At 34.7% G+C, this 255,711-nt stretch overlaps 2 protein-coding genes and 1 pseudogene across 2 annotated transcripts; 1 reads left to right on the top strand and 2 right to left on the bottom strand.

The window, feature by feature from the left end:
- Window positions 1-12,625: 12,625 nt before the first annotated feature.
- On the bottom strand, window positions 12,626-25,363 carry LRRC14B (leucine rich repeat containing 14B). The gene is made up of 2 exons (XM_051969771.1): window positions 23,278-25,363; window positions 12,626-17,401 (listed from the first exon to the last, which is right to left on the bottom strand). The coding sequence occupies exons 1-2, from the start codon at window positions 24,180-24,182 to the stop codon at window positions 16,756-16,758; spliced, it is 1,551 nt and encodes a 516-aa protein (XP_051825731.1). The 5' UTR covers window positions 24,183-25,363; the 3' UTR covers window positions 12,626-16,755.
- Window positions 21,919-22,146, top strand: LOC127545951 (short transmembrane mitochondrial protein 1-like; annotated as a pseudogene).
- A 6,770-nt stretch (window positions 25,364-32,133) lies between the features above and the next one.
- Window positions 32,134-239,366, bottom strand: PLEKHG4B (pleckstrin homology and RhoGEF domain containing G4B). Its single transcript, XM_051969770.1, has 23 exons — window positions 239,080-239,366; window positions 171,216-171,413; window positions 137,169-138,540; window positions 113,284-113,490; window positions 112,890-113,013; window positions 109,626-109,719; window positions 90,653-90,739; window positions 86,888-87,007; window positions 84,935-85,033; window positions 80,666-80,808; window positions 79,776-79,914; window positions 78,050-78,166; window positions 76,944-77,108; window positions 74,623-75,506; window positions 67,646-67,898; window positions 54,781-54,870; window positions 54,433-54,657; window positions 51,325-51,495; window positions 49,238-49,418; window positions 48,181-48,297; window positions 46,926-47,195; window positions 46,100-46,317; window positions 32,134-33,686 (listed from the first exon to the last, which is right to left on the bottom strand). The coding sequence occupies exons 1-23, from the start codon at window positions 239,134-239,136 to the stop codon at window positions 33,681-33,683; spliced, it is 5,337 nt and encodes a 1,778-aa protein (XP_051825730.1). The 5' UTR covers window positions 239,137-239,366; the 3' UTR covers window positions 32,134-33,680.
- Window positions 239,367-255,711: the final 16,345 nt, after the last annotated feature.

The following is a 255,711-nucleotide window of genomic DNA, read 5'->3' as shown; positions in this document are numbered from 1 at the left end:
TTTCAATAAATTCCGATTTCTCTAAAACCATTTTTATAATTTCAGCAAAATAGTATTTCCCATTAATTCATATACTATAAATTGTTCAGCCATTCCTTATTTAAGAGACCTTCTTAGTTTCCTGTTCTTGATCTGTATATTAAGCTGCTACAAATATTTTTATACATAGGTGTTCTTTTTGGTCTTGGAGGCACAGGTCAATAGAAGTATTGCTGTATCAGAGGATAGACATAGTTTGATAACTTTTTGTATAGTTTTTTTTTTTTTTTTTTTTGGTCCAGCATGGTTGGATCAATTCATAGCTCCACTATCAGTGTACTAGTGTACAATTCTACTAACATTTGTCATTCTATTTTTTGTCAGTTTTGCCAATCTGAGGAGCATGGGGTAGAAACTCGGAATTATTTTAATTTTAATTTAAAGAATTAATCTTTTTCTTAGGGTTTTGAAAGATTTTTTTTTCGTAATGCTAGTGATAGTTTAGATTTCTACCTTGAAAACTGCTTTTTCATGTTTTGACAATTTATTTTTTGGGAAATGGCTCTTATTTTTATAAACTTGAATAAGTTCCATATATTTCTATATCTGTATCTGTATATCTATATCTCTTGGAAATGAGACTTTATCAGAGAAACTTATTGCAAAGATGTTTTCCTAATTGACTTTTCCTTAAACTCCATTCAAACTATACCCTCTTTTTAAAACCTTATTTTCATTTTTTCAATAAACTCATTCCTCCTCCTTTAGGTCTCAATTTATAGTCTATGTCAATCATCTCTGTTGGCAGGTAGATAGCATATTTAATCATGAGACCTTTGAAATTGGGATTGGTCATTGTGTTGCTCTTTTTTTTTCCCCTACCCCCTTTTAATTAAGAAGAAGGATGTGAGAAAGGTGTGGCTTAGCTCCAGTGCTCTGAGTTTGTTGCTGCCTCTGTTTATCTCAACTAGAGCTCAATCACTGTTTCTTCCTCATCCTTTTTTTTTTTTTCTGACTCTTTGAAATCCTCCAGAATTTATTTTGCTTAAGAATGGTCCTTCCTTTAATCTATTCTTCCTCTTGTTCCTATTTTGCCCTCTCTTTTCATGTTTCCAATCTAGTGAACTGTTTTGCTTCACCCAAATGTATGTGTATGAGTGTGTGTGTGTGTGTGTATGTGTGTTACAGAAGTTCTTCAAAGAAAGAACAAATATTGTAGATAGGATTAAAGCAACCAAGTGGTAGTGGTACAGTGGATTGTAAAACTTATTTCATATTCAGTCTCAGAATACTTGCTAGCTTTGTAACCCTGATTAATTGATTTAACCCTGTTTGCCTCAGTTTCTTCATCTGGAAAATGAACTAGAGAAGGAAATGACAAACCACTCCAATCTCTTAGCCAAGAAAACCCCAAATAGGGACATGAAGAGTTGGATTTTAAAAAAAAATAAAAGTTTTATTTGATGGTTATTACTCCTCAGCCTTTGCTGAAAGGGCAAAGGCTGTAAATCTATTTTCAGTTTTTCCTACCATCCAATACTCTTAGTACACTAGGCATGTAGCCTTTTCTCCTTGTTTATATTCAATAGAAATCTTAGGCACAAGTTTGTTGTCAGAAGTACTTGTTTAAAATCTTTGTTTCTAATGTAGAAAAAAATAAACTGTTGTAGAATAAGATTTCTTTGCAGCATTAGCTCTTATAGATGATTTTTTTTAACCTCCATGGGAATTTGAAAATTTCAGGGTTATTCCAATTTGATATTTTTAAATTTTGTTTTATTTTAATTTGATATAAATTAAGCCAGCAGAAATTATAAAACATTGGGTTGTTTTTTTTTTTTTTTTGCAATTTTTTCATTGCTATAAGAGAAATAGGCATTGCTCATCTTGATAGCATTTTACTATGAACTTATATCATGTTCCTAGTATAACTTTGTTTCCTGCCTATGGCAAGAAAAGGAAAGTGGAGATTTTAGACTAAAGCTAGTGAGTTTGACTTCAATTTCTGCCCAAAATCTTGAAAGTGTTAATATAAGAGATTGAGAGCATTAGGAGAAAGTTCTCCCCTCTCACTGTAACCTCAAACCAAAAACTCCACTATCCTGCCAGTGCCCGCAACCAGCTGCATTCTTGGCTTTCTGCCTCTGCACCCATTGGGTGGGTGCTTCCTTCTTGCCTAAGACCCCCGTCTCCATACAGCCAGGCCTGGCATTCCTAATCAGTCTTTCCAGACTCAGACACCCAATTCCATATGAACAAGAAGTGAAAGCTCCTGTGGTTCCTGGGGATCCAGCCAAACCCAGCTATCTCCAGGGGTCGCCACTTGGTGTTTGTGTGGAGTTAGTCTAGGAATATTTGCACTTCCCACTGGAAGTCTTTCTTCAGATCTTGGGTTGTCCCAGGAAGACTCCTGTTCTGCCCCAAGTCTTTCTTGTGTTTCACCAGTCTATGTTTGCCCTGCAGTACAAACTTGTTCTATTTGTGGGGGAAATCTGGAGAGCTTGAAATTTATTGACCTATTCCACCATCATCCCAAAATCATCCTGTTTGCTTGTCATTTCTTATAGCCCAATACTATCATATACCACAACTTATCCCGTCATTCCCAAATTGATGGGTATTTTCCCAATTTCTAGTTCTTTGTCAGTACAAAAAAAGCTGCTACAAATATTTCTCTACATGTATGGCTTAAAAAAAATCTTTGTGATACATGCCTAGTAAGTGGTATTGCTGGGTCAAAGGATATGCATGGTTTTATAGCTTCTTGGGTATAATTCCAGTTTGCTCTCCAGAGATGGACAGAGTTGGAAAATTCCATCAACAATGCTTTAGTGTCTCAATTTTCTCACATTTCCTCCAACATTTGTCATTTTTCTTTTCTGCCCAATCCGATAGATGTAAGGTGATAGATACCTCAGAGTTGTTTTAGTTTACATTTCTTCAATCAGTAGTAATTTAGAACATTTTTTCATATGGTTATCAGTAGCTTTGATTACTTCATCTGAAAACTGCCTGTTCATTTCTTTGATCATTTATCAATTGGGGAATGACTTGTATTATAAATTTGACTCATTTGTCTATTTCAGAAATGAGGCTTTTATCAAAGAAATTTATAATTTTTTTCACAGTTATAATTAGTGTATATTTTCCTTCTGTTTATCCTACTCTCTTTTCATCCTGTCCATCCTAAAAAATGTTTGTATCAGACTACTGTCTCCTCTAATCTTCCCTCTATTCTGGCAGCATCTCCTCCCTTCTTTTATCCATTTCCCTTCCTAATTTTCTATGGGATAAAATGGATTTCTATATTCCAGTTTGAGTGTGATTGTTATTCCCTCTTTGAGCCAATTCCAATGAGAGTAAGGTTCAAGCACACTTCCTCAGCTTCCCCATCTCTCCCTCCACTATATAAGCTCTTATGTCAGAAAAGTGCCCCCATTCTACCTCTCTCCCTTTCCCTTCTCCCAGTATATTCCTCTTTTTTACCTCTTAATTTCAGTTTTTTTTTTTTTTTAGATATCCCATCATATTTAACTTACATCCATGCTCTCTGTTTATGTATATGCTTTCTTTGTGCCCTAACAGTGAGAAAGTTATTAGGAATTTATAGCTATCCTCTTCCTATGTAGAAATGTAAACAATTTGGCCTTATTGAATGCCTTCTGATTTCTCTTTCCTGCTTACTTTTTAATACTTCTCTTATGTCTTGTATTTAAAAGTCAGATTTTCTATTCAACTCTAATCTTTTTATCAGCAATGCTTAAAAATCTTCTATTTCATCAAATATCTTTTTTTCCCCTTGAAGGATTATAATCACTTTTGCTGAGAAAGTAATTCTTGCTCTGTTGCCTTGTGGAATATCATATTCTCTTGCTCTGGACATCATGATTTTCTCTGTAAAACCTAAGATTATATTAGCTTTTTTGGCTGCCTGTGTCACATTGTTGAATTATGTTCAATTTTGCAACACATTAAAACCTTCCATAATGCTTTTTTATCTCCAGAGAGAGAACTGATCAACTCCAAATACAGTTTGAAGCATATAAAGTTCACTTTATTTTTTTCTTTTCCCCCCCTGCAACATGGCAAATATGGAAATATGTTTTGCATTACTTCATAAGTTATGTATCAAATTGCTTTTTTTCTCAATGGCTAGAGGAGAGTCTGGAAGGAAGGAGAGAATTTGTAGATGATTTTTTTTTTTTTTAAGAACAAAAAAGAAGCAAACAAAAAATCCTCCATGGTCTCAACATTGTGTTGCTTCCAGCATGAATTTCATCTGCTCTGGGTCTAGTCCACTTTCACCAATAATGACGATAAGTAATAAGGCTGTAGATTTAGAGCTGGAAGGGATTTGACCTCTAAAACATTAGAGGTTTCAATTCCTTCATTTTTCAAATGAGAAAATTAGGGGCCTAACCTTTCAAGTAACTTATCTAAGGTCACATAAGTAGCAAGTAGGAGAACTTGGATTTGAACATAGGTCTTTTTTTTTTTTTTTTTAAGTCCAGTGCTCTTTCCACACACAGTACTGCACCATGTTTCTATATGTTAGAAATATCAGAACTTTTTTAAAATATATATATGTATATGTATATATATATATATATATACACATATATATATATATATTTAAATCTATTGTATTCCAGTTTCATCTATAAATGCTATCATGATAATATGGCTTTTTTATGTCCCCCGGTTTTTTACAGGCTTACTTTCCCCTCTTTTTGTGTATGTTTATATGAAGCAATATTGCTCATAATATTCCATTCTCTTCTATAATATTATGAGTTTAGATTGACTCTGGAATTGCTCTTGGCTACTATGCTGCTTCATTTGGCACAGAAATCAAATATTTGTTGATTGTGCAAATTTGGGGGTTCCTTTGACCTCCAAAAATTTAAGAAGCATTTGTTAAGTATCCACTATGTATCTGCATACTTTGAACTAGCAATATAAAGATAAAAAAAACAGCTCCACTCTAAACTCAGTCAGTAAACATTAAGTGTCTTAAGTGACTCAATGGAGGGAATGGGAGGCTTGGAGTCAGGAAGATTCCTATACTAGCTGTGTGTCTCTGGGCAAGTCATTTAATTCTGTTTGCCTTGGTTTCGCATCTATAAAATGAGCTGGAACAGGAAGTGTCAGACAATTCCAATATCTTTGTCAAGAAAACCCCAAACAGGGTCATAGAGTTAGACATGACCAAACAAATGCCTATTATGTGCCAGGCTCTGTGCTAAACTCTAAGTTTATGAAAAATAAAAAGCAAAAGACAGTCCCTTCAAAGAGCTTCTAAGGAAAACTTCGAATTCTGAGAGACTTTAATGCTAGAGTTGGTTCAGACTACTATTCATAGCAGGGAGTGCTTGGGAGGAATGGTGTTGGAAACAGCAATTTTTTGCTACCGAAGTCATTTACTACCAAAGACTTGGCCATCTCACGATCTTCTTCTCACCAGCACTGAGTTCCATTTACCTCAACACAATAAAACTTCATGAATGAGCTCTCACAGCAAATATGGGCATTTAATAAGACTGTGATTGTAAGGAGAGGAGATAGGAAGTGAAAGTGAAAAAGTCAATGACGCTGTGGTGAATTGTGCTGAAAGGATCCTAGACATTCTCTCCAAGTTAAATATTTGCATTCAACAGAAGTGAGAGCCCCAAGGTAAAAAGTACCAGAAGAATTAATGTCAACAGTGCTTCTCTGGGTGGGAACAGTTTGATGCTAACTTGTAGGGAAAGTTAAGCCAACATAAGAGAAGCAGAAAAGGAGTGGGCAGCTTTCAGAGATTTAGTGTCTAGTGCTACATGTGCTCATCTGGGTCAGAACCCTCACATTGATGAAAATGATTGGGAAGTTCAGAAACTGCTAAATGAAAAATGAGAACATCTTAGTGTGTACCAGAAAGATAGTCCATCTATCTCTAAGAAGGCAGCATCAATTCCATCATAAAAGTACAAGCAAAGCTTAAAGAGATGCAGCATTCTTGGCTCTAAAAGAAGGCAGATGAAATCCAATTTTGTGATGATAGTAATGATCCAAAGTGCTTTTATGATGCCCTGAAAGTTTTTTATGGGCCAAAGACCTATGGTGCATCTAAACTACTCAGTGCTGATGGAATTACATTGATTAGGGATAAGGATGTGATCCTAGAGAGGTAATGTTCTCAAATAGGTCATTAGTCATTGTTAAAGTTATTGACTGTTTGGCTTAGATTGAAGTCAGTCCCTCTAGATGAAGTTCCAACTGAAGAAGAGGTTTTAAATGCCTTTAGGCTGTTTTTGTGTAACAACATACCTGATGTTGATTTTATTCCAGCTAAAATGTACAAGATGGGGTATGGGGATTACTCATACTAAAGCTGACTGAAAATCCCAGCAATTCAAGGACATCTCGGTAAATGTAAAGAAAATATTGTCCTATGACAATCATAGGGAAGTCTCCCAGTTATTATGGCAAGATTCTTGCCAGAGTCTTCATTAATATGATCTTTCACCTGAAAGATGGTCATCTACCTACTTCAGAAGGGGCCAAGGAACAGTCAATATGGTATTTGCTATCCTATCCAACAACTCCATGAGAAATGCCAGGAACAGAACAGAGTCCGTACACAACCTTTGTAAATCTGACCAAGGCCTTTGATACTGTCAATCACAAGGGCTATAGAAAATTATGTCAAAATTTGCTTGCCTGAAAAAGTTCAATGTTGTATGTCAATTTTTGTAACAGGATGCTTGCCTGTGTTCTGGGTAATGGACTCTTGCCTGTTGCACTTTCCCAGTCACTAAGGGAGTAAAACAAGTCTGTGTGCTTGCTCCCCTACTTTTTAGCATGATGTTTTCAACCATTTTGTCAAATGCCTTCAAGGAAGATGAACATGGCATCAAGGTCAACTACTGAATCGATGGCAAATTCTTCAACTTGAAAAGGCTGCCAGCCAAGACTAAAGTGCTTTAGAAATATCAATTTGGTTATTGTAAGAAGAATAGATTTGAGACCAGAGGGACAGATTCTTTACTGTTGTCTTTGCTTTATAATCATTAAAATACTGTGAGAAATGGCGATACTTATTGCTTTTTTTTTTTTTTCCCTATATCCACTTTCAGTTTTTCATCTGATAGCTTATTCTATTAGGTCAGGTCAAAGTTAAAATTTCATGCAGTCTTTTCTTTTACTTTATAACTGATTTTGACCTTTGTTCAACTAGTTAATGATCTAACTGTTCACAGAGTATTGATTCAGAAATTATTCTACATTCAGTAACCAATTATTTCCTATCTATAAGATACAGTCAACAGCACCTTGTTATAGTGATCCTGTTTGGATATCATTATGTACTTATGTTCTGACTTTCAGGAGGGAATTTTACAGGGTAGATATGTGCCTTTTGAATAGAATACCCTCTTTTGCCAGCTTTTGTTTCTTTAGCCTGAACCATGGTTTCCAAAGTATTTCTTGAAGTCCTACCTTGTGTTCACCATTACACTAAAGTAATTCAACATAGATATATATGATAATGTATTATTCCAATTTTTCCACATTTTCTACATTTAATCATTTTCCTTTTTTGTCATATTAGCCAATATGATAGGTGTGAGATGGTACCTCAGAATTGTTTTAATTTTCATTTCTCTAATCAATAGTGCCCTGGAACATTTTTTCATGAGACTATAATTTTAATTGAAATATAATTTTAATAATATAAATTTAATTTCTTTATTTGAAAACTTGTTCATGTCCTTTGACCATTTATCAATTGGGCAATTACTTATATTCTTATAAATTTCATTCAGTTCTCTATATATTGGGGAAATGACCTTTATCAGAAATACTGGCTGTAAAAATTGTTTCTCAGCTTTCTGTTTTCCCTTCTAATCTTGGTTGCATTGGTTTTGTTTGTGCAAATATTTATTTAATGTAAGCAAAATTATCCATTTTGCATTTCATAATGTTCTCTATCTTATGTTTAGTTATAAATTCTTTCCTTGCCATAGATTTGGCAGGTAATCTATTCCTTTCTCTTCTAATTTGCTTATGATAGCATTCTTTATGTTTAAATCATGTACCCATTTTGACCTTATCTTGCTGTTCAGGGTGAGATGTTGAACTATCCCCAATTTCTGCCACACTATTTTCCAGTTTTCCTTGCAGTTTTTGTCAAATAGTAAATTCTTATCCCAGAATCTGGAGTCTTTGGGTTTATCACATAGAGGATTACTAGAATAATGTATTGTGCCCTTTGTACTATTTCATTGATCCACCACTTTTTTCCTTAGCCGGTATCAAATAGTTTTGATTATTGCTGTTTTATAATATAGTTTTGGATCTGGTATGGCTAAGCCACCTTCCTTTGCTTATTTCTTTTCTCATTAATTCCCTTCATATTCTTTAACTTTTCTTCTTCCAAAGGAATTTTGTTATGTTTTCTAGCTCTATAAAATAATTTCTGGTGGCTTGATTGGTATAACATCGAATAAGAAAATTAATTTAGATCGAATTATCATTTCTATTTTATTAGCTCAGCCTACCTATGAGCAATTGATATTTTTCTAATTGTTTAGATCTGATTTTATTAGTGTGAAAAGTATTGTGTTATAGTATTCCTATAGTTCCTGGGTTTGTCTTGGCAGGTGACAGTTTTAAATAGCATTTCTCTTTCTATCTCTTGTTTCTGGACTTGGTTGGTAATAAATGCTGGTGATTTTATTTTATGATGATTTTACTTTATATCCTCCAATTTTGCTAAAGTTGTTAGTTATTTCAACTATTTTTAAAGCTAATTTTTAGGATTCTCTATGTCATCATATACAAAGTAATAATTTTGTTTTTCATTACTTATTCTAATTATTTTAATTTCTTTTTCTTCTCTTATTGCTATTATTAACATTTCTAGTATAATATTGAATATAATGGTGAGAATGAGCATCTTTTATATGTCTCTGATCTTATTGGAAGGCTTCTGGATTCTCCCCATTATAGATAATAATTTAGATAGATAAAACTTTTCATTTTAAGGAAAGCACCATTTATTCTTATGCTTTATAGTGTTTTCAATAGGAAGGGGTATTGTATTTTCCCAAAAGCTCATTCTGCATTTATTGAGATAATTATATGATTTTTGTTGTTATTGTCATTGAAATGCTCAGATATGTTGATAATTTTCTTAATATTGAACTAGTCCTACGTTTTTGGTATAAATTCTACCCAGTTATACAGTATGATCTTTGTGATATATTGTTGTACTCTCCTCAATCATATTTTATATTAAATATAAAATATTTTAAATTAAATTCTCATTAGAGAAATTGCTATATAGTTTTTTTCCCCTCTGCTTTTACTCTTCCTGGGATAGGTATCAGCAACATAAAAAGGATATTGTAGGGCTCCTTCTTCCCCTATTTTTCCAAATAGTTTATATAGTATTAGAATTAGTTATTTAAATATTTGATGGAATTCACTTGTGAATCTATCTGGTCATGGGGATTTTTTTCTTAGGGAGCACATTGATGACTTATTCTATTTATTTTTCTAAGATGGGTTTATTTAAGTATTCAATTTCCTGTTCTGTTAATCTGGGAAAATTATATTTTTGTAAATATTTATCCATTTCATTTAGATTGTCACATTTATTGGTATACAGTTGGGCAAAATAGCTCCTTTATTTGCTTTAATTTCCTTTTCATTGGTGGTGAATTCACTCTCTCCATTTTTGATGCTGGTAATTTGGCTTTCTTTTTTCTTTTTAATCAAATTAACCAATAATTTATTTTATTGAGTATTTGTTTTTCATAAAAACTCACTTCTGGATTTATTTATTAGTTCAATGGTTTTCTTTTAATCCCTTGATTTTAGGGGTTTCCAATTTGGTATTTAATTGGGTTTTTAAAATTTGTTCTTTTTATAGTTGTTTTTTAGAATTGGGCATGCAACTAAAAAACAACTAAAGAAAAATAAAAATAAATAAAAGGGTAAAGTCAGTGTCCTTCTAAGACATCTTGAGTGCATATATGAACAGAAGTGAGTGCAAAGGATAATGTTGTAAAAAATTACCCTGGCATGTGTTCTATCAATAAAAAGTTAATATAAAATAAATAAAACCAAATCAGAAAGAAAAAAGAAATTTCACCTCAAGAACTTTTACTTGACAAACTTTAATCTGAAGAACAGTGGATGCTGAATGAGGGAAGACAAAAGGATCTCCTGCTGTTTTAGGAAGTCAGGTCTAGCTGTGCTGGCCAGAAGTGATATCCCACTTTTACTGTGGGTGAGGAGAAGTGAGCCAAGCTCTGTCAGTGCAGTACCACAGGGAGCAAGAAATACTCAAGACAGCATGGCTGGGGCTAAGGGGAAGAAGAAAGGAGCAGAAAACAATAAGAAGGATGTGAGGTCTAGGGTAATATTACCCACAATTCAGGATTAAAACTAGATAATAATAATTCTAAACTACTAAATATAAAATAAAACAAATTAAAAATAAAAATGAATAAACAAAGAAAAAAGAACATGACCATTTATAGGTATTTAGGTGTAAAAGAAGATCTGAGTTAGAGGAGTTAGAGGAAAATAGGTTAAAAAAAAAAAAAGATTACTCTTATCCCAAACAGAAACATAAAATGGTTGCAAGCCCAAAAAGAAATCTTGGAAGAACTTAAAAAATAATTTAAAAACCAAATAAGAAAAAAATGAGGAAAAATTAGGGAAAAAAAGTAATCTAAGAAAATTATGAAAAGAAAGTTAATCAATTAGAAAAGAGATACAAAATCATAAGGAAAAAATAACTCCTTCAGGACTAGAATTTGGCAAAAGGAATTGGATGATATTATAAGACATCAAGATATAATAAAATAGAAGAAATATAAGAGAATATGTGATATTTCATTAGAAAATATACTGATCTGGAGAACAGATGAAGGGGAGACAATATAAGAATTGCCAGAATACCTGAAAATTATGATCAGAAAAAGAATCTGGATATAGTATTTCAAGAAAATTTTAAAGAAAATTGCTGTAAAATTCTAGAACAAAAAGGTAAAGTAGAAATAGAAAGATTCCATTGATCACCACCTGAAAGAGATCATAAAGAAAACTTACAGGAGCATCATAGCCAAGTTTCAAAATTCCCAGATTAAAGAGAAATGTTGAAAGCAAGAAGAAAAAAAATAATAATTTAAATATTGTGGAGAAACTACCAGAATTTCATAAGACCTAGCAACTTCTATATTAAAAGACCATAAGCCTTATAGAACATTATATTTTGAAGAGCAAAAAAGCTGGGGTTGTATCTAAGAATAATTTATCTAGCAAAATTGAGTATAATTATGAATGAGGAAGGGAAGAGAAATGGATAGTTGATTAATTGATTCAGATATTTGTAACTCAATGGGAAATTTGATATAAAAGATTAAGGAGAAATATAAAGAAATCATTAAAGACTAATAAGGTACTGATAAAAGTTAAATTAAAAAATTATGATAAATGAAACTTATCATTGCTGAAGTATCTTGAAAGAAAGGTTGTGTGTGAGTCAGAAACCATTTAATAGAAAAAGACTGGAGAGATATTTAGAAGCAAAGCAAAGTTTATTATAAGTTCTGGCCAGAATCGGGTGTCCCACCCATTGAGCAGACAATGGATAGACATGTGTTCCAGTAAACTCCTGAGATCCAGAGTCATTAAATGACTTCTTCCATGTCCCATATTAGGTCAGAAAGTTTGGTTTAAATTTAGGTTTTCTGATCAGAAATTTTTTGATCAATTCTTTTCCTACCTATACCACATTAACTAAAGAAGTTGGTTTTTTCTAGTCCTAATAATTCCTAATAATCTAGTCCTATAATCTATTTCAAGAAAAACTAAGACCAGACCAAAAGAAAAAAGATATTCTAAGTTAGTGCTAAACAATTCCTCCATTTTCATATCTCTGTTACCTTGATAGAATGTGGTATAATGGAAAAAGCACTGACTCTGGAGTTCTAGGACTTGGGTTCAAATCCTGTTCAATAAGTATGAAAGAGCTGGATTAGATATGGTTCTTATAGTTACTTCCAATGTAAGGAATTTATGTTTGGGAACTAATTATTTGGGTTTGATCGCCACCCAGTGGTCAAATAATTATTTTTTTTCTTGTCTGTAGAGGTTTTTGTAGGAAAATTCCTGGGCAGGCCACTTAACCCCAATTGCTTTGCAAAAAAAGGAAAAAAAATTCTAAGAGTTGTATTTTCTCAACTTTTCTGGTTCAACATTACTAATAGTTTAAATTTGGAAAAGCCCTTGAAATCCATAATGAAATATCATTATTGTACAACCATTTTGGATAGTCATTTTAGATTATGCAAACAAAGTAACACTCACTTTTTGACCCAGAGATTCTATTGTTTGGAATATATCCCATCTGGTCATTGATAAAAAGAAAGACATCAAATACATCAAAACATTTATAATCAGCCTTTTTAGTCTTAACCAAGAACTGGTAGCAGTATTGAAGCCCATCAGCTGGGAAATTGTAGCATGTAAATGTAATGTAATGTTATTATGCTGTAAGAAACAATTTATATAATGATTATAGAGAAGTATGGAAATGGACATTATTTGATGCAGAGTGAAATAATCAGAGCCAAGAAAACCACACACACAAAAATATGATTAAAACAATGTAAATTTTTTAAAAATCACAAAAGTGAATGTTGCAAAATTACAATGAATAAGTATGCCTCCCCCCTAAAAAAGATATAAAAAAAGACATCTTTTCCTCACTCTTATGGTGGGAAGTCCATGGATGTAGAATATTGTCTATATCTTCAGGCTTTTTAAAAATGTGTTGTCTGGTTTTGCTAATTTTTTTTCTCTTCCTCTTTTTCATTTCTTGACTTTTAAAAATATTTGTTATATGGAATAGCTCCTTTACTAACATCCTCCTGTGACATATCATGCCACAGAGGTAATCTTGAATTCTCATGTGACTGCTAATGCAGTAAAAGGGTTAAAAGGCAGCTTAGTATAGGGCTGTAATCAGTGGAAGGCTGATTATGAAATCATATGTCTTTTGAAGCATTGAGACAAGACATAATTAAGAAAATAATTTTGCTCACTTTTTCTTTCTCTATATATATCTACTTACCCACATCCTTAAGTCCAAAGCTAAGTATGAATGCCTTTTAGGTTGTTATGTCTGTTCTTCTGGATTGGTCATGGTATGACAAGTATGATACTCATTAGCAATCTAGAAAATCAAGAGTTTACTGTTACTGTTTACTGTATGTGTTCATGTACATACATAACTTGAGTATTCATACATTTACTTGTTTTACTGCTTTAAGTAATAATCAGCTTATTTCAGTGTCTGGCACATAGAAGGTGCTTACTAAATGTTTATTGATTGATATATTAATCATTGAGATTGAAAGGTCTGTTGCTCCTTTCTTCCCACTCTGATCTTTAAAATTTTCTAATAATGGACTGCTCTGCTATGGTCTTTTGCTTTCTATTCCAAGATTGCTGAAACAGCTGGAAGTTGATAATAACTTTTAAAAGGATTATATTTTCATATTATATGGTTAGGTAGACCCCACCTTAACAAAAGCTGATCAGTGAGATAGAGATTTGGGATCAGAATGAAACACTGGAATAGTCAGAAATTTTTCTCCTGATGAAAAAAAATTCCCTATTTCAAGGATGCCCAGGAGTGAACTTCATTTCAACGCAGGTCTTCTTGACTACAATTCTGGTTTTCTTTCCACTGCATCATTTGTCTGTTTTTATATTCTGATTAAACTCTCCTAGATATTCTTCAGCTTATCAATATCCTTCCTAAAATGTGGCATGCAGAACTGAATGCAATATTTCACACATGTGGTTTTACTAGAGTGAAGTACAGTGGAAGTACATTTCCCAATTCCTGTATACTGTTCCTTTCTTGGACACAGTGGCACAGTGAATAGAGTGTCTGGCCTGAAGTCAGGAATGTTAATCTTCTGGTCTTACTTATTAGCTGTGTGACTCTGGGCAAGTCTCTTAACTCTGTTTGCCTCAGTTTCCTAATCTGCAAAAGGAACTGGAGAAGGAAATGGCAAACTATTATTTGCCAAGAAAACCCCAAATGAGGTCAAAACAAGTTGGAAACAACTAGACAACAATGCCATCTAAGATCATTTTGACTTTTTTGGTTGTAATAGTAAACTGTTTACTTTCATTGAGCTTGTGAGTTACTCAATTTCCAAAAATTTTTCCTAGTGACTTACTGTCTACTCACTACTAAAGTGAATTTTAATGAATTAGAGTAATTCCAGTAGAGGTAGCCACTGGGAAGAAGAATACATTTGCAAGAGATATTTTTGAGGTAAAGTTAGAGGTTTTTAAAACTGATTAAGTGTGGGGATTGAGGGAAAGGGAGAAAAATTCCATAACCTTCTTCAATTGTCTGCTCCATTCTTCAACAGCTTTCATGAGTAAGACTTTCTACAGCTTTAAGCAGAAAAAATAATAGTATCAACATATTTGGAAAACAAACATTATATTGGAGATAAAGTATTTGAAAAAAACAAAACACCAAAATAATGTGAATATAGAAAGTTAGAATAAAGATACATACTATTAAGTGAGATGAGGGTTCTGCTTCAAAATACTAACATGTATGTTTAGTAAAAATAGGAAACCACTATTATTAATAACACCCATTTGTGACACACTGATAGTAGCAGTCAACTGAATCTTCCTTTAATTCTTGTTCTAGTCCCATATCATGAATTACAAAGTTGATGTGAGCATCCATTTTGAATTGCTTGTCTCCAAAATAATACTTATGATTCTGGGAATTAATCACTGAAATGATTGGCAATTGCAACATCAAATAATAGGATCCTAAAATCTCAGAGTAGATTAAGATCTCACAGATGATCTTTCTTAACCCTTACCTAAAATATGAATGCCTTTCTGGTCAAACAAAAATAAATAAACAAATTTCCAGAACCTCAGATATCTTTCATTCTAAATTATACTAAAATAAAGAAAAAGCACATGATATCAGAGCACACTTATTGTTTATTTCCAGGCAAGTTATTTTTGTCACTCAGATCTTGATCCAAACTGAATCCTTGTGATATGAATTTGTGAATCCTTGGGATGTGAATTCATGGGTATAGTTGGTGAAGATAATATATCCTACCTTGTTAAGATCACATGATTTAAATATACCATGGATACACTATACTTGGCCTCAACAGACTTTTTTTCATATGCCCAAAATACTGAAAAATCTAAGCACTTGTAACAAATAATTGAATGAGAAAGTTGAGTTTACTGATTATAATCTTCCTGATTGGGACCAAACTGATAAAGAGTTTAGGGCTTTTTAAGTGAATTCTAGAAATGTTCATATGAAAGGGATTTTCTGAAGCTCTAAAACTCACAGAAGGTCTCAATCTTTAAGGTTTTGCTCTCAACCATCAGTTTTAGATCCCTTGAGTATTTTTAAGTCTTGCGACAAAAGAAGTATCTCTCAGAGTTTCAGAATCTCAGGGGAGAAAGGGATCACAGAGGCCATCTAGTCTAATCTCTTTTTGACCATGAATCCTCTCTATAATATCCCTGAGAAATGGTCATCTATGTTTGAAGACTTTCTCTGAGAGGAACCTACTATCACTCCCTTTCCCCAAACAAGGTAGTCTATTTTCAGGATTAGATGATTCTAATTGTAGAGCAGTTTTTCCTTAAGTTGAATCAAATTCTTCCTTATTATGGCTTCTCTTTGAACTACTGATTTCATTAGTGTTTCTAATCACTGCAAAACCAAAACAAATAAACAAACAAAATAACAAAACCCTGCCACTGGGTTTTAAGAGAACAATGAGTGACAGCATTAATAGATTATTAATTCAGATCAGAAATAAAAATAGAAACACTGTCAAATCATACTGCAAAAGTACTGCATGAATTCTGCAAAAAAAAAAAAAATACTTGTGAACCATTTGGAGGGCTTGCAAACCTTTTATAGATCATATCTTGAAAACCAGTACCATAGAGAATTTGTTGATAAGAATGAAAGTCTGGTTTGCTTTTTTCATCTTTCTTCTTTCTATTTCTTAGTTAAGTTCATTAACTTAGTGACCAACTCACTTACTCTTTGTATTTTCTTGTAACTCTGTCTCCGTAATTTTTTATCATTCATTTCCTTCTTACCCTATCTTTATTACATCACTGTTGGCTTGCTATACTTTGTGTAGCTACAATTGGCTACAATTGTCTGCTACAATTGGCATCCTCTTCCAATCATCCAGTGCCTTTCCCTACTGCTATGGTATGGTCTTGTCCACACCCAGGACCAGGGAGATTTGCTTGGTCTGTAGCAGTCCTCCAAAGCAGGTTGCCTGACCATAACATCTTTTCTTCAGAACGTGCTGGACGGCTGATGCAACTTCTGTGAAGATCTCAGGGATTTTCCCTTCTTCCTGTTAACTTCTACCCAGACTCTCAGAACCGACTATGAAGAATAAAAGAATAGCATTCAAGTGTATTTCAAGTGTGAACTCCAAGAGGGCAGGAACAGGACTAGGTATTCTGTTTTGAATTGTGCCCATCCCAATGCCCTGTATAAACAGGCATCTAATGAATGCTTGATGATGGTGGTGGTAGTGGTGATGGTAGTCATGAGAATGATAATTATGCTTCATCTTGGTTCCATCCCCAACCCAGGACAGATCTCCAGAGGGAAAAGGAAAATTGATGCAAGAGCATCTCATTGTGATGTAGTTTCATGGACTTCTTTTAAGGCACTTAATTCATTTTTTTTAGTGCTGTGGTAAAGTTTTCTAAAGCATCTCTGAAAGATTGAAGCAAAAAGGCTCCAAGCTCATTGCTTGTTTCTTGAATGTCTGGGTCATAGCTTCCAAAGAGAGGTGTAGAAGCCTTGATGTCTTCTCGATTAGCTTGAAGAAGGATTGTATGAAGTTCTTCTCTAGTCTTCTCATATTTCTGGTGATCATATTTGGAGAGGGTAGCATCATCTAATGGATAATTTACACCATCTGGATAGCAATCCCTTGGCACTGGGAACTCAATGTATTTCATCTTGGGGAGCTGACAAAAAACATTGAACAGACATTTCAGTGCTTGTGAGGAAAGTGGGTTCCCAAGAAATTTGAAGACTTGGAGTTTTCGGCAGGGAGTCAAGCCTACGATCATCATGTTAAGGTTTCGATCCTCAATGTTGCATTCTTCCAAGATCAGGATCCTCAGAGTACAGGAAGCTTGGCTGAGCAGTTTGAAGAATGTTGATGGGTAGAGATTGACCACATTATGTCCACTGAGGTCAAGTACCTCCAGATGGGGAGCATGGAGGCAATTTGCTAAGTAGGCCATATCTGCGTAGTTCAGGGAGCAGTTAGACAAGTCCAGAGTTTTCAGGGGAGTTCTCAAAGGACTGCAATGAAAAATACAAAGGAAAATGGTTGAGAGAAATAAAAAATAGGAATCTTCTAAAATCTTCAAGGTGAAATTTGATTAACTGATAACTTCTACTTGGAATAGTTCATATCAGTGGAAATCCTTTCTCCTCTTTGAGGAACCTGAAAAACTTTGTAGTTATGATAAAAACATGCAACTTAGTTTGCCCAAGATTTCAGCAGTCCTGAATATGGCCACCCAAACTGGGGTAGTCAGTTTGAAAAGAGGAAGCTAAAGAACAGCACTATGGTAAAATGCATGATACCATTATAAAACTGGATACTATTGTAGTTTTTGGGTAGAAAAGCTAGAGGGTTCCTCAAAACAACAATAACCATTTATGAAGCACCATCTGCTATGAACCAAATCACTACACTAGCTGATGAGGATGCTAACACAAAGAATGAAATGATCTCAAAATGAACTTATATTTTAATTAAAGATTGAGGAACAGTGCCCTGGGAGGAAGGAATACAAATTTATTTATGATAATTTAAATTGTTTATGTGACTAAGAGTTCTCAGAGCCTTCAGTGGACATGAATAAACAAGTTACACTTGGCCTGGGATGACATTCATCCCTTGTACTCTTTATCTGTAAGCCGAATTTAGATGTAACTGTATCCTAGCTACATTTAATTCCAAAACTAAGTTGCAGTTGTTGTTTTAAAAGTTTGTTTTGTTTTCATTACTTTGATTTGGATTTGATCAGTGTGCGAGCTTCTTGCAGCAGCCCTTCTATGTCTCAGAAGACAGTTTTATGAATTGTGGCCAAATATTCATCACCCAGTGGCCAATTTTCTGGTCAGGAGCTTTTATTTCTTGTGAGTTCAGCTAATGTGTGCACAATAGATACACATTCTGTCCCAAGATCCACATGTGAAGCCTTTTAAGCAGGGTAGGACCTGTGATAGCCTTTGAGAGCCCCGAATTATCACAATACTCCAATTGGTACTAGTCTATGATTTGAGCATAGAAATTAAAAAATATATATATCTAATAATGTTAACTAGAAGGGGCTAGTTAGAAATGAACATAGAGGTCAAGAATGTACAAAATGCTCAATACATTTCTTTGTTGGTTAATTTTAGACCTTTGGCAATTAGGATTTATCTATATGCATAGGGATGTTGGGTGAGAAGGACAGCTTTTGGAGTAATTCTGGGATGGAACATTTGAGCTGTTAGCCTTTGGCCCATGTGTCAGAATAACACATCATTAAAATCCAACACATGTTAAATGAAAGAGAGAAATCCAAGACATTGGCAGAGGGGTCAGAAAAGTGTCTGTTTTCTCATGCAGAGGCATCTCCCTATGTGAGTTACATATCCTAGTGATCCCAAATTTTGCCCCAAAAAGGAAAGGGAGGAAAAAAGAATTCATAATGCCAAAAGTTAGAGAGGTATACTTTCTTTCATTATCAATCCACCAGAAATGTGCTAAAATGACATGACATCTCATGTTCTTTCCCTGTATTATCCTTTTCAAATAATTCCCCTCACACTATCCAGCCTTCCTTTATGTGCCTGACTCTGTAGTGAGGATAGAGTCAGAAGGAGATGGGATTATTGAGGCAGAATGTGTATATACCTATATAGAAGTCATAGGCATTGGATATTGTTTTCCTTACCTGAAAAATTAAAAGGTTCAAACCAGGCAATCTCCAAGATCTCTATGAGACTATGTGGTACTTTAAAGATCCTCTTTTGCCTAATACCAGTGTTTTACTTACCAAGGTAAGTGCATTGCTGGAGGCAGGTATGTGGTGTCTAAAATATATAGGAGAAATATATATATATATATATATTCATTGAAAAGGTGTCAGGTTTAGAGAATAACGACACATGATAAAGGGTAGTCTAATAAAAACTGGGATTTGTGAAGGAAAAGAAATAGGGAAGATAATTGGCTGATAGACTGATTTCATCAGAAATATTATTTTAATGGTGTTTGTGAACATTGCTAACATTGTAAAGTCTCCCAGAATTCTGTAAGGAGAATGATAAAATTTGTGATAAATCCTATCTTAACTACTAATGAATTACTCAGGTTGAATACATCTTTGAGAATATATCTCTTCACCTGGGAAGATTTACATAGAGTGATACAAAGTGAAATAAGTAAAACCCAGAGAACATTATATAAAATGCTGCTATTTATCTCCAAAGAAAATTAATGAAATCTGAATGCATCTTGAAGCATACTTTTAAAAAAAATTACTCTTTTTTGGGACTGTTTTTTTTTTCTTCAACATAGCTAATATGGAAATGTTTCACAGGATTTCTTGTGTATAGTTGATATAAAATTGCTTGCCTTCTCAATGAGGGGGAGGGGATGAGAAGGTGGAAGAGAACTTAGAATTCAAAATTTAAAAAAAAAATGAATGTTAAAATTTGTTTGCATGCAATTGGAAAATATTTTACAAAATAAATAAAATATTATTTAAAAAAAGAAAACATATCTTCCAGCTCATTAGCTTTAGAGATTGGAAATAGAATTTCAAACACAGCATGTTGGAGCTGGAAGGAATCTTGGAGGGGGTGGTATGTGGGTTGTCTAGTCAGACTGTCATTTTATTTATAAAGAAATTTAGAAAGAAGAAATGATTTTTCAAGTGTCTAATGGGTACTAAGTAGAAGAGATAGGTATCAAACCCACGTCTTCTCATTCCATCTTCAGTGTTCTTTCTGTTTATTGATCTTTTTGTAAATTTGCTCTATGTGCCAAATCTTGCTGCCTTTTGTAATTTTAAAAATCATCTTGTAGTCATATATTTAGAGGCAGCTAGGTGGCTCAGTGAATTGAGCACTGGGTCTGGAGTCAGAAAGTCTTGAATTCAAATCTAGCCTCAGACATTTACTATGTGACTGGACACATCATTTAATCTCTGTTTTCCTTAATCCACTGGAAAAGGAAATGACAAACCACTCCATTATCTTTGCCAAGAAAACTCAATAGATGGTATTAGAGTACTCTGTTTCACAGGGTCACGAAGAGTTAGCTATAACTGAGTGATTGAACAGCAATAATTCATATTTTTATTAACTATCTCATATTAACATCTAAACATTCAGTGTACATAACCCTCGGGTTGTAGACTGTTCAACCATTGCTATTGAATATCTGACACTGTTTTTCAACTGATAGTAGAAATCTGAAGGTATGCTGGAGACTTCTCAACTTGAATATGTCCAAAATTGCTTATTATCTTTCTCGCCATACTTTTCTCTCTTCCAAACTTTTGATTTCTATTGAAGGTGTTGCTTGTCATTCTCCCAGGTTGCTCGGTATAGCTAATCAGTTGCTAAACTTTGCTGTTTATTGCTGTTTATTTCTGTTTATATGGCTGCAAATTTAGTTCAGCAGCTCATTACCCTTTTCTTAAATTATTATAAAAGTCTCTGAATTAGTTTACCTGATTCAAGAATCTCATTTCTCCCGTCCCTCCTACATATTCTTTTTGTTGTTTCATATTTTCAGTTGTGTCTGACTCTTTGTGACCCCATTTGGGGTTTTCTTAGCAGAGATGCTGGAGTGGTTTGCCATTTCTTTTTCCAGCTGTGTGAAAGTGATTTTCCTAAAGTGCACAAATTCCATTGACTCCCTACTGCCTCTAGAATAAAAGACAAGCTTCTTTTATATTTTTAAGCCCCAATCTTATTAGTTTAATTGGACAGTATTCATTCTCTCTGTTACTCACATGTAACTCTATCCCTGTGTCGATGCATTAGGATGCCTTAGGACTGGTCCTTCCCCATGTCCTTATGCCTTTTGCCTGTATCTTAGAGAATCCCTCTCTGGCTTTAGGATGGAGTTCAAGCATCATTTATTGTATGCTAGTTTTGAGATTTTAGGACAAATAAAATAACTATACAAGAAATGCACAAAGAGCTCTTTGTAAAGGTAGAGAGAACAAGACTAGTGAAGTGTCTATTAAGATAGCAATCACTCCACAAATTTGCATCTATTGACCTCTCAATTTTTATTCTACTGCACACAGCCATGTATATGTATGGGTTTCCAAAAGTGAAAACAATTAACAAAATTAATTATTAATAAAATCATATACAAATGCTGGTGTGGGGATTGATTAAACTTAATGGATTGATTGAGGCAAAATTCTTAGCAAGGATTTGTGATTCCTAGCAAAAAATGCACCTCAAACACTATCATATAGTGAATTAGAGCAGCAGGTCACAACTAGATATCACAGTCTCCCTTTTCTAGTTTTCCTATCTAGAGAGTCAAAGTAGTTCAGAATTATTCATTTACAAGCTCACTCTAGATTTACCTACCACAATGCTTTCCTTAGTCTGTTTTCCCCTAGTCTGGAAAATGGAACAACTTTTAGTTCCTTAGGGTCTGAGAGGCTATGAGTGTAACTGCTTGAATAGCAGACTATTGAATATGATGTGATGTAACTTGGTCAAAGATTCCAAAGAAAATCATTGCATCTCCATCCTAGTCTCTATTGGCTCTGAGTGACTTCCCTGACCATTTCTGCCATCTCTTCTATTCCAGGGAGAGAGCTTATTGCTCTGATTTCAATTCATTTTTGTCACCTCTGTCTCCCTCACTATGATCCGGTTTTTACTTAGATTTGTACTTAATAGTGTAGTTGGGATGTATCTGACTTAGAACTATGAAATTTTAAACTTGGCCCCAAAACTTGAAGATATTAAAAAAAGAGAGAGATGCTAAGAAGAAACCTCCTAGGCTTTAATGCCAACATGTAGTAATATTGTCTGGACAGTTTCCTAATAGAAAGAAAAGCTCTTATTCTTTAGGTCTAGATATCTTCATACTGGATACACTGAACTGCCTTTGAGCTAAAATATATATCTACAATATGTAACACATAAAAATAAATATATAATATATTAACATATAAAATACAATATTGTCTGGGTGGCTTCCTAATAGAAACAAAAGTTCTTATTCTTTAAGACTAGATAAATTCATGCTGGATACACTGAACTGCCTTTGAGCTAAAATTTATATATATCTACAATATATAAAATAAAAAAAAAATATAATATATAAAATAAAATATTGTCTGCATGGCTTCATAATAGAAACAAATGCTCTTACTCTTTAGGCCTAGATGACTTTCTTTATGCTGGATACACTGACCTGTCTTTGAGCTAAAATATATATTTATAATATATAAAATAAAATATATAAATATATAAAATTCAATATTATCTGGATGGTTTCCTAATAGAAACAAAAGCTCTTATTTTTTAGGACTAGATGACTTCCTTCATGCCGGAACACTGACCTGTCTTTGAGCTAAATTACATATTTATAATATATAAAATAAAAAAATATTAATTTATAAAATACAATATTATCTGGATGGTTTCCTAATAGAAACAAAATCTTTTAATAGATGACTTTCTTCATGCTGTATACACTGACCTGTCTTTGAGTTAAATTATATATCTATAATATATAAAATAAGCTATATAAATATATAATCTATTAATTTATAAAATACAAAATTATCTGGATGTTTTCCTAATAGAAACAAAAGTTCTTATTCCTTAGGATTAGATATTTTTCTTCATACTGGATACACTGACCTGTCTTTGAGCTAAAATACATATCTACAATCTATAAAATAAAATATATAATACCAAATTTATTATTTATTACTTGATATAATACCAAAACTACTCTGTATCATTTCTCCTTTCCCTGATCTTCGTGGAAGACGCTGAAACTTGAATCCCACTGCTTGCCTGGGAAATGCTCATTTTGATTAGATTACCTTTTAAACGGTGGATTTCTAGCCATTGTTGGGTAACCTGACTACCCCAGGTGATCGAGCCTGCCAGAATCAGGATCTCACCTGAGCAGCTTCCGAGTTCTCCCCGTCAGGATGGAAAAGGCCAGGCTCAGCTCGGTGAGCTGGGACATGCGGCTCAGCTTCTCCCCGATGGTGGTGAGGATGGACTCATCTTCTCCCTGGAGCCGGCGCACGTTGAAGGCTCTGGCAGGCAGTGTGAGTGAGACCAGCCGGGGAAAGTCCAAGTGGTTGAGTAACACCTGTAGGTGCTCCATCTCCATGTGCACGTTGTGGACGATCTCCAGCTTCTCCAGGGAGTCGGGCTCCACCAGGCGCAGCATGTAGAAGAGCTTCTTCAGGCCCAGGCTGTCGGCGCGGAAGGCCACACAGCGCACCTTCAGCGGGGAATGGCACCTCACCATCAGGGCTTGCAGAGCACACTCATAGTTACCCTCCGTGACAAAGAAGTTGATGAAGACGTCGATCCCCATATCCAAGACGCTAGGGTTGAATGGTCGCCTCTGCAGTTCCACCAGCAGATCGAAGCAGAGTCTGGCTAGGAGGCCCGTCCGGCCCCATCGCCCCAGGGAGGTCTGGCACTTGCACAGCTGAACTTCCACATCCTGGATGCCCGTGAGATTGGCTGTTCTCAGCCTTTTGGTGTAAGTTGGGGAATCATTCAGCACGTAGTCTTTGAGCCCCATCAGACAGGCTTCCAGGCAGATCTTGCAGGCCCGAGTGCTGAGATCTTCTGGGCAGTCTGCCGTCGGTCCCAACAGGTTTCCAAGGTTGAATTCTGCTAGTGGCCAGTTTTCCAACAGGTCGTGAATCACTTCTCCTTGCTCCAGCAAATAGCTGGCTTTAAACAGGAGGGGATAGAGGTTGTACGCCACATTTGGCAGGTTCTCCCTGGTCACCTGGGCATTGGACACCAAGGCTTCTGCACTCGCAAACCTCAGAGACTTCATGACACCTCAGGGCACTCACCAGTATGGGAGGGATCGCTCCGTGGTGTTGTTCAGACTGGGATTGCTTCTCCTTCCCATCTATTTTTGGTAGCAGCTGCTACCGGGTCCTGACAGTGCTGGATCTTTGGGACAGGAGTGAGTGAGCAATCACATGCTGCCATCTGAGTTCTATTTTGGGCCCAGCTTCAGATTCTGCCCAGGCTAAGTACTTGGATTTGTTTGTCTGAAGTATCTCTTTACTTTTGGTTTACTGTTGTTATATTCAGGCAGAATTTTGCAGCATGAAAGGAAGGAGACTTTACTTTTTGGGGTTAAAGGACTTCAAGCAGGGGCTGCTTGGTAATCATTTATGGCCCAGTGGTATCAAGAGGTACCTTGGAACCTTACAGAGAGAAGGCCTCAAGGAAGATAAGAGATTCCACAAGGAAAACATCAGGAAAAATTCATTCCTGTGAAAGGACACAAGACCATTAGATTTAGATCTGAAAAAACTGGGCTTAAACGAACTGATGCAAAGTGAAATGGAGTAGAACCAGAGAACATTCTACATAGTAATAGCAATATTATATGATGATTAATTGTAAATGGCTTAAATTATTAGTAGTAATGAAATGATCTAAGACAATTCTGAAGAATTTGTGGTTAAAAAATGCTATCCACCTTCAGAGAAAGAACTAATGGAATTTGAATGTAGATTGAAACATGCTTTTAAAAAAAAAAACTTTTTCTTTTTTCAGTTTGTTTTCCTTCACAAAATGACTAATATAAAAATGTTTTACATAACTACTTGTGTACAATCTATACGAAATTGATTGCCTTCTCAAAAAGAGGGGGAAGAAGGAAAAGGGAAGGAGAAAGTTTAGAGCTGAAATTTAAAAAAAAAAAGTTAAAATTATTTTTACATATAATTGGGAAAATAAAAATGCTAAATAAATATTTTTTAAAAGTCTATATCTGAAAGGGATTTCTACACCACCAACAAAATCCAAGAGCAAGAGATACAAAGAGAAATTCCATTCAAAATAACTGTTGATAGCATAAAATATTTGGGAATCTACCTACCAAAGGAAAGTCAGGAATTATATGAGCAAAATTACAAAAAAGTTTTCACACAAATAAAGTCAGACTTAAATAATTGGAAAAATATTAAGTGCTCTTGGATAGGCCGAGCAAATATAATAAAGATGACAATACTCCCTAAACTAATCTATTTATTTAGTGCTATACCAATCAGACTTCCAAGAAAATATTTTAATGATTTAGAAAAAATAACAACAAAATTCATATGGAACAATAAAAAGTCGAGAATCTCAAGGGAATTAATGAAAAAAAAATCAAATGAAGGTGGTCTAGCTGTACCTGATCTAAAATTATATTATAAAGCAGCAGTCACCAAAACCATCTGGTATTGGCTTAGAAATAGATTAGTTGATCAGTGGAAAAGGTTAGGTTCACAAGACAGAATAGTCAACTATAGCAATCTAGTGTTTGACAAACCCAAAGATTCTAAATTTTGGGATAAGATTTCATTATTTGATAAAAACTGCTGGGATAACTGGAAATTAGTATGGCAGAAATTAGGCAAGGACCCACACTTAACACCACATACCAAGATAAGATCAAAATGGGTCCATGACCTAGGCATAAAGAACGAGATTATAAATAAATTAGAAGAACATAGGATAGTTTATCTCTCAGACTTGTGGAGGAGAAAGAAATTTGTGACCAAAGATGAACTAGAGACCATTACCAATCACAAAATAGAAAATTTTGATTATATCAAATTAAAAAGCCTTTGTACAAACAGAACGAATGCAAACAAGATTAGTAGGGAAGTAACTAACTGGGAAAACATCTTTACAATTAAAGGTTCTGATAAAGGCCTCATTTCAAAATATATAGAGAACTGACTCAAATTTATAAAAAATCAAGCCATTCTCCAATTGATAAATGGTCAAAGGATATGAACAGACAATTTTCAGATGAAGAAATTGAAACTATTACCACTCACATGAAAGAGTGTTCCAAATCACTATTGATCAGAGAAATGCAAATTAAGACAACTCTGAGATATCACTACACTCCTGTCAGATTGGCTAAGATGACAGGAAAAAACAATGATGAATGTTGGAGGGGATGCGGGAAAACGGGGACATTGATGCATTGTTGGTGGAGTTGTGAACGAATCCAGCCATTCTGGAGAGCGATCTGGAATTATGCCCAAAAAGTTATCAAACTGTGCATACCCTTTGATCCAACAGTGTTTCTATTGGGCTTATACCCCAAAGAGATACTAAAAAAGGGAAGGGGACCTGTATGTGCCAAAATGTTTGTAGCAGCCCTGTTTGTAGTGGCTAGAAACTGGAAAATGAATGGATGCCCATCAATTGGAGAATGGCTGGGTAAATTGTGGTATATGAATGTTATGGAATATTATTGCTCTGTAAGGAATGACCAGCAGGATGAATACAGAGAGGCTTGGAGAGACCTACATGGACTGATGCTAAGTGAGATGAGCAGAACCAGGAGATCATTATACACTTCGACAACGATATTGTATGAGGATGTATTCTGATGGAAGTGGATTTCTCTGACAAAGAGACTTAACTGAGTTTCATTGGAGAAATGATGGACAGAAACAGCTACACCCAAAGAAGGAATACTGGAAAATGAATGTGAACTATTTGCAATTTTGATTTTCTTCCCGAGTTATTTTTACCTTCTGAATCCAATTCTCCCTGTGCAACAAGAGAACTGTTTGGTTCTGCAAATATGTATTGTATCTAGGATATACTGCAACATGTTTAGCATATATAGGACTGCTTGCCATCCTGGGGGGGGGGGAGGAGGGAGGGAGGGGAAAAAACGAAACATAAGTGATTGCAAGGGATAATGTCGTGTAGAAATTATCCTGGCATGGATTCTGTCAATGCGAAGTTCTTATTAAATAAAATAAAATTTATTATAAAAAAAAAAAAATGAAAGGGATTTCATCTTAACAATAAGGACATGTTTATCAGTATTTAGGAATCTGTAGAATACTACCAGCCAACGACCATCTGTATAAGGAAAGAACCTGAGAGGAATATGAATGGAAGGAGGTCATGTCAGGTAAAAGGGTCAAGTGCCTCCTCTTAGTTAAAACTCACTTGGAAGAGGCAGCAACTGGTTGAGTAGGAAAAATCTCCTTACATACTGACATATGTGTCTATCTAATACTTCCAGGCTGGTGTTTGTGTGGAATCGAGTCTAAAGTCTACCATTCATAAGTACAATTTTAGCATTTGGAATAGAAAGCAGATGATCTCAGTACCTACCACACGAGGGAGCCAGTGTCAAACTTTGCACAATGGCAAACAAAACTCTTCACACAGACTGCTGGAAAAACCAAGAAACTACGATAGGTTTTGCAGGAATGGGATTGAGTAGTCTTCAAATAAACTGTGGGACCAGTCTGATGGGTCCAAGTGTGGGCTGGGAGGATTGACTGATGTTGATACTGGTCTAAGGCTGGATACAGGGGTTAGAATTGATGAGTTAATGCAAGATTTGGGTCAGTGGTCAGGTGAACTGGCGTTAGATAACAGGGAGATTTGATCCAAGGGATCCAAAACCAAGTGAGAGGTCTGGACAAGGGAAGATAGGGGCTATGACTCTTAATTGAAGTGGGGGGAGTGCAAATAAAATGGGAAGAAGTGAATGCATTGCTGGGATATGAGGCTGAAACCTGGTCCGTGAACTACCTAAGCTGGAAAAGTTAAGAAATCACCTAGGGACAAGGAGCCAGGGAAATATCCAAAGCAAAATTTGGACTTTTCCTCAGGAGGGCAATGTTGTCCTTCCATATAGCACTAATTTTTTTAAAAATAGAATTTTATTTTCAAAATACATGCAAGGAAAGTTTTCAACTTTCACCCTTGCAAAACATTGTTTTCTATATTTTTCTCCCTCCCTTCCCTCTACTTTCCTCCCCTAGACAACAAGTACTCCAATATAGATTAAACATGATAGCATTAATTTTGAATGAGTGAATGAAAAAAGCACTTATTAAACACAATATGTAGGCAGCACTGTGCTAAGATGTAGTGATACAGATAGAAATGCATGGCAGTACCTGTTCTCAGTGAATTCTTCCTCACATTCTAATGAGAGAGACAACACCTCTAGAAAGTTTTTGCCTCAGATGGAAATTTCCAGTTCAGGGTGCAATGGCATAGGGGATGTAATTTATCTTTATGTGTATGTGTGTCATTTCTTTTAAGAGAACCTTATCTGTTTCTAATGTTGAAACACTTGAGAGTGCCAAGGATTGGGGTGTTGAGAAATTCCTTTTCTGGATCTTTAGAATCTGTGGGTGCTTAAGAGATTGGGGTTGCCACAGCCGGGGAGGAAGTAACCTGGGGATGTTTTCACAAGGATTGACTGTACCTGTGTCAGTGAGTGCTGCTGTTCCCAAAATTAAGCTGGTACTGGGGAAGGGGACAGAAGGTCCTCCTTTCTCTATAAGCATTGCTCACCTTGATGATGGCTGCAGGGTCCAGGCTGGATGCAGGGGTGGTAGTCTGGGGGTGTCTGTTGTTCCTGGGCTCTCTCCCATGAGGGCTTGTGAGAGGTGGTGGTTTGATCCACTTGGGCATATGTTGCCTTATGTCTCTCTCTCAGAGTGCCTAGGCTACTGCCAGGTTGGCTTGCCTTCCCTATAAGTGGTGGTCTGTTAGCAATTGGTGTTAGGGTGGCGTGCCTGTTTCCACAAGGATTTCTCCCTTTATGATGGCTGCAGGGACCAGGCTGGAAGCAGAACAGCTAGTCTGGAGAGTGCTATTATTCTCAGTAGTCTTGGGCTTATTTGCCCCTTAGAAGTAAGAGCAAACATAGGGTTTTTTAAGTAACCTTTCTTCAGGTCTGATCACTTGAGAGGACTGAGCTTGAAGAACACAGCATCTTCATCTTCCTTATCCTAGGAGCTGCTCATGACAGGATCAGGAGACAATATGATATCCTTAGGTAAGGATAGACAAGGACTCTTGGGGCCAATTCAATTAAATAAACATCTATAATAATAACAGTACTGCCAAAAATGTCTATTCTCTTCCATTTTCCTGTGGCTGTTTCTTAAACCCTAACAAACTAGAAAGGTTTTGAGAAAGGGCCTATGCCTGTGTGTATGTGTGTGTGCGTGTGTGTGTATACACACATGTATCTATGTAAGTATCCAAAGCAGGAAAGAAGAATGTAAATAGGAACTGGAAAGTCATGTACAAACTATCTCAAAGATCGAAGGAGCATAATTTTGCAATTATATAATATATTAATTAAATTCATATCCTGGTAGTATGTAATAATCCGGAGAAACCATCTAGGAGCTGCTGGTCAAAGTTCTGATCCTCAGATATGCAAATTCTGGACAAAATTCAGATCAGTAGAATATCAAAAAAGGGCTTATCATTTTGGGATGAGGACTTTGAAGTTTTATTGAGAACTTAGGGATGACATAGATATGTTAATGAACTAATCCCAAAGTGGTACAGATCAGAAGTGGTCTAATTTCCCCCCAAAACTCCTGTTCCTTCTTCTCTCTTTTTGGTGTCAGTGCTTCCAACAATATTCCAGTCAATCCTGCCACTATATCCTTCTCCATTTTTTGCTGCTTTTCTTTGAACCCTCTGTATTGAAGTAAGATAGTCCCCCTGTTTCCTGCTGCCAATCATGGTTTTTCCCAGTGAGTACTCAAAGAACTGGGCATGTCTGCTTGCATTTAATAATTGCACAAATTATCAATCTATGTACTTATACATATGTTTATAATATATATGCACACATATGTTGTGCATGCATGTGTGTATATATAATAGGTATATGTGTAGATATATGTGTGCATTCTACTTTGGAATTTCTATGGGTTATGGAGTTTAGTATAAATTTAAGGGGAAACTAGGTGGTGCAGGGAATAGAACACTGGGTCTGAAGTCAGGAAGGTGGGAGTTTAAATCTAGCCTCAGACACTTACTAGCTATATGACCCTGGGTCGGTCACTTAATCCTGATTGTCTTGCCAAAAAATATATTTAATCTAAGATTTAACTTCCCATTATATGCCTACTCTAATGACAGACCAGGCAAGAACAATTAATCAAGTAGCCATGTATTAAATTGGGATGAAATAACTAAGAAATATTAAGCAAAAGGAAATTCTCAGTCCCCATTGCATAAGTGGGTAAAATCTTTTATTCTACCTTGCTGGTAGGAAAAGCTTTAAGACCCCTTCTCTACAAAATCATCAACTGGCCCTGGGAAATTCTCAGTCCCCAATACATAAGTAGGTAAGATGTTTCATTTCACCTTGGTGGTGGGGAAAGCTTTAAGACTTCTCTCCTACAACTGGCCCTGGAGCCTAAATTCTCCATTACCCCAGTATATGAGTTTTTTGAGGATTTTTTTCCTAACCTCCTTCCTTCCCATCTCAACCTCCCTATTTTAATCCAGGATCATGCACATTATGATAAATCTTTAAAAGCTAAAGAAGACACTAGAATCATTGGAAAGAGAGGGGGAAATATTAGTATTTTCTACAGTAAGATTCTGGAGTCATTTATATAGATGTGATAATTGAAGTCATAAAAGGGGATAAAATCATCAAGGGAGAAAGTGTAGAAAAAGGAAGTAAGAACACAGTGACATATTTTGAAAGGATGGGGATGTTAATGGGAATAATAACTGGTTGCTAGAATTTGTTCTATTTTATGTGAAATTGTTTGATTTATTAGACGAAATCAGTAGATTTAGCTTTCAGCTTGGTTTTCCATACCTCTATGACTGCTCAGTACTATTTATCTGCTCTTCACTTACCAGTGAAGAAAGAAGCTAATATTACTTAGGACCCCACAGATTTCAAGATCAATTGGTCAGGCTTCAACACTAGTAATTCATCTTGGGTATTTGGAATAGACATTTTTCTGTTCTTTTTAAACTGCTTTTGCTTCTGTTTTCATTTTTTAAAAAATGTTTATCCAACTGTTTTATTGATTGATGCCTTTTGTTGCAAAATCACAATTTCTGTATTTTTCCTCCCTTCTCCTCTCAACATGCTTTCCTTTGTATCAAAGATTAAAAAAGAAAGAGGGGGAAAAGGAGCTCAGTAGAGCCACCAACAGATGTTAATGAATCTTCTTTAATAGTTTTCCTTGAAATTTATTTTAACTTTGTAGGATAGAGGATAAGGAAAAGGCTTCTGCAGAGAAAATGAGGAAGAAAAAAGAAAACAAGTAGAATGGAAAGAGAAAGAAAACAGAGAGAGCAAAAGACCAAGATGCCCATGACAGGGAGTGAAAGAAAACCATCAGCAATGCTCTTAGACATGGCTAACTATAGGCAAGACTGTAAAATTTAATGGAAGCATACTCTCCACTTTCTACGCCCACACACTTTTTGAGTCCTTTCTCCCTCCTCTGTGGAATTCTTGCACCAACCATCTCAACCACTAACCAGATAACCTCATGTTCTATTCCACATTCCCACTTTAAAAAATCCATTCTCAGTCTGATAAACTTCACATTAAGGTATAAATGGCTTATAAGGCTTAATGTACTGTTTCCCTGAGGGACATTTGTATCATAACAAGGGATAAGAAGCCACAGTCTAAAGGAAAGAACTCTTAAGTTGTAGTATCATCAAGCTGGCAAACAGGATTTTTTTTTTCAAAGAGGGATGCTTTTTCCCCCTTTAAATCCTACCATGTGAAGCTGGCCCACATTGTGGCCCTCAGGTCATATACAAATGATATAAACCAGAGCCAGAGAATGTGAAGAGGAGATAGGTCAGTGGAAGTCAGCCTTTAGTCATCTTAAGGCTTGGGCTTCATGCCTTGATTTTTTTCACAGATTCATTTTGCTAAACTTCTTTCTGTGGGAAAAAATACATATTAAGTGCAATAAATTCATGAGTAGAAGTGAAACTAGAAAGCATGCTAGCTCTTTAATACATCTAGTTTTGCAATGAAAATCATTTTCATTTGTATCAGTGAAGAAATGTGATATGGTAGAAAAATGTTCCATTTATTTTTTTAAGTAGTAAACAAGTCTGTATTGAAACAAAGTAAAAAAGTAAAATGTTATCAACAGCTGACAGATAGTGAAATGTTTTCATATTTGATCTCCAAAAAAGTGGTTGAAAATACTTTTAAAAAACCATTACTAAAATCATTATCATTTTCTAACATGGCCCATACATTTCTATCTATACACAGTGTTTCTGTGGACCTTTGCAGAAGATGCTACTACTTTAAAAGACAAGAAGACCTTGTCCCAGTTATAGGAATTTTAAAAGTGAGGCCCCCCCCAAAGTACTATTTACAAAAGCTTCCAGCCGTTTGCACCTTTTTTTGCTTTTGTTCAGAGGTTAGCTCACTCCTTAGGGTTGCCTACTTTGACAGGATTGCACAATACCAAGTACAGTCAACTTGAGATTCTCCAAGCCATGCGTTGGTAGAAGCTTGGCACTATTAGTTTGGCTTAGCAGGAAAACAGACCAAGGGAAGTGAAATTATAACTTTGGCCTGGTTTTGTGGAATTTCTGGTACCACTTGGCTTCCCTTCCATGGTGTGGATAATCAGAAGTTGACTGTAAGTTCTAATATACTCCTAAGCTATTTACATAGAACTTGTTAGAAAAGAAAGAAAAGATTTAAAGTTCTTAATACCCATAGAGACATGTGTACAAACATACACATTTAGAGTCAATCTCTGCTCCCTTAACTCAATGGCTAGTACATCTCAGGTACCTATTCCAGTCAGAAGTTAGATCAATATTTTAACTTTGCAGGTTAAATGTACTACTAAACAAATATTTTTTTAAAATGAAATGAAAAAAGTCTGTTATCAAAACCCAAGTCCATCATTATTTGAGAGATGCAGAAGGGCAAATAAATGAGTCATACAGGGACAAAAGCATCATTAGCTGGGAGCAAGTTGTGATTTTTTGTATTGATAGTACCTCTGGCCCATGCAATCCTGAAGGCTGAATTTATGTATGGGGGACAAAGCTGGGCCTTTTCAAGAAAGAAATGTTTATGCTCCCTGGTGACTTATCAGCACTACTCATGTCCCTCTGCTTCCATCCTAAAGGATTAGTTGCCTTTCTTTGGGTGGCAGATCCGTATTTGGTCATTTTGAGGTGGGATTGAGTCTAAAGGCTTTTCAGCGCTTCCCCTGACATATAAAAGCAAAGTCCAAGTTGGAGTGAAGTGAGTATTGAACTGGTGTACAGGTGTAAGTTGGAGTGATCATCAAAGAAAAGGCGATTTCCAAGGCATAAGCAGCTCTACTGATCCCTGTAACTTGGGGACTGTGGGCTCATCCACAAGCCTTGATCCTTTTCTTCCTGACATCATGTTGTAGCAAATATGCAGTCTTAAGTTTTCTCTTTGAGACGAACATTCCCGTGTCTGGATCAGAAGGGTGTTGAGATGTTTGTTGCGTAGAAAATGTCAACAAGTTCAAATCAATCACAGCTGTCAAAACAGTGACTGGTATTAATATAATGTTACTTGCTCTTTTGGAGATTTCAACATTGCAGAAAAACACTGGTGACCAATTGCATTCTCCACCCTCTCTCCTCCCTTCCCTGTTCCCTCTAGATTTAAAAAAAAAAAAAATAGAACACCAAATCATTTTGACAAAAGAATCCAAAGCTGCTCAGAGAGAAAGCCCCAAGAAAAAAGCAGTGTCTTTATATCACATTATGATGCTGCCAAAGAAAAATGGCCATTCAACCATGCAATGCAAACATGCCTTACCCAAGGCCTCCAAGCCTGCAGCAGTCCCTTCCTGGAAGTCAGAGTGCATTTTTCCCAATATCACTATTTTCAGGTTCATATACCCCTCCCCTTCTTTCTCTCCCCCCAACCATGATCATAGAATAGGATGGACCAGAGAAAAAGATAGGAATGAGAATGGAGACCCAAAGTAAAAAGCAGAGGAAACTCAACAGGGACAGAGTTGAAAAGAGTAGGAAAATGTGGGGAAGCTTGTCAGATGGCTCAAGTAAAAAGTTCTGTATATTTAATGAACAGGTGGTTTTTCTTAATGTCAGCTGATGAGTGAGAGAAGTGCATGAATGACAACATGGCATTTGTTATAAATAAGCGTTTCTATTTCTGTTCTTTGTCCTGAAATATGGCAAAGAGATGTGGTCCCTTCCAATGATCCTTTGATCTTATAAACAGAGAAAATATTCAATGATTGTACTCCATCTACTGTTCTGGGTACCTAATCATTCCACATGAAGCAAAGGGGAACCTTCTTGCTGGGTCAACTATCATAGCGGATAGAGTGCTAGTTCATTAGAAAGATCTGAATTCACATTTGATCTCAGATGCTTAATGGCTGTGTGACTCAGTTCAAGTCTCTCAATCTCTGCCTCAGTTTCCTCACTGATAAAATGGGGGTCATAATAGTACTTAATTCCTGGGGTTATGATATGGATCAAATGAGATTATATGTATAAAGAGCTTTGCAACCCTATAAATGTTAACTATTATTGTGATACCTTTATATGCACAAAGAGATATAGTTACAAATATGTAGAGATAGATATATGTGTATTTGTCTATATAGTATCTATAGTCAAATGTACACAAATGAATTTGCTACCAAATATCTTTAATTAGAATCCTCCCATATTGCCTCACTGTGGCAAGGAGGTGACAATGGATTCTCAAAGAGTATTCTAATGCAGCACAAGCTCGAGCGGGTTATACTAAGGTGGAAAGACCTGAGTACAGGCTGGTGACAGATCAAGAAATAATTTAAAAAAATTTTTTTATTGTATTTTTCTAAATACATGCAAAGATAGTTTCCAACATTTACCTTTGCAAAACCTTGTGTTCCACATTTTTCTCCCTTTCTCACTCCTTCCTTCTTCCCCAAGACAGCAAGCAAACTGATATAGGTTAAACAAATGCAAAGGAAAAGACCTTTCTTCTTCCCTCTCCCTCCCACTTTTAGCAACCTATGAAGACATTTAAATTGGAGTTGGGTGGGTTGTAATCTGCATTAATGGAAGGAATATTCACACAAATGAAGTTCCATATCTTCTAAAGTTTTGTAGTTAGCCAATGAAGTAGAAAAAGTAATAGGAGTGAATGGTTTTCATTAACTCTTCTTTTCTCATTGGAAGGTCCTTAAATCAGTCAAGGAGCTTAATTGCTTCATACCACTACTGCTATCCTCTTGCCTTGTTAACAAAAGAAACAATGATGGCAAATGTTATTCTGGACCTGACTCTAAACGATAAGCAAAGAATGGATGCCCCAACAGAAACAATTATAATATTTGGAAGGCAATGATGGTGCCATTTTGAATTCATGGTAGATAAAGAAGCTAGGAAGACTTATGTGAAAATTCTTTCTCAGACATTTTTCATGTTATGTGGCTCCAATCAAATTGCTTAACCTCTGTCAGCCTCAGATTTTCCATTATAAAATGGGGATAGAAATAGAACCTCCCTCACAGGGTTACTGAAAGTATCAACTGAGTCAATACATGTATAAAACACTTAGCAAACCAAAAAGTATTACAGAAATATTAGCTAAGGGATCAAGGAGTGTGACTCAGGAAGACCCGAGGCTGTTAGAAAGCAAATGGGAATCTCAAGACCAACCACTCCATAAACTCTGGAACCAACTCTATCCCAGGTAACTTGGAAAAAGCTGCTGTGCCATTGTCATTAATGAAATCTAGAAAGAGTATGAAAACAAAATGAAAATTGGAGAAGAGCAAAATGTTGTACTAAATTTTCAAAAGGAGAAAAAGATGGATTCTTCAAAATGATAGGCTAATAACTTGACTTTTTAATATGTCTTGACTTGATAATATGATCATGGTAGAAGCCACAATACCATGGCTAAAGAGTTAACTAACTCATTTAATCATACCATTGGGATACAAAAAATTTTAGTAATCATAATAATGGTCAAAGCTTATGTGATGAAATTCAATAAGGACAAACTCCTGCTTTTGTAGAAAGTCAAAATGTAAATTAGTATTTACTTTGTATATGTATATTTTACAATTACTTATTTTCTATGCTAATTCTTTTCAGGAGAATGTAAACTTCTTTAAAGTGGGTATTTTTTAGTGTCCCTATACCACTAGCATCCAATGCAATGTCTGGTCCATAGTAGGAGCTCAAAATACATAGTGAATTGAATTCCTGGAAAAAATTTTAGAACTCATTATTAAAGAGAAGCTTTGTGAGTAACTTAAAAGGGAATCTGAGCCCCATAAATCAGAAGAAATCTATTAAGAACAAATCCTGGCAGACTCTGTTTATTGGCAAGCACTCTAGATTGGTAGTTAGATCAGGAGAATGCTAGGATATGCTGGTAAATATTTAACTACTGGCTTTCTGGGAAAAAAGCACACGTTATCCTTTTAGATTTAATCTGCATTATGAAAATTTATATCACTTTCTTGTGTCTAAACAATCAACAAAACAATAAATCAATGCCAGATTACAACATTTGCAATTTTGAGGGATAAATGCTCATGTGGAAATTTAACAATCAGCTCTCATGAGTAGGTTTGAGCTGGTTACAGTATAGCTCTGGAGGAGTACCATATGGAATATGTAAATTTCAGTGAGATGTCTCTCATGATATCCTTGTGAACAAGACAAGAGAAATGACAGCTCAGTTATTGGTAAATTTTTAACTAATTATACATATAGACTCAAAAATAGTGATTAATAAATTGAGATTAATGAGTAAAGTTTGTAGTGGAACATCATAGGGCCCTATTTAGGGACCTGTTCTTTTCAACAGGTTAATCAATGCTTTCAGGGAAGACAGTATCCTTATCAGCTTTATAGATAACATGCAGGTTGATAGAAGACTCAGCTAACTTACTGAATAATAAAACTGAGATGCAAAGAGATTTCAACAAACCATAATTATGGGTTCAAAGCTAATATGATAAAGTTGAATATAATTTTTTACATCTGCAGCCAACAGGCATTAAGATTTGGGAAATATGGCTACACAAAGGTTTAGAAGAAAAGAACCTAAAGATCTGAGTTGACTGGAAATTCAATAATGTGACAAGGCAGATAAAAAAGCAACCATGAGCTTAGAATAATAGGAGATGAGTCTAGAATAATGGAGATCATTATCCTACAAGAGCAGCTAAGTTGTACAGTAGATAGAGTGCCAGAACTGGAATGAGGAAGATTCATTTTTTTGAATTCAAATCAGATACTTATTAGCTGAGTGATTCTGAACAAGTCATTTAACCCTGTTTGCCTGTATAAAATGAGTTGGAGAAGAAAAAAGAAAACCCTTCCAATATTTTCATCAAGAAAACTCCAAATGGGGACATGACTGAAAAAGACTGAACTACAACAAATTATCCTATAATCTAGTCAATGACACATTTAGAATGGAGTTTTAACTTTAAGGGGCCACATCCTGGAAAAGATACTGACCAGATGGAGGATATCTGGAAGAGGTCAAACAGGATGTGGAAGGACAATTCTATGTCACACAAGAAAATGCTTTGAGAAGAGAAAATTCATGGAGAACACAATCACGGTATCAAAGCTCTAGAGCTGGAAAAGACTTTAGAAATCATTTTACAAATGAGGAAGTGGGGGCTCAGTGAAGTCACTTTCCAAGGTTACACAAGTAAAAAGTGACAGAGATAAGATTTAGAGAGATAGTGTTTATTTCCACTTCATTCCACTGCTTAATTATTTGGAAGTTTAGATGTGGAAGATGAATCTATGATGTTCAGCTTGACCCTAACATGTACAATTAGGACTAATGGAAACTATGGGGAGGATGACTAGGGCCAATGTAAGAAAATCCCTTCAGAGAGCTGCTCAGAATTGCAATGGATATCCTCTGGAGAAAGTGATTTCCCCATCACTGAAGCTCCTAAAATAACTGGTTGAATGACCTCTCATAGAAGAGAGGATTCTTTCTTCTGATCCTGTCTAAGTTAATTGACTTTGGGAGTCCCTTGAACACTTGAGTTTTTATGTCTTTTCTTTCTTTCTTTTTAATAATAGCATTTTATTTTCAAAATATGTGCAAAAAATAGTTTTCAACATTCACCTTTGCAAAACCTTGTGTTCCAAATTTTTCTTCCTTCCCTTTCCCAGCCCCCTCTCCTAGACAGCAAGTAATCCAATAAATGTTAAACATGTGTGATTCTTCTATACATATTTCCACAATTATCATGTTGCACAAGAAAAATCAGATCAAAAAGGAAAAAAAAATGAGAAAGAAAGCAAAATGCAAGCAATCAATTATGTTGTTTCCCACTCCCCTTTCACTAGGTATAACTTCCCCCCTAACATCCTCAGGCATAAAGTGACACACCAACATCAAAGGGGATTTTCTGTGGGCAAAATAGTCATTGCATAAGATGTGGTTCTACATTTGTGATGCTGACCCCTAGATGACAGGATAATTCTATTAATAAGCCTGTTTGCAGGAAATGTTTCCCTAAGGGACATTGTCACAGATTAGCCTGGAGTAACCCCAAGGTTGGCGGAGGTAGCACCAGTGGTAGCAATGACATTCTCATCTGGCTTCATCTGACATAAGGTTAGATCACAATACCCTTAGAATTCTAGATTCAGAGTGGGGAGGGGATTAGGGACTAACTAATCCAAATCCCACATTTTACATATAAAGAAAATGAGGTACAAGGAAATTAAGTTGTTGACCTAAGATCAAACACACAATAAGTGTCAGAAGTGGGATAAAGAAAGCAGTAATATGGATGAACCCATTTGCTTTTGTAGTGTTTCAATTCACTGGGATTTTTCCTCTGAACATATAATGAATAAATTCCTTAGTTAATTCTGGGAAAGCAGCTATGATAAAGGTTTGCTCATTTAACAGTATGATTAGTGGAAAATGAATCTTATTTTAATATAAAATGTTGTTTGAATGGATGTTGTTCCAACCTGATTTTTTTTTTTTACACAATAAATTTATTGTCTCTGATTGGTCCAAATCAGAACTATTCAAGCATTTCAACTTTTCTTGAATTTTATCTTGTTATATACCATAACATTGATAAAGATCATGAATAAGCCATGTAAACCACATTGATTGCCAATTCCTGCAGATGTACCCAGGTTCCAATTAATAAGAACAATGAATAATGAATATGGTGAAATTGTAGCATTATTTGAATTTATATTATTTAAAGTTTGATGTAAAATATAATAAATAATATTTAATATCCTAAATAACCAATGTAAACATATATGTATTATATACATATAACAAATATAAAAATATAAATAAAATAATTTTTAAAACCTAGAATAGATGGAAATAAGCAACCCAAATTTGAATAATGAAACCATTCATGAAATCCATTATTTGTACTAATTGGGAATTAACTGTACTCTTATCTGGAGGGCAACAGCTCCTTTACCTCCTAAGCAGAGAAAAAAGCATGGGACTGAGAATCATGAATGAGAATCTGCTACTTACAACCTGGGTGACTTTGGGAACATCACATCAGCTTTTGGGCCTCAGTCTCCTCATCTACAAAATGAGACATTTGGAGATAGTCTCCAATTGTGTATTCTAGCTCTAAATCTTACAAATTTCCCTTTCTTTCTAGGGGCCTAATTTCTTAGTAATGTTATTTTCTCCTTCAGATAAAACAGATATATTACATTCAACTTCCACTTCTTACCTGTGTTTCTCAGGTATTATGTAGTCCCATAGTTTATCTATGTGTTATCTTCTACAGCCAGAATGTAAGCGCCATAAAATCATCTAGATTTTGTATATTCCCAGCATCTAGCCAGGTGGGCACCAGCAGGTTAAGCTAGACCTTTCATATTGTTGGATAAATAAATATAGAAAGTTTTTTTTTAATGTTGGAAGAAATTGATTTCAAGTGATACTCTGATGATTCCAATATGTGCCAGGTATCAGGTAGACTGGGATGAGGTTTTGCAGTTTTTATGTCACAAGAGCATAAAGAAAAGCAGTTGTGTGAAACTATGGACATGAGATTCAATTGTCAGAGACTTGTAAAAGCAGAGAGTCTTCCTTTTTTTAAGTGGAAGCATACCCCAGACTAAGAGTAAGGTTGGCCATCAGTTCATTATACCACAAAAATTTTGGGGGGAGAGGCCATATCTGTAATTTCATTGATATAAAGAATTAGCTGTAGGAAATTCTCTTTCCCAATGCATATCTATTTTGCAACTTACAGCCTTGAAAGGTTGCTGTGGAGGCTCTTGGAGAATTGACTTGTCCCTTAACAGCTGAGTTGGGATTAAGTTTCCAATTAGGGCTAAGAATTCTGTTTGGATGTTCTTTTGTTTTGTTTCTTTTCAAAACTCCCAAGTTTATTATTTGTGGGGTATTGCCTTTGATTCATTTGTTGAACAGCACTATCCATAAATCTTCCTACGTGGAACTCTTCCCATTTCCTGGGATTGAGTGGATGGATACCCATCAGTTGGGGAATGGCTGAATAAGTTAATGTATATGAATGTAATAGAATATTATTGTTCTACTAGAAATGATGAGTGGGCTGATTTCAGAAAAAATTGGACTTATATGAACTGATGCTGAGTGAAGTGAGTAGAACAAAGAGAATATTGTACATGGCGACAGCAACATTATGTGATAATCAACCATGATAGACTTAGTTCCTCTCAGAGCTCAGTGATCTAAGACAATTCCAATAGACTTGGGATGGAAAATGTTATTTGCACCCAGAGAACTATAGATATTGAATGTGGATCAAACCATCCTATTTTCACCTTTTTTGTTTTCTTTTTTTTCTGGTTTTCCCCTTTTGTTCTGATTTTTCTTTCTTAACATGATAGTATGGGAATATATTAAAATGATTGTACATGTATAATCTATATTAGATTGCTTGCTATCTTGGGGAAGGGAGAGGTAAAGGAAGGAGGAAGAAAAAAATTTGAAACTCAAAAATCTTACAAAAATGAGTGTTGAAAACTATCTTTACATGTAATTAGAAAAATAAAATGCTATTAAAATGGGAAAAAAGAAAAGGCTGGATGGTCTAGATAGGTGGATATGAGAAGGGAAGAGAGAGTACAGGAAGAAATGGGTAAAATGGAAAGGGGGAAAGAAAGGAGAAGGTAGGTGAATAGAACAGAGAGGATTGACCCATTCTCTAATTCCTAGTAATAGGTTAATCCCAGGCAAGTTATTTAATAGTCATTTCTTTCCTCCTTATGTACCCACTATGAAACAAGTTTTGGCAGACAGAAGTAAAAGGAAGACTATCTAGGTATGAGCTTATTCTCAAAATAAGTGTTTTTGTTTTTATTTTTAAATAAAATTCTGGTGTTGGATTAATTTATGCCAGGGTCTCTGGTCATCCATCCTGTTCTTCAGCAGCTTGTAAAGCTGATGATAAATGTGTTGAGATTAGAACTGCCATATTTTATTGCATTTACTAAGTGAAAATACTGTCCACACTCCTAGTGGGTAGAGTTTTGCTACTATAAAAGTCACCTTTCTGTTACAGTGCAATCCATCCCCCAAGACAAGAACTGGCTGGACACATGATATACGGAAAGGAAAATTCAGTGAAGGAGAAGCAGCAGAGAGCAGGGTTACATTACCTTTCTGGCAGAACCCCCCTTAGGAAGGAAGTATTGTTAATATCAGGCAATGCAATTAAGCTTCCAGTGCTCTTTTAATATGGTTAGACATGCAAATCAGCCTGGAGAAACGTGTGCATGCTCCAATTTAATTGAATGTTAACTTTGACACAGATGTGGCAACTCAGAGCATCCCTCTCCTCCCTCCCCTTAAACAATTTAACTTGATTATTTCAGTGTTGAGCTGAAAAAACCAGTTACTTACTGAATGTTTGCATGCCAGTCAAACCATTGTTGAGAAGCCTAATACATGAGAAGTTTTGTTCTGACAAAAAAGGGAGGGAAATCAACTAATTAAAACCAATGTCATTGCTTGTCCTAGATAATTTTGGGAATATGATTTCTGCTGAACTAACTGATTGTTCCAAGACCTATTACCCATCTTCTTGACTCAAAGAACTATTAAAATGGTTCTGCATGCTTGGTACATAGTGAGTACTTAATAAATGCTTGCTGGCTGACTGGCTGACTGTGACCTGGAGATCAGTTCATTCCTCCTGCTACCTTCTGACTAGATCTTAGGAGGGACAGGACTATGGGAAAAAAGTTATGCATTATGAGTTAGAGAAGATGGGGACTGAGCCAGCATCCTTGATTAACATTCTTAGAAAAGGATCTAAATCTGAATCATCTTTCAAAAGTCACTAAAAGTTTTCTTCTTCCTAATTCACCATATCTAGTCATCTTCTTCTCTCTATACTTCTCACTATAGCTTCATGTCTCCAGCCAGACTTTCTTTGCTGCCATCTTTGTGTTTTTATTCAGCTCTACTTCCATTTTTGCTTTTTCTTTCTTGTAAGATGTCTTCTTTCTTTTCAATGTCTATCAAGCTGTTTTTCACTTGCCCCAAATGCTGGGATTTTTTCTTTTAAACTACTTTGTTCTTATTTGTACTCAGTTTATATTTATATATTTAATATCTATAAAATATAAATATAATATACAAACATAAAACATAAATAAAATATGAAATATAAATAATGTATTAAATATAAAGAAATGTATAAATAAAATATATATTGATATATATATTTGTATTTGCTTTATATTTATTGTCTCTATATTTGCATATTGTCTCTCCCATAGAAAGTAACTAACAAAGATTGTTTTCATTGTTACTCATTCATTCATTTATTTTTGTATTTGCATCCCCAGTGCATCCCAGTGATTGGACCACAGTTGGCCATATGAAATGATTGATTGATTGACAGATACTCTGATCAATTTTTTACTTTACATTTCTAAAATCTTGTACATTGTTTGTCCTACATTATCTTAAAGTCTTTATGTCTATTGTGATTGTTAATGCTTTTCTTTTTAGCCTAATTACAACATAAGTTCCACTTGAAGGGCCAAATCTGTTATTTATTTTATATTCCTCACAGCAACTATTACCTAGAAAGGGTAATTAACAAAATCTGGATGAATGAATGGATTGTTTATTTGCTAATTATCTTTTCTATGAGCACCCATAGTCATCTAAGCTGTTAACTTAGTTTTAATAGCCCAATTCTTCACTGCTTAACTATTTAACTATGTTAGTGGTTCTCAATACATTGGGGAGATAGCTACAAGGGAATTTAGGGAAAAACAAATATTAAATGAGAAGTGGAAAGGTTCTGACCTGTACCAATGAAAGGAATATCATCCTGAAGAGATCACAGGTTCGTTGTAGTATGAAGTATGTAGTTGGCTAAAGAACTTACAATGTTAGTTCAAGTACGCTATCTCTTGATCTCTCATTTGTCAGAATTATTGAAGCTACTTTTGCCTCATTCTAAATGGGTCAAAAAGATTTTTTAAATCTTCATTTTTAAATTAACATCAGGGAAGGTTGATATTATTTTTGAACTTTGTGTTTAAAGGCAGAACAAATTTTTGTACCATGAGTATAAGATTAGCTTTTCTTTGAAGAAAAAAAAAGATGATGAATTACATTTGTCTTTGTTCATTGCCTTCACTTTTCAGTTTTATATTCTTGTCCGCCTTTTTCCATGATCAGTTTTAATTATAAATTCTTGGCATTAAGACATTGTTTCATTTAAGTCTGGTTGCCCCATTTAGTTCAAAAGTCATCTTATCTTTTTAAAATGCTTCAAGATGAAATGAAGTTAATTCTCCTTTCCCAAACCAGTGTTATTACCCTCAACAGAGGGAATAGGTGGTATATGCAAATAGTCACAAATTGGGACCTAAAAGATCCAGATTCCAGTCCCTGCTCTCCCTTTTTTAACTAGTTGATCTTTGACAAGTAATTTAACTTTCCTGGGATTCACTTTCCTCATTTTTAAAGTAAAGGGACCAAATGATATCTGGAGTATCCTTAAGCTCCAACAATCTAAGTCTTGAGAACACAGGAAGGAAAGGTCTTATTATTTCTCTTGTATTCCTCTTAATGCTCAACTGACAGGTTGTGAATAGACAATTGACAGGCTGAATTATTGACTTGGAAGACCCTTTGTGAAATTTCTTTTGGAATTATTTTGTATGGACTTAGTTATGTTTTCCCCTGGGACACTTCTAGAGAAGAAAAAAATTTTTTTTTAATATTTGTGTATTCTCAGGCCCTAGAAGAGTACCTAATACATAGTATATAATAAGTGCTCAAAATGCTTATTGATTTAATTTGAAATGATGTTTTCACTGTTTGTGTATTTGTATTAATTATTTAATGATTACAAATACTAATGACTAGGATTTTCTTTAGTTTGACTAAATGGACAATATAGACTTAGGAGCATTACAGTGAAATTCAGTTGTTGAAAAGACTCTGGCTAAGCTGAATTCTTAGCTAATTAATGTCTTCTTTTACTTAAGGTAATGACAGGGCCTTCTTATTCACCTTGACTATCTGAACTGCAAAGGACAATTAAAAAAAAGGAACTAAAATATGGGATATAAACAGCATGGGATCCCATGGGATCCTCTAATGGATCTGGTTTGCAAGCTGCCTCACTAAAACCACAATTTCATCATTGTCTTTAAGGCACAGATCCAAGTTTAGTATTGGTTTTATGTACAGTTTGAAATTGTACTTTGTTGAAAGCTTTCCTCTCAGGGCCAATAGGTGTTACTTTGTGCTCTCTACCATGGCAGTTCTCACAAAAATGAATGTTACACTGAATGGACAGGTACTTCAGTTTCTGTTGATTGATAATCAGGGGTCTGGCCAATCATATCATGACCACCATTAATTCCCATTGCTCTCTTGCTGGTGCAAACCTTATAAGACAAGCAAAAAGACTTGTACATCACAGGGTTCAATGAACTATACTACTCTGCTAGCCAGTTTCCTCTTTAGTAGAACTGTCCAAAAGTGGAATGGGAATTCTTCTAAAACTTCCCACAGAAACCAGTAAGATTATACTGCTTACTAACTTCATAAGTATGGGAGTCTAAGTCCTATTTATCTTCATAACTCTCCCAGAGTCTAGCATTTTCAACATAATAAGTATTTAATAATTGTTAATTAAGTGAATGAATGTTCAATGGAAAGTTTTATGATAGTAGGCCATTTAGAGTTGGTATGGGAGAATTAAAACTATCCCATAAAATTGCATTTCCTATTTATCTCCCTGGTGCTCTACATGGATATTATTAGGAATAGGACCTGCTTTGCTAAAAAGACAACACAAATATCTAAAAACTCTGTCTCACCCAATTTCAGTGCTATAAATATATTACACCAATGGGATATGAGCTGTTAGAGTAGCTCTGATGTTGAAAGAAGCTACATGAATTAGGCTGGTTCTGAACTCTTTGTGTACTTTACATTCTATCAACTTTTATCCTTAATTGCCTCTTTGCTTTTACAGAAGCTGTCCCTTGTAACTGTACTTTAGCCCTTCCTCATCTTCACTTTTTAGCATTTCTAGGTACTACCAAGATTCAGTCCACTTGCTACCTTCTACAGGAAGTCTTTTCTGATTTTTCATTTCTCTCTGTTTCTGTCTGTCCATCTGTTTCTTTTCTTTCTCTCTCTCTCTCTGTTTCCGTCTCTGTCTCTCTCCTCAAATTATTTTAAATTTACATCTTGCATACCTCAATAGAATGAAAGTTTCCTGAGGGAAGGGAGATTGGAAGTTCTCTTTTTTACTTTGGTCTTTAAATCCTCAGAACCCATCACAGTGGCTCACACATAGTACGTCTTTATTAAATATTTGCTGAATTTAACTGAGTTGAATTCAACATTAATAGATAAGATGGATATAATGTGAATTTATTTTTTAAAACCCAAATACTTACTGTTGTAATATACTGATTACTATCATGTTTCGACCTGGAATTCTTTCCAGGGAGAGCTGGAGATGTGCACTGGGAGGGAGGTTTGGAGCCAGGATTTGAAGCACTTTCATCTGAAAATGTGTCTGGAAGAAGCTGAGACAATCCAGGAGGGGCTGAGCTGCTAAATCCACTTATGCTCTCACCAGAGGTACACTGTGATGACTCTGAACTCTCAGTGACTGCAAACAAAGAGGAATAATAAGATAGTCTAATCAAGCATTAATCAGTTTGTTTATTTATTTACAGAAATAAGTGCCTTAACTTCTCATATTTCAAGTCCATTTTCTTTTGATATCAGAAGGCCTAAGTTATAATATTCTCTACAAATTAATTCCCTTTCATCATGATCAATTCACATAGTTGGTGACTAGGAAATACTGTAATAATTACTAACTTTTACCCAGAATTTTTGTAATAACTGCCAACTTTTTAATTTTCCTTGGATCTTTATTTTTGATAAATATTTTGAAAATAATTTACAAAGAAAAGAGTTGGACTATCTTTTCACTGACTTTTCAACATAGCCCTTTCTGCTCTTATAATACTCTAGAAAATATATTTATACTTTTAAAGTGAATTAACTTTGAAAATTTCATAGCAGCCCTTGAAGCAATCAGAAATACCTCAAGATATATTCACATTCATTGGTCAAGTCAGTCAGGATATCTTCCTGTTCAGAGTATTTGAATTGGCCTTATTTGTAAACTCCTTCTATCCCCCTCATCATTGCATATCCCTTTCTACCATTATTTTAACCTTCTTTAGTACTATGTACAGATCCACTTACTCATTGATGGTTGGCTTCCTGTTTCTTGTTCTAGTTCATCTTCCTCAATGCAAGTTTTTATGTCATAAGTCCAGTGATAAAAGGGAGGGCTTAATAGCCCTGAATAAGATGGACTAGAATAAACATGCAGGTTTAGTGACCCCAAAATTGAAGATGAGGACTGGCTGCTTGAGGAAGAAGTGCTGCTGTTGGAGATGGTAGAGTGAGGCCTTTTGAAAGGTGTTGAGTGATCAAATGAAGATACAGCTATAGAGGCCCTGGATCTTGATTCTAGAAACAAACAAATAAAAAATAAAAGGTCCATTTTACTCCTTTTTCATGTTATCATCCAAGCCACAGATTGATGATTAATTTTATCTCATCTCTTCCCTACCTTTACCATTCATTACCTTCTTTTCCCTTCCTTTCCACTGCCCTTTGTTCCCCTTTTCAGACAAAATCATCTATCTTGCCTTAAACTAAACAGGCAAGTGTCATAATCATTATTGATTGACAAAGCAGCTTTGACCTACTTTGTTTCCAATCTGAGCCAGTTCACCCTGCTTTGGTGACCTGATGGCCTCCCCCTTCTAGGGACTCATCATATTGGTTCTGGTCTTAGGGTGGACATCTAATTGAATACTATATTTTAGAAAATCCAAGCTCCCTGGCAGCATGGATTGTGTCCATGCACTATCAGCCTTAGGTTAGCTTCACAAGGCACAGTACTTCTCATATTATCACTTGCTCAAAATCTAGAGTCTCAAAGTTGGAAGAAGCTCAGGGATCAAAGTACAATTTGATATTGATTAGAAAATTTCTCTATGATATAATACAAAAGTAGTTATCAACTTGGATATGAACACTCTGAGAGGAAGCCTGTTCCCACTGAAGGCAGCCTACTCATCACTTTGAGATCGCTGCAGTAATTAGGAAGTTTTTGTTTTCCTATTCCATGTCAAAATCCTTCAGTAAATTTTAAAAACTCCCTATTGTCTCCCAAATAAATGAGTGCTCAAGTGGGATGCAAACTTTTTATTCTATTAATCTGGAAATACAATGACCACATTTTAGAAAAATTCATTATTTTGCTTCCTCTAAATTTTCAATGAGGGGATCATTCATTGGTCATGGACATGAGGTTATGATTGTTATACACAGAATCCTTGACCCTAAGCCATACCCCCAAGATGATATTCTCAAGTCTGGCGTTTTATTTTTAAAATCGAATTTCTCCAGTGGAAGAGAGAATGAAGAGCAAAGTAACAGGTGGTACCTGTTCCCTTCATGATATAATCTATTGCCCGGTCACTTATGGCTGCATCGCTGGGTTTGATATCCATGAATGGTTTGTTGCCTATTCCCATAGATACCATTTCTTGCATCCTGAGTTCTAAAATAGAAAAACGTGCATCATTTGAGAGAAAAATTTCATTGAATTTTAGATTTTAAACTGGAAGAAATGTTAGCAATCATTTTGTACATTCCCTCTTTACTCTAAGGACACTATGCCTAGAAAAGTCATGTAACTTGGCCAATGATGTCCAGATTGCAAACAGCACAGCCAAGATTTGATGCCAGGACCTTTGACTCCAAATCCAACACTCTGTAAGAGGAGCTAAATTGACAATTTGCTAGGGAATATCTATTGTTTCAGTCCATCTGTTAATAAATAGATTAAGCAGACAAACAGGAGAGAGGAACATAAATGTATAAAGCTGAATAAAGTAGGCTGTCAAAAACAAACAAAGAAAAAAAACTATTGTCATGACCTGAGAGATCTGCAGAATCCAAGAAGAAAAGAAACAAAAAAACAGCCTCATAGCAACAAGAAGGATGTTAATAACCGAGGTAGCTCTATGTCTTTGGCTCAGTTTTTGTAGCTGTAATTCCATTGTGGCTATCTGGGGTCCTGGCAGCGGGGGAGCATGTTCATGAAGTCACCTAGCTGATGGGAATTGCATGGGGATAGAGAAGGCAGCAGCTTCTGGTCTGGCAGATCTCCAAAATCAAAGGGAAATGAATTCTGAGAAAAGGCCATTTGAACAGGCAAGAGTAGAGAACAGCTAGGGAGAAGACAGTTTCATTAAAATTGACTTTCTCCCAACCACCTATTAAAAAAAAACCACTTTATGTATAAAGTATTTATAGCTTTCAAGTAGGTTATTCTCCATAGCTCCAGAGTATAGTTACTCTGACTCACATGGCTGAATTCTTTATGCTCAAGATTTAATATGACCTGGCTTGCATCTCTATCATGTTAAACTATCTCATAAAATGAAATTTGAATTATCCTTTTCCAGAATGAGTTACTGCTTCCTCATATTCCATACCTCTGTTCCTCAGGGCTTGTCTCCATAAGATTTTCCCTATGATATTTGTCCAAGCAATTTTCACTTCTGTTGAACTTGCTTGAAGAATGTATGTATCCTGGGATTTCCGCCTCCTTCGGAACCAAATCTCAAACCTCAGACCACTGTCTCCAACATTCTCAGTCATTCCAATTTCAGCGGTCTGAAATTATATCCAATATCCAGAAAAATCAGTGTGTTCAATTTTATCTTAGCATTTTCCACAGCAATGTAAAATTGTTTTTACTGCTAAGAATGTGATGGTTCAAATAATTCAACATGGGAATTAATTTACTGTACAAAGTAAATTCTGGTTTTCTATAGGAGCTCCGAAGAGCTGCAACCATTTCACATATTTATGAAATGTTATTTTTCTCAAATGACTTGTATTTATCAATGTCATTTCCCTAGTCAACCTCATTCATTTTCGTGAATGCATGGTTAAAGGGGGAGCAGAGATTATTTTAACAACCCTTTTTATATAGGACAATTAAAATTATAATTACGTGATTTTCCTAAAGTTTAGTTCTGAGCTTTGGGACACACACACACACACACACACACACACACACACACACACACACCTGTAATGATTCCCTTTTTCTTCAGAAGCAAATTTAAAATTCTATGTTACTGGGGGAGCTGCCGGTGATACAATGGGTGGAGCACTGGCCAAGTCAGGAGGACCTGAGTTCAAATCCAGCCTCAGACATTTGACACATACTAGTTGTGTGACCCTAAGCAAGTTATTTAATTCCAATTGCCTCACCAAAAAAAAAGTCCTTTGTGACTTTTATAATTTCACTATTTTCCAGTGGACTATTGAGGGGCAGGAGTAGAGTTTCACTAGCTGTGTGACCCTGAAAAGTCATATAACTCTGTCTTCATTTCCTCAACTGTGAAATAAGCAGGAGAAGGAAATGGCAAGCCCTTCAGTAGCTTTTCAAGAAAACCCCCAAATGGGATCATGGAGAGTTATTCATGACGGAAATGGCTGAACAACAACAACAAATCCCTAGTTATTGCTGCGTTTTGAAATAATTAAGCTTCTGTGAAGCACTTACCCAAAGTCATGCACATGAAGGGATATTGAGATCCTAGGAGCACTGGCTCCATTACAGTGCTATACTCCCTGGACTATTCAGGCTTCTGAAGGAAAAACCTTGGAACCCAATGTTTTTTGCAAACCAAAAGCATTAGTTTTGCTCTGGTATTCTCCGAAGCATTAAATTGTTATAAATGCACCCAAAGTGGTGGATTTTCTTTGGAGAGTGGATGTTCTTTATGTGAATATCCTGTTTTATTTTTTAAAGTCTAGACAGCGGTCTGCACTTTCTCTACAATTTTATAACTTATCTAGAGTGCTTAGAGGTTAAGGGACTTGTGTAAATCACACAACCAGTATGTATTGAGTTGAACCAAGGTCTTCAAGATTCTAAGCCTAGCTCTCTATCTAGCGCACCATGTGGCTTCCTGTGTCCTCACTGGTGTTCTTCATTGAAGGCAGGCAGTCAGAAGCTCCCAATTAAAGGGGTCTGGAAGTTCATAGTGAGTTTGGCCCAACTTGCAAGAGCTTCTGGACCGCCAAGTGTACCAAGAGGCGTGGTTCAGACAGCTGTTGACTGCCAGATGAGCATAATAGAAATGCAAAATAGAATTATTTGCTCAGGAAACATCTGGCTTCCACTGAGTCCCATTCAGCAAGACATCTCAATGCACTCTATAAATAAATACAAGTGGTACAGGGATGAGTAACACCTCTGGGGAATAAAACTGAGTTCATAGTGATCTGAAGTTTTTGGAAAAATCAGGTAATGGTAATGAAGGAATTATAAATACAGTGAGGTACAAAAATACTACTGTGTTGCTCTCCATTTCACTTAATGAAATTAAGTTTTTGTGCTTTTTTCCTTTCCTTACTTATATATATTTCATATATATATATATTGAAAAGCAAGAAAACTGTGAACTCCTTTAAATCCAGAAATAATTACCAACCAATCCTATTTTTAAAAACTGTACAATCTATGCAATAATCCTATGTATGCCTCAGGTTTATTTGTTTTTACCTTGAATGACTGTTTGTACATGTAAATATCATATCCCCCATCAATCTTCTTGGTCTTACTAAACAAGATAAGATCCTCAAAAAGGAAGACATGTCTCAGATATTTTTTCCTTCCACAACAAACAATAAATTCATCCTGACATCTCAGCTGCCCTTGTTCTTTTAAATTCACCTAAAGGGAGAGAGAAACATTTTAAACAGATAATGAAAATCTTGTTTGAAGCAGGTTGAGAGTATTTTTAAGCTGGTACTATTTTTCACCTTTAAACATCTCTTTAGCCATGCAAAATTCAAGGATAGTGGAACAGATACAAGCTTCTAGCTTTAAATAACCAATGTCAAAAATTTGCCTTTAACAATATATAAGTACGTATAATACTCTATTAGAACATATGAAAAAAGAAGAAAACATTTAGACAATATTTTTGAAACTCTTCCTCTATCTATTTTTTCTTTTTTAATAGTATTTTTCCAATTACATGTAAAGATAGCTTTCAATATTCACTTTTGTAAGATTTTAGTTCCAAATGTTCTTTTCTCTCTCCCTCTTCCCCAAGACAACAAGCAACTTGATATAGCTTATACATTTACAATCATTTACAACTTTTTTTCATATTTGTCATTCAACAACATACTTTTAAGTGCCGAATAAGCACCAAGAATGATGCTAGTTGCTGAGAGTACAAAAATAAAAAACGGTAATCCATGCCCTCAATTGTAAAATGGGGGATAATAACAGCACTTCTCAGTCTTCTTGTGAGGATTAAATGAGATCATATTTGTAAAATGCTTAGCACTCTTAACAGAGTGCCTGACATATAATAGGCACTATAAAAAAGCGAACCATTATTAATATTAGCTTTTAATCTAAAAGGGAGAATAGGATGTGTATATAAATTTGTATGACAGATTAAATGAGAAGTTTCAAAGAATTTTAAAAGATCGAGGAAGTTCTGTTTTGTTTCTTCTTATACAATATTAACTTGAAAATATGTTCTACCTGATTGCACATATATATAACCTATATCAAAGTGCTTACCATCTTAAGGATGAGGGAAGGGAAAAAGGAAGGGAAGGAGGGAGAAAGAAAATTTAGTACTCAAAATTTTATTTTAAAATGAATGTTAAAAATTGTCTTTACATGTAATTGGAAAAAAAACAAAATACTATTTAAAAGAAAAAAAAGAAATTTGAGGAAGATATCAAATCACATTCTTTCTCAAAGAGGAAGGAAAGGAAAGAATATAGAATTCAAAAATTTTTAAGTATGTTTTTTTATTACGTGTAACAAAAAATAAAAATAAAATTTAAAAAAGACATCTGAGTAAGGAATGATACAGAGCTGAGGACTGGGGAGAAGTGATCAAGGAAAGCTTCTTGGAAGAAAGTTCACCTTAGTTAGGCCTTGATGAAAAAGAAATTAATATGAATAGTCATCTAGGGATGCTGGGCTTTCCAGGGAGGAGGATGGCCTACATGAATATACAGAATCAGATAAAAGGTGAGACAAGTTCCAGGAATAGCTACTAGTCCAATTTGGCTGAAACACAGGATATGAAAAAGGGGGAAATGTAAGGTTTATTGGAGCCAGATTAATAAGACCCTTAAATGTCAGGCAAATAGCAAATAGTAATAGCTAGAATTTATTAAACTTACTAAGTGCTAGACATTACTTATACTTAGTGCTTTACAAATATTCTCATTTTGATCTCACAACAATCCTTCAAAGTAGACTTGACCCAAATCACACAGCTATTAAATATCTGAAGTCAGATTTGAATTCAGGTTTTCCGACTCCAGGCTTGACTGCCTTATCTATTTACCACCTTGCTGCCCAAGGTAAACCAGTGAGTGACATGCCCACACAGTCTGAAGCCAGGTGGGGCCAAGTCCATTTTGCTTTTCCCTGAATCTTGCTGCCTCCTTTTTGCATTAGTTATGTATGTCACAGAATGGGCTAATGACGCTAATTTTAGGAGATACCTTAGAGAGTCTCAGAGGTTTTGCTTTTTGGTTCAGCTTCAGACAAGGTGGAATAGGAAAGTTTCTAAAATATATTCCCAAACTTCAAAAGCCCTATCCAGTATTTATCTTTCACTTTTGTCTCCAGGACTTGATACAGTGTCTGATACACAGAAAATGTTTAAGGAATGCTGATGGATGGATTGATTGATGCATGATTTCTACCCCTGGTCATAAAATTTTAGTGAGCCTCACTTTTTTCCTCTGTGAAATGGCTATATCTTTACTTCTTACCTTGTAGGCTGTAGTGAGGAACATTTGACACACTTTATAGCACTGTGGAATTAAGTCATAGTATTATAATTGTTCTTATTCCTTGTGTGGCTGCAACTGTGAGATACATTTTAAAATACTCAAGTGAATTGAATTTAGCTAGTTCATTCAGCTTTTTTTCAGGGTAACAAGTTTCAATGTGGCTGGATTTTGCACCTTGAATTACCAAATGACACAATACTCATGCACAACACCCATCCCTACATCAGTTAAGTGTTCATTGCACACATCTGCAAGACACTTGAAGATTTATGGAAGGACAGGTACAATAATCTTACGAAAGGATAAGCTATGGATGGTTTTAAATCTTCACCAATGGAAGAGAGTACCACATCAATGACATGACAGGTCCTTTGTAGGACTGATCATTACACAGCAGAGAGGCTGGCTTCCAGAGATGAGCAATGAATAATAGTGTTCTCCACTTTTGGTTTGCTTTAATTCTTAGAAAGAAGCTATCAACAGCAGCCAAGATCACAGAATCTGAGTGTTGGAAGGAGTCTCAATAATTCAATTGATACTCAAAAGAAATCATCAATTATAGAGCATAGAATTCTACTCTCCCTATCCTTCTTTCCCTTCAAAGCTCAAAGTGGCAGATTGGAGCAGATGATTAAGGTGAGAGATATGTGGATGTAATTTCCTTCCTCACTTTCCCACACCCCTGCAAGGCCTGGAGAGGGACAAATACTTATCCAGATGGTACTTCCTTGGTCACTCCCTTTATCAAGGGCAGCAAAGGGAGACTTCCCACTGACTTACCACATGGTACACAAAGGTCGCCAGTAGGAAGCAAAGAGAGGAAAATGCTTACATCACAGCCCCGGATGGCATCCATGGCCAGTAAGTCATTCCCATGGCGAAGCTGGAATTTGACCATCTCCTCAGCAGCTTGGAGGTCACTGAGTTCCTGCTCCTGAGTCTTCGTGCATTCTTTGATCATGTCCTTAAGCAGCAGAGCATATTTGCTCATCCTCTGGATTGGTTTAAGTAGATAGGAAGCCAGATCCATCTTATCACCCAGGTCTTGCTGCTTGTTCTAAGAGAATGTCAAAAGGCAGACATTAGTTTCATGGCTGATGATTCAGAGCCATCAAAATATTGATCACTCACTGACATTAGGTATAGACTTCACTGGATGGAATAATGGATATATAATTACTTTAAAGAAGGCATTTCCGTGGCTGCTAAGCAAAGCATCAGATTGTGGTTTGTTTTTGCTGTATAGTGCATACATTCCAAACTGTTCTTCCTAAAAAAGAAGAAGAAATGCAATTTTTACTTTTTCTTAGATGAAGTCAATAAACATTTACATTTATACAAACATATCTGCTTTTAAACTGGAAATGGACCAGATTTTTTTCTGTGAATAGAGGGAACAACTGTCATTGCTATCCCATGAAATAAATGGACTAGGCTTTTTCAGTGAATAAAGGGAAAAACTGTTATCATTATCCCACGAAATCCTCTAGGTGGTACTCTTGGTTTAGATGTATTTGAAAGTGGAATTTTAAACCTCTTGCAAAGTTTTTGTTCTCAGTGGCTCACTTAATGTTTCATTTAAAAATGCCCTAGGCATCCCAAATCTAACAGGAGAACTTTGGAAATCATCCACTTAAAACTGTATACACAATTCCAAGAACTCTAGCATTGTTCTTAAACAACAAGACATGGGAAAAACAGAGAAAATGCAGGACGTGGGACTTGGTGGAGAAGTCAGGGAACAGAAACTAGTAGTTAGTTTATGGTGAAAATCCTATGATTGGTGGTTTGGATACAACTTCCTCTAAAAACAAAAAAAAAAATCACATTGTCCTTTGTGATTATTATGCAATACAGAAATTGCAATTTATGGACAATAATAGTATTTTTGGTGAGCTGAAGGGATTTTGCAAAGGGGTTCTTATTGATCTCTTGTATACTTATTATTAATGGATTTAAGTCTATTTATTAATACAGAATAATCCAAGAGTTTATCTAGTTAAATCATTATCAGCATAGATTCTCCCATGAGATTGGATGGGAGCATCCCATCCAAGAATGCTTTCTTTTTTTGGGGGGGAAGGGGTATCTTTCTATAGAACCTAATAGAGCAGCTAGGTGGCATAGTAGATTGAATGATGGATCTGAAATCAGGTATACTCATCTTTCGGAGTTCAAATATGGTTTCAGAAACTTACTAGCTTGTGACCACGGGCAAGTCATTTAATCCTATTTGCCTCAATTTCCTCATCTGCAAAATGAGCTGAAGAAGGAAATAGCAAATCACTCTAGTAACTTTGCCAAGAAAAACTCAAAACCTTAGGACTGAAAAATGGCTGAATAACAAATAGCACCTGCTACAGATGTATGTTGAAAAGCTTTATAAATTAGCCTGGTAAAAAACATGATGTTGGACAAAATGGCATTATGCAGGCCATAATGCATCCACACCCACAGTGCTATAAATGGGCTTGCTGTTGAATAACATTACAGGAAGTTTTGTGACTTTGCAGTAAGTTTTGCCAAAATGCATTAACACTATTATTACAAAATGATGTTGGAGCAATCTCAGATTGTGGCTCTGCATAGAAGAGGGACTCAATGGACACCAGCTAGATAACTGAGTAACTTTCCTAATTCTGAGAAGAGAGAAAGGAGATTCACAGCAAGTTATACAACATAGTTTAATGTCAGGAATAAGATGAGTCCCTTTAGAAAACAGGGTATATTCCTTTTTTGTCCTCAGAGAAAAATGATACTGCTTTTCAAAGGGTTAAAATAAATAAGGCTTATCTGAATCCAGAAAGAGGAATGTGGGGACTGAATATGGATCACAACACAGTATTTTCACCTTTTTTGTTGTTTGCTTGCTTTTTTTTTCTTTTTTTTTCTGATTTTTCTTCTACAGCATGATAATTGTGGAAATATGTATAGAAGAATTGCACATGTTTAACCTATATTGGGTTTTTTGTTGTTTAGGGGAAAGGAGTCGGGGGAAGGAAGGGAGAACAATTTGGAATACAAGATTCTTCAAGGGTGAATACTGAAAATGTATTTGCATATATTTTGAAAATAAAAAAATTATTAAAATTAAAAAAAATAAAACAAATGAAGCTTAGGCCCATCCAAGAAGACATGAGCTCCAGCTCCTTATTGTTTCTCTCTCAGTGGGAGAATAAGATTTTGTGTGTGTGTGTGTGTGTGTGTGTGTGTGTGTGTGTGTGACTCTGGGCCCTTCCTAGATTTGGAAAAACCCTCTTCTTAGACATAGTACTATATTGGATTTGGAGCAGCTAGGTAGCACCATAGTGCACCGAGGGCTGAACCTGAATCAGGAAGACTCATGATCTGAGTTCAACTATGTTCCCAGACACTTACTAGCTCTGGGAAAACTGACCCTGGGCAACTAATTTAATTCTGTTTGCCTCAGTTTCCCCATCTTTAAACTAATTTGCAGAAGAAGATGGCAATTACTCCAGTATCTTTTCCAAGAAAAGCCCAAATGAGGTCATAAAGAGTTGAAACAGCTGAAATGATTGAACAACAACAAAATAATCTGATTCAGAGCAATAGCTGCAGATGAGGAGAAATGGAGGAACTGGGAGTTCTTTGGGGAAAATAATTGCTCTATTCAATACAAACTTTTATAATTTGGAAAATGGACTCAAGAAATCATATTGTAAAATCTTATCATCCCCTTACATCAATCTTATGATTTGGTCAATAGTATGAGTATGGTATATGTAGTGTGTGCGGTATGACTGTGAGGTAAACTACCTTGTTTCAAAGGGAGATATTTGTAAAGTGCTTGCTATAGTGTCTGGCACATGGTAGGTTCTATATAAATGTCTTATTTACTTTCCTTTTTAAACAAATATATTAAAATTCATACATCCAAATGAAAGTTCTTTTTTAAAGGCAATCATTGTCTTTGAGAAACTTTCTATCTTTTCATCTGATTCTTCTTCTATTGCTCAAAATATCTCTGAGACTTAGTCTTTTTCGTTTGCCTTCAGAGCCTGTACCACTTTCTTTGCAATATGGTGGTAAAGATACAATATGTATGAAAGGATTTGATTTTTGGAAATGGCCCTAAATTATATGAAATCAAATCAGCCTAGTCCAGTGCAGAACTCACTGGTTCTGGATGTAGAGGACATGTATTCATATCCAGCCACTGATGTCTAATACTTGTGTGTGAGCTTGAGCATAAAATAATATAACAACAATATTTTAATATAAAATGTGACATATGTATAATATAAAATAATAGGGTAGGATTATATCTCTATATATCTATATCCATAAATAGAGCCTTCTAACACCAGATTTATGGTCCTATAAGCTGATGTTTAAGGTGGATGATTAAACTAGTTAGTGCTGATTTTGGTTGAAAAATGAAACCCAAATACATCATGGATATAAAATAAAGAGGTTGATTTTCTTGTGGGCCTTCAAAACGAGTTTTAAAGACCATTCTTATTTTCCCCTAAGTTTTTCGGGAGAGTATACTATCTCAGCAGCTTGTATCTATTTGTTGAGGCTAAACACATATTTGTAAAGGCAGAATAATCAACAAATATTCCTTATTAAATTCCTGAACCATTGCTGTTTATATTTATTCTGCAAGTTGATCATTTTAAAGAGCTTATGTAGGTCAGCTACTCAAAAGTAGCTGAGTTTGGAGTTCTGTGGCAAAATTAAAAATGTTGGGGAATTTGAATATATTTTCATTTACTCAAAAGCAGCAATAATTTGTAAGTGGATTATTTTGTTAAAAAACAGCTAGAAATCCTGCTTATATTTGTGATCCCTCCACTAAATAATGGTGTGACTTTAGACAAATCATTTAACTTTTCTTGGTCTGGGAAATAAGAAAGCCTTACAGAAGTTTCCCCCTGCTCTGTGACTTGGTGAAAGAAGTCATTCAATCTGATCATTAAAATGATTAACTTTGATAATTATAAGCAAAATCTAAATGAACAAGCATGCTTATTGTTTTTCCCTGTGGAATGTGAATCTTTCATCTTTGGCTAAAACCCATTTTGAAATTCACTAGAGCTCCCTAAGTGTGAATCTAAATCCTATTCTCATCACATATCATAGAATCACAAACAGAAATGAGTCATTTCTAAGGATAGCTTTTGCACAGATTAAAAAATGGTTCATTATCTAGAGAAGTATAAATTTCATTGTGGGTAAAGAGACTGTCTTTTACTCATTTAATTTGTTTAAACTCATTCAACTTGTTTTTTTTGGGAAGTCAAATTCTAAATAAGAATATAACTCATAAGCATTGGATTATGAAGTTAGAGCTTGAATCTAGAGGTTGTCCAACCATATCATTTTATAGATAAGGAAACCAAGGCACAGAAGGATTGTGTGATTATATAAAGTCACACAGTAAGTGTTTGAAGTAAGCTACAACTCCGAGTTCTTCTTGCTCCAATTTCAATGTTTTGTCACTTTTATCACACTTCAGAGGCCACCAATTTCTTTTCTTTATTTTATAGCTAGGCAGTGGAAAGAGCATTGGGCCTGGAGTCAAGAGAACCAGAGTTCAAATTTAGCCTCAGACACTTTTTGACTGCGTAACTCCGTTTGGTTTTATTTTCCTCCTGTATAAAATGAGTTGAGGAAGGAAATGGAAAATCACTCTAGTATTTTTGCCAAGAAAACCCCAAATGGAGTCATGGAGAGATGGATGTGACTGAACTTAATATTTTATAGGTGAGGAAACCAAGGTTTAAAGAAGTGCAATAATTTGCACACAGAGCAGTAGACATAAATGACCTCACACCTAGACTTTTGCAATAGGCGGGTAGAAGGTCTTCCTAACACGTGTCTCTTCTCAGTGCAGTTCTTCCTCTGCTCAACTGTCAATGTGATCTTAAAGCCCAGACCTGACTGTGACCTCCCAGCTTAATAAACTCAATGGCTCCCTATCACCTCCAGGATCAAATGCAAAATTCTGTGCCATTCAAAACCTGACTTCTCCACATTTCCAGGCTTCTTACCACCCTTACCTCCCACATACTCTATTCTCACTGTTCCTTAAACAAGACATTTTTCCTGACTGAGCATTTTCATTTGCTTGAAATACTCTCCCTTCTGGTTTCCCCAGCTTCCTTCAAACTCAGATAAAACCCCACCTTCCTCAGGAAGCCCTTTTCAACCTCCTTAAAGCCAGTGCTTTCTCTCTATTGACTATTTCCAATTTATCTTGCAGGAAGCTTGTTTTCACAAAACTATTTGCATGTTTTCTCCCCCATTAGAGTGTCAGCTCTTTGACAGCAGCAAATACATTTGCCTTTTCTTTATATACCCAGTGCTTAGCAAAGTGTTTGACATAAAATAGGTGCTTAATAAATGGTGATTGATTGGCTGAAATAAGCAATATGTAGCATAGCTTCTCTAATTCCAAATGCAGTGCATTTTTGTGATTCTCACTCTCCTTGCACTTAGAAACAAACATAGCTCGGTTAATGCTAACAGTGGCTCTCAATCATACTTTATATAGAGATGGTTCTCAATAGACAATTATTGATTTGATTTGATTTCCAGTAAATGCCAAGACTATTTAGGATCTGCCTCTAAAATCACTTACACCTAGTGATGGGGAAATGAATTCTAAATTCCATATTAAATAGCCTTAATTCTGCCCTTGGGAGGATGCCTATATTCAACTAGGAAACAAAGAAAAATACTTTTGCAATACTATATCTATTTTTATAACCAAGTGTTTTATTTATTAACCCTCAAGGTAGGGGTTTGAGTTGTTTTGGTCACATCTAATTCTCATTTTATTTGAGTTTTTGGTTGGGTTTACAGAGCATAATGAAGTTAAGAACTGAGCATATCTTTTCACAATTCTTACTTCAACATTATGCTTTTTCTTAATTATTTGGATAATTCAGGAAATGTGAAATATATCTAGGTGATTGAGGTTAAGTAGAGGGCATGTATTTCTGAGGTTTGGTTCATAATGTATTTATTTCTCAGAGAAAGAGTAATGAAACATAGAAATTATCACTGCCATCACTCTGATAAATTTTCATATTAATGATTCTCAGGCACAAGGTGGAATTTGCCCCTAGTTATATGGCTAAGTTAACCAACAACTCTCTTCTTGGTTCTTGATGAGCTCTGTTGCCAATTAGGTACAAATCCTACTTAACTTGTGTTGGTTATCACATATGCCGATAGAGTAATTTATTACCATTTGTGGGGGGAAAAAACCCCACTTGATTAACAACCACCAATATCAAAAATCATTAAAAGTACTGAAGAGGGTGGATGGGAAGGGAATTGAGCTGGCTGAAAGTCAGTGTGATATCCTGAGGATAATGGTTGCTTTGAAGGCTCATGTGGAGAAGTCTTAAGAAATCTATAGCTACTAGATATAGGGTTACCCATGCTCAATTTAATTGCCACTTTCTTCATGATGTCTTTTTTTTTTTTAAGTTTACATTCTACCCCACATCCTCCACCTAGACTTAGCCCCATCTTCCAACCAGTATTTCAATCCTGTCTTACCTCTGAGATTGTTTTGATTATTTAAACTGCATATGTACTTTAAAAAGTGTTTAAAAGTTATGTAAGTATTTATGTACAACTTTTTTTTTCATATTTTCTTCATTAGATTGTAAATTCTTTGAGGGCAGAGACTGTTTTAGTCTTTGTTTGTATCCCAGTGATTTAACACAATACCTGGGATACAGTGAGAGTTAAATAAATGTTTGTCAACTGTCTAAGGGGTCCTCAAACTTTTTAAATAGGGGGCCAGTTCACTCTCCCTCAGACTGTTGGAGGGCCGGACTACAGTAAAAACAAACTTTGTTTTGTGGGCCTTTAAATAAAGAAACTTCATAGCCCTGGGTGAGGGAGATAATTGCCCTCATCTGCCGCATCTGGTCCGCAGGCCATAGTTTGAGGACCCCTGGAGTGGATCCCTGAGGGAGGATAGCTATAGAGGACCCTGGACTTCTGTGCTCATTTCACACAAAGTCCATGGAAGAAATATGAGTTATGAACAGATGCAGATGAAAAAACCTTTTAGGGAAAAATATCTCTTTTTTTTTTAACTGACATTTATTAAGCACCTGTAGTATATAAAACATTGTGCTAAGTACTGGAATAAACATGAAATCTTGGTAAAATAATCTTTGACATCATGGAATTTATGATTTAGGAGGAGATGAGGACCCATAAAAATTACCATATTCTTAAAGGCAGGGTTTTTTTCTTTTCCTTTGGCTTTTACCACAGTTTCTGGTGCACAGTTAATATTTAATAAATGATTTTTCATTTATTCATACATTGATATACTTACATATGTACATATTATCTCTCCTAAAGGAATGTAAACTCATTGAAGTTAGGGAATGGTTTTGTTTTTGTCTTTTTGTCTAGTAACTACGATGTGTCTGTCACAGAATCATTGCTTAATAGATGTTTCATTGATTGTGAGTCCTGAATATTAAACACTTTTCAACTCTAATGGTGTTATACAACAAAATTTGTGGGAAAGGAAGGGGATTGGGTCCTTAAATTTACTAAACTGCCCAGGAACACAGCTGTGCCATCAAAGATTTTGCTACCAAAGGGATCTGGGATAGGATAAAGAATATTGACAAATGTAATGACAATTTGCAGAAGAAAGATTCAGAGAACCAAGGAAGAAGAACAGAATGACCCTTAAAAGATTATGCTATTTTCCAATAATCCCCTGCTAAACTTCTTTAGGAATTTAGCCAGTCAGTCAATGGCATAATTTCAATTTAACCAGTCTTATGGAGAAGAGGTTCTTTAGGAACTTGCTATATTTTAATGGAATTTTCTGCCTAATGATGTCTTCCCCCTTGTTAATGGCTAAAACCCCTTTTTCTTGTTAAAAACTCTTATGGATTTAACCTGCTGTTAGCTGAGTAATAGAGTCTTTGCCTCTTGGGGATAAAAAAAGATTATGCTATTTTACCTAAAATGAAGTATGAGGTGGAAAAGAAGGCTTAGATTGGTCTAGCAGTGGGGATGGGTTGGAGATATTGGAAAGCAAGGTAAAACAGCTTAAATATTTTTTAGTGGACCATAGAAGAGCATCAGAAGGAAAAGTGTCACATATGACTATCCTATTAATCCACACTGATAACAATTAACAATAATAATAGCTAGCATTTATTTAGTTCTTTGGGGTATTAGATGGTGCCATAGTGTATAGAGTACTAAGTCTGTATAGTATATAGAGTACTGGAATCTTGAAGACTCATCTTTCTGAGTTCAAATCTGGCCTCAGACAAGTCACTTAATTCTGTTTGCCTCAGATTCCCCATCTGTAAAATGAATTTGGAGAAGAAAAGGGCAAACCACTCCAGTATCTTTATCAAGAAAATCCCAAATGGGATCATGACTAAAAAAAATACTGAACAACAATAATAACAACAGACATTTAATTCTTTAAGGTTTGCAAAGCATTTTTCATAGATGCTTTTCATTTAATTTTCACAACAATATTCTGAAGTAGATGCTTTTATTATTCTCATTTTACTGATTAGGAAACTGGGACAAATGGAGATTAACTTGTTCAGGATCACACAATAAGTATCTGAAGCTGCATTCAAAGTCAGGTTTCCGGATACCAAGTCCAGCAGTCAATCCAATGTTTCAATAGAGATCCCTTAGGAATGGAAGATTTGGGAAATGGAAACTATTTTGCCAAAACACATAAACTACATTTTTTTACAAATGGGAGAGGGAAGTACTAGCTGATAATCACAGAGCTGGGTGATATTATTTTTGAGGCTTTGGGGAAATCTTGTTGAAGCTGAACAATAAAACTAATGGGTGGGCTTCTCCTAAACCACATAAACACAGTCCTAAAATAAGAACTAAAACCTCTGTCCTGAAACACCCTCATTCAAATATCCTCCTATCCACATTTAAGTGTAGATGCTTAATCCCAATTGTGTTTACTACATGGCAAGGGCCTGATAGAAACATTAGAAAAGACAACTATTTTAGGAAAGACTCTCCATCCATTTATTTCCCTCTAACCTTCAGGGAGACCTGGGAGATTACCCTGAGGTCTCCAACTTCAGCTACTTTAGACACAGTGTGAAGGTAGTATAGCTTTTGGCTTCAGGAATGACCTTACTTCCAATGACACTTAAAAATTTTTCTATAGACAAGTTATCTAACCATTAGGAGCCTTGGTTTCCTCATCTGTAAAATAGATGAATAACAGCACCTACATCATATGGTTATTGTGAGGTTCAAAAGGGAATGTACCTAATGGACTTCACAAATCTTAAAATGTGATATAAGAATAAGCTATAATTATTATGTGAGCCAAAGATAAACACAGGCAATCTCTGAGGGTTAATCTCCAGAGTCCAGAAACCATGTTTAATCATGATCAACCTTAAAAGATTTCCTTGTAATAATGTGATATCTCCAACAGAAATAGGTATTGAATAGGTGCTTGGAGCTCCTTCTCCTCCACCCTTGGGAAAGAGATAATTCAAAGAAAAAAGATTTGAGGTTTAAAGAAAAGAGAAGTGTTAAAATGGAAAAAGAAAAAAAGAAAAAGGAAGGAAAAATAGAAAATAAGATTGCAAATAAGTAAAATTGGATTTTCTTTTTTTTAAGGATAGGCATTTGATCTTTAATTTCACTGTGAAAGGGCCCACCTTGGCAAGAAAAATTTGTACCAAAAATGTACACTGGAACTTTCTCTTCAACTTAAATGCTTTGAGAGTCACCTGGAGTCATACAATTTGTAAGTATCTGAAGCTAGATTTGAATGCAGATCTTGACTCTAGGCTCACTGTTGTATCCACTAGACCACTTAACTATCCCTCTATTAATAATCAAGAAAATGTTTTCAGAGGTCATGACTTAGTACTGTTGTGGCCTAGAATTTTTATTTTTTAAAATAGCAAGATATTAACAACTGAAGCTTCTGTTGTTTATAGGGCTTATGATTACCAACCAGGGTAGGGAAGGAAGAAGAGGACATATTAGATTTTGATTCCCTTCTGAAAGCTTCCGTTCTGACATCGTATGTATTTGGTACCTGATGATCCAGAAGCTTTTTTTATATTGGTAATATTATTCAGGTTTTTTGTAGTACTTTATTTATTGATGACATTTGTGTTGTTTTCATTTTGCTTGAGAGACCCTAGTCTCGAACATACTGCTAAAGAGCTGACAAAAAGACATCTAGTAATTTTCCCTTTCTCTTTCTTTGGCATTCTCGTTAAGCTTTTGCCATAGGGCGGAGGGCAGTCAGGGGATGGCCATCTTTCAAAATCTGTTTTGACATTCTCAAACCCAGCATGATTTTGGCATTACTTCTCACGCATTTTATGTTTCTGCTGTTCAAAGAACAAAGAAACAATAGTTCCAAGGAACACATGTCATTATTGTCCTACATCTAAATAGATTGAGTCCCCAAATCCCAAAGCAGGTTTCTAGCCATCACTCATAGTGACCTTACTTTCTGACCTCTGTAAACATCAAAAATGACTGCAATTTTCACTGGCAATCAATGGAGGGGAATTGAAGAGAGCTATGGAGTTCTTGACACATTCTGTAGCCTATCTACCATTACTCAAGATATTAAGAGGGGCATTAATAACTGAAGTCTCATTAATCTTATTATCATTATCTTTTATGGGACAGGACAACTGATATATCCTCTTATCTCTACTCCTTCTTACCCACATACCACAGTGAGAGCAGGAAATTGCTTTAGAATGTAGGAATGAAGGGAGTGAGTGGTGTGTTTTGGAGGGGGGAAGGTAGGTATAAGAAAGAGGACTTTGAGATGTCATGAAATGGATGGAATCTAAGAATCAGAGGCTCTTAGAATGTAAATTAACATCAGAAATTATGTAGCACAACTTTTACCTGAATGAATCCAATCTGCAACATCCCTGAAAAAGGATCATACAATGTCTGCTTGAAGACCTTTGGAAACAGAAAGCTCATTACCTCCAGAAGTGGCCCATTCTACTTTTGAATAGGCTCCAATTGTTAGGAATGTTTCCTTTTATTTAGCAAAGTTCTGTCTCTCTTTAATGTCAATCCAGCTGTTTTACTTCAGCCTTTGGGACTAAGTAAATTAAGTCTAATGCTCTTTCATTATAGTTCCTTTTTGAGTATAAGCTTGTTATTGTATGTGGTGGGATTTAGTAATCTTTTATTTTTATATCCTTAGTACTATTTTGTATTGAATTAGACACTGGAAGATAAATCCTTCATCTCCATGTAAATATTCTTCTCTGCTAGATAATATCTATAGTTCTTTCCATCTCTATCTGTATGTCAGTTTTGAGTATCTCCTAAAATGTGGTATCAAGAGCTTGGGCACAATACTTCAGATGTGCTCTATCACACTAGTAATTTTTTTAAAAATTTGTTCTCTTTTGGTATATCATCAATTGCTTGAGTGGTATGAAGCTTGCAGATCTGTAACACCCTTAGCTCATTTTCATATGAGCTGCTGTCTAAATACTTCCCCCCTATCCTGTATTTAAATAGTTCGTTTCTTTTGGAAATCTGATAAAAGAGGATAGAATTTTATGAAGAGATGGAGTAGGACCCTTGGCCACATGTGTTGGTATAGACAGGGGCAGGACCATACATTTATTGCTGTGAAATGTTATCCTATTAGATATGACTCATTATTTCAGCTTTTTGGAACTCCCTTCTGGCTTTGGAGTTTTTGAGACCCAAGACCCTTTACCTTGATTTGCCTCAACAAAAGATAATAGAGTGAATTAATGGAAGAGAAATATTGGGATTATTTTAGATAAAAAATGATCCATAAATATTGGAAATTACTACTATTACAGCTTTCAAAACAACATTCATCTTCATGCAAAATCAAATATTACTCCTTGAAAAATTTCATGAAAATTAACTTGTTCTGTTTGTGTCTATTATTGGGCTTTAGAAAAATAAGCTCTGAACTTGCACATTCTGATGAAAGGACAAAAGAGAACAAAAAATCCCCAATAGGATAGAAACTGAAGCCATTTTCCAATTTGAAGGATCATAGATTGAATTCTGGAAAGTTTCTCAAAGGCCAAGAGGCCATCTAGTCCAATCTACTGTTAAATGATAAAAAAACAGATTAAAGTGACTTATCCAGAAGGTCAACTGAATTGAAAGCAACCATTCTATTGTCATAACCTGAGCTCTTCATAGTCATACAAAGAGATCATAGAGTACAATTCTGGATCAGGAATAGGAGGTATGTCAGTAAGTAGGCTAATCCACAAATAAGATATCTTCAAAAGTATTTTGAAAACCACAAAATTCTATACAACTCTATAACATTCTTCTTATTTTTATTGAGAGGCACCAGGAGGCCAACAGCAAGAGAATCCAAGAGACTGCATGCCTACTTCATCCCCTTAGGATGACTAGTCTAAATAACATTTCAGCAGAATTGCATGTGTTTAACTTATATTGGATTACTTGCTGTCTAGGATAGGGAGTAGGGGGAAGGAGGGAGAAAAATTTACAACATGCGATTTTGCAAGGATGAATATTGAAAACTATCTTTGCATGTATTTTGAAAATAAGAAGTTATTATTAAAAATAAACAATTAAAATATGCCTAAAAAAGAAAAGAGGAATAAAGGGGAAAAAATTAACACTCCAGCTTTTCCCAGAGAGAATGAAACCAGGTCATAAATAAGCCTATTGGAAAAACAAAAAATTAGTTTTGGTGTATACTTTTTGTTTTGCAAATAGCCTTGGATCTCCTATATACATTTCCTGACTCTGTAGTGTTTCCATCCCAAGCATCTGAAAAATTCAACTTTACTGTTGTGGGCAAACAAGAGTATTCACTATCCAGGAGGAATTTTTAAAACTGGGAAGGACTCACAAGGTTTTCATTAACTAGACATAATTTCTTCAGTGAAACCCAGAACAGGTAAGGAATACAGTAATTCTCTTGGTAATCCTACCACCTGACTAGCTGTAGACACCTGAAATCTTGGGAGGACCAAGCCTTCCTAGGAAGGGGAACTTACATGTCTCAGAAAACAGTGGCTGACAGGCAAGGGACAGTCTCTGCAGTGCTCCAGCTCTTTTAGAAAATACTGACAGTGGAAATCATAGAGCTTCTCCAAGTTCCCAAAGATTATGTTGCGCTTCCCTCGCAAGTCCTGGGGCAGGTCCATTCTTTCCATTTCTGGAAAATAGTTGTCGATGATATATCCTAAGGATCTAACATATTCCCTTTCAGTGGTGATCATTTCATCCATTATATGCTGCACTTTATTGCTGGAAGACACAGAACAGCTGTTTTGAACATGGACAAGTCATGACAATGTCTACTCAGCAGTCAAACATGGTGAGGGATCCTTGGGTGCAGTCATAGTGGCTTTGCTTGGGTTTTATAAAAGAAATTTTATTTAATGTTATACATGTCATACATAGGAACAAAAACAGGCTTAAAGAACTCTGTGTTTAAAAAAAGGAAAGCAATTACTTAACAGAAGCAAAGAAGTAAGCTAGATTATAAATAGATTAGTCACATGGTCAAAAAGATAATCATTTCATTCAGTTCTTCTAGTTTTCAAAGAATGAATAATTTTAAGCAGTAAAATGTTCATAGTTTTAGTAAATGACCTAATACCATGGTTTCCCTCCCTTCCTCCAAGATAACCTCAGAACTGACCAAGACAAGGTTTGTGGGTACTATAAGGAAGGATGAAATTAGCATGACATCTCTGTCTACTTCTTCCCTCCACTTGAAAAATTAAATTCCTCTATGCAACTCGATATAAATCATTACAGCATAAATCTCCACATTCCACAGATAATGGAGTTTTCTAGCATTAAAAATTATGTGCAGTTACAAAAAAGAATTTTTTTTGCTGCTGCACCCTTGAGGGCTATCTTACCTTCTCTAATCCTTAGAATTGCCTTTTCTGAGATAGGAAAACAAGGAAGGGTAGAAAGTGAAAAACTTTATTTGATATTAGAAAGATCTTTCTGTGGTAGGAAAGTTTTCCATATTACTTATAAAAGGCAGTATTGGCCTTTTCCTACCCAAAATAAAGAAATAAAAAAGACAATGTATAAAATGGCTGACTTCTTCAGGGACTCCATGCATCAAACCCCTAAATTTTAGATTTGGAAGAGATTAAAGAAGTCATCTAAACTAAACTATTCTGAAACAGGATTTATTTCTAAATGATATATCTGACAAAATGTCACTCAGTTTTTGCATAAAGAATTCAATGAAGGGAAACTTACTACCTGGTAAGGTAGGCCAATTATACCTTTGGATGACTAATTATCTTGAAGCTTTTCAAGCCTAAACTTGCCTCTTTATAATTTCCATTCACTTAACCTAGTTCTGCTATTTGAGATTAAAAAAAAGAAAAAGTTTAATCTCTGCAATATGTCAGCCCTTCCAATATGTTGACAGCTCTCATGTCTCCCTTTAAGTCTTTTCTTTTCTATGTTAAGCATTCCAAGTTCCTCAGATAAGTCCTCTTAAGGACGAAACTTGAGATTTCTCTATTTAGGTCACTCTCCTCTACTCACTCCTCAGTTGCAAAATGCAAAACATAGCATTGAAAACTTCACCCCAAAATGTCAAATGTAGTCTGATAAAAGCAGATAATGGGACTATCACCTCATTTTTCCTGGATCTTATTATGTTCTTCAAAGTAACCCAAGATTGCATTAGTTGTTCTGGTTTCCAAGTCACATTGTTGACTTTTATTGACCTATAATGCATTAAAACTCCCAGATATTTTTCAAATGATCAGCTGTCTAGTCATGCTTTCTTCACTTTGTACTTATTATTTGAATTTTTAAATCCAAATGTGAGTTTATTTTGTTTCTATTATATTTCATCTTATTAGATTTAACTCAATCTTCCAACCTATCAAAATCTATTTGAATCCTAATGCTGTCTTCCAGCATGTTAATTATCCCAACTTTACATTGGATTTGCATGATATCTATGCCATTATCCAAGCTATTAATAAAAATGTTGCATATATTTTGAGTCAAAGTGACTTTCAGTTCAGAAATATATCCAGTTCTTGGAGTCTTAAACACATGAGTAATTCTATAATTAAAGAAAAATTAAAAACATTCAACAAGACAAAAAATTAGATGAAGCTAATGAAATAAATGGGAGAAAACAAAGTTTTGATTCAAAAACCAATTATTCAAACTCAAAATGCTTTGAAAAATCCATTTTGTCTTGTAGTCACAAATTCAACCAAATAAAAAATTAAGAAGATAAACTGTGGATGGAAGGCAATAGGCTTCAAAATAAAATGGATTCCAAAGATACAGGAAAAAAATGTTTCAGATGAAAGGTCAGGAAGTAGTCAAGAAAGGAGGAGGAATGATGGAACTAGCAAGAATATACTTATCATATAAATGTCCACAGGAAACTGTCCCTGAAATAATCCATTTTACAATAGGATTGGGAGATAATTTACTACAAAGATAAGTGTATTTCCTATCAGGAAGCAACTGCTTTAAAATGTAATCAATGTGAAATGCACTGTGTCATTAGAAATTAAAATATATCTTGAAAGGTTGCTAAAATGAAGAAATGGGATATTCTAATTCTAAACATATAAAAAGGCTCATGGTCATTATGGAGCATTTAAAAAGGAGAAAGTGAGAATGTGTCATGGTGTCTCCAGAGTGACTAAATGGGGGCCTGAGCAGCTTAAATATTCTTTGTGATTCAAGGTGTGACACCCATAGCTTGATTAACAGTACCTAAATCCATTTAAGTGTGTTGTAATAAAATTTGGATTTGGTTTTGGAGTCAGATTGTCTGCCCTTTGCTACCCAATGAAACTGGAGGAAATCACTAAGCTTTTTTATATACTGGATGTAATACTATGGCTTCTATTTTAGCTCTGAATCTATGAATCTATAACTTGTAAGAGATGTTACAATTTTGAACCCATGAATCTGCTAACCTTTTTGCTGTGCCTCTGTATTCAGGAAATCCTCTCCTAATTTTTATTTCATTCCACAAGTAGGTATCTTTTCTTGCGAGAGACTATATTATCCATTTATAGTTCTCAAAACTGAACAAAGTGGCCTTCTGGTTTATAAATCAATTTTATATGAGTTTGGCTAGTATAACTCCTTTCATCAGATTCCTGCATGAATTGATAAAGTGGGTGTTCCAACTATAAACTCAGCATGAAATCTTGGAAGACAAATGAAAGGCACAGTAACTAAGAAGCCAAGTCTATGGCCTATGAGATTCATTGTTGTTTGTGAGGAGAAATCAGTATGTGATTACTTTAATATTATGTCCCTAATAGATTTAGCTTTTGTACCCTTTGGCTTAGATTAGCATTCAACCATACTTTCAAAAGGAGACAAATGAAGATAACTATCATATACAAAAAGAATGACAGCTTGTCCAATCCTTTAAAAAACAAAAACAAAAACCAAACAGCTAAGTACTTATCTTGACTCTTTACTAGGATATTGTTAAATTAAAAGCCTTTTGAAACCCTCGGTAGTACCTGCAATAATTCAATAGGGCACTGGGTTGGTAAGAAAGGATAAGGATAGATGCTGACTTGTCATCATTTATACAATTTGACAAAGTAATTATCAACCTACCTAATATCAAAGATGATATTCACAATGAGAAAGTCTGATGATATTTGATTCATACCATAGCTGGACAACTGGTTTGATTTGCTCACTTAACTGGATAACGTTTTGTTTTGTTTTCAAAAATAATGTGAATTGTTTATTAAACAGATTCAGATATAACAGATTAGCACCACTGGGTTATGAAGAGCTGGCCAGGATGGCTAAAACACATTTCTGGCAGGTGTCTGTGCTACCAAATTAAACTTTATCTAGCAGGCCAACAAAAAAGGAAACTGCTGTGTTAGCAGTGAGAATTTCCTCTGATGAATAAGACAGGTTTTATGGTCAGTTTTAGAAGTACTGAGCTACTACTACCTCTTTTAGGAGGGAAGGAAAGACTTGCAAAGAATTATTGATTTTTGTGCTTAAATTAAAATGGGTTGCTATAGAAGCAGTAAGGGAAGAGAGGAAGTAGAGTACAACATTGAGAATAAGTTCCTTTTTCTGTCATTAGTTTGTTAAAAAATCAATACCAATTTTATCTAGACTGCTAAAATAGTAATTTTTTTTATGAGGAGGCAGAGGTTTGGTGATTTATTTTAATGTTTTGTTGATGCCTTTTGTTTTTCTATTAGTCTAGTGATTAAACTCAAAACAATAATTTAGATTAGGGAATAAAAGCCAAGAATGAAGAAGAGTATATAATGATGGCATTCCTTGGCATTCCTGAGTTTGTCTCTGCTGAGTTTTATTGTAAATAATTCCTAATGTTAGAAATTTTGAATTACCATAAATATATTAATGAAGCAATAAAATGAAAAAAAAATGCCCTGTTTAAACAATCCTATCATCATCATCCAAATGCTTGGCTTGTTAGAATAAGTTGTAAGGGAGACTTGAGCAAAATGTCTTCTTTTAAAAAAATACAGGGCTTTTGGATAAAAACATTTTTAGTTTAGACAATAGTCTGCATCCCAGTATCTGAAAGTAATATTTCTAATTTTTTAGCACTATTTCTATTTTTTTCTTTAGTTTTTGATTCTTGATATGAACCAGTATTCCCTTAACTCTAATTTTAGGAAAGACTGCATTTTCCCTAAGTACAGGTATTTCCCCACAAATGTGACTTCCACAATTCCCATTATAGCCCATATATTTCTACCAATGCAAAATTCTTGAGCCTATTCCCACAAATTTGTGCTTTGAAAAAAGACAATGCTCTTTGAAATAGCTTATTTATTCTCTATAGGGCAAATTCATGTCAGGAATAATGTCTTCCTCAAAGAGTGCAGGCTACTTCAGAGATGGGTAAAGGGATGGTAACCAAATATGCTCAGTCTTCACATACAGAGCTCATATCCATAGCACCCAAACTCAAACTCTTCCTTCCTGCTTCCGCCCCTAAAGACTTAAGTGTAGTTAATTTCTTGATTCAGGGGCTCATTATCAAGTTCACTAACAAACCAGATTTGGATTCTCTTATTTTTCCTCCTTATATTGTTCTCTCTCTTGGCAATTGCATTATTCTTTAGGACCTCTTGTAAAGAATAAGGGAGGAGAAATGAGATAAAAAGCCAGTAAGTGTGGCCATTATCTCAGATAGAATTTTGGGGCTATGTGCACTCCAAGGGGTAGGGATGTGTGTGTGTGTGTGTGTGTGTGTGTGTGTGTGTGTGTGTGTTTTTCTTTGGCAGGTGAAAAGAAGACAACAAATATTGATTAGAATGGATTTTTGGGATTATCTATGGATTTTGAAGATCTGAGTTAGTCTAGATTACAAGTTACCAGGACTGTAAAACAACTTGGAAAAAATTATATTTATATTAAAAACCTCACAGAGAAAGACATATTGAATCTTATTGTATTTGTAAAGACAGTTATTTAATATGGCAGGATAAATAAAAAAGGATGAGAAATGAGGAAAGTCCATTTAGATAGGACCATTAAGAGACCATTGAAAACCTTCAAGAGGATGATATTGGTAGAATAACGAAGTCAGAAGCTAGAATGCAGAAAGGGCCTAGGACAGTGATAGGACGTAGAGGCACTGAATGTACACAGCTTTTTCAATGAGTTTAGCTGAGCAGGGGAGGATGGATGAATGATGATAGCTGGAATGCAGCCAAGCTTTTTTATTTTTTTAAAGAGGAAGTAGTCTTGGGCATGTTTGTAAGCAGCACAGACAAAATTAGCAGTTAGGGAGAAATTGAAGATTAGAGAGAATGAGGATGATGATGGAATAGTATTTATAATATCTTCATTATAATGTTGTTAGAGGAAAAGCACAGTGCCTGGCAAATGGTAGATGTTCAATAAAGTCTTGATGTATTGAATGTAAAGTACTTTGCATACTTTAACTCACAATAATGTCTTTTCATAAATCACCCTGGATTAATTTTGTTTATTCTTCTAAATTTAAATTTCTTCCCCCCCCCCCCCCCCCCCCCCGTAGAATATAAGCTCCCTGAGGGTAGGGATACATTTTGTTTGCATCCCAAGTGCCTAGTATAGAGCTTGATGCATAGTAAGTACTTAATAAATACTTGTGACTGATTTATTATTGTAAAAAATTACCTACACATTTAGTGATCTTAGGTGTACATATGTATGTGGTTTTGTGTTTTGCCATTCAGATGTCCTAAAATCTTAGCCTTCTCCTATAATTATTGTTCTGACTTCCTCTCCTCCTTGGATTAAGATGCCATTTTAAGCACTAATGAAAAATACCTTCCTTTGGAACCTAAAGACAATCAAACTCAAAACCACATTGAAAAAGCTGATAAAGAGGTTTAAACAAGAAAATACTATGATATGAATTCAATTTTTTAACCATTGATGACTTATCTTTATCCTTATTTTCAGTAAGTCAGTTTCTTTACAAACATTTTAAAGTTTGACAAATCACAATTCCCTCCTTTAAGAGACATGCTGCAACAGAGAAATTGTATTAAAATTCTTACCTCTTGGCACTAAGAAGTAAAGAAAAAAAGTTGTTTTTTTTTTTTAAAATGTAATTCATTTTTAAATCATGATGTTAATTTGATTACTATATTTTCTCCATATGGACCAGAAAAACAAGTCTGGTCCAATGTTGGTACAATTACCAGCTTGACAATCAATCAGTGCCTGTATTTATGAGTCTCTACACCACAAGGGAAAGAAGAAACAAAAAGGAAATATTTTCACTGATTCCCATCTTAAAAAATCAGGAAAATATTTCTGAACATTTTCAGTTGATTTAAAACAAACTCATGTCCTTTTCAGGCTGACCAGAATGCTTTTAGATGTTGGAGTTAAGAATTACAGTTTCTACTTTGCAGAAAAGCATAGATACATTTACAGTTTGTGTATTTCTAAAATCCTCTCCTCCCTAGTTTCAGAAGATTGAGTGGTGGTCATTTCTCACCTTCCTACTCTCTTTCTTTCCTCCTCAGTATGATGAATCCTGGAAGGGGATGACAAGCTTCGGTTCCTACTGACCAGAGGGCTCTTAACATTTGGCCTTTGCCCATGTTTTTTCTCAGGAGCCACACTGCTGGCCACCTCCAGTCCTTTTATATAAACACCAGAGTATCCATGCCGATGCAGCTCACTGGGGCTGTTATCAAGCTGAGGAAGCTCAAAGCTTTGGGTCTTCTTCATGATCTTTTTGAAAGGGTGTTTCCGGTGGCGGGTTGTTGGGGACTGAATAGGTTCAGAGTAGCAAGCAGAGATGTTGTCCATATCCTCCAAGGGAGGACCAGTCCTGGGGAGCCCCCCCAATAGTGGAGTAAGGCTTGGTGAGGGTGATGTGCTAAGAGGAGTAAACACACTAGAACTCGACCCCTCTGGCTCTGAAAGAGCCTGCATTTCAGAGAAACTGGCTCTCTGAGGGAGCAGCAGTCTATTGTTTTCCCAAAGGCTACTATCAAGGTTAGTAAGAGAAAGTCCAGGAGACTGACCATGTTTCCGCAGACCTTCAATGACAAACTCATGTTCCACTTTTGGACTTGCCTCCAGTGGACCCTGGCTGAAAGACTGTCTGCCAGAACCACGAATGGCTTCAGAAAGCACCTCTTCCAAACGATGTTTGGTTTGCTGACACTTTAGCCATAAAATATTCCACTGTTTCTGTTCCTTCTTGCTACCAAGGCCCAGGACCATCTCATTCACTTTGTGGAAGTTTTCAGCAGATACTTTAGTAGCTTCTTGGTGGTAGCTTTTTAAATATTCTATCACTGATGGAGAATAATTAGTCTCCAGAGAGAGATGTTCAAGGTACTCATTGCAATGGAGCATCCATCCGTTTGCCTGTATCACCAGAAAAGAAGGTATGGATTAATCAGAGTTTCTATATAATTACCATGTAACTTCGAAGTATCCTTATTTTCTGAGATACTTCAAAGTAAAGTGGCCCAGCAGGACAATACTATTTCTAGTATTGAGATTGCAAAGCAGGCAAATGAGGAACTTATATAATGTAAAAAGTAGAAACAGACTCACCACCTAATTCTCAGCAGTAACTTCCACATAAGCCATTTGAGAAAAGTCTTTGCTATTGCATAGTCCACAGAGAAGTTACTATCTCGTCCTCTATTAGCCAAAGGTCCCAGTAATGGAGAGCACTGCTCAGTTAGCATGGTTAAGGGTATGGTTTCAGAATTGTAGAAATTTGTAGCTAAAAGAGACTTTAAAGATCATCTAATTCAAACTCTTTATTATATAAATGAAAAAGTCAAGACTGAGAAAGGTAAAGTTATTTGCTTATGGTTCTGGTTTGGTATCAGAGCCAGGGCTAGACCCTTACTCATAATCCAGGATTCTCTTGCTCCTTCTCATGGCTGCTGTCTCCTAAAGAAAATCTCTTCTTGAGGCAGACTTTGATGTTAGTAGGGCAGAGAGGAAAATGATGAATATTGAATTGGTTGTTGTCTACCTAAGGGATTTGGGGCAATCATGGACTTCAATTGTTAGCAGAAAAAAAAAGATTTATTTATTCAGGACAATCTTGGCATAAAGTTCAATATGCTTCCTAAAGTTAACAACATGGAACTGAAATCATCTCTGTTTATGGCTAAATTGTCATCTCTTTTAAATTAGAAGGCTGGCTATATTTTAACTTTATATCAATATTAAATATATATATATTTTTAATATTGTTGATGAGGATATCCTCTCCTTTGGCATCAGTCATTATCCATCTGTGTCATCTCATCTTGAGTGATTCTTGTTCACATCTCTCACAGAAACATCTACCCAACATACTAGATATCTTCCTCTAAGTCATTTAACATTTTGTGTTAATACTGATGATATTTAGTTCCTTCAACAAAATATAAACTTGGTCATTGGATAAAGATAGAACATTTAGATGAAACAAAATTTATTGAATGTTTATAGTTGATTTCAAACTTCTGGAAACAGAAGGAGAATGCACAGGACTGAATATGATTTTTTTTTTCTGATTGATCATTGCTGTGACCAAACAATTCATTATGCATTGATCAAGGTATTGGTGCATTACATCTCCATTGTCACCTAGGCCCTGAATGGCACAATCAGTCCAAATGGGACTGTATGTAGAACTTTTCTAACTTTATACAGCCAGACAGAGCTTGGGCATAACTTTAAAGAGTACCAGAATGAGACCTAGTGTAGAACTTTGGGAGAAGCTATTTTTTATGAAAAAAAATGCTGCCCAAAAAAATCATTTCTTCACATTTTTTTTAGAGCTACTAAACCTCTTACCGTCTCATAAAATTCATAGAGATTGGCCAATTTCTCCAGCTCCCCTCTCCTTCTTTCTGTTTGACTGATGATGTCATTCAGGTATCTTTTGAAGTTCTGGATTTTTTCTTCCATGTTTGGTGAGTTATTATCTTTTACCAATTGTAGTCCTTTCCTACAATATTGCTGTAGTACCAAGAACAAAACATCAGTAAAGTCAAATTCTAGAATTTATTATTTTTTTTGACTTAAGATGTCACATTGCATTTTTTCCAATTCTATATTGGACAGATACTACTTTCCTCTAAGATCACTACTGGCTTCTTGCTAAATCTTTCTAGTTTTTGCTATCCCCAACTTCTTGGAAACTCTTAAAACTTTTGAATCTGTTCCTTCATAGATATACTGGCTCCCATAATATACATTCTACTGATCTTCTTCTGATATCTTTAAACCTTTCTTTATCTTCTTTAATCTTTAGCTTCCTAGTTCTTTAAGGGGAGGGTACATTTTCCTAAGGTTCTTTCCTCAGACTTCTCTTCTCAGACAATTTCATTTTCTGATCCCACTTCTGTACCCCAATTTATAGGGGCTCCCCCAAATTATCTTGTATTTATTTCACTTATATTTTTCATATATTTCTTTGTGGACATGTGCTTTGAAGATAGGGACTATTTAACTGATATGTTTGTAATAAGACCTAGCACTTAGACACTTAATGTTGATTAACTGATTGATTGAATCAGAGAGATACTGTTTGTGGTGATTATACTTTTTTTAATATTGTCTATGAAAAATAGAATAGACTTTGTGCCTAAGGCATTTAGTTACTATCATAGATAATGAGTGAAATTTGATGAATATAAACTGATATCACTTAAGCATCCTTATACTATTTTATCTACAAATGTATCTAACAGATACTGTGGTATGAATAATAGAGATAACTGTATTCCTGTCTTCCAGCAATAATCAAGATCAATTTATTGCTTAGACATACAAAGCAGATTCAGATTTCTACTTAACAACATATGTGAGAATATCAGAATGCAAAAAAAAGTATGATAACGATAGAAAAGAATACTTGTGAAGACCACAATGGAAATGACTCATTCCATAACACCTACCATCACCATGTCACCAAATACCCGAAATTCTTCTTGCTTTTTCTTTACATTCTCCAGAGAAAGTAGCTCCAAAGGACCAAGATATTTTTCTCGCTCATTTTCAAACCATAGTTTGATCTAAATAGGAAAAGAAGATTAAAACAATTTTTAAAGTGCATGTAGGACCTGGCCCAAATAACATAGCAGAGTACAATAAAATGAGGCCTTTTTTTAAATACCCTGGAAGGCACCATAGTGCCTCAGAAGAATCTAATAACCTCATGTACATGAGTCAGCCCCCCTTCTGCCCCATTTTTTTTTTTTAGGAAATAGTCTTACTTGTTTCATAATGGAATTATATCATCATTTATAGGCAAATAGGTATTTTAAATTTCTGTTAATTAAGTTTTGACTAGATATGCATCAATCAAAATTGAACTGTATGAAGAATTAGACCTATTCTTTTAAAAAACCACTACTATGCAGGTAGCTAGTTAGCAAAATAGATAGAGCACCAGCCCTGGAGTCAGGAGGATCTGAATTCAAATTCTGCCTCAGCCACTTACTAGCTGTGTTACCTTGGGCAAGCTAGTTAATCCCAATTACCTTGCCAAAAAAATATCTAGAAGCAAAAAAAAAAAAAATAAATAAAATAAGAGATCAATACTATGTGTACAGAGTCAACTGAGAGACAAAAGTTTTTGAATAAACAAAAAATTCACTAATGAGCTTATGTTCTCCATTTTTATTTATACAAATGCTCAAAGCACAAGAAACTGTCTTTGGTTCAAACTTACAAGTTCCACTGTTTCGAAAAGGGACCTTGGAATAACAAATTAAGTGGATTCAAAACTTTCAGGTTTGAAATGTTTGGATGTCATGAGAGGCAGTGTAACATAATAGATAGAAACTTCATTCAAGTCCTCTGTCTCACACTTACTAAATGTATGAACTCGGGCAAGTCACATTACATCCTAGCACTCTTCAGTTATTCCCTAAGAATTTAAGTCACCAAGCAGGTGTTTTAGCTGCATTAGGGGAGGGAAGTGTCTTCATTGGAAGTTCCCTACACAAAGGAAACCATAGATCTGGTCTGAAACAGTAAGCAAGAGATGTCATACATGCCACAAGAATGTTCATTAAGCTACTCAATAATTGTAACCTTTACTATTCTCTGTGAAAGATAAAGCTGAACTCCCTTTAAAATGGATGACAACATCCAGCTTAGTCCTAGATTTAACACAGTCAGCTTTCTTGTCATCTCCTCCATCTGGTGCCTATGATACATTTACAATTAGAATCTAAAATTGTGCTTTTTTAAAATTTAATTTTAGAAGCAAACCCTTTGGACCAACATGGTCTGTTATGAAAAATAACAAGGTAATCTTTCTAGTCTTCGGAAAATAGCTGCTTTCAAAAAAGAGAGGCAATAGGTTACCAGATGCTCAGAGACAAATGATATTATAATGGAAAACAAAGCATTCAGGGAACCTTGTAGCCATATTAGATCATCAGAGATAAGAGAAAAATGATGATAATCTCAGGAGTGATTCCCTTGATCATCAGGCTAGAATTCTGGGGGCAAGAAATCAGCCAAATAAAATATTTTGAAAATGAACATTGGTACCGACTATTCTCATTTTTTTTCTTTTCAAATTATAGTTATTCATCAATGATGTAGATGGCCAGATTGAAAGCCAGAGACTTGGATGCCTCTTATTTCTTCTTTATCAAAAAGAATACTGACCTGGTTACAACCCTCTTCAAGCTTTCTTAATTCCTGCAGGCTCTCCAGCTGCTGAAGGCATTTATTAGATGACAGGACTAGTCTATGGACCTCTTCATCTACTTGGTTATACAGTCTGGTTATAGCATCCATAGCATCTCTGATGAAGAGAAAACCACAGCAATCAATACATAGTATTATTCAGACAGGCCTGTGGTAAAGAGAAACAGCTTTTTTGAATATTTCAGGGAAAGGTTTTGGAATGCGCCAGTGCAATGATGACTCAGAGTAAGACAAATTCTAAATTTTATAAACTAAGTCTTGCTTGAAAGCCAGTACATGATCCCTCCACACAAAGCCATGGTCAAACAATGACCCTTTCACTCTCATATATATGTGCGTGTGTATGAAGTCTGCAATTCAGTCTCCTTGGAAGAGAAACAATAACTCTTGAACAGCATGGAGCAAAGCTGAATTCCATGTCTAATTGAAATGGCAAGAGGAATTTAGGTAGGCGGAATGGAGTTTCCTAAGATGGAATCAAATTATAATATTGGATAACAAAGGAGAATTCATTCATGATCAAACAGGGCCTCTGACTCTATGGCAAATAGGATGAGTTTTCATTTTTCTTCCATTTGAGTATTTAAATAAAATTGGCCTGTTTTTGTTTTATATAAACAGATGCAAATGAGTACTGGTTCTGACAGTTTATGGAGACTGTGGCTTCAAGGGGAGGAGAAGTTTGGGTTGTATATTTTACAATTGCTCTTTTTGGGGCAACAGTCTCTAAGAAACTCAGCCATACGTGCCTCAGCACATGATATTAAGTACCATTCTTGTGGATTCTCATTCTTGATTAATGCGAAATTTTGGCTCCTATCTAATGCTGCTTAAAAGCATCCATTTACCTGTAATCTTCAGTCACACAAAAATCTTCTTTCCGGAGCCTGGCCACGACTGTGCCACCTTCTAAGCGAAGAGTTACCAGAAGGACATCTTCCAGAACAAGCTTCATCATTGTCTTATGTTTGTTGATTAGTTCTACCACCTCCTACAGAAGAGGGGAACAAAGACATATATCTACATATATGTATAAAAATATATGTAAAAATATATATGTATAAAAATACAATAAATATATGTATAAATATATACATAAACATATAAATATGTATATATGTGTATATGTACACAAATATATATATATGGAGAAAGAGAGAGAGAGAGAGAGAGAGAGAGGAAAGAGAGAGAGAGAGAGCAAGAGAGAGAGAAAGAGCAAGAGAGAGAGAGAGAAAGAGAGAGAGAGAGAAAGAAAAAAAGAGAGAGAGAGAGAGAGAGAGAGAGAGGTTACATAATGTATTGATGGATAGTGCTTTGCAGTAAGAAGCAATATTTAAGACTCAGGTGCTTCTTGTCTAAGAAACTAAGTGACAAACACCATACCACAGCAACAATCACCTGGGAGAAGGCTAACTCCTCTTAATTAGAATACCTTTCCTCTGTTAATTATTTCCTATTTATATCGTCTTTGGACGCATTTATTTCCATGCTGTCTCCCCTGTAGAGGGCAGGAACTCTGGACAAGTATACTTGAAATTCAGTGGAATTGATGAGATGATTGTTCTCTAGTTCACATATATATTTAGTATTTAGCATGGTGATGTAATGGTTCTCTAAGTTCACACATAATTAGGATGCTGTAATGATGTAATTGTAATAGAGTATATAAGGGCTAAGAAGAGAGACATTCTATCTTTGACCAGCCTCATGGAGGCTCTCCTGCCTCCTGCACTAAGATCAAGAATGGGCCAGAATAAAAAATCTAGATTCTATTCTTGACAATTCTCATTGTGTCTATCCTGCTGAGACCAAGGCCTGTCTGAAGGACCTCCAGAAAGTTAGCCTGGACAATTTATTCCTCCATTAGGTTGTAACATCTTCAAAGGGAAGAACCATCTTTTGTCCCTTTTTATATCCCCTGCACTTAGTACTGTGCCTGACATGTTGTAAGTACTTAATAAATGTTTATTGATAGATTGATTTTAATTTAAGTAGAATCAATCCAGGAAAAGAAATCCCAGAATCACTCCACATGAAGAATTGGCTTGGAATTGAAGCCTATGGATAATAAAGGGAGTTGATCAATGGTAGACTCACAAATAAAAATAAAAATTTTAGTAAGTCTTTGTGGATCTTGAAAAGAAAAACAAAAAATAGAATAAAAAGAATTGTCAATTGACTAATCAGGCTATTAACCATCGATACTTAATTTTTGGTCTCTAGACCTTTTGTCATCCTTGAGAGTGTCCCATGTTTGGTTTCTTGTAGCATTTTTGTTGATAATGACAATTATCTACTGTTTTATTTCTATAATTAATCTGTTACTAGTCATTGGATCATCGCTTTTAGAACTGAAATAGACCTCAAAAAAATCATCTGGTATATTCTCCTACATTTATTGTTGGAGCAACTAATGCTCATAGAATTTAAATTAACATATCGTCTCTGAAAGGATGACTTTAAAATCAGAAGACTCAGATTCTAGTCCTGCCACTGATTTATAATGTCTGTGAGACTTTGGGTAATTACTTAACCTTTCAGAATGCTACACAACTAAGATTAAAAGTGGCAAAGAAGGTCCCTACCTCATTATTTTCTATATCAATGAAATCATGAATCTAATTCCTATCAATGTGTCCACTATTATAAAAAGAAAAACTCTAATCTCTATCCCATAATAATAAAATTGAGGTGTATGTTCTTTCTTAATATGAACCTGTAGTTTCTACTATGGATAAGGAACTTGCCATGAGAACTAGCAACTTATCATCCTAGAAAATTATTTTAACATTTTTGAACTTAAAATTTCTCTTCATACAATTTTTTTTCTACAAAAAGTTTAAAATTAAGCAGATTAAAAATACTTTAATCCTTTCTGCTTCTGTTCCTGTTATTGGGCTTGATGATTAATTGTTTTATGCCTCATCTGGAAAAGGGACAAATAACCCTTTGAGGAAAACAAAATAAAATGAATGCATAGATAAAATAATAAATAAATTGGTAACATGCTATACATACCTAGAGAAAGAACTGATTATGTATGAATAAAGATTAAAGGATACCTTTTTTTAAAACTTTATTTTTCTTGAGGGTTTTTTTGGGGGGACATCTATATTTTTTGCAATATGGATTTTATAGAAATGTTTTGCATAATTTTATATGTGCCTTTTCAACAAGGATGAAAAGAATCTGGAACTCAAGGTTTTAAAAATAAATGTAAAGTAATTGTTTTACACGTAACTGTGAAGTTAGTATTAAAGTTAATATATTTGTTATTTTAGGGATAGATAACTATTACATTTATTATCTTGCTTGATCTCACCACAAGCCTAGAAGGTAAGTACTATTATGATCCTAGTTTATAAATGAGGAAACTGAGGCAGAAAGCATGCCCAGGGTCATGTAATCAGTATCTGAGGCCAGATTTGAACTCAGATCTTTCTGGATTCAAGTCCAATGTTCTTTCCATTATGCCAAAAAAGATATGAAAATGCTGTAAGAAACACAGTTTTATATAAATGAAAGTTAATAATAGGGGCAGCTAAGGTATAATTCTAAACATATTTCCATATTGGACATGTTTTGAATTGATGCTGAGTGAAATAAATAGGCCCATCAGAATGATGAACACAGCAACACCAAAATTATGTGATAATCAATTGTGATGGGCTTGGCTCTTTTCAACAATGAGGTAATTCAAGCCAATTTCAATAAACTTGTGATGGAAAGTGCTGCCTACATCCAGAAAGAGAACTATAGAGACAACGTGGATCAAAGCATAGTATTTTCACCTTTTTAGTTATTTATTTGTTTGCTTGATTTTTTCCCTTTCTTGTGTTTTTTCCCCTTTTTGATCTAATTATATATTTTTTGCACAACATGACAAATATGTTTAGAAGAATTGTACATGTTTAACCTCTATCTGATTGCTTGCTGTCTTGGGGAGCAGGGAGGAGAGGGAGAAAAATTTGGAACATGAGGTTCTGCAAAGGTGAATGTTGAAAACTATCTTTGCAAGTATTTGGAAAAATAAAACACTATTAATAATAGGGGCAGCTAGATATCAAGCAGTGAATAGAACACCAGACCTGAAATCAGCAGCTTCAAATCATTCAAATCCAGCTTCAGACATTTGACCAGTTAAGTGATCCTGGGACAATCCCTTAACCCTAATTGTTTTGCAAAGGAAAAAAAAAACTAATAATAAAACCAAAAAAATATAAAACTACTATGCACATAGATTAATATTTCATTTTCATCTTTGCATAAGTTTGACAAGGTAAATTCAATCATTGACTAAGGGCAGAGGAGTAGTCACAGGAATTCTCCTTTTGTCTCTTCACCTCTTTCTCTATTAGTAGGAGCTGAGTCCTCCTTACCCTTTTCTCATTTTGCCTAGACTCTCCCAACCCAAGTCCTGCTCTTGTCAACCTTATTCCTTATCCTTACTCATCAGAATTGCAGGGACCAATGCCAATGATAGTTTGATAGCCTATAATAGATTTCCATTGAAATACAGATGAATCTTTATTCAATTCATTGTTTGCAGGCCCATTTTCAGCCTATTATTTGTTTTTTGTTTTTTGGTGGTAAGTGTCTGAGGCCAGATTTCAACTCAGGTCCTCCTGACTTCAGGGCAGCGTTCCATCCACTGCACCATCTAAATGCCCCCAGGAGTATTTATTCTTATCAGCAAGCATCACCAAGTGTCTGGTCTCATTGCAAATGGTAGGATAAAGTAGAAGGACATTATGAGTTTTATCTCCCAAGAAATTATGCATTTCCTTGATATATCATCAAAAACAGTCCCTTCTTTTTGGGAAGGTTTACTTTCATGGGATTAGTGAGTTAGAATAGGTTTATGAAGTGGTAGAAACAGATGAAGTAAGTTTCTTGTGGAAATTATTCTACCATTTGAAATGTTCACAAACCAACAAATGTTTGAACACAATTGTCATAGGTAAGCAAGGAAACTAAAAACTAGACTTCCCAATTTTGATAAATATTGGTTTCCAAAATTAGCTGGCTACCTAAGAACCTGTTCTTTCATAAATATCTTTTTGCTTTTTAGAACCAAAACCTTATCATCTTTCTAAATCAAATAAACAACTACTTACTTGCACAGTACTTAGAGTCCTGTTTGTATTCAGGGAACAGACGGAATTCTGTAGAAAAGTAATGGCTTCTTTGCAGTTTGTAGCAAATGGTTCCAGTTTCTGCCATGTTTTGTGAGTTGAAAGAGATAGAAAGTCAGAGATGAGATTTCAAATGGTCAGTCTGGGATTTTGTTTGTTGGGTTAAAGTGTTACTATTGGTTATAAAATTCAGTTCAACTAAAATCATCTTGACAAATATTAAATACTGCCTGTCTGCAAGAACATTGTGCTAAACACTGGAAGAGATACAAAGTTTAAGTAGGACACATTCACTAGAATAGGTAGCATGGCCAATATTGTGTAGTTTACAGGATAGGTAAGAGATAGACCACTTTTTAAATCTTTTTTTTTTTTTTTAGTGGATCTGTGATTTTATCAATGTAGAATGTTCCTGATGAGGAATTTCCCCTATCCTTATAGATTAGCACACTCTCACTAACTTATTGTGCTAGAGTACCTGAGTTACTCAAAGGTTAAATAATTTGGCCAGGGTCACATAGAGGAGGACTTGAACCAAGTCTTCTTGACTCCAAGACCATTGCTACATCACAGAATTTCAGGACTTCAGAGATATTTAAGCTAAACCTGATGAAGAATTCCCTCCACATCATCTCCAAGTATTCATTCAGCTTACAGTCAGTGAATCCTATAATGGGTTACTTATTCTCTCCCAAAGTAACCCGCCCCTTCTCTGAATATTATTAGGAAGATTTTCTTTACATCAGGTTTCAACCTATTTCTTTGTAGCTTTTATTCATTGATCTTGGTCTTGTCTTCTGGGAGCAAACAGAACAATTCAAATTCCTATTTCTATATGCTGCTTGTGGCTCTTGGGTCAGAGAACATCAGGCCCTCTTCTGACCTAAGGGATTCATCTTCCAATGTCATATGTTTTAGTGTTTTAATAAGGTTCATGGGGTTTCCTTGGCAAGGATACTGGAGCAGTTTGCCATTTCCTTCTCTAGTGCATGCCTTTTGTTAGAACTCTTTACCTGTCTCTCTTGATAAGCTTGCATGGCATAGCTCATAATTTAATTAAGCTACACAAGGCTATCTGTCACAACAAAGCAGTGGTCTTTCTCTGTGACTGTCTTGTGAATGCTGAAAGATGGTGATCATTCCCCCTCTTTCTCATCCTCTTAGGGTGATAGATTTGTGACTAGAAAAGAAGGGTTCTATGGGACAGAGATTGTAAAGAAACTAGAGACTTAGTGCCTGATTCCCTCTGGGTAAAAGTTATCTCTCCCTCCTATAATTTTCTTACAGGACTTTGACTGTATATCTTTGCTTATTACATCCCACCTCATTATAATTAAGTTAGGAACAGTTCCTGTGATTTCAATGGGGTAGAGAATTCCCAGATGAAGACTTCCTTACTACCAATGAAAGTTGGTATCTCCTCTGCTATAAGACTATAAATTATATATATGTATGAATATATATAAATTATATATATAAACATATATATTTTTTAAATATAAATTAGAGAGTTATCTAGAGCACTGAGGGGGCTAAATGCCTCCTCCAGGGTCACACAATTAGTATACATCAAATTCATCTTAAATATGTCTTCCTTGCTCAGAGGTCACCTCTCCACATTGTGGCACTACTTCCATTCCACTTTGTAGTATACTTATTTGAATGCATTATTATAGAAAGAAGAATATTCTACAGAATACTCTATAAATTCACATTTACATATAAGTCTAAAGTTTGCAAAATATTTTCCTCATAATGTAAACTTCTTAATGGCTACTATGTCTACATCTCTAGTTCCTAACATATTGCTTGGCACACAGTAAGCATTTAATAAATGATTGTTGTATGAATGAATAAATTACTCTATAAAAGCAGAACTATGTGCACATTCAGAAAAGGAAAACACAAGGGAAGAGAACACCGAGCCTTATTTACCCTTCGGAAACGGATCCAGTCACCATGGTTGTAGGGGAAAGTTCCATCAAACTCTGCTGTCAGTTGTGTACTGTCAATGAGCTTGTGCAGGGCCTTCAGGGAGGTCAGAACCTCACACTGCTGAGGAAAAGGAGTTTAAAGATTGCTGTTATTGCCAGAAATCCAGCTGTTGGGGAGAAAAGAATCCTGCAAGAAATGGTTTTTTTCCTGCTTTCTCAAACACTCTAGGAAGTAAATAGGTTATACTCAAGAGGCCTGCTGGCACTTGGAGGTGTTAGGTTTGAGAAAATCCAGGTCTCAGTTCTGTATTGTTTTATTGTGTAGTATTAATCATTCCATGCTCCTGTAAGGCCCGAGACTGACCAAATGCCTGCCCTGGCTTTGCTCTCACAGCTTGAGAATTTGTGGAGAATGTCGCCCTTATATACTGCTTTCTAATATTTGAATGCTTGAGGATTGAGGTTGGGAAGCTTAGAAATAATTTTTTAAGGTTTTGTTTTCCTAGAAATAGAAGTAGAGTAAATTAGAGTAAATCTTTGAATACAACAATGAAAAGAGAAAAGTGAATTATATGGGGGAAGAATGGAAGAAAAGGAGTGAAAGATATGAGAAAGGAAAGAGTGAAAGGAAAAAAGGAAGAAAAAAGGAGCACTAAGAAACGAGAATAGAAAAGGGAGGTAAAGCAAAGGGATAGAGGAAGTGGCAAGAAAAAATAAAGGAAAAAAATGGCAATTGGAGCAGAGGAGGAAGGAAATACTCTAGAATAGGAAAAAATTAATAAGACAAAAGTGGAACAGATGAACATGAAATGTCAAGGAAAGGAAGGGAAGAATAGAGAAAAAAGAGGGGAAGGAATGAAGAGAGAATTAAAAAGAAAAGAGAAAGAGAAAATATAAAAGGGAAAGGAGAAGAATATAGAAGAGAAAAGGTCTTTCATAATCTATCTACTTTGGATGAGGCTAGGGCGGGGTGGGTACTCCTCATTACTATTGCTGAGATACCTGGGGACATTTTGGTGAAATCTTCTCCCCAGTTCAGTGGCAGAAGTTGAGAAAGGGAAGAAAAAAAAGGTGTGAAGAGAAGATATAGAGATACAGTGTGGCCCAAGAAGAGATGAGGTGAGATGGGAGCTAAGAACTCTGAAGGACAGATTTTGTGGTTTTGATCCACCCTTTAACTACTACCCTCTTAATCTATTTCCTTCTAATCCCATCACAATGTGGAGACAGCAAGGCAGGTATATATGCCTGTCCCTTTTTCCCAAACACAACAGAGGTGTCAATGTGGGAATGGTATACCCTTGATGTACCATTATGGTCCATTGTTTCTTTTGGGGTTGATGGACTGGGGCTCAAAAGTAGCTCTTTTAGCAGCAACAATCTTTCATAGCTAAGCTGGGCACTAACTCTGACTATTGCTGCTACAAACAGCTGGGTATGGAGCTACTTTTTTTTTTTAAACTTAAATATCAACATATTCCAGCACATCCTAGATGGGAAAAGCAACTGTAACAACAGGGAAGATATGCTATCATTTAACTTAGTATGAATTTTATTTTCCAGTTTTGTTTGAACCATTTATACAAATTTTGTTATATCTTAACTTTGTCATATCTGAATGATTACAAAAATAATCATTCAATTCAATTTGGTGAAAAAAAATTAGTTAAATGATTTTGCCATAATTAGGACTCGAAGTCTTTGGCTAGATTGGGGAAGAACAGTACCAGAAGTTTAGGTAGACCTTAAAAATGAGTACAACTTGAGAGTCCAGACAAGGTATAATATTCTAGAGAGGAATGAAGGGAAATAAGTCCAAAAAGTACATCAGAAAAGGGATATCAAGTCAAGAAAAGATAGGTGATTTATATATAGTTTCCCAAGGTCTAAACAGAATGTAAGATAGAAGCTGTCTATCTAAGGTAGGGAAGATGATCCATTAAAAAAAATTGTTAGAAGTCTAAGAAGGCATGTAGTTGATATAGAGAGAAACAAAAATAGATGAAGACATAGACCCTGGAGAATATGACAGGAAATCCAGCCACTAGAGAACTGGGATGCTAAGATTTAGATAATAATGAACAGCAAGATTAACACGTGGTATTCTCATTGCAATCTCATATGACTTCTCACAAATATTTCCTTATATGGTCCCTGTCTGGAACTAGAATTGGTTCTGAGTCTGGGTAGAGCTAACCTTCCAAGTGGATGTTAAATTGGTCAAGTTTGTAAGGACATGGGGACTGTGAGTTACACAGACCTGGCATGTTGTGATATAGAACAGGGCTTCTTAAACTTTTCCCACTTGTGACCCCTTTTTACCAGGAATTTTTTGCACAATTCCAGGTATATAGGGATGTAAAAAAGGTATACAAATCAAACATTTACTGATGATGAATCAAAAAGAAATTTATTTTAAAACAATTCTTTGGTATACATATGATTTTATTTATTAATTTGCATACTAATGAGGTAGATGTGCTTGTTTATTTTTACATAAAGAATCAAATCTTTGACAGAGTATTTGATACCTTTTACTGCTGCCAAAATTTTCACCCATGAGAGTTGCAACCCACAGTTTAAGAAGCTTTGGTATAGAGTAAGATAAAGTCACCTGTTGATTGACAGAAATTTCCACTTTTCAAATACTTTATTTGGTATGACATGAAAAAGCCTTAAACTAATTTCTAGTATTTGTCAAATTGTTATAATCGGCTTTATATTTTAATATTCCCAATGAATCAATTAAAAAAGGTACAATAGAACACAAGTTCCCATACTTTTTTTGCTCCAAATAAATATAAACTATTATTCAAAGATTTTGTTCCTTTCTATATTAACAATCAATAATTTGAACAAGAAACAATAGGATTCTTTTCACTAACTTACAGAATACATAAATACTTTTACGTAAGATGATTTGGATTTTAATTCAAAAAGGACAAGAAGAAATCTAGGTTTAGTCTATTAAACCAAATGGGACATATCTTTGTTTTGTTATATTTGCTTCTCCTTTACCCTGTTCAAGCTTAAACTATCTATCTGTATTTTAATACAAGATTTGTTTTTCTCTAACAAACTACATCTCAAACTGAAGATTAAATGAATATAAATTCCTGCTTTTTATCATCAAAATTGGAAAATAACTTCAAGACTATCTTAATGGAAATAGATTATATGCAAAAAAAAAGAAGATACATTTATTTTGAATAGAATTGGGTTCATTTCTCAGTTAACAAACATTTATTAAGTGACTATTATGTGCTTTCTATCTAAGGGAAGATGATCCATTTAAAGGAAATTGTTAGACGTCTAAGAAGGCATGTAGTTGATATAGAGGGAAACAAAAACAGATGAAGACACAGATCCTGGAGAATATGACAGGAAATCCAGCCACTGGAGAACTGGGATGCTAAGAAGTAGATAATGATGAATAGCAACACTAATACATTGTCTTCTCATTGCAGTCTCACTATGCTAAGTCATGGGGGATACAAAAAAGATGCAAAAGATAGTTCTGCCCTCAAGAAGCTTACATCCCAAGAGGACAAAAAGCAAATTCATACACACAAAAGAGAAAAAAATTAAGAGGGAAAGCATTAGAATTAAAAGGGGTTTCTTTTCAAGAAACAAAAAAGCTAAGTTTCCAGAATTTTTTTTTACTACATATCTTATTTTTCTCAGCTCATACAAATATTTGAATATTACATATTATTTTGAATTTAAGTATAGTGTTAAAAATATAAAACCATTTTTAAAAATTTACCTGTAGTGCTGTATCCTTGTCAGGCCTGAATGTTGATTCTTTATCCACCAGAAGCAGAATGCTATGAATAGATTGAGGTGCAGAATTCTGAAATGAAAAAAAAAGTGATGTTAATAATAATTTTAAAATTTCATTTAAAATTCTATTTTTATCATCAACAAAATAATACTCAATACAAAATTTTCAGTATATAAATAAAAAGGATTTTTATTTTTATATGTATTATAAATATATATATTTTAAAAGCACATATTGAATTTAGCATGTATAAACATTGCCTTAATTGATTGTGTCCCTTTCTGAATCTCTTTTTGGTTTCTACTATATATTTTTGTTTTATTAATCTTCTTTTATTTCTATGTCTAACACTTTCCATTAACTCTGAACTCACCCTAACTCATTAGAACCCTCTAAATGAAAACAATCCACACCTAATCAATTATAATAACATATAATAAATAACATAAAATATTATATAATAAATAATATGAAACATGAAATGAAATAATAAATATATAATAATATAATATATTAATATAATAAGTAAGTATAGTCAAACACTTCAAATCAACACATTAGCCAAGCTTGAAAATGTATGTCTCGTTCTGCAACTCTAGCCAGCACTTTTCTGGTAAAAAGTAGGAGAGACAAATCATCATCATCAATACTTCTTAAGTCATAACATTTTCTTTTTTTTTTTTACATTTTAATTTTCCCTAGTTACATGTAAAACAACTTTTTTGTTATAAATATACATTCATTTTTTAAAACATATTTCCTTATGAATCATGTTAGGAGAGAAAAATCAGAACAAAAGAGAAAAAAAAAAAAAACATGAGAGAAAAAAAGAACCAAAGGGAAAAAAAAAAGTGAATGTAGCATGTGTTGATTTACATTCAGTCTCCATAGTTCTCTCTCTGGATATGGATGGCATTTTTCAGTCAAAGTTTATTGGGATTGCTTTGGATCACTGAACTGCTGAGAAGAGCCAATTCTGTCATAGTTGATCATTGTACAATCTTGCTATTACTGTGCACAATATATTTCTGATTCTGCTTGTTTGCCTTTTCTATTTTTTTAATCTGAAAAATAAACTAAATGCAAATGCAGTTGATTGGCACTATCTATGAAAGTTAGAAATTTGCCAAGCCATACATTTCCAAATTGAAGGAGAGATAATAGGGTATAAAATGGATTAAATACTGGCCTCAGAGTTGGGAGATTACCCCCAATCAAAGAGTTGGATATTCTAAAGCTCCCTTTGCTTATAACTAATTGTATGACCTTAGTTGATCACTTGATTTTGTGAGACTATATTTTTCTTTTCTAAAAATAGGTTAGAAGATGATCTCCAAAATCCCTTCCAGTTTTTAATATCCTCTGATTCTATAATTTACAGTTTCCTCATTCAACAAACATTTATTTTGTTAATCATTAAATTTACCTTAATTAGATAAATACTTGCTCCTAGGGACACATTCATTACTGTTTGTATTTGAAGGAGACCAAAATGACATCATAATGTCAAGGTCAATGTTCAGTGTGTGCAACTGTGGCTGATTAAAACAATACTAGATTGGAAAACTCTACAAATTGGGCACAAATAGTCTGTGAACATTGGGAGAGAAATGTTTCTAGATTTGCATGTTTTACATTTCTTTTCAGCTACTGCAATTCTGCTTTGCTTATAGAGCACAGTGCTTTCTTTGATGTGGGAACACCATGCTAGATGATCCTTTCTCACAATCTATTCCAAAGTTCTTCAGAAAGATCTTGAGAACATGCTTGTATCATTTCTTCTGACTTCCAAGCAAGTGTCTGCCCTCTGTAAAATAGTCTTTTCAAATACACATTTAACATTTGAACAATGTGGCCAACCCATTGGACTTGTGCTCTTTGCAGTAGAATTTAAATACTTGGCAATTCAGCTTGAAAAAGGACCTTAGTGTCTTGCCAGCTGAATTGGTTCAATTTTCAGCCCTGATGAAGAGGGCTGATTCCATTCTAGCAGAGGACAAGGCAGAGGGTCTGCTCGCACAAAGGCTGATTGAAATATCAAAAGGCTAGACTTTATTTCTTTATTTGCTTATATTTAAAAATAGTTTTATTGGTTTTTCTTCAGCAGTTGCTTCCTTACCCTCTTTTATTAGAATATTTTGGAAGAGTTGCATGATTATATGATAGTATTTCATTCCTATAAAGTTTTTTCTATGAATTTTAATTCTGTTCAACAACATCTAGAGAATGAACCAGGCATTTTTGGCCTCTTAGCACTTTATTATATAACCCAATTCAACCAACATTTTGAGAGTTAAAAGTGCTTTATAAGTCCTTTGTGGATGAATTTTTACCACTACGACTTATTGGCAGAATGCAAGTGTTTTGAGGGGAGGGACTGTTTCATTTTTGTCTCTCCAGTATCTGACATAATTTTTGACACAAAGTGAGTGCTTAATAAATGTTTTTGATTGCTATTGTTGCATTCAAAATTCATAATAGAAGAAAGGTGAGCTACAAATAAAGCTAATCCTTTACTGTAAGTGGTATTTCACTTTGTGTGGTGAATAGGTAAAATGTAGTACATTTTTAAAAAGGATTGTATTTTAGTCTTCCAGGATCTTTAACTTTTATAAACATCACTACTCAATATGGCAATGATTTTCAAACTAATTGGTTGTTAATTTTAACTTTAACTTAAAATTAGTTATCTTTCTTGTCAGGGAAATATGTGGGGTACACACTGAATAGGAATTAGAAATCAGTCAAAAATAGAATTGAGAGTGAAAACACATCCAGATCTTCAAATTTAATCCAACTATAATACTATCATGTCTTTCTTACTCCCTTATCTCTACTTCCTTCATTGGAAACAAACATCTCATTGAATGCTTTGCCAAAATCCATCCTGCTGCTTTTATGAGTTCTTGGTATAAGATAATAGAGTTTTTTTTTCTTAAGACCATTACCTGTGAGAACCTGAAACTATGCAACAGTTAACGCAATTTGAATGCCAAATTTTTAAAAAAGGAAAAAAAGCCCAATTACATCAACATCAGCTTGATAACATTTGGATATCCTTTTATAAGTGATTACAAAATCCCTTAGAATATCAAGTTAGATAGAACACTTGAGAAATGATTGAATTCTATTACTCCCCACTCCCATCATCAGTTTAGCTTTTCTGAAAAAATGCTTGTCTCAGGGCAGCAGCTGTGCATTCAGGAAGAAAGGCTAAACAAATCCAAGGACCACATATGGCGACTGTTGCCAGCTGGAGGAAATTAGCTGTACATGACTCAGAATGAATATTAAGCAAAAGTAGTAATTTGCAGACACTTGGCTACTCAAATGAAAAACGATAAGTGATAAGGCAAATGGTATTATGTCAAGTTAGTCCTATCTGCAAACCATACAGACAAGCAATCAGGGGCTATATGCCAATTGACTAAAATCTGTCTGGGTTTGTAAGGCTAGATTAGAGAATACTATTTGAATTTTTTTCTTGTTTTCCCAGCTCTGTTCCTGACTTTATGGATGATAATTCGGCTAATAGTTTCACTCTGGTTTCTCCTTTAGTGCTTAGGGTCTCCATGTGCTGGAATAATCCTCCATCAGGATGGCACCCTTTTCCTATTTCTGAGTTATTCTTTGGACCTTCATTTTGAGCAGAGTTCCAGGATGACCAGCTTCCCTTCTCTTCTTGCTTCTGTTCCTGACTTCCCACTTCCCAGACTTCTACACCAAATCCCAGGACTAACTATCTTATTCATTCCCTGATTTTCAGTTCTTTATAATGTGTTATTTTCCACAATTAGAATATAAACATCTTGAGAGCATGCAGCTATTTTTATTTTTGCTTATATTTGCTATCTTCAGAACTTAACACAGTGTCTGGAACATAATGAATGCTTCATAAATCTGGAACATAATAAATGCTTCATAAATGTTTGCTTATTAACAAACATGAACATTTTAATAAACAAAAAACAGAAAAGAGTATTATATGCAAGAAAAGGTGAACCTTTGTTACAGTTTTTTCAAGCATATATTATTATTTAATCTGAAAGCAACAAAACTAACCTATATTTCTGTTTCCTGTGAGTTTCCTTCTTTTTTGTATATTTTAAAGTATTTCATTGAAGTACTTTGCTTTTCAAAAAAATTTTCTATTGCTATTCATGGTCCTTCCCACCAATTAAAAGACTCCATGAAACAAATAGGTATAATCAAATAAAACAAACACACTTGTTATGTCCAAAAATGTGTGCTTCATTCTGCACTTCTATCTTAACACTTCTCTGCTAAGTGGGAGACACATTTCATCATTAGTCTTCTGATGATGAAGATCATGGCAGTGATCAAAGTTTTGAAGACTTTCAAAACTGTTTTCTTTTACATTATTATTTTGGTCACTGTGTAAATTATTCTCTTGGTCTTGGTCACTTAACTCGGCATCAGATCACAAGAGTATTCTCAGGCCAGTTTCTCTGAATCAGTCGTTCATTCATTCTAAAGCAATGCTCATTAAATTTCTATACCAGATTCATTCAGGCAGTCTCTATTTGATGGGCAGTCACTTTGTTTCTAGTTCTTTGATACAAAAAAAAGGCATCAAATAAATAAAGTATCTTAATAGATCCTTTGCCTCTGTCTTTGATCACTCTATTGTAGGCAGTGGTACCACATGACCAGATAGCATGCACAATTTAGGAATTTTTTTACAGCTCCACATTGCTTTCTAGAAGCAAAAATTCTAATAATATTTAAGGGTTTATTAATGGCATTGAGGAAGGATTGTGCCATGATGAGTGGCACAATTTGAACAAGAGTCTCACTAGATGGAAAGCTGGGGATAGGTTGAGATCTACATTTTATTGAGAAACATCGCAGTTGAGGAGATAATGGGTCTACTTACATATTCAAAACAGTTTCAGCTCTATTTTAGTGTATCTTGCTTGCAGATTCAAAAAGAACATTTTTTTTTGTTTTGTTTTTGCAACCCTGGTATTTAGCAATATGTTTTGAATAAAACAGTGTGTTTAATAGATGCTAGTTGAATGAAAATAAATAAATAACTGCTAATTGAAAGATGTTTAGCAGAACCTTTCAGGGGATGTGAATGGAGGAATTGGCAGAATTGGTTTTATCATCATGTGCCCCACAGCTATCAGAAATGTCATTTTATGAAACATTTGGCTATCTAGCCTTGTAGTGCTAAGAATAAGCACATGCGATAGACCACCATGAAAACACTTGTAGCTTATTGTAATGACATCTGTTGCAGCAGATCAAGAAGCTAGGAAATTCTATGAAAAGCTTGGTCATAGAGTTACAATATTTTACAGTTGAAAGGAAACTCATAAGCCATCTAATTCAACCCATATCTGAACAGAATTTAATCTGCAATATATCTAATAAGTATTCATATAGCCTGAAGTCTTGTAATTAAGGAGAACCTGCTAGCTCTTCAGGCAGCTCATTCCAGTTCTGGATAGCTCCAATTACTAATGTGTTCCTAATAGCAAGATTAAGCTTGCTTCTTTCTAATTAATTCTACTGTCCTAGAGTTTAACAAACCAATTCTTATAAATTGGTTAAAGGCTACCAAATACTAGAAGTCTCCTATCATGTTCTTCTCTTCAGTAGGATAAATATAGCCATTTTCTTCAATATGTTTCTGTCTGACATGTATCCCAAGCCCACCATCCTGGCTGTTATTCTCTGGATGCTCTCCAGACTATCAACATTTACCTTGCTTTTCAACAGTTTCAGTATAAAGGTGAACACCAGAATGGTTAGCAAAACTATATTGGAGGTACAATTTGGAATCAAGAAATGAAAGAAAGAAGGCTTGCATACTAATTAGAAAATTTATTCCTATATATTTGGATTACTTTCTTTTCTAAAAAAATTGATTTTTTTGTATATGTTTTCTATTTGTACCACCTTGATTTCTTTATCCTTTCTCTTTCCTAGAGAATTATTCCTTATCACAAAAAATTACCTTGATTGCTTCCTTAAAGAAAAGTACTTGATATGACAAATATGGCATACCTGATATGACAAATATTCAATGAGTCCATAAAAATGAAATTAGAAATATTTTAAGGATAGGGATTAGACTTATGATTTCCTTGGCACAGGGAAGTTTCAGATGAAGAAACAGCCTCTACCAACAAAAGTTAGCACCTCTTGTACAACATGTTATAGTTGTTCCTCCTTTGTTCTTAAAGAGGACCAATGACATCATGAAAGTGATGTCTTGACTTTTGAGTGAATGGGATTCAGTCTCATTCTCTGCTCCAGGGCCATCAGAGTCCAGTGGCAAGATATAAGTCAACACAACTATGATGGCCCCTCTACAACACATAGTTCTAGAGAATTATCCAACACTCCAAAATCTTAAGTGACTAGCCCAGATTTACACAGCCAATAAAAGTCCAATTAAATCAAATCTTTGCATCAAGGTCAATTCTCTATCCACTATACCATATTTCCTCTCGTTATAACAGAGAGGAAAAAACTGCTTACAGATGTGAGAGTCACTTCAGTATTGGCTATCTACATGCAATCATATCATTAGATGATTGGAATAAAGTTATCAAAATAAACATCAAATTAAATGAGATTGAAAAGAATTAAAGAAAGTGTGGTGAGTAATCACAGCAGATTCTCTAGCTGCTGACTCCAAAAAGAGGGGAAATGGGTAAAAGGAAAGATATTAACTTAATCACTATTTCTTAGAGAAGTTTAACTAATAAAAATTAGTCATCACAATGAAGAGACTGAAAGAGCCTAGAAATCATCTCAGTTCATAAAACACTTTATGTCCCTGACAAGAAGAAGCATATGAACCTATAGTCCTATATAATCATGTGAAAAAGAGCCATGTAACATTGTTAATACTGTACATTCATGGAACCAATTGGAAAAACCAATACTCTGAAAATATAACTTAAAACACACTGTTACATTGCTTTCTAGATAGAGCTTCACCAGTCCATTAATATCCTTGTTTTTCCCACAGCCCTTCCAACAATGATAATTTTATTTATTTATTTTTTGGTCATCTTTGCCAAATTAAGGAGCATGAAACACTCAGAAAGGTATTTAACTTGGATTTCTCTAGTTATGATTGATTTAGAGCATTTTTTATATTCATTGATACTTTAAGTTCCTTTTTAAAAGACCTGCTTGTTTATACCTTTTTATCAATTGCCTATTGAGAAATGACTCTTATTTTTATTTTTGAATCAGTTCCTTAAATATCTTAGATTTAACACTTCTAGCAGAGAAATTTTCTTCAATCTCTCCACCCCAATTAACTGTTTTGCTTCTAATTCCAACTGAATTTATTTTGTTTGTGGATTCATTTAGTTCATACAATAATAGGGTGAAATACTGAAAGTCTTACTCTCCCAGATTGACTGTTTTTTGACTAGGTAAAAAAACCTTTCTTTGCCTCATTTCTTTCTTTCCCAGCCTTAATCACCAAATGGAAGGTTGCCTCAGTCTAAGTGAGATCTGTTAAAGATCTTTAGTTAAAAAGCCATGGTCTCCCACTGCTTCCAGGATTCTCCCCAGTCATCCTGATCTACATCTGGCTACTGATCCCAGATGGCTCTGGAGGGAAAAGTGAGGCAGGTGACCTTGCAGAGCCCTTCCTCCCTCACTTAAATCCAATTCATTTGCATGTCATGGAATCACCTCCTGATGTCATGGTCTTTGAGAACAAAGGTCACACAACAAGAATGACAACAATAATAACATTTTGTTAGCTGTTAAAATCTTGCCTTCTTGAGGTCACAAGGAATTGTGAATCCTTACTAATCACTATTTGACAAATAGACCTTTTGTGGGTCCATTTCTAGCTTTGTATACCTCTCATAAAGATGTAGGCAATGTTTTACATCCAAACATCTTTGCTTTTTTTTTACATATGACACAATTTATATAGAATATTATTAGCTGTCATTTGTGGCAACTTATTTATTGGATTAACAATTATGATGTCCTCTCTTTCAGATCTTTGGAATAGGCTGTCATCTGTTAACATAAATTAACATATGCAATGTTCATTGCAAAGCACTTAACACAATGCCTAACACATAATAATTGTTCTATAAATATTATTATTGTTGTTGTTGTCGTTGTTGTTATGATGTGCTAGCCAAGGGTTGGCTCTTTTATCTCATTTACCTACTTTTTTTTTTTTTAAAGTAGAGCATCGTTTTCTAGTGAGAGCCATAATATATTCATAATGTTTTCATCTTATAGTCTTTGTGTCTTCCCCATTTTCTGGGTGAAATAATTGTGGACCTTGTTGAAATATGTTGCTAGGAAATACCATTTGGAAGAGGAGCATGTTACACACAGCATATGTACTTCAGGACTGGGGTTGAATGACTTAATTTTCCATCAACAACTTGATGCCCTAGCCCCCAAATTGATCACCTGAAATTACCATGCAGAATGATTCAAGTTTTGATACTCAACATCTTTTCAATTTGCTCTCAGCTGCCTCTCCTTTCTTACTGGAGAACCGAGGGTAGATTATTACATTTTCCCCAAAGTCTTTCTTTAGAAAGCACTTACAAGTTTCCAAGTAGCCCTATTTTGTACCACCAGCTTTGCTTAGCATATATTTCACAAAACACCAGGCCCCTGTTCAGGATACTTCCTAGTGGCTTCTCCCTTTTCATCTTTCTTTTGTTTATTGTTTTCCCCTAATTCAATAATTACAGCAAATCTATGAGTTAGGTGATATTATGTTCAGATTCTGCCAAAAATATAGTTTTTTTCCTAGCCTTAATTTTCTTTTTAGACTTAAGTGGAAGACATTCCTTAGTTTCATTATGTCCCAATCTTATTGTGTCCCAAATTTGGGGCAAAAGTTTTTTTTTTTTAATTTCTAAATTTTGGAATAATTCAGGAGTCTGTATGAATGGATGAAAAGAATTCTCAATGAATTAAGTGATGAGAATTACAAATATAAAAGTAAGATAGTCCCTGCCCTAAAAAGAACATTTTAAGACTTGGATATAGCAATTATGGGGCAGTATTAGCCAGGGAAGAGTGTTTGATCCTAGAAAATCAATGGATAGTGAGTATAGCACTTAGCACTGTTTCTAGAACACAGTTTAATAATTTTTCAGTCATGTCCAATTCTTTAAGTCCCCGAGTCAGGATCAGTGAGTTATGTTAATATATGTCAAAATCCTAATCAAATTTGTTTGGATAACAGCATTTTAAGGAGTAGATGCATTTTTTTGAAAAGTTTAATGTAAAACTGAATTTTAGTATACTAAAGTGAAATCAACAACATTTATTAAGTGTTTATTATGTACCAGGCACTGCTAAGTACAGGGAATACAAAGAAAAACAAAAATAGTTCCTATCCTTAAGGAGTTTACAATTTAATAGAAGAGATAATATATATATTTTTTTCTGAGGCAATTGGGGTTAAATGACTCACCCAGAGTCACAGAGTTAGGAAGAATTAAGTATCTGAAGCCAGATTTGAACTCAGGTTTTCCTGAATTTAGGGCCAGCACCCTATCCACTACAATATCTAGCTCCCCTGAGGAGATAGGAGTGAAGCAACTATATACAAGCAATATGTAAAAAATTAAGTTGGGGATAATCATGGAGGAAAGGCACTAACATGAAAATCTCCTTATAGAAGATGGTATTTTAATTGAAATTCGAAGAAAATTAGAGAAGCTAGGAAGTGAAGATGAAGAGGGAGAGAGTTCTAAGTATGGGGAACGACCAGAAAAAATCCAGAGTCTGAAAAGGAAGTATCTTGTTGAAGGAATGGCATGGAGGCCAGTCATTGCCTTTTTTCTCCCAGATTATCTATTAATTCTGTAATTTGCATTCCCAAGCAGTTATCCTCTCTTTATTTCTTTGGTGAGACTTGGCACTTTACATTCAAGTTTTTTTAATTGTGCCAATTATTATGGCTGTATGAGTCATGAATTCTTTTTTCTCTTTTAAATCATTTAGGAACATTCATGAACTCTTGAGAATTCATAGGGGTTCTCTACCTCATCAGTGTCGATTCATTTCCTTTTGTCTTATAATTTCATTCATAAGTGTCATATTCCTTTACTTGATCTTCCTTTTGCCATTAATATTTTTTCCTGTCAATTTATCTACTTATGTTCAAAGTTTCTGAGTTTCCTTCCTCCTGAGATGTTTGATAATTTCAGTCTTTTTCCACCTCTTTATTTTCCTTTATTTCTCATTTTCTGACTCCCTCCCCATTGATAAAAGTTTTGCTTTTATAGGGTGTATATCACAGAGTCTCCGCACCCTCCTATGCTGGGCAAACTAGCTTTAGTTTCTGTCCTATGTGACTTCTGGGAAGAGTGAGGAAAGCAACAGAATTGGTCACAATTGGATGCTAGGCACTTTCCTAAGGGTTAGTAGAGCACCACACAGTCAGAGATTCCCATCCTGCTCTTGTTCCCTTTATTCTTCAGTTCATGAGTTCCTTTGTTCCTCAATTCTCTGACCTAGCAGTACAATTGCTGCCTTAGCAAATTTCTGTTGTCTGGATATCTTAGGTATTGGATTGTAGTAAAGATTTGGGGGAGATGATGTAGAGGTATAGAGTTGAGCTCTGTTGTAAGCCAGTGGGTCAACTTGTGCAGCCCTATTACTGGGAGTGTGGTGGGCTGTATATAGCATGGGAATACTGAGCAAACATGTGTTAGAAGTTTAAAGCTTAATGGTCTCTGTTGTTATCTCCAGATCATGGAGAAAAAGGAAATTGCTTTATCTATGGCTCTTAATTCTTCTCTTGGAGAAATTCAAGAAGTCATGAGAATTGGAGAAAACATCTAGTCTTTGATCTTGTTAGTTGTGGGGCTCTACCAATAAACCATACAATGATCTCTTAATTACCAAACTGATAGCCTTTTCTCAGTTCTCAAACTTCTCAACTTGCCTGCTGCTAGAACTGGAACACAGAGTATGTGGGAAGTAAGTAGGATGGAAGTAAGATGACTGGAAAGATAGAAAGAAAGCCAAGTTATGAAAAGCTTTAAAAGCCAAACAGAAGATTTTAGACTTGATAGGTATAGAGGTAATAGGGAGTTATTGAAGTTTATCGAATAGGGGAGTAACAGTCATAGCTGTATCTTCAAAGATAATTTTGGAAACTAAATAGAGGATGGACTAGAATGGAGAGATTCTTCAGGACATTTATAAGAGGGTATGACAAGAGGGGTACAGTTGGGAAGGTATGATTGAGTATGATTTGCTCAGTGGAGGGAGGAGACATTCACTGTGATGAAATCACAGATTCTCTTGAATATTTTAAATTAAATCCTTGTAGTGTTGCCAGAGACATATGAATAGAAAAGGAAATGGGCCAAGTGTGTAAAAATAGAGACAGATAATCGATGGAGAATTAGTGTGTTTTACTGGTATTATCCATACAATGCCAAGAGGTCTTGGGGAAGGGTTCCACTATGAGTGGACCCTCTGTAAAAGACTGATGAGTAGATTCTTTGTGGAAGATTGTGTGTGGGGGGATCTCAATGACTTATTAAGCACCTCCTATGTGCCAGGCACTGTATACATTAGCATCGCATTTGATCTTCACAGTAACTCCAGAAAGCAGGTCTTATTATTATCTCCATTTTAAGGATAAAGAAACTAATGTGGGAGAGGTTAATTGACAGGCCCAGATTCATACAGCTAGTAAGAGTCTGAGGCTGAATTTGAACTTAGATTTTTTTTTTAAAATTCAGGCTCAGCACTCATTACTTGTGTAGGAACTCTATACTTTGGGGTAAATAACAATAATAGATATTAACAACAACAAATACATTTATATAGCACTTTAAGGTTTGCAAAGCAATTTTCAAAAAACTCTTCCCCCCCCTCCATAACAAGTATGGGAAGTAGATGATACTATTATCCTCGTTTTATAGATGAGTAAATTGAAATTGAAAGTAGTTAAATGACTTTCTCAGGGTCTTACAGCAACTAACTGTCTGAGGCTCAATTTGAACTCATAACAAATGGAGAGTCAGTGTTCTTCCTGACTCAGATCCAACATTCTATGACTTATTTTATCTACCTGCCTCAGAGAGCTCCAAAGAAATGGAAGGAGAGCAGATGGTACAAGGAAGGAAAGAAATCTTGCAGTAGAAGAATGACTGTGTAGGGAAAATACTAACATCTCATGATTTTCTTATGTTTGACACTGGCTAGATTATAACTGTTGTCCTAAACATTATGAATCAAAATACTATTTCTCCTTCAATTTACCATCACAAAATTATAGTTTATAGCAAAGAAATAGTGCATGTTGTGTTTACACAGAAAGAGTGTTTCTATAAATGTGGTATGGTTAAGGATGAAACAGGCCACAAATTTTTGGAATAAAAATAATCATTTTGTTGTATGATGAATTTATGGCTAGCAGAGACCTAAAGGGGCATCCATTTCTCTCCCACTACTTGTCCATCTGTTAAGGGACAGGTCAATTCTCTGAAAGTCCCCATGGCTGTGGATCATAACATCTGAAGGAGTTTCAGGGCAGCCTTTGCTGACACAGGTGTTGCAGACTGGGAATGAGATAAACTGGAGGCAGAGGGAAGAGGAGAGAGGTCAGACAACGCAACAGTCTCTCAGTTGGAGAGGTCAGAGAACAGCAACTACCTCTCAGTCTCCTTGTATCAGCCTCTCATAAGATGAGATCCATTCCGGGTTGGATCTCCAGCAGCCACTGTCAGGTGGCTCCCGTGTATTCCAACATCCATCCCCATCTTTTTTCCTTTCCTCCCTCCCTCCCTTCCTCTCCCCTCTCTCTTTCTCTTTAAAAATAGATTGGAGAAATGAGGTCTAGAAAGGTTAAATGGGCTACTAGGGTTTTCTATCTTATTTTTAAAAATTACAGGGGAGGGCAGCTATATGGTACAGTTGATAGAGTATCAGCCCTGAAATCAGGAGGATCAGAGTTCAAATCCAGTCTCAGATACTTACTAGCTGTGTGACCCAAATTGGATAATCAATAATAAATGATCAAGTATCATAGAGCCAGAGGGAGAAGGAATCTCAAAAGCCATCTAATCCAACTCCCCTATTTTACAGATGGGGAAACTGAGGCCCTAAGAGCCTAAGTTAAATTACTTGCTCAAGGTCACACAGGTGGCAGGTGCTACAGGTGGGATGATGTGTTTAGATTTTCACAAGGATCCCAGACTTAGTCCCTATTTTTCTGTAAACTTTATTATCTTAAAACCACACTAAGACATCTGGGCAAAATCCCTTAGCCCTTATATTTTCATAATGTAAAGTAAGATTATATTTCATTGCCTCATAATATATTCCACTAACTTGTTCTCTCATCTTCATGAAAGGAATTGTTGCTTAGCCACACTCCCCCAACCTTAAGGAAAAGACCATTTTTATTCCTATATTCTCAAGTGTTTTTAATAGGAATGGATGTTGGATTTTATCAAATGCTTTTTCTGCATCTAGTGAGATGATCATATAGTTTCCCAACCTTATACTTAGAGAATGATTTTAAAGTTTAATAGCTTAAAACTACACAAAGATTTTAGGGAAGCTATTACTCTCTAACAGAAGTATAAATATTACTTTGATTCATAATTTTTCCATTATTATTCCCTTCTATGAATATTAGCAAATACTAATTCTTTAGCTGAAACATATATTCTCTCAAAAACACACATAAAAACAAAAGGTGAAAGGAACTTTATTTTCTCATAATTCAAGAAGGCTATTGTCCTTACAGATAAATAAAAATCACATTTTCCTCATTTTTTGAAAATGCTGTGGAAAAATATATTTCAGCAAACTAGAATTGTTTTTTATTTGTTTGTTTTATTTTTGTTTTAAGAGGCCTTGTGGGGTAGGAGAAGAAAGGGACACCATTCTAGCAGAACAAAGCAGAATCACAGATGTTTGTATCTTTTTTTAAGCCCAAGAGAAAAATACAGGACCAATGACTTCTCTCAAGGGTTGTTCTGGTTCATTTTAATGTCCTTTTTCTTTTGTTTCTTTTCTCTCTGGGATTACATATTCATAAGAAATTAATAAAATATGAATAAAAGATTCTTTAAACAATCTGTCTTTTGAGAATTGCATGAGATTTCCTGGAATAGCACATCACCTAATTACACTAGTTATCTTCATAGATGTTCTCATAAATTCAGTAAGACCAATATTTTCATTAAGATGGACACCAATTTCCTTTATTTTCTTCCATCCCAAATTCTCTATGCCTAGGGTTGAAGTTTTTCATACCCAGGACTGACTATAACAGTCTAGGACAATGGAAGGCTAAAAAAAATAGGAACTTGGATCCTGTTGAAGAATATATAAAGAGAATGTCTACCAGCAGGAGAATTTATTAATGGCAGTGAATCAGGTGATACCCTCAAATCATAGGGTTATCAAGTGAAAAGTCCAATCATACTTTATTCCTCATGCTACATATTTTAGCATAATGAAGCCAGATGGGGTGACTGACAAAAAGATCTTGTGATATAAGCAGAAATTGGTGAATAGAGAAGAAGGTGGACTAATTATCAAGAAAGACACATAATCAATAGTCAGCTGACTTCCTCCATTGGCATCTATAATAGGTCATAAGTTGGAGTTTATCCAGAGAGTTATCACCAGTAAAAGGAATAGAGATTGGGCTATACAAATAATAATAACAATAATAACAGTTAACATCTATATAATGCTTTGGGCAGCTAGATGCTACCCTGGAGTCAGGAAGATGAGTCTTCCTGAATTCAAATCTGACCTCAGCACTTACTGGCTGTGTAACTCTGAGCAAGTCACTTAACTCTACTTGTCTCAGTTTTCTCATCCATAAAATAATCTGGAGAAGGAAATGACAAACCATTCCTTGGTATCTTTGCCAAGAATACCCCAAATGGGGTCATGAATAGTTGGACATAATAATAATATATAATGATTTAAGGTTACAAAATGCTTTATATATGTTCTCTCATTTAATCCTCACAACAACTCTGTGAGATGAGGAAACTGAGACTGGGAGACATCAATTGACTAGTTCAGAGCCACACAATAAACACATGAGGCAGAATTTGAACTCAGGTATTTTTGTGATTAGTTAGTGGTCTTTATGTTTTGGGGGAGTTGTCTTGCTTGGTAAAAAGTAAAAGTTACAAAGAAACCAATTTCATTTCAATGTGAAGAAAAGCATCCCTAATATTTATAGCTGTCTAGAAACATAACAGACTGCCTCAGTAAGTAGTCATTTCCCCATTACTGGTTATTTTCGAATCAAAGTTGGATGACTATTTGTCAGAGATATAATAAAGGGAGTACTTAGGTAGGGGTTAGAATAGATTGCCTGTGAAATCCCTTCAGAATATGAAATTGTAAGATACTGTGATATAGTAGCCTCTTGGATATCTGTTTACAGAACTGGAAGTAATTTAAAAAGATAAAAATGTGATTTTTTTCCCTACTTTTCCCACTGTTTATTTCCCCCATTCTTCTCTAGCCAATTTATTGTGACTCAGAAACCAGAGTTGGAGTTTTTCTATTGAATGTGAACAATAACACTTGGCCCTTATCCCACTGGTAGCCTTGGAAACAGATCATTGAGCAGAGCAGCTACATTCATGTGCCCGAGAGGCAGAACAGTCCAGAGTAATGTTTCCTATCTCCCAAAACACTGAATATTAGTAAAATTTCTAAATTCACCATCATGGGATGTTCAGTCCTCAAGTCTTAGAATTGCAGTTCTGGGGAGACATTGATAGGAGGAATAGAAACTGCAGAGAGGGATCAACTCAATGATTCAAAGATCAGGAAAGAAAGGAAAAAGTCAGCTTTTTAAAGTCATAGGTTTCCAAACCTAAGAATGTTTTGTGGTAAGCCTTTGTTGACTGGCAAAAATTTCTTTTAGGCTAGAACTAGTTCAAGAATTGGTGATGAGTAAAATATGACTGAGAGTTTGGAGGCTAAGATTATAGTTCTATCTTATCCCATTCACTGAGCTATGTGAAATAGGAAAAGTCACTTACCCCTTTCACTTAGCCTCAATTTTTCTCCCTTGAAAATAAAGAATTAGGACTATACAACTTCTTAAGTTCCTTTCTAAAGGTCTGTGATTTTTAATATCTTCCCCACTCACCTAAATTACTGGGTGGTTGCATTGATGAAATGATAAAACAAAATGCCTGATGAAACAAGAAAGATGCATATAGAAATCATCACCATCACAACAACATGGAATCATAGAATCTCAGCAAATGAAGGGATTTCAAAAATCACATAGTCCAAACTACACCTGAAAAAGCATCCCTTTTATAATATGTAAGCCATACCTTTGCTTGAAAATTTCAAGAGAGAGTGTTCTCTATGGAGGCAGCTCTTTTGAATGACTCTAATTCTTAATAAGCTTTTCCTTACATCAAACCCAAAATTATTTCTTTGTTACTTCCAACCTTTGAGCATAGTTCTGCTCTTTGGAGCAAAGCAAAACTTGAATTCTTTGTCCACATGGTAGCTTTTCAAAGACCTGAAGACAGCAGTCCTATATTATTTAAGGCTCTTATCGGGACTAATGCTGATTACTTTCAAAGATTCTGACATGACATTAATTCCAAACCTTTTAAAATCCTGCTTGCTCAATACTTTCTAGTTTATTAGTGTCCTTCCTAAAATGCAAAACTCAGAATGGAGTTCAGTATTCTAGATGTGGGCCAACCAGGACTAAACTCCATAGTCCTAGTATCATTCCTGTCTTAACATAGAGTAAAATTGCATTCTGTTGTCTCAAATATATTCCACTAACCAGGATTTTTTTAATCATTGATTTTTTTTTAAATGAAAATATTTTATTTTTTCAATTACATGTTAGTCAATTTTAGCCTTCTAAATTTTTCTTTTCTTCTTTCTTTCTCCCTTCTTTCTTTCACCTTTCTCCTTCCTTCCTTCCTTCTTTCCTTCCTTTCTTCCTTTCACCTTTCTCCTTCCTTCCTTTCTTTCTCCCTTTCTTCCTTTCTTCCTTTCTCCCTTCTTCCTTCCTTTCTTTCTTTGTTTCTTTCTCTTTTCTTTCTTTCTTCCTTTCTTTTTCCTTTCTTTCTTTCCTTCCTTTCTTTCTTTCTTCCTTTCTTTCTCCTTTCTTTCTCCTTCCTTCCTTCTTTCCTTCCTTTCTTTTTCCTCTCTCCTTCCTTCCTTCTTTCTTTCTCCCTTTCTTCCTTTCTCCCTTCTTCCTTCCTTTCTTTCTCCTTTCTTTCTCCTTTCTTTCTCCTTCTTCCTTCCTTTCTTTCCTTCCTTTCTTTCTCCTTTCTTTCTCCTTCCTTCCTTTCTTTTTCCTTTCTTTCTTCCTTTCTTTTTCCTTTCTTTCTTTCCTTCCTTTCTTTCTTTCTTCCTTTCTTTCTTTCTTTCTCTTTTCTTTCTTTCTTTCTTTCTTTTCTTTCTTTCTTCTTTCTTTCTTTCTTTTTCTTTCTTTCTTTTTCTTTCTTTCTTTCTTTCTTCTTTCTTTCTTTCTTTCTTTCTTTCTTTCTTTCTTTCTTTCTTTCTAACAATTTTGAGTTCCACATTTCCTTACCCCTCTCCCTTCCTATTTCTCTCATTGAGATGATAAGAAATTTGATAAAAGTTATACATGTTCCTCGTATCTTTTAAAAATGAAATCTTGCTTAGTTATATTTCTCTTACCTGGTACCATCTATATATTTAATCAATTGATTATTAAAAATGTTAAATAGGCTAAGCACAGATCCATGGAGCCCTCTGTAGGAGATCTCCTTTCAAGTCAAGACCAATCAAAGCTACTTTTGGGGTCCAGACATTCAACCCCTTCCACATCCAAGGAAAGGCAAAAAAAAAAAAAAAACTATTTTGTGAGTTGCCTTGAAGTATCAGAATATTAAAATACATAAGAAAATAGGTTAAAAGTCCCAAATTTTTTGTGGTTTTGCATAACCTGACCCTGACAGACCTTTCAGTTCCTTAGAGCAAATAAGGATGCTTGATGCTCCAACCATGTGATTTTCCATCACCACAGAACTTTCTGAACTGCTGTTTGTTTTTCTTTCAGTTACTACCAAAAACAAAGGTTATCCTAGTAGCCACTGATGAAATCAAATGCCACAGAATCTTTGCAATAACTTCTGGATCTGCTTCCCTATTTTCAGCAACTAGTGGACAAAGTTGGCATAATACCAAGAAAAAAAATTCTTTGGCTCTAATTTGTTCTTTTTTTTTTTTTTTTAAATCTTGACTTTGGAACAGATACAATATCCTTTTGGTCTCTTATTTCAATTCTTTACATTTCATTTCAGTGAAAGTATTAGTGATAACTTCTCTACCTTCATCCTCCAGAATTCCTCTATTACTACTTCCCTTAGAGTACAACATTAACTTTACCAGATAAATAGCAGTCTAATTAATTTTGAAGGCAAAACAAAGGCTTTTTAAAGTAACAACAAACAAACTTTTATCAAGATCAAATGATTGATAGAAAAAGCCTAGTTTTAAGTATAAGAAAACTTTTTTTAAAAAACATTCTTAAGGAAATAAATTTAAAGTGTTCTGAAAAGAACCCAAGAGAGAGAAAGATGAAAAAAAAAATCTTGGCATCTTAGAAAAGATGACATCTGGAAAAATGCCCCAGAATCCTATAAAACAATCTGGCATAAAGACTAGAAGACTAAATAAAAAGTACATAAACAAAGGGGATCAAGAGATATGAAGTAATTGTGAGATAGCAATCCATCACAGAGTGTAATTACAGTAAATCAATTAATCAACAACAAGTTATTAGGCATTGAATACATGCCAGACAGTGTGCTAAGTATTGAGGATTCAAGAGTAAAACAATCTAGATGGACAGGTTTTAGAGCAACATTGAAAATAAAATTTAGAATCAAAGGGCATGGTTTTGAACCTTATCTGTAAAACAAATAACAACAAACAATAAGAGCAACAAACATACCTGTAATGCCATGACAGCTCTGAAGAGAGCAGGGACAGGTTGGCATTTTCGAGCATCCACTAAGATGACCAGTCCCAGATCCCTCACTTCCTTCCTGTAAAGAGAAAAGCAGTATGACTTTTAATTGTACATTTAAAATATCTTAGCAAGAAAGGGTATTCCTAACATTTCAATAAGACAAAGATGATCTTTAAAGTTATTTGTGGCTCTCTAACTACAGTACTATACTGACAATCAGGCCAATTTTTCATCACTATAAGGGCACACTATAAGGGCACACTTAATGAAAATGAAGATTCCTTCTAATTTAAAAAAAAATGAAATAGATGTACTTGTAGTTTAGACATTTGTAAAAAAGCTCCTAGAGATCATTTGCTAAGGCTATCTTAGAAATGGCATTCATTAAAAAAAAACCTTCTCGGTACTCTACCATGTTATACTCTTCCATGACCATGTAACAATATATTTTTTTTCATTAAGAAAACTTTCATCAAACTACAGATAAAATGCTTGACAGAAAGAGCCTGGTTTTAATCCTAAGGAAACTTTTTAAAAAACACTACCAAGAAAATAAATTTAAAATGTTTTGAAAAGGACTTAGGAGAAAGAAAGAAGGAAAAAATCCTTAATATCTTAGAAAAGATGGTATCTGGAAAAATGCCCTATGGAACAATCTGGCATAAAGACTAAAAGATTAAATGAAAAGTACATAAACAAAGGGGATCCATAGATATGAAGTAATTGTGAGATAGCAATCCATCACAGAATGTAGTTACAATATATTAATTAATCAACAAGAAAATATATTTAAAGTGTTTTGAAAAAGACCGAGGAGAGAGAGAAAAAAAAAAACAGTATCTTAGAAAAGATGGTATCTGGAAGAATGCCCTAGAATCCTATGAAGCAATTTGGCATAATGACTAGAAAACTAAACAAAAAGTACATAATAAAGGGGATTTAGAGATAGAAAGTAATTGTGAGATAGCAATCCATTGCAGACTTTGATTTTTAATGAAACAATTAATGAATAAGAATTTATTAGACATCTAATACATATCAGGCACTGTTCTATGTGTTGAGGATTCAAAGTAAAACAATCTAGATGGACAGAGTTTAGAACAACATTGATTATGGAATTTAAAATCAAAGGACCTGGCTTTGAACCTCATTCTTTGTGTCATTCTGAGAAAATCACTTAACTTCTCAAGCTTGATTTCCCTTACCTGTAAAATGAGGGAGTTGTGATTTCAAATGTTCTTTCTAGCTATAAATCTTATGATCTTAAAAACAAGAAATTGTCTACATGATCACTGACCTTGATTTGATTCATCATACTCTTGAAAGAGACAAAATGATATTTTGACTCATATCAACTATATATATTATCTTAAAAGAACAAGACAGAAAAGACTTATGACTTTTTGGTTTTTATCCAAACTAAAATGGAAAGGACCTGAAAGTCAGCCAAAAATTGCAGGGTCTATAAGTGAATTGAGAAAGTAAAAAGTATGTTAGGATTCTGCCCAGGAAAAAAAATACTAAAGAGATATGAATGGAAAGAGACCTGAGATCTAGGTAAAGACTTAGGGAAATATATATGTCTGACCCTTGTGCATTTATATGTGTATGTGTGTATATACATATACATATTTATAAATGATAATATATACACACATATATAAACATGTCAGCCATGTATATATCATATGGATAATTCTGATTTTTGGCCAAGAAGCACCAAGATTTGTTTTGAAAGTCATTGATCCAAAGTTGAGGTATTTAAAGGGTAGATCAAAGCTTGGTTTATCCTAGCTATCTACAGTGGAAAAAATATTGATAGAGTTTGGCAAAAGATGGTACCAGAGCAGGAAAACCTGGGTTCAACTCCTACTTCTGGCACTTTCTGGTGTGTCACTGAGTAAGTATCTTTGAACATTAAAGCTTTGGTTGACCTAAAATTAAGTAATAGGGTGAACTGAAGGAAGAAAGTAGATATCCTTAAAGTCTGTAATTCCCATTTTTTTTTGGAGATTTGATATAATATGCTTATTAAAAATTTTTTTTCTGAGTAGAGCTCATTATTTGACTATTTTGACTATTTGAAATTAGAGTGAATTAAACTAATTTTGCTTCTTTCTTCTTTTTTTTTTAATTTCAGGATATTTCTTGCAGAAACCAAAAAAACCTCTGGTTAAAGATGTTAATGGAACAGAGAATTAGATGAGGGAATGGAATGGTAGACCCTTTAACAACAGGATTGGGATAAGTGTTCTAGGCCTTCAAGCTATGACTCTTCCTTTAGAAATTCTGGTACAATACCATTCTTGGCACCTAAGTGTCAGGAAATATGAGTAAAGAAAGTCTCTTTTTACTCTCCTTATTCTCAGGAGATTTGACTGCATTTACAGATAAATAACCAAAGGATAATTAATTATTATAGCACACAAAATTCAGAAATGAAAACATGGTATTATTATTATCATCACAATCAAGCTTGTTATCATTATTAACATCACCTACCATTATCATCATTATCATTATTATTGTGAATGTTATAATTATTAATATTATTATTGATCACAGATGTAATCTTATCAGTGTTAGGAATTCCAGATGTAGAAGCTACTTACATCAATGTAATTTATTGAGAATTTATAGGATTAGAGCATTTCTTGGGATACTAAAGGACTAAATGACTTACTCATTGCCACAGAGTATGAGTCAGTGATAGAACTTAATATGGACTTAACAGCACTTAATAGACAACACTTCATCTTCCCCTCCTCTTTCTCTTCCTCCTTCTTGCAAAAAAGCACATTTATTTCACCTAAGTTCTTTTTATAATTTAATCTATTTTATTTCCCCCCAATTACATGTTAAACTGATTCCTGTGTTAATTTTGTCTCCCTTACTAGTCTGTGCCAGAGGATAGCAGGAAATAAGATTGGGGCTAGATCATGAAAGGCCATGAAACTTAGAAAGTTGATGCCAGTAGTGACTTCCTTTTTTCTTGTACTTGTCTAAATCTATCAAGATATATGAGTCTATGTTGCAGCATTTCTATATTTAAACTAGGGAATTATACAGGATTTATTTAGAAGACAAGACTAAAAAGTTAAATTAACCCAACTACTAAACATATTGAATGAAATTTGCATTTCATTACACCTGGAAAGGAAGAAAAACTCCATAAATAAACAAAAGGCTTTCTCAGATTGTGCCATCACAACTTAATCTGAAAGCAGAAGAGCAAGCTGGTCTGACCTGGGGATGCTGTAGAGATACATCAAAAGGCGGGTGAGCTCACTGCTTGAGAACTGCTCCTTTGACCAGAATGCACTTCTGGTGCACACCTGTATCACTGCCCTCCCATTACGGTCTCTGGTTCCTGCAAAAACAAAAAGTCATCCCTGAGAAACCTGTGTACCAGATGACAAAGAAATGGAAAGGCACAGTGTTAATCTGGCCTGGATCCCATTCTTGGCTTCACATGAAAAGTGGTGAGCAACAACAGCAGGGAATTAATCAGTCGGAATGTAAACATAAGTGTTTGTAAAATAGTTTCAATAGCATCTAATGTGTGTAGTTTGGCTTGAACTGAAGCGACTGGCAAGTTTTAGAAGGTGCTTGTGTGGACAGAGATTTGGATATAACTTACCAGGAATGGAAATGACTCCAGACTGAAGCAATTCTTGGTTGATTTCAAGTAACTGATTGGGCAGCTTATGATAAAAGTCTCCTGTGTTTGTAGACAATGGTTCACTCTCACAGGGCAGCGATTCAGGGGATACATTCGAAAATGTGTTGGACTCATGGCTTTGGAAGCTGTTATTTGCATCTCTTATGGATGTATTCTGAAGAATATCTAGACAAATGAAAGAGACTTGGTTGAAAGGAAGATTTTTTTCTTTCTGGTTAAAGATGTTTATAATAGGTACAAATTCAAAAATTATGCACAAGAAAATAAAAGGTTTATGGATGGCTTTCTAGTCAGCTTCAAACCGTGCTGCTGCATTCCACACAAAGGACAGGTCTGGATCTTATCGTTGACTGCTGAGAGTTCATGCTAACTGACCTTGGCCCACTGTAGCTATCTGTCTTGGCTCTACTTCTAGCTCTGGGAACAGTAATCAAATCAATTCTATGCTCCTGAAAAGAATGGCAGTCAGTTATTCTATGACTCAACTCATTATGTCATTTCCTAGACCAAAATACTCTTTCCTTTGCCACTTCTCTACTAAATGTGTTGCCTTCCCCATTAGAACATAAGCTTATTGAGGGAGGAGACTACTGTCTTTTGTTTTATATATTTGTATTCTCAGGGCTTAGCACAGTTTGTGGCATATAATAAATGCTTAACTAATTTATTTTCATTCATTATGACTATCTGGTCCAGAACAATTTTGCTTAATTAGATGTTCCTAAAAAGTTGGCCATAAATGAAAATTTTAAAGTGTAGCCTTAAAAAAGCATACCAGGAAATTCATTGCTTAAAAATAAAAAAAAAAAAAAAAACACAAAAAGTCCTGCATTAAACATTTTGCAAAGTGAAGACTTTTTAAAAATATGAATAATCATCCCCCTAATCAAGATATTTTTAGATTTTTATATAACTAACATTTATAAACATGTAACACTTTACAATTTACAGAATATTGTATTTGAGCTAATGTTTTCTTAAATTAAAATTTTATTTAAATTCAATAAATTATAAATTTGGAACACTCTCCTAGATGTTGGCAGAAATACAAGGATGAATTAAGACATGGTCCCTCCTTTCAAGTTACTTAGAATTTTGTAAGGGAGATAAAATTGTGAAACAAATGTATATAATACAATGAACATAAGTGCATAAGACATTCAACCAATAAACACACATATATATTTCTATAACTTTTCCTAGAATACTTTGATCTTTCTCTTTCCCCCCTCTTCATTCTCTAACTTGTGTTACACATTCATATATGTGTCAAATTTCTAAGTAGAGTATAAACCTCCTTGGGGGCAAAAATGATTTCATTTTCAACTTTTTTTTTTTTGCTTTGTAGAGTCTAAGTAAGATCTTATTGGGAAGATCATTAAATACCATATGGAAAAGATGGCCTTTGACCTGGTTAGGAAAGAATAGGTGGAATTTCAATAGATAGAGATATACATTGTGAAGATAAGGTGTTCAGGTATAGATCTATATGTTGCCCCTGGACTCAGATAGCTCTGAAGGGGAAAGTGAGGTAGGTGACCTTGCACAGTCCTTCCTCCCTTAAATCCAATTCACTTGCATGTCATGGCTTCACATCCCTGATGTCATGATCCTCTTTGAGAACAAAGGACACATAACAACAACAACATGAACAAATTCATGTATGAATGCTAAGAGTTAAGGAAATGGAGGGTATGTTTGAAGCACAATGGAGGGCAGAGTCTGAGAAGAGAGAAATTAATCAAATCCTTAACATTCAAAGGAATGAAGACTAAAACAATTTTTAGATTCCTTTCACAGCTATCAAATTAGAACAAATATTTTAAAACTACAAAATTCAATGGTGGGGTAAACAGCATGCTATTAGATTTTTGGTAGACTTGAATAAAAGGTTATGTTTGCATATATACAGGCTTGCAAAAGAGGAAGCATAGTGATATTCTGTCAAATGTATCCTGAAATCATTCCTGAAAGAAAATAATGTTTCTTTTGCCGCAGCAGAAAATGGACAGAACCCCTTAGCAAACTCTTATAAGGCCTATGATTTACTCTGTTTAAAACAAAAGTATTTAGATGACCTTACAATATCAGCAACAAAACTGTATTCTATTAAAAAAATGTTGAAATTCCACCCATTCTTCCTTAACCAGGTCAAAGGCCATCTTTTTCATATGGTATTTAATAATCTTCCCAATAAGATCTTACTTGGACTCTACAAAGCATAAAAAGTTGAAAATGAAAAAAATATATAATTTGTACTTTGATTAAGTGATTACACTAGCAAGATTATATCCTGCTATTTCTTTTAAAAGAAACCTTTTTCTACAGAACTATTATCAGTTCTTTGAATTTGTAAAAGGGAAAAAATAAAGAAAGCCATTTGTTAAATGATTAGGGAAACAGCTTAATAAACTATAACCTAAATGTAATATAATATCACAGAGCCACTTAAAATATGATGATATGAAAGATACAAAAAGCTATATTAATATAAAGTGATATAAAAGTGAAAACATAAGATCATATATAGCAATGATTACAATAGAAAAAACATAAAAATTTTATAAATACAAAGAAATCTAAAGGAAAAAAACAAACAGATGGTAAGTTTGCAATTTTTTTTTAAAAAAAGCAAATATTTCGGATAATATTGCTTTGGGGAAGATTTTACTCTACATTGGATTTGTTCATTTCTGCGTATCTAAAATTCTTATTATGTGTAACAAAAACTGTTTATAATAAAAAAGAAAATATAATAAAAATGCATTCGCAGGGGTTGGAAGGAGACATATAAAATAATGTTGGAACCAGATTGTAGATGACCTTAAATTTCAGGAAGTAAACATTCCTCAATAAGTAGTTAAAAGGTTTTGATTAGAGAAGAGATATTATCAGATCTGTGCAGAAAGATTAATCTGGTAATGTATAGTATTAACTGGGAGTTGGAAGGAGAAGAATGGTGAACCTGAAATCAAAGTTGGAAAGCTCTAGGCAACAAAGGACTATACTAAGGTGATGGTGATATGAGGAGAGAGAAGACTAACATATTGGGATGGTGATAGGAAGAAGCAGAAGAGTAATATATCAGGAAATATATTAAATATAAATATATAACCCTAAATTAAATAACATAATTTAATTAATCTAATTCATTAAGTGGAATGAATGGATTAGATTATGTGAAGTGTGTGATATTAAATATAAATGTGTAAATATATATATATATATATTTTAAAATTAGAATAAATTAACTAGACATGGAAGTATGTCCAAACAATGACAAAATATATCCTATATAATGAAGAAAGTTGTATACAGACTTTGCTGTTATAAAATCATGGACCTAGATCTAGAAGTATTTCAGAGGCTAGTTAGTCTACAATTACCTTATTACCCACTCCCATCTTACTGATGTATACAGTGAATCCCAGGAATGTTAAAAGATGTGTCCAAAGTTATACCATTAATAAGCACTCAAAGGCTGAAATTGAACTCATGTCTTCTGATTTAGCCTTGTATGCCCCAATTTCCTCATCTGTAAACTGAGCCGGAAAAAGAGATGACAAATCACTCCAATGCCAAGAAAACTGCAAATGAGATCATGAAAAATCAGACAGGACTAAAAAAACAAGTGACTTCTGATTTCAGAATCAATGCTCATTTCCCATTCTACCACAATTCCATCAAATTTTGCCATGATAAGAGAAAATAATTTTTATAGATTACTGGTTTAACTGAATTACCTCTGATCCAAGGAATCACCCCAAGAAAAATGCCACAGATTGCAATGATAGAAAGAACAATGGATTTGAAATAGAAAGGCAAACTCTGCTACTGACCACCTGCATAGTCTTGGTCAAGGTCCTTCTTCTCTCCAGACCTCCTTTCTTTCATCTATATAAATAAGGGAATTAGACTATATGATCTATAAGAGGCCCTTAGTTCTACATTCTATATTTTTTGTGACTATAAAGGCAAGGGAAGTGGAGTTTTAGTGTGGGAGCACAAATTTGTTAATAGACATTGTTCTATATACCTATCACATCACATGAGTGAGACATTTTAGAAATAGGACACTGATTTATCAAAAGGTCCCCAACCTAGGGGATGAGAAAATTCATGAAAACTTAAAATTGAGTCCTTACAACACTCCCAAGAACAAATTTATTCTTTCTTTATATATGCAATGAATGTTAAGTAGACTGCAAAATACCAAGAATTGGCATTCTGACTTCAGTGATTCATGTATATATCAGCATTATCCTCCCTGAAGTAATTAAGGTCTTTGGGTCAGAGATAAGTAAATAACAAATTCCTAGAATGGATTAGTAAGATAATGTATTGTTGTTGTGCAGTCCTTTTAGTCATGTCTGACTCTTTGTGACCCCATTGAAGTTTTCTGGCAAAGATACTTGAATGATTTGCGATTTCCTTCTCCAGCTCATTTGACAGATGAGAAAATTGAGGCAAACAGGGTTAAGTTAGTTACTTAGCATCATACTCCCAGTAAATTTTTGAGGTTGGATTTGAATTCAGATCTTCCTGACTTCAGCCTTGGCACCCTATCCACTGTACCATTTCTAAATTAGCTAGCTCTAAATTTATAGAGTAGAGAAAACCTCCAAAAGTTAATTTTTTTCTTTTGAAATACAGCATACGGATTGGTGTATGCCCCAAGAAAATCAATGACAGAGAGATCCTATATATACCAAAATATCCATAGCAGAATTTTTTGGTTGTATGAAAAAAGCTGGAAATAGAATGAGTTCTCATCTAGTGGACAATGGCTGGATGAATTATAAAATATGAATTAATAGTATGTTGTTTTGCCATAGGAAATGAATGTGAGTAATTATAGGAAATGTGAGAAGAGTAGTGGAAAGAATAATGGATCCATAATCAAAGATCTAAATTTAAATTCACTAACAAAATGACTTTGATAACCCATTTAATTTCTCTGGGTTTTAGTTTCTTCATTTGTAAAATAATGCACTTGGAATAGAAGTAATAGGAGAATCAAGATTTGCAAATACTTGGAAGATCTTCTCCAAAGAGTTGTGAGGGAAGTAAGAAAAGTGAAAAGAACAAGGAAACATTTGTTAAGTACCCACTACGTGTCAGGAATTTTGCTAAACCTTTTCAAATATGCTTTTAAAATTTCTTTTAAAATGAGTCATCACTGTTGCTGTGATAATAATAAATATTATTAATATTTAACTCCAGATGAAAAACAAATAGCAGAAAGGTGGGAGAAGCTAATTTTTTAAACTGGAAAACTGCTTTCTCTTTTTTATTTAAAACTTTTTTTATTTTGGTTTTTTTTTTTTGGAAAGCCGCTTTTTTCTGAATAGAGAGGATCTGTTTTGAGGAAATTTATATTTTTGCTTGTGTAGCTCCTTTTAGTATCTTCTGTGTCAAGAGAACTTTTTTGTTGGATCTAATAGCTAAAAGAGATGCTAGGTGTCTCAATCAATAGAGCACTAGACCTAGAGTCAAGAAGTTTTGAGTTCAAGTCCAGCCTCAGACAACTATTAGCCATATAATCTTGAGCAAGTCACATAATCTCTCTTTGCCTTAATCCATAATAGAAGGAAATGACTAATGACTACAGAAAACCCATAGACAGTAAGTTCTATGGGGTCATGAAGAGTTGAACATGACTGAACAAGAAAAAATAGTCTAAAACAGACTGATTAAATCCCCTGCAATTGTACAACTTAGACAACAGAAGGAAGCAACCAAATGAAACCCTAGGAGACTAAGAAGGCCCAGATAGGATTTATGCCTTAGATATATTTAGGATGAATTAAAAATGGAAATTCTAGTCAAAATCTGAGGATATAGCAGGTTTGCTTTTAATTATATTTTAGACTACTAAGATACAGCTTAGAATCTGTTTTTAATACTTTTAAAACTCACTTTGTCATCTTGAAATATTAGTTTTGTTATATTTTCTGTGATTGAAGAATCAGATATGGTAATATAATTAAATATGCTATTATAAAAAGGATAAATATGAAATACATCAATAGGGAAAGACCTATATAGTGATAGAAGTCTAGAGCCAGAATTGAAAGTATATATATAAAATCTCAATTGAAATTACATATATATATATATATGCCCTAAAGTCAGGAGGACCTGTGTTCAAATCTGGTCTCATACTTAAAACTTATTAGCTGTGTGATCCTGAGCAAATCACCTAATTCTAAATACCTCACCAAAAAAAAATCAGGTTAAAAAAAATATATATATATATATATACATACATATATGTTTATATATTTATATTCATCTATATATACAAATAAAGATCTATATCTATATCTATATCTATTTGCTTTATACCTGTGATTTCAACAATGTTGGGATTATCCTGAAGTAGAAACTCCTTTCAGTAAGGCAGATAGCATTCAACACATTGTGGTAGAGAGATACTTGAGGTACTGAGAAATTATGGAACTTAAAATATATGTCATAAAAAGCATTTGAATCTAATGCTTTCTAGTGGGCCTTCTAACCATTCAGCCATTTTAACCAAAAATATAATATGCTATTATGTCATCCTACCATGTTTTATTTAGTCATTTTCTAACCATTGGAAATATAACAATCCTATTTTTCTATAACAATGATAGTGAATGGTGCATAGTGAACTGAGAGAACTAATTGATTTTGGAGTCAGGAGGTTTTGAATGAGGTCAAGTTCCATTTGTGGAATATAAATGAGGAGTTAAGAACATGATCTTGACTGACATGATAAGTGACATATAATAAACCCTTTTTTGGTTTTATTTGTTGTTTCTTAATTCTGAGAATCATAAATCTAGAGCTAGAATGGACCTCATAGTGTTGGGGTCTTATTCATGCATCATTTAATGACCCCAACAGTAGGGATAGTTTTGTAGGCACAAGATCTGGGTTAAAATCCTACCTAATTTTAATAACTATGTAACTTTGGGCAAATACCATAAACCTTCCTGTCTTCCATTTCCTCATTTGTAGTCAATCAATAAATATTTATTGGTACAGGCTAAGAAACAGAGTAGTTGATGAGTGGAGTAATTTAGGTTCACAACATACAATAGTCAATGACTACAGTAATCTAGTATTTGAGAAACTCAAAGACTCCAGCTTCTGGGATAAGAACTCACTATTTATTGCTTCTCTGTCTTTAGGCTAAGATAAGTGTAGAACTCACTATTTGACAAAAATTGATGATTAAATTGGAAAATAGTATGGCAGAAACTAGACAATGACCAACACTTAACACCCTATACCAAGATAAAGTTGAAATGGATTCATGATTTAGACATAAAGAGTGATGCTATAAGCAAATTAGGAGAACAATGAATAGTCTATCTCTCAGATCTGTAGAGAAGGAATGAATTTGTGGCCAAAGAAGAACTAGAGAACATTATAAAATGCAAAATGGATAATTTTTGATTATATTAAATTAAACAGTTTCAGTACAAACAAAACCGAAGTAGCCATGATTAGAAGGAAAGCAGAAAACTAAGGAAAATTTTACTTCCAAGGGTTCTGATAAACCCTTTCTAAAATATATAAAGAATTGACTCAAATTTATAAGCATGCCAGCCATTTTCCAGTTCATAAGTTGTCAAAGGATATGAACAGACAATTTTCAGACGAAGAAACTAAAACTATTTCCAGTCATTTGAAAAAATGCTCTAAATCACTATTGATGAGAGAAATGAAAATTAAAACAACTCTGAGATAACCACCACATACCTCTCAAATTGGCTAAGATGACAGGAAAAGATAATGACAAATATTGGAGGGAATGTGGGAAAACTGGGATAGTAATTCATTGTTGGTGGAGTTGTAAACTCATCTGACCATTCTGGAAAGCAATTTGGAGCTATGTCCAAAGGGGTATCAAACTGTGCATATCCTTTGATCCAGCAATGTCTCTATTTTTTTATTTTTAAAGCTTTTTATTTTATATTTAAAGTTTGTGTTTCATATTTTTCCCCTCCTAACTCCCCTAGATACTAATCCAATATATGTTATACATGTCAAAATATATGTTAAATTCAACATGTATAAACATTTATACAATTCTCTTGCTGCACAAGAAAAATCAGATCAAAAAGGAAAGTAAATGAGTAAGAAAACAAAATGCAAGCGAATAACAACAAACTAGCAATGTCTCTACTGGGTCTGTATTCCAAAGAGATAATAAAAAAGGTAAAAGGACCCACATGTGCAAAATTGTTTGTAGAAGTCCTTTTTGTAGTGGCAAGGAACTGGAAATGGAGTGGATGCTCATCAGCTGGGCAATGGCTTAATAAGTTATGGTATATAAATGTTATGGAATATTATTGTTCTATAAGAAACAATCAACAGGATGATTTCAGAAGGCCTGGAGAGACTTATATGAACTGATGCTAAATAAAGTCAGCAGAAGCAGGAGATCTTGGTACACAGCAACAGCAAGATTATATGATGATCAATTCTGATGGATGTGGCTCTTTACAACCATGAAGTGATTTAGGCCATTTCCAATAGACAAGTGATGGAGAGAGCCATTTATGCCTAGAGAGAAGACTGTGGGTACTGAGTGTGGATTTCAACATAGTATTTTCATCTTTTTTGTTGTTTTTTGCTTGCTTTTTTTCTCATTTTTTTCCTTTTTGTGTGATTTTTCTTGTGTTGCATGATAAATGTAGAAATATATATAAAAAATCGCACAAGTTTAACATATATTGGATTACTTGCTGTCTAGGGGAGGGACAGGGAGAAGGGAAAGAAAAATTTGGAACAAAAGATTTTGCAAGGGTGAATGTTGAAAATGCATGTTATTATATTTTTTAAAAGACTTTGATGGAGTTCTCTTGCAAATCCATTTTATTGTGAGTGATTTTTGATTCATTTGTGATTTGTTCAGCTTCCTTTTCTAAGATTTTGTTTGTGTCATGTATAAAATGTCCTGTTCAGTTGTTCTGTACAATTTATTTTTTCTAACTATATATCCAATTTATGTGAATGAAAAAATTGTTTTTATTTCTTCTTCATTGGTTGGGAATTCAATTTTTGCGCTTTTATACTAATAGATTGATTTTGTTTTTTCTTTTGTTAAAGCAAATTGTGTATGTGTGTGTGTGTGTGTATATATATATATATACACATATATACACATACATACTTCTTAAGCATATACTATGTACCAGGTACTGTGCTAAACACCGAGGACACAAAAAGCTGCAAAAGGCAATCCCTGTTCTCAAGAAGTTCACAATTTAACAAACATATAAATATGTAGAAACAAATTCTATATAGGAAAAACAGGAAGTAAGTAAGAGCCAGTATAATTAAGAGGAGTTAAAACAGATAGAAAGTGGTATTTTACTTAAGTCTTAAAGGAAGCCAGGGAAGTCAATAGGCAAAGATAAGGAAGGAGAGTTTTTCAGTCATGGGGAATAGCCAGAGAAAAAGTTGGGAGTCAACACATGGAATGTCTTATCCCTGAGAGTATCACCTGATTGAAGAATATATGGAGGGGTATAAAATATAAGAAGCCTGGAAAAGTAGATGGGGCTATATTACTGAGAACTTTGAATACCAAAGAGAGCATTTTTTTCTTTTATCCTGGAGGCAATAGGGAGACAATGAAATTTATTGAATGGGGGGGGGGGAGACATGATAGAACCTGTATTTTAGGAAAATTTACTTTGGAGGCTGAATGGAAGATGTTTAGAGTGGGATGAGACTCAAAGCAGGCAGATCTACAAGCAGGCTATTGCAATAATCTAGGCATGAAGTAACAAGGTCCTGCACTAGAGTGGTGGGAGCATTAGAGGAGGAAAGGAGGAATATTTGACAGATATTTCAAAACTGAAATTGACAGGCTTTGGCAAAAATGTGTATATCTGAGATAGTAAGTGAGAGATCACAAGGAATCCAGGTTGACTCTCAACTGGTGTGCCAGTGACTAGGAGGATGGTATTGTCCTCTGCAGTAATTGGGAAGGTGGGAGAGAATGGTTAGGAGGAAATATAATGAGTTTGATTTCAGACATGTTAAATTTAAAATATCTACTGGCCATTTAGCCCAAGATATATGAAAGGAAGTTATAAATGGGAAATTAGGTGGCAGTAGAAAGGTTAGCACAGGAAAGATCTGACAACCGTTAGAATAAACATGGAAATTGCATCGATGGGACCTGATGAGATTGCCAATGATATAGTATAAAGGGAGAAGAGAAGGGGACTAAGAACAGAACTCTGAGAGACATCTGTGATAGAGAACATGGTCTGGATGAGGATCCAGTAAAAGAAACTGAGAAGGAGCAGTGATATAGGTGGGAAGAAAACCCGGTATCCTAGAAACCTACAGAGAACAGAGTAACAAGGATGAGTATGATCAACAGCATCAAAGGCTACAGAGTGATCAAAGAAAAGAAATGCTGAGAAAAAGTCATCTATAAAATGAGGAGTTGTCCTCCATAGCCTCTGAGTTCCTTTGTGGCTAAAGATCTATGGCCACATGATCAAGTCCATGATAACAAAACTCTAGCTTTTGCATGATCTCATAACTGATGACTGATACACAGCACTTAGTTTAGAAGCTAGAGTGAATTATTCTTAAGTTCCTAAACAATGTAATGATACATATTCAGATAGGCTTTGGGATATTAAATGTGATCTGTTTGGGACAATATTGAGAAGGGCAATATACCTATATGCATTCCCTCTGGGAATGACCAGTGGCACCTATTATATGTTAAACTAAAGATCAAGGATAGAATGAAAACATTTATTTAAAGGTTTTATGGTTTCATCAGAAACCGGAGTATCATTCTGGCAGCTTTGTGAAGGTTGGATCAAAGAAGGGAGAGAGTTGAAGCACAGAGATCAATTAGGAGGCTCTTCCAAAATGAGAAACTTGACCAATGTTGTAGATAGCCAGGTGAGAGCTGAGAAGATGCCAGACATGTTGTAGAGATAAGTTTGATAAGGTTTGGCAAACAATTGGCTGTGAAGTAGGAGGGTAAAGAATTGACCCCAAGATTGCAAACTGGAATTAATGGCTAGGAAATTTAGAAAACAGGGAGTTGGATGGAATAGGGGTAAAAAGAGTTTTGTTTGATTGGACATGATGACTTTAGGATGTGCTCTTCTTTTTGGTTGATATAATTTCCCTAGACCTGGGACTTGGCTCCACATCCTGGGTTTCAGTGCTCTTCCCTTTGCTAATTGATTTTCTGGCCCTGAAACCATGATTTCTACTGCCAAATTCTTTTGGCTAGACCAATGCCTAGCCCTGTCTTCTGTGCTTTGTTCAGTCCTGCTTCCTTCTAGACCCTGACAATGTTGTTATAAATGGGACAAGGGCTGGATAATTGGCTGGCATCTCAGAAAATGGGAGCTGCAATCCAGTTTTAGCTTGCTGATGCTTACCTGACCCATGACTGGGTTCTCAGGTAAGATTCTGCATTTTCATGGTCCTTTATCATGAAGAGATCCACAATGGTGGCTCTGAGATGATGCCGGGGCTGGAGCCATCAATTAATACCATATTTATACTAATAAAAAAGGAGATTCCCTGGTATAGTCTCATGACATGTTGTTTTCATGAAAGTGCCAAGAGTACAGAAAACACACAGCGTTCTTCATACCACAAAAACAAAGCAACACATTATTGGTTTAAGGATCAAAAGAGCTCAAAAGCTGTCTCTGAGTCAGACCACAAATGAACACTGACTCAACTGAAAACAAAGCTTTTCAACCCAAGAAACCAGCTGCGAGGCTCTCTCTGTGTTTGTCCAAGAAGCACTCCTGAGAACCACAGACTGTTTTTCAGTCTGGCGTTTTCTGACCTTGTCTCTTGCCTTGCAGTGAGATTCCAGGACAGATGCTTGAGATTTTGTGTTTCTATGGAATACTTGAGAGTCCATGCCCAGAACAAGAGAGTGCAGGTATTCTCAGGACTCAGTTTAGACTCTTTAACAAGGGAGGGGGACTACATAGTTGAAAATGATCAGTTCCAAAAAGACAAAAAAGGGGAGTATATCCCCTGTGGTCATAGCCTCTATGCTTTGAGCATTTTTGTTTGCTTGAGACAGCTGCTCTGACCATTTAGAGATCTGCTTCTCTAGATTCCTGGGCACACCTGCTCTTAATATTTACCCACCCATGTCTAGCTGGGTGTATAAGTATAAGACAGAAGACAACTAGCCTCTGCCCTTGGATCACTTATAACATCACTGAAGATTTCCTTATTTACATTTTGTTCTACTTGTCCTGAACCTGCCTGCTACCTAGATCAGACATGGGGTCTTTGGTTTTTTATTTTTAATAATAACTTTTTTATTTTTAAAATACATGCAAAGATAGTTTTCAATATTCACCCTTGCAAAACCTTGTATTCCAAATTTTTCTTTCTCCCTTCCTCCAGTCACCCTCTCCTAGACTGTAAATAATCTAATATATGTTAAACATGTACAATTCTTCTATACATATTTCTACATTTATCATGCTGCACAAAAAAAATAGATCAAAAAGGAGAAAAAATGAAAAAAAAAAACAAGCAAACAACAAAAGTGAAAAAAAAAGACTATGCTGTGATTCACATTCAATCTTAGAGCTCCCTGTTTGTCCACTTCTTTGGTTTGGAGTTCATGACATTGACCTTGGCTGATTCCACAGACTCTGCTTACTGTCTCTCAGCCCTTCCTGTTGCTGGTATCCTTGGACACTGGACACATCCTCTTCAAATGTATTTATTCTCAGCACTGATACACTTCTCTTCTGCTGATTGACTTCCTGGCTTTGACCCTATAGATACAAGTCTAGACTCCAGGTCTTGATCTCTCCTGTTTAGTAAAGAGTCATGACCTGGTGTTGACAATCTGAACAGATATATAATCAAACTGACAGGAATATAAATTTCATTCAGTTACTTATTTCTCTCACTGGAATGGAGAATTTACTAAGATTACTGGGAAGCAATTCATTACAAGTAAGGTGACTGGCTTGAAGAGAAAAGGATAAGGTGTGAATCTTAGAGTGTATAAATAGTACTGACACATAAATGGAGAGGATTTTTAAAAAAATGATTATTCTGCAACTTAAAAACAAACAAAAAATCTAGGATTGCAATAAAGTCTATTATAAACTTGAAAGTCCTTTAGGATTTCTCTTATATCTTCCGGTGTAGCTGGATCTGTTTAATACTCATTAATGTATTGTTACAGGTCTTCAAATGAGCTTTCACTTCAAATTATGCTAACATTCTGTTTAAAAGAGAATTTAACCAGATACACATCATTTGAAGCATACCTACATGCTAAGTAAGAATCTTTTACAATTACTTTTAAAGCCAGTTTGAGCCATACAAGAATTCTGTCTAGGCACTCCTCATTTTTTGACTACAATGGTATTATTGCCCAGTTTGATGAACAATACCTTTCACTGAGTGGCTTTATTTGTTTGTTTGTTTATTTATTTATTTGCTGAGCAAATTGGGATTAAGTGACTTGCCCAGGGTCATACAGCTAGGAAGTGTTAAGTGTCTGAGGTCATATTTGAACTTAGGTCCTCCTGACTTCAGGGCTGGTGCTCTATCCACTGCACCACCTAGCTGCCCCTCTAAAAGTGGTTTTAAAAATATTTTCGTGTGAATTATCATATTTGTTAAATAAATGGTTGCTAAACTTCTAGGTGATACAAAGCTAGAAAGGACAGCCGATACATTAGAGAATAGAGTTAAGCCCCACCAAAATCTTGATGGGCTAAAGTTATAAGCATAAGAAAATAAAAGGAAATTTAACAGGAATGAATATAAATTTCAATAGATGAATTTTAAAAGTCAGCTTTATAAGAACAAGATAGGTAGGGGGGCCAGGGGGTGGGAAAAATTCTGGTAAAAAATCTGGGGGTTTTAGTAGACTACAAAATGAACTGATTACTTGATCTGATAAGTAAAAGAACTAAAGACACGTATAGTATAACGGATAGAGTCCTATACTACATGCAGGAATGTCTGGGTTCAAATCCTGTCTCTGATACTTACTAGGTGATCATGGCAGTCACTTAAACTCCCTGAATATTAATTTCTTCACCTATAAAAGTGGAATAAGTTGTATTATTATACTCCTTCCTAAGACTGTTTTGAGATTCAAATGAGATTATGTAAAGAACTTTATTACTAATATTAATTATTATACTTAATTACATTTTAATATATAATTATGCTATTTATCTATATGATTATATAATCAATATACCGAGAAGCAAAGAGTTCAGAATGGAGGAAATAATTTTACAACACTCAACTCTGATCAAACTACTTTTGGTTTGTTGTAAGCATTGATATAGCTTATATATAAGCAAAGTATAGACAAGAAAGAATTCATCTGGAAGGCAGTAAGAAGGATACTGAGAAAATAGAAGGGCATGCCATCTGAGGACTGACTGAACAAAATGGAAAAGTTTATCAAGGAGAAGAGAAGATTTAAGGGAATCACTGCTTTCAAGTATTTCAAGGATTGTCAGGAGGAAAGATTAGACATAGCTTACTGTGCTCCAGAAAGCAGAAATAGGAACAAGGTGAAGAAACTACAGAGAAATAGATTTAGGCTAAGCACAAGGTTAAATTTCCCAATAATTAAAAGTGTCCAAAAGGATGATAAGCTACCTTGGAAAGTAGAGAGTTCCCCTTCACTAGATGCCATTGAACAGTCACTGAGGGATCAATTATTGGTTCTGTAGAAGATAATATTACACAGTTTGGGGCAGGAGTTCTTAAACAAGTCCTTTTTTTTATCCTGGACCCTAAGTCCATGAATTCTTTATCAGAATGTTTTTAAAAGTATAAAAAAACCACATAGAATTACAAATTACAAAAAAGGAAAGCAATTATTTTGAAATACAGTTATCAAAATATATATTTTAAAAACTAAGTTCAGATCACAGGTTAAGGAAATAGGGCTTCTTAAATTTTTTCCACTCATAAGCCTTTTTCACCTGAGAATTTTTAATGTGACCATGGGTTTATAGGTATATGAGAGGCATAAAAATCAAACATCATAATTTTGCAATCCCCACATTCAGTTATGAGACCCCATATGGGATCACGAACCACAATTAAAGAAGCTAGAGGTTAGAGGGTCATTAGAATTCTTTCTAACGTAAGATTCAAAAATCCTGTGCAGTACAGGTGGTATTGTACCTATAATATAAATGAGGAAACAGAGTAAGAGATCTCTTAAGGAAGTAAAAATTAAATGTTTTGCCCAGGATCACACTGCTCACTATTAAATGTTGGACTCCATGCACCAAATTACTTCTAAATAACAATATAAATTAATAAAATCCCACATTAAAAATCAAGATTTGCTACCACTGAGGACATTCAAAAGAATATGCCACAGACTGTGGAGGTGGTTGTAAAGGAGGAGTTTCAAAATATATTTTAAGCAATTTCTATATTGTTGGAACAAGCGTGAGGCTATCCAAGGTGACTCCTTTGAAGGGTACAACATTCATTTCACTGAATGAGTTCTGGTATATTTGCTAAAGAACCAGCCACCTGCTACTTTCTAGTGATACCTGAGAATATAGGATCACAGATCTACATGTAAGAAGGGACCTCAGAGGCCAGCCCCTTCATTTTAAAGATGAGGAAATGAAATGAGAAAAGTGAAATGATTTGCTAACCGTCACACAGGTATTAAGAATTAGTGAAAGAATTTGAACTGGGTTTTTTATAAATATGATTTTTAAAACTTTTTTTAGGTTTAACCACACAAACACTCTTTAATTTGATTAGTCTACAAACATTTCTTAAGTATTTCCTAGGATCCAGGCATTGTGCTAATTAATTTATGTTTTCACAGTAATGAGAAAATGGTAATTACAGAGAGAGATAGTGGCAGATTGGAACAAGATTTTTTCTCTTAAGAAAGCCCTTTTGTGAGCTTTTGAAATATACAATGTTGTCTAAGCCAAGCAACCAAGGCCAGAGTCCAATTTTGCCTTGCATGTAGAAGTCACTTTATCCTTGTTTTTTGAATGAATGAATTGGATCAGAGCATGAACTAGTAGCATTGTTAAAATCCAAATGTCCAAAGAGTCCAAATGGCATTCCTGACCTGATCATCCAGAACCACACCTATAGAATAATGTTCTACATAAAAACATAAAACATAAAAATGTTATCCTTTGGATAACAGCCTGACCACCTAAATAAAATATGGTTTGCATATTATTGTGTCATCCTGGGAAAGTCACTTAACTCTGCCTCAGTTTCCTCATCTGTAAAATAAGCTGGAGAAAAAAGGGGCAAATCGCTTCAGTATCTCTGCTAACAAAACTTCAAATGAGGTCAAAGAGTTGGACATGACTGAAATAACTGAACAACATGGAGCAATTATGGTTTACATTACCATGTTTAATTCCTATAACAACCTTTTGAGTTTTGGGGATTCAGCTATCAGCCACATTTAATAGATTATGAAAACTACAGAGATCAAATGTCTGTCCCGAGGTCATACAACTGGTGAGTAGCTGAGGTGGAGTTACGAGTCTAGGAGTAACAAGTTTTGAGTTTATTGCCATTACTCTTTCCACTCTACCCCATTGCTTCCCATAAAGAAAGTGAGAATAAGAGGCAGAATAGAATGAATCCCTATTAGGAAAATTTCCCATGGGTGCAGTGCAAAAAAAGGATCAAGTTTAAAATTGGGATTACCAAAATAGGCTTGCCAACCATAGCATGTCAACTACTGATAATAATCAGCGTTGTGTGCTCATCCAGATAAAAGTATATTACTCAGTTAATTAAGTGTTCTTGGCATAATTACATATATGAAGCAATAGACAGTGTTTCTAATAGAGCTACAGAGTATTTGAAATGTTGAGGCAACTTATAAAAGTTATTTGAGCTTGATATTTTGTCTCGTGCCAATAGTATTGTCTAATACAATCATTTCAAGCCACCATGGATCAAACTTTAAATGTGGTCAACTGATTAAACTTTCGAAATGGCTGGGACATCCAGCTATCCCACTTTACATTCTAGTGACATTAATGATTATTCAGTGATCAACTTATCTTATTCTATACAGTTAGGCTTTTGGACACCAAATCTCCTATTATAGAAGAACTTATATACTTCCATGACCGTACACTAATAATTGCTTTCCTGATCAGCTCATTAGTACTATATATTTTTTGTTTTTGTTTTGTTGTTGGGTTTTTGTTTGTTTTTGCTGAGGCAATTGGGTTTAAGTGACTTGCCCAGGGTTACACACCTTGGAAGTGTTAAGTGTCTGAGGTCAAATTTGAACTCAGATCTTTCTGACTTCAGGGCTGGTACTCTATCCACTGTGCCATCTAGCTGCCCCCTATATGTTCTTATTTTAATACTAATAACGAAAGCTAACAAGTACCATAAGATGCCCAGAAAAGGAAACAATTTGAATGATTATGACCTCTGTTATTTTAGTACTAATGGCCCTACCTTCTCTTTGCATTCTTTATACAATGGATGAATTTTATAACCCTACTTAACAGTCAAATCTATGGGTCACCAATGATACTGAAGCTATGAATATACTGATTATGAAGATCTTACATTTGACTCATACATGATCCCAACTCAAGACTTTTTATCTGATCATTTTTGACTCTTAGAAGTTGATAATTGAGTAGTTCTCCCTATACAATTTCTAATTTGAATGTTAATTTCATCAGAAAAAGTCCTCCACACGTGAGCTATTCTATCATTAGACTTAAAGGCAGACACTATCCCAGGACAATTAAATCAAGCCACTCTAACCTTAACCTGCCCAGATATCAATTATGGTCAATGCTCAGAAAGTTGCTCAGTTTTATTGCTCTTGTTTTAGAAATAACCACTTTACAATATATTTTTAAAAATGATCTTCCAGAATAGTCATTTTTGAGAAGCAAGTGCAATATTTAAAGAGCTCTAATTACTCCTCAAAATCAATACTTCTATATGATTCTTAATCATCACCCTAATGATCCTTGGACTATTCTGTGCATATCAACCAAAAATAATAAGTCAAGAACTAATTTCTATTTTCCCTCTTGATAATATCATTAAAATTCCAGAATTACCACTTCATTAAGAAAAAAAAAATCAATGAAAATCTATTTGCCCCGTTCATCATCCCTATTATCATAGGTATTTCAACCTTACCCATTATCATTTTATTTCCATGTCTAATTCTCTCAGCCTCTAAACACTGACTTCCAAAGTGAATTCAAACTCTATAAATCTAACTAATTCAACTCATTACTAAACAAATAATATCTATCCGTACAAATTAGATCAAATATGAGCTCTAATAAGAATATCACTAATTTTATTCATTGCCTCTACTAAATCTTCTAGGCCTTCTTCCCTACTCTTTTACTTTAATTACATAACTCTCAATAAATATCTAATGGATATAATATGTCAGTAGACTTACATCATCAGCAAATCTGAAGAATGATTTCATGTAGAAATAAATGAATAAGGATATGTGTATAATGTATACATTCAGAAATAAGCTTTGTCTTATAGTCATAGACTTCACATGTAGCACTGGGCAAGCAATTCACAATGTTATTAATGATTAAAATAGATAAGACAAAAAAACATGGATAGTTCAATGCAATTGGTCACCACAGATGATAACCACAATAATAATAATAATTTTCTTGATGATGTTTTTTTTTTCTTGTATTGAGCTTGTGATTGTATCATCATGGTAATTTGCTAGTAAGAGATTTCCTTTACCAATGCAGATTGTTACCTTCTTTGCAACTTATAGTCTTAGAACATTGCCTGGGGGTAATGGAAAGTTTAGTGTCTTGAACAAAATCATACTTCAAATAGGGTTTAAAGATGAGACTTGGACCCAAACCTTCTTAATTTCAAAACGTGCTCATTATTAATTACCTCTATCAGTGCCCCAGTGATGCTAGATGGTTATAAACCATGAAATAATACTAAAGGTCAACAATAAACATGACCCAAAGGACAATTGCTATCTACATGGGAGCTGTAAATAGATTGTAGATTGTTACCCAAGATGATTTGCATATAAGAACTGACACAAACGATAATATAAAGAAAATGTATGAGTAGAATAAGAAGCAGGTGGCTCAAGGGCTACCTCAGGCAATGAAAACTCAAAATCCAAAAGAAAGACTTCCAGTATACTGGGAAGTTCTATCATGGAAGATACAAAAGAGGCATGGAAATAATGTAACAAAAAGAGATGTTAGCTATAAGCTGTGATTTGTACCAGTATGGGAAGTGCTCTCATGATGACATCATGGATATAGCAAGTAAGCTGAAAAAATAGTGACATGTCTGCCTAAGCAGATCTTCCTGAGTGGAAAAATAACTAAAAAGTTGTATTCCAGTTTAGGGATACCAGACTATCTTAGCTGTTTATTTTTCCTTCTTTAATGGAATAACAAAAATAGCCATGAAGGCATCAAACATCATGGCAACACCAAGGGCTGATTCTAAATGTCAGGGTTCTAGAAGGCTGATATTCCCAAGAGAATTGTGCTGATCTTGATCAATACAACAGCATATGTTGTTTGATTGAAAGAGCTGGGGACTGGGATCCAGGAGATGTGGGTTCTAGTATTAACGCTATTAATCAATTCGATAGTTCTAGACAAGCCACTTTTTTCTCTACCAACTTCAGGGTCCATTCAGATATAATATAAGGGGTCTGGGTTAAATGAGATAGATGTTCTTTCCAGCTCTGATGTTCTATGGTTCTACTGATTTCAAGTAAATTTCCTGAAGATTAACAGAAGTCTAAGATAAAAGGATTAAATCCTAAAGTAATAGATTTATGGTCATAATCTTTTAGCTCAACCCTTACACACCCAAGGCAAGTAAATGAAATCAATAATCTCATTTCTCAAAAACTACCTCTTGACAGGTTCTTACAGGCCTGTACATGTAGTCCTCATTTATGGTGGTTATCATTTTCTACCACTGACTTAATGATAATGGCAAAGGAGAATATTGCTAGTCTAGCAGATATTAAAATCATGCAGAATTGGAAATTCCTTTCTTACAGCTCTTCTGTGATCATTTTCCTACTTAGAAGGAATTAAATTACCTTGATATGTCCATGAGAAAATGAGAGGGATTTAAAAATCTTTAATATATTGCACTTCAATAATATATTGAACTTTTTTTTCACACAGCTAGGAAGTGTTAATATGTTTGAGGCTGCATTTGAACTCAGATCCTTCTAACTTCAAGACTGTTGCATCATCTAGTAGCTCCTGAACTCGCTTAAAAAAAAAGACTTTTGAAACTATTTTTGCATGTATTCTGAAAATAAAAAACTATTATTAAAAAAGAAAGCCTACATAATAAATAAAGAAAGAAATAATGTTGGTTTATCTATCAAAATAACATTTGAATATAATATAATAAATTCCTTTAGTTCAGGAGCTTGGCTTTTGTTTCATTCATGTCTTTTGTATTTGCTTTTGTATCTTTGAATAGCTTGCACATAATAATTACTTAATAAATATTTGTTAAATTTTGGGAAAAGACTTTTGATAACTGTATAATTGCAATCTTATGCACTTTATTTTATATATATTTTAAAAAGATTATTCTTTGAAGGGGTCCATAGGATTTCCTCAAATTGCTAAAGGGATCCAAGATATAAAAAGGATAAGAATTTCTAATATAAAGCAATCAAGGTGGCCCTTTCTTTTTACTATCACAACAAATAAGAAGCAGGAAAGCATTATAAAAAGAGACTTTAGAAGTAAATTCCATTCAATATTAGAATAAAGTGACTGGCCAGACCTGGAAGCTAAAGGATTATGTTCTAGGCATCCAAGTTCCAAAACCTTAGAGGACAGGAAATGGAAACATGAACATTACAGGGGGGTACTATGGACTAAATCCACTATCTATTTCCTGAACTGAGTATCCTAGCAATAAATACACACACACACATATATCTTCTACATTTATACATATATCTATATACATATATGTGTATGTGTGTATCTCTCTCTCTCTCTTTCTCTCTCTCTCTCTCTCTCTCTCTCTATATATATATATATATATATACATATGTATACATATTTTCTACAAATATCTGAGGGGAGGAAAAGAATAGGCTGGAATTCTTTGAATTCTAACATTACCCATGAAAAGAGATTGTTTGAGAAAATTCTGTGCCTGTGACTATTAGCAAACAGTATTTATCTAGGCTCTCTCATTCCTTTGGACTCAACTAATGTATAAATCCGTATCTAGATAATGTACATGCAAGGAGTCCAATGAGCAAATTCTTTACCTAAAAAGGATCTTATTTACACTTCTTTTGGAAAAGCTAATCATTTATTTCTTTTCTCTTTACTATACCCATAGACTGTCAAAATCTGGGTGGGATCCTAGAGATCATCCAGAATAACCCTCTTGTTTTACAAAAGAAGAAACTGAGACCCAGTGATGTCTATTTTAATTTTTATAGGATCACAGAATCATAGCTTTAAAGCTAGAAAGGATTGAAAAGGTCAAATCTCATTTTACAAATAAGGAAACTGAGGCACATGGAGATTAAATGTCTCATCTAAGGGACAAGGTGAAAGGAAAGAGAAAACAGGATAAACTGTGGGAAAATACAGTTAGCAATAGTAATTACGTAAAGAATTTTGAAGTAAGCTCCTCTTTTGAAGGCCTCATATCTCAAATGTATAGGGAACTGAGTCAAATTTATAAAAAATAAGAGCTATTCCCCAATTGATAATTGACCAAAAGATGTGAACTATGCTCAAAAGGCTATATAATCATGCATATCTTTTGACCTAACAATATCACTACTAGGCAAGAATTCCAAGAGATTTTTAAAAAGATTTTAAAAAGAGATTTTTTTTTAAAAGGAAAAGACCCTATAGGTACAAAAATATTTATAGCAGCCTCTTTTCTAAGAGGAATGCCAATTAATTGGGGAATGGATGAATATATTGTAGTATATGATTATGATGTAGTACATGATGAGTATTATTGTTCTATAAGAAATATGAGTACTTTGCTCTCAGAAAAATCTGAAAAGTCCTCCATGAATTCAAGCAAAGTGAAATGTATTATATACATAGTAATAACAAAATTGGGGGATGATCAGCTGTGAATAACTTTGCTATTCCCAGGAATACAATGATTTATGACTATCCTGAAAGAGTTATGATAAAAAAAATGCTATCTGCACCCAGAGAAGGGGAGAATTGAATACAGACTGAAGCACACTTTTTCCCACTTTTTTTTTTTCTTGAAGGTTTTTTTTTTTTGGGCGGGGGCGGGGGGGGGGAGAAGAGAAGATCTAGGCTTTCGCTTGCAACATGATTTTTATGGAAATGTTTTATGTAACTTCACATGTGTCTTCTCAATGGTGAAGACAGGGAGAAAGGAAGATAATCTGGAACTCAAAGTTTAAAAAAATATATAAAAATTGTTTTACATTTAACTGAGGAAAATAAAATAGCAAACATGGGAAAAAAATTGTCTCACCCAAGGTCACACTGGTTATAAGTATCAGGGACAATAGCTCTCTTATTCCAGATGCAGTACTCTTTTCATCGTTAGTGAATGTTAACATACTTGCATTTCATTCTAGAGACATTTCACAAGGTTCACACAGCATTTTTTCATACTAGCATTTGCAATAAAGACATAAGGTGTTAAGGTGACAACTGTTTACCATTAGTAATAGAAGTGCAAACAGGATTCTAATCAATAAATATTCTAATCCTGGTCTTGGTTTTTTTGTTTGTTTTTGCTATGCAATAAGGAAAAGATACATACATTTTACCTTAAAAAGCACAAGTCAGCAACTGCAGCAACAAGCTGAAAAAATGTAATTTAAGACCATAGAAAGAGTTGCCTTGACTTCTTATTAACATGCTCTTAAGCATCACCTTTAATAAATGAAGAATTCGAGTAATGGAAAACTTTATCGGAACCACTTGCATATGTGCTATATCTAATTCTACCTTCTTAGCCTAAACATGTGTAGTAGATATTTAATGAATGTTTATTGATGTATTGGTTTTAAATGGGATCAGTTCTATGATGTAGAAGGACCATAATCACTTCAGAGTACTATAGACAATCATTTAAGCACCTGGCTAGCCAAAATTTGAAAAGACTCATCAGAAATTTGTTCATCAAGCAATAACTGATCTTTATGAAGTCTTTACTGAGGTTGTTTCCAAAGCATTACTACCCTTTTATTTAAATAGAAATGTTGGAATTTATTCACCATATTAGCACATCTTTTCTTTATTTTCTACCTTAAAATCTCTATCAAAATCACACATTATACTTTATAGAGCTGTATGGAAAAAAAGACAATTCCTAGACTTCTAGATAAGGCTAAGAAAACATTTATCCCATTAAGGTTTTTCTTCTTGGATCTCTTTTCTACACATGTTGTGCCCATGTCTGTAAGTATATATGTATGTTTGTTATGTATAAGGAATAATCAGAACAATAACTTATCTGATTGCAAAGAGTACTGTCAAACTGATCCGTGAAAAGTGATTAAATAAATAACATTTACATCTCAAAGGCCTACTTAGAAAATTGAATAAGTGAATGGGTTAAAATTTATGTGGAATTTTGACTAAAAAAAGTTATCTGTAAAATAATCTCCACTCTTCTTCCTCTCCCCCTTCCTCTCTTTCTTCTCTCTTCTCTCTCTTTCCTTCCCTCCTTCCTTTCCTCTATCTCCTTCTCTCCTTCCCTCCTTCTCCTTTCATCCCTCCCTCTCTCTCCTTTCCTCCTTCCATCTCCCTCCCTCCCCTTACCTTCATCCTCTTTGGTGCATTTGTGACTTTTAACAGTAATGAAGAAGTGGTTGTTGGGGTCCACCTTTTCAGGGCTTAAAGCTTGTCCATTTAATAGATTTTTAGGATTTACATTTGATGAATCATCTGAGGCCCGACGGGGGTCATGGCCTTTATCCTGGGAACTTTTGTGGGATCGATCCAAGGATTGAGACCTCCTAGGAATAGCCCTCTTTCCAGACACTAAAGAAGATCCACCAGGTCCAAGCCACTTTTCTGATGGTTGGGAACAAGGCTTAGGACTCATGTTTCTTCTTAATTCTTCCTTAGGGTGAAGTCTCTCAGAAAGATAACGTTCCTTCTGAGTTGGTTCAGCAGTAGCCCTGGCATCTGCTGTCTGTTCATCATTCACTTTAGGTGAATGAACAATTTGGTCTGAGATTTCCTCGGCTATTGACTCCTCTGAACTGGATCCAAGGCGCATTGGGTTTTGTAAGGCTTCCATGTATGACTTTCGAAATAGACGTCTGGTCTCAAAATAGGTAGAATCCCTTAGCTGCCGCCGTCTAGCACATGGACTGCTCAAGTCTGTGCTGAAAGTAATATTTCTTAGGCCAGTCTTCTTCTCCTCTACTGTGTCAGAGAATTCTTCAACAAGGAGTGCTCTATCTGCCTCCTTACATATTTCAGAGGATTCAGACAGGTCCCTCTCTAAACTAGAACACTCATGAGCAAACACGGCAAGGTTTACATACTCGCCTTCACAATCCCCAATAGGAGTTCTGGGACTTTCTAATTCAGTTCTACAATCAGGGGAATGGAGTGGGCTGGATAGGTCACTGCCTGAGCTTCCACGACTACAGGACAGTGAAGCTTCCATGACTGTGCAGCCAGTGTCATTGGAAGTAGAGCTACCTTGAGAATGGTTGCTCTCCATGGTTTGCGTGGGTGAATGGGAATCTAGATTGTGGAGACTCAATGAGTTTAGCACTGGGCTACCAGAATAATTAGAAAGGATGGTTTCAGATGTAGGGACAAAGATGGGGTTCATAATGTTGCTCCATGGGGTACGGTAGACCACTGTGCCTGTGGTCAGCAAGCAACTTTGCAAGGGAAAGTTGGTCCTGTCACAGTTCACATTTTCCAAAAACTCTGCCGTGAAGATACATCCATACATGGTTTCAGGTACAGTGAATTCTTCCATTCCTTGTCCATGTTGGGCGAGGCATTTCAGAACCAGTTTGGCCGACTGTTTCCCCCCTGCAACAACTTGCAGATAGAAATCTCCTGGCTTGAGCCGTACTTTGTGGAGGGATGCTAGCTGTACCACGACCTTTTCATGGATGCACAGGGGCCAGCCTTCATGGTAGAAAATGAGGCCTGTGTACCTTGCCTGAAAGCCAAAGAGAAAGAGACATACAAATCAGTGAAAACAAAGGTATCCATCCATTGGGAAAACAAGAAAACTGTCCATTGTCTTTTGAGGTTAGCATGCCTCTTATGTACTCTACTTCCCTCCAAGAGACAGGAATATTAACTAGTGAACACATACACCCAAGAATACAATGAAATAAGTTGTAAAACTAGTATGTTTAGTTTTTTATTTGGATTGATGACTTCCTGGTTATTGAAAATTTCTAGGAGGGAAATTCCTTCTGTCATTGAAAATTCACAATTGCTTTCTATTTATAGTTTCAGAGAGCTGCTTGGCTTAGCAAGAATTAAGTGACCTGCCCATGTGACAGAGTGAATAGAGTGCTGGGCTCTGAAGAAAGATGAGTTCAAATTCTATCTCAGAAACTTACTGTGTTACCTTGGGTAAATCACTTAATTTTGTTGTGCCTCAATATCCTCGTCTATTAGTAAAATGGGGGGAGGGTGAATTCAATGGCTTCTAAGTCCCTTAAGCCCTAAATCTATGATTCTAAGTATCAGAGGCAATACTTACACCCATATCTTCCTGACTCCAATTAATGCTGCATAGGAGAATTAGATTTTTAAATGAACTTACTAAATTTTTCATTTTTGTTTAATTGTCTTTGTGACTTCACTTGGAATTTTCTTAGCAAAGATACTGAAGTGATTTGTATTTCATTTTCAAGCTCATTTTATAGGTGAGGAAAATGAAGTAAATAGGGTTAATTGGCTTGCCCAGGGTCACACAGCTGAGGCCATATTTGAACGCAGGAATTTCCTGACTCCAGGTCCAACACCTAGCTGCTCATTACTAAATTTAGATTAGTTAACTCTGCACTTATTGAGTCCCTACTTCTTACTCAAGTTCTGCTTACCACAAAGTAAAGTTGAACTAATTCAACAAGACATCTTGAGTTTCTTGTTTCTTGAATTTTGAAACATTAGAATTCAAAATCAGTGAAACACAAATCCAATATGCTAATTTTAAGTTCTGGTAAAAAAAAAAAAAGGAGAGTGTAAAATAATTGATTAAAAAAAAAATTAAGAAGGCAAAATCACATGATCATCACAAGAAAATAGTGTCCCTTGCTAAAATTGTATCATTGTGTTGAGAAATCCTCTTTTGATAGCTGCAGTGTCCTAGATGTGGAACTGCCATCACTATCCATGTTAGGAACTCTTACTCTATTTCTATGGTGTCTAAGTTGCAAAAATAAATACTTAAATCAGATTGCTGAGTATAATAAAGTAGTACAGAGATAGCACCAATAACAAAAAGTTGAAATATAAATGTTCACTCTGAGATCATTTGTGAATTAGGTCACAATTTCTTTGTAAAAGTATAGTACATAAAAGTACTATATGATGATCAATTCTGATGGACATTGCTCTCTTCAACAATGAGATGAACCAAATGAGTTCCATTTGTTTAATAATGAAGAGAGCCAGCTACACCCAGTGAAAGAACTATGGGAAATGAGAGTGGACCACAACGTAGCATTTCCACTCCTTCTGTTTTTGTCTGCTTGCATTTTTGTTTTCCTTCTCAGGTTATTTTTACCTTGTTTATAAATCTGATTTTTTTTTGTGTAGCAAGATAACTGTATAAATATGTATACATATATTGCATTTAGCATATATTTTAACATATCCAACATGTATTGGTCTACCTGTCATCTGGGGAGGGAGGGAAGGAGGGGAAAAGTTGGAACATAAGGTTTTTCAAGGGTCATTGCTGAAAAATTACCCATGCATATGTCTTGTAAATAAAAAGCCATAATAACAAAGGGAAAAAAGTGTAGTTCATTTTAAATGGCATATAAAATACAGATTAATTTTTTTCTATAAATGCACTTGGAGATTTACTCATTAAACGAAATCTTTTGTAATGAGGAGAATAACTTATTCCATAATATATTTTATGAGCTTGGATTTTATCAACCTATACTCTTGGATTTATTTTTTCTATAACTTGCATTTGTTGTATGCTTTTTGTGAATTTTTCTGAAATAACTGGCTTCTAAGCCACCTATCTCCTTGATACTTAGTTCTGACTTTGAAAAGGGAAAGGAAGCTGAAAGAAAGTTTATTGCAACTGGTCATAAGTGACTTGCCCAGGATCACACAGCTAGGAAGTGTTATGTGTCTGAGATCAGATTTGAACTCAGGTCCTTTTGACTTCAGGGCTGGCATAACCATCACTATTTTTTAAAAAAACTGTAACATTTCATTGGTGAATTTCTTCTATAATGCCTTCATTTCTTAAATATAGTCCTTCTCCTCTAATCAGTGAGTCATCCTTTATAAAAATGGGGGAAAGGGAGAGGGAAACATTAACAAAACTAACCAACATTAAAGAGTAGCTGGCAGTCTATAAGGTAGTCCACATCAATAATCTCCCAGGCCTAACAAGAAGGAAAGCAGCTTAAGATTAAATATGTGCAATTCTTTTAAACATTTCCATATTTGTCATGTTGTATAAGAAAAATCAGATTAAAAGGGAAAAAACACATAAAAAAACAAACATCATTAACAGAAAGGTGAAAATACTTTGTTTCAATCCACATTCCATCTCCAAAGTTCTTTCTCTGTATGCAAATGGCATTTTACATCCTGTTTATTGGAACTTCCTTGAATCACCACATTGTTGAGAAGAGCCAAGTCCATCACAGTTGATCATCACATAAACTTGTAACTTTATACAATGTTTTCTTGGTTCTGCTCACTTCATTCAGCATCAGTTCATATAAGTCTTTCTAGGCTTTTCTGAAATCAGCCAAGCAGGTGTATTTTCTCAATTATTCTCTTAGGACAAGTTTGGTCATTAGTAATTATACAGAACCCAGTTGCAATTTATTTCTTTTCATTTACAATATTATAGTCATTGTAATACATTTATTCCTTCCACATCATAGGGGCTGAGGATGTGGTGCTCTTGTGATCCAGAAAATCCATGAAAATTTCTCAGCTTTCCCTTCATACCAGAGAAGAAGTCTGATTTTTTTCTTTTGCATTTATAGAGTATTGAATGGGGTATGATATCTTATTGTAAAATTTAAAGTAAATATCTGTTCGTAGATTCTGTCACCTATCAGACTTCGCATGACATTTGTGGCTTCCACAAAACACCCCAAAAATTCTTATATCAATCCATGATTTATCAAAACTATGATCCAAAGTCATGATGCAAAAGGGATGACTATTATTTTTTCGCTCCTGAGCTTTAATCTCAGATTACTAAATACATATTGTACATTTCAAGTTGCATGTCCCTAATATATCTTAAACTCAGCCTGTCTAAAAGTGAACTCACTATTTTTACTTCTAAACCCTTCCTTCTTTCAAACTTCCTTATTTCTGTCAAAGGCATCATTAATCCTCTCAGTGTCTTAAGTCAAGAAGATATATGTCCAAATCTTGCCCTAGATACTCAGATATCACATGATTCTGAGCAAATCACTTAAAATCATTCAGCTTCAGTTTTTTAATCTGTAAAATGGGAGCAATAATAGCACTCACCTTTCAGGAGTTATGAGGATCAAATTAAATATATATATGCATGTGTTTATTGAAATTTTATAGTGATGTATGTATTTATGTATGATGATAATAATAGTGATGTAAAATGCTAATATGAACTTAATTTCTGCCAGACTGATTTTCAATATGGTGGTGGTTGTTGGTTGTCTTTCGTTCTTGAAGAGGACCATGACATCATGCAGGTAATTCTATGACTTGCAAGTGATTTGGATTTAAGTAAGAGAAGGCTGTGTAAAATCACCTGTCTCACTTTCCCTTTCAAAACCATTGGGGTTCAATGGCCAGATATAGATCAGGATGACTGGAGATGGCTCTGAATACATGGGAAATCTTGGCCTTTTTAAGCTAAGGTTAGAAAAAGAGAGGAATAGATTGCTAGAATTTTCTAGATATAGGTGAAAATTTCCCTGGAGTTTTCGAAAGACAGAGTATTCCATTTATCTACCTATCTCAAGTAATTGTTTTGGGATTTACAAACACTGAGTTACTGAATTCAATTGTGATTCTTCTATACCTGGATAATTCTACCAATCCACTCTTCTATTTTTCTAACCTAGGACCAAATAGTTTTCATGAGCACTGCTTTACAACATAATCCGAAAACTGCAAATTCTATTACCTTTTGCAACTAGCTTTTCCCATTCTTGAGATTCAGCCTTTTTGTTCATCCAAGTGAACTTTGCTGTTATTTTATCTATTCCAGAAAGTATACTTAAGGTATAGCACTACATTTGTAGATTGTTCCTTCTAATATTTCCTATGCCTATATAAAATAGTTAATGATTTTTATGTATTTTATTTGTTATTCTGAAATTTTACTGAAACAATTTTCTCAATATGTTTCTCTGCTGATTCTGAGGTTTTCTTAACCACTGTCATTCACCAGTAGTAGATGGTGTTTTCTCCTCTTTGTCCTTAAATTTCTTTCTATTCTCTTATTGTTATCTGTAATATTTTTATAACTATGTCAAATAACTAGAAAAAGAGAAAATCATGCTTTACTCCTTTATTCAAAAAGCTCCTAGAATTTCCCATAGCAAATAATGCTGACTTTTAGGTTTAGAGATTTTTTTTATCATGTTAAAATCTTTTCTATTCATATGTTTACTAGGGTTTTATTATAAGTGATTATTATATTCTGTTAAAGACTTCTGCATTTATTAAAAGAAGATGATATTGGGGGATTTTGTTTTTTTTTAATAACATCAATTAAAGTCATTGTTTTCCTGACACTGAATCATTTTTATATTTTAACATAAATATAGCTTGGTTACATTGAATATTTTTTGAATATATTTCTGTAGCATATTTTACAATTAATTTTCTTTAAATTTTATGAATAAAAATTAATTAATGATACACGTTTATAGTTTTTCCCCCACTGTCCTTCCAAGGTTTGAATCTTAGGACTATATTTGTCTCATAAAAGATATTTGGTAGAATACTTCAATTTTCATGAAAAATTTGCATAGCCCAAGTTGGTTGTTGTCCTTCATTGTTGAAGAGGACAAAAATGACATCACTATATTAGAGTCGAGTTAAAATGTATCCGACTGTGGCTTATCAGACCAATATGAGCTTGGAATGCTCTACCACAGATAGGACACAAATAGTTCATATAAACATTTGGGGTAGCTTCTACAATTTTGCATATCTCACATTTCCTTTGGGCTAATTTAATTCTGCTTTGCTCATGAAGCACCGTGCCTTCTCTAATGAGGGCACAACATGCTGGGCAGTTTGAGCCAGTGTGTTTCATGTGATAGAATCGATTCTAAAATTCCTAAGAGAGACATAGCCTAAGTATTGGCTATTCTACAAACATTTAATAGGTTCTTTTTAGGATTTGATAGGACTTATTTTAAATATTATAAAGATTTTGAGTAACTATCACTTTTCTTTAAATTTATCTCTATAAAGTATAAATCTGTTTTCAATTTAACTACTTTAGGGATACAAAGTTCTCTTTAGAGATAAAAAGAGTACTGGTCACATAGCAGTTACTCCAATGATTTGGGGGAGAAAAGTAAGTAAAGGCATAGGGAAGAGTTATGTTAGATTTTGATGAATTCTTTAAAAAATTCTTTTTGGATTTTTTTTAGCATATATTCTGGATATAATTTTAACATTAAAAACTATGTTATCATAATATTCTTTGGGTTTACTTGAGAAATAAAAATGCAGTATCATCATCATTACCATCATCAGTTTGCTTTCTATCCAGAAAACTAAGAATGGCATGTACTTTCTTACACATGGATGGAAACTATGCCATCCTAGGCTTTTGGACAACATTTTGGATAATCACCAGGAACCACAGTAGTAACAATTCTCTTCCAATAGAAATGAAACACTGGAGGTTTGAGAAGGAATGCAGGACTTCTTAGCTCCACATTTTCTGTAATTATATAAGACTTTAAAGGTAAATGGGGCATATGGTCACATGTATAAGTACAACTAAGTTGTGGCAACAAAGAATTTGTTCTAGGTTACCAAAATTAAGAAAAGGTGCAAGCATTCAGAAGCAACCCTACTAATATTTAAAATAAATTAGAAATCCTACAAAAATATTTATAGAACAGTTAATACTTATACTATATATAATTTTCCTACAAATTTTGGTAGAATACATTCTACCAAACTCTTTATATCAAAGATAGCTCTAATACTCAAAATAGAGAAAGACAAAATAAGCAAACAAAATACCTTTATAATATGGAATTATACTCTCTTGTTCTTTCTGGCAGACACATATCAGATGATTTATTTATTAGATGTCTGGACCTCTTACTCCCTTTTCACAGTGATTCTCTCAGAAATGGACTTTTAGTATTTTCTATTCTTCTACTTAATCCAGAAGTCAGAATTGCTAGATATGGTTCTGCTCATGTAACAGAATGATTTTTTTCGTTCCCTCTTCTTAGCATAAACTTACCACCTATATGAATTTATTTTGTTCTAAAACAGGGATGGGGGGGATGGATCAAGTCAGATAATTTACTGTGAATTCCAGTAAATTAGGGAAACAACACAAATTTCACAAATTATATATTTTCATTCACTGCCATTGGAAGGTTTAGTTTTCTATGAAGATTTGCTCTAAAGTCATCTTGTAACATATTACAGCAAGGATAGGGAGCACAGGATGAAAAAGGAATGGCAGGTTGAAAAGAAACAGCAAAAAAAGAGGATCCTTTTTTCTTAAATGGAGAAGATACCATGTCTCACTTCCTCTGATATCTTTTCACATATTAGACACTTAACATGTGACTGTTTTATGTGTTCTTCATTTTGGTTACCTAGCTGCCTTTCCTTTCAGTGTCAAATTTCTTTTTGAACAGGCTCTATTTGCTTTGAATTCCCTACATTGTCAAGTGGGGTCTAAAATAAGTTACTGGATACACAGGTGAAGTGACTAGGAAGACAACGTCATTGGTAGCTTTGTCTGAAAAGATGTAGAGGAAAGAGTTCACAAAGATCTGTTTGTCTGAGATGCATTACTTTATTCTTTCTGAAAGAGTGAGGAGGAATTTGATTAGAATGCTAGGTCTACTTGCCAGGAACTAATACTTTCTGTCTCATATTCCCCATTATAATGCAAGAGTTGTCTTTACACTCAATTGTTCTAAGAAATTATCTAGGTTATAAGGAGAAAAAGCAAGTGATTCAGAATCAGAGAACTTGAGTTCAAAATCTGCCTTCATTACTTTATTCCCTATGACAGGCCAAATCTTTTTACCTCTTCTGCATTTTAGTTTCCTTATTTATAAAATAAGAGTTTTGCAAGCCATTAATGAACTTCCTAAGAAAAAATCTCCAAGAACAGATGGATTTACAAGTGAATTCTGCCAAATGTTCAAAGAACAATTAATTCCAACACTACATAAACTATTTGGAAAAACAGGGAAGGACTCCCACCAAATTCCTTTTATGACAGATGTGGTACTGATACCTAATTCAGGAAGGGCCAAAACAGAGAAAGAAAATCATAAACCAATTTCCCTAATGAATATTGATGCAGAAATCTGAAATAAAATATTAATAGAGTGCTTACAGCAACTTATCACCAAAATAATACACTATGACCAAGAAAAATTATTTCCAGAAATGCAGAGCTGGTTCACTATCAGGAAAACTATCAGTATAATTGATCACATCAATAACCAAATCATATGATTATATCAATACATGCAGAAAAAGTATTTGACAAAATACAATACTCATTCCTATTAAAAACCACTAGAGAGCACAAAAATAGAGTTTTCCTTAAAATGATAAATACCATCTATCTAAAACCATCAGCAAGCATTCTATGTATCAGGGATAAATTAGAAGCATTCCCAGTAAGAACAAAGAAGAAACAAGGTTGCCCATTATGAACACTACTATTCAATATAGTACTTGACATGTTAGCTTTACCAATAAGAAAAAGCAATTGAGGGAATTAGAATAGGCAATGAAGAAACTAAATTATCACTCTTTGCTGATGATATGATTGTATACTTAGGGAATCCTAGAAAATCATCCAAAAAGAAAAACCTGCTAAAAACAATTAACAAGTTTAGCAGAGTCACAGGATATAAAATAAACCAAAATAAATCATCAGCATTTTTATATGTGACTGACAAAGAGCAGAAGCAAGAGATAGAAAGAGAAATCCCATTAAAAATAATTGTAGATAACATAAAATATTTGGAAATCTACCTGCCAAGATAAAGCCAAGAACCATAAGAATACAATTATAGATTACTTTTCTCACAAATAAAGTTAGATCTAAACAATTGGAAGAATATCAAGTGCTCATGGGCAGACTGAACTAATATAACAAAAATGACAATTCTACCTAAATTAATCTGCTCATCTGAATATCATACCAATCAAACTGCCAAGAAAAAATAATAACAAAATTCATCTGAAAGAACAAAAGGTCAAGAATTTCAATGGAATTAATCCCCCCAAAATACAAAAGAAGGTGTCTATATCAGACTTATAACATAAAGTGGCAGCCACCAAAAGCATTTGGTACTGACTATGAAATAAAGTAGTGATCAGTGCAATAGGCTAGGTTCACAAGACACCATAGTCAATGACTACAGTAATCTAGTGTTTGATAAACCCAAAGACTCCAGGTTCTGGGATAAGAACTTGTTATATGATAAAAAAAAATTGTTGGAAAAACTAGTCACTGACTAACATCTAATGCTCTATACTAAGATAAGGTTGAAATGAGTTTGTGGTTTAAACATAAAGGGTGATACTATAAGCAAATTAGGACAACAAGGCATAGTCTATCTCTCAGACATGGGGAAAGAAGGAATTTATGGCCAAAGAAGAACTAGAGAACATTATGAAATACAAAATGAATAATTTTGATTACATTAACAACAACAACAACAATGCAACCAAAATTAGAAGGAAAGAAGAAAGTTGGAAAAAATTTATATCCAGTGTTTCTGATAAAGGCATCATTTCTAAAATATATAGAGAATTGACTCAAATTTATAAGAATATAAGTCATTCCCCAAATGATAACTGGACACGAACAGACAATCTTCAAAAGAACAAATTAATGTCATTTCTAGTTACACAAAAAAATGCTCTAAATCAGTATTGATTAGAGAAATGAAAATTAAGACAACTCTGAGGTACCACTTCACACTTCTCAAATTGGCTGATGACAAGAAAAGATAATAATATATCTTAGGGGGGATGTGGGAAAACTGGGATAATAATGCATTGCTGGTGGAGTTGAGAATTGATCCAGATATTCTGGAGAACAATTTGGAGAGCATCTAGAGCTGAAAAGGCTATAAACCTGTGCATACCCATTGATCCAGGAGTGTCATCACTGAGTTTGTATCCCAAAGACATCATAAAAAAGAGAAAAGGATTCATGTGTGCAAAAATGTTTGTGGCCGTCTTTTTTGTAGTGGTAAGGAACTGGAATTTGAGTGTATGCCCATCAGCTGGGAAATGGCTGAATAAGCTATGGTATATGAATGTAATGGAACATAATTGTTCTCTTAAGAAATGAGGAGCAGGCTGATTTCAGAAAAGCCTAGAAAGATTTACATGAACTATTGCTGAGTGAAGTGAGCAAAACTAAGAGGATATTGTACACAGCAACAAGATTATGTCATGCTCAACTGTGATGTATTTGGCTCTTTTCAACAAGGAGGTGATTCAAGGCAATTCCAACAGATTTGGAATGGAAAGTGCTATTCATAGGCAGAGACAGAATATGGAAACTGAATGTGGATTGAAAAATAGTATTTTCAGTTTTGTGGTTGTTGCTATTATTTGTTTGCTTGGATTGTTTTGGATTAGATGAGTCATTTATTTCAGTTGTAAATTCTATGATCTTAGAGATATAAAGTCTTATGTTTCAGTTTCCTCAACTGTAAAATGGGGACAATAACAGTCTAGTGCCTGTCTGTCAGGATTATTGTTGACTTGGTTAAGTTATTGAATTTTTAATGGATCAGTGTGAATTCAAGGGAGATTTCTAATGGACTGTTCTTAGGAGCCATCCTTTACCCTATTTTTATCAATGATTTGGGGAAGCTACCAAACTTTAAAGTTTCCAAAATACTAAATATTTTCTCATTTGATTCTCACAAAAACATGTGAGATCCTACTATTATTATCTCTATGTTGCAAAAGAAAAAATTGAGGCTGAGAGGTTGTGATTTGTCCAGGGATAAAAAAGTAGAATTTAAACGCAGGTCTTCTTGATTTCAAGACAGTGTTCTAACCCTAACCCAACTGCCTTTTATAAATGATATCATAGAGAGAAGGTATAATAATTACATTAATTGTAGCACCTAGAATTCAAAAAAGCAATAATTTGGAATGATGGGCTGAATCTAACATGAGGACATTCAGAGAATAAATTTAAGTGCTTTAATGTAAGTTGAAAATTTTATTGCATAGGGACAGAATGAGAAAAATGTGACTAAACAATTGTCATGTGAAAAAGACCTTCAGGGATTCTTCTGGCTCTGTATCCTATAATATGATCTTATTGGAGTTTTAATGGATTTCAGTGATTCATCAATGTAGTATAGTTGCCAAAAGAATTAAAACAAATTTAGGTTAAAAAGGGGACGGTATATCGAGTTCTGCTATATTTTGTCCTATTTGAACTATATTTGGAATGCTATGTTCAGTTTTAAGAAGATTTCAAAAAGGAAATTGACAAAGTAGAGTCCAACTAAAAGAAGGAATAAAGCTAAACAGGACACTAAAAAAACAAGCATTTTAATATTGGGTTATTAAAATTTTAATTTCTTGTGCATACCCTTTGATCCAGCAGTGTTTCTACTGGGCTTATACCCCAAAGAGATCTTAAAGGGGAGAAAGGGACCCACCTGTGCAAAAAAATGTTTGTGGCAGCCCTTTTTGTAGTGGCAACAAACTGGAAACTGACTGGATGCCCATCAGCTGGAGAATGGCTGAATAAGTTATGGTATATGAATGTTAGGCTATATTATTGTTGTACAAGAAAGGATCAGCAGGGTGATTTCAGAGAGTCCTGGAGAAACTTACACGAACTAATGCTAAATGAAATTAGCAGAACCAAGAAATCATTGTACATGGCAATAAGAAGATTATATGAAGATCAATTCTGATGGATTTGGCTCTTTTCAACAATGTGATGATTGAGGCCAGTTCCAATTGTTCAGTGATGAAGAGAGCCATTTATACCCACAGAGACAACTATGAGAACTGAGTGTGGATCACAACGTAGCATTGTCACTATTTTTGTTATTGTTTGATTGCATTTTGTTTTCTTTCTCATTTTTTCTTTTTGATTTTTCTTGGACAGCATGATAATTGTATAAATATGTATGTGTATATGTATGTGTGTATGTGTGTGTGTGTATATATATATATATATGATTTAACATATATGATTTTAACATATTTAACATATATTGGATTATTTGCCATCTAGAGGAGGGAGTGGAGGAAATGAGGGAAAAATTTCGAACTCAAGGTTTTGCAAGGATCAATGTTGAAAAATTATCCATGCATATGTTTTTTAAAATAAAAAGCTTTAATAAAAAATGGAAAAAAAATTAATTTCTTATTCTATTAGCCTGGGTATTTCATATTTTTATATATATATATTCATCCATTTTGTCAATTCTGTTAGTATATAATTGGGCAAAAATTGCTAAAATTTCTTTTATTCCTTATTAATGCGTTTTTTCATTTTTAATAACTAGCTTTTATATAGTACTGTAAGGTCTGCAAGTATACAATGTATATACATAATAACAGTAACATAAATACATTTTATTTTATTTAATTCTCATGACAACTTTGGAGATACTATTATCCTCATTTTAAATACTGACAATTTGGTTTTCTTGTGTTTCTTTTTTAATCAGACTAGCTAATGATTTATCTATTTTATTGAGAATCCAGCCATATGTAGGTCAGATTAAGGTACATGGAATGTTTACTCTGCAATAGAAGGATATGATAGCAATCTTGAAACTGATAAGGACTCTCTACTGGTTTTATGTAGCTCCTAAGGTGAATACTAGAAGTGATGGTTAAAAATAACAGAAAAGCAAATTTTGACTCCCATAAGGAAACTTTTCTCACAATTAGAATGTGTCCACAGTGGAATATGATTCTTATAAGTAGTAAATTTTGCATCACTGCAGGTCTCTAAATGGTCACTCATTAGGAAAATTACAGATGATATGCCTGATACATTGGACAATGTGACCATTCTAGGTCTCCTGCAATTGACCACTCTTGCTACCTAGAACTTTGTACTTTCTATCAACACAGATTCCATCACAGGTTTCCTTCCAAGGTTTCTGGGGAAAAAAATGTAAATAGTTCTAGCTATGCTTTCTTAAAGATCTCATTATTTGCATTTTTTCCTAACTAGAGAAGTACTCTTTTTTTAAAATTCAATTATAAAAACATTTGCCAAGGACCTACAAACAAGTTTGCTAGGATTTGGAATGCAAAAAACGATACACTTGTTGCCATCAAAAATGTGACATATATGTTGGTAAGTATAATAAAAAGGAGAGTATGAATTGGCAAAAGAAAGATGATGTCAGGTTTGGGGAGCTACCAAGAAATCATTCTGGCTATAACATATTGTCCTTGAAAGAGAGTCATGTATAAAAGAAAGCTGGAAAGGTAGGTTAGAGACAAGATGCAAGATGTAAAAAGCTTCACATGCCAAATTGAGGTAACAAAAGGACATACTATAGAGGCAGAAATGTCCAAGTATAAAAGAAAGCTGGAAAGGTAGGTTAGAGCCAAGATGCAAGATGTAAAAAGCTTCACATGCCAAATTGAGGTATCAAAAGGACATACTATAGAGGCAGAAATGTCCAATAATCAGATAGAAATGGAGTAGAATTTTGGAGATAGATCAGGGTTAAGTATAAAGATTTGAATTATCATTGTGTAAGGAATAACTGAATTCATGAGATCAGATGAGAATACTAAGGAAGAAAAAAGAAGACTCAAGACAGTCTTAGGGGATATCCCTAAGGATCATAACGGGGTGAGAGGATAAGGATAATAATGATCCAGAAGAGGAAACAGAGGGGTTGAGAAATAGGCAGGAGAAGAATCAGGAAAAAACTGCTCCAGAAATGAAGAGGGAGAGAATACCTAGAAGGAGGAAATGTTGAATGCTATAGAAGGATCAAGAAGAAGGAAAATTCAGTTTTTTTGTCATCCAGAATTATCAGGTAAGAAGACAGTAGTGGCCTTTGCTTTTTTATTTCTAAATCAGTTCCTTACATATGAAAAAAAGTTTTCCCCAAACCAAAAAGTTTCCATTTTAAATATAGTATTGCAGTTTCCTTTTCTGTATATATTTTGTTATTGAGTTTTTTCAGATATATTCAACTCTTCATGATTCCATTTGGGGTTTTCTTGGCAAAGATACTGGAGTGGTTTGCCATTTCCTTCTCCAGCTCATTTTACAGAAAAGGAAACTGATGCAGTCAATATTAAGTGACTACATAGCTAGTAAATCTCTGAGACAGGATTAGAACTCAGGAAGACTTTCTGACTCCAGTCCCAGCCACCATTTACTGTGCCACCTCCTTTTGCATACTTTACACCTGGGTTTATCTATCTTTTCTTCAACATACTAATTTATTTAAGTATTTTGGTGACTGTATCCTTTCTTAGGAATACTACCAATTTGCCCTGTGTAGAAGAGAGGTACCAAAATTTGAGTAGTCATCAAAATAAATGACTAAAAATGAGATTTCTCAAAATTTATTTTTCTCTTTGTCATCTTATCAATAGAGGTTCTCACTAAACAAAATAAAATTGGGCTAAATGGGTGGAGGGTGTGGGTAGATAGTGTTTGGCAACATTTAGGCAATCAGCATAATCATTAAGCTTGATCAGTTTTTTTTTTTTTCATGATTTCTTTTGCTTAACCCTGCTTCCATTAGTGTAAAAGCCTCTAGGAGGTTATTTATTTCCCTGGATTCTCTTCTATGACAAACTGCCATCCACTTATAGGCAACAAGGAGACTCACTCAAGGTGTTCCTCTATTGGTGGGAATTGTTGTGTCTTCCAATTGTCTCCTCTCAAAGTACAATGTTATTTCTACCACATAGTCTACTGATTATTAGTGACCTAAGGAGGAGTGGTTAGTAGTCCATTCCAAAAGGACTTCACATTCTTTCACCATGTTATTAGGCAAATTTCATACAAATTATGGGCATGCCTTTATACAAAAAACAAATGTACTCAACAATTATGTCTCTTAACATTTATGAGAAATATGATAAATCTCTTCTGCTTTTCCCACTGATTTTCTTATGAAATGCATCAGACCACAAATCTTGAAAGATAAAGCTACACAGTAAAAAGATGAAATCACTTGGTTTATGATGTATGAATTGATCTTGTTTTCTGACCCTGTGTTATTATAAGAATTGTACTGCTTGGAAGGTACAGATAGGATAAATAAATAGTATAATGAAAATAGCTCTGAATTTGGAATTGGGAGGCATGGATTAGGATCCTAGCTGGTATATACTAGCTGTGAAACTATAGGCAGTCTCAACCTTTGTGAGCCTCAGTCTCCTAATCTGTAAAAGAAATTGACCTCAAATTATCTCAAAGTTTTCTTTCACTTCCAGATACCATTTTCCCCCATAGGGAAATGGGGATGGTTAATATCTAGTCCCATAGTTTTATAGTTATAATGTACCTTTAAAAATTTTTTTCAGGGCAGCTAGGTGGTACAATGGATAGAATACCAGCCCTGAAGTTAGGATGACCTGAGTTCAAATTTGGCCTCAGACACTTAACATTTTCTAGTTGTGTGACCCTCAGCAAGTCACTTAACCCCAATTGCCTCAGAAAAAAAAATCCTTTCTCTTTACTCTCTGGTCATGAGCGGAAAATCCTCTTTCTACCACTGTAGATTGATTGATGACTGAAGTAGGGCTGATAGCCTTAGAAAACTGCTAGGGGATTCAAGAAACTTTCGGAGTCACCCAGGCAGTATATGTCAGAAGTGTGACTTGTACTGGGGTCTTCTGGACTTGAAGGCCCTAGCCTTCATTACCATACATCTGGCTTTATCCAATAATATGCTCCTGTGAAATATATTTCCAGAAAATGGTATGGTTGGTTAACTTTTACTAATGTAAACTGAAAAAGAAAATGAAACCTGTCATGGGTTTACTACAAGATACAAGTGATTCATATTTTGACAGCTGACATCACATATTGGAGAAAAACAATTTTTGCCTCGCTTCTGTACTTCTTTTTTATGGGCTATTAAGCAAGGGGCATTTTAGCTCCCAGAAAAACCACTTACTGGGCACTGGTTCCATATTTCCCCCTTTTTTAAAGGGCCTAACAATATTGAGTTACTAGGGAACCAAAGAACAAGAATAAAGAGGCTGAAGAAAACTAATCAACCAAGCTTGAGTTAAAAAGTTGTCATAAAACCAGTTTTTTTCCAAGTCACTCAAAAAGCCAAGTATATATAGAATAGGCCAGTAGGCAGACAGAGAAAGACTTGAGGACATCAGAGGAAAACAAAATTATCTGATGCTCCATGGCTTCTTTCAATAACCAAGAAATTCTGCTTCCCCAAAGTTCCATCTCATCTGAGCCCTTTAAGCATAGAAAGTAGCACCCCTATGAATTTGGAATCCAACTCTTTCTCTCCTTCTTCCCCAGTTTACATAGGTAGATGGCTAATGAGGCTATCATTAAGTTGAACATAATGGAAGAAGGTTATCATATAATTATCTTCTTCCATAGATGCTCAGTCCTAATTTTACTTTAGAATTCACAACCCTTTAGGCTTAAACATGAATGTCATACAGAACTGGAAGACTTTAATAGAATTCCTTAGACTCAAACTTAGTTGTGAACTTGTTAGATCATAGATCATAGATCTAGTGCTGGAAGGGACTTTGGAAACTGTCTATTCCAAATCCCTTATTTCACAAATGAGGAATCTCTTGCTCAGGTTATTTGCTCAAGGTCATACAGCATAAGAAGCAGTATTTGAACCCAGTGCTCTTTACCTCTTCAAGACCTTTGGGCAACCTGATTTTTAAAAAATCTTTTGGACTTTAAAAAATGGAGCAATTAGAGGAGGCAAAGGAACCCAAGGTTATGAATTAATTCATTATTTAGTACTGGGTTAGCCATAGACTATTTCAAGGCAAAAGGAATTCAGCTGGGAACATTGTAAAGCAGTTTCTGGAGCGCTCTTACCATCAAGGATGTAGGTATAAAATATATTTTAAGTGGTTTTCTTTACTATCCAATTGTTCTCCCTCATTCTTCATTCTTAGAGTAGTAATTAGAAAAGCAAAATAACTGAAAAAATGAAAAAGTAGTTTTGCCACTATAAAACATACTCATAAAAGTAAATTTTTAAAAAGCCAAATTAAATTACTTTTAATCACCGTGTGTTTAAAAAAAATTTGTGCGCTGAAATGGTTTGTCATCAGGGAGTAGGAAGGCACTTCAGAGATTCTCTCATATACACCAAGTCTTATATAAAAAACCTCTTTATAATATCCTTGACATGACAGGTGATTATTCATTAAGCCTCTTGAGGAAGAAGTGCAGAGACAAGGAACAAGAACAAAGAAGTTGAAAAAAACTAATCAACCAAGCCTGAGATAAAAAGTTGTCATAAAACCAGTTTTTTCCAAGTTACTCAAAGAGCCAAGTATATACAGTATAGACCAGTAGGCACATAAAGAAAGACTTAGGGACATCAGAGGAAAAGAAAATTATTTCTTATCTTTAACATGTCAGTTCCATGGCTTCTTTTGGTAGCCAAGAAATTCTGCTTCCCTGAAGTTTAATTACTTCCAGAGTAGTCCTCCAGAGGCAGTCCATTATTTTTTTGTCTAATGGTTTTTCCTTATATGAAATCAGCTTTCCTTTAACTTTCTCTCCTGTGGATCCTAACTCTGCCATGTGATAGCTAGATAAAACTAGATTAAAAATTTATCAAGGAATTAATATATGCCAGGTACTATATTAAGCCTTGGGAATACAAATACAAGCAAAAAGAGAATTAGTTCCTGTACTCAAGAAGTTTACATTCTAATGAATTAAGACAACATATCAAAGGGAACTAAAAAAGGAGAGGGAGATTTGGAGGCTGAGGTAGGTTGGAGGTTGGCTGGCTGGTTGGCTGGCATGAGTGATTCTTCAAATAGATGTTCTTTGAAGGAGCTCACCAATCAGAGGAAAAAGAAGTCCCAAGAGTAGAGATGTTGTCTGAGAGTCCCCTGGTAGGGAGGTGGAAAATGTTTTGGCGTTTAGGCTAAGTAGGATTAGATGTGTCACCTACTTATCCTTAAAAATAATTGATAATAATCAAGTTTCCTGTACATCTCTCTTCTCCAAGCTAATTATCTTCAACTGATCCTTGTTGGAATGTTTCCAAGTTCTTTCAAACCCTGGGCTCTCTCTTCTAAATGCCCCTAAAAATAGTCAACGTCTCTCTCTTTTTAAAAAATTATTTATTTATTATAATAATATCTCTCTTTAAAATATACATACATATATTTTTTTCAGTTACACATGAATACAATTTTAACATTCATGTAAAGAATTTTGAGTTCCAAATTCTTTACCTCTCTCCTTCCTTTTCCCCCTCCCTGACAACATCTCTTTTAAGATGCATGTCTAGTCCTAGGTTTCATTTTGCAATTAAGAAAGGTAAAATTCAGAGAGTTTATGGCTTTCTTAAAGCTACTCACTAAGTAACAGACTCCAACCCCTAGTATAATTAGAAAAAATCTTTCAAAATCACTAATGTGTTTTTAGCCTACATTATTAGAAGTACAAGGGCTCTAGATCACTCATAATAAAAAAAATGAAGTTTCATCTGACAAAGTGACAAAAAATGGCAACAATCAGTACTGAGAGAGTTTATGGGAAGATCAGCATACTAAAATACTGTTGGTGGAGCCATGAAGTAGTACAACCATTGAGAAAAACAATTTGGAATTATGCAAGTTAGTTGACTAAAATGTCCACATCCTTTGAACCAGAAGTAAAATATTACAAGGATATATTTTCTTATTATTAATTTTGTTTTTCAAAGTTCCTAATTTCCTCTTTAAATACATTTAATAGCTATTTAATGTCTAATTTATTATAAATACAAATTCATGTTTGTTTGTCTTCTGTTTTTCTGAGGGTACATATCAACTTCCTTCATAACTCTAAGTCTTTCCATATTTTTCTACTCCACCAACTCATCATTTCCTACATCACAACAATATTCCAGTCTTACAGTCTGACAATGCCATCTTTCTCATGTGTCCCTTTGAGCAGCAAATATTAAGCAGCAGAGAATTCAAACTCAGGTTCTTGGAACTCTAAACCCAGCGTCTAATTGAAGTGAAAGTAAAGGTACCAGAAGTGATAATAATATGGGAGGCATAATGGCTAGTGACATGCAACAACTAAGACACAGACATCCATCACAGAAAACAGAGATTACATCATTCTCCCAGTAGATGACCTGTCTCCAGTTCAGATGCTACCACTTCAGTGAAAGCCTGATCTCTTATGGTTTTTTGCTCCTCTTAACCATCATTACATATTGTACCTCTCTTAGGATATACAAACACACACATATACATATACATACATATATGTATATACATATACATAGACTACACACATATACAGGCACAATACATATATTTATAAATACATTATATTTATATACATACACATATATATAGGCATATACAATACACATACATACAGAGAAGGGATTCAATAAATCTTTGAGTAGAAACAGTAGGAGGGTGGTATGAAGATTAAAATCTTTGTCATTTATATTACAAAGGAATTAAGTGACATACTAGATAGAGTACTGGTTCTGGAGTCAGGAAGACCTGAGTTCAAATCTACCTTCTACTATTCAGACCCTGAATAAACTACTTAATTTTGTCTGCTTCACTTTTCTGAATTGCAAAATGAAGTTAATAATAGCAGTCAGGGCTGTTGTGAGTATAAAATGAGATAATACGTATAAATTATTTTGAAAACTTTAAAATACTATATAATTGTGATAATTAATCCACAATATAAAGCTTAAAAGTAGAATCTTTAGTAATACAAGGGAAGCAACAGGTAAGAAACAGTCCTTCTTTCCTATTCCAACAGGATTCTATATTTCAGGGGGAAACTAATCCCAAAGTTTTGAAAATAAACCCTTTGATTATACTCTCCAAGTCATTCCCTACCCCCTAGGGGGATTCTAAATTAGAAAAAGTAACCATTATAAATCTTCAAGTCATTTTCTGAATAGTTCCAGTCCTGAGAAAATTCCAGTTTGTAAAGTGCAAAAGTGGGTAAATCTTCCTCTTTCTCTTCCTGTCCTTGGCTTTGAATGTTTTCTCCAATGCTAACCCAAGCTTATTTACACAGTGGGTATCAACAAAGGATTGTGTTGGTTTTTCCCTTTTCTTTTATTAAAAAGAAAAGTTGTCTTATTCAAAAGAACATTGCTATCCAAAAGCCTTACTTAGCTGCTTTTCTAATATGTGATGTCCTGCTTTAGCAGGAGACCAACAAGGAGATGAGGAATCTAAATTTCAAAAGACAGTTAAATCTTCTCCAGAATGGTGAAACATTAGTTTAAGTGACAATAAATTAATCACAATAACTATGTCAACATTCTTTTAAAAAGCATAACTTGGGAAACCCCTAGGAAAAGACAGGGAAGGTTGCTATCTTTTCCAACTTCTTAAAGAGTACATGTTTCTGAACTTAGATTTAATCTTTAAATAGATTTCATATGGAGGGCCACAATCCAGTTTTACTGAGGAGCAATAAAAAATAGATGATGATAATAATAATATCAACCATTAGGGTGCACACAGTAAATTTTCACCTCAATAATTGGCACATTTACACAGGGGGGAAAGTTAGAAAGACAATTAAATAAAATATTCATATTATGCCTCAATTTTTGGTGTTTCATTTTTTTTCATGTATCTTCATTTTAAAACTAATGTCCAGTACAATCAAAATCTATAAATGGTCAAGTATCTCTGGACCCTTCAGAGAGTATGTCTTATTTATGTAATCATTCACCCACTTATCCAAATATCCATCCATCCATCCATCCTTCCATCCATCTAGGAAAGGTGTGGGTCAGATTAACAGCAAATACATGGCACTATAGTAAAGGCTTTCCAGAGAAACTTAAGGCAGGTGGAATTCTAGGAACTTACCATCACAAACAGTCATTCAGTCAGTACTTAAAATAGTTTAAAAAAAACCACACAAAATAGTGCAAAGAGTGAGAGTCCAAGAACTGTGATTGAAGGGTCATATCTCTAGGTAATATTAGAGAAATTTCATCTTTGAGAATCAGGAGTAAGGAGAAAAGAAGTCAGTTATTCAAATGAGTATTTTGGATGAGAAGTCAACTGTCTGCCTGTAGCTTTTTAGAATAAGAAAATTCAAGTTGAAGCCATTAATACATTCCTGAACTAGAGGAAGAGATGCCAGACATTACTCAGCAAACAATACTGTACTTTCATGTATCTTGGGCTCAGCAAAGCAGCCTCCCTTAAACTAATGATAATATTTAGCAAGGCTGAAGATAAATATTGGTTTCACCAAGCTCTTGTGAGGTCATGATAACCCCTTGTCACCTTCTTCTGTCTCATGTAGTTTTATCTGTCAGCACAGAAGGGATCAGGTGAATTAAGATTACAAAAAAGAACTATGCTAGGTTTGAATATCAATTGAACTGTAAATCTGTGCTATGGACTCATTTACATAATATAGTGCTTGAGGAACAAACATTAAAACCTCCCAAATGTGAACTTCTATAATTCAAAATTTGTAATCAGTTGACTAAGGGCTCAACCATGATTCATCTTTGTTGGCAAGTCCTTTTGTGAAAGAAAGTTCAATTAATTAGCAAATACCAGGCAAGAAGTGTAATGTTTAAATATTTAAGAGCAGAAAGTTTTCACCTTCCACTTTCTTTATTTTTAGGTACTTGAGAAACACCTATTCAGACACAATAAATTTATACTTTTATTTGAATGTTTTAAAATTTTAAATCCAATTTTAAGTCATTTAAAAATTTTAATTTATATTTACCTTAAATTTATTAATTTTAAAAAAATTTATTAAAGAGGCTCTCCTAAGAAGTCTACAAAACATTTGTTTCATTACAAAGTGTATTAAAACTTTTGTTTAGCAATGGGTTATTAAACCAATGGGTTAATTCAATATTAATAATAATAGTTGTCTAACGTCCAATGTTCTGTAAGAATTAAGAAACTAAAAAATATTTTTAAAATCATAGAATTCAAGAGCTGAAAGGGACCATGGAAGTAATCAAATCTAGCTCTTCTCCCGGTTGAGTCTGAGACCCTTCTTCACTAAGGAAGTGTGCTGCTCATTTCCCTTACTATACCCAAACCTATCTCTCTCTTAGGGGACTATTCCCCTTAAGGTCTCTCTAACAAAATAATGAAAAACAATAACATCACATTGATATAGTGCGTTACTTTACAGAATACTTTGCAGATATGATTTCCTTTGATCCTTACATCTATGAGTTACATACTAAAGATATTGTTATCATTCCCATTTATGTGTGAGGAAATTGAGTCTCAAAGAGATATAGTACCAGTCATATAACTAGTATATTTCAAAGTCAGGATTCATATTCAAGTCTTTCAGTCTCTACATGGGTTCAGCCCTCATTCATCTATAGCACTCTATGTTCTCATTATTTCCTCATTTTATCCAACTCAAAGATAAGCATTTCTTGGAGAGACTTACATGAACTGATCCCAAGTGAAGTAAGTAGAATCAAGAGACCATTGGACACAGCAACAAGATTACATGATGACCAGTTCTGATGGATATGGATCTTTTCAAAGATGAGGTGATTCAGGCCAATTCCAATAGATTTGCAATGGAGAGAGTCATCTGCACCCAGAGAACTGTGAAGACTAAGTATGGATCACAACATAGTATTTTCACTTTTTTTGTTGTTGTTTGCTTGCTTTTTTTTTCTTTCTCATTTTTTCCTTTCTCTGATTTTTCTAGTAATGATAAATGTAGACATATGTATAGACAATTTGCACATGTTTAACAAATATTGGATTACTTGCTGTCTAGGGGAAGGGATAGAGGAAGGAAAGGACAAAAATTTGAATACAAGGAACAAATGTAAATGTTGAAAACTATCTTTGCATATATTTTGAAAATAAAAAGCTATTACTTAAAAAAAAAGTTATTCCTTTAGCATATCTGAGCCTCTTTCCATCTTTTACTGAGCCCTCTTCCTTAATGAACCACTTCAGCATGATATAGTAAACCCTGCCCACAGCAGATTTGAGTCAGAGGACTTAGGCTCTGATTCCATTTTTTGTCCATTTGACACTTTTATGATCTTGAATGCTCTAAGCCTTAGTTTTCTCATCTAAAAAATGAGATCTCTAGAACAAATGATCTCCACATCCGTTTCCAGCTATATATCTTTTTTTTTTTAAATAACTTTTTATTGATAGAACCCATGCCAAGGTAATTTTTTACAGCATTATTCCTTGCATTCACTTCTGTTCTGATTTTTCCCCTCCCTCCCTTCACCCTCTCCCCTAGATGGCAATCAGTCCTTACATGTTGAATAGGTTACAGTATATCCTAGATACAATATATGTATGCAGAACCGAACAGTTTTCTTGTTGCACAGGGGGAATTGAATTCAGAAGGTATAAATAACCCGGGAAGAAAAACAAAAATGCAAGCAGTTTATATTCATTTCCCAGTGTTCTTTCTCTGGGTGTAGCTGCTTCTGTCCATCTTTGATCAATTAAAGCTCTCTTTATCGAAGAGATCCACTTCCATCAGAATACATCCTCAAACAGTATCATTGTTGAGGTATATAATGATCTCCTGGTTCTGCTCATTTCACTCAGCATCAGTTCATGTAAGCCTCGCCAGTCCTCTCTATATTCATCCTACTGGTCATTCCTTACAGAACAATAATATTCCATAACATTCATATACCACAATTTACTCAACCATTCTCCAATTGATGGGCATCCATCCATTTTCCAGCTTCTGGCCACTACAAACAGGGCTGCCACAAACATTTTGGCACATACAGGTCCCTTTCCCTTCTTTAGTATCTCTTTGGGGTATAAGCCCAGTAGAAACACTGCTGGATCACAAGGGTATGCACAGTTTGATAACTTTTTGAGCATAGTTCCAAATTGCTCTCCAGAATGGCTGGATGTGTTCACAATTCCACCAACAATGTATCAGTGTCCCTGTTTTCCCACATCCCCTCCAACATTCCACATTATCTTTCCCTGTCATTCTAGCCAATCTGACAGGTGTGTAGTGATATCTCAGAGTTGTCTTAATTTGCATTTCTCTGATTAATAATGATTTGGAGCATATTTTCATATGTCTATAAATAGTTTCAATTTCTTCGTCTGAGAATTGTCTGTTCATATCCTTTGACCATTTATCAGTTGGAGAATGGTTTGATTTCTTATAAATTAGAGTCAATTTTCTATATATTTTGGAAATGAGTCCTTTATCAGAACCTTTGATTGTAAAAATGTTTTCTCAGTTTATTGTTTCCCTTCTAATCTTGTCTGCATTTATTTTGTTTGTACAAAAACTTTTCAATTTGATATAATCAAAATTTTCTATGTTGTGGTCAATAGTGATCTCTAGTTCTTCTTTGGTCATAAATTCCTCCCTCTTCCACAGGTCTGTAAGGTAAACTATCCTATGCTCTTCCAATTTATTTATAATCTCATTCTTTATGCCTAGGTCATGAACCCATTTTGATCTTATCTTGGTGTACGGTGTTAAGTGTGGGTCAATGCCTAGTTTCTGTCATACTAATTTCCAATTTTCCCACCATTTTTTGTCAAATAATCCAGCTATATATCTTATGACTCTTAAGTAATCCATCTAGCCTTAATCATTCCTATCTTACAAATGAGTTTTTCTTCCTGTGTTGTATACCTTCCTTGGGTTTAGAGAACCTTTCTCATTAGATATGGGTCATTTCCTTTTTTTCCTTTGCTATTTAAAAAAATTATTATAGATTTTTATTTTTCAAAGTACATGCAAAGATATTTTTCAACATTTATTATGGGTTATTTCCTACCCTAAACTCAGAAGCTTTCATTTTCTTTCTGAACCATATGTAGTCTGAGAAATGGGGAAACTAGATCTCAGAAATGAAACATGACGGACATTCAATTATTTACTGTATGACATGATAATCTGAATTTTAGCAAGTTGGGGGAGACAAAGGAGGGCCGTAGGTTCTGTATAATGATCTTGAAAGACAGGTTTTTGCCTGGTTTTCCTTTGTTGAAAAATTTCTTTTCTTGGAACAAAATAAATGATCAAAAATTCTGAAGCCCTGTGTTCTAATCTCAATCCTGCTGCTAAGTAGCTGTGTGACTCTAAATAATTCATTTCCTTTGTCCATAGCATCAGAGAATCTATCTCTAAAATGCAGGGATTGAACTAGTTGATCTCCCCAAGGTCCCTTTTTAGCTTTAACTCTATAATTCTATGAATAGATGGTCTGATTTAACAATGGTGAGATTTTTCTCTAATTCAGAACTAAGTTTCTTCATCTGTAAAATGAGAAACATGGACTACTAAATGATATTCAAGATTGCTTATAGCTCTAAATATTGTGGAATGGAGACCTATCGAAGCAATTCCTTCATGGTATGGGTAGGATTTGAACTCAGATCTCCCAACTCTACGTCATGGGCACTTTCCCCTAGAGGATACTTAAACTGAAAAATACAATTGTAAAATTGTGTCTTTTCTTTCTTCTTCTTTTTTTTTGGGGGGAGGGGAGAGAGATTAAGTGACTTGCTCAAGGTCACACAGCTAGGAAGTGTTAAGTGTCTGAGACCAGATTTGAATCCAGGCCCTCCTGACTTCAGGACTGGTCCTCTATTCACTGCACTACCCAGCTGCCCTAAAATTGTGTCTTTTCAAACTGACTTAAGTCTTTTACTCCTCAAGTATTGTATTTTGATTTACATATAATACAGTAATGACTTCCAAGTCATTATTATTGTTCAAAATTACTGGATATTGTTGACATATAAAGCAATTGGTATTTTTTTAAATTGGCATTAAAAATATTCAAGGAGTACAGTATATAGAACATTGACCTTGAAGTAAGGAGGATCCGAGTTCAAATTTTACCTTAGATGCTATTAGTAGCTATGAGATCCTGAACAAGTCACTTAATCCCAATTATCCCTCTCCCCCACCCCCAAAAAAGTTCTATAATTCAAGCTTTCACCAATTAAAATTGTCTTCCTCTCCATTTATCTTGCTAAAAGAAAGGCTTGGCTAAAAGAGACTGGAAGGATTCAATGCAGAATTCATTTTCAATCTAAAATTATGAATTTGGAGATGAAAAGGACCTTAGCATTCCCCTAACCCAATCTTCTTATTTCACAAATGAAGAAACTAAATTCTCCTAAGGTTAAGTGACTTATTGGAAGATGAATAATTTTTTTCTTTTTTTTAAATAGTAGCTTTTTCTTTTCTTTTTTTCTTTGTTGATTATAGCTTTTTATTTACACGATATATGCATAGGTGATTTTTCAACATTGACTTTTGTTCCAACTTTTTCCCTCCTTCCTCCCATTCCTTCCCCCAGATGGCAGATCGACCAATACATATTAAATATATTAAAGTATAAATTAAATACAATATATGTATACATGTCCATACAGTTATTTTGCTGTACAAAAAGAATTGGACTTTGAAATAGTGTACAATTAGCCTGTGAAGGAAATCAAAAATACAGGTGGACAAAAATAGAGGGATTGGGAATTCTATGTAGTGGTTCATAGTCATCTCCCAGAGTTCTTAACCTTGGTGTAAGTAATAGCTTTTTATTTTCAAAATACATGCAAAGATAGTTTTCAATATTCACCTTTACAAAACCTTGCTACAAATTTTTCTCTTTCTCTTCACCTCCCTCCCCTAGACAGAAAATAATCCAATACATGTTAAACATGTGCATTTCTTCTTTATATATTTCCACAGTTATGCTGCACAAGAAAGATCAGATCAAAAAGGGAAAAAAATGAGAAAGAAAGAAAAAGCAAGCAAACAACAACAAAAAAGGTAAAAATACTATGTTGTGATCCACATTCAGTCCCCATAATTCTCTTTCTGGATGCAGATGAGTCTCTCCATCACAAGTCTATTGGAATTGGACTATCAATTGGCCAAGTCTATCATAGATAATTATCACATAATCTTCTTGTTGCTGTGTACAATGTTCTCTTGGTTCTGCTTACTTCACTTAGCATCCATTTATATAAATGATGAGCAAATATTTAGAAGCAATGGCTTTGGTTGAATTGTTTCTGTTGTGTATGACTCTTCACAAACTCATTTAGGGTTTTCTGGGAAAAGATCCTGCAGTAGCTTGCCATTTCCTTTTCCAGCTAAATTTTACAGACGAGGAAACTGAGACAAATGGGGTTAAGGGACTTGCTCAGGATCAGAGAGTAAATGGGATCAGATTTAAACTCAAGGAGATAAGTCTTCCTGACTCCAGGCTTGGCAATCTATCCAGTGCATCACTTAGTTCTCACAGTAGGGGTGGAACCAAAATCCAGTTTAGGATTCTTTCTATTAGGCCATGTTGTCTCTATCTCAAGGCAGAAATTTAGAGCAAAACCTTCCAAAAAATTCAAGTTTCATTCAGTATGTAAAGAGAGTGTGAAAGAACAAAGACAATGATTTAAAATATTTCTACTCTGTGTAGAGAGGGTTAGCAACAAGAGAAGTTTGGGGCAGGAAAGGGGGAGCTTACAGAAGGGACAAATTGATGAGAATGCTATATTATAATATATGTAATATTATAATTATAATAACATTCTTATTATTATTACTCTCAACACTATGCTTTTGCACAGGTGAGTGTATAGTGTTGGTACATGAACATCTTACTAATCATTTATTACATTAAATTGTATATATATAATAATATGCATGTACCTATACATTGAATATGCAGTCTATTATGCTCAATTCCTGCTCTGATGGCATCATAGAAGTGACTCTATTCTCAGATGACTATGCAAGTTGAATACAAGCTCTAATATGGCCTATACCAAGCTGAAAAGTCTCATATGTTTATTATATCAATATTTGTTATTATTATACTATTGTATTATTATATAGCATATATTATTTAAATTTATTATTTATATCTATTGTCCTAGGACCAACTTTGCAAAATATGGAGTGGTTCATAATCAGAAGTCTGGTAGCCAGATAATAAGTTAATTAACAATAAAAAATTAAGTAATATTTATTCATTTTATTAACTGCCAGTAAACATAATAGTTATTAATAAAAATAACATCAATCATAAAAATAATGCAAATATTATTTAATTTAATCCTCACAATAACCTGGAGTGAGGGCTATTATTATTATACTCATTTTTATAGATGAGAAATCTACAAAAGAACTTAATTGATCTGCCCAGGCCTAAACATCTAGTAAGTATCTTAACTTTTAATATCATCAATAAGCCAAAAAGATCATTTACTAAAGAGAAAAGGACATTGAGGCCACATAAGTACAAAGGTAGAGCCTACCAATGCAGTCTTTTATTTTTTGGAATCACTTCCTACGTTAGCTTTGTATGAATTTAGCTTATTGGAATACATTTACAACTGGAGTTCTTAATCTTTTTTGTGTCATGGATTCTCATGGCAGGCTGGTAAAGCAAAGGAATCCATTTTCAGATCAAAAAGACATAAAATAAAATATGCAGGATTACAAAAGAAACCAGTTATATTGAAATATGGTTCACAATATATTTTTTAAACAGTTCATAGATTCCAGTTTAAGAATCCCTGGTGTACAGGACTTTAGGAAGTAAAAAGAGTCACTCACATAAACACTTTTAAGAGGAAGTCAATTTTTGAAACAGGAGGGGAGAAAGGATGTACCGAAAGAGAAGAAAAAGCTGGCTGGGCTATTATTTCCACTAGAAAAATTTCAAAGTGAAAAGTTTAACTGTGACTAAATATCTATGAGTCCTTTTTATATCCATCAAGTTATATTCATGAGTCCTTTTAAAATAAAGCTCCTAAAAGAAAATTTTTAAACTTTTATGGGAAAATGTGATATGTTGCTCTACTTTTTCTTCTTTTTTACCTCAGTTCCTTCCCTAACCTTTGATTGATTTTAAAAATACACACACACACACACACACACACACACACACACACACAATAAAAATAAGGAAAATTTCCCTGGGTAGGATGACCCATTTTCCATAAAAGACAAAACTAAGTCAAAGTAGATTTCCTTCTAGCTAACTCATTAAATACTGATTGTGAAGAAAATTTAATGAGTAAAAGTAGTTCACTGGTAATAAAATTACATAATTAAATACAAATGGAACAACAAGATAGGCCAATATGTAATAAAAACATTGTTTGAGAACTATGCATAAACTTCCCACTACCCCATGCCAATAAACACATAACTTAGCTACTGTGCTGCTTTATCTCTACCTCAAAATACCCTGTAATAAAAAAAAAAAAGATTACAAGAAGCAAACTAAACACTTAAGAAATCTATTAAGTAAAACTTGTATACACTGGATTTGCTCCAATAAATTGGTTATGTGATGATTAGGTCAAGTAATGATTCACTTCCTTTTTTCTTGCTTCCCAATAAAAATCTACCAGAAGAGTCAGGGAGAATTGGATTTTACATATAGGGAACTCATTATGACCTTTACCCAAGGTACCCCAAAATAAAGACTGAGAATATGAGACTAAGAAGTCTCATATTTGAAAGGGCATGGAAGCATGTTTAGAAGCAAAGTTTGGGTCAGGAAAGAGTGAAGGAGCATGAAAGGGAGGAAGGAGACAGAGGGAGCAGAATTTAAGATATTTATTCCAAATGCACTCACTATCCCTGACCTTGTATCCATTTTTTCTATGCATTGATTGTACTTCTTTGGGTTATAATTTTCTCATTTGACAAATTTCATTAGACTAAATGATTCCATGGTTGCCTCCCATTCTCATATTCTATGCCCCTGTGATTATGTTTTACTTTGTGCTGAGATTGGATGTGTGACCGTTTCAGTGGATAAGATGATCACACGTGGATAGCATAGGAATAAGTAGCTACTTTTGTGCCCAGAGATGTTTTCATGATGTATACTGTAATAATAGTGTCAGGAATGCTAAAGCTCAGAACAAGCTGAGGCTGGCAATCATTACTAAGGATAGCAAAAATGGCTTTTAGAGCTATATGGTAGGGGGAGGCAAGATGGTTGAGACAAGAAGAAGAGCAAAGAAAACCAGAGAAACTATAACTCTCAAAAATAACCTATAATTAAAGCATAATGAGAAGCAAATTGAATTCATTAATTGAACAATGAATGGATGGCAACACAAACTATTTTTTTTTTGTCTTCTACACAAAATAGAACTCAGGATTGGGAAGGAAATAATAAAGATGGTTAACAGAGAGATAAAACTCACTATCAAGTGAGAGAATAGTAAGAAATTATTTCTAACTGCCCTCAACAAGTTAAAATCTTAGGATAGTAAAAGAATTGGTGATCTAAATGGAGAACAAACTCAATATGAATTAAGAATGTTGTGTTTAGCCATTTGTACTCAGTGCTACTACTTCCTCTCCTCATTGAAGCCTTTTGCAATCTAGTTTTCAACTTAATCATTCAATTGAAACTCCTCACACCAAAGTCATCAATATTTGCTTTAAACTGTCAAATCTAATGTTCTTTTCTTAGTCTTTCTGGACTTCTCTGCATCACTGGGTAATGTCAGCTACTTTTTCCTGCAAAATCTCTCCTTTTCTTCTTTGGAATTTCATGACCCCAACCTCTCTTGGTTTTTCTCTTTGTAATGTTTCTTTTTAAATGCCTTCATTGAATCTTATGTTCATCTCCTGTCCAATAATTATGGTGGTTCACCAAGCTTCTGTTCTAAGCGCTGTTCTCTTTTCTCTCTTAACACTTCTTGCTTGATGGCACTATCAACTCCCTTGAGGTCAAATATCATTTTTATGAAAATGATTTTTATATCTTTGTCATCAACCCCAATCTCTCTCCTGAGCTATGGTTACATAAGATTAATTACTTATTGGACATCTCCATAGGCATCTTGAACTCAACATATCCAAAATAAAATTCATTATATTTCCTCCCAAGTCCTCCCTCTTCTCAACTTCTTTATTATTGTCCCCACCATTTTCTCAGCCACTTAGATTCGCAATCTGATTGTCACCTTGAGTTCTTTACCCTTATTCACCCTTTCCCCATATCCAGTCAGTTGCCAAATCTTGCCAATTTTTCTCTCCATCCTCTCTCCATATGACTCCTTCTGTCCACTCCCATAGATACCATGGTAATTCAGATCCTCCCCATCTCTGCCTGAGATTACAAAAGCTTTCTCATTAGGCTCCCTATCTCAAGTATCTCTGCACTCCAGTTCATCTTATTTTTCCCAATACATGTAAATATTGTTTTCAACATTCATTTTTGTAGAACTTTATGTTCCAGATTTTTCTTCTTCCCTTACCTCCCCCTCCCCAAAACAGCAAGCAATCTGATATAGGTTAAATATGTGCAATTCTTTTAAATATATTTCCTTATTTGTCACATTGTGCAAGAAAAATCCAATCAAAAGGGAAAAAACAACAAGGAAGAAAACAAACAACAAAAAGGTGAAAATACTATGCTTCAATTTACATTCAGTCTCCATAGCTCTCTCTCTGGATACAGAGGGTATTTTCCATCCCATATTATTAAAATAGCCTTGAATCACGACATCCATCCCAGCTACCAAGTGGTTTTCCTTAAGAATAAGTCTGATCAAGTCAACCTTGCATCCCCAAAATAAACTCTTAAGGAGTCTTATCTATAGATAAAATACAAACTATTCTCTTGAGTACTTTTAGCTTTTCATAACTTGTCACCTTTCTATCATTCTAATCTCATACTTTAATCCCCTTCACAAATTTGATGGTACAACACTACAATCCTATTTGTTATTCCTCTGACATGACATTCCATCTCCAGCTTCCATACCTTTGCTATAGCTGTTTCCCATCTTGGGATGCTCTCCTTCCTAACTTCTGACTATTGGTCTCCCTGGCTTCCTTCAAGTCACAGTTTCAGCCCATTCTGCAGGAGACCTTTCCTAGCTGTATCCCCCAACTGCTCTTCTTTTTTCCTCTCAAATTATCTCCCATTTACTTTGCATATAACTTCCATGTATGGGCAAGTAGGTGACACAGTGGATAGAGTGCCAACCTGGAGTCAGGAAAATTTATCTTCCTGAATTCAAATCTGGCTTCACTTACTATCTGTGTGATCCTGAGAAAGTCCCTTAATCCTGTTTGCCTCAGTTTTCTCATCTGTAAAATGAAGTGGAGAAGCAAATGGCAAGTCACTCAGGTATTTTTGCCAAGAAAACCTCAAATGGGATCATGAAAAGTCGGACATGACTGAGATATTAACATACACACTTAATATCTTCTATATACATATTTATGTACATGCTGTCTCCCCATTAAAAAATAAGTCCCTTGAAGGCAGGGACTAGTTTTTCTTTTTCTTTATCCCCCATACTTAGTGTGGCACCTGGCACATAGTAAAGCTTACTAAATGCTTGCTAATTGCTTTCATAATTGAGGGCAGCCAAAAAACCTAAAGAAGTCTGAGGATGAGCAGTGTCCAGAACAAGAGAAGCAACATTCTGCCTTGTACCTGGTTCTACCTCAACTGGAATACAATGTTGAATTCTAGGTGGCTTTATATTAGAAAGGATGTTAACAAAATAGATTATATGCAGAGAAAACTGAAGGACTGGAAACCTCTTAATATTGACGAAAATGATGATGTTCACCTGTAAAAGAAAAGACTTAGGGAAGAAAACAGCAGTTTTTGAGTGTTTGAAGGATCTCAATTAGAAGACTTTTTTTAGGTCTCCAAAAACAGAAACTAGAAGAAAAGACAAAGTTATAAAGAGACAGATTTAAGCTTTAAGGGAAGAAAAAAATATTCCTTGATGATTACAAGTATCCTCAAGTAGAATGGACCACTTTGTCATGTTCTACATCTAGAACCGAGTCATTTCTGCACCAGAATGGTAACCCTGGGAAATGACTCTGTCCTAGATCTAATAGGACATGGCTTTGAGAGATGGTTTTTCTTCCTGTTTCCTTGGGGATGTTTCTTTAGAGAAACATTCTCTTTTTTTTTTTTTTTCACGTCCTCTATGGTTTTCCTTAGCAACGTTTAGGAAGCACCAAATGTTTAAGCATTATATGTCAACTCTTATTTCTGGCCCAGTTTTAAAAGGTTAGAAACTGTCTATTGTCACTATCATCAGATGCCTAACATTTGTACTCTTCCCTTATCCAAAACTCGCTTTGCTTGGCTCAGAAATTCTCCAGTTAAGAGATTCTATTCTCTCTTATCTCTTCTCTCCCAGTCAGGAACATAAAAAGCCTGTTTTGGCCAAAGGAGCTAAACTTACACAGGTTTCTTGCTGAATGCACTGTAAGATCCTCTTGGCAGGAACAAGGAAATCAATCAGGCAACGCAGACCATCTCCTCCATACAGCTTTTCAACAATAGTGAAAAGCTGCCACAGGACAGTGGCAGCTGTTGCCTCAAAGGGAGGATACAGCGCAGAGAGTGTGTTCTGAATGTAGGTATCAAGGGATTCAGAGTCCTGTGGGGAAAAAAATAATCATTAGGGACATTCAAATATATGGTTTTGACAAGGCACAAGAAACCCCTTAATAATACTAATATTGGAGAAGCCTGCCTTCCCGGCTACCCCAGCAATGTTGGGCTTTTACCCTGTAGAGAACTCTTATAATACTGAAGTATGTTAAATGGTTTTATCATTCTTAGATTCATCAGTATTATACTAAAAAAAATCAGTTGTCAATCACTCAGAAATGCATCATAATAGGACACTTTCTCTCTGAGAAGTAGAATTTAAATGCCAAAATGAAATTCAATATTCATGGAAACCTTTACAAAATATCTAATGCCACTATGACAACATAATTGTAACAAAGATTTCATTAGTTTGTATTTGTTCATTAAATGTTTATTCAGTTCCCAAGTAGAGGAACAAAGAAAGATGTTGTCTATGCATCTGTACACTGATTACACTTCCCTGTTTAACCATTTAGCTCCTGCCTATGTCTTCACAATTTACTCTGTTGCAGACGAGCTAGAATATATTTGTTTAAATTTCTTCATTCATTCACTGATATTAGAAAACTACTTTTATTATTTTTAGGGGATGTGTGTGAGGATTGTACCTATGTTTTCTTTTGTATTAAAAAATGTTCTCTTAAGCAACTTCCTCTACTACAGCATATTAATACCAGTTTTGCAACTTATTGCCTTAGAGTGTTTCTTGGGACACTAAGAAGTTAAGAGACTTACCCATACTGTGTAAGTTCCCAGTCAGCAAGTTTCAGAAGTGGGATTTAACCCAAGACTTTCTGATTTCTAGGTCAATCCTCTATTCACTAGGATGCAATATGAAGGCAGTGTAGCATAATGGAAAGGTTCCAAAATTGGAATCAGGACTGCTAGAATTTAATTCTGGTTCTGCCATTTACAAGCTGTGTGATTTTCAGATAATTACTATATTTTGTGGTTGTTCGGTCATTTCAGTCATGTCTGACAGGTATATTTTGAGGTTTTCTCAGAAAGACCCTAGAATGGCTTGTTATTTCCTTCTCCTGCTTATTTCTACAGGTAAGGAAATAGGGGCAAACAGGATTAATTGACTTGCCCAGAGTCACATGACTAGTAAGTTTATTCTTTTCTAAAATTAGGAGTTTAGATTAGATGATCTCTAAAGTCTTCTGGAGAAAGTTCTAGGATTTATGAATTCATTTTCTTAATACTGCTGAGGAAGAGCTACCTAGTTCTTAGGTAGCATGGGAAACAATTTTAGGGATAGCAGATGGATTTCAGTTGCACTAGTGACTGATTTTTCCCCTCTCAAAAATAACATTATCGTTGAGTTAGACAGGAGGCATAGTTCATTAAGGTCACATAATTCTTCTCATAGCAATTTGTTGCGGTAGGTTTTTTTTTCCCCTCTGTAATGAGGGAATGCTGTTCTCCCAAAATTATACTATGATTTTAACAGTGCTATTTTTAGAGTAGACATTTCCTGAGGAAATACCACAAGATATATTTTTGTTGGAAAAAAAATGTAAAACTAGAAAACACTTTAAAAAAATCCAGAGGATCAAAAATGAGGAATCAAAATTTAAAAACAAGTGTTCCCCATCTGAATTTTCCTAAAAGGATTTTTTTAAGGGAAAGTAAAGATGAGGATATATGAAACAAAAATTCACTGCTCACTAAATGACCGGCCCAACTTCCTGTCTCAGATATAAGGAAGGGTCTTTTGGCTCAAATAGAAATGAATAGAGAGATAGGAGGACCTTAGAAGAGAAATATAGCAAAATTCCAGGGGAATAAAAATCTCAAAAAAGCAAAAATTAAAAAAAAATTAATGAATGCCCGCTTCAAATACTAAATCAGTGTCCTTTGATTTTCGATAAAACATACAGACTCATTCTAGATGTTCATCTGGACTATAGAATATTCCTACAGAAACAAATCTTCCCATTTCTCTCCTTAACCCTAGTAATACCAGATTTATAAAGACTGAGCAATCTGTTCATAATTAATTCAGCTTGATTATGCATATTTGACATGAGGGTTTTGTTTTTCTTCCCCTCCCCCTAGGGGAGGGGAAGGAGAGAAGAAAATAAAATAAATGTTTGTTACTTGAAAAAAATTAATAAATACAAAAGAACTAGAATTCTGGGGAACTTTCTACTTATAATGCTTCCTCCAATATTTGTATTTTCAAATTTCTAGTGCTAAACTTTTGTGTTTTTAAGTTTGAAACAAGAAAAAGGGAAAAAAAGAAAGACTGGGGGAAAAATCCCAAAGGAGTAGGGTAATGAAGGAATATTGACTTAACAGAGATGATAGCAGGTATGACCAGTCACTTTAATTTGGGAAATATTATTTTAAGTGATATAGGCAATTTATCTGACATGCCCCCAAGGTCTCTGTATAAGTGCACAGTAGCATGAGAAAATGAAACCATCAAATCTAAATGCCTTTAGAACAATTAGCACATAGACATGGGCAAGGAGTAATTCCCTACCTAGGTTTGGATTCAGTCTTCCAAAAGGTTAAGAAAAACAGAATTCCCTTAAAAACTCTCACCCTTGTGCTCTATTCTCTGACATTATTCTTTAATAGATCCTTGTTTTTACATGTTTCTGGAATAGTAGGGTCTCTATATCAGACGAATCTGTGTTGTATATTGAACAAGACACTTTATTATAGGAATGACCAGCCATGCATATGATCATAACATTTTTTTGCCAATAACATTGTCCCATTGCATAGACCTTGAACACTGCAATATGGTGAAGCTCTTGCCAATATTCATCTGAATTTGTCTCTTGGGCACCTTGAACAAAAAAGATCCACACTACACTGTGTACCATTAACTTTCACTTCAATATGTCAGAGTGCCACCCATGATTTTTCTCAGAGTGAAATCTAAAATTAAGAGTTTCGCACACACACATAGAACCTCCCTTAATACCAAAGGCAAAGGCTTGGTTAATTAATTACCTTTCCACACATATCTTATCATCCAAATCAAGTTTCATTAAAGCTCAGGTGCTGCCAGATTTCTAAAAATTCCAATATATGAAGATCTTGTCTTAGAAAAAATGTAAATGAAGAGCTAGCAAGCATTTTCCAAGGTATTCTTGGCTTTGTAAAACATTAGACTTCCTGTTTCTTTTGAACAGTGAATGCTAATGCATTCAAGTGATACAATCTACCAAAATTTAATCCAACCACATACTTTTAGGAGCACATCTATTGTTTCCAAGAAGAGATATCAAACACCACAGCACTCTTGAGTAAAGGCTGAATCCAATTAAAATGTAACTAGGAGATATTTAACAAAATAAATAAAAATATAGTAAAACAGATAATATATTTTAAAACTAAGTCAATGTGTAGTAGTCAGTGATCCTTATCTGTGAATCAATGGTCCCCATTTCTATTTATCCTAAAGTAAGGCATACCTTTCCTAGGCATTAAAAAATGCCTAGGAAAATGCATCACAAAGTAATGGCAAAAGTGTTTGGAAGGGAATAAGCTAATTTGTGAAAGCAAAGAGAGAATAAGAAATAGTAAAAATGGAGAAGGTTATTCAGGTAAAAACAGAGATATTAAACCTGGTATGTTGAAGAAACTTTTTTTTGTGAAACAGTATTTTTTTTCAGTTACATGTAAAAATAGTTTTGAATATTCATTTTTATAAGATTTTGAGTTCCAATTTTTTTCTTCCTTACATCCTTCCTCCCCAAGGTAGCAAGCAATTTGATAAAGTTATCTATGTGAAATCATGTAAATATATTTCCACATTAGTCATGTTGTGAAAGAAGAAACAAAACAAAAGCATAAAACTACAACAAAACAATAAAAGAGTAAAAATAATATACTTAGATTTGCATTCAGACTCCATAGTTCTTTCTCTGAATATAGATAGCATTTTCCATCATGAGCCTTTTGGAGTCATGTTAGCTCATTGTTTTGGTTAAAAGAGCTGTCTCTCAAAGTTGATCATCACTCATCTGTATGTATATAAGTATATAAATATATCCACTCTCACATATATACAAACATGTATATATGCACATATATAAGTACATATGCATATGTATATACATATGAGCATGAAAATACAAAATAAATATCTGGAAACTTTTTGGAAGTAAGGCAATGGAAATCCTAGTTTTCACAGCAATCAGGAAAACACCTCATATAGAAAATGGTGCTTAAGCTGTTCTCTGAAGAAAGCTAGTGATTAAAGAGGCAGAGATGAGGAGGAGGGAACCATGCTGCAGGCAAGAAAGGACAATTTGAACAAAGGCATAGAGATAGAAGATAGAATATCATGTGGGAGAAACATCATGAAAGTCCAGTTTAGCTGGACAATAGCATGTATAAAGTGAAGTAATAAACAAGTCCGGAAAAAGAGATTGCAAATTGTGAGGGGTTTAAATAGAGAAGCTTATATTTGTTCTCGGGGCAATAGGGTCTCCTATTATAGGGCAGCTAATATGATGCAGTGGATGGAGTGCCAGGTTTAGAATCTGAAAGCCCTGAGTTCAAATCTGGCCTTGGACACTAATTTTGTGATGTTGGGCAAATCACTTAACTCTATTTGTAAAGTCACTTAGCCTCATTTATAAAATGAGTTGGAGAAAAAAAAATGGCACAACACCTCTATCTTTCCAAGAAAATCTGAAAAGGGTCACAAAGAATTAGACATGATCAAAATGACTGAACTACAATAAATCTTCTTACTACGCCAAATTCCATGATACCTGTTATGTGTTGAGTGGAAAAATTACTTAACTCTGAACCTCAAATTCATTAAACCAGTGGGAAGTTAACATTGTAAGATTTGAACTTTAGGAAAATCACTACAGCTGCTTTGAAGAGGTTGGTAGGTGTAGATATCAGTCTGCAAACTTTAAATCAAAATAGATGTCAGGAGATGATGATGATTATAAAGAAGGAAGAAGTAAGAAAGAAGAAGGAAGAAAGAAGAAGGAAGAAGGGGAAAGAGAGAAGAAGGGGGAAAGAGGGAAGAAGGAAACTGAATTTTATCTAAATTTTGCATCTCACCCACTGTCTAGCACAGTGCTTTACACACAGCAGGTATACAATGTTTTCTTAAGGGATGACATTCAGAGTTTTCCAAATGATTTGAAAACTCAGCTGCACAGGTGATTAAGATTTCTTACCACCTTGTCTAGTATGACTCGGTTTTCCTGGGCACATAGGTTTTCTGAAAGAGGAACTTTCCAGTGGATTAGGCAAACTGCATCGTCTTGACTTCCTCTAGCAGCTGTGACTTGTTTATTCCTCTGTTTGCCTTGAAGTTTCTGGGAATGTTTGTTGAAACTGTCTCCTAGAGAAAATTAATATTCTGTTCCTCTGACAAGGATAATTGCTTTTAAACAAGCTCAATCTCAATTTAGTCTGTCATAGATGAAGTAGAAAACAGAATCATGATTTGATTTCTTTCTCAGAACATCTGGTGCCCAGCCTGAGAAGGCAGAATGGTGAGCCAGACCAGCCAGCCAGGGAGAGAAGGCTGGGAGGCTGATGAAAGCAAAAGAAGAGGGAAACAAGCCTCTTGGGAGTCTGGAAGGGAACATCAGAGCAACATGGTACAAGGAAAGCAGTATGGTGTAGGGAGAAAATTTAATTTACAGTCAGAGGACCCAGATTTGAGTGCTGTCAGCTCCTACTTTCTTATTGTTCTGTCATTTCAATTGTATCCAGTTCTTTCTGATCCCATTTGGAGTTTTCTTGGCAAAGATACTGAAGTGATTTGCTATTTCCTTCTCCAGATTATTTTATAGATGAAGAAACTGAGGCAAACAAGATGGAGTGACTTTCCCAGAGTCACAAAGGTAATCTGAATTGAGGCCAGATTTAAATTCAGAAATATGAGCCTTCTTAATTTCAGACCTGGTATTCTACCCACTTCTCTGCTTATTTCCCAGCTGATCAAATTTAGGGACATCATATTTCTTGAGGTCTTAATTTCCCTAACTATAAAATGAATTGTATTAGGAATTCCTAAATTTTTGCCTCATGTATCCCCTTTAGCAATCTAAAAAACTAATGAACCCCCTTTCAAAATAATATTTTAAAATGCATAAAATAAAGTTCCAAGATACAAAATAAAACAAAACACAAAAAGCCTCAAACCAATTATTTTGAAATACAGTTGTCAATATTTTAAAGACCAGAACAAGGAAGCTATGTTAATTATCCTGAATTAGATACTTTCTAAGGTCTCCTTTCAGCTCCAAATCCTATGATTTTTCCAGGAAGGCCTGGCTTTCTCCTCTTTTTCTTGTGCCAATATTACAGAAAAGGGTCAAGTCAATTGCACTTTTGGACTATTAACTCAGCACTATAACTGTTTGTCCTTTTTAAAAGTTCATGCCATCTAGCTATATTACTTTGTTCAAATCAGTGACTTAGACTAGCCAACCTCTATTGTCCCTTGCATTTTTAAATACACGATCTTAGATCCACAGACAAGAAGGGTACCATTAGTGACTTGCCTAGGACCAGCTCTACTTTTGACCTTTGAAGCAACTCTTGCTTCTGGGTAACAAGAAAACCTCTATGAGGAAGGCAAAGGTCTGTTCAGAGGAACCAGAGAAATCTCTATAATGCCTGGTTCTGTCAGTAGATTTGAAGGTTTTCAGGCAAGAGTGCAAGCCAAGGCTGCCTTGCTTTAATCAAAATGTGTGTGTGTTCATAGATGGAGAGAAACACAGAGAAACAGAGACATACACACATACACAGAGACAGACAGAGAGACAGAGAAAGAGAGACAGAGAGACAAAGATAAAAAAAGAGAGAAAAGGAGAATGGTCACTCATCTTGGACAAGAATTTGTCATAGAATTTAAAAGCTGGAAGGGTTCAGAGATAATAGTTCATATAATACCTTCTTTTATGGAGGAACAATTAGATCCAGACAGATTAGTTGAATAACCCATCACAAAACTAATGAGATCTAAATTATAATTTTTCTTAAAAATAAGAGTTCTTCTATGTTTTAGGGTAGAGCTATCTATTTTTCCCCTTAAAAAAAAGATCCCTTTTCAGGAGTACAGCATATATTTGTGGTGATCTTGCTGAATACCCAAAAGCCTTCATTTGAATCTGCTCCATGACTTTTATCATGGATCACACTAATATTAAACTAAGGTGCTTTGACATACAGCTGTAGTTATGGAACTTCTGAGTCAATGCTACCATGGTGATAGCAGATTACACCAGAAAAAATTTGCCTAGAATACTAAAGTTTTGTTGGTGGACAGATTTCTAAAGGGCTATTGGAATAGTTGTTGCTAGCATGACCTTTGTCAGACTCATTGTCTCTTCAGGCAGCTGTGTGGGCAGGTTTCCACAGAATGAATCTTACTATCATAATCTAGTAGATTATTCTATAACTTGAAGCTCCATGCTGTTACTCTTGGGTGTGGGAGAAAAGATAAGGACAGAAATCTGCCTGGTGTTTCTAATGCTTCTTCTCACTCCCACAAGAAGGTGAGGATAAGGTGGTTATTGCTAACAGCATTGAAAAAATGAGCATGTGGAAATGAGACTCTTCCTACCATCAAAGAAAGAACCTTGAACTTTAAGAACTTGGGTTTAAATCCTGTCTCTAAACCTTTCCAGTTCTGTGATACTCAATTTTTTATCCTCTCAAATGTGAATAATGATAATAGTAATTAACTCATTGGGTTGTTTTTTGTGAGGATTATATGAAATAAAAATTATATATCTCTAATGCTTTGCAAATCTTAAAATGCTAAATAAATGTTCATTATCATTATTCTTCCTATTGTGATTAGATGTACCATCTCTGACTCCCTTCATTGATTTGTTATTTCTCTAAATTGAAAACACTTTTCATAATGGGTGGATGAGGAAGACAAGAAACGGGACTGGAGGAAAGTGGTGATCTCCTATTTTCCTCCACATTTCTGTGTTTCCGTTTATTATTTAAGTTCTCATTCTCACCACCTGGCTTGGCATTAACTAGACTTTCTGATGCCATTTTCCACTCCACTTTCCCATCCAATCCATCAAAACCACTGATGCTTCCTGGCAGCTTTTTTTTTCTTCTTAGGTAATACATGTGATGTAATTCTCTGGTTTAAGAATTTGTAATGGTTCTCTATTGTCTAGTGAATCAAATTCTAACTTTTTCACCTTAGCTTTTGAGGCCCTATAATAATCTTTACTTCTCTTATTGCTCTGATCAAACCCCTCTACACTAATATCCATGAACTTTATAAGACAGTCACTCAGAATTTTTGTATTCTTCTTTTGCACATAATTTGAACAAATCTGATGTTTTGGTTTTACCAGCCCATAGATGATAAGAAAATTGGAAGAGAAAAAGATCACAGAACCAGAGATCTAGACATGAGCTCAGAAGTCATATCCTCTTACTTTAAAGTTTGGGATAATGAGTCCCTGTGAGGTAAGGTGACTTGGAGTAAACATAAGAAATGGGATTTGAACACAGATCTTTTGACTCCAGAACTGGTACTCTGCCTTGTACAATGTTACCACAATATCTTTGGGAGATATTGTGGATAATAATTGCAGAAACGAAAGCTAAGATATAGTCTACTTCTCACAGTCTAAAAGACAGTCAACAAGCATTTATTAAGCACTTTGAATATAATATGCACACTAATAACCATTGATAATCAATGAAAAATATAAGTAAGGTCCATATCTTCAAGGAGCTCACATTCTAATGCAAACGACCATGTTCATATAACGCATATATAATGCAAATCTCAGACATCTAGTGTGATTTCTGGTTATTGGATCTGGAACCTGATACAGAGGGATGTCTTGTTGAAGAAAAGACAAAAAGGGGCTACTTCTCACTCATTATTTATTCCTATGGGGAATAAAACACTCATTGAGAGGGAACACAAGGAATGAATGAAAAGCTGTTTTGGAGACAGGGATATCTGAGTTCAAGTCCTATTTTTTTAACCAGATATAAGCTGTGTAATTATAGGCAAATAATTTAACTTCTTAGAATCCAATGCAACTCTTTGAAGACCATACAGCATAGAAGAGTTTTCTAGTCTTCTAGTTTCCATCCTGGAAATCCCCCACCATGATAAAATCACATAAACAAAAAAAAAAATAAACAAACAAACAAAAATCTATTTAAAAGGGACAAGGAAGAGTTGGCTCACTAGATAAAATACTAGACCAGCATCAGGAAAACCAAAGTTCACCTCTGGCCTCAGACACTTTCTAGCTCTGCAATGCCAGAAAGTCAAATAAGACAATATTTATGAAGTGATTCACATACCCTAAAACAACATATAAAGGCTAACTATTATCACCACATTAAAAATGTAACACTTGAAGAAAAAAATGGAAAATTCCCTTTCCAAATAACTTTCAGTTGTCTGGAAAATTCACTTATAAGTAACAATTCATTACCTGACAAAGTTGAATAGAAGAGAATTTTGCCATGTCATGGAGCTTGGTCTAAGCACAAAATTGGCACTCAACTAAAAAGCTGTGATGAGCATGATTACAACTACAGGTGGGATAACAGCAGATTCCAATTATCTTGCAGACCAAATTCCCTTAATCAAAAGACAAAGGAAGTCAGCAGGAAAAGGAGAGAGGGAAGAGCGAAGGGGGAAGGAACACATAGAGATAAATACATGGGAGGGAGGCAGCATGTGCAGAAATATTAAGAGCTGAGCAAGAGTTTAAATTGTGTATTAAAATATTTTGTTTGAAAAAGAAACTTAAAAATTAATTATTTCCATTCCCATGCTAGGGTTAGAAGTCAGTGAAAATGTAAATTTAAGACAACAGATTAAATGTGTCTTGTGATAAGCCCCTCTAAGTGTTCTGCCAGCTATATTTATGAGAGAGTGGGGAGAAATATTGACTTATATGGGTATCATTGACTTTGCCTGGCCTTCCTTTAATTTCTTTAAGATAGCAAGGGATTTTTTTGTAGTGGCAAGGAACTGGGAATTGAGTCCACTCAGGATCAGTTCATGTAGGTCTCTCCAGGCCTCTCTGAAATCATTCTGCTGGTCGTTTCTTACAGAACAATGTATTCCATAGCATTCATATACCATAGCTTATTCAGCCATTCTCCAATTGATGGGCATCCACTCAGTTCCAGTCTCTTGCCATTATAGAGAGGCTGCCACAAACATTTTTGCACACGTGGGTCCCTTTCCCTCCTTTAAGATCTCTTTGGGATATAAGCCCAATAGAAACACTCCTGGATCAAAGGGTATGCACAGTTTGATAACTTTTTGAGCATAGTTACATATTGCTCTCCAGAATGACTGGATCCATCACAGTTCCACCAATGTATCAGTGTCCCAGTTTTCCCACATCCTCTCCAATATTCGTCATTATCTTTTCCTGACAATCTGACAAATATGTAGTGGTATCTCAGAGTTGTCTTAATTTGCATTTCTCTGATCAATAGTGATTTGGAACACCTTTTCATGTGGCTACAAATAGTTTCAATTTCTTCATCTGAAAATTGTCTCTTCATATCCTTTGATCATTTATCAATTAAAGAATGGCTTGAACTATTATAAATTTGAGTCTATTCTCTATATATTTTAGAAATGAGGCCTTTATCAGATTTTCTGGATGAAAAAATGTTTTCCCAGTTTATTGCTTCCCTTCTAATCTTGTCTGCATTAGTTTTGTTTGGATAAAAACTTTTTTAAACTTAATATATTCAAAATTATCTATTTTATGATCAATAATGATCTGTAGTTCTTCTTTGGTCACAAATTTCTTCCTCCTCCACAAATCTGAGAGGTAAACTATCATATATTCTTCTAATTTGTTTATAATATAATTTTTTATATCTAGATCATGAACCCATTTTGACTGTATCTTGGTATACAGTGTTAGGTGTGGGTTTATGAAAATGGCTCTCAATTTAAACAAATTTATTTCCCCACCTGTTCATGCCTAAATTTGCTTATTCACCACTTTCTCTCTTTTCCCCATTCTGGTATTAAATGGAATGAGTCATCTTTTGTCCAAGTAACAGCCCTTCAAATACTAGAACAAGGCTATCACAGAGCTCTTAGCTTGGGGTTTTTGGTTGCAGTGACATAACATGGTGAGATACTTGTTATGGATGGAAGAGGAATCTAGTACTTGCCTAAAAAAGAGCAAATCAGGAAGAAACTGAGTTGGCCAAAATTTCTGCATCATTCAGTAGTAGCATCAGTCCCACTGTATTCTCAGTTTAGATAAGATAGGAAGGGAGAGAGGAAGGGGAGGGGGAAGCAACTGAGAAAAAAAAAGAGAATAAAAGAAAAAATAGGAAGTTGGATCCATTGGACACTGTGATCAATTTCATCTCTTAATTCTTTGCTCTTGCCTCCTCATACCCATCAAATCAATTAAGTTGACAAAAAAAGGAAAATGATAAATGCTAGAGAGGCTATTGGAAAACAATTACATTAATGCACTATTGGTGGAAGCATAAACTGGCCCAATCATTCTGGATAGTAATTTGTAATTATACCCCAAAACCTATTAAACTATTAACTTATTAGTATTAAACTATTAAACCTTTGACGCATTGATATTGCTTTTAGGATCTAAAAAAGACCAAAGGATGAGAAAAAGGACCCATATGTGCAAAAATATTGATAGCAGCTCTTTTACTGGTGGTAAAGAATTAGAAACTGAGGGAATACCCATCAAATGCAGACTGGTTCAACAAGTTATGATAAATAAATGTGATTGTAAGAAATATTGAAGGTAATAGTTTCAGAAAAATCTAGAAGTCTTATATGAATTAATACAAAGTGAGCAAAATCAAGCGAACACTTCATACAATAAAAACATAAAGATCATTAACTTTCAAAACCTTAATATTTCTGGTCAACAGAGTGACTTACCAAGGTTTCAAAAAATTCATGGAATGATGTTATTGACCTCCAGATGGAGAGTTGATGAGTATATTGAAAGATGTTTTCTTTTTTTCTTTCTCTTTGTTTTTGGATATGGCTCATGTAGGAATTTGTTTTATATATATATGTTTTGTTTTTCTTATCTCTTCATTGGATTGGAGGTGGGAAGGAGGGAGACAGTTATATGAAATGGAAAATAAAATAAAATTGAATTTTAAAATAAAATAAAATGAATTCTATGACACAATGGAGCCCAGAGCATTAACAAATGGTTCCTTAACTAATTAGTGACAGAGGCAAAACTAAAATTTATTCCTCTGGAGTTTTCTTCAGATTGAAAGATTTAAAAAATACTGTATTGTGTAAAAATTCCAACAATATAATGCCCCAAGATCTTTTAAGGTATTCCTCAAAGGTTTTCCTTTTTCAAAAAGTTGCACAGGTTAATGCATCAGTGTGACTCTGATGCAAAATTGAAGAGCATCCTCAGAGGGCACTTATCCATTTGGCAAAGAGTTTTAATGGACAAACCTGGAGAACTCATGGGAGTTAAAGACTGTGTTCAACCAGCACTGTTGAATGAACATGGACAAGAGGGACATAGTCTAGAGTCAGAGGGGCTGATTTTGAATATTGGCCTGTATAATACTGGATTCATATATAAAATTCGAGAGTTACAATAATGTTTTTTTTTTAAGTTTTTGTGGTTCTAAATCCTATGATTGTATTATTTTAAGTTTCCAAGTACTTACATAACCCTTTTTGCCATTACCCTAAGACATACATAGTCATGTAATAAACATGGCACCAGGGATAAAAATAGTAACATTCTTACAGAGTAATGAATGATGTAATGATGATAATGATGATATACTATATTTGAATTATACTTTCTTTACAAGAAGTCTGTCTGTCTGTCTGTCTGTCTGTCTCTCTTTCTCTCTCTCTCTCTATACACACACACACACACACACACACACACATATATATATAGGATATTAGCGTTTTTTCATCTTTTGGTATTTTTTCAAATACATGCAAAGATATTTTTCAACATTCACCTTTGTAAAACCTTTGTTCCAAACTTTTTTCCTTCTCTTCTTCCCCATTCCCCAAGATAGCAAGCAACCTGAGATAGGTTAAATATATGCAATTCTTCTAAATATATTCCTATATTTGTCATTCTGTGCAAGAAAAATCAGATCAAAAAGGAAAAAAAAAAGATGAGAAATAAAAAGAACAAGCAAAAAAAGCTACAACAAAAGAGGAGAAAATACTGTGTTTTGATCCAGATTTGGTCTCCATAGTTCTCTTTCTGGATACAGATGGCACTTTCCATCCTAAGTTTATTGGAATTACCTTGTATTACCTGATTGTTGAGAAGAGTCAAGTCCATTATGGTTGATCATTACATCATTATTATTACACTTTATTCTTGGTTCTATTCACTTTGCTCAGCATCATAAGTCTTTTCAGGCTTTTCTGAAATCATTCTGCATAGTATATTACTGTAACCTATTTTCCAGTTGAAGAAGTGAAGGCTCAAATAAATTAATTTATCCATGATCATGTATTTAAAGCAGAGACTCAAATCCAGTATTTCTAAGTCTACTACTTGTTCTTAACCCATTATATCAATCCATTTCTTACATGGAGCTTTTGTTTGCATTTGTTACATATCATATGAGTCATACCAGCCATATTTTTTTAAAAGACTGACAATATCTAACACTTTTGACATTATCAAGTCAACCAGAATACTTCCCCCACTCTCTAACCCCTGTCCTACCCCCAGATTCCCTCCTAATTATATATAATTTTGTATGTGCTTGCTGTCTCATCAGACAGAACATAATTTTTTGGCAATTTAATCATTTTATTAACAAGGCCAATAGGTTATTAAAAAGGATGGTCATTTGGCCATCTCTTTTAGACCAAAGACAAACACTTTATCAAGGGTTTCTTTGGAACTTATGAAGGGAGACAATGTGAAAGGAAAAATGGAAAAATGGATGACCCTTGACAAAATTAAAGGGGACAGTCTCCTTTGATAAGTAGACCTTACAGATAAAAGGTGCAAAAGGAAAAAAGTGGTCTCCCTTCCTCTAGAAACATCTGGTGCACTTCTGTGACTGATCTATTCCTCTCCAGCTCAGGTCACTTGTAGAAAGAACATACTCTTTAAAGACTTAGCTGTTTTATTTCTGTCTTTATATCCCCAGTGTCTTGCATAGTGCTTGGTCCATTGTATATAATTAATACATTCTTATTAATTAATATGAAATAAGATGTCAAGGCCTGGGGAATAGCTGTATTCTTCAAATACACTTTTCCACTCTGAGAGCTAAGCTGAAGTATAATGCCCAGGGACAGAATACCTTTGTCAAACTTTAGTGAAAGAAGGACAGTCAAGATACATACTTGAAAAAGGAATAATGTAAAGGAAAGAAATATAGAAAGATTTTGGAACTTTGATAAACATATCACCTAATAATGATTTCAGGAAACAGGAGAAAGATGCATATATATTACTAGATATGATCAATGCATTCATTTATTTTGTTTAGCCATACCTCCTTATGGGAAGGTTCTGTGTGAATGGAATCACTGGAAATTGACATGAATTTTTTTTAAAGTAGCTTTTTTCAAAAGTAGATTGATGAGGGGGAGAGCAAATTCAGAAAAACATTGCCTAGGTGGGGACATCTTTGGTAGAGCTGGGAATTGGTTTAACCAGAATGAGAAAGTAGTTAATTTATTCATATCCTTGCACCCAGCAATACTCCTACTAGGTCAAAAGTAAAAACAAATTGAGTGTCTACTCATTGGGAAATGGTCAAACTGTAACATAAGAATGAAATGGGCTAATGTTACACTAAAAGAAACAATTATTCAGAGAAACTTAAGATGACTTGTATGAAACCCAAAGAAGAGTGAATCAGAACTAAGAGGATAATATTCATACTGACTACCATGATAAAAAGCAAAGTTTCTTAAACTATAGACTGCAATCCATGGAGTTGCATAACTGAATTGGGGAGGGGGTAACAAAATTATGATATATTGTTAGTAAATGTTTGATTTATGTACCTATTTTGTATACTTATATGAGGAGCAATGTAAAAATTTCTTGAACAAAAAGGAGTTGCAATGGAAAAAGTTTAAGATATCTTGATATAAAGGAAAAATCACTTTAAAAAATTAGTTAGGTGACAGAATGGATAATGTGCTGAGCCTGGAATCAGGAAGACTCATCTTCTAAGTTCAAATCCAGTCTTAGATACTTTGTAGTTATGTGACCCTGGATAAATCATTTAACCCTGATTGCTTCAGTTACCTCATCTGTAAAATGAGTTGGAGAAGGAAATGGCAAACCCCTCCAGTATCTCTGCCAAGAAAATCCCAAATGGGATCTCAAAGACTTGGACACAACTGAAAAAAATAATTAAATGACAATAACTACTTGCCTTTGGAGGGTTGAAGATCAAATCTAGTCCTCCTTCCTGATAGAGAGGAAGTAGGTTTTAGGAGCATAATGAAACAGATACTGTCAAATATGGTTAACATATTGATTTATTCTGCTAAACTATACTTTGTTATAAGGAGAAGGTTATATTGTAAGAAGAAGCTTATAGGGAGGTAACAAAGATATGAAAAATCTACCATTTTAAAGATGGTCTAGAGTTACCATTTTTCCTTTTTGAATAGGAAACTGTAGGTGAAAGGTCCAAAAGCAGAGGAGACCTCTTCATGCATACATGAATTTCAATCTGGAAGGTGACAAATTGAGACTACTAATTATTAACAGAAGTCTCAGAGCCACAGACACTTTGTACCTGCTTTGTTCTGCTACTCCAGAATCAAAAATGTAATGATGGTAGCAGATACATATGATCATTGGTGCAGTTTTCTAGAGGTTTCTGCGGTCCCTTTGGCTATTAGTCAGGGACCTCAGATTCCAGATTCTCTAAGGAAAGGAATATGAAGGGCCTTATAAGTCCTCTCCTAAGGCTATTCCCTTTTCAATTAAAAGAATCTTAGCTGGGCAATGAAAAAGATTGGGTGTGAAATTCTATTCTCTCCAGGAGGTTTATCATAGGGCTATTAACCAGGTATATCCTCTCAGGTGCTATAAACAGTAGTATTTGTTCCTTGGAGACACAGATAGACCCTGAATGGCAAATAGTGCTCACATTCTTTCATTTACTGATATCCATCTTTTCCATCCTGTTTGCATAGAATTCAGAATCTACTTTTTTCTTTTAAAAAAAAATTCAGAAACCTGTCTGCCTAGTTAGGCTCTGTTTGTCTACTTGTCTATACTAGTCCCTTGTATTTAGTATGGGCAAGTCTCTTGTGTGTTTTAGAGTCTTGGCCACCACAGTGTAAGCAAATTAGGTTTTTCAAGTAGTTAGCCCAGAATGTGTGCACAGAAAGATTTCTAGCAGTTTTTTTTTCAAGTTTTCATTCTTTACCTTTATGTGGTCTGGTGACCCGCCTGAGAAACCCAATAACCAACAAAATAAAAGCATGATAGGATGAATTGTGCAACTGACACTCAAAATTAATTGGTTTGCCTTAAAATTACTGAGCAAGATCCTTCAAGTAGAAAATCTCACCAAGATAACCTTTAGTCAATGATTTACTCCTCAATCAATATCATCTTACTTTAAAACTTGAATGAATCTGAGATTTCATCAATGGAGGTGCCCCTTCCAAAAGGTACAAAATCTAGGACTAGACTTATTCATCAGATTTCACATTTCCAAAATTAATATTTTTCTTTCAATTCTACTTGAGGCCAGAATATGAATATCAGGTCTGACCTTTAACCAGACTCTGAGCTCAAATGAGCTAAGGAGCAAATTATCCCTTTCCCCTTAACGTTTTTTAAAAGATTGTTTATATACCCAAGCTTACGGTTTACTCCTCCTGATTGTTCTACAGCTGTTTAAACAGTAACATGTTAACCTCATTTAGTTGAAACCAAACCTGTTGTGATCAATAACCTAGAAAAAAAGTGTGAATTCAGTAAGCCCCTGGGACACTCTGCCCTTTCCTCCCAAATGTTATAGTAGAAAAAAAAAAAAAAAAAACAAAGTATCAAGATTGAAGTAGTTCAAAAATCTAATTGATCCTTAGGAAAAATTCTTCCTTGAGTCCAGCCTGAGACAGAATTTGGAATTTGTCATCATCTCTTCATTGTCAACAACAGAAAATGTTTTTAGTCCTGTGTCCAGATCCAGTTCATTGATGCTCTCATTACTGTAGTATACTGCAGTATTTCAAGACTCACATGGCCCAAAGTGCTTTGCCAGACTGTTCAAGTGCCAATAAATTTCCCCTTTAATTCATTCATTCATTCATTCATTCATTTCCTGATTCTAATTCCTATATTGATAAGGGAAAAGGGAGCACTCACAGGATAATTTGAAGTGAGGGGCAGTGTAGAGGAGGAACACAAAGTACAAATAAGGGCATACACAATATGGAGATCCATAGTTTATCTGTGGGTTCTATTTTTGGCAGACCCTGTCATTTTGGGCAGACATTCTACTTTGAATACTAACCAGTGATGACCACCCTCCTTAAGAGTGTTCCATCCTCTGAGTGGAGCCCTGGAGATCAGCTGAAATTGATCCTGTCACTGAAAGAAATTTTTGGCACCTTTTGGTATAGTCAGTGAGGACTCCAGGTTCACCAGACCATTTTCACACTAACTGAGAGCTGGAATCAAGTGTGTCAGTTTGTAAGAGGCAGCGATCATTCATTACAATCTCTGCTCATCTCTGGTAGTCACACAGATCCCTATGTGGTTAGGAAAGAAAGAAACATTACTTCAGAAATCCCACCATGCTGAGTTTTCAGCATGCTGCATCCTTAACTCTCCTGTAATATCTGGATGCCCCTGACAGGTAGAAAAAGACCCCAAATTAAAAACAAAACCTTAATCTTTCAGCCTGGAATATCTTTCCTCCTTTGTTATTAAATTACTATCTACCCTTAAAAACTCAAATGTCACTATTCCTAATGCCTCTGCCTGGAACAATCTTTCTTGGAACAATGGAAAGTTCACTTTCTTCTGTAACCCTTTAATGCATTATCATGCATGAATATCTATCCCTCTTCTAGAAAAGATAATGCTCTAAGCCAGTTAATTGAAAATGCGTGCTAATTTGAAACTATGCTCAAAGGGCTATCAAACTGTGCATACTCTTTGATCCAGCAATGTTTCTACTGGGCTTATATCCCAAAGAGATCCTAAAGGAGGGAAAGGGATTCATGTGTGCAAAAGTGTTTGTGGCAGCTCTTTTTGTAGTGGCAAGAAACTGGAAACTAGAAACTGATGGATGCCCATCAGTTAGAGAATGGTTGAAAAAGTTATGGTATAAGAACATTATGGAATATTATTGTTCTTTAAGAAATTATCAGCAGGATAATTTCAGAGAGACCTGGAGAGACTTACAAGAACTGATGCTAAGTAAAATGAACAGAATCAGGAGATCATTAAACACAGCAACAGCAAGACTACATGATGATCAATTCTGATGGTCATGGCTCTCTTTAACAATGAGATGATTCAGGACAGTTCCAATGGTCTTGTGATGAAGAGAGCCATCTACACCCAGAGAGAGGACTGTGGGAACTGAGTGTGGATCACAACATGGTATTTTCACTTTTTGTTATTGTTGCTTGCATTTTGTTTTCTTTCTCATTTTTTTTTCTTTTTGATCTGATTTTTCTTGTGCAGTACAATATTTGTGGAAATATGTATAGAAGAATTGCACATGTTTACCATATATTGGATTACTTGACGTCTAGGGGAGAGGATGGGGGGAAGGAAGGGAAAAATTTAGAATACAAGGTTTTATAAGGGCAAATGCTGAAAATTATCCATGTATATAGTTTGAAAGTAAAAAGCTTTAGTTGAAAAAAGTAGGTGCTAATCTGTATTGGTAGTGGGAATTTCCTTATTAGGAATTCCCTATGCCAGTGAAATCATAGTTTTCCTTCCCTTACCTCCCCCAAAGAAGCCTCTTCTTAGCCTAATGAAAGTAGGGACTGTATTTTTTCTGGATTTTATTAATTACATACAGAATATTGTTTCAATGGGCACAAAGAGTCAGATATCAGTGTCTCTAATTCTTTTAGGAGTTAATGGCCTCAGAAAGCCATTAGGTAGCCAAAAAAACCTAGAAAAATAGAAATTTTGATATACAAATAGAATTGAGTATGATCATATCCTTAAAAAAGAAAAAAAAACTTTGAAAGTAAAAATTTCAGAGAAACATGGGAAGACTTATAGGAAGTCATTCAGGGAAGTACAACTAAGACAACACACAACACCACCTCTAAAAGGCAACTCAATTCACATAAAATCCCAGAGGAGAGCTATTAAACATACTTCCCTCCTTTTGACAAGAAGGAAAGGAACAAGTATTCATTTAACATCTCTGATGTGCCAAGCACTGAGCTAAGTGCTTTAAAAATATTATCTCATTTGATTACCTCATTTGATCATTATAATAAGTCTGTTACATAAGTTCCATTAATGTCCAATCTATAGTTGAGAAAACTGAGGCACATGGAGATAAAATTATTTGCTCAAGTTCACATGACATGTGCCCAAACCAAAAACCATCAATACAATTTAAAAGAAAAAAAGACAGCCACTAGAGGATAATAGCAGAGATGGCTGGAGGGAGTGGGGTGATGGAGATAAAGTAGGATTTGTTCAGAAATTAAAAAAAGATATCAATATAAAATTTTAAAATTCGCGCCTCTTTGAATGCTTGGATTTTGAATGCTTGGGTTTTTAAACTGTAAAAAACATCACCTTAGTCTTTTAGGCAATGCAAATTAAGAACCTATTAGGTTAGTAATTTTTGAAAATGACTTGGGAGTCAGAAGATATTGCTCTGTGTGATCTTAGATGAATGTTTTCACCCTTCTAAGTGTCATTTTTCTCACCCGTAAAATACTGATTTGATCCATCTTCTAATGTTATTGGGGCGGGGGAGTTCTTTATAAGCTATAAAGTACTGTGTAAATATGATCTATTATTTCAATCTTCTCTGTCTTCTTGCAGTCACCTCCAGGTGACTCTAGGCTCCACAAAATTATGCTTCTAAAGCTCTAGCAAGTCCTTGTAAGTAACAAAGTTTGGTCTATCCTGTAGCATTGGTAACATGCTGTGTGTCTTACCAGCCAAGCTAATTCAATTCAATTCAACAAATATTTAAAAATACCTCGAAGTGAAGAAAGGTGTAAATTTAAAAGTTTAGACAAGAAATGGGAACTTTGCAGGAGCTTTTAATGGAATATGTCTACATAGATGGACATGCATCACGGATCTCTTTGGCATTATGGTGACATTTATGGTCCCATTCTCAGAATGATGTATCTAATGGCATAAAATATATAACATTACAAAATAAAAATAATTTTGCTGAAGGGGGTAACAAAATATTTTTTATAAAATAAGTTCATGTGTATTGGACTTGGTTCTTCTCAACAATGTGGTGATTCAAGGCCATTCCAATAGACTCAGGATAGAAAATGCCATTTACATCCAGAGACAGAACTATGGAGACTGAATTTGGATTGAAACATAGTATTTTCACCTTTTTTGTTTGTTTGTTTTTTCCTTCTTGTTTTTTTCCCCTTTTGGTCTGACTTTTCTTGCACAACATGACAAATATGGAAATATGTTTAAAAGAAGTGCACATTACTTAACTTAAATCAGATTGCTTGCTGTCTTAGGGAAGGAGGAGGTAAGAGAGGGAGAAGAAAAAATATGAAAGTCATAAAAATACTGAAAATTATTTTTACATATATTTGAAAAGTAAAATACTATTAAAAATTTTAAAAATAATAAATTCATGGATCCCCTAGGTTAAGAAGTCTAATAGAAGTGGAGAAATCCATAACCAGAGACTTAACCACTAGGAAATATTTTTGAGGAGGTGCTATGGTATGGGGGTGCTTTTTGGTCATAGCAACTGATGGAAACCAAAGCCTTCAGATTGTGGTATGGAAGGGTTGTAATCTATGCCAGCAGACAGAGTATTCAAATTAGTGAAATCATGGATCTTTTGAAGTATTGGCCAATAAGGCTTTGAATCTGACTTAAACCCAATGGCTGTGATGAAAGCTTAATATTGATGTGCTTTAGAATGATCATGATTTCTGTAGACTGACAACTGTTCCTTGAGTAACAAGCAAGATAAGAGCATAATCTTGTATTGTAGCTGGCTGACCATTGATAATGAAGTTCATTATGTCTGACTCCTACAACCCATTGGAGGTGTTTAGTGACTGCCAAACATTCCAAGTAGGCATGCTTGAAAAAATCCACACATTCCAGTACACTACCCACTATCTGCTTTGCTCCAGTGGAAGCAAAATCATCTTGCAACAGTACTGATGATATCAATGGACACTTTGCTTTTTGTCTTCTGCCCTCCCAAATGCAAGCATCTAAATGGCAATCAACAGGCTGCATTTTATACAATCTCTTCTCAGAGTCTGTCCCCCATCTCTGTTTCCCTGCTTGTCTGAATGACCCTCCTTCCTCTCTCTCTCTCTCTCTCTCTCTCTCTCTCTCTCTCTCTCTCTCTCTCTCTCTCTCTCTTTCTTCAGAGCTTTACCTTCTGCTCAGTTTTAAAGCCAACCTAATATTCTTCTAAAATGTTATATCTCTATCTTCGACATGAAATATATACTTTGGGAACAATACAAAAGCTTGGTATAGCTTACATTTTTTCCCAACTTCCAAATTGAAATATCTTACATTATAAAGCTGATAAAAAATAATCTGTAAATAGAAGCTGTTGCTATTTGTCACAAGATCTGAAAAGAAAATTCACCATACAAACTTGTTTCCTGGAGCTGATCTAAACCATAATAAAATGACACTAAGGAGCTATTTAAAATTCTTAACTGTCACACCTACAACACAAATCATTACTTTAAAAGTTCACAAGGACTCTGAAAATCTTATATAATGTGACCCCAACTTTTCTAAACAAAAGCCTTTAAATGTGATTTAAGTGACAAAGTTTTAATCCAAAGACTGTTTCCCCCTCTGTAAAATGGGAAGCTGAGAGAAAATGATTCCTGAAGATCACTTCCAGCTCTAATAAATAATGTAAACTCCTTTATTAGACTAGAAAACTTTGGAAGGCAAGAGCAGTGTATTACTCTCCATTTTATCTTCCCTTTACCCATTCTGTTTGTCTTATCGGGTCAATAAATGGTCAATAAATTCCTCTGAGATTGAAGTCTTGCTTTTTGTTTGTTTATTGTTCAGTTGTTTTTTTATGCCTGACTCTTTGTGACCCCATTTGGGGTTTTTCTTGGCAAACTACTGGGTTAGTTTGCTATATCTTTCTGCAAATCATTTTATAGATGAGAAAATGGAGGTGAATAGGATTGCCCACCTAGTAAGTGTCGGTGACTAGACTTGAACTAAAGAAGATGGGTCTTCCTGATTCCAGCTCTGGCACTCTATTCACTTCTAAATTTCCAACTGAAATGAGGAAGGATAACATGAAATTTCTATTCTTTAATGTGTAGAACAAAAGCATTGCAAGTTCTCATCAGGTTTTGTAAGGATTTAATGGCAAACCCCAAGATTTTAGAATCCCTTCCAAAAAAAATGCCTTATTATCCCAGATCTTTCCTTTTGTAAAATTCACAAAATACTAGATTTGAATAAAAGATGGAAGCAGATGAACAATCCTGTGATATTTCAAATCAATTAGATTTTCATTTTTAATAAATATATAAAGAAAATGAAATAATGTGTATTTCTTTATTGAACTTATCAGAAAGGTTCGCATTAAATTTGCAAAAAACACATCAAGTACAGTCATGGAGCATTTATTAGGTGCCTGTTATGGGCCAGGCACTATGCTAAGAGCTGGTGATACAAAAGAAAGTAAAAGAAAAAATCCCTGTTTTCAAAGAACTCACAGCCTAAAGGGAGAGATAACAAATACAACCTATGTATATGCAAACTATATACAGGAAAAATTGATGATAATTCCAAGAGGAAGGCACTAAGATGCAGAAAAACTAGGAAGGTTTCAGTTAGAAGGTAGAACTTTAGCTGAGATTTGAAAGAAGCTTGGGAAGCCAGGAGACAAACACAAGTTTCAGGCATGAAAAACAGCCTCTGAAAAATACCCAGAACCGGTCATCAAGAATGATATTTATCATAATATGAGATCTCTTATTTACTGAAAGCAGAAACATTTCCATTGTTTATGATGCCCTCTTTCTTTCCCTCATGATTTCCCTTGCTGAATTCTTTTTTCATCTTTTTTGCAAAACTAAAATTCATTCTACTTTCTGAAAGAATGCATGTGTTTGTACTAACAGATTGGTGGTTCTAGGAAAAAAAAAAAAAAAAACTTTGGAATAATCAACAACTAGAAATCTCAAGATTCCTTTCAAACCAGAAATGAGGTTATTGAGAAAGCAAAGAATATATCAGAAGTTGAAAGCATATTATGGGAATCACTGGCAACAGATTATTAACTTAAATATTAAATAATTACAAAAAACCTCAAACTTTTTACTTAAGAGTAAAGAATTTACAATGGCTATTCCTCCTCACCCACATTTTTGACTGTTTACTTGAAATGGGTATATCATTGAAGACAGATGCTGATGACGGATTGATGATAAATAATATATAAATATATGCATATATATATGATATATATGCATATATTTATATATTATTTATCTACATATATATATATTTGCTTATAAAAATATATATTAAGCAATCTAACTTTATCTCCAGAAATTCTGACCCCATCTCTGGGCAGTTAATCCATAAAGCTTTGGAACTCCTGACTTGGAGCTGAGATATCTTAATGGGTACTATTATTTTTATCTAACCTCATCCAGACCATACTTCACATTCCATCTAGGTATTAACTTGGGGCATTATTACCATCTGCCTTGCTACCATACTCTAAACTCCTTCCTTTTCCTACCTCCATTTCCCTCCTCCTCTTCTGGATATATTTATCAAATTAACACTGCCATTACTTCCAAAAAGTTTTTTTTTTTAATCACTTAGTTTCTTAATAGTCCCATTCACCATTCTTATGACTCTTTCAGAACAAAATTTCTTTCTCTGGTTAGTTCTCTCCTACAATTGCTGTCTACCCCTAATAGAATATAAGTTCCTTCAAGGCAAGGTTATCTCACTTTTGTTTTTAATTTGCAATGCTTTGCAAAGGGCCTGACAAAAAATAAGAACTAAATAAAAGCTTTTCCATTCATTGATTCAAAAACAAACTTTTAAAGATTTTAAAAATCCCCCCAAATAAACAACATACAACAACTATAACTATTCTTGGAATTACATTATTGATAATCTGCCATCTGAGGAAAATCAGGAGCAAGTTCAACTAGTATAATTTAGAAAGATAGGGTTAGACAAAATCCAACTGAGCTAGATTTCCACTTGCTCCCTGTGATGGTATGTGCTATATGGGATTTTAGTAATCATATTATTTTTTAAAAACTGACATTTATAGATTTGCTAAGCATTATACATATACATTACCTTATTTGAGCGCTACAAAAAATTCTATGGTAGTTTCTACAGTATTGTTACTCCCATTATAGAAATGAGTGAGATTAGGTGACTTTTTCATATACACAAGATAAGAAAATGCTAGAAGTAAAATTTAAATACAGGATTCACTTGATTCCAAGCCCAACATTTTTTTCTTCCATTACAACATGCTGCTTCCTCAGTTGTGAAACTAGGCACACTCCCAAAAAACACAGACACATATGAAGACTTCCCTCCCTGTCCCCACCTTTGATCTTTCCAGGGCAAAAGACTCAAAACCAAACACTAGGACCACTATATACCCTTCCCCTAACTTTCACATCCTCAGGGACTTCCCCAGAACTGACCTTTAAAAATGCTATCTAAATTTGTTTTCTAATTTCAAATAATTGATCAGAAACCATTCTTATTGTTTGGCACAATTAAAAGTCTAAATAGAAATTCTAATGCAATCTCCAAATGATTCCATGTCAAGGAGAGTGATGAAGGGAACTCAGCTTTAGAAAGTGAACTAAATAAAGTAAGATGTTCTCTTCCAATACTCCAGCCTGAATGACTTTAATTCTCTGACAAAAGTGGGAAGTAGACCCAGAAAGATTCTATTTCTATTTCATAAATAAGGCTGCATACTTTTTGTAGTAACAAAAGAACTGGAAACAAAAAGTAAATGCCCCAGGACTGGGGAATACCTCAGCAAATTATGGTATATGAATATAATGGAATAGTATCAAGATATAAGAAATTATATTTATATATATCTTTATATATATCTAAAAGATTAAGAATTCAGAGAAGCTTACACAAACTGATTCAGAGTAAAAAAACAGAACTAGCAAAACATTAAACAATGACTACAACAAAGACAATGGAAAAACAAACAACAAAAAACACAAAATTAAATGTTATGTAATTAAAATGACCAAGTTTTTCCCTGAAAAGATAAGAAAAGACACTTTCCTCTCCTTCTTTATAAAAAGTGAGAACTATGAAATTTGAACTCTTATCTATATATAACATCTATCCATATATGTTTTTGTGTGCTTATGTGTCTATATATGTATACATATAAACATATCTATATCTTTATTACAATGTATGGCTTGCTGAGAAAAATGCTATATTCAGAAATAAAGATTGTATTAAATCAAAAGACCAATACAATTTTTTAAAGAATATTTTCAAAAAAAGAAAATAAGGTTTCAGGGAATCTTTTGAGAAATAATCAGAAGCAGAAATTGCCTCAAAGAAGAATTTCTTCCAAAACACATGGCCCAGAGATGTGGAATGAGATATGTATTCTCATAGCCAAGGTGTTGATAATTTTTTCTGGACTTTGTAACAAAGGACTAATATTGTGGGGAGGAAGGGAGGTAATGTAGTAGATATTGATAATGCAAAAAAAAACCAAAACAACCCAAACCCCAAACCCTAGAGCATCAATAAAATAAATAAAACAAATAAAAACATGGAAGTGGATGCAAAAAAAAACAAAAAAAAAACAGTGGTTTTGTTACTACCTTGTTACTATATGTATATTTTATATATGTATATATACATATATTATATAAATACTTTTTAAAAACAAACTGTACATAGCTAAAATTCATAGTTCAATTTCTTATACAAGTTTGTTTGTTGATATTCTTTGTATATTCAATTTTTACTGAATTTCATTCAATAGAACCATTAAAAAGAACATGATTTTTTTAAAAATACAAGAATACATTTAAACTTCTTATTAATAGGATTCGACTAGTAGGTTAATAATAAGTTACTGTGAGTATAAGTGAGGCCTTTTTAAAAGTCCCAACTTTCTAAGCTATTAAGCTGCTTCTTCAGAAACTTTCCAATCCCCTGCCTAAATGAGTTAATAGATTTCTGAAAAAGCCTGATTTATACTCAAGGGATTGACCTGATAAAATCCAATCCTTGTCTCAATCAAGAATCAAAAGGTAAGAGGCCTTAGCACTATGTTAAGACTTTCTTCTTTCATCTCTAAGGAAAGTATTTTTCAAAGTTTTGGTCAAGTGGATAAGGGGGTAAAAAAGTGGGGCCAATAACAGGAACAATCAGGCCAGCCTTTAGCAGATATTAAAAATTAAACCATCTTTGTCAAATGGACAGGACATAACAATAGTTAAGTAGTAGAAACCATGGGAAAAGAGCTGTTCTTCTTCCATCTCCAGGGAAGAGTTGATTTAAAAGCCTTTTCATGTACCATAATTTTTCCCCATATCCTAGACTATAACAAATTGAACAAGAGAGCTTCAAATTAGGATAAATCTAGCTAGTTGCTGTTCAGTCATTTCTGACCCTCTGTGGACCCATTTGGAATTTTTTTTGACAAAGATATTGGAGCAGTTTGCTTTTTCCTTCTCCAGTCATTTTGCAGATGGAGAAACTGAGGCAAATAGATTAAATGATTTGCTCAGGGTCACATGGCTATTGAGAATCTGAGGAGAGATTTAAACTTTAGAAGGTGGTCTTTGTGACTCCAGGCCCTAGTTACTCCCAAACTTAGCTAGAAGGTAGTCTTTCCTTGTAGCAGACACTGCAAAAAATATTTGTTGAATGTTTGAATAAATGAATGGATAAACAGATTGGGAATGTTGCTAAAATCGACCTAACAAAAGGAGAGGGCATCAGGAGTATGTATAGAAAATCCACAGGCACAACAATGCCAGACAGGAAGCTGAAGAATGATTTGGATTCAGGGAAAATGATAGAGGATCAGTTTCCTTTCTGTTTTTTAATCAGGGTTATCACGTCAGAGTACATGCACAATGGCACCATTACAAAAGGATGTTGTTGAGTGCAGGTAAAATTGGGATAATGAATGCAAGCCTCTTGAAAATGGTTTTTCAGAAGGAACTTATTTAAAAAAAAGATAAGAGGCTCAAATAAGCAGCTAGGGGGAAAATATATATATATATATATATATATATATATATATATATATATATATATATATATATATATACTCACAACAGGATTGAAATCCATTGGTTCCATTAGCAAGCAAGGGGATTTGGAAGATACTCAGTGGATTCTGGAAATAACCTTAAGGGCTATGTAAGCTACCCCTTTTGCTTTCATTTATTTCTCCTCCCCCCACTTTTTCCTAAACGATGAAACTGCTCTCAAGGAGAGCTTTGCTTTTCCACTGTTTGGATAATTGTTTATAAAGGTGTGATCTGCTATTAAATGAAGCTCAATATACATAATGCATCTATGTAATATAAAATCATACTTAGAACATACTTAGATGTGACTCGTTTAAAAAAGCATTCTTTCATTTACAAGAGGCTTCCTTCAGCCCTCTTTTTAACGTTAAGCTCTCCTGTATCAGCTTAAAGTGAGATTTCATTCACTAATGTTTGGTTAATAGACATACATTTTTCACTTAGCTCTGGGTGGAGATATGAACAGTGTTATTTCCTAAAACACAGTGAGACCCGGTTCTGACTGCCTATGTGTTTGAGAGCATGCATGTATATGCTTGGGCAAGTATAATAAACACTGTTTGTCTACCCTGATCCACCCTTCATTGAACCGGATCTATCCCTGCTGAACTCCCTGTACTCCACCAGTCACATTACTAGACTTATTTCATGCTTTAGGAAGAATGATGGTGATTGTTACAGATAAAGTAAGAATCACTGGCTACTGATTAATTGGTAATTAGTAACTGGAATGATTCACAAGTAGTTACAGTTTGAATGTAAAGCTGTTTAAACTATTTGAAAGCAGGAAGTAGATTCAGAGGGAGAATATGGTGTCATCTAGAAATGAGATATTTCTCCATGATAATCATGGGCAGCATGGAATTTTGGCACATTTTAAGTGTTTTGGGAACATTTTGGTCTATTAGATTGTAAACTCCATAAAAGAATGGATCATTCCATCTTGATTTTGTGTTTTGTTTAATACCCAAGCACAATGCTATGCTAGATGATATATGCTTAATAAATGTGGAATTGAACTGGTCATAAGGTACCCTGCTGGGAATCCCCCAGAACCTGGGTAGTTTTTAAAGCCTTAAGGGGAGTTATAGGAATACTGGTTCTATTCTATGTTGGGAGCAGTACATAGGAGGTCCGTAAGGAGGTCACATCTGCAGAGGAGTTCAAAGTGACTACATTTGGAGTGACTCATCCTTCTTCAATAATGATTGGAATTCCACTGGATCCCTAATTCAGTGCCCTCTTGGAAGCCTCTGGAAAAACAGGTCCAAGTCAAGATGCTTCCAAAATGGGGAAGATTAGGTCTGTTTTACTTTGGATGTAAATCCAAATCTCCCTAAGAAACTGAGGATATCTTTGAAATACCTTAAGTCAAAGTCATATACTTCTTCATAACTCATAAAGCTTCCCTTACTGAGAGGGAACAATGACCAATCTTGTCCGCAAAGGGACAAGATAGGAGGGCACAGGTATAAAAGACCTCTAGCATCCTGTACTCAGAGATGCCATGTTTAATAAGACATCACTTCCTACTTTCCAGGAAAAGAACATGAAGTATGGAGTTATCTTCTAGAAACTTATGTGACACCCTTGAACAAATCACTTCTATTCATTGAGTCTCAATTTTCTCAAATGTAAAATGGCCTTGATAAAGTTTAAGGGTCCTTCCCATTTCACATTTAGGATCTTATAACCTGATCTGCCACTTACTAGGTCCAATCTTTTGATTTGCAAGAGTTATTATCAATGAAATGCTTTGTTAATCTTGATGAATAATACAAATATGAATCATTAGCAAAAAAAGAAATCTTACTTGATCCTAATAACTATGTGAGATAGACAGCATAAATATTACTATCCCCATTTTGTAGCCCTTGAGGCTAAGAGATGTGGTTGTTATTCTATCCAGCAAAGTACTGAATAACAACCACATCTCCGAATCCTCATCTTAAAATGGAGGTAATAACATTTATCTTGCCTATTTCACATATCTATTGCAAGGATTAAATGGGGTAAAGTATGTAAAGCAATTTATAAAATACCATACTACTGTCAGCTGTTACTATTATTTAACTGAAGAAGGGTTAAACAAAAGCAGAGTATTCTAAACTTAAATTCTTATGGGGCATTTTCTTAATGTACACATTGCTTATCAGACAGAGTGTAAAGCACTCAAACTGCCAGCATTCAATAACTTCATAGACAGTGTTTAGATTACAGTGGATTAGAGAGTGTTGGGGGTGCACTGCCAATGATAAATCCGTTAACAGATCCGAACAGTTCCAACCTTACTCCTCAGCAGCTGCCAATTTCAGCATGCTGGGACTTTTCACTTGATAATTAAACTAAAGTTGCTCAGCTTTGGACTACTGCCAGGTCAACTTCTTTCTCAAGTTTATAAGAAGGATGAAGAGAAGAATTAGAAATGAGCTTGTATTGCTTTTTTTTTTTTTTTGCCTTTCTTTCTTTCCTCCCCCAAATTTATTGTTTCTGTGATTTAGTCTTCATTAGACCAAAATCTACCTAGAAGCATGGACTTTCCAGATGGCTTACATTCCACTATTGGAATTTCTATTTTTTTTTATTAACTTAAATTGTTACTGCTTATATCCTTTATCACAGGCTAATTTAGTGGTATGAGCAGATGTTTAATGAAATACCTTTGAAGAATTGACTAAAAGTCGTAATAAGAAAAGCAGACTTTTGACAGTTTGGTTGGTACATCCTGGAAGAAGAGCTCTGACTCTGGCTCGGGATACAGAGAACCTTTCTCCCACAATTTATCTCAATCAAAACTAATTACTTCCATATGAACAAGGGATTGCATATGCATAATGTTTTCAGAGAGGCTTAGACTTTAGGTATGGGAAGCTAGGTTATACAGTAGATAGAGTACTGGGCCTACAGTCAGGAAAACTCATTTTTGTGGATTCAACTCTGGCCTCGGGCATATACTAGCTTTTTGCTTAACTTTAGCCCTGTTTGCCTCAGTTTCCTAATCAATTTCCTAAAATAAGCTGAAGAAGGAAATGGCAAAGCATTCTAGTATCTTTGCCCAAAAGAGCTCCAAATGGGATATGGGAAAACTGGGACACTAATGTATTGTTGGTGGAGCTATGAACTAATCCAGATATTCTCAAGAGAGCAATTTGGAGAGCATTTAAAGCTCAAAGGGCTAGAAAACTGTGTAAGTCCTTTCATCCAGCAGTGTCATTACTGAGTTTGCATCCCAAAGAGATCATAAAAGAGGGAAAAGGGACACTTATGCAAAAAAATGTTTCTAGCAGCTCTTTTTGTGGTGCAATGAATCAGAAATAGAGTCCATCATTGGGGGAATAATTGAATAAATTATGATATATGAATGAAATGGAATAACATTGTTCTAAAGGAAATAGTCAGCAGGATGATTTCAGAAAAGCTGGAAAGATTTACATGAACTGATACTGAGTAAAGTGAATAGAAACAGCAGAACATTGTACACAGTAACAGCAAGATTATGTGATGATCAACTATGACAAATTTAACCCTTCTCAGTAATGTATTGATCCAGGATAATCCAAATAGTCTTGGGATAGAAAATGCTATCTGCATCCAAAGGGAGAACTGTGGAGACTAAAAGAGGATTGAAATATACCATTTTCACCTTTTTGTTTGTTTGCTTTTTCTTTCTTTCTTGTGGCTTTTTCTTTCACAATATGACTAGTGTGGGAAATATGTTTAAAATGACTGTTCATGTATATCAGATTTCTTATTGTCTTGGGGAGGAAGGGAAATAACGGATGGAACTCAAAATCTTACAAAAATAAAGGTTGAAAACTATTTTTATATGTAATTGGAAAAAATAGAATACTATTAAGTTCAAAAAAATAAAGAAAATCCAAATGGGGAAGAACTGGACATGACAAACAACCAAAGTCCTCAGTTTGGTTAAAATGTATTTATCATGTTCATTGAAAAGCAACTTTGTTTGGTGCAATGCAATGTAAAAATGCTCCTGTCTTACCATTCTCTAGCATCCATACCCCCAGTGACTATCAGATTGATGCCATGACTTTTTAACGAGAGGACTTCTCTTTATGCAGAATAGCTTTCTCATTTTGGTCTCTTAAGCATACTATTCTTTCATCCAAATATAGGCAGTCTTCAACTTTTTTTGCCAAAAGAAACCACAGTGTAAAGTAGACTGGCATGATGCAAAATGGATTTTCCCATAGAAGCAATATTATAATTGAAGGTGGTATTTCAAACCATGGGCTCAGCAAAAAATAAATCACAGATATGGTCAAATTGCTGTCAGAGAAGCAAAGATACAACTATAAACCCCCATAATCACCTTGGATGGTAAGTATATGCTCCTAATTATAGTGATAGAATTATAGAGGCAACAATACTCTTGGAGATCATGTAGACTAGAGCTTCATAAACTTTTTCTACTCACTACACCTTTTTATCCAAGAAATTTTTATGTGACTACGTGTATATAAGTATATAAAACAAGTATACAAATCAAACATATACTGATAATAAAACATAATTTTGTGACCTCCACATTCAGTTATGAGTGCCCATATGGGGTCATGAACCACAATGTGAGTTATAGACCAATTTCTTCATTTTATAGGTAAGCTTTGAGAGATTAAAGTCACATGAATTTATGGAAAAGTTGGGGCTAAAACCCCTCTACTGACCAATATAGTGGTCTTTTATGAGTCTTGCCTTCCTTAAATTAAAATGTCTTATTAAATGATTCTACAGAGGTTCCCCAATGTATTGTAAAAGAACATTAAATATTCCTCAGGTTTATCTAGCTAAAATGAATCAACTCTCAAGAATAAATGTTAGATATTTAATTAAGAATAAGTTGGAGGGGTTTTTTCCTGAGAATCTGGAAAGAATCTGGGCTGATAATATGGGTACCTCTTAAGAAAAAAAAGCTATGCAGGCATCTCAGTCCATTATAGCTGGTTGGGGAATATTTTGAGAGAAAAGCCAGCCAAAAATTCTAAAATGCAATAGGCCTTATAAAAGGCAAATTTGATTTCAAACAAGGGAAAGTGGCAAATTTTAATAACTGGGGGGTAGGGGGAACAGACATGAGTATGAGAAAAGGAAAAGTTAAAGATGGTGGGCAGAGAACTGAACTAAGGCCATGGTTACTCATATAGTCAAGGATATAAATAGAACTCTTGAAAAAGTAGGATACATGATATCCAGGCTATAGATATGTTGTGAGGATCTTCAGGTTCAATAGGAAGAGAAAGGGAACCAGTGAATGATATATGCAAGAAGTACTTCCATTTTGACTCCTTAGCATACCAAGCTCTTAGTCACCCCAATGCTTTAGTACAAGCTCCCTGAACTATCCCACACAATACAAATTTGAAAGAGATCAGATATTTTATAAGGATGGAGGGGTCTTGCTTAGGAACATTTGATTTATTCCCAACCCCTGATGTTATAGGCAGGGAAATGTCAATGAAAAAAGATTCCATAGGTGATAAAAGTTTTCAGAATGGATGATTTCTGACACATAAGTATGTATGTGTGTATCTATGTAAGTATTTATACATCTGCATATTTATCCATGGGCACACAGGCAAGCAAGGGGAGGGGAAGGTCTCCAGAGAAGGGACAGGGAACAGGTAGTAGACAGGAAGAAGGGAAAAGAAGAGATATAGATCTGCTACTGCCAGAAAGGCAAGATTCAGGAAACTCAGATTTTTTAGGACTACCACAGCAAAGAAATTTGATCATCTGCCTTCACCCCTCCTTCATAAATTTCCTACTAGCAATTGTTTGCTGTTATTGTGCATCCTTCAATCTCAAAGAGGACCAAATACATAAGGAGGGTGAGATTTTGACTTGCAAGAGAATTGTATTTAATGAGGTAGGACTGTACAAGTCATTAGCCTCATTCTATTCTCCAGAGTTATCTGGGTCCAATGGCAAAATAAGGTCAGGGTGACTAGAGATGTCTCAGGATGAAATGGGAGAGCTTGACTTTTTAAGCTTGGGTCTTTCCCAGGTCCCTCTTTGTCTGAGATGACATTCATTCAGTTGTTAAAAGCTAGGTAAGAATTGAGGTAAAAGATGCAGTAGTAATTAGAAGTATATAAAGTTATATCATTAATAATTCTTTTAAAGAAAAGCAGAGGAGCATCTAAACATCTGAAAGTCTTATAAAAGAATTTCATTCTGAGGAAGTTTAGATAAATTACCTTTTGAATCTATTCTTTTTCTCAATTTTCTTATCCCCTTCCTTTCCTTATCTTTGTTCTCCCCCTCTTCTCTTTCACTTTAAAGCGGTCATGAAATAGTTATAAAATGGCGATCCAGAAGGAGATCTTGCTAACCTTGATGGTGGTGTGGAGATTTACTGCTTGAGATGTAATCTATAAAGTGGTCATTAGCCTTAGATTTTTTATTTTTTAAACATCAGCTGGTCAGAAACCTGTCTTTTTCTTCCTACCTATTAGGCTCCCATGATGAGTTCATAGCATGGATGACTTGGGAATTATTGATATGTGGGGGGTGAAAGGGGATAGTTGACATTTTTCCCAAGAGAGAAAGATTCGGAAAATATTATCAAAATGCTACTTTTGCTGCGCTCGTTATACATTGTCATCTTTGGCCAATCCTTTGCCTAAGCTTTGAGGCAACCCATGCCACAACATAAGGCATAAGATTTTACTAGGAATGCACATATTACAGATGCATAAATAAAGCTACAAAACTACAATAGGGTCCTACATGGATCTTTTGTGTTCTTCCTATCAATTCATCCAACAATCATTTGTTGAGCTCCTGCTATGTGTTGGGAAGCAACTAGGTAGCTCCATGGATAGAGTGGTAGGAGTGGAGTCAAAAAGATCTGAGTTTAAATCTGGCCTCAGATTCTTATTAGCTATGTGATCATGTGCAAGTCATTTAACCTGTTTGTTTTGGGGTTAGAGTTATACTTAAGGAATATCATTTTGGCAGCTGTGTGGAGGATGGATAAGAGAAGCAAAAGAATAGAAATAGAAAGAACAATTATTTTACTTTTTCATTAGCAAAAGGTGATGAGGGCCTGAACTAGGGAAACAGCCTTACAAGTGGAGAAAATGGAAATATATATGAACGATTTTAGTGACAGCTAGGTGGAATAGAGCACTAGTCACGAAAGAGAAAGATTCCCTTTCATGAGTTCAAATCTAGCATCAAACACTTAAAAGCTATGTGAACTTGTACAAATCATTTAATCCTGTTTGCCTTGGTTTCCCCATCTATAAAATGAACTGGAGAAAGAAATGGCAAACCACTCCAGTGTCTCTGACAAGAAAACCCCAAATGGGGTAACAAGTTAAATACAACTGGAAAAAAATGATGGCAATAACAGATTTTGGAGGTAGAACAGAGATACTCAGCTCCTGTTTCACTGTGCATATGGGTCCTGATACGAAGCCAGTAAATGAATAGATCAAGGAATAAAGAAGAGATGAATAGTGGTAAAATAGGAGTCAAGAAAGGCTCCTGTTCATGAAAAAGGGAAATTGGAGTTTATTGTGGGGACTGTTGTTTTCTAAAAGCCTCTACCTGCTTGGAGGAGAAAAGGAAGAGAAGATACTCATTGCACTGATTCCACAGGAATTTCACTTGAAAATCTATTTCATTTGGAGTAAAACACCGAAAATCCAGGTAGAGCAAGCAAATGGTGGTCTTGATGTTAGCTCTGTCACCGACTAGGGCACTGGACAAGAGCTCCGAACTTTCACAGTAGCCTTTAGAAGTGGAAAGAATTTTTAGAAATTACAATCCAACCTTCTCATATTAGAGATGAAGAAATGGAAGCATGCAGTATGGAAGGGACTGCCCAATGGCACACAGATATTATGGTCAGTGTCCAAGCCAGGTTTTGTTTTTTTGAACCCTAAATCTACTTTCCACTATACTCTGTTCCTGTAGTATGTTTCCTCATTTGAAAAATGCTAACCTTGCTCATGGAATACTCTGTGAGGGCAAGAGATAATTATCAATCACAGAGATTGTAAAGTTCTTTTGTCATTAAAAAAAACCAAACTACTTTTTTGTTACTAACACTCTATGGCCTGTTCCAAACATCTTTGTGCAGCTTTTAAGCTTTAATAACTTCAGAGGTATAATTGCAACAAGCTTATTAAAAAACATTTTTAATTACCTATATATTAACTATTTAATTATGTTATATAATTATGATATGCAATCATATAATTATCATTATATAATTATATATCTTAATTACCTCTGTATTGAACAATGTTGATGTTTCTTATTAAAATTCAACATAACCACCTTCTTGTGCTATATATCACTATAGAAAAATTTCAAACTCTGTATAAGCTTTCATTAACTGCTACTCAGTAAGAGAAAAGATCAATCTGTCATACCAGTCTTAATATTATCCAAAGAATCAAGAGCTAAAGCTTACATGATAAACTGGCTATAATTTCACAAGAAAAATTCGGGATAGATTATATAGCCAGGATAGCTATATTATCAGAAATGGCATATACAATCCAAAATGATAGGGTGACTATTTGTTTAAATTAAAAATAAAAATCAGTTATTCAAAATTTACAAAACTAAGTATTAAAGAAATCTAGAAATCATTTTAATAAGTTTGTAGCATTTATATTTCTAACATTATGAAATCTTAAGGCTACATTAAAACTTTTGAGACACTACATATCTAAGACTGATATTCTTCACAGTATTAATTTCATAATTGGGAAGCAGGATAGTAGAACGGGGTTCAAATTTCATCACAAATAGTACTAACCCTGAGCAAGTCAATTAGCCTTTCTTTGCCTCTCTTTTCTCATCTATATAAAAAGAATATTATACTGGAAGAACTTTGAGGACCCTTTTAGATCTCCATCTATTACCCTGTGAATTAATAAACACTAAAAGTATAATGAACTAGAGTTATCCCAATCCAAATAGGGTCTCCAGTTTTCTCCAAGATCAGTTCAATGAAACAAAACTCTTCTCATCTTCTACTCAATGATGATAATTATTGACTATTCAAATTAAATTCTGTCTTAAGGATTAGCTCAGTTGCATGAAAGTTCCCCTTACTAATGCTTAAAGGAATTCCAGGCAACATCAGTGAATAGGTTAATTTTAGCAGGTCATGCACCTCTTTAGACCTCCATTTCCCACCAATAAAACAAAACTGTGGACAAATGGATGATTTTTAAAGTGATGCCTAGAAAGCACTGAGATTAGAAAGAAATATGTTCCCTAAGCATATGTTTTCGGTATTCCTTCAGGGCTTTAAAACAATCCTTTCTAATATCCTAAAGTCAAAGGTGGAGAAACAAACATTGTTTTATTCTGGTCCATCAAAGTATTTTGTTTTTGTTCATTCTCTTTCTCTTCAATTTCACTCACTTAAATCTAGCCAAAACAAACTAGGTTTAAAGATGAACAAAAATGTCTTTTGTATGAGTCAAACCACCTTGCCAATGTCTGTCTGGCATCCTGTCTTCAAACAACACACCTGGCTTGTTGCTCCCTTCCCAATGGATGTTTCCCAATAATATAACAATTACTCCTTTCTAGTATTTCTGGATGCTTTAATTTTTCTAACTAGTTACTCTAACTTATAAACGAGAGCAGAACCACTTATTATAATAATTTTAAATGAATTTTCTTTATTTTAATTTTAATCTATTACTATGGATAAGATTTGTCATAATAACTGACAGAAACACTAAGTGCAACTATGTTTTTAAATACTGGTGAAAAGTATGTTCTCTTCTTTTTAGAAATATGAATACCATTGTATCATTCCAAATAAGACTAGTGGTTGTATCTTCATGGTACCTAATGTATAATACACATACTATTTTATATGTGGTTGGTACTGAATAATCTTTTATTGATTTGATGTGAATAATAAGAAAAACAAATGAATAGAAAATAAAGGAAAACATTTTAAGAACTATGACATTATACTTTTTTAAAAGAGCAGCATAATTTAAAGTTAATCTTTCAGGTTGAATCAGACAGTTAATGACTAATATTATGAGTTGTTTTCTCCCAAGAAGTTTTGTATATCAAATGAATTATTAGTAGACATTAACCCTGAAACCAACTAGGGATATCACTATATATATAATATTATGCCTGATGTGTTAAACATATTACTTTTCCAGACTGCATTTTTTGTTTAAGAAAATTTTTTTCTTTTTCTATTAATATTTCTGACAAATATTTCATTGAATAAGAGTCCCAGGGGGATCTTATTCCTGCCAAAATTGCATTTTAAAAATCAATCAACTTTGTCTTGTAATATATGATATATATTTTTAAATCACTTGATTGGTAATGATTAAAATACTTTCACACCATTTGTCATTGGGGTACAATTTTTGGCATATGTTTAGCCTTTTGTTTTTCCCACCAAATTTTCCATTCATATAGCTAAATTTTATTTACCCACTATTTTTCAGGTTTATATTTTCTAATAAAAAATTTGAAGCCAAACTATCTTTACAAATACTAACAATCCTTTGGCCATCAACAATTAGTGATGAAAATTAATAGCCTTTGGTTCTAGCGAACTGATGATGAAAAGATACACTTTTTTTCCCCTCAAGACAGAAAGGTGATATACTGAAGGGTTGAATTTTTGTTTATATTATTGGTTCAGCGTCGATTTGTTTTGTTGAACTGTTTCCTATGTTATAAGAGAAAGTTATAGTGGAAGAGAGGTTACTGGGAAGTGACATTGATATAAAAAAGAAACATAAATAAAACCTTTAAAGAAAATAAGAAAGTTCATTTCTTATCTAAACAAAAGTTGCAGAGTAGTAGAAAAATTGCTAGACTTTTGAAGTGAGTAAAAATTCTCCTACTATTCTGATTAATAAGACATTTACAAGCTTTGTCATACTGGGCAAGTCGCTTAAATTCACCTAACATCAGCTTTTTTATCTGAAAAATGGGGGCAAAAGTAACATCTATTCACAAAAGTGTTGTGATGTTTAAATGGTAATATATGTTAAATATCTGTACACCTGAAAGTAATATTTAAGTGCCAGTTTTTTTTTTTTTGAGAGACAGACAGACTTGGAGAATTAAGCCCACTGAATAATGGACATAGCCCTTAGACTTAGAATCAGGAAGATTTTGGACAGAATCCCATATTAGACACTTATTATGTGACTCCCTGTGATTCCAAGAAATTAATCCCTTTCAGCATCAGTTCCCATGTCTATAAATTGGGGATAAAATAACTAACATATCTCACATTTAATTACCCAAAAGGAAAAATTTTATGTTGCTATTTGTCAAATAGAAGATAAAGGTACCCTCATTTTCTTTTAGATTTTGTGGAGACTAAATTCCTTTGTCCTGTTTCCTAATTTTCTTCCTCACTGTCATTTTTCTTTGAGAAGCATTGCTACAGGGACAGCTAGGAGGCACAGTAATTAGAGCACTAGCTCTGAAGTCAGGAGGACCTGAGTTCAAATGTGATCTTAGATACTTAACACTTCCTAGCTGTGTGACCCTGGGCAAGTCACTTAATCCTAATTGCCTCAGTAAATAATAATAATAAAATAAATAAAATAAAATAAAAAGAGAAGCACTGCTACATAGGTCATAGGATTAGTTCAAAGGGACTTTAAAAGACTTTCTAAAAAACCTCTTCATTTTACTAATTTGGAAACTGAGGCCTGAGAGAGTAAGTGACTTGTTCTGTACAACACAAGTAGTATCAGAGGTAGAGTTTTAAACCTAGGGTTTCTCATTGTACTTTCCCACCATACAACAAGCAAAATTTTGTGATATAATGGATATAAAGTTTTTTGCAAATATTAAAGTGCTTTATAAATGCCCATTATTGTTGCTGTTATCATACTATTAATTATCACCAGGCTTCCAACCTGATGATGGCTATATTCTCTGAACCTTCTATTACTCTCTTGCTGAGCTCAAGCAATGGTGACACGACATTATAGGAGTACACTGGTTAATATTAGACAATAGGCTGGGGGTGGAAAGATGTGTACAAACATTTCAACTTGAATCTGCATTATTAAAGCTTTCTTAAGTCTAGACAAAGGCAGGTAGATAGTGTAGTGGATAAATTTCCCAATCTGAAGTCAGAAAAACTCATGTTCTTGACTTCAAATCTAATCTTAGACATTTACATTTGATAGCTGTGTAATCCTGGGCAAGTCACTTAACTCTATTTGTCTCAGTTTCCTAATCTGTAAAATCAGTTGGAGAAGAAAATGGCAAACCATTCTAGTATTTTTGCCAAGAAAACCCAAGCAACTCAACCATCACAATAACAAAAAGTTTAGATAATCAACAAAACAATTAAAGCAAGTCCTAGTTTTAAGAAACTGCCAATTACTTCTCACAACGAAACTGAACACTTGCCTGTTAAACAGATTAGAGCTGACTCCAGCACACCACAGCCACACACTCATCTAGGATTCAAGGAGAATGAGATTCATGTATTGGCTCTGCTAGCAACTTCTGTGTTACTTTCAACTTATTTTCTCTCTTGGTTTATTTATTTATTTATTTTTATTTTATTTAATAATAAATTTGTATTGACAGAATCCATGCCAGGATAATTTTTTTTACAACATTATCCCTTGCACTCGCTTATGTTTCGTTTTTTCCCCTCCCTCCCTCCACTCCCGCCCCCACGATGGCAAGCAGTCCTATATATGTTAAATATGTTGCAGTATATCCTAGATACAATACATATTTTCAGAACCGAACAGTTCTCCCACTGCACAGGGAGAATTGGATTCAGAAGGTAAAAATAACTCGGGAAGAAAATCAAAAATGCAAATAGTTCACATTCATTTCCCAGTGTTCCTTCTTTGGGTGTAGCTGTTTCTGTCCATCATTTATCCATTGAAACTCAGTTAGGTTTCTTTGTCATAGAAATCCACTTCCATCAGAATACATCCTCATACAATATCGTTGTCGAAGTGTATAATGATCTCCTGGTTCTGCTCATCTCACTTAGCATCAGTCCGTGTAGGTCTCTCCAAGCCTCTCTGTATTCATCCTGCTGGTCATTCCTTACAGAGCAATAATATTCCATAACATTCATATACCACAATTTACCCAACCATTCTCCAATCGATGGGCATCCATTCATTTTCCAGTTTCTAGCCACTACAAACAGGGCTGCTACAAACATTTTGGCACATACAGTCTTGGTTTATTTATTCAATCACATTTCATCCTACAACTTCAACTGCTGTCTCTGTATAAATGATTCCCAAATCAAAATCTCTAGCCTGAAGTCTCTTTTAAATTCAGTCTACAAAATTTTCACATGGATGTTCTGTTTATATTTCAAAATCAAAACAACTAATTTCATCATCTTACTTCTTTTGCCTCCACTATTTTTTCCTATGACACATTATTCACCATGTATCTCATGTTTAAAACTTCGGGGTTATCTTCAATTCCCCCTTATCTTTCATTTCTCCAGTATAATAAATGATTACATTTTATCAATTCCAGATCTACAGCATCTCTTGAACCAATCTCATTATTTCCAATGATGCCATCCTATTACTTTCATTAAAACCTTCTTTCAATACTATAATAGCCTCCTAATGGGTCTTCTCATGTTCATTGACTATTCTCTCTAATATACTTTAATCTTATTGTATGATATATATATATATATAATGTTTCATATAGGTTATATATAAAACATATATATAATACATCTATATAATATATATTCCAATATAGCGATATGTATATGTATATGTATGTATATGTCCTATAATTTTTATTTAAACTTAGTAAATAAGATGACCATTTTCATATACATAATAAAACAGAAAAAGAGGATTGTAAATGAAACTGAGAAATCTCTTATGTAAAGCTTGTGATTTTTTAAAAATATATAATCAAACATGTTAACTCTCAAAGCTGACCTGTTCACCTGTGATTCTTTTTAACTTTCCTTCTGTTATCTTTTGTGCATTAAAACATATTTCAATAAAACCATCTTTTCTTTTTCCTTTTTTTAAACTACCAGATTTCTAATCCTTCTTTCCTTCAATCTCCTTAAGTTGAGAAAAAAGAAAAAAAGAAAACCAACATAGAATTACTAGACTAATTTCAATTTACAGACTTAATCATGTAACTCCTCTACTTGGATATGTTTGGTACCTCTTTAATGTCTACAGAGTAAATTGTTAACTACTTAGCTTGTCGTTCAAAATTTTCTATAAAATAGTGCTACCCTTTTTTAAGCCCTTTTTCATATTACTGCCCTCTATGCATTCTATCCTTCTGCTCAATTGGACTATCATTATCCACAGGATTCACCTTAGTTCTTGTGTTTGGAAAGTCTTTTCTTCATATGTTGGTTTTAAAGATCAATTCAAATGCCACCTCCTCTACAAAGATTCTCCTGATCTTCAATTTTAAAGAAAACATCTTCTATGGACATTACACAGTACTTTTGTTCACAACTTTCTCATGCATTTAATATGCTATACTAATATCTGTATTTGCACTTTAACTTCTATTAGAGTATAAGCTCCACGAGGGCAGGTACCTTGTTTCATTATCTTTTCCTCATTACCTTGTACAGTGCTTTGCATACAGTGATCAATTAATAAAATATTTGTTGAATGAATTTTAAACATATTATGAAAATAAGACATGATAAATACATGATATACACATAAAATGCATAAATTGTATTGTAGCCATATTGAACATATTGTAACCATTTTGTAGCCATAATGAACATAAATGGGAGATCTATTGATCTTACACTGGTAAGTGTTTCTCAAATTGCATCTCAAAAAATGGAGAAATGTGTTTTGACAACATTATACTGTTAACATTTTCTCCATTACTTCCCTAGGTCTAGATAACCAACAAAATAATAAATCAAACCCTGTTTTGTAGCGATGTCAATGGCTGAAGTGTAAATGCTCACACTGAAAATTTGGCAACTGGTTCTCATGAACCAGCTCAAGCTGATTTTAGCAGTGAACTCCTGGGTGGACTAATGTTTTAAGAGGAATTCACCTCGAGCTCTGCTTGTTGTCATAAGCAATGGGGAGGAAAGATAATAAGTTCTGTTCAAGAAATGTTGAATTTGAGATGTCTATGGGACATCTAATTTTAAAAAATCAAATAGGCAATTGGTGATTCTGGACTAGAGGCTTGAGTTCAGCCATGGCTACATATAGAAATCTGCATGTCATCTGCATAGAAGTCATGGATAAAATCATGTCATCTTGTAAAGTCACCAAGGGAGAGAATAAAGAGAGAGATGAGAGCCTAGGACAGACATGTGGGGTAACCCATTGTTGGGTAATGGGAGTGGTGAAGATCCACAAAGGAGACTTGGGAAAGGTTAGACATTTAGAAGGAGAAACAAATTAGGACAGTGTCACCAAAATCCAGAGGGAAAAGAGAAAGACAGAGCACTCAGTGTTCTCAAATGCTCAGACAGGTGAAAAAAGATGACATTTGAGAAAATACCATTGCATTGGATGCTTAGGTGATAATTAGTAACATTTATGTTTATAGGTAAATATTTGAACAAGATGGAATGCATGTATGTCATTTATTTAGACTTCCAGGATTAACAAGGTACTATACCATGCACTATTTTTAAAATATTGAATCAGCACAGGATTGGGAGTAATATTTTATATAGACAAGGAACTAGCATAGAGACAGGAAATAGAATATAGAGATAAATGAGTATTCTTCATGGATTGAAAAACTATAAGCAATGAGGTCACCTAAGTATGAACACTAGGATTAGTTTTATTTAACATTTCAAAAAATATTTTGAAAAGGGAAAATATAATGAAGGAGTAAGTCTCCAAGCTTAAAGATGATGTTTAAACTCTTTTAAATTCTGATACACTGGTTAAGCTGACAGATATAAATTGTAGGAAAATCTCTTGAGGTTAGATATGTGGGCAAAAAAGTTTCAATGTGGTTAAGTGTTAGTATATTAAGGGAAAGATAAATCCAAACCATATGTATAAGACTGAATATAAAAGTAAAGATAAAACATTATAGTTATTTTAAACCACAAAGTGTGTGCAGTTATAGTACTATACTTCGGTAAACTTTACATAAGAGCAACTAAAATGATTAAAGGATGAGAATGATGGAATACTGGGGGAGGGAAGTAGAAAGATGCTTACTGAGTCACTAAAAGAGTTAGAAACCTTTAATCCCAGAGGAAATAATTGATGTGTCTAAAAGTACAAGAAGAATAGGGTGGAGTAAATATAGGTTTTTTTCCATCAAATCCTAGAAATCAAGCACTAAGGCAAAGCCTTTGATGCACTAAAGAAGTAAATTTATTACTAGTTAATGAATTAGTGCTTTATAAGGCAAATCACAATTCATGAAACTCATTACTTCAAAAAATATTACAGGGTCAAAGCATAAACAGGATGAAAAAGGATTTATAAAAATTCATTTAAATTAGTTTGCAGTACATACCTCATAGCTAATATTGGGCTGGACAAAGCATTATTTTATCTTATATTATGTAATATATAATATAATATATAACATATTATATTATCTAATATAAATTGATGTGGGTACTTTGTGAATGAATACATCTGAGATAAATTGGCTAGTACAAGTTATTATGGTGTTTTATCAGTTTATCTATTCTTCAGAGCCCTGGTTCAGAGGAAAATTACCTTCCATGTTAGTAAATCTTTAAAAGGGGATATTCCCTATTAGAAAAACCTCTCTGAGGTAGGATTTCCTAATGTTTCTATTCAACTTCCTAAGTTCCCTTGTGATTCTTTTTTCACCCCAGTTTTTGCCTTAAAGAATGGTCTAACTTTTCAAAAGACTATGTTTTCAATTTAGAAAGGCTGCCATAAGAACACTGCTGGGTGAATAGTCAGCCTCATGGTTTCAAGTACAAGCTATGTCTATCTTTCTTAAGACTGTAGATAGTAGCTATCCACTCAAGGTTTCACCAAAGTATAACCATAGATGACCCCATCTTTTTTTTTTTTAGATTAAAATATAACTTCATGACAACAGCTAAACTTAAGCAAACATTAAAGCAAATAAAGCTTTGAAGCAAAATGTTTATTTTCTCAGACTTTCTGTGGCCTGTATTTTTGGTTTCAATTTGTGTCTTACACATAGACTGACCAGAAGTTAGTTTATGTTCCTTTGGTGCATCAAGAAATAGGCTAAATGGCACTGGAACCTTTAAGACATAAGTAGTAGGTCAAAAGAAGATTTTTTTCCATTCTATGTCTGAGAAAGTAGGCAATGATCATCTTTTTTTAGATATAAAAAGATAAACAGTATTACACATAGACTGAACAATAAAGACAAGTTGAAGGAATTGAGGATCTTTCTTTTAGGTAAGATCTAGGAGCCATTTTAGTTTTCTTTAAATGATTTTTCTGGTTGCCATGAGAAAGAGGGGTTAGTCTACTAAGATCAATGAATAGAAGATGCAAAGAGGCTTAACATAAGGTAAAATATGCAAAATTGGAATGAGATACTTTAGAAAGTAATCATATACTAGACTCTCACCTTTCTCAAGAGTCCAAAATTTTAGGGAGAAATGGTATTCCCTGGAGTGTAATGCAAGAAGAAATCCGGAAAAGATCAAACCGTGTAGGAGCACTGTGGGTTATGAATGGTTTACGATCAGGAGATGGGACAGTGATAAGGTGAGGTGGATGAAAATACGAGGGCAATGGAAGGTTTTAGCCGGCTCCTTTGCTTTTGCCATACTGCAATGCTATATACATGGTACGTAGGCACTTATTTAGAATCACAAAATCTTAAAGTGGGGAGGAATCTTATACAATCTACTGCCCAATATAGATATTATTTCTACAATATGTTTATCATATTATTATCCAGTCTCTTTTTAAAAACTACTAATAAGAGAGAATTCATAGCTCCATGTGAAGGCTGTTCCATAGTAAGACAAAGTTTTTGCAAAGTTCTTCCTTATATTGAGTTGGAATTAACCTCTCTATAAATTCCAACTATTCATTGTCTCTTTCTCTGACTTAGCATGAAACAAATCATTCTCTGATCTCCTTAAGAATTCTTTAAATACTTGCAAACATCTATCATAGCTTCCCTAAACTTTCTACCTTCCAGGGAAAAATCAAGTTCTTTTAATTGATGTTGGAAGAATACTTCATACGATGCTCAAGTGCAGTTGGATATCTAGATGTTTTGCCATCCTTATCAATTTATTCTAGGTGAATTCTAGAATATCTATATATTTTTTAAAAAATTAGCACTGGAATTTAATGCCGCTCTCTGAAGAATGATCAGAATGATTCACAGTACAATGGAAGTATAACTTCCTATAATCCAGATGTTACAGTTTTTCAATACAGCCTAAGATGGCATTGGCTTTTATTTATCTTAGTAGCTGCATTACAGTTTTGGTTCATTAGTTTGTAGTAGAAACCCCCAGATCATTTTTTACAATTTATTTTTTAAACTTAAATCCAAAACTTTACATTTAATTTTTTTAATTACATCTTCCTGTATAAAATATATGTTGAAGCCTCATTGTATTATCAAAATGACCTGGAAGTTTGTGAAGGCTAGATTGATTAGATGGTGCAAGCTCCTGGAAGGCTGACAAAGCTGGAAAACCTTTTATAGAGGTTTCAGATTGTCTCCTGCCTCAAAAGCAGCCAAGTTAAGTGCAGAGGCTCACAAATGGAATTGTAGCTACTTGCTGATTAATTTTTTTGGCCAATCCATTTGGTCCATAAAATAGACAATAAAAATGGTATTTAGTCCTAAAAACTATTTTTAGACAACCTATAATTGTTGATTTAATTTCCCTGAATCCCCAATTATTAGTGTTTTACCTCAATCCTTGAAACTGCCTTTTATTAGCTATTTATATGCTCTGTATGTTTTTATCACTGTATATTACATTCTCTTAGGATTATAGATGATTCCTGAAGGCAGGAACTGTTCCCTTTTTTTGCTTTTGCCTCTGTAACCTCAGAATGTAGCAAAGTTACAATGATAGGAGCCAAATAATTGCTTACTGAATTGAAAGATGCTATCTTATCCATGTTTTTGTTCTTACTATAAATAAAACTGGAAAGCAAATAAATTACAATGAAGTAGAAGAATACTTCACAGACTAACTTCAGAAAAGGGAATGGGAGAATTGGTTTCATTGTGTGCCCAAAGACAATAAGAAACCATGTTATAGAACGTGGTTATTCAGCAAGGTAATTCAGGCCAGTTCCAACGGATTTGTAATGGAAAGAGCCATCTGTACCCAGAGAGAGGAAAGTAGAGACTGAGTGTGGATCACAACATGGTATTTTCACCTTTTTTTTTTGTTGTTTGTTTGCTTTTTGTTTTCTTTCTTTTTTTTTTCTTTTGTGATGTGATTTTTCTTGTGCAGCAAGATAATTGTGGAAATGGAATTGCACATGTTTAACATATATTGAATTGCCACCTGGGGGAGGGGATGGTGGAGAAAGGAATAAGTGGAAAGTTTGAAGCATAGGGTTTTGTAGGAGTGAATGTTGAGGACTGTCTATGCATATGTTTTGAAAATGAAAAGCTCTAAAAAATAAAATAGAAAAAAAGAACTTGTTTATTTCACTTTTCAGTGCTCATGACAAGCAAAAGCAGACAACAATGAAAATAATTGCAGCTTGTATAATCCAATATTTGTTCCAAAGAATCAAGGAGGAGAGCACTCTGTGAAGAATTTACCAAAACCCTACAAATGAAATTAATGTTATATCTTAATTAACTTGTGACTTCAATTACAAATGGCCCAGAGGAAAAATGGAGAAAATTGTATTTATGTCAAAGACATAAATTATTCAGAAATGTTATGCCTGGTGACACATTTTTTTTTTCCAAGAAGAAAGTCAGAAATCTCTTGCCATGGTGAACACTTAATTACAGCACATACACAAAAGTTAACTTTTTTTTTTTTTTTTTGCTGAGGCAATTGGGGTTACGTGACTAGCCCAGGATCACACAACTAGGGAGTGTTAAGTGTCTGAGGCCAAATTTGAACTCAGGTCTTCCTGATTTCAAGAGTGATGCTCTATCCACAGCACCACCTCGCTGACCCAATTTTTTTTTTTAAAGAAACAAAAGGATTTGTTACAGATGTAGCAGTTGCTTCAAAATCAGTTTGTATTTGGAATGTATAGGACATTGGATCTGGAGTCAGGGAGTTATGAGTTCAAATTTGGCTTCAGACACTTAATAGCTTTGTGACATCATGCAAATCACTTAATCTCTATTTGCCTCAGCTCTCTCATCTGTAAAAATAGGGATAAAATGACACCTTATTTCCCAAGGTTATTTTAAGGACCAAATGAGATAATAAGTGTTTAGCACAGTACTTGGTACACAAGAGGGGCTATATACATGTCAGTGATGATAATGACGAGGAGGATGTTAGATATTATCAAATCTGTACACATTAGTGCAAGAGTCTAAGTAAATAACAATATAGAAGTAGGCTCACTTCATGTGAGCACAAAACTCCAACCTTAGTTGTTTAAATATGCTATCAACTGAAAAATGCAAAATGGATGAAAAACATTGAAGTAATATAAGGAATACTGGGTTCAAATTTTTGGATTTTGGAAAAGTCATGTAATCTCTCTGGAGCTCAGTCTCCTCATGTTAAAAAGCAGCAAATGGACTAGATATAAGGTTCTTTATGACTTTGAATCCTATTTATTACAAAAATTTGACTTGTATAAAGCAGTAACCATGATAGAAGAGTCCAGAGATAAGATTTGGTCTCCTCTTTCAAAAAGAGCACAATATCATTGCTTTAGAAACATTATAGGGAGGAAAATAAAAATTAAAAATACTACTGCTCAATACGAAAATAAATGAATCTGCAGGGATCTCGCTATAAGATCTAGCTAAGTCAAATCATTCTGAAAAAAATAGTGACGATACCAGGATAACAAATTGATGCAAAAATAGAACAGATCTTTCACTGTCTTTAGAGTGATCTCTTCTCATCAGTGGCTACAATAAAATTACCACATTGACTTTTACCATCATCAAATCCAATATATTTTGTGAAAAAGTGGCAGTTTGCTTTAATTCAAAAAGCTTTGCTTAATCACCTATTATAATACTATGTTAGGTGCTAGAGATGTAAAGACAAAAAAGGAAATAGAACCTACTCTCTAAAGGTTAACATTTCACTGGAGAGATACAGCATATATATAGATAAGTAAATACAATGAAAATTTTCAGAGAAGTCAGAGAGGGGGCTTTTGCTAACACTTAAGAGGGTCAAGAAAGGCATTTTCTAGTGGGTTACCTGAGCTAAAACATGAATTGATTCCAAGAAGTTGAGGTAAGGAGGGAGAACATTCTAGGAATGGGGGCAGTTTGAACAAAGAATAATAGTAGGAGATGAAATATCACATATGGGGGAGTAATAAATCAGTCTAGAAGGACAAAAAGAGACTAATTTGTGGTAATCTTACCTACTGGACAGACAAGTTTGCATTTTATCTAGATGAGAGTTAAGATCTCTTAAAATTTCTGGGGGAATAAAATGGTCAACTCTGGGTTAAAAAAATAGCATTTCATGCAAATTAAGACAAGTTGAAGATACCACTATACACCTCTAGGATTGGCTAAGATGACAGGAAAAGATGATGACATATGTTAGAGGGGATGTGGGAAAAACTGGGACACAAATACATTTTTGATGGAACTGTGAACAGATCCAACCATTCTGGAGAACAATTTGAACCTATGCTCAAAAAGTTATCAAATTGTGCCTACCCTTTGATTCAGCAGTGTTACTACTGGACTTATATCCCAAAGAGATCTTAAAGGGGAGAAAGGGACCCACATGTGCAAAAATGTTTGTGGCAGCTCTCTTTGTAGTGGCAAGAAACTGGAAACTGAGTGGATGCCCATCAGTTGGAGACTGGCTGAATGAATTGTGGTATATGAATATTATGGAATATTATTGTTCTGTAAGAAATGACCAGCAGGATGATTTCAGCAAGGCCTGGAGAGTCTTACATGAACTGATGCTGAGTGAAATGAGCAGAATCAGGAAATCATTATATACTGAAACAATAAGACTATACGATGATCAATTCTGATGAACATGGCTCTCTTCAACAATGACATGATTCAAACTAGTTCCAAATGTTCACTGATGAAGAGAGCCACATCTACACCCAGAGAGAGGGTTATGAGAACTGAATGTGGTTCACAACATAGCATTTTCATTCTTTTTTTGTTGTTGTTTGAATTTTATTTTACTTCTCTTTTTTTCTTGTGCTTCATGATAACTGTATAAATATATATACGCATATTGGATTTAACATATTTCTATCTTGTTTAACATATATTGGACTACTTGCCATCTAGAGAAGGGCATGGGGGAAGAGGGGGAAATTGGAACACTGGGTTTTGCAAAGGCTAATGTTGAAGAATTGTTCATGCATATGTTTTGAAAAATAAAAAGCTTTAATAAAAAAAAAAAAGAATAGCATGTCAGCCTCTATGTAGAGAATGAATTGAAGGAGGAAGAAGCTATAGGCAGGGTAACCAATTACGAGGAAGGACTGAATTAAGGAAGGACTGAATGGATGTGAGTAGAAAGAAGATGGTTGTAAGAGATATGGGGGCAGAATTAATATGGAGGTAAGGGAGAATGAGAAAACAAGGGTGACTCTTGGATTGGGAGCCTGGAAGACTGAAATTATAGTTATATACCAGGTAGCAATAGAGAAGTTGGAGGAGAAATGGGTTGAGAAAAATAGTTCTTGGATTCTCTTTTAGATGTGAGTCTGAGATGATTATGGCATATGCCAGTGGAGCTGTCCAAGCAGGTAACTGAGTGATTCAGATTGAAAAGAGATAATGAGGAATGCATATATACATCATACTTAAGATGAATTTAGAAAGAATGACTAGATATGAACAAATATATAAAGAAAAACAATCCACATTTCAGGCAATATATTTTAAAGGTGCTCAAAAACTTGATTTCCAAAATTTCAAAGAAAAAAGAATCAAAAAATATAGAAAAGATCACAGATGGTGCTATTATTAAAAAAAAATTAAAGGTGTGAAGAATTTGGACTATCAAGCATGACTAATATCTTATATTCACAAAGCAGGGGTTTTTAACCTGAAGTATGTGGACACATTTGAAATTTTGATAACTGTATTTCAATATAGTTCAGTTTTCTTTGTGATTACAATCACAAATTTTTTTTTAATTAAGAAGAATTATTCTGAGAAAGTATCCATGGGGTCAATCATATTGCCAAAAGGGTATTAGGGCACAAAAAAGATTAAGAACCCCTACCATCAACTCTTAATAATGGTTTATACTCAGATAAATATATTTTTAATGAAAAACAAATTTTAAAAAGCAGGCTTTCTATAAATGACTTTTAATAGAACTCTATAAATTCACAATTATTCAAATGAGAGCTATAAAGAACATAAGATACTCTTGTTTATCCGATGTCATGTGTGTGTATTTAGGTTGGAAGCAATGAGGGGACAGAGTGGACAGAGAGCTGAGCCTGGGGTCTGGAAGATCTGAGTTCAAATACAGTCTCAGACATTTATTAGCAGCATAATCCTCAGCAAATCACTTAATCTCTGCTTGCCTTCATCTAGTATTTTTGTCAAGCAAACTCCACGGATCACACTGGCCTGCTATGATATACAGAACCATGAAGAGTTGATTACAACTGAACAACAAAAAAATATATTTAGTTAGGCATAAAAGTGAAATATTGAACAAATGTTGAATAGGGGAAAAGATCAGATTATGCTGCATTTGGAGAAGTGGACAGTGCTTTTGATGATCCTAAGCTGCTTATCATTGCAAACATCCATCTCTCTAACGCCTACACACTTACATTGATGCTAAATGACTATGAATTATGGAATAAAGTGATCTCAGAGGAAACAGACTTGTTTGTGCCCTAAAGAGCAATGGAAATGATCATGGAAAGTATATATATAGTTTATAACCTTACCAAAAGCGGCTTTTGCGTAAGAGATAGAATAAGAGATCATTAAGTAGATGTATTTCCAAAAAAAGCTGGTGACCTGGTTATATACTAAAGAAGAGAAACAATATCTAAATAGCTCAGGTATTATTTTGTTACACTGAAAGAATTACAGAAAGGCTTTGAACACATTAGTTGGGTTTTTGATGAAAAATTACAAAAGGCCAAGAACAAAATTCCCATGAGATGAGAAGGTGAAGTAAGAATATTTCCCCACTGATGACATCAAAAAGCATACATATATGCACATACCCATATACTTATATACATACATACATACATACACACATATCAACAAATTTATCAAAAATTCTAGAAAATCAAGATGCTGTACATCTGTGAACTTCTGCCAGTCCATTAACCTCATAACAAAAAGAGGAACTTAATTATGTTGACCTGATATCCTTAAAGAGTCTTTTTTGGCTATCATTAATAAGCATACTCTTACTTGTTAGAAATAGATAGTTCTTAAAAACTACTTACCATCTGTTGTATAATTTTATAATCAATGTTAAGCTTATCACACTTTTATTTCTGGATCCCTTTCTTAATTTTTTTGAAAGCAGGAAATTCTTTTCTCATGATTCAAGGATTGTTGGCAATGGTCTTCAGTGCCCTGAGGTGTAACTCATTTTGGCCTGGAGATTTTAAATAACTTAAAATACGTCAGGGCTTTTCCTAATATTTATCTACTTATTCTGGGTAGCAATCCTTTCTTTATATTGTTTAGCCCTTCCAATGAGAGGACAATCTCCTCATTGAAGAAGATAGAAATCCAAGAGAAACAGTAGTTTTCTATCTTCTTTCTGTCACCTGAAAATATTGTATTATAAACCCTCAGCAATGGAGTCTCTCCTTTTCTGTTCTCTATCTAGGTGAGATATGAGGCAAAAGGGGAAAAATATTCTTATGGTAAATGAGTTTGTTTTGATGGGAAGGGTGTAATAAGGCTGGATCAGCATGAGGTACTTGTTGGGACTATTTGCCTTCTAAATCTCCAACATTTACTTCACACAAAAGTTTTGAAAAATGATATGGATTAGATTATATGGCTCCCAAATCACCATTCCAACCCTAAGAGCCTATAATTTAAGGGGTTTTATCACACAAGGGTTATGTCACACAAAGTATACACTTAATAAAAAACTTCTTGATAGAATGATAATCACTATAAAACTTCTTTTCTGGAAGATCTTTAATTAAAGGACTGTGATGCTTCTTTGTTTTATTTCAGTTATAGCATCCATCACTTTTGAGGTGGTTCGTTTATTTTGAGTACTTTGCCTGCAATTGGGCCACCTGGCACAAGGAAATGCAGGTGAGAGTGCAACAATTGTGTGTTCTATGGTCCAAAAGGAATAGCACTTATTATGTTTTTACTATGTGCTAAGTTATGGTGCTAAGCCCTGCAAATATAAAAGCAAGCAAGTAAGGCAGTCTCTGCCCCCATAAGCTTACAATGTTAGTAGGGAAAATAACATATACAGGAGAGCAATAACCAGATAGGAGTGTTGCAGTAGATTCCTGTTCTCAGCTAGAAGACAGTAAGAAAATGGAGGTAAGATGGGAGAGTACGTGTGCTCACTGATATAGCATAAAGATGTCTGGCAAGCAGTAAGGTGGATCTTCACCCAAACTACATGTGGTGAATGCTCACCAATGAGAAAACCCAGGGTCCCAGAGTAGTACTAAACAAAGCATAAGTTTTCACTTAAAAATGAAATAAGTACATTTTTCTTTTTTTCTAACAAAAATCTAAACTGCTTCTAAAATAAACAATAAACTAAGAAAGTACTGGAATCATAAAATTGTATGGTACAAAAGAAAGTGTCTAATGTAACCCTTACTTGAAGCAGAAAACACACTTTCCATTTTAAAAATATCTTTCCTTTTGGTTTTCTGCTTATATTAAAGTTTTTTGAGGATTTTTTCCCTTTTTGACATCTTTGTTAATTTGAGTCTTTCCCTCTCTGTTTTCTCTTATTGCTCATTTTCTGACTCCTTCACCTACATAGGTACTTTCCTTAGGAGTTAGATCTCAAAGCTTTCTCAACTTTTTCCCAGCTGAACAAAATTCAGTTTACCAGTCTCAGTTTCTGATCCAAGTGACTTCTGGGGGGCACAAAACTAGCCTTAGTTTTTTCTCAGTTCCAGTGTAGGGTCATACAGACAGACAGACAGACAGACACACACACACACACACACACACACACACATCCTTCTGGAATTTCTTTTGTTCCTCAATGCTTGGATGAACTCTGCTATGGCACAGAATGACGCTTTACTGCTGTGCCAGTAACAGAGTTCTGCCCTTTGGAACTCAGCACTTTTTAGGAGTGAGAGGGCGGTAGAGTCAAGTTCTTTAACAAGTCCTTGGATCAACTTGGGTATTCCTGCTGCCCAAATAGGATGATGGAAGAGCTGGCATGTTAGATTAGGAATTATTAGTCATCTCTGTTGTTAACTCACTAGATTTTTACTTAGTTTTACAGATAGGAAACTGAAGTGGAACAATGGATAAAGAATTAGATGTAGAGTCAGGAAGATCTTAATTTTAACTCACTTTAAACACTTACTAACTATATCATGCTGTGCAAGTCCTTTAACTTGTATGCCTCAGTTTCCTCAACTGTAAAAGGCACATAATGATACCTCCTGGGATTGTGGTGAGAATCCTACAAGACATTATTTACAAAGCACCTAGCACAGTATCTTGTACATAGTAGATATGTATAAATGTTATTTATTGTTATTGTGAAGTTCAGGAAAAGCCCTAGACTCCAAGACTGTTGAGACGTTAAAATATATGGGCATGGATTCCAGGAAGCACCAGATATTGATTCCCACACAACAAAAGTAATAATTTGCTATGGATTTATCTTATTTATCTATCTATCTATTTATTTACTTATGTATTCGCTTTGGTGATATTAATTAGGCTAGTGGGACCCTCATGAAATACAGTAAATTATAAGAGGAGTTGGAAGCTGTATGTGAAACAATCAAAACTTAGTCATGATGGTCCTCTGAGGTTTGGGGCTCCCTTTCTCCTGAATTTCTCCCCTTTAATTCACTGTGGCATCCCTCTGTTCAAAAAAGAGTGCCTATTCTGTGGATATGACTTGTGCCTGTGTCCTCTTGCGTGTTCTGAAAATATTGTCTTCCATTTTCCTGATCTTATAGAAGCAAGTGTTACAAATTTTGGGATGGACAAGGAATCAGGATTGAATGCCAATTTACACCACTCTTTGATTGAAGTTTTGGACTAAGACCTTCCTCATTCCTTGTAAGATTAAGACCTCTTCAAACATTATAACACCAAAGGGTCACAGAATCTCAGATTAGAGATGGGGGTGACTTTAGAGATCATTAAGTCTAACCCACTTCATTTTAGAGGGGAGGAAAGAGGAACAATGAGATCTGATGACTTGCCTACAGAGCTATTAGGTATCTAAGGCAGGATTTGACCCTAACTTTGTCCTGTTAAATGATGGGAGTAAGAGTATAGGGAGTAAGAGACAAATATGGGACTCTAACTTGTATATGAACAAATTGGATTGAAGTGGAAACATTGCTAATGAGTTCAGGAAAGTGTGAAAAGAGATATTTCTCAAGTTTCAATTAATTTCCTATATTCTCTGATTAACTAAAATAAAATCCCAACTCCTTTGAGGTTTACCAGAATCTCCTTTTATCTTCTCATCTGTCCTTGTTTTAATGATATAGCTTAAGACCAAATAGCAAAACAAATGTGTGTAATTCTAGAGAACTGTAAAACATGTCATCCTGGGAATAAAGAAAGAGAAGGACAAATGAGAATAAGGTGCCAAGAAAAAAAATCAATTCAGCCAGATTTTAGTTTTAAAGGAAACACCTGGTTATTCTAGGCACTGCTATCAGATTAACAATACAAAGGTTAATCATGATGATGTAAGTTACATATACATATGTATATTTGTGTATCTATGCATATGTGCATGAATATGCGTGTTTGTGGATATATATGTAAATTGTGTGTAAATATATGTATACACAAAATATACATATGTGTGTATATTTTGTGCATACACACACACACATACACACACACACACATATTTCCCCTGTCCTCATTTCCACTGAAGGATTTAAATACTTAACATGTAAGGTTATTTTTAATGGTCTACCTTTTAAAATCTTCCCTGTCCCCTGTAAATTTGCAAATACATTTTTTTTTTTTACAGTCAGTATGTTGTAACAGAAACCCCATATTCCTTTACTCTGGCATATTGATAAATAATGGTGCTTAATACTTTGGAAATAAATTGTGGCAAACCATCACTTTATCCCAAGACAAAACAACAGATATAAATTCAAACCTGAGTGATGACAAGGTAGAGGAATACTGGAATAGAAACCATATTGTTTTATCAATGCAAGAGTTCTTAACCAAGGACTCCTTTGACAGGCTGGTGAAAGCTAGGGACACTTTTTTTAGAATACCATTTCTAAATGCATAAAATGAAACACTTGGAATTATAAAGGAAACCAATTATGTTAAGTTTTATTTTATTATATTTATATTATGTTTATTATAGTTATCCATATAAAATTGTAATTATTACTTCTAAAGATTCATGGACTCCAGAATAAGAATCTCTTTTGTTAAAGCAACAGAATTATTTTTTCTAGACATCTTGGTTTATCATGGTCCTTCCTTACTCTCTAACCTTAGTCAAACTGAGCTCCACTGTGTACTTTTGTTCACCTACAAGGCTTCTAAGACTGATGGTGACGCCAGGTCTTAGCCTGACAGTAGTTTCTAATAGCTTTCTACAAGGCATCCTGTTTTGGTGTTAGAAGGGATATGGCTACTTTGGTTGCTTGAGGTTGGGAAGCTTATAGCCCTGACTTTTATCAGAAACCTAACCAAGTCATGGAGCAACTTCTATAGTTCCAAAAGATGCTTCTTTCTCTACCTATTCAGTAGCTCCTCTGGGAATCTGGCTGCGGTTTCTTCCTCCATGGTGAAAATGTTTAGTTGTCTTTCAGTCATTTCTGACTCTTCATGGCTCCATTTGGGGTTTTCTTGGTAAAGGTACTAGAGGGTTTGCCATTTCCTTGTTTTACAGAGAAGGAAAATGAGGCAAATAGGCATAAGTGATTTGCCCAGGGTCACACAGCTAGTAAGTGTATGAGAATAAACTTGAAATCATGAGACTCAGTTGCTTCTCATTGAACAGAGATGATGCATTATCCAGTTTGTCACCCAGCTACCCCATGGTGGGAATAGAAAGACCTTAAGGAAGAGTCTGTGAAAATACCATTTTCTTTTAGAAATTCATATTTTCATCAGGAAATCTGAGTGTGAAACGCATATCTATAACCAATCTTGTCCAAATCCTTTTCCTCTTAATCCCAAGATTTGCTCCTGTTTACTTCCCCATGTTGCATCTCTGATAGATAATGGATAGCTATTATTGATTCTGTGATTCTGTGTGATTCTGTAATTTTGGGAAACTAGTCGAATTTCTCAGGGCTCTAGGCAACTCTTAAAATTCTAAGTTGCAGAGAAAGTACAAACCTGCATTAGCAAAGGGATTTTTCTCACTAGGGAATTAGTTTCTTATATGAGCAAAATCTCAAGTAAGGTCGCTTTCTCTATCCTTTCCTGGTAGTTTCTCAGTTATACACATTCAAAACCTCACGAGATACTTTTCTTCGTGTTTGGCCATCCATAATAATCTGAAGTCACATTATCCATCTCAATTTTATCGTATTTTGATAGCAAAGATGTGCATTATAATGCACATATTTTGATAAATGTAAATTCTAAAATCTCATTGTTAATGAGCATATTCTCAGAACAACCTGTTAGTTTTATGGAGTGTTTCAGAATATTTGAGAGCCTTAGCAGAACTTGGAAAAAAAAAAAAAAAGAAAAGACAAGACAAGAAACCATTCCTTAAATTTTAACAATCAATTAATAAATTATGGCTTATTGAATGGCACACTTTGTACCCAACACTGATACTGCAGTACTCTATGGTATGGGGTTTGTGAAAAGGCATGATACAAATTAGATGCCATGAAATTCTATGAAAATACTACAGAACTATAGGCAGTCACTTAAAGAAAACAAATAGTCAGAATTCATCAGAACCCTTAAGCAATAAAAAAAAATTTTCAACAGTATAATGAATTTTGTTGTGCCTTTAAGAGAGCACATAAAATAATGAACTAAAGGTCATGCTTTCAAAAGGAAGTTTCTTTTAGCCAATACAAATAAAAACAATTTAATCTTGTTTTCTGTTTTGCTATAGAAACAGAATGTAGATCGACATTTTTGTAATCCCTGGGGGACACAAACTCTCCAGCTATCTCTCATTGAAGCACTAGTCACAATGGAACAGTGCCAGCTTTTTAGGTGTCCCCAAAGTTCAAATACTTTTGTGGCTATTGTGAATCTAGGAAAGATTATTTCAGAGATAGATCAGAGATCCATTAGGCCTTCCTTCATTCCAGAAGTACCTCTGAAGTCTCAAAGAATTTGTTTTTGAAAACCACAAAATCAAATCTTCATATAATATTTTGGAAGACCAAATGAATCCCTAGATGTTTTCATTATTGGTCTAAAGAAAAAATATTTCTATCCTTATTATGGACACAGAAGGAATCTTAGAGGGAAAAAAAATCATGTGGTGACTTAAGTAAATTTTCTACTCCTGGAAATAAAGCCTTATATGCCTAGTAAATGGTATATTCAATATATTTAATATATTCAATAAATAAGAAATATTGATTGTTAATTTAAAGATAAAGAAGTCATTGATATATAAAGAAAAAATCTCTCCTTTAAAAGTCACCATTATAGTCAGAATGGCAATCAGTAAAGTGCCTAAAACTATAAAATACATACTGATATGTGTAGAGGCATGGAACCTAACTTGGGAAATTTCATAAGAATATAACTATTATTACTGCCACAGAAAGAACACTGGTTTTGAAGTCAAGAGACCTGAATTCACATCTTGCTTCTAATGCTTATATGGGCCTTAGTTTCCCCATCTGTAAAATTATTGAGCTAGACTTTTCACTCTAGATCCTATTAATTATGACTATATCAATAGCCATGATATCTTCTATTCTCCATTAGGCAATTTGGTGGTGTAGTGGATTGACTTCCAGGCCTAGAGTCAAAGAAGACCTGAGTTCAAATCAGGGGTCAGATATTTACAAGCTGTGTGTCCCTGATAAAGTCACTTTGCCTCATCTTCTTCATCTGTAAAATGGGGATAACAATAGCACCTAGTTCCCGTGTTTCTGTGAGGATCAAATGAAACGATAATTGTAAAATGTCTAGTACATAGAAAGTATTGTATAAATGCTAATAATAATTATTATTATTGCTAACAGGATCCTTACTATATTCCTTTTGGGATAAAAGTCAAGGATGGTAGCAATTGTGATTTTATTAGTAACTCCTAGTAAGGAAACTTGCCACTGTCTCTGCAACTTTGGGTTCTTAAAGACTGGCACTGAGAAATGAAATTTCTTGCACAGGACAACCTAGCCAGTTAAGAGACAGAAACAGAACTTGAACTCAGGTCCTCCCAGTTTTGAGACTGGCTCTTGATCCACTGCCCTGCTCTGCCTGCAGGATTAGCCAACAAAAAATAGATCATGATTAGCATGCTCAGTGAATTGTAATGAGACTTTAAGCAGTTAGTCAGCTAGTAAACATTTATTAACCAGTTACTATATACCAGATTTTGTGCTAAGTCCTAGAAGGGGATAAAAGAAAGAGAATCTTTGTTCTTTGTCAGGACCAGGAGAAATGCAGGAACATATTGGGTAGACTGTATTCTGTGTGTTGATGAGAGAGACAGAAAGCCACATAGATACAAACCCATAGAGAGAGAGTGAGAGACAGAGACAGAAAGATACAGACACAAAGAGAGACAAAGGGCTACAGAGAAATAAACTCAGAGACAGAAAAAGACACACAGGGAAAAAGACAAAGAGAAAAAAACAGACAGAGACAAAGAGACACAGAGAGAGATTGAGTGAGAGATACAGAGACAGAGACAGAGAGCCTCCTTTTTTTTCAAATCTTCAGCTTAATCTTATGTGAATCTCTAGATCTCCAGACCCATTTCTAATTCCAAGTTCAGGCATATCTGTACTGTCAAGAACCTGTTTCATTGTGACCAGAAGCATCTTCAATCTTCACATTCAGGGCAGGCTATTTCCTTATTTACTTTGTGTTGAAATTCGAATAGAAGTAATCAGTTCCCATCAATTAACACAGCTCTTTCCTTCAGAGCTCATGATTTTCCTGGTTTCAAATTTGACACTTCTCTCAGCCTTCACACCAGGTTACACTTCTGGATGCCTTTTCTCTCAAACTCATTTGTAGAAAGGAATGACAGACATAATCTTCAATTTAGAGCTTACTGGTAGAAACAATTCCCTCTTTTCTAAGAGCATTAAAAATAATATATTTATCAGCTTAGGCTTATCATTTCTGCCCACTTCCTCTCATCGATGTCCCAGGGATGAAAAAAATCTCAGGAAATTGGTCTTTTCTTAGAATTATATAGGACAGTTTTATAATATCTTAAACACAGTGTTAGGTGTCAACATAAAGGTTCAAAGAGTTGTGGGTCCTTTAATATATTGTATATGTCAATATTTATTATTTCTAATAATATTTATTATTATTTTATAATAAATAATATTTGTTGATATTTACTATATTGTATATAGGAACAGCTAAGTGATATAATGGATAAAGTACAGGCTTAGAATTAGGAAGACTCATCTTCCTGAGTTCAAATCTGCCTCTGATATACTTGCTGTGTGACCCTGGCCAAATGAATTAACTCTGTCTCAGCTCTTTATTTAAAAAAAATGAGTTGGAGAAGGAACTGACAAACTATTCTACCTTCTCTGTCAAGACCCAACTGCGGTCATGAGTCGGACATGATGAAAAAGACTTAACAACAACAATGGTTATAAATCAGCTCTGCCCATTGGCACACTTCCAATCAAAAGAAACTTTGAATTCATTCATTTCTGACATTCAATAGCTTATCTTGGTAGAAGGGCATTCTACAGTTCCCATCTAGGTAGTTCCCAATTTTCCTCTTTATCTGTTTTGCTACTCTTACTTCCTCCTTCTTCCTTTCTTGGCATTCATTGTATTGACTCAAACTTTGGTAATTCACTATGGTTTACCTGTCCATCACCTCTGATATTTTGCATTCCCTGCATTACCTGGTCAAACACTCCTGTATCAATCCATACAAATTAATTCTCTCCCTCTTCAAAGCTTAGCAGCACCCCAGCTGTCAGAACCACCTCTCAGCTTGAAGGAGTTTGCCCTGAGAGCCAAGATTCAATTATCTTTTTGTTATCTTTTGGGGCTCCAATAAGCCAGTTTAACCCTCTACTTGCCTGAAAGAAACTATGTTCAGTTTTGAAAATAGCAAAGAAAAGAGCCACACAAAGTAATTAATCAAGAATTGTTTATCAACCACTTATGTTCTGGGCACTGTACTAAGCAATGGATGAGAGAATTAGAGTTAACATGACTGGTCAGTCATATCAGAATTGCTATTACATCTGATTCATCCATAATCATCAATAGAGCAAATAGCATGAAGACTACTTTGATTTAATTTCACTTAAAATGTGACTGATGGTATATTAAAGGAACTAGCTTCAGAGTTTGCCTCTGACCATTTGGGAAATTTCTAGTCTCAGTAGATTATGAAGATCATCAAAAGTCCAGGAACATCTGAGTCATAAATTCTATATAATTATTGAGATTATGAAGCACAATTCTGATTAAGGATCTCTGATCACAGTGAGCACAATCGAAGCAGCTACTTTCTACATGGTCATTTCATCCCTCTAGAATCTAGTTTACTCATTTGTAACAAGAAGGGATTGTATTAGATAAACTCTAAAGTCCCCTTCAGACCCAAATCTAAAATCCTCCGATCTTGACATGGTGAAGTTATGCGCTAGTTGTTGCTGGTCATTCATTTTTAGTCATGTCCAATTTTTTAGGATCCTCTTTGGGGTTTTCTTGGCAAAGATAATGAAGTCATTTGCCATTTCCTTCTACAGCTCATTTTACAAGTTAGGAAACTGAGGCAAGCATGGCTCAATGACTTTTCCAGTTAGTAAGTATCTGAGGCTAGAACTGAACTCAGGAAGAGGGGACTTCCTAACTGACTCCAGGATGGCACTATGACACTACCTGGCTGTAGCAGAAAAACTTTATCCTTTGTCAAATTGACAGTTATGTGGCAAGTATCAGGATTGTATGACCATTGCTTTCAACTCAGAAGTTTAGCTTTTCAAGGCCAGCCTTCACAAAACAGTCCATTTTCTTCCAGGACTTTTAAGTGCAATTAAGCCAAGTATGACCACTGAAGCTTCGGTTATGTGATCTCAACAGCTAGTCTTTCTATTGCTTCATTTTCTGTTGCTGCAGTTCATTTGCTATTTGCATTCCTGGACTTTTGTGTTGACATTCAGACCTTTGCTACTTGAGTTTCAACAATCCCGTCTTGAGCTCAGTCCCTCCAATCAACTTATGGTTCTAATCTTTAACTAATCCAAGTGGTGACTGAAAACATTCATGGTATCATAAGAGAATTTAAGAGTAGAAATCAAGGCAACCATTAACTGCAGCTGAAATAGACCTTAAGAGGGAGGAGTTTAAAATTAGAGAAAAGGGAGAAGTTCAGGTATCTACTGGAGGAGCACAGGTTATTGCTAAATAGAACCCCCAAAACCGAAGGAGTAAGAACTTCAGTGTCAGATAAAACACCAACCTAAGCGATATGAAAAATAAACAGAGAGATGACGTCCAGCTCTGTGGACTATGAAGTTGAGGCACCCTCATTATCTGGAGGCAAGGCTTCCTAATTAAAGATACAACACCAAAAGAAGAAATAAGAAGGTCTTCCAGGTGGACATTGCCAACCCACATCCTTTCATGACAGCCAGTGTCAGAGTAATGACAAATCAAATGTTGTCATTCAATTTTACTACATGGGTAGAATTTTGTTCAATGATCCAGTCATCCAGTGTTGATGAAGGGTTAGAAAATAGATTTAAAAGGACTAGTGTTTCCTTTGGGAGACTCAGACATGTCATGTGATACCAATGTAGCATTTGGCTCCAACTAAATTAAAGATGTAAAAGAAAATAGTTTATAATTGTCTTTATTGTTATAAAGCCACTGCCTTCTTGAAATGTTAAAGCTAGTTTCTCTCTCTATTCCATAAGCATAATCTTGATGCCATAACAAATATGGATTAATTGGGGTTTGGACCTCTTGTCCTTGCAACCATTAGGTCCCAGTTGTCAAAGCCAGCTGATACTCCTTAACACTGTATGTGTGAGACAGGTCTGAGAAGCAAATGATACTCCTAGAAATTAAGTAAAGTCTAAGTCTCCAGCCACAAATCCATCAACCCGCCCCCTCATTGTTTCATGAGCAAATTCAGAAAATAGGACATTGAAATAATCCTTTTCATTTCAAACACAAGTTATCTACATGCTCAATTCAATTAGCTTCAGGATAACTAGAAAAAGTCCCACTGAGGCTACTATCATAGGCATCTTTTCATGTTCAGTTTACATTACTGTGTACCAGAGCCTTCACTTCCCTCCTAAGGAGGGATGTATTTTCCAGTTCTCTCTCTCCCTCTTTTTAATAATCAAACCTCAAGGAATCTAGATGGAGCTAGGGAGGGGGGTTATAGGAAAAGGACAAGTCATACACTTCTTCCTAGTGAATATGACTCCTTTCTTTTTTTTTTTTTTTTCTTTTCTTTTCTTTTCTTTTGTTGTTGAGGCAATTGGGGTTAAGTGACTTGCCCAGGATCACACTCAGGTCCTCCTGACTTCAGGGCTGCTGCTCTATCCACTACACCACCTAGCTGCCCTCCTTCTTTCTTTTCTAGTAGTCTCACTCAGATTCAATTTGGAGTTTCTGGCATTTCAGGCATTGCACTGCGATCCCAAGTATATGCCCTGGCTGTCTTCCTACAACTCCCATGCAGCCCTCACTTTCTGTTCAGGAATCTCAATAGAGAGCCAAACATTTCTTTCTCTGGACTATCCTTCATACACTGCTGGATTATTTTCCTATAGTCTAGCTCTAGACATGTCCTCCTACTTAAGAACCTTTACTAGTTGCCCATTTTTTTATTGCATTAAGCCCAGACTCCTCAATCTGGAGTTCAAGACTTTTTGCATATGTCTCCAATCCATTTATTCATGTTTATTTTAAACTTCTACAAACATTAAGTTGACCTTTCATTGAATCTGTGACCTCATGGATGTGGGTACTCAGTTTAACAGTACAATTTGCAATTTATCCACACCTTTTCATTCTGTGTGTCTCCTGTGCATGGTCCCTTGTAATTTTTCCATATGGAGACCACCCAATATGATGGAGTTCTTCCTTTTTTCTTTTAACATTCCCTGGATGGCATCCATTTAATATCCCTTGAGCTTGCCACATGACCTGTTCACCTCCTTTTCTGATTATACATGTCTCAGAAAATGTATTTTATGCTACTTCTTAGGTGAAAATCATTACTAGTCACATGTTGTAGCCTATTTTTACAGCCACCATATGTTTCTATTCTTGCTGGCTCACCTATAATTTTGGATTATGCAGATTTTGGTGCCCCATAACTTGTAATAATATAGCAAGAATCTCAATGTAATTAGATGACTTAGTGGATTGAGACCAGGCCTCGAGCCACCTGAAATCAACACCTGAATACCTGAATTCAAATCCAGCCTCAGAATTTACTAGATGTATGACCCTGGACAAATCAGCCCTATTTGTCTCAGTTTTTTCATCTGTAACATAAGATGAAGAAAGGAAATGGCAAACCACTCCAGTATCTTTGCCAAAAAAATCCAAAATGGGAATACAAAGAGTTGGACACAACTAGAAATGACTGAATAACAACAATTAGAATACTGATGTTAAAAGGATGGAGCTTCCAGAGATCAGCTTGGAATCATTAAAAATGCTAGATGATTTCACACTATTCTCTCTCTCTCTCTCTCTCTCTCTCTCTCTCTCTCTCTCTCTCTCTCTCTCTCTCTTTATATATATATATGTATGTATGTATGTTAGATGTGGGTCAAATTTTATTTTAAAAACAACAAAATCCCATATGTTTGTTTATATTAGTCTCTCTACTTGAGATGCCCTCTCCCTCTGTTGAAAACTTACTTATTCTTCAAGACTAAATTCAAATATCACCTCTTTCATGAATCTTCTGTGATCCACTCTGCTCAGTGTTTAAGCACACCCTCTTTTTCTCTCCCTCTCCATTTTATACCTTCACTAGAGTATTTATAAGTATTTTTTGTACAATTATTATTTGCGTGTCTATCTTCTTCCTTATACAAGACTATAAACTCTTTTTTTTTCCTATGGCTCTTTTCTGCTTTCTACCTACTAGAGTCAGGGGAACCCCACTATTTCCAATTTGAGTTACTTTTTCTCCATGGAATGGCTGTAGATTGAGTGAGCTGAGCACAAGAATAGAAGTTTTGTATAAATTATCATCATCCTTGTCATCATCAACAGCATCATCATTTGCATTAACAAATGGCAAAAATATCTTGTGTGGGCTAGTGTCTTAGTCACTAATTAGTGCCACCAATAATTTGCTGCAATTTTTATGAAGCAATTCATATTTCTATGCTCATTCTTTTTTCCTTAAAGATAATGATGCTTTGTTTTTATATACATGTGTAGGTTACTACGAAAATGAACATAACATGCTCTAAGGCCTATGAATGTAGGTCTAGGTAAGCATCAAAACAATTATTATGCTAAATTTAATTATTTCGTTTTGTGATCGTTTCTTAATTAAGCTTAGAGTTACATTCAGTATTGAAAAATTAATTTCCTCAGACTTAATTTTTGGGGATATTACTCAAGTAATCAAATAGTCATTTCAGAGTACCAAAAAACACATGGATATTAATTCACCTGCCAGTCCCAAATTTGCGAGTTTAACATATATGGCATAAGGTAGCACAGCTAAAAAAAAATTGTTTCTACACCCATTGTAAAGGAACAAGGAAAGGGAAGGCTTTTTAAGCATCCACTATATACCAGGCAATGTCCTAAAAGCTTTACAAATTTCATCTCATTTGATTGTAGAGAGGAAAGAGTGGCTCTGGAGTTAAGGTAGTCATTTAAATTCTATCTCTGATGCTTATTCTGTGTGTGTGTGTGTGTGTGTGTGTGTGTGTGTGTGTGTGTGTGTGAAAGACAGAGACAGAGACAGAGACAGAGAGACAGAGACAGACACAGAGAAAGAGACAGAGAAGGAGACAGAGAGACAGAGATAGTGCCAGAGACTGTTACAGAAAGAGAGACAGGCAGACAAATACAGACAGACACACAGGATAAGTCATTTAACTTTACTCATAGTTTTGTAGGGGTGGGATAGGTGAAGGAAAAAGGAAAATCCATAGTCTGGGGGTTGCTTTTTCAATCTATTTTTTTCAATTTTTTCAATCTATCTTATGACTCTTTCAAAGGAGGTGCTAAATACTATAGAAGGAGGCATATGGAGCTAACTAAATAGCAAGCTACCTATAAGAACCTTGAAAGAAGCTAAAGTCACTGTTCTCTTCTTATTCCCACTCGGTAAAGTAGCTTAAGTCCTAATCAGTCAGCATTTGCTTATATAAAACAAATGCCAATTTTGGGTATGATACTTTACCCTGTAGCATGGTCTAAATATGTTGGTATTTTCTTAGTAGACAGGAAAAGTTAGTAATCCTGGTGATCCCTTTTAAAGAAATGCAATTTAGTAAAGGTGGACATTAACCATGCTGCCAATGCAGAGAATAAAATTCCATTAGAGATGGAAATTTGTTATTATTAAACGCCTTATAAAATTTTGAGTGCAGTTCACTATGAAGAAAATGTTTTCCTAGAGAGGCAAAGTATTTCTTGGAAAGAAGATCAGGACAAGGAACTTTGGGTTCTAGTTCCAACTCTGTCACCACTTAGCTTGCTAACTCTTAGAGAAGTCCCTTCTTTCTGGGGGAGTTTTCTCATGTGTAAAATGATGGGGTTGGACTAAGTGATCTCCAAAGTCTTTAAAAGCCCGGGACATTTTATGATTGTATCTTACAATTAAGCAAATCCCACTATAATCCAAAATTCCAATTCTCTCATGTATGTCCTAAAATCTTACCTGAAGTAAAGGGATACTTATCTCTCCTAAGCAGGGTCATCATTTAGCATAAACAATTTTTTTTTCATCCTCTCCTCATTTAATGCAAATGTTTCAAAATCAAAAAAAAAAAATCATGCACAAAGTTTCACCCATGCTTCATTTAATTTTTTAATTATACACTTTATTCTTAATTAGGCACCTGAAACGACCGACTAAATGTGTGTTAACCTGCTTGTGAGCAACAGAAATGTAATTAACTACCGGAAAAGCAGTCTTTAATTTAGCTTTCACAGGAAAAGGCAAAGACCGGTCCAACTCATTTTTGCAATTCACATGAAGAAATATAAAACAGCTTCTTTCACGTTTATCCAAAAGCTGAAAAGATCGACTCGTTTTACTAAGCAATGCCTATTATTTAAGCCAACAGACATTCCTACATCAAAGCCAACCCTGGTATTTTTAAGGCGACAAATTCCTTTTTTTCTCCAGCCCGAAGCAGTTCCCGGGGTTTATTTTGCATGCTTTGGGCTAAAGACTGGGCTCAGCACCACCCCCGGCTTGGGAAGCCAGAAATACAGAAGAGGTAAAATGTTCCTAAATGCCCCTTTTGTCCCCGATACCCCCACTCAGATCCTGAGGGTCTGAATCTCCCTTGAAAGGCAAAGCTTTGAGTTCCTTTTCTTTTACATATTTATGAGCTGCAGGGTTTGAATTTTCCAAACCGGTTTGATGTCAAAGAATCAAACTCCAAAAGTTATCAAAATGTCAATGTTTCCTTTTCCCATGAACTAACAGAGGAACAAGGTAACTAGAATGGTCTCTTCATCTGCATCGGAAACTTCCCCACGACTGTGGCACTTTTCTGTTATCCCAACATACCTTTATGCTCAAATAGTTATCACCTCGGGTCTTGGGAGCGGGGGCTCTGGGATTCATGTTGGCACTGCCTTTGTTCCAATCTCAATGTAAAAAATGTTTCCATAAAATCCACTTTGTCAAAAGAGCACACACTGTGCAGAAGTCCCCGGTACCCTGAAAAATTTCATCTGACACTTCCCTGCTGCCCTCCTAGCTCTCCGCTTTAGCCCGCGGTCTGTCCCGCGCTACATTTCTTAGGGGAAGAGTACCAAGCTCCACTCAGGCAGTCGCCCACTTGTTAGACCGTGAGAAACCGAGAGCCTCACGGGCTAAAGGCTCCCGAGCTGCTTAATTATGCAGGCTGATGTAACTTCCTCCAGCAGCACAGAACAGAGAGCTTCCCGCTCAACCACCAAACAAAGCTATTCTCACTGCCCCTCAGGGAGCCAAGGCTTCTTCATCTCTCATTTTACACTGGGATGGGGGGAAATCAAAATACAGCAATGTTCTTTCCAAGATGAAATTACAATCTCCTTTCCATATCAAAGGGCAATTGCCCCCAAAGTTGGCTTAACACATTAGTAGATCTGCAATAGCCTTGATATGCTGATTATAGGGATCCAGCAGACAATGAGGAATGATGCCTTTGGTAACATGAGAACAGCTACAGTTGAATATAGATTCCTTACTCAGAGGAGCCCAAGCACCTGTAGCTTAAGGAGATTTGAAATTTACAGTGAAAGGTAGAACAGAAGAGGGTCAACAGGATTTCCCTCTCTCCAGTTAGTTTTTTTTTTTTTTTAGACTGCTCCTACATCCCCCCCGCCCCCAGCAAGAATCAGATTTTAAGAATTTCAGTCAAAAGAGACCAAAGAGACCATATAATCAAACCACCCTATGCCTGAGTAGGAATCTCATTCATCTTCAGTTGTAAAAATAAGGAGATTAGACCATTGAAGTCCCTAATAACTCTAAAACTATATAACACGATAGTTTTATGATCCTACTGCACAACATACCTCTAAAGTAGTCATTTAACTTTCTCAGGATAACTTCTAATTAGAGACAACTCACAGCCTCCCAAGATAGCAGGAGTCTTCACAAACAATCTTTCATAATGGAAATTCATTTCAACAAACATTAAAAGCCTCTTTGATGAGATGCACTGAGCTCAGAAAAGAGATGAGTGGTCTGGGTCATACAAAGCATAGGGTTTTATATTCCAAGTCAAGAAGTTTGCACTTTATTTAATAGGTAATGACAGCATCTGAAGGTTCTGAGAGGAGGGAATGCATGTGATTAGAGCAAAGATATTATCTAGAAATTAGGTAAAGGATTCAAAGTGAAGAAATTAGAGGCAGGATGACCAATTTGGAAGCTATTATACTTCAATCAGGTGAGAGCTGATTGACTGTTGTGTGATTGGAGAGAAGGGAATAAGTGGAAGAGATATTTTAGCTGTAGGAATTTTTAAGAAAATGAAAGTTCTTATTAAAATTCTTAGTTGTCTTGATCTGCATGAATTATTGCTTTTTTTCCCCATTAAAAGTCAGATAAGTATTAAGACTCAACAATAGTCTTAATACTTAATATACAAAGATTTGCGCTTGAATCTCATTGTTGTTATTCTGTTGACTTTCAGTTATTTCCAAATCTTCATAATGACAGTACTGGAGTGGTTTGCCATTTCCTTCTTCAGCTCACTTTACAGATAAAGACACTGAGGCAAATAAGAGTAAATGACTTGCCCAGAATGACAAAGAATAAATTTGAATTCAGGTCTTCCTGATAGTTCTAGTTTTGAGTCAAGATATGTTTATTAATACCATTTTCTTGTTCTCTGCAATCCCTGAAATTTCCCTTCTGCACATTATAGAAAATCTGTATCACCTCCCGCCTTCAATGGAAGGTGGGGACATAAGAAAACAGAATGGGGGTTGCCTTGATTTAGGTAATACAGTTTACATTGAACTTTTCCCTTTGAAAAAACACAAAGTGTTTTTTACACATACGTGCAGTTGTGTTTCATCCTGCAAAATATACAAGAACTCAGAGTAATTAAATGACTTGCCTGAGGTCATAATTCATGGCAGAACTGGGTTTAGGATCCAGGTGTCCTATCTCCCAACCCAGAATTGTTTCCAGTAGGCCACCCATCTCATTGGATAAAAGAAACATGTTTTGGTGCCTCCTTCTCTGTAAACTGCATACTTATGCATAACAATAATTTAATAGACATATTTTGAAGCCTTAGTAACTTAAAAGAAGAATGTATATGAGAAGACAATTCCTTCTTCCTTCATTTGCAGAAGCTGGGGAGCATGAGTGCATAATACTACTCTTCGACATCTTTGTTTCTCCATTTTTTAAGATCTTCCCCTGCTTCTTTCTTCATACTTTTTTTTTATAACAGATAACTCCAAGAGGGAATACAGGAAAGCATATATTGGAAAATATAAATAAAAATTTTTAAGTAGAGGTACATCACAAATTATGGATAAAACACCCGCATATGTGAATTGGGACAGGAATGAGTTCTTTTTTTCCACCCACCACTGAAATGCTATAGCCACATGTGAATACTGTTTAAATATCTTATACATCTCTCTGTCCTATCTTCTTCACACTTTCTTTGCTTTCTAAAACTTCCCTTCAGGGTCAACACATACCCCTGCTGCCTTCCCTCATCCCATCTCTCTCTCTCTCATAGGATGATGGCAACCTCTTTGTCTCCACTGTGGTTTCTAACCTAATAGGATATGAGTATGAAAATATAAATGTATGTAGCCTGCAGGTGTAAATTTGGATTGGAAACTCATGAATGCAGATCAGATGTTGATAAGCAAAAATAAACAGACACAGTTCTGGTTGTTACCATGTGTTTGTTTGGTTAACCTTTTAACAGTAATTGGAGTCTGAATAATTACCCCCAGTTCAAATCCCATTTCCTCCATAAAACATTCTTAAGGACAACTTTATCCACAGTGTTTTCTTCTGAATCCAGGTGGCACTAAACTTTATATGTCACTCCCCTGTCATAAAGCATATACAATATTGTATTAGTAAATTTGTATCCCCTCCCCCCAAATAAATTTTTGGCTTTTCAACAGCAGGGATCATATCTCATTTTTCTGACCTCTCCCCTTGAATTGAAGCCTGTTGTTTGAGAGGTTTTTTCGGGGGGAAAGAAAGTTCTTTTATGCCTAGTGCCTAGTACAGTGCTTTGAGTATAACTGGTACTTAATAATAATTATTGAATTGATTTAGACAGAACTATTAAGTGTCCTGCACATACCATGAGAGGTACTCTATCAACATCACTTAATTCATTATAAGACCCCAGAGAAGAAAAAGTATAAAATTTGGAATTAACTGGGACTGAATTTCATCTGCTTCACCCAAGGTCAAGGGACAGTAGTCTCTGGCTCAGAGCAAGGCTGTTTTATCCACATTCCCTGAAGATTGGGTTTCTATCATCTGCTCTCAGGGGTGGGTGGTCCTGGAGGAGCAGCATTCTTGTGTGGTCCACTGGCATGTCACTAGTCTGTGAGGAGCCTTGGCTCACAGACTCTTATTAGAGCAAAGTGATCCTAGACCCCACCACTAATATTAATAACAGTGAGTAGAAGAGTGGAGTCAAGTTACTGGTGACAGCATCCTTGGAAGAAAAGGTTAAAAGCCACACAATTCCACCTATGCAATCAAAGGAGGAATACATTTTGCCAAAGGGGGATATATGCTATGGAAATGACCTAAAATAGCTATAGACTTAATTCTTTTCCTTCCTTAATAAAGATTTTACCTTTTGTTTTTTTAAGGAAGAAAGTCTTTTCTTGGGAACTCAAAATACCACCTACTGTGTCAGACTGCCATGAAGCATTTCTATCTAGAGATAGGAGTAGGAACTGACCTTGGGATTTCATTGGTGCATGATGTTCCTGATGAATGACAATGCAGGCCAGCCCCTTCTCTGCAACTTAGACTTTTAGAGAATGGCCTTGAGCTCTGAAAAGTTAAATGAATTGCCCATATATTCTGTATATATCTGCAGAAGGCTTTGAACTCAGATCTTCCTACTCAATATCAAATGCCCTAGCACTTTAGTTGCAGAAGCTAACACAAACTAAACCTCATATATTGCCCTCAATCCTCTATAAGTCTATACATTTCTTTTTTGTAAATTTTCAATAGTATTTTATTTTTCAAATATATGTAAAGATAGTTTTCAACATTTGTTTTTTATAAGACTTTGTATTCCAAATTTTTCTCCCTTCCTCCCTTATTTCTCCCTTCCCCAAAACAAGCAATCTGATATATGCTAAATATATACAAATATTTTAAACATATTTCCATATTTGTCATACACTACAAGAAAAATCAAATCTGTTAATTTAAAATATGTGACCAACTCAAATGTTCCTTCCGTGTACTTTTATGACATTCTTCAAAATCCCAAGAGATTAGTGGATTCTAAAGAATTCAAGATATACCCAAAAAAGACAGCAGCAGACTAAAAAAAAAAAAACAAAAAACAGCTTGCTTGTTTGATATAAATGTGAATAATTGTCCTTTAATTTTTTCAGAGATGTACTATATACAATGTTTATTAGGGATTATCTTGCAAACTACATTTTTGGGGTTTAGGGGAAACCCAAGCTGTTTGCAGCTTAGACTAAACCCTTGACAGTAAAATGTCATTCTCACAATATTGACTGGTCAGTAACTCCTGCCAAGATTAGAGAATTTCTTTGTTAGCCCTTGGGTCATGTTGGTTCTATATTTCTATTCTAAAGATGAAATTAGTTGCTAAGGGAAGGAGGAATGTCCAAAACTGTAGTGTCTTCTTAGTTTCAAAAGGAAGTTTCCCAAGTTTATCATCATAAGAACTGTAGCAAATAGTCATGTAAAGTAGTGAGAAGAAGGGATTCTATCAACGTTAGAAAATGGGTTTTTACTGTGTGTTGTCTAAGCAGCTCAGATTTCCTCATTGAAGACCTAATTTGGGCTTCTAGGAAAAAAATAACAAATAAACTCTATTCCCTATAATATTTTCAGTTCTAATTTTTTAAAAAAGAATGGGAATTTTGCTGTTACTTTGCCCCAGTTAAACTTCATTGGGAATGTGATGTCCAGTTTTAGACACTACATTTTGTAAAGAGGAGGGTCATTGGGGATGAGGGGACTCAAAACTATGCAATGTAAGGATGGGTTTAAGGATTTCAGGAAGTTTAGCCTGTGGAAAAAAGAAGAGAATCCTTGGGGAAACATGATAAGAGTCTTTAGCCATTTAAAGGATTGTGATGTGGAAAAGGGGAAAAGACTTTCACACATAAAGTTTTAGGATGGGAGATTTGGGTTCAATATAACAGAAAACTTTCTTATTATTTAGAATTCTCCAAAAGTTAAAGGGATGGCTCAGGAGATGGTGACTTCCTTATCACTGGAAGCCGTCGATTAGATTTTAGAGTGATGGCTCATGATTTCAATTGATTAGGATTTATATTAAATGACATCTCGATTCTGAGTCTATGATTCTGATTTAAGATTTTTCCTTAAAAGAAGGGGAAATGGCTATTGAATTTTTCCCTTTCCCAAAATTATATCTTTAAGGAATAAGGAAAAGACCTCTATGTCTAAGATAGAGGTAGGATGAATAACTCAAATCTACTTTTTATTTTTGCTATTGCTTCCATTGAGTCACCCTGAAAGATTGGGTCATTATATTAATTTTGATTCTTACTCTAACAAGTTGGGGATCTACAGATAGCTGGTTCAGGAATAACCCCATATCATTAATAATCTGTTCCCTATCTGTTAAGATAGAATCAATTTCTTTTTTTGTGAATTTAATATTCACCAGTTCTTTCCTCAAAGAAGAAAGTGTTCACAATTTGCAAGCATGAGGTTTCTGTTTAACCTACAAATCTGTGGCCTTTATAATTACCTTTTCCTGATCCATATTTTCTTTTATATGACCTACTTACATATTTATACCCTTGGATTGATGTCATGGAGTATTAAAATATATGTTGATTTATTTTTTTTTTAAATTAAGGCCATCAAGTTTCTCTACTTCTTAATCCTATTCAGCAGTCATTGGCAATTAAGCTGTAATTATTTTCATGGCATTTTCTCCTCATTCCCCAAACACAGGAGCACTACAACATAAAACGACTAAATATTCCATGAAATAATGTTTCTTGTTGATCTTTGAATACACAATAAATCCAATTCTGCCAAATTCCTTTATTTGCCTTCTCAAAGCAAACCCTTGAATTCTTAGTGACAATTTGATTCTTTTATATATTATCATTTATTTTGAGACTTTACTGATCAAGATTAAAACAGTTCAGTTTCTTCAGAATGTCTACTCAATGAGATGGCTCTTAAAGTTAGGGCACAAAGAGTCAAATTAAGAGAGCTAAAAACTGTTCCTCTTCTCTATCACTATAGAAGTGAAAGGGATTTATATAGGACTAAGAGTTATTTTTAAATTTCCTTTTTAAAAAAAATTACAGCCAGTCACCAAATAATTCATCATCAAATGACCCTGCCTAAGCAGAGCAATCCTTTTAAAGCAGATTCAGTTCTTTTTTTCCCCACTGGGGTAATTGGGGTTAAGTGACCTGCCCAGGGTCACACAGCTAAGAAGTATTAAGTGTCTGAGGCCACATTTGAACTCAGGTCCTCCTGACTTCAGGGCTGGTACTCTATCCATTTCCTCCCTCAGTTTTTTTTTTTTTTTTTAATATCACTAGACTCAAAACTTAAAGAAAATTATATACAATATTTATTTTTAAAATCTTTCTTAGTATGAGTCTTATGGAATATTGAGTATTTGTCACTGGTGGCAACTTGGCAGAATTCTTTAAAAATTGTACATTTTGTTCATTGATTTGGTGATCCTCACAGAGTTTATGGAATCTGTTAAATAGTCACTGAGCATCAGGAAATGTATTGGCCCATGCTTAATGTCAATGAATTTTGTTTTCCTGAAAAGGTTTTGGGGGAAGGTGTGCCATCACATTGATTTTGCTTACTTGTGACTCCTGCACTAAATTTGGCAGTGAGTGGGACCTGGTGCTGGTGAGCAGATCACTAGGGAAAGAAGAAACCAAACTCCTCTGGAAGAGTCTGCAATGTTGAGGCACTAATGGTTTACATATGGGTTGAGTTCAGCTTTCCAGAACATAAGAAGGGACAGAAAAAGAATGAAGCCAAATGACCTGAAACCCATAGCTCTGATCAATCAAAGGAAAAGGAAGCTGGTGAAAGGGGAGTTTACTGAAAAATCAATCAGGCTATATGAAAGTTCATTATGATTGGCAGAAGAAAAATGAAAATGAAAGCTACTTGGGCACAAAAAAAAGAGAAGATTTTAATTCATCAGCCTTAAAAGAGCATTTTAAAAAATATATATAAAAAAAAAAAGAAAAGAAAATCTGGGGGTTTCATTTGTCCATACACTTAATTTGAACCCAAAATGTGTCTCATGTATTTTGTAAAAACTTCTCTGGATACATATTGTATCATTATAGGATAATAGAATGAATGTAAGGCCTTTGAGGTCCAGGAACTGTTGTTTTTGTTTTTTGTATGTCCCTTGCTTAAAACAGTATCTTATATAAAGATGATTAATTAAAAAAAAATAAAAGAGCATTTTTATGGGCTGTAATATTGTATTACAATACTGCATTAAAACCTTGTTCTGACTATTTTCTATTCTTTTAAAAATTTGATTAATTTATTTTTGTTTCATTTTTAAGTTACAAACTGTCTCCCTTCCCTTCTCCCCACTCTGTACTAGAGAAAGTCACCATTTGACACAGATATGCAAATGTATGTATATATGTTTATACATATATAATACACACATTATATATAAACATATTTGTAATATATATGATATGTAAGACTATAGCATATTTCCATTTATCAGTTGTTGTTTTTCTGAAGATAGATAGCATTTTTCTTCATAGGTCCATTATAGTTATTTTGAGTATTTGTAATACTCAAAATAACTTGGTTATTTGAATTATTCTTTGAAAAATATATCACTGTTACTGTAAACAACATTCTCTTGACTGTTCACTCTTCATTATTTTATGCAAGTTTTTTCATTTTTAAAAAAAGTTAAATTGTTCATCATTTTTGTAGCACAGTAGCATTTCATTACAATCACATCTAGCAATTTATTTAGTTATTCACCAATTGATAAGCATCCTCTCAATCTCCATCTGATGCTGTTTCTAGAAGGCACAGTTCAATACAAAACAGGTCTATACAAAACTAACCAAGGGGGTTTAATCCCTAAAACATTTCAAGGGCTTTTTTTATAAAGTAACTCTACTAAATAACTCTGATGAGCCTTTGTACAGTTTTCTCTGCACAGAGCACCTTCTCCCAGACTTAATTTCTTAATGTTGAACCAAATACACCTCTTAAAGCCTGCTCTGAAGTCTCACTATGGGTATACTATGAAATTTTTCAGGAGGTCTTAATTCAGCTTTAGAAGATGAGCCAATGATAATAATGGGCAGAATTAAAAGCTGATGATCATCTGTATTATAGCAATAAATAAGCTTTTCAGTTTTAAAAACCACAACCATATTATATTCTTAAATCTATTTGACATTTAACAATTATAATTCAAATGACCAGTCTTCAGGATGAAAAGGGAAACAATTATTTTCCTAAAAATAACAACTTTGGAGTTTGCAAATTCTAATTAAACTAATTTTTAAAAAGATGAAAAACAAATCCAACACCAGAAACACCTGAATTTTTAAAGAGAACATCTTTTTATCTCTGCCTCTGTTATTTCGTTCTTGAATTAGGGAAAAAATCATTCTCCCAAGGAGAACTGGGCCACCAAACTGACAAAGCAGTTCACTGTCACATTTCTAATTATAGGTGTTCTAATCACATGAACAATCTGCTGAGAAGTACAAATTATGGGGAGGTAGGACATGATTCTTGAGTAAAAACTATCTGGAGATAGTCCAGAGACAAAAACATCCAGAGATAGTCCAGAGATAAAAACATCCAGAGATAGTCCAGAGATAAAAACATCCAGAGATAAAGGAGGAAAAGGGTTTTATAAATTCAGGAAGTAAATACACAAATAAGTGGCCTTTAAGTATGTGAGAAATAGTCCCAGGGGATTTTCAGCTAGAAGGAACTTTTGTGTCCAGCTCCCTGCTTTTGTACTGCAGTTTAGAAAGGGAAAATGATTTGTCTAAGGTCAGAGAGGCAGTAAGAAGCAAAGTATTCAAACCTAGTGGCTCTGAAAGCCAAGACCCTTTCCATTGTAGGCAATTAAATAACGTTCAGGTATAAATCCCAAGAGAACAGCTCTTCAGAGAATTATGCTGCTTTTATGTGTCAGGAATTCAAGGCAGTCTTCTGGAGCTTCAGCAATGGATCTTTGATGCTGGTACTCTATGGATTTGGCTGTGTGTGTGTGTGTGTGTGTTTCCCTTAAAAGATTACAGAGCAAAACAGGAGAGCGTCCTATCTGTTGAGAACAGGCTTGGGGGGAAATAGATTTTACTTGTAGCTCTTGAAAGGAAGGGTAAGAAAAGAGCCCTCTTTCCTCTGCACTTAAAAAAATATATATGCCTTTCCTGATGAAAGGAAGATAGCCCAGCTCATTCATTGGTATTTGTTTTTATTATTATTATCATTATTATAGCTTTTATTTACAAGTTATATGCATGGGTAATTTTACAGCATTGACAATTGCCAAACCTTTTGTTCCAATTTTTCCCCTCCTTCCCCCCCACCACTCCCCCAGATGGCAGTTTGACCAATAAATGTTAAATAATTCATTGGTATTTGTGAAGCATAATTTCTAATGGCAATACAAAATTCTACCTATTAACTCTGTGACTTTAGGTGAATCATTTATCCCTTGTATATCTCAGTTCCTTTTTCTGTAAAACGAGGAGAGCAGTAACCCCTACCTCACAGCACTCTTGTACTGATGATAGGATCATAGATTGAGTTAGAAGAAACCATAGAAATCACTTAGTAGATTCCCTTCATCCTTTCCAGCATTCTTTCCAATACATCATGCTAAAAAAAAACCTGAAAAATACTCCATGAATTTTAATTTTTATCATGATTATAATAAGCCTCATCATAACACACTCTGGTATGTTCCCTGGATCAAATTATGCCTCAATCTACTTCTTCTTCCACTATATAGGACAACTATACACAGTAAAATCCAGATATAACATGGCATATATGCCAAATGTTCTCTCACAGTCTTATACATAAAAGAGCTGCTCTGTAAACTACGTATTTTATACAATCCTGAATAAGCGTTCATCGAGTACTTACTATGTGCCAGGTACTTGTGCTAGGTATTTGGGAATACAAAGATGAAAAGGAAGAATGTGGGATTTGCTTGGAGAACCCATTTCAGACAAAACAGATTCCTTAGCCAAGTGTTCATCAATAGGGAACACACATACAAAGTGCACTAACTCAGACTCCTGGGGATAGACAGTGGATTTCAGCCTTTCCTCCTGCCATGCTGCTGTATCCTCAGGGTTCCTCAGGGCCTGGTAATACTTCTCTTAGACTTCATTATTATGAATTATAAGTAGGACTGGGGTAAGGTTTGGAGGGTTTTAGTTAGGATGGGAGAAGAGAAAGAAAGAGTAAGTAAAAGACTACAGAAAAGAAAATTTAAGAGAATGATACTAACCTCAGGCAGAAACCACAGAGAGTTAATTACATGGCATGCATTCAGAAGACACAAAGACAAATTGGCATTTCTTTCAAAACATCAATTTTTTTTTTAAAAAGAAAGTCTAGATAAATGCTTTCTCCTGGTTAACAAATAGACACCCTCCCCTTTTCACTTGTAATTCATTTTCATAGCCTGAATCAGTAGCCATCACACAGTCAAATTGCACTAATTATAGGGAAGATTGGTAGAAATTATTATAATTGTTGATAACAATACTTTACATTTATAGAGTTTTAGCCTTTCCAAAGCATCTTCTTAAAGAGTTTTTCATTTGATTCTTACAACAGCCTTGTCTGACAGGCAGAATGAACCATTATTATCCTGTTTTACAGATGAGAAAACTGAGACACTATGTTGTTAAAACACTTGTTAAAGATCACGTAGCTAGTTTAATGACAAAGACAAAATCAGGCCTTAGATCTCAGGAACACTTGTTTTCATCATGCAGCCTCCTATAAGCTAATCTTAGGAATGCAGCTCATGGATTGCGCCACAGCTTTACTCAGGAAATGTCCATGGCTATTTACATTCTCCTGAAAAAAAGTAGAAATTCTTGATTCCAGCATTCAAGGCCTTTTGGAATTTGTCTCCAACTTACTTTTCCATTCTTTTCTTATATCCTCCATAGATGTTATCTTTCAGACACTTTAGAGTGGATTCTCTCCTCCATTCTTATCTTTCCTTTTCCAGACTATTCTTATGCCATTTCTCAATCTGGAATGAATGCCTTATCACCACTTTATTTAAATATCTCTCTTCAAGATTAAAGTCAAGTGCTACCTCTCCCAGGAGCCAGCCAAGAAACACTTCCTGTCTCACATCTTCAATCCTTTTAAAAAAAATTTTTTTAATCATAGGACTCTGCCAGGATCATTTCTTAATGCTTGTCCCCTCCCCTTCCCATAATGGTTGCTTCTTTCCAGCTAATCATTAGATTATAAACTCCTTGAGAAAAGATTTTATATTTCTGTATTCCCAACTCCTTGTACATATTAGGCTTTTAATAAACATTTATTACATTAAATGGCATGGCCTCCCAGAATTAGTGGAAAGTTTGAATCTGAATTTTCTTTAAAAGAAGTTTACATTTGTTAGTTGCAAGTTAAGAAAACATCAGCAAGTTGAGTTTCTTGAAGACCCACCAAAATAGAAATAAATTAAATAAATTAAATTTATTTAGAAATAGAAATAAAATTAATCAATTAATTAATTTAATTAGGTGAATGGCTGTTTGTATACAAAAAAAAATTTTTTTTCTCTAAATATTGGTTAAGGAGCAGCTAGATAATACAGTGGATAGAGCATTGGGCTTGTAGTTAAAAGGACCTGAGTTCAAATTCATCCTCAGACACTCAACATTTAGCATCTGTGTTGGGTAAATCACTTAACCCCAATTGCCTTGTCAAAAAACAAACTAAGTATGGGTTAAACTTGCCTCCTACAAATGAACAATGAACAATTTTTTTTATCATATGCTGAACAAAGGCAAACTTTGATTAATATTTCTGAAAATGAGATTCAAACTGGTAAAATTTATAATAATTTAAGTTTAAATTTTTAATTTTATCTTATTTTCACTCCATTTGAGTTTGTAATCATGATTTGTGACCCCACTCCCCAAGATGACCACTTTCTGCTTTACTAATGAGAACATTAGTAAAATCACAGTTTTTGTGAAATCATATTGTCTATTTGGACAATTTCCTCTACCTTATATCTTACTGGCCAATTCCCTATTAATGATGACTATTCTAACCAGAAGTAGAATTAGTCTTTTTTTCTATCTCTTATTTACGAATTTGGGTTTCTTTCTCAAAGGTCAATGGAAAAAAAAGCCATTGGGAATGCAAAGAGGCCATAAAGAATATACAGGGAATTTTGTAAGAGAACTAGGAGATTTTCTGAGATGCTTTCCACTGTGCCAGAGCAACAAAAGACAATTGAACCCACTGGGATCTGATTGTACCAGTATTGTGAGGGAATTTTTATTTTCATTTATATTTATGGGAAGCAGATAAGGGCAAGAGGGTGGTGTACATTGGACTGAAATGGCTTAAATGCATCTGATCAATCTATCAGATAAATTAATAGTATATGTTTGCTAAATGGCAGAAACTGTGCTACCCACTAAATGATACAAAGAAAAGGCAAAAATAGCAAAAATAGTTTTTGATCCCTAAGAAGCTCACATTCTAATGAGGGAGAAAAATATGTGAATAAATCTATATAAGCAAGACACATATAGATGGAAGGAAACCTGAGAGAGGAAGGGACAAACATCTGGGAAACAGCAGGAAAAGTCTCTAGCACCTGTTGACTCATGAGCTGAATATTGGAGGAAATCAGGAATTCTAAGAGTGATGAGAGAGAGCTTTGCAGTCTTGGAAGCTGTGTGTAAAAGGTCCGGAGATTGGGAGACAGGACCTAGAGTGTCATGTTCAAGGAAAAGCAAGAGATCAGAGTGGCTGGCTCAAGGAGAGTCAGTGAAGGAAAAACAGACTGCTTCAGACTGAAAGGCACTGGGCAACTGTTCAGACCTGGGTCTCACCTCTCCACCATCCATAGATGTTCACAGGTGTATGTGGTCATTCAGAGTTGCTACAGAGCCCATAAATAGCATACAATAGAATTGGGACAGTACATGATGATGCAGCCTAGAGTCAGATAGAATCCAGTGTAGCACAGTTTAATCTGATTAAAACCAGATGAATTTATGCCTTAAACTTCCACCCCTAGAAAGGAATATATAATACAGAACATTGGTCATATGGGCCACCAAGCATAGTACCTTAGCTTTGTCTTTAAATTTTATCCTGGTTGTTATTATAGTCTAGTCACTTGGAATGAATATTGTTTTTAAAACTAGGATTATAAGTAATCTTCTTCTACTACAGCTAATGCCCGTCTGACTGTTAATATGCCTGTTCTAAAGCTGTCATTAAAACATCACTAAAACATAGTTCTTCATCTTATATTATGGTTATTATATACAAACGATGCTTACATGGAAGCTTTCACTTTAACAAGCTACCTGTCTTCTCTGACTGATGCAATGTTCATCCTCGTGATACAACCAACCTCACAATGTAGTTCAGGTATCCCACCAACCATCTCTCTCACCAATATCTCCCTTTTCCAGAGCTTTGATTGATGTGATCATCCTTTACCTGCAGCCATGCTGACTTACCATTATAACTCCTGACCCCCATTGATGCGCTTCTCCTATATACAAAATCAGTCACAATAACACTATTTACTCTTAAACATAAAACATTTACTTAATGAGAAAGCAAAAGTGGTAATCATTATATAGCAAAAGCAGACATAACCACAATGTAAAAGGTCATCCATAAACAATACACATAGCATTCATATGAAGAAAGCAGGTATACACATATGAAAACTTACCTAGGAAGCACATGATTAGGCCACTGAGGGTAACTCATGACTCTGGAGCAGATGTTACTGATCTCTCTTAGAGAGCAATTTAAACAATGTCACCTGCTCCTCTTCTGAATCCCTCCAAGCTCCTGCAAATGAAACTACTTCACTATTCTTTTTTTAAGCTTTTTATATTCAAAACATATATAAATTTTTGATTTCCTTCATAGGCTAATAGTATACTATTTCAAACTCCGATTCTTTTTGTACAACAAAATAACTATTAGGACATGTATGTTTATATTGTATTTAATTTATACTTTAACATACTTAACATGTATTGGTCAACCTGCCATCAGGGAGAAGGGATGGGGGAAAGGAGGGGAAAATTTAGAACAAAAGGTTTGGCAACTGTAATTGCTGTAAAATTACCCATGCATATAACTTGTAAATAAAAAGCTATAATTAAAAAAATTTAAAAAACATATGCAGGGATAATTTTTCAACACTGACCCTTGCATAGCCTTGTGTTTCAGATTTTCCCTTCCTTCCCTCCATCTCCTCCCCTAGATGGCAAGCATTTCGCCATTCTTAAAACAGTGTTAAGCACTGTTAGTAAAGAGGCTTTAAATCTATGTTCCTATGATGTATTCAACAAACAATGTAAATAGTATTATGTGTAACGGCCTAAAATAGGAATTAAATCATATATGAAAGGAACAAGAACCATATGAAAACACAAATAACAAAATAGACTATGATAAGTGCTAGGAGATTTTATACACACACACACACACACACACACACACACACACACACATATATGAACTGGTATTCTTTCTATTATAGAACTTGCAGAGCAAATCAGGTTTCTTCTTTATGGGCCTATGAAGCATTTTCCTTATTAAGTCATAGAGGGCAATAAAGATGGACTAAGGCAAGCCCTGAGGAGTTTGCTCCATTCTCAAGTTGTAAATCACAATAGAACAATATATAGTCTTTTTGCAGACATCTATTCAAGTAGCTAAGAATTCTGTTTTCTCTAACTAGCTCTCAGAAAACTAATGTCTCTTTCTTAAACACCTCTCTCACCACCACTCACTCCTTTCCCTTTTCAACACAAAAGGTAGTAGAAGACAAGTTCATAAAAGTTTTTTCTTTCTTCAGACTGTAGGTGGCACTAAAGAGCAATAAGCCGAAACTGGGATTTTGCTTTTCTCCAGTTAATTTCCAGCAGTTCCCAGTATTATCTCCCTTAATCAATTTATCCTCAAGCAATTATTTTCATCTTCTGATTCTATTTTTTTTCAAGGAGTTAACAGCAATCTCTACCATCAGCTTCTTTCTTTAGGGCACTACTATATCTGCTTCTATGTCTTTATTTTTTCATCTCCTTGTCTATTATTTTCTAATCCTCAAATCAGTGCTTCTTACTGAGTAATAATGCACATCATGATCCAACAAGTCAACAAGCATCTATTATATTAAGAAGCACCTACTAAGTGCTAGGTATTGTGTTTACATCAGGTGTACAAACAATAAAATCATTTTCCCACAGCTCCCCAAAAGTTCTCTGAAATACAATCTCTTAGCTATCTATTTCAAAATCTTGGAACAGTTATATATAAATGAACTTATAGACAACAAGGCCTTGAAGCTAAACCCACTTTCAGTCATTACTTGTGACTGTAAGCTGTTTGCAAATAGATCTTCTCAGTTTATTTATCAAAAGTCTAGTCTTTCCTCAGGTCCTTAGAATTATCACAAACTGTTTATTTTTTCATAAGAATGTCCTTTTTCTGCCCCTTTGGCAAATAAAATGTCCACACAGAAAAGAGACAGGATTTTATATTAATAACACTTTGTTATGTTAATATTAGCACCTCAATTTTCTCATTGCTTATTCTCATTGGACTTAGCTGACCTTAAATGTTCCATGAATCTAGTAATTTTGCTTTCATGTTATGAAAGCTTAGTTTCTTCCAAAATGTGGTTTTGTAATCTTTACAAGAGAAACCAATCACAAAACTCCAAAGTTCTAGCAATATTTTTCTTTAATTCATTTGTTATTTTTAATATAAAAATCTCTGTGGGATTCATGGCTTCCTTAATTTTCAGTGGTAAAATCAGGCCATTTTACCTCACCTCAGCAATAGGGATGTATGGTTGTGTGTGCTGCCCTCTTCTGGAAGCCGTGAGTCATATTACATCAAGTGCTAGAACTGGGAGACAAAAGGAAGACAGCTTCCTTCTACCTGGACTTGGCAAGTCCACTATAGTTGGGGGCACTGAATTGGAAAGGACAGAATTCTATTTACTGGAGCTGCATGGTGGAATGGATTCTGGAAACAGTCGGTCGATAAATTTTAATTAAGTGACTATTATGTGCTAGATACTGTCCCTAAGAGCTTTAGTCAATAATAGTCAATAGCATTTATTAATCGCCTACTATATGCCAGGCACTGTGCTAAAAGAGGCAAAAAAAATCAGTCCCTGCCCCCAATAAACTA

This window comes from Antechinus flavipes, chromosome 1, assembly GCF_016432865.1.
Source record: "Antechinus flavipes isolate AdamAnt ecotype Samford, QLD, Australia chromosome 1, AdamAnt_v2, whole genome shotgun sequence".
In the NCBI taxonomy this organism is placed as follows: Eukaryota; Metazoa; Chordata; class Mammalia; order Dasyuromorphia; family Dasyuridae; genus Antechinus; species Antechinus flavipes.
This window is presented reverse-complemented; position numbering and strand designations above follow the sequence as displayed.

Bases quoted from the DNA above. Each gene is read 5' to 3' on its own strand.
- LRRC14B (XM_051969771.1), bottom strand. From the start codon at position 24,182: ATGAAGTCTCTGAGGTTTGCGAGTGCAGAAGCCTTGGTGTCCAATGCC. The intron at 17,402-23,277 runs GTGAGATCCTGA...TTTTCATTGCAG, and splicing joins AGAACTCGGAAGCTGCTCAG to TCCTTTGAGAACTCCCCTGA.
- PLEKHG4B (XM_051969770.1), bottom strand. From the start codon at position 239,136: ATGAATCCCAGAGCCCCCGCTCCCAAGACCCGAGGTGATAACTATTTG. The intron at 79,915-80,665 runs GTAAATGGATGC...TCTCTTCATCAG, and splicing joins TGTGTGACTGAAGATTACAG to AGATGCTATGGATGCTATAA. The intron at 54,871-67,645 runs GTAAGTTCCCCT...CTTCTTTTTTAG, and splicing joins GCCACTGTTTTCTGAGACAT to GAAGAACAGTTTGGAATGTA.